This window comes from Caretta caretta, chromosome 3 (genome assembly GCF_965140235.1).
Source record: "Caretta caretta isolate rCarCar2 chromosome 3, rCarCar1.hap1, whole genome shotgun sequence".
NCBI classification, from domain to species: Eukaryota; Metazoa; Chordata; order Testudines; family Cheloniidae; genus Caretta; species Caretta caretta.
Genome location: NC_134208.1, coordinates 207,143,472 through 207,431,829, shown reverse-complemented (window position 1 = coordinate 207,431,829; position 288,358 = coordinate 207,143,472). Strand labels below are relative to the sequence as shown.

Here is a 288,358-nt window from a genome sequence, read left to right as displayed (position 1 = left end):
TTCAAGTTATACAGAACAGACATGCCCATTATACACAGCCCACTGCTGAAATTTTTTTTAATAGATATTATTTTTTCAGATCTTCAAAGTGTTTGTTTTCATCATGGTTTTAAAAATCTTTCAGTTTGAATTGAAGTGATAACCCACACAAGAGTTCCATCCCTCTGCCTTTAACTCTACTGTGCTCTTGGAATTTACTTTTAAGAAGAAAAACACCCCAACTTATTGGCTGTAATTGGGAGTACCCTTGAAAATTTTAAGCTCCTGCAGAATGTCACTGCCTATGAACGCCGTAGCGTTTCGTGCCATGGAGCATATTTCACTAGTGCTTCAGAGACATGTCTAAATAGTTAAGGGCCAATCCAAAGTCACTGGAAAGACTCCCATTGAGTGGATCTGGCCCTAAGGTCTTACCTGGATACTGGCATAATTGCTGTTTTGCAGATGGGGAATTGAAGTGCCAGGACCCTGATCCAAAGCCCAGGAAGAGACTCATTGACTTCTGTGGGCTTTGGATCAGACCCAGAAAGACTGAGATCCAGATCTTCAGAGGGATGCAAGTGCCTAACTCCCATTGAGCTAGGCACCTAAATCTCTGAGGATCTGGACCTGAGCAGCTTGCCCAAGATCACACAGCAAGTCAGTGGCAAAGCTAGCTGGTGGCTCCAGATGTCCTGAGTCCCAGTTCAGTACCTTACTCATGAAATCATCATTCGGTGTCATGGCTTTTTTCTACATCATGGTATCTCAAATAAGCAAATCTGCATGCGTTTTTAAAAATGCTGCAGTGTGACTGATGTCTACACAGTACACACACTAAAAAAAATAAATGAGTAAATCCAACTAAAAAGTTCTCCTTCCTGCACACACACAACTGTAGCTTGCTGCATATTTTGGATCTTTACGTTTCTAGCAAATCTGTCTGCTGCGCCTCTCCAAGATCCCTTCGTCTCCTCCAAATAGGGAACAGAGGCCGTTAAAATGTGGAAAATTAAGAAAATGCAGAACACATCATTAAATCAAATACTCAGGAAGCTGTGGCAATCTTTCCTTCCATTCACATAAGGTCCACTCTAAATGAAATCTATATTTTAATTATTTCCAGTTTGGATACTCCCAACGTGCGTGAGGGAACCTCAACTGTGCACTGGAGAGTAAGAGGAAAATTGGGTGGTAAAAAAAAAAAAGAACGTTGCAGCTAATATGGAACAGTTGCATGTTCTATTCCACATTGCCCTGAGCAAAAAACACTCCTTCTTTTATTTTGGAGAAAAAGCAATTGATTTCTCCTTGCAGTCCAGCGTCTGGACTCACATTCTGTTTACTCATGAGCTCTGACAGGTTTACCCGGAGCAGCTTTGGGAACCAGCTGCTCTCCTAGTAACCACAGTGGTTGTAATTCTTTGTAGTCGCAAGGCTAACGTATAATGATCCGCTGGCCTTTCATGATGCTAGGCAGGCAGAAGGAACTGTTGACATATTTTATTTTTGGCATAGCATTTCCAATTACAGAGAGTGGAAGAAGTATGAACTTTTATTCTGCACCCAGGCCCCCCTTCACCAGACATTCATCAGGTTGCATGTAGCAGGCAAAGTCACTTAAATTCTGCCTCTCCGAAGACTTGGACGCCTGCCGACCATTTCTTTTCTTGTCATTTCTGACCCAATGAGAATCTAGCTGTAGTCTTTTAAAGGGCAGTGGAAGCTATAGGCTTGCCAGCTGAACTACCGTGATGGCTCACACGCGGGATGGAAAGAGTGAAAACCACAGAGCAGTATGCAGTATCACGTTCCAAACCTTGTCGAGCGAGTGCTGATTTGTTGAGGGGTAGAGAGGCTTTTTATAGGACTGTTTAATTTGCAGAGGATTCCCCCCACCTCCGCCCCCCGGCATAATACTGCACTGCTCTGACTTCCTGACAAATCCAGGAACATTAAATGCACAGTAGGGCCACTAAGCCATTTGTTCAGAGTGTACCACAGAACCCAGAATTTTATGTAGGTTTATACCTGCTAGTCTCTCTATCCACAGAAAAATACATTCAATCCAGAACATATCTGCAGCTGCCTGGGGCCGTGTCTACATGACAGAGCCTATCTCAGCACACCTATACTCGCCGATCCCCCAGTGTAGATCCAGCTTAGTTTGAACAACAGTAGCTAAGTAGCACTCTGACACCATAGTGCCAGCTGCAGGAAGGGTTTTGCCAGGATACTGTGTCAGCTAGGGGGGTGTCTTTCCCCCCTCCCCAATTCTAGCCAACATAGCCATGCCAGCATAACTTTGTAGCATAGACCAGGCCTAGGACTGTTACTGGACTTGACATGATAGTCTTATGGAACTTCATGGCAGCACTGGGGAATGGAACTCATCCTCCAGTTCCCTTTCCCCCATGTTCAAAAGAAAAACACCCAGGACCCTATCAAAGAAGCTAAAGGACAGTCTTGGGTTCTTAACCTGGGGAGGGTGAGTCACTCAGAGGTTTCAGGGCGTTCTGACCACTCTCACTTTCTTTATGAATAGAGGGGAGGAGAGCTACTGAAACTCATGGGAGGAGGAGCGCAGAGATCTCGAGGTCGTAAGAAGGAACCACAGTGGGGAAAGTTGAGCACAGCTGAGGTAATTGAGAGCAACAGAGGGTGCCTGACTGTTCAGCAGCATGGATTCGAGAGAGAGTGGTCAGAAGTATTTTCTGTTAAAATTTTGAATCCCCCCTCTCTCCCCCCAGAATTGATGGAAATGTCTCTTTTTTCATTAAAAACCAAGACACTACTTTTTTAATTTTAGGTTTGGGGATTTTCGATCCCCTCTATCTTTTCTCCACCCTGCCCCCAATTTACCACTGGAAGAGAGGGAAATAAAGGGAGAGCGAAGTAGGGAAAATGGGAACAAATTGGTGGAAGTGAAAGTTTTCCCTTAAATTTTCATTTAGTTAATAAAAAGCTATTTTCATCAAAAAGCACGTTGACAAGCTCTGTGTAATATGCTCAAAGAGACAGGTCACTGCAATGTTGACCCTCTGGAGTGTTTAGATGGACTATATACACTACACTTGTATCCTCCTGGAGTAGGACTAGTGAAACATTTGTCAAACTTTTTTTAAAGTGGAAAATCTGGTTTTTGATTAAATGAAAAGCTTTACTGAAAATATGTGCTTTCCTCAAAAGTTTGATTTAAAAAAGACAGAACCCTGAAAACCCCAAAATTTTAGTTTTCAACCAAAACCTTTTTTTGGTTTTCAGCTAAAAGTTTTCCATTTGACAAAAAGTAAAGAAGAAAAAGAAAAAAAAAGTTTCCACAGAAGAAAAAACCACACACACTTTCCCCCAAATAAGTCTACTCTTAAGCAATTGTTTTACTGACAATCTGGAAAACATCAGAAGTCCAAAAGCTATGCCCTAACACAAGAAATAGGTGTGTCACTGACAAGACCATCTGCCTGAAAAAGGCAGACAGGAAAGTTAAACTCAAAAAGTTATGGATTCAAAAGCAGAAGCATTGTTACTAAGTCCAAATACTGAGGATATTTTAACATCCAAAAAGAGAAAAATGTGATAAGAGAAACAGTTTACTGTGTTTAAGTTTGCAATATTGCCACACAAATGGACATAGATTTAGTAAAGTTGAATTTCTGTGAGTTATGGTTCAACTTCTCCTACTGATGGATTCCAAAGAAGTTTGCAAAATTAACACACACAATTCCATGGTTTTTGTTCTTACATTAACAGATGCTATGCAAAATAAACTTGCTTTCTAAAAAGATTTCATGTTCTTCTGGGAATCTCCCCTTGAATAAGCTAACTTTTCCTATTCTGGAAGGCACATCTAGCATTACTTATGGTTTTGCAATGTTTTCTTCTGCTTTTTTGGACACACATATATAAAAGTGTATGTGAACGGCACTGATGCTGCTCTTAGATCTCAGTGGTTTAAGGGACAGTCTTTCTATTCACTTCAATGGGAGGTGGACAGGACTCTGATTCAGCAAAATATATATTAATGTGGTCCGCTTTAAGGATGCCTAAATCTATCCTGATTCAGTAAAGCAGTTAAGCATGCACTTACCTTTGAAGTTAAGCACATGCCTAAGTGCTTTGCTGAATTGGGGCCATAGGGCTCAATCTCTCTCCTATTATAGGCTCCCATTGGCTTCAAGAGGAATTGAAGCTGGCTTGTAACCACTGCAGAAAGATTGACTCACCCCTGGCACGCTCCCTCATGGCTCGGTTTCGCATGGCAACTCCTTCTTCTCTAGTGCTCCCTGGCTGTGGTCACTCCGGTCCAGTGCTGATCCGCCTCCTCTCATGACTCAGGTCATGTTTTAGTTCCACCCCTTTTGGGTAACAATAAGTCCAACACGAAACCCATGGTCCATACAGCTGCTCCACATCCCCAACAGCCTTACACACATCTCTCAGGGTTTTAAATCAGACTGATCCCCTTGTGTTGAGGGGAGGGGATCCCAGGGGCTGGCAGGAGAACCCTGGCCTACACTCTACACTGGGTTCCAGTCAAAGGACCCCAGGATGAGCAATTAATATATGCTCCTACAGATACCTTGCTCCTCCCTCCCTGAACTCCTTCCTGCCATAGGCCTTTTCCCCCAGCCCCTTCCTGGGCAATTTGTAAGCACCTCCTTGAGCCCCTCTTTAGAGGGGCTGTTTCTGCCCTTGCATCAGGGTCAGCTCCAGGAGCCTGCTCCAATCCTGTGCCTTCTAGGTATCCTCCCCCAAGGCTTCTCCCTTGGCCTGCAGACACCTTCCTGTTTCCCACAGGCCTCTCCACTCTATGCTACCCAAAGAGTGACCGCAAGGTTCTTCCCCTCTACAGCCCTTTTGCTCCAGGCTTCCTCTCATTATTCCTCCCTCAATTGGGCTTCATCTTTAATTATGCCTGGTCCATCCTCTAGGTGCAACCAGGTGCATTAATTGGCCTCTCAGGCCTACCTTAACCCTTTCACCATGTGTGAAGGGTAGACACCTCATCACAATTCGAATCTTGCAAACATTTTGATACATACCAACATGGTACACATCTAACTAAACTCACTGGACCACTCCCCATGAGCAATGTTTCACAGGTGTAACATATTTGCAGGACTGGCTCTCACGCTGGTTCTGTGCCAGGCTTTTAACAAATTACTCAAACAAGAGAGGTAAATTTTCCAATTAAAGTTAATGGTAATTGGATGGCTAACTACCTAAATGTCACTCTGAAAGTGTCCCCACATTATGTACCTTTGCTGTTGGTATTTATATCATTCTTTATTATTCCTGGCATTAATCACCAGACAAAATGATTTTTCAGTAACCAGAAAATAAGAACTATCCTCTTTCCCAAGAAATGGAGGCATGGGGTATATTCTCCCACTGATGCATCAGTGTGACAGGGGAGTAACCCGAGGCCCATGTCCCCTCATCTGATGGAGTCTAGTAGATTCAGCATCATTGGCTACACATCAGTTTTTTGGGGGTGGGGTTGGCTTTAATGTTGGTATTAGTGTTACCATCTGAGAGAGACATGTAGGGCCAGGTCCTCGGCTGGTGTCAATTGGAGTGGAACCATTCAAGTCAATGGAGCTATGCTGACTTATGCCCACTAAAGAAGCGGCCCATTGACTTCAATGGCGCAATACTAGGTGACACCAGCTGGAAAGACAAAGGTTTCTAACCATCAGAGGAGTGAAGTTCTGGAACAGCCTTCCAAGGGAAACAGTGGGAGCAAAAGACCTATCTGGTTTCAAGATTAAACTCGATAAATTTATGGAGGAGATGGTATGATGGGATTACATGATTTTGGCAATCAATTGATCTTTAACTATTCATGGTAAATAGGCCCAATGGCCTGTGATGGGATGTTAGATGGGGTGGGATCTGAGTTACTACAGAGAATTCTTTCCTGGGTATCTGGCTGGTGAATCTTGCCCACATGTTCAGGGTTCAGCTGATCGCCGTATTTGGGATCGGGAAGGAATTTTCCTCCAGGGCAGATTGGAAGAGGCCCTGGGGGTTTTTCGCCTTCCTCTGCAGCATGGGGCACGGGTCACTTGCTGGAGGATTCTCTGCTCCTTGAAGTCTTTAAACCACGATTTGAGGACTTCAATAGCTCAGACATAGGTGAGAGGTTTATCGCAGGAGTGGGTGGGTGAGATTCTGTGGCCTGCATGGTGCAGGAGGTCAGACTAGATGATCATAATGGTCCCTTCTGACTTTAATATCTATGAATCTATGAAAGATATTGGTAGCTTGCAATCAGAAAAACTCCCTTTGTGTTTCTACTGGAAAGGGAGTAAGAGAAAAAGATGAATGAGGTTACTTAGCCTGGGTCCTGAGTTTGCTAGTGCTGGCACATTTCAATAGCTTTACCCAGTTCAGCTGTTCCATCAAACTCAAGGGAGATATTTGTACATAAACTTGTTCCACAAACTTAAGTGTTTGTAGGGTTGGGGCCTCTGGAGCTGACCCAAGACCTACTGAAGTCAATGCGAATCTTTCCATTGATTTAATTGAACACCGGATCTGACCTTTAAGCTGGGATTTTCAAGGGAGTGTATGCGAGTAAGCTGCCAAATCCCACTGAACATCAATGGGAGTTAGGCACGTACCTCGCCAGGCACCTTGGAAAATCTCAACCTTAGTTACTAACTTTGTTGTATCAAAGGGGTAGCTGTGTTAGTTTGTATCCACAAAAACAACGAGGAGTCCAGTGGCACCTTAAAGATTAACAGATTTATTTGGGCATAAGCTTTCATGGGTAAAAAACCCGCTTCTTCAGATGCAACCTGAAGAAGATGCATCTGAAGAAGTGGGTTTTTTACCCATGAAAGCTTATGCTCAAATAAATCTGTTAGTCTTTAAGGTGCCACCAGACTCCTCGTTGTTTTTACTGATTTGTTGGTGACTTCAGCTAAACAGATATAAGTAAGGTGAAAATTGAATTAAGAGCATCCACGCAGGGTTTTGGACTGGTTTAACTAAATCAGTTTAAAATCAACTGGTGAAGAGTGACAAGGCCTAAGTCTGCTGACTTCAGGGGACTTACTCCTGATTTACACCAGTGTGAGATCAGAATCAGGATCTATCCCTATTCAGCAAAGCACTTAAGCACATGATTAACATTACGCTCATGTTTACTTCTCATTGATCATTCAGATTTTAAGGCCACTCGAAAATCATTTTGTACTGGGGTTTAACAAAAAAAATAATTTTTTTTTGACCAGTGATAAGCAGAGTATTTTACTGAAAAATAACTTTGTTGAGAAACAAACAAAACCCAAAATAAAAAACCAACAAAAAAACCCAACCAACCAAACAAAAAAGTTGAAAGCAAAACAGGAGTTTTTTGGTTTAAAATTTCTGGGTTTTGGTATTAGAAAACGGAAAATATTTACCAAAACCTGAGGCTACCAAAAATTGTTTTTGAATAACAAAGGTTTTTCATTAAACTAAAATATGTTCATGAAGAGTTTCAGAGATAATTTCCCCCAATTTCCCATGAGAAAAGTGATATTTTTCAATCAGCTCTAGTAATGAACAGACAGGGGCCAGAGCAACTGAGAGCCTCAATATTCAAGAATCTGAATTCAATTGATCAATAATATATTTAGAGGGATATTTTACAAAAGCACCCAATGGATTTAGGAGTACAAACCCCTCTGGAAAAAGAAATCAGTGGTATTTGGGCTCCTAAACCCATTAGGCACTTTTGAAAAATCTCCCCCTTAATCCCTTTTTATAGATTATAACAAAAATGTTTAGATCAGCTTTTACTGTGCCTATAATTGAAATAAAAATATTTGAAGAGTATTTTTTCCCTTGTGAAATCTCTAAAAGTTAGCAGATGGTAGTATAGTACCTTACACTTAAAGGAAAAGAGTCTAACAGGAAAAACTCAAGCCAAATCTCAAACAACATATGTTATGTGTTTCCTCTGAAATGTGAGATATTTACAGAAACTAGGCTTGCAATATGACTTTGTCATGTCCCTTATGTGACATGACCTTGTCCAGAATGGTGTGCACATCAGAGTCCTTCCCACTTCAGTGAAAGGGCTGTACCTCTTTACAAGTTCTGGGCTTGCCACTCAAAGTGCTATAGATGCCAATTTACATAAGCACGGCCCTACCAAATTCGTGACCCATTTTTGTAACTTTCACGGCCATAGCATTTTAAAAATCTTGGATTTCATGGTTTCAGATATTTAAATCATACATTTCATGGTGTTGTAAGAAAGCATGGATATGTATTTTAAAACAGCAAAATATAAACATGTAAAGCCCTTAAGTCAGCACTTCTCAATTTGGGGTTCCTGTTGTAGGAGGGGTTGTGGTATTTCCACCCTTACTTCTGCATTGCCTTCAGTGCTGAGTGGCCAGAGAGCAGCTGTCCAGACACCCACCTTTGAAGGCAGCACTGTCACCAGCAACAGCGCAGAAGAAAGGGTGGCAAGACCATACCAGGCCACCCTCACTTCTGTACTGCTGCTGGCAGAGAGCTTGGCGCCCAGCCAGCAACCACCATTCTCCAGCTGCCCAGCTCTGAAAGCAGTGCAGAAGTAAGTTTGGCAATACTGCGATCCATCTACAATAGCCTTGCAGTCCCTTTTGGGTTAGGACCCCCAGTTTGATGAACACGGTGTACTTTTGTATACTTTTATCCTATAGTACAATAGTATAATAGGGTAAAAGTACACCTTATAAAAGTCTAGAGTTCATGGGAGAGACCAGATTTCACAGTCCATGAAACATTTTTCATGGCCATGAATTTAGTAGGGCCCTACAATGTGATATATGCCATCATGTGCCAGCAATGCCCCTCTGCCATGTACATTGGCCAAATTGGACAGCCTCTATGCAAAAGAATAAATGGACACAAATCAGACGTCAAGAATTATAACAGTCAAAAACCATTCGGAAAACACTTCGGTCTCCCTGGACACTCAATAACAGACTTAAAAGTGGCAATTCTTCAACAAAAAAACTTCAGAAAGAGACTCCAACGAGAAACTGAAGAACTGGAATTAATTTGTAAACTGGACACCATCAAATTAGGCCCAAATAAAGACTGGGAGTGCATGGGTCTCTACAAAAACTAAAAACTAATTTCCCCATGCTAATTTCCCCCTACTGTTACTCACACCTTCTTGTCAACTGTTTGAAATGGGCCACCCTGATTACCACTACAAAAGTGATTTTTCCTCCTGTTGAGAATAGCACACTTCTACTTTAATTGAATTGTCTCGTTAGCACTGACCCCCCCACTTGGTAAGGCAACTCCCATCTTTTCATGTACCGTGTATATCTATATTTATCTGCCTACTGTATTTTCCACTCCATGCATCTGATGAAGTGGGTTTTAGCCCACGAAAGCTTAGGCCCAAATCAATTTGTTAGTCTCTAAGGTGCCACAAGGGCTCCTCGCTGTTTTTCCTGGAAGCAGTAAACTGAAGAAACTCTGAGCATGGCCTATACAGCAAAAGCTGTGCACAGGCTAGCAGACCTGAGCTAGCTTGAATCCAGCTAGCACAGGGAACAATAGCAGGAAAGTCAATGCAGTGCGGGCTTCAGTGCAGATAGTACAAGCGTGGCACAGATTCTGGGTATATACCCCGCATGCTACCCTATGTACCCAGGCTCTGTGCCACACTTCTATTGGAGAGTACGTCTACACACCTGTTGTCCATTTGAGATGGATTCAAATTGGCTCAGGCGGACGCACCCAATCAGGACCCCCAAGTTGAGAAACGCCCAGCTGTGGCTGTGTAGACATACCCTCCATCACATACATTTACAATGATGGGCAACAGACAGGTCAAGAGAAGATCTAAACAGAACACACATGATCCCAGCTGCGTAGGGCAGCCTGGATCTAAATCCTCCCCCTATTGGCTTTGTTGCGTTATGTTTTTCCCTACACTGAGAGCAGAAAGATGCTTTCCGTCAGAATGGCCTTTACAGTCCATCTCTAGCACATAGACTACAGATGTTAGGGCTGTGGGACACTCCCAGCTGCCCTGCTTGTCTCAAAAAAATACCCATTCCGTGTTCACCTGTTTTTAGATCGTGGAACCAAGGCCTTAAGCCTTGGCAAAAAGATGTTGGGTTAGCTAGCCTCTGTTCAGGTAAGGCATGGCAACTCAGCAACTTGAGTTAAAGCTTACAGGGGAGCCTGGAGTTCAACTTGGGGTGCTTACCCAGGTTAAAACCGGCATTGCCATGTCTCCACTGCAATTTCAACTCAGGGCGGCTAACCCGAGTTAAGAACACACTTTTTCTTTGCTGTGTAGACATACCCTACAGGGGATGCCTAGTCTAACTTGACCTGCCAACCCTGTGTAAAAAACTACAAGCTGCCTTCTCTGCACTAAGATTTTGCTTTGTATTAATTACCACCCGTCGACTGACTTAAGAGCACACTTTTTCCCCTAGTGATGCCACAGCCGAAGCGTGGGATACGTACATGAACAGTCAGGATGGGAAAGCACACAGCACTGTCTGAAGTCTGCTCATGTTGGAGTCAAGGGTTGGAGTCCAGTTGACTTATAATAGGAGCAAAGTTAGGCCAACACCGAGTGCTTTGGAACATCCTATCCTCAGACCTGAGTTTTAAATACCTGCATTTTGTTTAAATTTCTGTCTGCTCAGATTGCATTTTTTGGGGGGTTGGTATTTCAGAGTGGAAGTCTCAGCAGAATGAAGCACTGGGGCTTGTTATATTAGTCCCCATGAAATAACAGCTCTTGAGTGTCAAAGAAACCTGTCATTTGCTAAAATGAAACATGGTTTGCAAGCTGTGTAAAAACAAGGAAAAACATTACAACTAGTTGTCAGTGTGGGTAGAGCTCCCAGGAGCTGAAAGTCAGCAATCAGTCAGTCACTCCTCTCCTCCAGAGCCCCCTCTGCGTGTGCAGAATTTCTAAGTGAAGGCTGGGATATTCAAACGAGTACGGGACCCAGCCGTAGAGAAAGAAACTTCTGATTAAGACATATAATGAGCCAAATAGTGAAGAAATGACAAGCTGCATAGAAAACAAATGAGGGCAAAAAGGGGAAAGCAAACGGTTTGGGACTACAGCTGGTGGAAAATCCATGCCATTTAGAATTGACAAAAAAATGCACTCGTTTTTTGTGAAAATTGTAACATGAGTGATTAACCCTCCCCCCCCACCCAATTAGCTCTACTTAAGACCTATCCACCTGAGAGATCACCTCGCCCACTGGTTAATCCATCATGTTTATTATGATAGTGCTCTGGAACCAGCTAGTATCAGGACCCCTGTGAGGCTAGACACTACAAACACAGCAGTAGACAGTCCCTGCCCTGAAGAGTTTTCAAGCTGAGGAGAGGAGGCACACACAGGGCAGGGGAAAGGAAGAGAACACGCACGCAGAGCTATCAGTGGGATGATAGCAAACCGCTTGTTAGTTCCATTACGCCAAACCCGGACTCTCTCCCTGCTATACGACGACAGCAGAAGGGTGGGAAGTGGAGTCCCTGTTAGTATAAACAGGAAGGGCTGCTGCGGTGGGGAAGGATTCTCTGTGAGGGCCCTGCAGCTTTGGAATTTACTCCCCACAGTGAAAAGAAAAGGAGTACTTGTGGCACCTTAGAGACTAACCTGGATTTGTGCTGGAAATGGCCCACCTTGATTATCATGCACATTGTAGGGAGAGTGGTCACTTTGGATGAGCTATTACCAGCAGGAGAGTGAGTTTGTGTGTGTGGTTTTTGGAGGGGGGTGGGGGGGGTGAGAAAACGTGGATTTGTGCTGGAAATGGCCCACCTTGATTATCATACACATTTTAAAGAGAGTGGTCACTTTGGATGGGCTATTACCAGCAGGAGAGTGAGTTTGTGTGTCGGGGGGCGGAGGGTGAGAAAACCTGGATTTGTGCTGGAAATGGCCCAACTTGATGATCACTTTAGATAAGCTATTACCAGCAGGAGAGTGGGGTGGGAGGAGGTATTGTTTCATGGTCTCTGTGTATATAATGTCTTCTGCAGTTTCCACGGTATGCATCCGATGAAGTGAGCTGTAGCTCACGAAAGCTTATGCTCAAATAAATTGGTTAGTCTCTAAGGTGCCACAAGTCCTCCTTTTCTTTTTGCGAATACAGACTAACACGGCTGTTACTCTGAAACTCCCCACAGTGGGCTGGGATGTTCCAAGGTAGCTTCAGAGCACGCTGCGTGGAACGCGGGCCTCGCACTCCCAAGAATCTGAAAATGGAAGAGAATAGGGATGATGGTGACTAGTTGGAGAGAAAGACAGTTAGCTCTTTCTCTGCCTCATTTGCTGGTTTGGGTCACATTAGACAATATAGTGGCTGTTAATTAAGTTGGCAGAGTTTTTTCCCCCTCTATCTACTTGTAAATAATTTTGAAGGCATGTAGAGTATGGATACAGGTGACTGGAGCTGGAGAAAGTTTTTTGGACAAATAGTTTATTCAACAAAAATGTTGTTGTTTTGTTTGGCCTGAAACCACATGCAAATTTGACAAATAATTCTGGCCATTCACTAAAGCGCTAGGAAGACAGTGGTGTTGATGTTTCCCTTTTGCCCAAAGGTTAGGGCGCTCGCCCACAGCGTGGGGGAGAGAGGTTCAAATCCCTTATCTGGAACATACCACAAGGGAGTTTTTTGGGGGGAATCAAAATTAAAAAGAAATTGAAAATTAAAAAAAAACCCAGCGTTTTGGGATAGTCACGGAACCAAAACCGCAGTTACTCACCCAACTCTGCAGGTGACTGAGATGCTTCCCAGAGGTACCTCACTACCACCAGCCCTTAGCATGAAGGACCCTTGTCCATGCTTGCATGGTCAGCTCCCCAACCCCACCAGCCATGGGCAACACAAGCCCTCCCTACTAGGCCTCACAGACCCTGCCGTCACTCTCCGGGATACCAATAAGCACATGCCAGCCCACCGAGTATCTCCAGCCCGTTCCACTGGACAGTCACAGTATTCACCAATCCACAGCTTTTGGAGCAGCCGGACACCCCAGCTTTCCAGTTCCACCTCAGACCACCGCTCCACTGAACTCTTTGCTTTGAACTTCATTTCACCATAAACAAATGTAAGAGATTCGAGCAGCAGGATTGATTCCATATGCAACAAAATCATTACACCCATTCTAGAGCCTCAACGAATTAACTAGATGCTCTCATGTCTCAAAGGATTGCTCCCCCCAAATCCGCCCACCGCTTCACAGCCAGGCAGGCTGTGAACCTTCTCTCATGCATGCTGTTAGCTTGCCTCCCAGGTGAAGGATTCACCGTGTCTCTCTGAGTTCCAGGATATGCCAGACCAGTCCTTTGTCCTTATTCATAAACAGGATCTGCCCCCATCCCCCTACGCTGTTTGTTTCTTCCTGCAGATTTCCTCTCGGGTAGATTTTGCCAAACGGTAGATCAAGCCACACCTGGCTCAATATGCAAGTAGCTATCCAATACACAGTACACAAAAGGCCAGACAAGGAGATGGGTGTCAGTTACCTCAGAGATATTTATTTCAGGCAGGAGGTATGTCACTTCCTGGTGTCCTGTCTTCACCCCAAGACCTGAAGAACAAAATTCAGTACAGATCCATAACTCCTTTAAATATTATCCATTCATACATATGGCAAATCTTATGACAACCCGTGGGCTACTGACGCTAGGTAATGACCTCACAGGCCACCCTATTGTGCATATAGCCAACCCACAGGATCCCTGTAAAACTCTGTGCACTCCCTGTGCCCTCTACCTGTTGGCCCGAAGGGGTACCTGGGTCAGTGACCTTTTTAAAAGTGAGGTCTTAGAGCTGAGTGGAAATCATGAGTTTCAAAATTCAGCGAGCTCAGGAATTGGCTGATGGGCAGCTAATGAGGTGGGGGAGCACACTGAATAAGGGTGAGGAACAACTATCTCATTCATTCTGCACCATCCAGCCTGCACGTTCAACCAGGGGGTCTCTGGCGAATATAGCAGCTGCTAACAATTGAAGACTCTATCATAGTGGGGTCAGAGTTAAGGTTGTGTTAATCCAGGCTTCAGAGTATTTCACTTTGTGCGGAGCAGATCGCATCACTCTTATTCACACTGAGCGGTACCTTTCTCTGCAGGCGTTTGCTTGTGGAGGAAGGTACTATTCAGTGCAAGCAGGCACAGCATAACCGGGCTTTTGCTTAACACTTTGCAATAGTAACAGCCGAAAAAAAGGAGACATTTTGGGCCTGAGCTTGCAGTCAGTTAGGGTTTTTGCCTGAGTGAGGACGGGACGTTCAGAATCATGTTGAACCTGCCTCCAATGGTAAAAGAAGATCCCACCTGGCTTTGACTTGCACAATAAAACACCTTCTGGCTCCTTAGCTTGTAAGTTACTCCAACTTCAACTCCCTTCACATTGGTAGAATGATGAGAAGTAGACTGAAGTGAATGGTTGGCCTTACATAGACTCAAGCATCACCTTGGATTTGGCGCTATGCGTACAGTCGGTTACGAGCTAACATGAGGTCAGTGAGCGTAAAATATTGCTTGGCTCACGGGCTGCAGCAATTCAGCTCTCCCTGGTTGATTTAGTGCCATATATTACAGCATGTCAAATTAGAAGTGTCACAGTAGGTCTTATTCCAGTCCCCGGGGGACAGGAGTGCTTGCCACAAAAACCACCACCATGGCCTGGCCCCCTTCTTGTAGGATTCAGCAGCGAGGCCTAAGGAAAGGCCTGGAGGCTGAACTGCCATACCCCCTAGACGTGGTCCCTCGAGCTCAGGGATATGGCATATTGTCAAGCACTGTCGGTGTGTGTGTGTGTGTTTGGGGGAGGGAACTCTGCTGCTGCTGTCCCGCTTAACCGGCCCACCCTCTCATGGCTTATCAGCCATCTTCATTCTCCAGCACTGTCCAACCGGCATTGGCCATAAGATTCAAGACCAAGATTTTCAGCAGTCACGATCTACTGTAAAAGACAGATGTTCTGAGCACGCTCTCTCTTAAACTCAGGCCCCTTTAAAGGCATTGCCAGTCTGAGAGGCTCACAGTCCCGAGTCACTTCTGAAAAATTATTTCTTTTTTTTACATGTTGTGTTACTTATTCCCTACAGCTCCCTTGAATCATTTGAAGGATTTCATATTTTTACAGTAGGTGGCAGCGTTGCCGTGGAACTACATTTCAAAGGCAAAACAAACTATGTGCCCCCTACATTCCCAGGCCAAAGAACGCAAGGTAGAGTGGTAGCATGTTTACCTACTATTAATCAAGGTCAAAACCAGGTTGAAATTGGCATTGATTGACCAGTAGAGTAATTCGTCGGTGTATAGTGATCTATTCTAAAATTAGAGACGCGAACAAAATTAATAGTGGATTTTTTCTCTTCTTTCAGCAACTACAAAAATTAAGCTAGCTTTATTTGCATGCTCGGATAATTAACTATGCGAGTCTGATCCTTTACATGAATGCCACTTGATACCTCTCTGGCAGCACAGAAGGGCCTTAAAGTGAGCATGAATGGGATGTGTTCCCACTTTAGTGCCCCTTTACATTGCCAGATCATTGTAACGTTTGCCGTAGTGCAAGTGAGAATTGGGCCGGTTTGGATTTAAGTGGAGAACTCTGTTCCAATCTTGCAGTTTTTGGAGGGGCCGTCAGTGGTCAGCTATATTATGTTAAAAGTCAGTCAAAATTCAGCCACAGCTTGATACATTTGTAGCTTTCCAAGTCTTCTGTTTGTTGCCTGGCTGGCAGCCCCCCAGTACACGGTTTTCTATCAGTGACAGACAGGAAGGCTGTTCCCAGCTTCGTGAACCATAGGTAGCAAGCAGGACATCAGATGCAAATCTGTGTCTCTGCAGAATATGTATTTCCCACCACTTCCAGATTTGCCATGTGCTTGACAGTCCTGGCGTAACTAACAATCCAGAGGTTTTGTTAACACTTCTTTGAGGGGAGACTCAGGTTAAAAGACTTTAGAAGTACATAGGTAGTTTGTCAATGCGTCTTGCCAATCCTATCAGAGTGATTAAAAAACAACAACTACTCCACACAATTCTAGAGAAAGAACCCAAATATACTTTTCCCAGTGATTTAAATCCACAAAATGGCAAGGAGAAAAGAGCCACTTTGTTTTTAGCCTAGGTGGTCTTATAAGAGACTAAATACAGATTTGTCCCGGGTTTTCAAATGGATCCACACAGGTTCCTTTGCTCCATTTTGCTCCCTTAGCTAGGATTGGGAGTCCTTGGTACTCTAAAAACAATCGTTTCCAACAAGATCAATAGAAACAAAATTTAAAAGCAGGTTTTTTTAACTGTTGGGTCATAAATTCAGATATATTTTTATGGTAAAGGCTGCTACACAAAAGGCACCTATGTTTAAACAATTGTGCTATTTTACCTATTGGTAACCATCAACCCCCGACCCTGGGCTTAATTGCTTTCGATCTTATAATTTGGGAATGGATTTTACTATTGAAATTAAAGGGCCACTACAGCATTTGAAATGTTTCTGCTGTTGGGAGGCTGGGTTTTCTTGTGCAAAAATACCATTGAATTTATGGGAGTACCACATATTGAATGAAGATGGAATAAGACCATAGGGTGAAATCATCAAACTGATGGCAGTGCACGTAGCCAATGAAGGCATGAGTATTGACACAAACCCATGCTGATGTACCATAAACCTACCAAAGAAATCGATATGAATTGTTTCAATCTCTCCATTCCAAACACTGCTGGTTATTGAGTGTGTGTGCGTGTGTGTGTCTGGGCAGATTGTATATTCCATTAAATCTGTCAGGTAAAGCAACCAGTGACCGGTTTACAGTGGAAGAGAAGTCACATTTTAAAGGGAAAAAAGGTCAAATTTACCCACTGCCAGATTCTGAGGAGCAGATCTTCATCTGGTAGGAGATGAAGTCAGTGGAGCTATGGCCGTTTACACCACTGACCAATTTCCTTCTCCAGTTAGTTATACCCTACCAAGTAGCCTCTTTGATTTCTGTGGAACTAGCCAAGTTGCAAAAAACAATTCAGTGTGAGTAAGGGTATCAGAATCTGGCCCAATAGTCAATGAGTAGAAAAAGGAACACTCTCCATTTGACTGAGAAATACAAGTCCAAATGCTGTGGCATTTTTAAGACACCCAAGGTAACAAAGCAAATTTGATCTTAAGTGCATCCTACCTCATATCTGAGCTAGAGATAGGCATGAGCAGTAAGAGTTCAGGTCTGGATCCAAACTCTGGGAGATGCTTAGATCCAAGGGTTTTGACTGGGTCATTACAGAATGGAGCATTCCTAAAGTTTGGCAAATGTTTAGATGCATATCATAGCTAGTCTCTCTCCTCTAACACCTCCTGCTAATGGTCATTCCGGTCCTATGGTGATCTACCTCTTTCTGCAACTCAGCCCTCTGGCCAACTCACACTTTAATTCCACCCTCCCCAGATGGACAGAAAAGTCAACACAACAAGAGTCCATAGCCTTACATCAGGATGTTGGCTCCTCTCAGGGCTTTCAAGAGGGCATATCCTTTTCTATCTGGGGAGATGTTACACCACCTTTCACAGTGGCAGGTAGAGGAACCCAGGTTCTTCTACTACCCAGTCCAGAGACCCTGTTGCTAGCAGCCAAGGTCGGTTCCATCTTACTCCTTCCTGCTGCCTCCCTAGATTTCTTTCTAATAAGCCTGTCAGCAGGCCTCTCAAAGTTCACTTTTCTTTCAGGGTAGGGACTCCCTGGGCTCCCCCGCAAAAGAGGACAAGCTGAACCCTTCTTCCATCCATGGGCTTGACTTTTCATCCCTCTTAAGTATCCCTGACTCTGATCTTCTAGTGAACACCTCCCAGGGTTCTCTCCCTGGCAGTGCAGAGCAGGGCTTCCCCCCAGAGATTGGCCCCACGGCTCTCCGAGCCTCTTACTAGACTTCTGTACTCAGGACAGGCCTCACAGCTAATTCTTCCCCAAGCCTTCTCTTTGATCATAACAGTCTTGCTAATCTCTAATACCAAGAGAAGAAGAACACCATTTTCCTCTCTCTCTGTGATAAACAGCTCAGAAGCATCAACTGTCCGGACAATGTATTCACAGGGAATAGGGAGCCCAGGGAGAAAGCAAGGGTTCTGCTTATCTCAGAGTGGGAGTCTAAGTGGAAAAAGTTTGGAAGGCTCTGTGGTTTAGCCATTCCCCAGCAGTCTCAAATCCTGCTTCAGCTGCAATCAATGGCAGTTTTGCTATTGGTTTCATTGGGAAGGCAAGAAGCCCATAATACACCCTCATAAAAGCATGTGCTTATGCTAGTCTCCCCATTCATCCTGTTTGTTACACCCACGAGCTGAGTCTAGTATTAGTGAGACTAAAGTTTTTCCTGGCAGAGACTGTCTTTTACTCTGTGTATATACAGTGCCTAGCACAATAGGACCCAGCTCTAGGTTGGGGCCTGTGGGCACAATAATATATAATAAAATAACTAGCTTTCATATAGTGCTTTTCATCAGCAGATCTCAGAGTGCTTTGCAAGCTTTAATGTACTTATCCTCAAAATGCCCCTGTGAGGTAGGGCAATGCTGCTAGCCCCATTCTGCAGGTGGGAAACTGAGGCACAGAGAGACTAAGGCCCAGCTCTTCAATAGTATTCAGGCTTAGGATTTCAATGGAATTTGGGCATCTATATTTCTTTGAAGATCTGACTTGCCCATAGTCACTCTGTGGTGGAGCAGTGAATTGAACCCAGATATCCCATAGTGTAGGCTAATGCCCTAATCACTAGGCCATCCTCCCTCTTAATAAGAATAATCACACTCTGCAAGTTGGCATACGTAGAAGCTGCTCAGATGCTTGTTCTGGGGATTGGGCCTGCTTTGAGCAGGGGGTTGGACTAGATGACCTCCTGCGGTCCCTTTCACCCCTGAGATTCTATGATTCTATGATTCTAACACAGGTCCGCCCCGGAGGAGTTAGGACTGTTCACACCACGAAGGCTCAAAGCTAGCACATTGCAGGTGCCGTTATCCAACGCATGTGCACTCAGTGAGTTAGTGTGTAGGCAGATTCCTGGGATACTTTTCCGGGCCCAAGCTAAAGTGGTTTCTTGAAAATCCTCCTGTTTTCTTTTGGTAACGGCTCTTCTGTACGGACGCGAGCCTGCATTGCTGCCATCCAATGGGAGGGAGAGAAGTGGTCCCACCCCATCATTATTAATTATTATTATTATTTATTATTTGTATTGTGGTAGCACTTAGGAGCCCCTGTCATGGCCCAGTGGATTTTGCTGTTCATTTCAGGCTATTTGGCTGCAGCAGTGCTCTCCAGGGAAGAAACATGACAAATGATTTAGTGGCCAGGACCTCAGCTGGTGTAGATCATTAGCATGAACTGAAGACTTAGCCCTGTGTTTCTTGCAATCAAGTCATTCCTCTGTAGAAGTTCCAGGTATTAGAACTGAGTAAACACGCCACGTTTTGTCTTACACTAAACTGCTGATTAAACATACATTCTTGCATTCACTCTGTTTCCCAACTGGTTGCTGGCTTTCCACAGTAGAGCAGGGAAAATGGGCAGAAACCGTTTTTTGTTTTTTTTTTGGTTGTGGTCAGATGTATTGCTCCAGATGTGCCGCTGATGTAAATCAATATAGCTCCGTTGAAGCTAACAGAACTACGTTGATTTACACCAGCTGAGGATCTAGCCTATTATATTTACATATGTTCCCCCCAAAGGCATGGCAGGCTCTGGTCTGAGATTTTGTTCTACACCATGCAATCTCAGATCTCTGTCAGATCATCTATATTCTTCCTTGCATGCACTTCTGCCAGTCCAGTCACACGGAAAATCACACAAGAGGTCCGTAAGAATAGTCAGATTCTCATTTAGAAAAAGCAGCAACAGAGAGGAGGACTTCAGAAAAGTCTAACAAGTGGAGGATGTTTAACTCCTTCAGTACACAAAGCAAAAGGGTCAGATTTTGAGAGAAAACTGTATTCAACAGAACAATTTTTTGGTGAGGAGGAATGTCTTGCTGATTTAATATTTTTTAACACGTTTCTGATATAAGCTAACCAAGGAATCCAAGTTTTGTCTCACTGTCTAAAACTTGGGTTTTATGTTTTCAGATTGATTGAATTCTCTCTCACTGTATCACTAGCCCTTCTCTCAGGGCCAGATTGAACAAAAGCTCTGTCTTCTGTACTGTGGAAAATGACACAAATCCCAGAAAATTGATTTTTTCCAGTGCTTGTGCGGTTTGTGTAAAAGCCAGACAGAGTTTTCATTTAGTCTGGCCCTTGGCAATTGGAGTTTTGTCCTCAACAATGTTACTTAATGATGAATCACCTATTTGACCAGATCCTCAGATGGCGTAAAATGTGGCTCTGTTGAAGTCAATGGAGCTATGCCAATTTACACCAGCTAAGATTCTGGCCCCTTCTGTGTTTTCATTAGTCTCTGCAATCTGTATAATGGAGAGGCAAACACCTGTGGATTACTGTAGAAGGATTTGGGGTGTCTGATCCTTCTCCAGTTGAAATCAATGACAAAACTCCCAGGGACTTCAATTGCTCTACCCTTGGTGCATCGTACACTGCTCAGAATGTGTGTCCTCTGGCTGCTATTGGCTGTCGAGGTTTGCCAGAAGTTCTAATTGGAAGAGTGTATTGTTTTACTGTTATAAGAACAGTAATAGAAAGGAAATTAGGGAAAACATGAGCACAACAAGAGATCGAGATCACTGATATTTTGTAATTTTAGACAAATACAATACAGATTTTCACAGTTTGGAAAACATACACACAAAAACTACTACTTTATGGGAGTTACGTGCAACAACAGGGAAACAAGCCCATTAAAAAGGAATAGAGATTAATTTTGGGGAAGTTTGCCATTTACCTCTGAATTTCCTGCATATTTTCTCTGCTTTACTTTCTCTCAAAGCCTCATGGGATAGCAACTTTCCTTGCTGGTGATTGGGGCTGGAGATAGCTACCTTAGGAGCTTATCACCTTACATCATCTGCAGTATTTATTGTAGGTGAGCAGCAGACACTTCCTTCCCCTTTTCTCAGGTCCCAGTTCCTGCCATATTTGTGGCACCGGATGATTAGCAAGGATTAGTGACCCAAAACTCAAGAACTGGCCCAACCTCTTCCCATCCCTCATCTGAACCAGAATTTTAAAGGTTCCAGAAAACTACTATGGAGATTTGACCATGGTAGCTGCTATGTCCCCAGACAACCTGGATGTTACCTCTTTTGGAATGAAATTCTGTGGCTTTTTTATGATGCAGTCAACATGAGCTCTCTATAGGCCAAGATTATCAAAAGTGACTACTGATTTTTTGGGTTCCTTAATCTTTGGTTTTCAGTTTTTGGGGCCTGACTTTCAGAGAATACTGACCACTTGCCCTCTGGAAAATCATGCCTCTTGAAAGAGTCTCCAGTTGGGACTCCAAAATCACTACTTAATTTTGAGAATCGTGACCATATAATTTAGTAGTGAGTGGATCCAGCAATGTTCAGAGAGGTCAGGCTGACTTTGAATAACCACCCAAACTAGTTATATTTAGCTTGGCATTCCCAACCTCTGGAGTCTGCAAAGTGTCTATCTCATGTGACTTCTGCTTCCAGTCCTGGCCAGAAATGCCCCAAGAAAGGTCTTTCAGCTGACGGATTAATGAAGTAGATGTTATCATTTTGTTTGATGGATGTTGATACAGCTGTGACAGGCACCACTACTCATGCTACCATTATTGAAAAAATTGCACTCTGATTGTTTAGAGAAGACTTTTTCTGTGCTTCAGCGAATCTGAAGCCTGTTTGTTCAAAGCTATTTTGAATTGTATATTCTACCCTATATAGATTCTTATCCCATCCGTGTAGTATCTGAGTGCTTTCTAGAAGGGTATTAAGCAACAGGGCTAACATCTCCCCATGGTGACACCTGTGATTCATTCTCTCTAGCATCCTCCCACCTTGGGCAGAATTGTGGGTACAGTGGGGTGGTTGTTTTGTTTTAAATGTCCACACTGCTCTGAGTTTATGTTAGAGAAGGGACATTGAAGACAGGTGCCTAGTACTTGGAGTAGAAGATTTATGATGGCCTATCGTCCTGTAGGAGTTCATTCCACACTCTCGGACCAGTCCCCTGCTCAGATGAACTTGGTTACGGCAATGTCTGTTTTTTGTTTTTTGTTTTTTTTTTTTTACATTGGCATGTTTCTGATAGGCCGACTAGTGAGCCAAGTTGGACGTAATAGGCTGGAGTAGAACGACTGCCTACAGCGTCAAGCCCAGTTTAGTCGAAGACACTGTTGCTGTTAAAACTTAAACCAGTGCAGATCGCTGTTCCTTGGGTGATGCTGCTACACGCTGATAATCCAGTGCACAATCTGATTATTATTTTGTGCATCTATGGAGACGTCTACACTGGTGTCGGCGGTTAGAGTACAGATGCTGCGTGCCCAGCTAGCAGGGGGATACATAGTAATGTTGGCACTGCAGGAGAGAAGAGTAGCGTAGGGTGCCCTACCCACCCAAACCCTCAGGGAGATACCCTACATGGCTCTCAATACACACCTAAGCAATGCGTCCCATGTCTACACAGCTACTTGCAGCCCTATAGTGTCCTATTACCTCCCTACCACAGCGAAAGGCTCTGGCAGAGGGGAGACAGCGGACAAAGCCTCTGGCAGCTCCACACTGGAAAAACTGGAGCCTTTCACCGAGGTATGCGGCTACACACGTCGTGCCTGTAGGCTACACGCCACCCAAAGTGTAGATGTCGCTGACGTAATTCACATTCTTTACACTGCAGCTTTGTGACTTGGTTTCTCCAGAGGAGGGGGAGAAAAAGCAGTGGGGAGGAGACACAGACCTTAACTGAATCATTTGTCTCTCTGCAGAGAGCGGGGCAGGGCAGCTCAGAAGGACTCCGAAACATCTAGATCCAGGTAGGGGAGTTGATAGGCATGCTCGGGAGCTGGTTCTAGGTTGTGCAGGAAGCTTTCCATTGTTGGCTACCCACCTACCAGGCCACACGCTAATCACCCTCAAAAAGCTGATCCAATCAGAGTGCAGGGGTGGGGGAGGGAAGGGCAGGTGTTCCAGACACATGTGGACTTGGTGGCTGATGGATGCAGGACCAGGAGATACGTCAGCTGTGAGGGCTGGTCCCAGTCCTTGTGCCCCTTTGGAGACAGGTAGGTGCTATTCCAGCTTTATTACCTAATGTGTGGTCCCATGGCAGTGGGTTTTATCAGTGTTCAATTTGTAATGAAAGAGGTGCCCGGGCTCAAGCAATTTTTTTTACATTCGTAACTGGGGCAGCAAGCCCAGAGGTGCCAGGGCTATGACCTGCCAAGCACAGAGGTGCCAGGGCTCAGCCCTGGCAAGCCTTGGCACAAATTAAGCACTGGGTTTTATGGACCTAGTGGGGGAGCTGGGGTGGGGAGTATTTGTCATCCCTACAGGCTGCAGAGCCCGTGGAACCTACATTTCACCACCAGCTACCTGCTCAAAACTGGGTTTCTGTCTCAACTAAAGAGAGTAACTGGGGCAGCGCTTTGTGAGGGGTAGGTTTGCGGATTCTTGCCTAACTTAGCTGGGCCTATAGGGAGAGGATTGTGCTCTATGGAGTGAGAGCCATCTAGAGATTTAGGGAATCGATATTTTCTATGCTGGTCCCAATCTCTGCCCCACCTTGAATACAGGCTGCAGGCATCTCACCAGCAACCCAAGAGGACCAGTTAGCGATTAACCCTGCAGAAGAGAAGAATGAGGGGGGATTTGATAGCTGCTTTCAACTACCTGAAAGGGGGTTCCAAAGAGGATGGCTCTAGACTGTTCTCAATGGTATCAGATGACAGAACGAGGAGTAATGGTCTCAAGCTGCAGTGGGGGAGGTTTAGGTTGGATATTAGGAAAAACTTTTTCACTAAGAGGGTGGTGAAACACTGGAATGCGTTACCTAGGGAGGTGGTAGAATCTCCTTCCTTAGAGGTTTTTAAGGTCAGGCTTGACAAAGCCCTGGCTGGGATGATTTAGTTGGGGATTGGTCCTGCTTTGAGCAGGGGGTTGGACTAGACGACCTCCTGAGGTCCCTTCCAACCCTGATATTCTATGATTCTATGATTCTATGAACCCAAAGGCTGGAATGCTGGCACTCCTCAGACTGTTTGTTCCCGGAGGGGGTTTTGAAGTGTTTGAAAGGAGCGAGACGCTGTCATTTCTCAAGCTCTGAAGCATCTAGGTGACACACACGACATCCGTAATACTCTCTGAGGGAAGATCAGAGGGGAATGGGTTCTGATGTGCGTGCTAAAGTATAGACAAAGTTGTGCTGAAACCTTATATTTGAATGTTTGTAACAGAAACAAAAGCAGGGAAAGTCTATGCAAGAAACACCAGTAGATTTACTTTTAATAGCTTGTTTAGAAGTGATGACTAGTATTCCAAATTCCTACTTCGGTGTTCTACTAGTTACAATGCGTTTTGTGTGCATGGCATGTTTGTCTTACTAAGAAAGTGTTTAGCTCTCTCTCTTTGAAATTGACTGGAAACTATCAACCTTTATTTCCCAGGGTTTCACAGCCAATGGCCCTGAGGTTTAGTTGTGTAAGGCTTCCTGAAAAGGCAGAACTCTGACCTGTGTGTCAGCAAAGAGTTAATCTGAGGTGCGGGAAGAAGGGGAGTGGAATAATTACACAGAACATGACATGAGCATCCTCGTCCTCCTGCTACATCTCCTTAGGGCTAGAGCCAAATCCCAGTGAAGTCACTGGTTAGATGTTCACTGATTTCAATGGGCTTTGAATCACCTCCTTATAGTGCAAGCTTCGGGTGGGCAGGACCTGGTTCAACGCACGGTCAGTGCTCTGTAAAGAGTAGCACTGTATTATTTTTGGGTGGGATTTTCAGAAACTACAGAATGACTGGTGTAGAGAAAGTAGATAAGGACGTGTTGTTTACTACTTCTCATAACACAAGAACTGGGAGTCACTAAATGACATTAATAGGCAGCAGGTTTAAAACAAACAAAAGGAAGTATTTCTTCACACAATGCACAGTCAACCTGTGGAACTCCTTGCCAGTGAATGTTGTGAAGGCCAAGACCATAACAGCTTTCAAAAAAAGAGCTAGATAAGTTCACGGAGGATAGGTCCATCAATGGCTGTTAGCCAGGATGGGCAGGGATGGTGTCCCTAGCCTCAGTTTGCCAGAAGCTGGGAATGGGCGACAGCGGATGGATCACTTGATGATTACCTGTTCTGTTCATTCCCTCTGAAGCACCTGGCATTGGCCACTGTCAGAAGACAGGACACTGGGCTAGATGGACCATTGGTCTGACCCAGTAGGGCCATTCTTATGTTCTTATGTTATGTTCCTAATGGCTCTACGCTGGCCTAATTCCACTCCCATTGACTTCAGTGAGAGCAGAGTTCTCTCACTTTTGGAACATGGAACACTTTTGAGGCCCACCTCTCACTGGGTGGGACAGCCCTTTGAAAGAGATGGAGCCAGATCCTCAAAGGTATTTAGGCACCTAACTGCCATTGAAAGCCGCAATACACTATGAGGACTAGGGACAATCCAAAATGGGAATTCAGATAGCAGAAATGAGATCATCAATGAAATATTGTTACTAGAACAGAATTGGCCCAGATGGGAATAGCCAGGGAAATGGCATGAACCCCAGTGCATGTTGGGATAGCAGGAAATGAGATGGAAGACAAAGTAGCAAAAAATGCTAGAAAAAATTGACACAGAGAGTTTAAACATGATTAAACATTAAACTTTAAACATGAACTGAGAGAGGAGTGGCAGGACAAAAGAAACAAGGGGGAAAAAATTTCATGAAGTATGCTCTAGAATCCAAAATGCTGATGTACGGCAAGAACCTGGGAGAAAGAATGAGGCAACGCTAGGCCGAATACTTACTGGACACTGTGGTTTAAATAGTAACTTGGGCCTTCATTAATAAACGTAAAGATGGGCTGTGTGAGACATGCAAGGTCAAAGAAACATTTGATCACATCCTCTGGGAGTGTAAAGAGGGTAATACTGACAAGGGGGATTTTGTATGATAAACTCAGGAACAAGTGTGTGTGTGTGAAAGAGAGAGAGAAATTTTATTAGATACATTTGGATTTCATCTTTTTTTCTCCTTTCTCCATTTTGTCACTACAAAAGAAGTGGGCATAGAGAGGGGGGAAAAGGAGAATGGTGAGGACGGAAACACCAAATGTTTTGCTTTCACGTGTCGGGAAAGAAATTTTTTTGGAAAAAATTCTCTTAGGGCCATTTTCATTTGGAAAAAATGTTGTCTTCAAAATGTCAACCTGCTCTATGTAGTACTGAGCAGCAATCTGAATGGTGCACAATTGTGCCCTTTCTGCCGTTCTTTTTAGGCAAAGCTCCTCTAAGTAAAAACAACAGCAATCAGACAGTAATAGAGAACAGAACCCAAAATTACCAAATGACAAAATATTTAGTAACAGATTTAAAAAAAAAAAAAAAGCAGCTCAAAGAACATCATCTTAAACTTATTTTGGCCCAAATGTCAGCTGCTCTATGAAGCCTTTTATGTTGTAATTGTTCTTTTCATGTCATTGCTAATGATACATGTAAGATTTTCTCCATTCATATTAGAACATGTTATCTAGCCAACTAGCATTGTCTGTGTAATCTGACTTGTCTACCTGTTGTCTGGCTGCTACAGAGATTTCATTATTAGAATGGATTGATGAATAATCTATTTGTCAAATTTTGTCGTTCATCTAATAAATGATTGGATATCTCTTTTTTTCATTAATCAGCCAGGTCTGTGTCCACTGAATGACTATTGAAGGGATCTTTGCCCAGTGACATGTGTATGGGGTGCTGAGTGGCTCCTTCATATGAAAGAGAGGTTTCTTCTTCTGCAAAATACTGTTCTTCATGTTGCTGAAAGATTAAATAGAGAACACTTAGAAGCACACACTAGGAAAAAGTATATCTGAATATTTATGTATCTGGGAAGAAAAAAGCCACATGAAGACAGGAAAAACCAAACATCTTACAAGTTCCTAGATATCTACCTGGACTTTGAGACCAATTTATGGATTACTCATAGTTTCACTGCAGAAAAGGTCACTGTCTCATGAGCTGCCCTTCTGATGGTAAATTTAGGATCTGTAATTCATCCATGATGCAGCTCATGACAGGGTTAGAAAACATGTTGGTAAAAATGCCTGAGTCCCACCTACACAACAGACTCAACCACTGCTCCCAGCAGAGGACCTGCAATAGGGGTGAATTATAACAGGCAGTGTGTTCCAGTGGATAGAGTGTTGGCCTGAGACTCAGGGAAAGCTGGGTTCTCTTCACAGCTCTACTGCTCACATGCATGTGACCTTTAACAAGCTATTTCATCTCTTTAAGACTATGTCTACACTACAGCCTATGTTAGCTTAACTTGCGTCGCTCAGGGGTGTGAATAAACCCCCCTCCTGAGCAACATAAGTTCCACCGACATAAGTGCTTGTGTGAACAGCGCTATATTGGGGGGGAGAACTTCCCCTGTCCACATAACTTCTGCAGTTCACGGTGGTGGTTTGATTATCCTGGTGGGAGGGCAATCTCCCATTGGCATAGAACGTCTTCATGAGATGCACTGCAGCGGCACAGCTGGGTCCCGGCAGCACTGTACGTGTAGACATGGCCTAGGCCTTTGTTTCCTTTCTCAGTGTTTGTGTTGTAGAACTGTTCAGAAAGGGGAATTTCTGTCCCGGAGGAAAGGCTGACCTCTTGACATTTGTTTTGTTGTTGTTGTTCCTCCAAATCAGAACAAAAGTCAAAATTTGTCACAGAACCCAAATTCTGGAAACTTATTTGGAAACACTGAATGATTTTGTTTTGATACCATCAATGTTTAGTTTCAAAAAGGTTCATACCCACTTTGTTAATGTTGAAACCATTTATATAAACTATTGAAGAGAGGTCAAAAGGAAACCCTTCAAGTGATGTTTTTACCCTATCAAAATGATTCATATCAACACCTTTTCTGTCAAATTTTGTTTGACACATTCCCCACAATGTTTTCCTTTCAACACAACTGCACTTTCTGATGGAACACTGTTCTATCAAATTGTCAACGAGTTCTGCTGTGTTTATATAGGCTAGACTGTAAACTCTTCAGGGCAGAGAGTCTCCGGCTATGTGTTTGCACATCACCTAGCACCGTGGTTTTTTCTTGACTGGGAAAAGTGGTCAGGTTTTGGCCAGGGACTGCTTAGCAGGTGTTGGCTAAACCTCACCAAAAGCTGACCACTCTTTCTTAGAAAAGACAATTTGGCTGGCTCCCTGATTTTAACTGAAGCCTCTAGGTACTTGCATCATGCAAATAAACTAGTTCACAATAATAAAAGGATATTTTTCTAACTACAGAGTTCAAAATAAACCTCTTGTGTGCCCAAAAGCTGATATCAGGCAATGCTACTGACATACAGCCCTCTTTTCATCCTTAGCTACAGGTATATCCCATGGATATGGATGCCCCTTAAAACGCTCTGTAAAACTTGGCAAGGATTTGGCTGCTGGTGTGCTGAGGAGCCTGCCTTCCATACTGATCAGTATTGTCTCACCATTGCCTTGCGCTCCCCTGTTTGTATCAATCGGTTGCCTTTTGTCTTGTATGTAGATTGTCGGCTGTCTGGGGACTATGTTTGTGTTCCGTGTTTGTATTGCACAGTGAGGCTGAGGCTACAAGGTGCTGCCGCAATTCTAATAATGCCAAAAAGGAGCTAACTGGGGCTTGATCCTGTAGGCCTCCTGGGCACTTCTGTTGATAGCAACTAGAGTTTTATGTGTGCAGAAAGGAGAACCCCTCGTAGATTCCCACAGGGGGTTTTTGGAGCTTGGGTCTGGGTGCATCAGAGTAAGTGTAACCCACACACCTCCTGGGTGTGGTGTTCTGTCCCATCTAGTGGCACCGAGACCACTTAGAGAGAGGGAGATACAATGAGTCTGCTCTACAGCCTTAACTAACAGCCCGTTGGGTTTTAGCTCATGCGGTAGAGGCTCATGCACTGAGGTCCCCCGTTCGATCCTGCCTGCCGATGACTGGGGTCTGTCAGTGTTACATAAGCAGGGCTGCTCGCCTGTCCACTACCTCCCTGGAGCAGGTGAGTAGGCACTGGAAGTGAAAGTGGAAGGGGAGGGAATGGGAGGACCCACTCTCTAGTGTGAGTAGCTGAGGCAGTGTGGAGTGGGTAATTGACAGCGGGCACAGGCCGACTATAAATTACTACCCACTCCCTAGAACGTGGGTGAAGTAGGGGGAAGGGAATGTGATTCAGGTCTATCAAGTGCAGCACCTCCTGGGGAGGTGGAGTTTATGCCCCATCCCTTACTCAGGGGTGTGCTCAAAGTCACCAATTAGGCCCTATGACTCCATACTTGGGCAAAGCCCGCACTGACTTCTGTGAGACCTTTGCCCAAGTAAAACAGGTGAGCGCAGGTCCCTCGCCACACACATCTAAATATAACAACTCTAATTACTAGCACCCAGAGTCACAAGTAGTGAAACAATAATCAGCATCTCTGGTGCAACAATGGCAGGAAGTCATCAGCAACCATTTGGCCTCCCTGTGTCATTCAGATTACCTTCAGGTCACCGGGCATACTGCTGAAATGTTTGAGTGATCAGATGAAATCCAGGAGGAAAATTGTCACATTCCAAACACGATGAAATATGCTTGCTGCCTAATATAGAATATTGCACTAACTACAGCACTGCTAGGTTGTGTGGAAAATGAATATGTGCATTAGCTAACACCTGCTATGAAACACCACACAAGGAGTGCAAGAGCCAAGATATTTGCATATGGTTGGAAAGCATGTGCAGTAACGAGGCTACTTGTAGTCAAATGGAGAGCCAAGAACAATGGTAACAACAGCTGGGTCTATCCTTGGTCTATCCGTGATGTATATGCATCAATATGAATGGGAGTTCCAGGTTTGTATCAAGACTCCAATCCAACCCAAGGAGTAAGCACATGCTTAACATTAAATATATTTAAGTGCTTTGCTGGCTTGGGATCCAAAGGTGGGAGCGACCCCAATAGCTTTATAGAGAGTCATGTAATCAGGAATAACAACTAGTCTGTAAAGGAAATCAAATGGAAGGAACTTGTACTTGATTGACAAAGAAACAAGCACAATAATACACATCTCTTACAGTGCTTTACAATAGAGGTTGGTATCATTATCCCCAGTTTACAGATAGGGAAACTGAGGCACAGGGCATGCCCAAGACAGGCCCGAGACCACCCAACAAACCAGTGGCAGTGCAGGGAATTGAACCCAGGTCTTCTGAGTCTCCCTATGCACTAGGCCACACCCTCTCCCACAAAACTGTCTAGAGAGAGACAAAACATAATAATGCACAATGAGGCTCTTTACAATGAGAAAGTGGTGCAGATCTTTGATTTAAAGAGAAACACCATGTCAAAAATGACATTATCTCTCCTAAAAACCAAAATAAACCCTCTGGAAAATAACAAATGTATTTAGAGTGCATGGGCTGGGCCAGAGAAGCGAGAGTGGAGAATTTACTGGTGTTTTCAGGAGTTATGGTTTAATCAAAATGACACAGATGTAATCTTTGACCCTGAAAATGCACATGTGCTTACCTTTATGCCTGTGAACAGCCCATATCCATAAGTGTGTGCAGGACTTGTGACGTCATCACATGGCTTGTGACATTTAGTGTCTCTAATGCCCCAGCTCTTGGAATCCTGGGAATTTCAGCTTTCATGTTTAAAAAAAAAAGTCCTAGCTGAGGAGAAAAGCTTGAAAATGTGAAATCTAGACACTAAAAAACCAGAAGGCAAATAAAAAGAACCAAAATCTATTTGGAAAATCATGTGATTCCTTTTCTGAAGCCAATCTCACAACTTTTGGGAGCTGACGCCTGTTATTTATTTATTTTGACCCAGGGGCTGGCAATACTGGGATTCCGATGAAAGTGTCTGACGGCTGCATCGCTTTTTGTGCAGCGTTACAGCCTGCAAACCCTGGAAAGCAATTCTACAGACCACACAGAGGGACTCTTATGTTTCCCCAGAGTTCCTTGACGTGGTTTCAGCACACAGAGCTCTCTCAGGCCTCTGGGAGAGTAACCTAGTCCTAGCACCTAAACAGTGTCAGCTACCAGATGGAAGTGTCTCCCGAATTGTCTCAACCTTTGCTGGGAGTTAATCCACACAGACTCAGGCTGCTGTCCAGGTCACTGAGATCCCCTGGGCACCTCTGGAGAAGAGCGATACAGTGCCAGGGGATCATCTCAAGGGGGCACCAAAATGCCTATCTATTCAAACACGGACAGCTTAAATACTGGTGGGCTAGATCCTCAGCTGGTGTAATCAGTGCAGCCTCGTTGAAGCAAACGGAGTGACGCCGATTCACAACAGCCAAGGATCTCGCCATGCTATGTATAAAGTTTTATCCAGTCGGCAGTGGAAAAAATACACATGGAGATTGTTCTTGAGATTGGTCTACCTTCTGCACACTTTAGCTTTGGGAATCTGGATGTAAGCCCAAAAGTACACCATGTTACAAAATCTGCCAGCAACATGGGGTGGAAGAAGAAGCTAATTTATTTTTCAAACATTTTGCCGGTTTCCAGCTAGATTTGACCCAGATTCCCTTACTATCAAACCTGCAACTGGCTGGTATGCTGCAGTTACCATGAGGAGATGGCCCTTTTCCTACCTGCCCTTAACTGCATTCCTCCCAGTACTTCTAAGCTGCTTTGTTCTCCCCTCTACATCCCTCCATTCTTTCCCTGGGCTAGATCCTGCCCCGTTAAAGTTAATGGGAGTTTTGCAATCAGTTTCAGTGAATAACACCTATATAGCACTTGCCAGAAGCTGGGAATGGGTGACAGGGGATGGATCACGTCATGATTCCCTGTTCTGTTCATTCCCTCTGGGGCACCTGGCATTGGCCCCTGTCGGAAGACAGGACACTGGGCTAGATGGACCTTTGGTCTGACCCAGTATGGCTGTTTCTTACATTCTTTTCATCAGTAGATCTCAAAGTGCTTTACAAAGATGGTCAGTAACATTATCCTCATTTTACAGATGGGGAAACTGAGGCACGGATAGATGCAGGCCCAAAATTTGCTAGCAGGAAATGCTGCGTTGCCAACCCCAAGTGTTAAAAAAACGTAAGTCAGGATCCCACCTTCCCCCCAAAAGAATGAGATTAGTTTAAAAATCATGAGACTAAAATCATGGCTTTGTGGGAGCGTCTACAAGATTTGGTCCAGCCACTGCGGTTCACTTTATAATATTTCTGTGTGACTCCAGTGTATTACAGCAGCCTGGGGCACTGAAACAGAGGCAAAGGGCCCAATGGAGACCACAACTAAGGAAGAAACTCCACAGACTTGAGCAGCTGGGGGGAGTATTCTGACTAGGTTATGCCACAATTCCTCACTTGTTTCCATTGCCCCATGGCACTAGAAAGTTAGTATGCCCAGAACAATTCACATTCAAGATAAAGGAGGATACCCAGGCACTGGAGCATGAGGATGAGAAAAGTGTTGGCCTGGAGCAGGTGTACTGGGAAAGGGGATCACTCTGGAAGTGGATGACCTGTTCTTTAGGATCATGTGCTTAAATCCTCATGAAGTCAAATGGGAGTTAAGCATGTGCTTTACGTTAAGCATATGCTTATGTGCTGCCCTGAGTAGGGTGGAACTAAGTATGTTCTTAAAGTACTTTCCTGGATCAGAGTCTCTCAGAAGAGGGAGCTAGAGTTGCTCCCGTGTTATTTTTATGTATCTATTAAGGACTAAGGTCAAGACATTCAAAGGTATCTAGGTTCCTAATTCCCGTTGAAATCAATGTGAGTTAGATGCCTAAATACTCAAGGATCTGGGCCTAAAGAACTAGAGGGCCCGATGTGTGTGCTGCATTTAAACAAATCCATGAAAAGAAGCGATTAAAAAGGGATGTGGCTCATTTAAACCTAATAGGCTTAAGAGAGACGGAGCAATGAATACAGCAATAAAACCGGAGACCAGCAGGTTGGGTTCCGATAGGTGAACCTCCAAGAAGCTGTACCCAGTTGTAAACATCACGCAGTGCTCATTTCACTGGCCAGTTATTGAACATATCAAACTAATTATGAGGCATCGCAGTGACAACTGCACATATGGAATCATTTACTATCCACATTAAAATCAATTAGTGCATATTTTCCCTATTCTGAACATTGTTCTGGGCTTGGAACCTTTCTGCACTAATCATTTTGTCTGTCATAGTGGAAAAAATAACAACTCCTTTAAGACCAGAGGTGGGGATTTCTTAATAGATTAAACTAATGGGAAATGCCTGTTTCTAAACAATGCAGCACTAAAACTGAAGGCCTTAAATTCAGTGGTATCAAGGAGTTAATGTTTCACAAGGGGTATGTTTCCCAAAGCCTCCCATTGATTTCAGAGGGCCTTGGACTGGCCCATACTCTGCGTTAAAATGACTTCCAGCAATATTGCTATAATGAAGAGACGGTTCTGTTCTCATGATAATTAATAATGTACCAATGGTAATAATGCTAGAGCACTCCTTTAATTATAAAGTAATTAAATGAAGCAACAAGAGATAATCGTTTCATTTATATAGCATCCAAAGTGTGTGAGGCGCTTTGCAAACGAAGTCCCTCTCCCATGGAGTTTACGATCCAGAGCAGCAGTTCTCAAACTTTAGCAACCCGAGGACCCCCATTTTGATTTAAATTTTTTCGCTGACCCCCAAGCCACCTGCTCAGCCCCAGGCCCTGACCCCACTTCACCCCTTCCCCCAAGGACCCACCCCCACCCCACCTCTTCCCACCCCTGCCTCACCCCTGCCCCTCCTCTTCCCTGCCTCTTTCCTCCTCCACCCCTGAATGCACCCCATCCCCGCTCCTCCCCCTCCCTCCCAGGGCCTCCTGCACACAGGGGGAACAGCCGACAAGCACATGGTGTCACCTTGACTTCCACCAGCCTAGTTACTCCTTACAGAGTGATCCCAACAGTCCTACCAGTCCTGATCTCCCCAAATCCACCCACCCTTAAGTACCAGATGCTTGGACTGCTCTCCTCTGGTTCGTCACCCCGGAAGGCGTGAAACCAGCCCCTCAAAAACTAGCTTACCGCATCGCACACGCTCCACACAGTTTGCATACCAGATACCCGTTCAGGGTAAAAATAAATTACAGGGATTATTTCATAGAAAAAAATCACAGATTCAAAGTTGAACTAGCAAGGAATAGCAACCATAGACACGTTACACAGAAAATAAACCATCTCAGGCTTCACATTTTCAAATAAGACAAAAATCAAATTAACCTATTGCCTCTGAACAGTTTCCCAGAGCACCCGCTAACGGTAGAGGGGACTCCAGCATTTTATGGACAACACCCGCCATGAGACTGTCCCTCAGTTTCTGGCTGAAGACCTCAACTTTGTCTCCTTTTTAAAAAGGCCTTCTCCGTTTATCCACCCCAACCCCCCGCCACCTCGATATGGTGACTCATGGTTATTCAGGGTGGGGAAATTCAAGCTGTGATGATTGTGTCTTCCCCTTTAACTCGAATGGCCCGTCATTTGTCTTTCCCCTGGGTTGTACAATGCTAGGCACTTGGAGCTGGCCTCATCTGGGTGGGGACACAGACCCTCCAGGCCTGACTGCCCATCACCGTGCTGTGAGGTGGAGCTGCGCCACAGATTATGAGCATCATTTTCTATATACGCAAATTCATACCCCACAGTCATCACGATTATTAAGCTCAGAACATTACAAGCTTTCATAAAAAGCCTTACTCAACATATTTTTAAAGTACAATAGCATCGTATATAATCAGCTGATTCAATTGCTTATTCTCCGGGTGTTCAAAACCCCCTCTTCTCCCGTTTGAGTGTCTGGACCTTGATTGCCACAGAGAGTTAGGCACTGGGAATTTTTAGCTATGAGAGAGGTCTATAAAATCATGGCTGGTGTGGAGAAAGTAAATAAGGAAGTGTTATTTACTCCTTCTCATAACACAAGAACCAGGGGTCACCCAATGAAATTAATAAGCAGCAGGATTAAAACAAACAAAAGGAAGTATTTTTTCACACAATGCCCAGTCAAACCTGTGGAACTCATTGCCAGGGGATGATGTGAAGGCCAAAACTATAATAGGGTTCAAAAAAAGAACCTGGAGGATAGGTCCATCAATGGCTATTAGGTAAAATGGTCACGGCTGCAGCCCCATGTTCTGGTGTCCCTAAACGTCTGACTGCCAGAAGCTGGGAGTGGACAACAGGGGATGGATCACTCCATCATAGAATCATAGAAGATTAGGGTTGGAAGAGACCTCAGGAGGTCATCTAGTCCAAACCCCTGCTAAAAGCAGGACCAACCCCAACTAAATCATCTCAATGATTGCCTTGTTCTGTTCATTCCCTCTGAGGCACCTGGCATTGGCCACTGTCAGAAGACAGGACGCTGGGCTAGGTGGACCATTGGTCTGACCCAGTATAGCCGTTCTTATGTTTTTTTACCTAAATACCTCTGAGGATCTGAGCCTAAGTTATATGGGAAGTTTGTAGAGAAGCAGAGAATTGAATATAGGGCTCCCAAGGGCTAAGTGAGTGCCATAATCACTGGATCAACCTTCCATCAGGCTACAAGGAACAAGCAGCCTAAATAGATCACAAGGAAATGAAGGCTGTCAAATGAAATGCAGCAAAAGAAGTGAATATGTCCCCAATTTAGCAGTGCCCATACTTAAAACTGCAGCAAAGTACCTATGTGTGTACTTGACTTTAAGCATGTGTGGGGCCCAAGCGGTTATCTTTGCACACGTCTTATTTCCATTATAACCCTGGTTCTCAGTCAGTTTAATTCACATTAGGCTGAAACCTGGCAAAGCGGTTTTCAGTCCAGATGTAACTTTTATTTATTTATTTTTATTTGGCAGAAAGTTGCCTTTAAAATTTTAAACTCCATTGCCTTTTAAACCCTTACAAAAAAAAAAATCTCTTTTCTGATTTCCAGTATTTCATGTTTCTTTTAAGGATTTTTTTTTAAATTACTCCAGCTGGTAACTGGTTTATTTAATACATGTAATCTTCCCTTGGGGGAGGGGCTGTAATTTTGTATTAATTTTAAACAGCCATTCTGCTTGTGCCATTGGTACTTTTAAAAGCACCAGATCATTATGCAAAATACATTATTGCTGTCAGTTCTGATGATCCCTAGTTACTTGTCATTTACACAGCGCTGAGTTCTGATTTCTCGGTGAGGTCTGGGTTTTCCCCTCAATCCATGGGTGATTTACACGTCACTTGCTAATAGGAGTTATATAAATAAATCGTCCTGCTCCTGGATGGGAGAACAGCCCCCCCACCAAGGAGAGAGGTATTGTTCCAAAAAATGTCATGCACTTCTAAGAGCTTGGAAATTCTGTTCAGCTAGCCACTCAGCATCCCAAGAAGTGACGAGGCTAAAACAAAATAGGGCAGAATTGGTCAAAGGACAAAACTGAAATATGATTCCAGTGAGACACTATTAAATGCTAGAAAAATCAAGCATTTTAGTTAGTTCCTTTTCCATTCCTCAGCCTAGGCTATGATCCAAAGTCCTGCAACACTTACGCCTGAGAGTAACTTCCACACTGGATTATACTCAATATGTTCAGCCCTATATGCTCAGTAGGGCTACTCCTATGTGTAAATTGCTCATGTGCTAAGAGTTTACAGGATCAGGGCCATAAACTGTAGATCAGCTTGAAGGGTTAGAGTGAGTCATTAGGATCAGCCTGACATAAGGGTCAGCATAAAGATGGCAGAGCTGATCAAAAAATGGAATTTCTGTCCTGCAAGACATACCAATATTTCAACACATTCTAATTCAAGATGAAAAGTTGAAATCACACAACATTTTGCCAACTGAAAATTCTGAAACATTTCATGTCGAAAACACTGAAAAGTCTTGTTTTGACACCTTCAATAGCGATGAAACTCTTTGACATTCCTGAAATGCAGTGTTTCATTTTGATTTGCCCTGTGGAAGATTCCACCCAAACCAGTTTTTGGTCCAACATAAAATTTTGACTTGGGCTAAACCCTATTTTCCAATGGGAAAACATTTCATTCTGAATTTTTAAATTAGCCATAAGAACTGCCTCAGTTGTGGCTCAAACTCTTTACTGCTTCTCCTAAACTCTGGGATGGGGACATGGGAAGAAAATAAGTTACTTTGACTCTATATAGGATGCAGAATACTGCCCCCACTTGGATAGTCTGGGCAGAGAGGAGAATCAACGTTTCTCATCCCTCCACTCCTTCCAATCCCTTCCCGTCCAATTGCCTAAGAGTGGAAAGTATAGGTACACAGATCCTGCTTCACCACCACCAGTGGACCTGCCTGCATTCTAAGCAACTCCTACCCAACCCAACAGTGAAGTGAAGAAGGCCCTTACTCTCCTTAATCCCTGGTATGGCCAGGTGAGGGCTAGAGATAATTTAGCCTACAAGTAAAGCAGGTTGAAACCCCCCCCACCCAAAATGTCATGAAAACCATGGAAACTTTTCAGTGCGTTAGTTTTGAAGATTTTTTGTAATCTTGAAATTTGATATGCCTTTTTTCCTGAAAAACTGAAATTCGAAAAACCTTGATAAGCTTTAGCTATAAGCATCAACTCTATGGCCTCCAAACAGGAATGTCCAGTCAACCTTTTCAGTACTGGGGTGTCTGCTGAGGCCTGCAAGAATCTACGATGTTCTGTGATGAGGCAGGGTTAAAAAAAATCACTTGCTGGACAATGATGATAATAATACTTCGCTCTGATCTAGTGCTTTTCATCAGTAGATCTCAAAGCACTTCATAAAGGAGCTCAGTATCATTATCTCCATTTATAAATGGAGAACCTGAGGCATGGAGAGGGACCGTGACCTTGCCCGGCAGCCCAGTGGCAGAACCAGAAATAAAACCCGGGTCTCATGAGCCTCAGTCGAGGTGCTCTCCACTAGGCAACACTGCCTCCCTGCAGAATAGAAAAGCAGAATTGTAGCCATACATTTTAGATGATGGAAGATTAGCTCGCGTGATTATCACAACCCTCAAGCTATCTAATCTAAGTATCAGGTGCACAAGGATATCAACTTGCTAGCAAATGCCGCCCTTAATGCATGGCATTCATATGATGCAAAGCCACTCTGATTAGAGTAGAATTAAAGGACTTGCTATGACTCGATTACTGTCTAGGTGGCATGTCAACATATAAAATCCTTACAGTGCAAACTTCTACCAAATCAATCAGCCCATCCATTCACTCTGAGGAACTTAGTTGAGGTGCCGTTATGGTTGCTGCTGCCTGCCCTCCAGGGTATGGGACTTTAAAACCCAGGAGTCAAACCTTGGAAAGCTAGGAAAAGCCTTGTTAAGGTCTGAGGACACATCCCTTGAGACAGACACACTAAGCAACCAATGTGAGAATGCTGGGAAATACAGAGTTAAGGAGACATTTCCCACGCAAAACATCAGCTAGTGCCACCAGTTGGAACTGGAAATGAGAAAGAGCTTGCACGGTTCCTTAGCAATCCCGTGAAGGCCTTGGGCATTTATAGTTAGAGTGAGCAGCGCTGGAAAGACTGTGTTGCCTTCTGCTGCTTCATACGTGTTGGAGTGTCAGGTTGGTTACCACACCTCTGTTGGGCTTGGGGCCAGGCCTGAGGAGACACAGGAGGGTCTAACCAGCTGGTTCTCCCTACCAGAAGACCCTATCATACGGAAGGATTCCCATGAGCCTCTGATCCCTTTACACCTGTGAAACTGCAAACCAGCCATAAATCCCCCTGATGAATACCGTACCCCCAGCAGGTGCAGTGGCTGCTTTTGGGGAGGTGTTTGAGATGTCCCCGGAAGTGGCAGGGCAAAGCAGAGGTGGAATTGCCAAAGTGAACCTCTTGTGCAGTGCTGCATAAATATATTTTTAAAACCAGGTCCTCAGCATAAATCAATGTAGAATGTCAACGCTGTCAACTTAAGCCTGACATCTGTCTGAATTATTTTCCCTTCCAAATTCACTTGAGAGTGCTGTAACTGAACGCTAGAAAAAACCAACAACGTGGGTTTCCGAAACAAACATAATTAAAATGCATTCTAAAAATGTGCGTGGAACAACCCCTGAAAAAGGTCTTGTCCCGTAAATACTGGAGGTGTAGCTGTCTTTTTGCTAGTCTTTTTTTCTTTTTTGCAGGGCCTATTATAGTACCAGTCCTACAAACACTTACGCACACGCTTCATTTTACTCATATGGGTAGTACCATTGACTTCAATGGGACTGTTGACCTTAAGCACCTTTGCAGGACTGGGGCTGTGATTTGTTATGGTCAAAAGCGCCCGTTAAAGAAGAAATCCTGTCTCTTTCCTACAGCTTTATGAACTGGGGACGAAACAGGAAGCGCTGAGAGACAGGAGAGAGTTTAGAGATTGCCATCCATTTGCATGGACCGCTGCACGTGCCACTTCTGTAGAAAGCCAGAGCCCAACATAAACTCTGTGACCGACCCGGTAAGTCTGTGACAGACAAGAGCCGCCTAAGAAAGTGATCGGACCTTGATACCTTGTGTGTGAACTTAAAAGGACTGATCCTCAGCTGGGGTGACTCCAGTGGGGCTACACTGATTTATACCAACTGTAGCGGGGTGGTCACCCGCTCCAGCCTTAAAGGGCTTAAAACAGCCCAGGAGAGGGCTGGGGCTGGGAGCCAGCGGTTCCCAGGCTGAGTGGGGAAGCAGGCTCAGCTGTGACCATGCCCCAATCAGGGCCCAGCTGGCCCTTACAAGAGGGCAGTGGGCCTAGAGCAGACAGAGTCTCCTCTAGCTGTGGAGGAAGATGGGCCTGGCTGCTGGGGAGCTTGAGACGGTACCTGGAGTGGAGCAGGGCTGGGGAAGGCCAGAGGAGCTGGGAGGCTCCGGACTGGAAAAGCTCCAGGCTGCAGGCCTGGCAGACGGCCTAAAAAAGGGTACTGGGGTCGCAGGGGGCAGCCCATGGGTAGGCAGAGGTAGCAGGTCCAAACCCCCCTTGCCTGTGATGATTGGCTTATGCACTGCAGTCCGCCCCAGTGTGTGGGGGCTTAATAGTGACTGGCAGTAGCCAAAGACTGAGGCGACGTGGGGATAGTGGGTGGGGGCTCCCTGGGGAGGGGAGACCCAAATCTGTGTGGGGTACTGCAGGTGGCAGCACCCTGCTGTGAAAGGGGGCCCTGGGGTCCAGGAGGGACTCGGGGCCCAGCGGCAAGCAGGACACCGGCTTGCAGAGGGCGCTCAGGAGGCTGGAATGCTAATTCCCTGGACGACCAGCAGGAGGTGCCACAGGAGTGAGTCCCACACCGCTACGCCAACCAATGATCTACATGTCTAATCCTTCATTTAAATTGAATCCGAAGAACGAAATCAACTATATACAGTATTTGCAAAACAACCCTCTCTTATTGGTGGCATTCCCCAGGGACTTCTCCTCCTTTCATCACAGCTTCCATGTTCCTAAGGCTGGGGAGACCTTTGGTGGCTAACGGTAGCAGATCTTTTCGCAGCACATGTTATCGAGGGAGGCGTAAGTTATAAACAAACAGAAGTTAACATAAATCGCCCTAATTATGGACTTACTCAACACTGTCGGCTCAAAGTGATATTTCATCGCCGGTTTTCATTAAAAATGTCAGTGTTTGTTCATTGGCATACCGGTTGCTTGGTACCATAGGAGGCAGATTGGCTTGATGACAGAATTGGTCGCAAAGCCTTCCTGTACAACAGTGCAAAAACCCCTCCAATGCATTGATGGAAATGGCAGCTGTAGTCCTTGACTAAGAGGCACACCAGCCCTAGCAACAACAAGACGTCCTTTGTGTGGGGCAAGCGGTGATCCATGCTGCCCTCCTCAGTTTGTACCCAGCTATGCGCTGCATGCGGGACCCTGGCATTTCCAGGACAACCAGGCAGGGCTCCGTCCCCGGCTGTGACGAGTTTCCCTCCAGCACAGCTGAGAAGAGTGTTGTGCAGATCCTGAGGCTGAAATGGCCCCCAGGTTAAGATACGCTATGTTACTCTGGCAATGGTAGCGGCAGAGCCTAACACAGAGCACCATGCGTTCCTCCACCCACCTCTGGCATGTCTCCCTCTGTCGAGGGCAGGGGAATGGGTGGAGAGGAGACAATTATGCAGGGCCACTCTCTGGATGCTTTGTGCCACTTGAGCAGCACAAAGCATCCAGAGCTGGAGCCAAAGTCTCTAGCCACCTTCATCTGTGTCTCTTTGCTGAGGAGCCCCTTGCTCTGCATTGATTTCAGTGCACCTGCCTGTGGAATAAAAGGCTACTCACCAGGAAAAGAGTGGTAGAATCTGGCCCTTGCTGCTTTTCCGAACTTCAAAAACCTGATGCTCTACACCATGGGGCATCTTGCATTTCAACTGACTGCATTTTATACATATCGGCCCAGTTTGTATGCAGATACACATTGCATCCAGACATCATGGTACTCAGGGACTTTATAAATGCCTGCAATAATAACTGGAGATTGCTAACACTCTTTACAGTACCTCCTTTAAATGTTAAGGCGACCTTGTGTTTAACTCCTTCAGGACCCTTTGAAAATACAAGTCTTAATGAATGAAAATGCTACTTATTTCACATTAGGCATATGAAAGAAACACATCTACTAGAGCTGGTTGGGAAAGTTTCACCTAAACGTCTGCACCGCCCTCCCTCCCCCACACGAAAATGCTGATTCATTGAAACTGAAACTTGTGTTGGGAATGGATTCGTTTCAGCACAATTCCTGACTCAAAAAAAAGGAGTGGGGGGGGGGGGGGGGAAGGCTTTTTGAAACGGTTGAAGTGCGCCCATTTCAACATCTTTGAAACAAAGTTTCAGGGGAGGATTTATTTGGTTTTTGGTTTAGAAACTTCTCTTAATTTATACTAAAATATTTAAAAAGAAAACCGGTCCCGGTCAACATGAATCATTTTGATTGCCCCAAGCTAAAAATATCTTTCAATTTGTTGGTTCATGAAAGGTGACAAGATTTCAACTTTTCAGCTCAATTCAAGATGGGGGGAAAAAATCAATCTCAAACATTCTCATGGGATGGGAAAATCATTTGCCACCCAACCCTAATGCCTACTAAGAACATAAGAACAGCCATATTGGGTCAGACCAAAGGTCCATCCAGCTCAGTATCCTGTCTTTTGACAGTGGCCAATGTCAGGTGCCTCAGAGGGAATGAACCTAACAGGTAATGATCAAGTGATCTCTCTCCTGCCATCCATCTCCACCCTCTGACAAACAGAGGCTAGGGACACCATTCCTTACCCATCCTAGCTAATAGCCATTAATGGACTTAACCTCCATGAATTTAGACAGTTCTCTTTTAAACCCTGTTATAGTCCTAGCCTTCACAACCTCCTCAGGCAAGGAGTTCCACAGGTTGACTGTGCGCTGTGTGAAGAAGAACTTCCTTTTATTTGTTTTAAACCTGCTGCCCATTAATTTCATTTGGTGGCCCCTAGTTCTTATATTATGGGAACAAGTAAATAACTTTTCCTTATTCACTTTCTCCACAACACTCATGATTTTATATACCTCTATCATATCCCCCCTTAGCCTCCTCTTTTCCAAGCTGAAAAGTCTTAGCGTCTTTAATCTTTCCACATATGGGACCCGTTACAAACCCCTAATCATTTTAGTTGCCCTTTTCTGAACCTTTTATAATGCCAGTATATCTTTTTTTGAGATGAGGGGATCACATCTGTATGCACTATTCAAGATGTGGGCCTACCATGGATTTATATAAGGGCAATAAGATATTCTCCGTCTTATTCTCTATCCCTTTTTTAATGATTTCCTAACATCCCGTTTGCTTTTTTGCCTGCCGCTGCACACTGCATGGATGTCTTCAGAGAACTATCCACGATGACTCCAAGATCTTTCTCCTGATTAGTTGTAGCTAAATTAGCCCCCATCATATTGTATGTATAGTTGGAGTTATTTTTTCCAATGTGCATTACTTTACATTTATCCACATTAAATTTCATTTCCCATTTTGTTGCCCAATCACTTAGTTTTATGAGATCTTTTTGAGGTTCTTCACAGTCTGCTTTGGTCTTAACTATCTTGAGCAGTTTAGTATCATCTGCAAACTTTGCCGCCTCACTTTTTACCCCTTTCGCCCGATCATTTATGAATAGGCTGAATAGGATTGGTCCTAGGATGACCCTTGGGGAACACCCCTAGTTACCCCTCTCCATACTGAAAATTTACCATTTATTCCTACCCTTTGTTCCCTGTCTTTTCACCAGTTCTCAATCCATGAAAGGATCTTCCCTCTTATCCCATGACAACTTAATTTACATAAGAGCCTTTGTTGAGGGACCTTGTCCAAGGCTTTCTTGAAATCTAAGTACACTATGTCCACTGGATTCCCCCTTGTCCACGTGTTTGTTGACCCCTTCAAAGAACTCTAATAGATCAGTAAGACATGATCTCCAGTTACAGAAACCATGTTGACTTTTGCACAACAATTTGTTCTTCTATGTCTGACAATTTTATTCTTTACTATTGTTTCAACTAATTCCTTTACCATTCTGAATCCAGTAGCACGTTACCCTCACCATGCACTGGTGTAAATGTTTGCACAAGCAGCAGGGCGATTGTGAATTAGCCCTGTAGTACTGATCTCGGTTAAGATTTTAGAACCAGATTCACAGCTGGTGTAAACAGGCATAGTTCCATCTGGCCTTTACAGTTTCTGCTAGTGAATCTTTTTTGTGTCATTTCATAAAAGGAGTATATATAGCTACCAAACGACTTTGTAAAATATTTGCTGGTGCAGCTAATCTACTTTCAGCATATGTGCCTTGTTATCAAAGCAAAATCACAGACTGATTCTATTCTTATCAAAATGAAAATCACTTGGATTAAGACTGGTTGTTAAAAAAAAGAAAATCCAGCAAAGATAATAAGGTTGTTGACAGTGAGATTAGTTCCTTTTGTTTCATGATCAAACTGTTTTGATGTCTTAATCAAACAGTTTCATATGCTTCTTTCGTATCATTTCCTTTAGCTGTCCTGCATGTTAATGATAGGTTTCAAATCAATTGCTTGAGCCGTGCTTGAGTCTGTGTACGTTTGATTTAAATTGGTGACATTATTGCTTTGTTTCTTTGGCTCCCAGTGGAAGAAATGTCACATTGTCAGCCTTTAGGATCAGATTGTATCCCATTTGTAACACATAAATGCCGTTTAAAGTTTTTTCAGTGTTCCAAGGAAATTTGGAACGCCGCTTTGTGTTATATTTTGGGGGGAACTGCAAAATAACAATAACCGTAAAAACGTGTTTGCTAACAACCTGCTAGCAAGGCGTAGGTTTGCAAATGGGTAGTGCTTCAGTCTTATCAAAGTAGCATTATTCTGCTCTGCTAAAAACAATTGAGGACCATATTGTGTTTAAACTTCTATGCAAGATTTCAGTGTGGTTGCACTGATGTGAGAGATTCTGGCCCCCCTACAGAAGTTCTCAAGCTGGAAGTAAGCTACTCCTGAATAAGGACTGATATACAAAGTCTTTCACGCCAAAATGAGAGCTGAGAGAAGTTCTTTGTAGCAACTTCATATCGGCCAAATTGTTTGGGAATCAAGTTCCATTGCAAACAGGGTCCCTAAGAACAGCTCAAGCAGGGGGATTTGACTGACAGTTCCCACCCTCCCAGCGAAGCAATCACGTAAAAGGGGGTAGAGGAGAAGCGGGTGGGGGAATACAGTAGCATTAGGCAGCAGTGCAGTCAAGCAGAGGTGGTGCTTGGCGTGTTGAGAGATGCGACTGGCTGGAAAGTGAAGTGCAGTGACGTGCTTTGTTGGCTGGATTGGTGGAGTTAAGAAGCACCTGGAGGTTTCAATCCTCCACTTCCCGGAGAGGGCGCATGGTGTCACTGTCTGTCCTCCCTCCACAGATTCCACCTAAGGAGCCCTAGCGGCAGCCAGTACAAGCACGCCTTGCCCCGCTGGGCACCTGACGTAAGCCAGGGCAGTTCACACCGGGGGCAGGCCCAGCCAGAATGGGAGCCTGCAAGATGAACATCTCCTTAGCCATGTACAGTTGCACTAATTCCTGCATGATTCTGCTTGGGAACTTTCTATCCCTTTTAGGCTGTGATTGCAACTAAATTCCATCCCCCGCATTTCCCTCCTCCCTTTACTGCATCTTCGGTAGGACCAGGCAAAGAGTTCGCAGCGAACAGTGTGTTACAAATGTTGCCCTGTTAACGATTTGGGAGCTAGGCATGGTTAGATCAAGCTTTGTTATTCCAAATTGCTCGACATGTGATTTCTGCAAATATGTTTGTTGTGTGTCCCCCCCGCCCCCCAGTATCCAGTGATTGTTGCTTTCCAGACAGGCAAGAAAGAAGCGTCTCCACGCTCTGGTCCAGGGGTGTATGTAACCTCCTGATTCAAGGGATGTGCTCTACTAACCTGCTGGAGGGGACAATGACTTTCCGCCCCAGCACCACAACCCTAATCCCGGCCTGTTGTGGAGGGGAGCTCCCAGCTAGGAGTGGGGGGATTGGGATGTGGGGAGCTGGAGAGCAAGCCGCAGCAGCAGCTTCTGGCCCTGGGGTCTGGGCCTGCCTCCCCGTCTCAGACTTTGTGGCCAGGTGCATGGGGTCACAGGGCAACTCGGGTAATAATGGAGGGGCAGGTGGCCAAACCTGAGCGGTGCTGTGATCCCTTGCACCAGTTTGCAAGGACACTCACTCAGATCTGGCCTGGCTGCCCCTCCAGGGAATTTTAGCTCTCTTTTTCTCCTCTATTCCTAGAATACATCATTCCCCCCGCCCCCTCCTGTTCTGAATATATGCTGTGATTGGACCTTGTACTGTCTCTGTGTTCTACTTCTCTTTTTAAGGCAGTGTGACATCTTTCATGGCAGATCTAACCCAGAAGAGGTATGTAAGATTTAACTAGTGGCCCTGGAAACCCTGAGTTTATTCCCAGTGTTATTCATATATACTATGATGATGCTGTTCCCTTTCTCAGCTCAATCCCTTTCCCCTTATCATTCTAATCCTAGAAAATCTTATCAATAGTTTTCTTGTCTAATTATACAGTACACAAGCAAACCTGTTGCTTGGCAAATAGGACAGCAGGATCATGCTCCATGGATTAATGTCACCGCTACCTGCTGACAAAACCATCGTTTGATATTTAGTGGAAATCACGCCATTTCCAGATAAAGGAATCAGCTTTGGATGTTGGTCTTTATTTTACAGACCAAGGGCCTGCAGGGTCCTCTGCTGGTGTGAATCCAAATAGCTCCATTAGAGTTGGATTTAAACCAGCTGAGAATTTCACCTAGCCCAAAGAACCGTACATTACTCTCTTGTCTTCCTCATCGAAAGTTCCAGGTAGACTGGGGGTTTGTGATGCAAATCTAATCCACTAACCACAGGGACTGATGTTATCCCACATGTGCATTACTGCTCAGTGACACCTAGCAACACACACCTACTTCCCCTTGATTCCTTTTTGGCACATCAAATATTTACTTTCATTTCCCTTTCACCTGTACTTGGGATGCTAGAGTGGAAGAATCCATATTTTCAGGACGTGTATTCAAATGGATACCAAAGGGTGTGTATTTACAGTACAGGCAGCCGTTAGCCTTGCATTTCCTTGTCAGGGGCTTAACATTTCTAAATTGTTTTCCAAATTAGTCAAGCGTTGTGTACATTTTGCAGGAGCTCCGCCAATATCGTAACGGAAAGAATGGTGTGAAATAGTCTGTGCTTGAGAATTTAAAATATACATTGAGAAACAAAGCACAATTTCCCTGATCTTGTTAAAATGTTGTCTTCTAATTTGCATCACTGCAGTCAAGCTTCATATGTGAAGTTACAAGCAAAGGATAATGTGTTTGGGTTTTTCCTGTCAGTCTCACCTAGACCACACCTTGACTTTTTCATGTAAAAAGTGTAAATCTGGAGTAAGTCTTTTGAATTTCAGTGCAGAATTTGGCTCTGCCCATATCTTGTACTGGACACGCTTTACCTCTAAATAATTCAACAAGAACATAAGAATGGCCCTACTGGGTCAGACCAAAGGTCCATCTAACTCAGTATCCTGTCTTCCGACAGTGGCCAGTGCCAGGTGCCCCAGAGGGAATGAACAGAACAGGGAATCATCAAGTGATCCAGCTCCTGTCGCTCATTCCCAGCTTCTGGCAAACAGAGGCTAGGGACACCATCCCTGCCCATCCTGTCTAATAGCCATTGATGGATCTATCCTCCATGAATTTATCTACTTCTTTTTTGAACCCTGTTATGGTCTTGGCCTTCAAAACATCCTCTGGAAAGGAGTTCCACGGGTTGACTGTGTGTTGTGTGAAGAAATACTTCCTTTTGTTTGTTTTTAAACCTGCTGCCTATTAATTTCATTTGGTGACCTCTACCTCTTGTGTTATGAGAAGTAGTAAATAACACTTCCTTATCTACTTTCTCTACACCAGTCATGATTTTATAGATCTCATAGATCTTGATCCAAAGCCCGTTGAAGTGTATGGAAAGACTCCAACTGCAATTTTGGGGGCTGATCTGTCAAAATCAGAACTCTTGTTTGCATTTTACTTTCTATTTTAAAATAATCTATATAGTTCCCAACTCAATGTGGGAATGGGGAGAGGGAAATCAACTTAGACTAACCCCCCAGTGTTGAAATTCCTGATAGGAATGTTTGGTGTTATTTTCCTAGCCTTTCTTATCCTGCTTTACCCCTCATGGGAGCTGTTTGCATGAGTGTTTGGTATAAGTCTATTTTGTTAGCCTTTCCTCACCCACCCATCTCCATGGGGTGTCTGAACATTTAACATAGTTTTATGTCATTTTTATGTTTATCTTACACACTGGAATTTTATTTTAATAAATTACATGTATATTTTATTCCTGAAAACAGACTAAATCACAGCAACACAACAAAGAAGCTGAAAGATTAGTTTTTTAAAACCACTAGGTAGGAGGAATGGACACATGTAAATTAGACACCATAGAAGGTTTACAAATACATAATTATTCTTAATTATTATGTGTTTACAGTAGCATGTAGAGACATCAACTCAGATTGGGGCAGCATTGTGCTAGGTGCTGTATGTACACATAGTAAGAGACACCCCCAGCCCGGAGTTTACACTATACGCAGAGAAGACAGACGGTGGGAGGGAGAATATAGTTTCTGATCCAAAGCTTATTGAAATCAATGGGAGTCTTTAGACGGGCTGCAGTGGGCTATGGATCAGGTCCACAGAGCCAGCTCCTGACTCCTTTCTCAGCTGTCCTCCCCTGAAATCAATGGGCATATGCAACTCTGTGGAGCTTACTCAACATGCAGCCAGGAGTAGGATGCATTGTCTAAGGGCTGTAACAGCAGACAGCAGGTCTTGTTATACCATGGAGCCCAGGGAGGCATTGTGCCCCCTGGTGCTCCCATTATGGAACTGCAGCACCTCTTGGGCTAATCACCTCCATCACTGCTCTGGCCAGGGCTGTTCCTTTATTTTGATGGGGTGGAATCCCATTGGCAATGGCTCTGTGATGGCAATTTCAGCATTAGGCATCTTTCCAAGCCTACCCCCTTCTTAGCGATGGTTTTCTATTACCCTCTGCCTTATTTTGTCTTAAACCACAGTGCAAAGCCAGCATAAATCTCTACCATTCCAGTTCATTGCCATTTGATGTCCACTTTCCACAGGTGGACTATACAAGAGAAGGGCGAGAGAATCAAGCCCCGTTGCTCCATTGGCAGTCTTCCTGATGGAGCTATGTCAAGGGATGCCTTCTAAAAGCTTTCCCCAGCTGGCTGATCAGCCAGAGAATGGTCAGCACCATCCAAAACGAATCTGCCAGGACACAGTGGTGAATGTGGCCTAAAAAGTTAAAATAAGGTGGATAGCACCTTATTTCCAAATCATGAGCGAGGTCACCTGGTGACTGTCTCTTTGGATTTCTTGTTCATCCAGGAAATTTTTAATTTAAAAAAAAAAAAGAACGTACATTTTCAGATCTAGATTAAACTGGAGTTACAGTTGAATGTATGTCACGAAAGGGCAGAGTTACAGCTTAACTGTGCATTTCCGTACCTTAACATATTGGAATTTATTTTAAGTTTGACCTGACCTCTGTACTTGCCAGATTTTTTCACAGTTGGCTTTTAAGATAATTACAATATCCTTGTAAAATTTTCACCAGTAAATTATACTCATCCCTTAACTCCACTTCGTCATCACTTTTATGTGGGGATCTCCAATGCGAAGTGCCTCTCTCCTCCAGGAGTCTCCAGGCAGCGGTGTCTATCCCCAGTACGCCCAGAGGCTTCAGATGAGGCATGGAGAAGAGGTCATCAGAGAGAAGGGGTTAGTGGGAAAGGATAGGCTGTCTCATATGAGTGAATAGGTGCAACCAGTGGAGGAGGATGACATAACCCCCCACACCTTTTTATTTCTCTCTTGATATCCCCGTACACAAGGCTCGCCATGCCCTGAACACCCCCTCGTCTCAAGACCCAGTGGTGCAGTACTCTGCCTCAGTTTCCCTGCAACGACCTTCAGCCTACTCCCGCTGTAGGGGACTTGCTGCAGTGATTGGGACCTCTGGCTAAGTCGTTAACAAAGGGCCACCCCTTCTGGGGCATCTAAGTCCAAAGCCAAACAAAACACAGAGTCTTTGTCCCAGTCTCAAACTGGGCCCAGCCCCTCCTTCCCTAGGGGTCTATCTTCTCTCCTCTCATTTCAAGCAACTCGCCTGCCCATGCGCTGGGCTCAGTTTCACCCTGCTCAGGCTCTTCTCTCTCTCCCTTCAGCTTCTCCTGGGCTCCTTTGGGGTGTTTTCTCCTCTTTCCTGAGCAGCCACTCCCAGGCTTGAGTCTTCCTCAGGCCTCTGCCTGCCGTTTACTTTTCCTCTGGCCCTTCATACTCATCTGCTCCCCTCTCCAGCCAGCTCTCCACTGCTGGGCTGTTCTTTTCAGGCTCCAAGTGTAGAGAAAGAAAGATGGCTGAGAAGTGCCAGAGGGGTGAGAGAAGCAGAGACTCAGGTCCCGTCTGTCAGCATTAAGGACCAGATTGTAACAGGCCCTTTTGATGGCGCATGGTTAGGGAGAAGTGTGCAATGGCCAGGAAGGAAGGAGAGGTGATGAAATAAAGGCAGTTCCCCATCACACCTAGCTGCACAATCCTTCTCTGTCTCTGGCAGGGTGGGGTGGCTCTGCCCTGCCATTAGGACAGTTGTTGTGGCTAACTAAGTCATGTTGTTAAAGGGGAGTTTTTTCAAAGGCATAGGGCACTTAATTGACATGGATGCCTTTGGAAAATCTCCCCCTACGTTTTTGGAGGTTTTGTGGATGGGAGGTAGTGATCTGATATCTTAGGTAGGTACTTCTCTGGTCCCCATTATCACCGGGCACCTCACAATCCTTTAAAGTATTTACCCTCACGACACCCATGATATAGGGAAGTGCTATTATCTAGAGCAGTTTTCCCATCCCATCCAGAGAATGGAACGCTGGTCTCCTGAATGCCAGGGTAGTGCTGTAACCACTGGACCACCCTTCCTTCTCTTGGTCTGATGCAGTGAACTGGAAGCATCAGATATTCTGCATCCCTATTCCTGTCTTGCCACGGTTTCAGAGAGTCTTACTTTAAAACAGGAAGGCCTGGAGATTGTATACTGAGGCTAGTTCTAAAAAGGTGGCATAGTTCTGACTGATCCAAAGTATGCAAGTGTAGATGCCAGCATGGAGAGAAGTGAGGAAGAATCTTTAATACCCGCTCGATAGGTTGCTTGTTCAGTGGGCGGATTGCATTTCAGTCTCTATAACTGAGTAAATTGTCTGCCCCTCATAAGAACTGTCTGGCAGAACATTCCAGTAATTTCTAGGTAGTATTGAAGATATTAAAGTTTACTCCTTTGCCTTCTTTCCTGCCAATAATCCTGTATTTCAACAGATTGATACCGGGATAAATCCTGAATCAAATCTTCCGACAGGTTAAAAAAACAAAACACAAAATCTGGCCCTGCAGCAGCCGCCCGGTGATCGGAGGGTGCATTTTTCTGAGTCATCTTGGCAAACCACGATGGGCAAGATGCACACACTACGCAAACACTAGCTTGTTTTCATACGGTAGAAAACCAAACTGTGGTGTTTAAGGAATGACTCCAATGTGCTGAGTGATTGACCGTCGCTCTCCCAAAGGCCGACATTTTTTCCTTTGTACTCACTGCTGGACAACGTGAAGTGTTCAGTTCACACACACGCCGGTTCAGACTTCGCGGTTGTCCTTCGATTTGGTGCACTAATGTTTGCCTTCTTTCTGTTAGTGCCGACCGTAGGGATTGATTTCTCATGTGGTTGCCGCTGCTCCACTGGATGAGACAGTGGGTCAGATTTGGTGTGGCTCCTTTGAAGTTAGCTCCCTTTTAGCTGAATGGAGGACCTGGCTGTGCCTTTAAGAAGCAGATAATTGCAATTCCGTACAAAACATGATATTCAAAGAAGATGAAGTTTGCAAAGTCAGGCAAAAATGTAGAATGAAGGTTGCCCGGGAAACCTTAATTCAGCTCCCTTGTGCCCATGCATTATGTTAGTCTGTGGGGAGAGGGCATGCGGAATGCAGTTGTCGAGATATAGGGACTGATGTGGGTCTGTGGTGCATGCTCAGTGCAGTGGCTATGTAGCGGAGCTCTGGGGAGCTGGAACGTGCTCCATGCCAATGGAATACTCAGAGGCTTTGCCAGCCAGGCTGTTAAAAGCTTTACTTGTTATATACAAATAGGGATTCTCAGAGGCTTAGAAGGCAGCCGAAGGCAGGTGAACTTTCATGGGGACAGCAAAAAGCACCCTCATGACCCCAAGACCATCCTCAGGCTCCACTTCAAATTTTGGTGCCAAACCGCGGAGGTGCCGGAGATCTTCAGAACAAAAGTTGAATATTTTAAAAAATAAATTTGACAAAGTTACTTGTAATCCCTTCAACTTGTTCTGGGAAATGACTAAACCATTTTTGGATGCAATTTTAAATTAAAAAATTAATTAAATAATTAAAAATTCAGCCTGATAGACCCAGAGCTTAGAACATTTCAACACAAATGCATTGGGCAAAGGTATAAGGAACTGTAAACAGTGGTTTATAATGCAAAGCCTTAGCCAATCTTAACTATACATGGCAGTGTGGGCTAGTGGCTATCTCCTTGTGCTTCTGTTTACTCATCTGCAAGATGGGGTTAATGATACTGACTGCCTTTGTAAAGTGCTTTGAGATCTAAGGCTGAAGAGCATGAAATAAGAGCTAAGTATTATTACTAAAAGCTCCATTTATCATTTTCTCTTTTTCTTGTATGCCTTCCCTAGCAGGCATATAAATTAATACATTCACTGAAATCTGTGGGGAGTATTGCATATCACATTATTTGTATTTCAATTCTTTGTAGTTGGATCCATGTCATCTTTAAATTGCTGTGACATTTTAAAAAAGCCTTTAAGAATACATAAGTAAATACAAACACACCATGCTGTGCATTTTAATATAATTCAGATCCTATACGATACTTCCTTTTAAATCTTCTTAGTTATTTATATCAGTCTGTCTCATTATCAGTTCACACCAGCTGAGAATATGACCCAGTGAGTTTATGGCTGGTTTTATAAATATGGACTAATACCATCTGTGATCTATATCTCATTTTCAAATCCATTGTATCCCTCGTATTTAAAAGATGCCATGACGCATTGGTTTGGGTCCAGACTGCTGCTTAACTAAGAATTGAATAAGTCAAAGTATATTAAATACACTTGATAATTTTCCCACTGAACAGTTAACACAAACAATGTTATAATAGCTGGGAAGAGCATAGTCTAACCCGTTCATATGCAACTCCTGTGTTTGCTGTTTCCCATTTTACAGGCTGGATGAAGACATTTGGTACCTGTTGGTGTAATTTACTGTCATTGTATTTGTTTTGGGTTCAGGCACTCGCTGACCCATGAAGAGCAGTGGCTCTCTCGGGACAGTGAAATAATAAAGTACAGCCCTTTCTAAACCCTTTCCTTCCCCCCGCCCCTTTATTCCAGAGTCTCTCTCGTTCTGTCTCATCATCTGGTATAATGAGTTGTTAAGGAAGAGAACTAGATTTCTGTACTCAATGTATTCTCTTCACCTTTTCCTTTCATTTTCCAGATAAACTCCTACTGCGGTGGGTTGATGGTTTCATAGATTTTGTTTCCCACTTATTTCCTCTCTTCAAAAAGTTTCTTTCATTTTCTTTTAACATGCTAAATGACCTGCCCTCAAAGCCCCAGCCTGTGCCCTTAAAAATGGGTGTGGAGGAGCAGAAATTACAAGAAATGGCTGAAATGAGCCAAAGCTGGGAGGAAACAAAGTGGGGTCCAACCTTAGGAAACCCACCGTTCTAACCCAAAACCATGGAAGCCTGCGCTTAGCGGTCAAAGCTGGGGCTGAAGTTCCTATAACACTGTTAGTGTGTACACTGTGTCCCTGCGTATGGCACATCCACTTCCCGCCCCTGAAAGCCGTAGCTCCTTCCAGCCGGGACAGACCCCTGACCAGGAAAGCTCAGGGTGGGAGTGCACTTCCTCTTGGGGGGAGATGGTGTCACAGGCCCAAACACCGGGCCTCAGGTTCCCCTTTCGGCTCACGCCTCCATGGTCTGGATCCAGGATTTGAAATTTGGCATGCCAAACTGGGCCAAGTTAGAAGCCTCTGGAAACCACAGTTTGCACATGCTCCGTGCAGTTGTAGTCTCCAAGAAGTCCATCTGCACTGATCATGCTACAGCCCCTCGTGACTCTTTCGTGCCAATCAGGGTAAGATGCACCTACCACCTACACACAGGACGCGCTAGCCCAGGGCCGCAGGGGCTCAGCAGAATTTTTCCTTGCACTTCTCTTCCTGATTGCGAGGGGACGCAGTGGTGCCAAGCACCAGAACTGAGTGCTGAGAGACCATCCATCCTGTGTTCTCAGTGCCCCCAGGCTGAAACCTACACAGAGAGAGGGGAGGAGGTTATACAGGTCTGGAACCCTAAGCTCCTCCTTGCTTCAGTGCAGAGCAGTAGGGGCAGGTAGTGGAGAGATGCAAGCTGGGGACCAGCTGCAGGGCACAGAAAGAGAGGGGAGGTGCAGAATGGCTGTGGGGGACATGCTCGGGAATAGGGGCAGACAGGGGCAAGCTGGGAGAGATGGTGCGGCAAGGTATGTAACGACTGGATGATACTCACCTCCAGAACTTGGAATGGAACACAGGATTGCTGAGTCCCGACATTCCTCAACAAAGAGCGGTAAAACCTACAGGCAAAACCTACAGGCAACAGTCTCATTCCCTCTATTGCCGGTCCACGTAGCAGATAAAAGCCTATTGCTAACAACAGTTACCCTGTTAACTCCAGATCTGTGAATGTTGTAATCCAGCTGATGAACCATGGGTGGATCAATATGGTCCCATGTAACAGAATTTCTTTTTCTTCCTTTGGCTTTTTTTAGAAAAGGTTAGGAAATTGCATACAAAAATATGTTAAAAAGAACATTGAGGTTGCAAAGACAAGCACGCAAAAGTTAGGAAATGCCAGAATTAAGGTTGCCTGTTCAACCTTAATTTAGCCTCCTCACATATAGGCTTTAGGATACAGTTGTTAATTACATGATCACATCCAATTTTTTTTCCACTGAAACCCTGCCTCACTCAGGCTATGTCTACACTATTGCAGTAAGTCGACCTGAGTTACGCAACTCCAGCTAAATGAATAATGTAGCTGGAGCCGACGTAGCTTAGATCGACTTCCTGCGGTGTCTACACTAGGCTGGGTCGACGGGAGACGCTCTCCCATTGACTTACCTTACTCTTCTCATTCCGGGTGGAGTACCGGGGTCGACCGGAGAGCGCTCTGCCATTGATTTTTCACTAGACCTAGATTCTTCACTAGACCTGCTAAATCGACCCCCGGTGCATCAATCACTGGAGCATTGATCTGGCAGTAGTGTAGACATAGCCTCAGTGGACAGGATGGACAGTGCTCAAGGAATGGGTAGCTGTTCAATATTTTTATTTTCATCATTCCTTCTCTCACCCCAGGCATATTTATTGCTCACTGTGTAACCCCTGAATTAAAAATAGATCATTCATAAATACCTTTTAGGAATGATCTGCATGAAGAGGAGAATAGAACTGTAGATAAGGCTGTTGTGGGTTAGAATAGGGCTACACACTAATGCTGCTTTCAGAATGCATGTGCGCACTCATTCTGAAGTCCATTTAACATATGTGGAGAATTTGCTCCCTTTTGTACAAATAGGAACCCATTCACTTGCCACAGAAATGCAGCCACCTCTGGGCTGAAATGTTGTCATTATTTAAAAGTCAACAGCAACACTACACAACAATTTCGGACAGGAAATTAAGAATACTAGGCTTAATTCTCCTTTATACCCACTTGAAGGCCCCTTTACCTTGCCAGAACAGTATAAAAAGGACTTAACTGTAAATGAGAACCCCTGGCTTTAATTTTGCACCCACTGTTTTGCAAACAATGATGACAGAATTTAGATCATTAAATACCTGATTGTGTCCAAAAACCGGGTAATTCAATTGCTAAATGCTATAATTTATGTCTGTACCTTTGCACCCACAATTGATTACATGTGCTAAATGAAAGGCCAAGCGGAGGCCCCTTTATAGATTTGGCTCTGTTTCTATTTATTTTGTACATAAATCTGTGTTCAGTGGAACCCATCTATTAACTGGCGTATGGATATATATAATTAGCACTTTGCCTTTTCAAGAAACTAACCATATTATGGCTCCAACAATCTGTGAAATATGCTTGACCAAAAGTAAAAGATGCCTAACACAGACCCTGTCGTACTTGAGAAATGCAATAGTCAAATATGGAATATGGAAAATATGGTTTTCTCTTTCAATTTGAGTAAATTCAAGGCATATATTTTCCAATTCAGAACCATGGGTTTCTACAAAAGAGTTCTGTGCTCTTTGAAACAATTTAGTTTAGGGGAAATATTTCAGTTGCAATTCAAATATATTTTGAAAGTGTCAGTGACAAGGCACAAGGACATAGTTGGCTTCACTATCCTCTATTTGTATAGTATTTATGTTTTCTTTTTGGATGACAAGCATAGAAGCTCTATGCCAAACAGTGGGGGATATTTTTCCCCAGCTGCAGCATCTAGCTGTTTGGCAGATTCAATCCAGAGTTAGTTACATTGGCACCTTTGGGAACAATATTTGGATGTGTTACATGCACAGGCTACTGAGCAGTTTTTGGAGGGCTGCTTTGTGGTTCTGGATTCTGATTTCTGAGATTTATTTGCATAATTCAACCTTTTGCTCAGAGTGATGTCGACTTACTTTATTATTGTTTGTATTTGGGTAGTGCCTCGAGTCGGCAAGCAGAGACCAAGGTGCCATTGTGCCACATACCATATAAACACATGGCAAGAGACAGTCCCTGCTCGGAGGGTCTTACAATCTAAGGGCTGGTCTACACTAACGTTGTAAGTCCATCTAAGTGACACTAGTTCAGGTACATAAGTTACGTGACTGAAGTTGACGTAACTTAGGCTGACTTACAGCAGTGTCTACACCGCATTCTGTTGACAGGAGACGCTCTCCCATCAACTTAGCTTCCGCCTCTCGGGGAGGTGGAGTACAGACGTCGACAGGAGAGCGGTGCTGATTTAGCCAGTAGTGTAGACATGGGCTTAGTCTCCTCTGTGTAAACACTTACACCTGCACTTAACTTTAAGCACATTAGTAATTCCATTGACTTCAATGGGTCTACTCACACGCTGAAAGTTAAGCACGTATATGTATGTGCAGGATCAAGGACTAAAGAGACCAGACAGACAAAAAGATGCACCGGCAATGTTAATTCAGGCACTTCCAGACTTTTGAGTGCTTGACACTGCAACCTTAATATCCTTTTATCATAGCGATTTGTATGCAGTTTCCTAGGCTTTTTAAAAAGGAAACTGAATCAACCCTCCCCATCATATGGAATATTTCTCCCCCCACGACACAATACAAGTCATCAGCAAGATTGGCACCCTGGCCCTTTAGATCCACCGTAAAGACCACTATCACTGGAGAAAAAGGAGTAACTAGAAGCAGTAGTAGGCTGTTATTCTTTGTGGACTAGCCACTAGAGGACACCAAAACATATACTTTGCCAGTGGCTTACACAGCTATGTGCTAGACAGCAGAGGAATCTTGCAAATTTGAATTCCTGGTTCTGAAGGCCGATGCCATCTAATGGTAAGAGAGAACCTAGCTGGGCACATAGCGACACTGCCTTGCAAATCATGCAGATATGCCAAATCTATGTAGCTGGATTTGCCAGATTAGAGACCCGAGCTCTATTCCCATGCTGCCAGACCTGCCCTTGAACTGGTCCACCATCTGTAAAGTGGAGGAAATTATTAGTCTGCCTTCTAAATTAGGGCCATGAGGCCTTGCTTAATAATAAGGGCTAGGGGATGCACAGAATTCCACCAATATGTGGAAGGGGTGAGAGAGTTCTCCCAGCTCAGTACACCATTCCCTAGGTCAAAGGGTAGTTGTTACTATTATGAGTTGAACTGGAGCATGCCAGTGAATTTGGTATGCAGATGGATGGTGAGGCCCTGGAGCATGCTCAGTACAGATGGAATGTTCTGAGATTTTAACTGCTAGCCTCTAACAAGCTTACTGAGCATGTGCAAATGGTAATTACATGAGTCTTTTAGCCCAGTCAAATGTGAGTGGATTTTCGTGAGAAGAGCAAAAGGCACCTCTTTGACCTTAGGGTTCGCCCCTGCCAAATTTGAAGTTCCTATTCCAGCCCCCTGGGACATTTAAAAAAAAGAAGCAGTAGGAAAATCTTTAAATATTGGCAAAACTATCTATTTCCCCCTAACCTTTCCCTGAACCATTTTTGCTGAAATTTAAAATCAGTCTGAGACAAACCCAAGCATGGAAAATTTCATCCCAACTGGTTACACGATAAGCAACTGAAAACAAGGAGCCATAATGAAAAGTGTTATGTAGCTTTAAGTGACTGGGTTGCTATGACCTCCACCTATAAATGCTCACCGTGGGAAATGTTCTGCTGAAAGGAAAAGACTGACACTGTGTTTTGATCTATTGTATGATTCCCTCTACTTCTATTCTTCAGGAAGAATTCCTGATAATGATCAGGCATTAATGTTACCCCAGCTATGAAGAGGAAGACTGGGACTAATGAGGCAATATTCTGGGTAATCTTGTCAAAAGGCCCAAGTGATTTAGGAACCTAAGTCCCATTTTTAAAAGTTACGTAGGGCCAGGTTTTAAAATGTGTTTAGGTGGCTAAAGATGCAGATAGGCACCTAATGATATTTTCAGAATAACATGCCTAATTCCCATTGAAATCAATGGGAGACTGATAGCTGATGCCCTTAGGTGAGCAGATATTAGATAACTCGGGTTTTTCAGTTAGAAGGAAAATATTTTAGTTCTATTCTTTTTAATTGAAAAATACTTTAATAATAATAAAAATTGGTATCAGATTAACAAAATAATGGAACATGTTTTTAGGTCTTCACATAATGCTAAACTTTGCAACAGGAACCAAACTATAACATTTTTCCAAATGTTGTCACAGGGTCCATATGTGTAGACTGGTAAAGCTGTTAACTTCCCCAATTAGGTTTTAATTTATCTTAGTTTCCTCAGCGTTGTCATTAAAAGTCACACCATACAGCCATTAAACCTTAACATTACAATCTCCTAGTTTTGTCAGCTGTTGACCAGTGAATCTAACTATATACAAGCTGCAGAAACTGGACCTTAATTCCAGCTTAAAAGAAATGTTTAAATGGGTCAGGAGAATTTACCCTGGACATCTGTTTGACGTAAAATGTGAGGATATTTAAAAGTCTCTTAACAAAAACAAATAAAGGCTTCCACATTCCCAAGGATAGAAACCATTTAATCCGCTCATACAGTCCTTTCAAGAATTTAACATTTTGGCAGGAGATGTATGTCAGTAAAGAAACAACCAATGAGATTTATAATGGCTAATTTATGTCTACAGCAGTGAAGACATGCTTGTGGGTAGTCATGCTCACCATAGGTAGTATTTTCCTTCCTGCACATTCTTATTGTTTCAGTTTATTATAGCGGCACGTCTTGTGAGATCATTTATTGCTTAGCATGATGGTACGGCTAACCCATTTATTAGAGGAAGACATCAACACCTTGGGTGAGATCACTTATTTCCCTTTGGATGCGCATACTGTAGGTGATGAAATCATGTATTTATCTACAACTTATTAGATGCATTTGATTGACTAGGGATCCATTTTTGTTTAGCCAACTGTGCAGGTTGCTGGTTAGGAAGTTTCTCAGTATACCACTGTGAGGTTTCAAACCAGCAGTTAAAATAATTATCCTATGATAGGACCAGTGGGCAGTTCTGTAACACATGTTTGAAGCAATAATAAGACAGTGCAAGGAATCAAAAATATAAACCATATTGAAAGCTCATCCAGCTCAAAAAACCTGCTGTACTTTCTTTATAAATTGGGAATGGTACAGTCATATTTGGGACAATCCAAGTCACCAGTAGGTCTTTCCTGCCATTGGTGAACTTGTGACCTTATTTCCTCAGAGGGCTGTTAAAATGAAGTCAGAGGGCAGCAGAGTTATTCGCTAGCACCATTTTAACTTGTGTGGTCTAGAAAGTTAACAGATTTTTTTTTTCTAAAAGACAGACACGGTGATGAGGGTTAACCTTTAGAGATATTCGTTTGAATCTGAAGCTAGCAACAGAGAGCCGTCTTGTAAAACCTTATGCCAAATGATACCATTCTCTTTACACTAAGAATGAGCATACAGGGCTGGCTGTTGACCTAGGTCAGTTGGAGTTAAATGTGTTTCTGTACAAGACGACCTCTGGCTGGAAAGCTGGGAACAGAGACAGTGTTTTCTGCCCTGGAGGGAGGGGACGGTTGCTCTGTTGAACTTGCTGTGGCCACTTTGGGAGGGTAATGGATGGGTTTTGTAAGAATGCATGTGCAGACCTCCCAAACTAAAGGGGAGATGGTTGCTGGGGCATAACACATATCAAGGATAGGGAAGAATGAATTAATATGGAGAGGGATCCAGCTTTTTATGATAATTAGCTGTCTCTCTCAATTCTATCCATCCATCACCTTGATCACTTTGCTTGTGCCCTACACACCTTTTCTCACACCTTTCCTCTGTTGTTTGTCTTTTTACATGGTCAGCTCCAAGAGGCAGGGGACTGTGTGTTAGTTACTGTGTGTTTGCAGAGCATCTACCGGGGTGGGGTGGGTGTGGGTCTGGTGCTGATTTTGGCTTTTGAGTGCTACCCCCAAATTACCTAGACAATAATAACATTGAACTTATACCCTATGCAACTTGGTTAAAGCTGAAGCTAATACAAAATGTGCCCCTGTGTTTCCATTCATTGCATTGCAACATCAGAGAACCACCATAACACAACTCAGTGTCCCATTTCTACTCATCACTGTGGGGTCCACCTGAGACATGTTGCCATTGATTTCGCCCCAGTCCAGGAAAGCACTTAAGCGGATGCCTGACTTTAAGCAGGTGCTAAAGTCTCATTGACATCAAGGGGACTTAAGCACATGCGGTAGGTCCTGTCTCGAACAGGGAGACTCTCCACTGTTGGGAAGTTAGTTACAGGGTGAGCAAAGGCTCTTGCCTTGTACTTGAGGTCATTTATCTGGGCTTCTCTGAGTTGGTCTCGCCTGCTGATTTTACGACCCAGTAACTTGCTCCTCATATTATTTCACTAGCAAAAATAAAGGCGCCCTGGCCCCCTCGGTTGAATGTGCTGCATGCCGTTGTTTTGCCCTTTTATATTTAAACGCTTTTAGAGAAGGTGCCTGCACTACAGTATGACTGTAACTAAAGAATTCATAGGTGGTGTGGTGGGAAGCCTGGGCATGCCATTCCATTTGCTGACTGCTTGCTGATTCCCACAACCCCCTGAGCAGATAGCAGCGAAAGGATGGCAACCTTCCGCTGCCATCTGCTCGTTCTCCAGGGCACACATTCTGGAAGAGAGCATGTCTAGGAATAAATTTACCATGCTGACAATACTAGTGACTTGATGCTATGAAGACACAGATACTCAACTGCCGTCTGAAGGCTTTACCTTGGGGAAGTGTGAGGACAGGTAGGGTTGAGACTACAAATACTACCAGGATTGGATCGGATCTGTTCAGATACTGTTAATATAATACCTGTCTATCTCGAATCACATGCGATGATGAATTAGTATGGAAAGCACCGGCGATCTGCAGCACTCTGAAACTGAGCTGAAAAGTAAATAGGAGGCAGAATGTTTCATTTTACCACTGCATTCCCAGGAACACCAGACATGTGTTCCCCTGCCTGATCCGAGCCCGAGAGCTAAGGTAGAGCGTACAAAACACCAACGACTTTCAGCTGTTCCCGTGTGATGAAATGTTTCAGACATGTGGTCACACAGATTAATCTTTGCACAGACTATTTCTGGAAATGCAAAGAAATAGTTTGAGAACATGTGGCCTCTGGAACTGGATTCCCAAAGAATGAGACACAAGAGCAGTACAATTCCAGGGAAGCCTCTCTTGACAATGGGATAATGGAGGGAAAAATGCATAATTTTTTCTGTTGGTGTTCTCTCCCTAGCAAGGTATAGAAATTGTGCTCCTGGCACTTCGTCATTATGATCACAATTGGCTAAGGATCTCTGGGAAATCACCATTTTGCAAAATGGAAGGTTTGCATTTCTCTTCAAGTGGTTTGCAGCTGTTTCATACACATTTTCCTCTCCCCATAACTACCACCAATTTGTAGCAACTCACATTCAAGTGGCTCAATGTTTCAGAGGAACCTGAACACAAGTTATTGGACTGATTACAGGGGTATGTGGCCAGAAACTCTATGGCCTGTGTTATACAAGAACTCAGGCTATCTATCTAATGGCTCCTTCTGGTCTTAAAAATCTATGAATCTATAAATTTTTTGTGCACAGATTCACCTATCAGTCCATAGAGCTTTTTGGCAGTTTATGTTCTACTGCTACCTTTGCAAATATAAGACTTTCTTGACTCAGTAAAGGCCTCAAGTATATCTTGATGAGTTTAAGTTCTTGTCTACATATAAACTTTCAATGGTTTAACAAAAGGTGTGTGTTATAAACCAATTTAGTTAAGCTGCTGCAGACTCCCATGTGAATATGCCTAAATTAATTTAAAATGGCTTATATTTAGGCTTGGCAGATTTTATTTTATCATTTCAAAGGATAATATTTGTCCATTTTTAAGCACTTTTCTATTTTAATGTATTTAAATTTTCATGGTTGCAAGAAATGATGGGGGTAAACAATATGCGGGCACTAGACAATTATTATTTAATGACAGTAGACGCACATTCAAAAAAGCTAAAGCTTTATAATCATTAATCCATAAAAACTGTCAACGTCATGTCAAAATATACAAAGTAAATATCCTTAAGTCACACACTGTGTTCTCAAGCAGCATTTTTCTTGCTTTGCCTGTCTGTACGTATCAATTATTATCGATGGAAATATTTCTTCAGCAGTTTATGCGTCTATGGTGAAATTGACATTTACCAACATTTATTGATAAAAGTCTAATCCTTCCAAGCCTACCTGTGTTGAGTCAGCTCAGGCTGATTCCTTACTGGCATAAATGACTCATTTTATGTAAACTGTGTGTGTTGAGCAGTCTTTCAATCCTGTTTCTTTTCGCTAGGGCTGGCTGGAAAACAAGATTTCTGATTCATGGAAAATGTTGAGTTTTTGGCATTTATTTTCACTCCAACACGGAATGAAACTAAGACCTTTTGAATTTTTTTTGCAGAGCAACAAACCCGACTTTGACTAACCAATAGCCCAATGATGAGGGCACTGACCTGGAATACCCAGGTTCAAGTCTGATTTAGAACAGGAACTTGAACCCAAGTCTCCCTTGAATGACCTAGCTTCTGGGCTATTGGCTATTCTGGAGGTTCACACACTCTCTCTCTCATTCTCTGACCAGAAATTCCATCTTGGACCTGAAAACCTTCCTGTCAAAAGTTTCATCAAATCCAACACATTTCCCCCAAAAGTTTTGGTTCCAACAAATGGGCATTTTTCCGACAAAAAAACATTAATGTCAAAAAGTTCCCAACCAGCTCTTTTAGCCTTCAGTGGCCGGTGGAATGGCACCCAGCTGTTTATATTTGGGTCTATGTATTATTGGCAACATTAGAAAAGATTTTCCAAGTACAGTTCTCCAAATAAGTCAGGGGAATGGGAGCCACTAGGTCTGTAGACACTGAAGCAGTATCTGTGCATTCTGATGAGCATAAGGACTTATCCTTCAGAAAACTTAACTACGTAATTGTCACAACTCCCTTGTGAAGACTGAGAGGCACAGGGAGGTAAAGGCCAAAATATTCAAACTAGGGTGTATAAAATTATGCACCTAAATCCCTATTTAGGCATCTACATAAAAGTGGCCTGATTTCCAGCAGTGAGGTGTGCCTTCGGTTCCCAGTGAAGTCAATGGGACCTAGAAGCGCTCAGTTTTCTCAAGTCAGGTGCCTCACTTTAGGCACCCAGGTTTGAAAATTTTGACCCGTGTGACTTGACCGAGACCAGAGAAGGAGTCCACACTAGTGTTAGAACCACTGCTTAATCCACTAGGCCCTACTGTCTCTCATGCTACTGAGCGGCCCCTACTTGTGCTTAATCCACTAGGCCCTACTGTCTCTCATGCTACTGAGCAGCCCCTACTTGTGGTCAGAGGTCATGTTGGATGCTCAGGAGAAGATGACTCAGTGGTGGGGAGCTGACAGGTAGGTAACTTGCAGTGACCCAAATGCCATTAGTGATAGCCTGGATGGACTATCCGTACGCAGCAGTGAACTGATCTCGGGTCTTTCCAAAAATCTAGGAACCCATGGCTTTTTTTCCCCTCTAGAAACCAAAGACCAGATCTGTGAGGGGATTGTGAATAACCCTAGCCTTCAAGAAATCACATTGACTAGCCCTCAGTTCACCTTTATAAGGAACGGGGCTAGAAACTTACTTCATTAGGTACTGATTCAGCAAAGCACTTAAGCACATGCTTATCTTTAAGCACATGAATAATCCCATTGAGATATATGGGCCTACTGAAGAGAACAGGAATCCTCACATGGATGTTCCTGAATGGAGACCTTCATGAAATCTGAGATTTGCTTTTACATTTCCAGCACCCTCAAGTCAGGATGATGTCACAGATCGCAAAGCCAGCTGGGAATCCTGCTTAAGAATGGTTTCAACTGTGGTTACAAAAAGAAGTGTGTTTCTTGAGTTACAGCAGTGTACCAGCCAGACTATAGATAGGCTTGGGATGGCACTTCCATTATAAATCTCAAACTTCAGTCATGCTTCTCTTGGGATACAAAAATTCCTTCTCAGATGAATATTGGCACATGTGGTCTTGGCCTGGGAGAACTTTTTTTCCACCAAATTTGAAAAAAAAAATGGGTTCAGCTGTTTTGAATTTGGAAGACTTTGGGTGTGGGGGGCAGAGAATGGCAGTTTTTTGTTCTCTCTTCTTCTCCTCCCACTCTCTCTCTCTCTCACATGCACACCCACTATATTTTGCACTCTTATAACTCAAAGCGGCCTCCTCTGCAGACGAAACAAGGACGAGTAACAGAATGACTCAATGTTATCAAGCATTTCCTGACTTTGAGACCTTTGTATGATGCATCAGTGTCGCTTCGTGCACTGATTGTGCTATATCTGAAGCATGGCAACCTGTGGGTTTTTCTTTTTCAGTCAAGAATCTACAGTAGCCTGGATGACCCAAGGACATTTGTTTATCACTGCAGCCCTGTTTGGCCCCAGTAGGCTCCCAGAAAGGCCCTTCCCTTCAGCCCAGACCGATTCAGTGGTTAATCTAATACAAGCAGTAAATCACTCCATTTCCCTCAATTCTTCTATTCTGGCCAGGAAGGGTGGTGGTGTGGTGATGGCATCAGACTAGGTCTCTGGGCTCATTTCCCAGCTCTGTCTCACACTCCCTGTGTGACCTTGGGCAAGTCACTTAATCTCTCTTTACCTCACTTCCATAGCCACAAAATGGAGGGAATAGCAGTTCATTTGTCTTCCATAGATTGAAGGTTGTTCAGGACAGAGACTGTCTCACCCAATATGTAGAGGTCCTAGTGGAATGAAGCTTCTAGGTTCCACAATAATACTCTGGCTTATGGTTCGACGTGTATTGATCCTATAAGAAACAGAGGGTCTGCGTCTCCATTGGGCTGCATTCTGTGCAATCATTTACACGCTGAAAAAGTGGACTGTAGCCTTTTACACTCATTGTGCACAGGTGTAAATGAATCCAGAAAGGTGCAAGTCAGGGAGAACCAGGCCTGGGGCCTCCATCTGGTGGTTCTGATCTGGTTATTAGACTTGGTTGAAAAATGGAAAGAAAATTTGGCAGACATTTTTCTGATTTCCCCTGTTCACCCTCAATTAATTCATGTTGAAATTTCAGATCTCTGGAGGTGGAGGAGGAGAAGGACAAGGGAGCCAAGCAAGGCTGTTCGCCACCTGGAGCAGTTCTGCTCGTCTTTACCTTCATCGCAGAATTGTTAGACATTTTTGAAAGCTTACACTGGGATCAGGTGAGCTCAGGGTGAGATTTCTGACACTGGTGCTCTAATTTCCCTCCTTCACAGGTTGTTTCAGGAAGCAATAGTTAGAAGCCACTCGATCTATAGCCAAGGACAAAAGTTAACTATACCACAACACCGTCGGTGGAGTGGGTCATTGGCAGACCAGCATTCTGATCACCATTCTGTCTCTGAGGATGGCCCACTAAAATCACTCTTTGGCCCTGGCTGGGAGGAAAAGATGAGCCAGGCCCTCAAACTGAAGTCAAACTGTGTGGCAAAGAAGTGTGGCCACCCTCCAGCTTCTTATTCTAGTTCTAAAAACAAAAGCTGGCATGTGGATGACTCCAAGCATTGAGACAGAAATCAGCTCGATTAGTTCCATGTTCACTAGGGTGGCCATGAGATCTTGACCTAACCTGGCTCAGGCTGGTCAGTACTGGTTTATCCAGCACCAGCATGGACAAGAACTCAGCCAGTCGAAGCAAGACCTCCAAGGGGCGGTAGGGTGACCTGTCCACTAAGGCTGGTCTAAAGTTTTTTCACAGAAACATTTTATTTATTTTGACCAAGCTGAATTTTTTTGCTATAACGTCAGATAAGCCAAATTTTGGCAAGGACCAACAGGCCTATGCTCCACTAATTTTTTTTAAATGCTTGTCACAATTTTGCTTCCAATATTTATCACGGTTTCACCTTTTGTTCAAAAGGGAACTTGAAACACTTTGACTAATGGCATGGAAAGTTGTTTAATATTTTATCTCTTTAAAAGTACCTCTGTGGTAAGTATATACTATCTGATCATGTAACGAAAGACTGTAGCATAAGGCATATTCACAAGGAGGCTGAATTAAAGTTGCACAGATGACCTGGCATTTCCTAACTTTTCAGAGCTTGACTTGGAAACCTTAAGGTTCTTTTAACATTGTGTGTGTGTGTGTGTGTGTGTGTGTGTGTGTGTGTGTGTGTGTAATTTACTACTTAAAGAAAAGAAAAGCAAATTGAAAAAAAACAAAACTCCAATGTGGCATCATATTGATACCCTCGTGGTTCCTCACCCTTTAAATCCCCCGAACAGGCTTCTGCCGCTTGAGCTGAGGGTACACAACTGATAGCAGGAGTAGGCTGTCATCCTCTTTGTGGACTAGCCCTAGAGTAGGATGAGACACACGCTTGGCCATTGGGCTTCACAGAGAGTTGCTGGCAGCAGAGGAATGGTGAGATTCCTGGGTCTTGGGTTCCAGTCCACGGGAGTGATCTCCAGTGCCCGAGGCTTTCTACCATGTCGCTTCAAACTGTCACTGTCCTCAGACGTTCTTGTCAACTGCTGGAAATGGCCCACCTTGATTATCACTGCAAAAGCCCCCCCGCCCCCGCTCTCCTGCTTAATAGCTCACCTTAAGTGATCACTCTGGTTACAGTGTGTATGGTAACACCCATTGTTTCATGTTCTCTGTGTATATAAATCTCCCCACTGTATTTTCCACAGTATGCATCCGATGGAGTGGGCTGTAGCCCATGAAAGCTCATGCTCAAATAAATTGGTTAGTCTCTAAGGTGCCACAAGTCCTCCTTTTCTTTTTGCGAATACAGACTAACACGGCTGCTGCTCTGAAACCTGTCCCAGTTCTGTCTCTTTCCCCACCCTGGTTCTTTGTGCCAGTCCCAGTCTGCACTCCTCAGGCTTTTATTCTCAGTCCTTGTCCAACCAGTCTACTTCCACTCCCAGTCTCCTTACCCAGCCAGTCTCTTCTGGCCTCCCATCATCTCCTCACCTCCCCACACTAGCTCCCGGTCCCAGACTCCCTCCCCGGGTTTCTCACCTCTCCTTGCCCCAGTTCTTGTGCTCAGCCAGCCCCAGTTCCCTTTTGGCACCCGGGCTGTTCGTCTGATCTCAGCCTTCCCCTTTCTTTTGCTCCCTGACTGGCTTCAAGTTCCCGCCACTTTCCTTCCCACCTCTCCTTGACAAACCAGCCCCAGGCTTCTTGTCCCAAGACACACCAGGCACCTTCCTTCTCCATGTTGCCTGGGCACCAGCAAGGGCGGTGGGGAGGGGGTAAAAGATAGCACAAGAGACAGTCTCCCTGCTCACAGAGGCTGACACAGGTACAGTCTGGTCAGCACTAGGACCAGTAAGGGGTTCAAGCATGCTCAGTAAGGACAAAATCTTCGGAGATTTAGCTGAGCAGTTCTAAGAAGCCTTTACTGAGTACGTGTGAACCAAATTATTTTTTCAGAGGCTCATAACTTGGTAAAGTTTGGATGGGTTTTCATTGGAACAACAAAAGGCACATCCTTGGCACACAGGCTGCTCCCTTGCCAAAGGTCAAGTCCCTGCTCCAAAGGATAAATATGCTAGAGCTTCTCAATTACATGCTTGTTAAAAAAAAAAGAAAAGAAATTTAACGTGGCAAGACAGTGTATTTTTCCCTAGCATCCTTCTCGGAAGCTGCTGAACCATTTTGGCTGAGGCTTTCCAAAGAATCCGCCTCAGGCAGACACAACATGGAAAATTTCAGCCCACACAGTTAACATACGATAACATCATGAGCCACCAAAAACAGATTCTTTAATGGGAAGTGTCGGGAAACCTTAACAATAGGCATGGCTACCAGCCCCACCCATGATACATATGTATATACATACTTACAGACTAATATAAATATTCAATATCTATACACAGGCTGTGTACAAAAAAAAGCTATGTTAAAAGACAATAATTAAGGTTGCAAATTCAAACACTCAATAGACAGGAAGTGCCGGAATTAAGGTTGCCTGTGCACTGCAACCTTAACTCAGCCCCTTTATGAATGTGCGTTATAATACAGTCTCTAGTTACATGATCACATGCAATCTTTTTCACAGGACTCCTGCCTCATTCAGTACAAAGAACAGATGCTGCTCGGGGAATGAAGCAGCCGTTCCGTATTTTTTTCCGCACATGGTTCAATGTGTGGACCCATGCCTTATTTATTGCATGTCATTCAAATCCTGCAATGAGTAGAGAACTCCCGCAAGGGTTTTTCTGTGGCACTGAGCCACAGTGCTGCAGCACACACCAACCCTATCACTTGAGCTAATGGACTCCCTACAAGAGCTGGCCGCAGGAATAAGCTGTTATCTTTTGTGGGCCAGCCATTAAAGGAGGATGTGTAACATTCTGAAAGGCGGGCAACGCATGCACGAGTAGCTCCGTGTTATAGACCACGTAGCTAAGCATATAGATGTGGCAAATTCTTTTGGAAAGGGAGCATCGATAAATCTAGGAGAGACTAAGGGCTGTCAGGGTAGAGAGCTAGATTTAGTTTCCAGTTTGCGGAGCCTCACAGTGAGGCCTTGCTCAATAATAATGAAGGTCACAGAATTGTTAGCACCAGACAACAGAAGCCTGGAACTTCTGAGCTACCAGTGCAGTACATCAGCCCTTAGGCCACAGGATAAGTTGGCAGGCGAGCAGGAGGAAGATAAATTTTGCATATGCCTCGTCCTTGCACCCACCTGTTGTCTCTTGTCTTATATTGAGCTTCTGAGCTCTTTGGGCTCATCACCTTTTTGTTGTGTGGCTGTAGAGTGCACAATGGAATGCAGGTGCCTGGGTATTATTGCGATAACAATAAATAACAATAACATGAGACAAAGGAAAGTAATAGATGGAAACATCAGCAGCATATAGCCTTTTCCCAGCATATCTCATGGCTTTGCCATGCTTCTCTTTTGAGTCAATTATAGCCTTTCCAAGGCGATCTGTTTTCACACAGTATAGGTATCGATTTTAGTATTTATCTGCACAATATTTTCGCTGCAAACTATATAATATTATAGAATCTGATGGTCTGACACTGTGTGAAAATAAGACAAATGTATTTTAACCATTTTATACATTTGAAAGGTTCCTCCGGCTTATTATTGTTGTATGAGCCTTACAGTTTGAATAAGCAACATCCAATTGCAAATTATGAATGCACAATGCATAAAGTTATAATGTTACATCTAGATCTGCATATTAGCAATATTATTGAATTTAGAGCTGGCCAACACTTGGATTTTCTGTTCTATTCTGTGGGAAATTCCGACACATCACTGGTTTTCATCGGAATGAACTTTTCCATTTTTCAGGGCATCAGAATAGAAACAAAAATGTCAAATTTCCCACAAAACTACATTTTTGAAAAAAAATTATTTTGAGTCGATGAAAATGTTCCATTTCAATCAACTCAAAGCATTTCAATTTTCTCTTGCAGAGGAAAGGAAGGTCTGGTCTTCCCTACTCCTCATGCTGCCATCGTGACCCTCACCAGGAAAAGTACCATAAAGGAAAAAGAAAAGATTATAATTGATAATAGAATATAAAATATTGAAAGGAAAAGTCATTTTGAAATGACAAATTGAAATATTCCATTCCAAAATGTTCCAAATGTTCTGTTTTGACCTTATGAAAACCCTTTTTCAATTTTTTTCTAAACACAATTTTTGTCAAAAATCAACATGTACTTACAGAACGTTTTGATGTTGATGAAATGACATTTTCTAATGGTAAAAACATTCTGTTGGAAAATTTTTGACCGTCTCTAACTACTCTTCCACTGCTGATATTTTTGGAGTTTCAACTCAACATGAGTACTATCATTTGTGTTTGTTTGACACAAAGCTGTGTGTGCTGGTGTTTCTAATAGGCGGGGAACAGGCGGGGGGAATAAAGGGTTAATAGACCATGTTAAAATAAGGAGAATCGTTTTCATTAAAAGGGGAAATGATTTAAAATATCAACATGTGAACATTTCACTTGGAGAATCCTTCTTGTTTCCCCTCTCCCCTCCCCCACGCGCACACCCCTTCTTGAAAAGGAGGAAGTTCCCAAGCTATTTAAAAACTTCCCAACAGACCTCCCACAAATGATGGCTTTAAAGAAGCTAAAATGTCCCTAAAGATGTACATATCTTCAAAAGGGAATCCCCCTGTAATGATAAGAACCTTAGAAAATCCCATCTGGATCTGAGTTCCAGTAATAAGGGTCAGGACCTTGTCCATACATAGTTTTTTTTTTTTTTTAAATAACTGTAAGAAAGCACTTTTTTAGTATTTCCAGATGTAGAGAGAACATTTCTCATTTTGAAATACAATGAGAAAGCTCTTTGTCAAGCTATTTGGGAAACAAATATATAGCTCAGCAAAGCTAAGGAAAGCATTTTTGCCAAACAGTAAGGCCACATTAGGGCGCATAAGTTGAGGAGCTGGCAGTGTCAAGAGTCACAAAAGGCCAGAAGAATTTTTTTCTCTAAGTGTACCATAAATTGGATTTATTTAAATAAAATGGGAAAATTAAATTTTAAATGGATCCATAGGTTTTTAGCTCAGAAGGGACCATTAGATCATCTTGTCTGACACAGGCCACAGAATTTCAGGCAGTTACTCCTGTAATGAGCTCACTAACTTGTGTTTGGCAACAGCAGATCTTCCAGAAAGGCATCTAGTCTTAATTTCACAACACCAGGAGATGGAGACTGCGCCGCTTCCCTGGGGAGTGAGTTCTGGTGGTTCATCACCCTCACTGAAAAGCGTACACTTGTGCCTTATTTCTAATTTGAATTTGTCTGGCTTTAACATCCAGTCATTGGCTGTTGCCCTTAATTATTCAGTATTTTCTTCATAACCAAGTCACTTCATGCTCTATTTTTAATAAGCTAAACACACTGAGCTTTGAGGTCTTTCACCATAAAGCTTTTTTTCCAGCCCTCAAATAATTTTGACTTTTCTATAAATAGATCAGGCGGGCAGGATTTGAAAGTCAAACTGCTGCCTCTTGAAATACGCCCTAAAATTAAAGTATAAAAATACTTAATTGTAAAAGAGGACAAGAAAATATAATTTGCAAAATGGATAAGTTGGTAATTAGGGTTGATTGAAAATGGATACGTTTTCACTATCTGTTCTCCATGAACATTTTTGAATAAAGCGAACATTTTCACCGTGGTAGAAGTTTTTCAGTGAAAGAAAGAAACATAATTTGTTTGGGTTTCATTTCATTTTAAATTCAATTTTTTATTTAAATTTCAAATAGAAAATTTTCATTTTGATTAGTTTTGGGTGGTATTTTCCCCCCTCCTACCTACCCCTCCTCCTTCAGTGGAAAAGGGGGAAAGTAAAAGACATCTTTTTAGTTTCTCTTTTCAAAAAAAGTGTTCATTTTCTTCCAAAAGCCTTTTGTTGTTCTTGTTGAAAGGGGTCTTAGATGAAGACATTTCAGTGAGGAAGAGCTGGGTTTTTATGTTCTGTGCCTAGCACAATGGAGTCCTGGGCCATAATAGTTCTCCTGGTAAAGTTGTCTAAGCTAGTAATGTGGTGAGACAATGTATTGAAGTTCATTCATCTTACACTGGTGGAGACTAAAAGGTTGGATCCATATGGATCTGGGCATGCACTCCCAGAATGTCCTATGTGTTTGCTCATGTACCTAGAGCATCACACCCTACTTTCTGAACTGTTGGTGATAAAGAGAGAGAGAGGTTCCCTCTGTACCTGACTGGTTGTGGCATGTACTTGGAAAATGGCTTTTCTACGGACCTCATTTTGTCGCCCTTCCACGCGCTGAGTGACTTTTTTAAATTCACGAGTAATTGTATTGGGTTAAACTGTGTTCACAAAACCCAACCCGTATAAGGGACAGTGCCTAGCTGCCTCATGCCAGGAGCACCCCCGGGAAGGAATCATGCACCTGAGAGTCAGAACTCCTTCCCTGTTTCCCCCCTTGCTTCATGGCTCATACAAGCAGATTGGTATCCCAGCCGGCTCAGCAGCCTGTGGGGTACATTTTGGGGATGTCAAGGTTCAGTCCATTCTCCACGCCTCTCCAATCACACCCTGCCCTTCTGCATGGTGGAGAGATTCCAGGCACACAGCATCTACATATCCTCACCCTGATGTGTTGGGCCACGATCTGGCCAATGAAATAACTGACTACTCATTGAGAAAGTTCTAGTCAATGACCTAAATGTTCATTTACATTATGGCCCCTTTACTCCACTCTGGTTGTATAAAGGGGACATTAAGAGGGTGTAATTACACTTACATTCAAGCAACACTGAATATAGAAATAGGCTTGGCAGAATTCAATTATTTTTAAAATAATTTTGACAGATAATATCGGTTTATTTAAGCATTTTTTCCTGATTTTTAATTAATTTTGAATTTTTCAGTTGGAGTAAATTATGGGTTTTAAGCATTTTTTTTTTAAAAATTATCAGTTTAATTTTTCACATTTGTGGGAAGTTATTGGGGGTCAGACAATTATCTAACAGTAGATGCTGAGATTCAAAAAGTTAAAGCTTTATAACTGTTAAAATGAATTGTCAACATCACAAATTAAATATGCTTTTATCAACTGAATACATTTTCAAGCAGCATTTCTCTTATGTTGCCTATCGGTAAATTTCAATTGTAGATGGAAATATTTTTTCCATCAATTTGCATGTGTATGGTGAAATCAATGGGTACTGACATTTACCGATAAAAATCCAGTTATGCAACCACTTGATACAGTGGCAGAAGTAAAAATGAGCATTTTTAGAGCTTCCTAGATGTTGTTTGTCACAATCCTAATGCTTTCAGTATAATTTTAAAGTTTGATTATTTATTTGCACAACACTTATTCCTATTTATTTGTAACTGAGGAACAACTGGATTTAACTCAGCACTGACCTGTTCTATGAGAAAATAATGAGGGCTCACATAGCTATTTTTGCATATAAATATTGCAGCTCTTTTACCTTTTCTACCAAACAGAGGAAAGAAACGACCCCATCTTGAGACCGAAAATCTTGCGAAATTTTATCTTTTAAAATCAACGAGCAATTTAAGATTTCTGGGGGAAAGCAGCATGTAAGACCCTGCAGACTCCCTGTTTTATGTCATTTGATTTCAATGTTAAGAGTTAAATTGTACCCTAAGGACACTGATCACAGAAAGAAGCTGCCCACAGTGCACCACCCCAGGGAAAGAATGTGGTGCTACTTTCTTCTTAACTTGCTACTGGCACCCAATTCGGTACATCAGTAGGAACCTTTTGAGATAAGAAAACAGATCCATTGTTCCTAGAAGACAGACAGAGAGAGACAAGTCCTCCAGGCCTCAAGCTACAGGATATAATGATCAGTGACAGGAATAAAATGCATTCCTCTGATCAAAAATTCTCCCCCAAAACATCCTATCTAGGGTGGAGCAAATACAGCTGTGCAGATCGTGGATTTTTCAGTTCGCTGACAATTACAAAAGATCTGAGGAGACTAATTCATCTTGGGTCCAACTGAAAAGGAAATTTTTTGAAATTTTCAACTAATTGAAAAGTTGGGTGAATGATTTTTGGTCAAACAAAATGTTTTGTTTTGAGAACCGAAATGTTCCATTTTAATTTTGACCAATTTTAAAGCTTTTTTTCTTTTTTCTTTAATAAAGTGAAAGGAAAATTTGAAACCAAAAGTTGTTTCCAAATGAAAACGTCCAAAGTGTTTTGTTTGGAAAATGTAAAAAAAAAAAAAAAAGGTGTGATGATTTTTTAAATGTTTGGTTAGCAGTTTTTTTTTTCCCTCCCCAAACTGAAACCATTTCCCAAGACAGCCATGAATTTGTGAAATGTTTTGCTGGTGCTGAATCTGCATTTTTTTGCTGAAAAAGAATTCCAGCCCCCAAATCTCACCCAGCTCCAGTGACCAGCCATATACATTGAATCTGCAGCCACCTGGGATGACGTCTAGGTGATCTGGCCATAAGATTCGAAACTGACGCGGGCGACTTCTCTCTGTGGAGGTTCAAATCACTCTCTGCTTCATCTCCTCTAATACCTCAGATCTAGGCTCTGGCCAACCATAAAAGGTGAGCCTACAACTAACTACCTGCGATAATTCCATGGTCCCTATGGTGGCCATAAGATCTTGAGCTATTACTGTTGTATCATTTGTATTACTGTGACACCTAGGAGTCATACTAATGGACCAGCTCCCATTTGTGCAAGGTGCTGCTCAGCTGATACATACATGTTCAGATCAGTGTCTGCTTTGGTTTCCCTAACACCACAGCGATGAGGAACATCAGCAGTTCACTGGGAGATTTGGGAATGCAAGGAATGGAAGATCAGGCCCTAGTGGACTATGGTACCCATAAGTAACAGTTTTAGAAAGATGGACACAATCGTGATAGAAAAGCAATTATTTCTGCTATTACCATATTGTGTGTTTAATATAAGACTCCAAAAAACCCAACAACAATTAGCTTTCTTCACATTCTTTAGCCATGTAGTTAGCTGCCAGGTTTCCATAATTTCTCTGGGTCATCAATTCTTTAGAGTTTAATTAAGTTCCATTTTAAACCCCAGTTTAGAAGTTTTATATCTTGGCCCTTTCAAATCATGGCAGGTGGAAAACCTAATGCAGAAAATGTCAGCCATGATACAGATTTTCTCTACAAACATTTTCTTTTCTTTTTTAAATAGTTTATATATACACAGATGTTTTCTGTTGTACAGCTTTACAACTGCAATTTGGCTTTGGCTTCAAATGTTCTTTCATCAATTTTTCTGTTATTTAAAAAGGAGACTGATTTTAAAAAGTAATCAGGTGACCAGATTCTGATCTCATTTACACAGGTGTAATTAGGCTCCGAATATGGCCCAATGAGTACAAAATGTTAAATAAGCCCTTTTATTATTGAACAAAAATTGTTTATGTGTGTGTGTGTGTGTGTAAGTACACAAAAAGCTTCCATTGCAAAGCAATTCAGGCTGTTAAACACACACGCAACATACCTGACACAAAATAACAAAGTAAAGAAATGGAAAGTTGAGACATTTCTGTTGTCTTCTCCTCTACCCTCAGCACATACCTTAACATTACTGTTACTACCATACGCCACAACCTTAACTCTGCCCCAGAGGGATACCAACCTTCTGATACACCCTTTCTCCAAAGCCAGCTCCAGACATACCATATGAGCCCCTGTCCCTCCTTTATACACACAAGCCTTTACCTGATTCTTGCCTCCTCCCTGTACTATTGGTTGGGGTGGTTGATGTAGCCGAATCTGCTTAACTTGACCAATCAACCAGAGACGTGTCATGTACACAGAGGGAGTCCAGCAAGGAAGTACAAATTCACTAGAGCTTGAGGAATGATGTGAAAAAATTCATTCCAAGGTTTAAGGGAATTCATTTCATCAGGAACCACCCACCTATCGAGTGAATTTTCCTTGACATTTCTGTGATCCAGTTAACTGTCCCAAAATGTTTATAGAAAGCAAATTGCAAAGCAAATTTCAGCATTCTCACTAGAAGGAGCCAAACTCATTACACAGTCATAGCCTTCCTACCACTGCATCATCTCATTTGCATATGAACACCCAGGCAAGTAACTTGATTGTTCTCCTTACAATAAAGAGAGTAAAGAATTCAAAACCAGGGCGTTTTCTTTCAAGTGCACTGTGCAGTAAATAGCTATTTTGCGCACGTGAAGCTGAATTTTAAAATACCGACCAGTGACATCATCGTTGCATTTGCAATAAATAGCCTGATCCTGCTATCGTTGAAAAAGCAATGAAGAAATGACCAGTTTTTCTGCATTCCACTCCCTAAACTTAATTTCACTCTGTATGATTGCCTACTTGTAGATGAATTTCAAACTTTTGACTGCAACATGGGTAGTACCTGATTTAATAAGCTCTGGTTTTATCTGTAATGCTCTGTTTGACGTCTTTGTAGCATACCGTGTCTTGGCATGTTAAAACATACTTCTAATTTGCCCTCTGGTTTTGGAACCGAGTACCTGTTTCCTTAACAGTTGCACTCCAAATGCTCTGGGGCTTTGTTTATTTGTTTTACAATTTTCAATTTAGGATCCTACTGAGGACAGAGAGCTCCTGTGTGGCTCAAGGACAGAGCAGCACAAGGACACCAAAGAAAGGTACACAAACTAGTAACGCAAAAGACCTCAAGCCCTTCTGAGGTTTGGTTCGGCTCATCATCCAAAAGTTGGGATGCTTCTCTGAAACTTCTCCAGACATATCTGAGCTGCTTTGGTCTCGGCTGCAAATCTCAGGAGAATAGTTGCTTTCTCTCCGTGTCTCCTGCAAGAGTCTTGGTACTTCCTGGCTCCGGCTTAGTCAGCAATTCTATGGAAATAGCGCCACTTTATTATTCCATTTCTGCTCTTGGAAATATTTATTACACCCCTCTGGATTTCCTAGTGTGGGGTAGCCTGGGGTTAGCTGAACCTTTCCCAGCCCAGTCCAAGGTTCCATCTGGGCTAGAATGGGACTTCAGGCACAGCGCTGAGCAAGGAGCAGTGTCGCCTAGAGACACCCCTCTGAGTCACGACTCCCTCCTGCTCTGGGAGTGGTTGTGTTTTGCTCTAACCAACAGCCAATTGCAACCTGCCCCACTCCAGCTCAGCTCTGATGGCCAGCACATCTGAGGGTTGGAGCCAAAGTCCCACCCATATCCCACCCACTCTGCACCCACCGACTCCAGGGACAGAGTAAGCAGGTACACGGCACCCAGTCGGATTTGGGTGATGGGCATCCAGGGGGGCTGGAACAATTTGTACAGTGAGGGTGCTGAGAGTCATTGAACCAAACTGTAAACCCTGTGTATAATGGAAACCACTTCAACCACAGCAGCACCCATAATTCCAGCTCCTTTCTGGGCATCAGCGGGGATTGAACTGGGGAAAGCATGAGCCACAGCTCTCTAGCTGGAGCTGGAACAAACTCAGAACCTAGGCAGCAGGGACACAGGGAGGCATGTAACAACACTGACCAGGGGTATACACTTGCACTGTCAGACCCAAGACCTGGGTAATCCAGGCAGGGATGTAATGGGAGAAAATTGCCTGGGGAGAGGGGCATTGCGTCGCCTACGCTGGATGTCTAGGTTTGTTTCTCTGCAGGGTCAATCGTTTTTAATTTGCAGCTGTATTGCATGTGGAGAAGTTGAAAATGAGACTGGGTAAAGACAGCGAGTCGTTTACCGTTGCGTTTCCAAAGACACCCAACCAACGGCGCTGCTAAAGCTTTGCTGGGAATGATGTTCCACCACGACGGGCACCATGTTAACTTTGAAATACGAGCCCTGATCCACATGGTGTAGACCAAAATTGCTCCTCGGAAGTCAGAGCTGTGCCAGTTTTACACCAGCTGATGATTTGTCCCGTTATTCCTCAGCAGTGACCTGCCTGCGGGTTTTAATCAGGTCTGAAATGACTGAGGTGTATAGCCCATAAATCAGTACGCACTCTGATACAACTGCAAGTTTTTTGGCTGGAGAAGTAGAATAGTTGAGTTCAAAACCTTGAACTAAGGCCTTGGCCTCCTTGCTAGTATTTTACCCCTTCAGCCCCAGTTCATCAAGAAGCCTATAAAAGCCTCTATGAAAATGGCCTGGCTGCTACTTATTCTTCCTTCTAATGAATGCAGAAACGTCTATGGCAAGTGTAATTTATGGATGAAAGGAATTCCAGTAACCATCATTTCATCTTTGCTGTAATAAGGCAGTCTATGGCTGACAACTTTATAAAATACTATTGGAACACAGGCAAGCGAAACGGCTTCTGAAGGATGGACTTCGAACGCTTGTTCACTCTGTGAGCTGAACTTTATATCTGGGGGGAAAACAGCCTTTCAAAACCCAGAAGAGGATTGTAACACAGTACAGCTCCTGTTCTTTACAGACCACTTCTTTAAACCAAATGAAGGCAAACCAAATATTTTACTGAGTGGGCTCTGATGACCTCTGCTTTCCTTCCCCCCTCCCTAAATGAGCAGATCTGTAAAAAAAAATGGCATATGAAAAACACAAACTAACTTCAGATGGTGAGTTTAACCTCCAGTGGTCTCACAGACTAAAAAACATTAAATCTTTTTATCTAAATTCTAATAAAAATAATGCCTCCCATGGTTTAGTGACTGCTCCTAACTATACTTTAAAGCATATTATTTGAAGATCAGACTGTGTGGTGCTGTAAAACTTGCTAGGTTCTTTTTTTAAATGGTAAGCTCTTATGTTAATTAACCTTACCCTGAATACATACTTTATTAAGCATTCTTGTCCTTCTTAATTTCACCCCTGCAAAGTTTCAAAATGAAACTCCATGGCAAAATTAACTAAGGAGCACAGAATCTTAGGCAAGAGTTCCCAAAAAGCATCAGCTTGTTTTAAAGTATTGGGCTCATTTTTCAGTTGCTCAAAATTTGAGCAGTTTTGCCTTTCATTGCAAAACTCTGCTGCAGGTACCATAGCTTAGGCATCACTAAATATTCAACATTGACCATAGAGAGGCATCTGACATGTTTTCTCTATTGGCGTCAGCCTCACACGGTGCTTGATTGTGCTCCGTTCTTGCACAGGGATGCCAAAAAGGGCTTTGCCCAGAGCTGGGCTTTGCTATCCTTAAATGTAATGAAAGAAGGTCCAAGATAGTTGGGAGGGAACAAATTCGGGCTTTGCTATCTTTTTAGCAATTTACTCTTCCATGTAGCCAGGTGCAAGGATTAGCATATCTGGTATATGAGCTTGGAATCATTGATAAAGGAAGCTGTTGAGAACAAATGTATCACACCTCCTGTTTGGTATCAGATACTGCTGCTTGGTAACTGATGGCATTTTTTATAGTGTCTGCTGACCAAAAATGATACTGAACTTCCTAACTAGAGCACTGGTGCAAGTTTATGCTTTGCAAGCTTCACACAGCTTTTCTTGGCCATCTTGTTTATTGCTTTCAAGAGCCCTCTTAGTCCAATATTGGGCTTCTCTGGAGCAGTAACCTCCAATGCTTCCAGATGATGTGATGGTTTTGTCTAGGGGGTACTTTGGTAAGACTGCCAAATTAATTTGTACTGGTGACATAACGTGGATCTAAATTTCCAGTGGTGAAGAGCGCACCAAACCATAGTATCACCCAAATCTCCCTCACATCATCCTTCTTGGTTGTTACAGGAACACTGGGAGAACTTCAAGTTCTGAGCTAGGTTCTAATTCAGAATAAAAGGCGTGTGGTGGTTAAAATCGGAATTTAATGAAAGAAGGTACAAAATAGTCGGGAGAGAATGAATTATGCAACACAGACTACGCTATACTTGGCTTCCGCCATAACGAGTATAGGTAACCAAATATCCCAGCTCATTTTGGAGCTAAAAAATATGGGTTGTGTTTTTTGCAGCTGAACTTTGAGGCCTACAATAAATTCTACTGAAAGAGATGGAGACATGCTAACCTTCCCAAAATATTTCCAGTATCTTTCTAGGGCATTCGACCACTCCTTGTGGTTAGTTTGCTCCACAGCATATTACGACATCTCATAATTCTTTGTTGATTTAGAGAAAGGTAAGCAGGAGACCATCTGTACTTAAAAGCCTATGAAAAGGTAAAAGTTAAACAATTAAAATAAATACCTCCATATATAACACATGCTGAAATATATCCTGGAATGAATTTGTTACGTATGAAGAACCATCATCACTTCCCTCTCACTCCTATTTTCTCCTGCTCATGTGGTCTGTGCTATACTGCTGGATTGTTGATAACGTCATACATCATTGCTGATAACAGAACAGTGACACAGTATTGGGGGGAGGATGGTCCAGTGGTTAGTGTAGTAGCCTGGGCAGTGGGAGAGCCAGATTCGATTCCCACTTTGCAACAAATGTTCTGGGTGATGCTGGGCAAGTCATTTACCCTCTCTATGCCTCAGTTTCCCTTCTGTGAAATGGGGATAATAGCACTGCTGGCCCTCAGAGGAGGATGGTGAGATGCTCAGATAATACAATGATGGGGCCATATAAAGTGCCTTAGACAGACAGTTTGGTTATGATATATGACATACTATTCATACTTACTCAAGGAGCTTTCATTTGCGGATGACTGTGCACTAGTTGCACACTCAATTGATACATTCACTTTATCACTGATCACTTCACTCGTACAGTCATTCTGGGTTTCACAATCAGCCTAAAGAAAACCAAAGTACTGTACCACCCTGTGCTGGGGACACATGTGTCTATCTGGTTTTTAAGGTCAAAGCTCTCCTCTCAAGGCCGTGGAGAAGTTTTGCTACCTTGGGTGTATGGCGTCATACAACACCACAACTGATGACAAGATTACCCACCGCATAGCCATGGCTAGCTCTGCACTGGGGATGCTGTCTCAGCAGCTATGGAATGATAGGGGCACCCAAATAAGCACTAAGCTAAGTGTCTATAGGGCTGTCATGCTTTAACATTTTGATATGGTTGTGAGACATGGACAACATATCCCCGCCACTTTAGGAAATTTAATCAGTTCCATATGTGCTCTCTTTGGTCTGTTTGCAGGGTCAAACGGTGGGATAAGATTCCCCAATATCAAAATCTTTAATCATTGTCGGATGTCTGGCTTTGAAAGCATGCTCATAAACACTTGGCTGCTTTGGTCCTCTCATTCGTCTGGCTGACTTGAGCCTACCCAAGCCCATATTTGAACCTTGGTCAGCTAAAGCAAGGCACCCATTCACATGGAGGCCAGCACAAACGACAAAGACACACTGAAGTCAAACTTGAAAACATGTCAGGTTGGCCCCAACAACCAGTAAGCAACAGCCTATGACCGAGCAAGTTGGCAGCAGATTTGTCATGTCACCATTAACTGCTTTGAAGGAAGGTGCATTAACGCCTTATATGAAAAACATGAACAGTGCAAAGAAAGAATATAGCAACATGCCATGATAATGAACAACCTTGTCTGTCCCACATGTACCCATGTTTGTGGTTCTGGCATTGGTCTGACCTCACATATCACGTCCATCTATAGTGTTTGCTGAAACCGTGTACATTGATATGAGATTCCAACATCATCATCATGATGACACACCATAATACCATGAGCTATAAGTACCCTAGTCATGAATAAGAGGGGTGAGTATTGCAGAAGCTACATATGTTCATTAGAAATCTTTTTCACAATTAACAAAGCCCTGAATGTCATCCTAAATTTAAATTAATTAGACATTTGTAAGAAATAAGGTCCTGATCCAATGTACACTGAACTCAGTGGATGGCCCTAAGAAATTTAAAAGTGATCAGAAGTGCGGGCTTGATTCAAAAGCCTATTGGAATCATTGGAAAGATTCCCATTGACTTCAATGAGCTTTGGATCATGCTCAACCGGACCTTTTTGGATGCTCTAGTAAAAAGACCAGTGCATGTCCCTTTGGTCAGAATTCCAGTTCTTTAAGACCTTCCACCTTGTGCTTCCACCACAGATGCAGAGTTGGGAATGCTAGTGTAGACAGGACTCCTGGAAGACTATGGCATTTTAAATCAACTTCATGGTATTGGGAGAGCTCCTGAAATATTTGGCTTCAGCATTTTGTGCCAGATCCTCAGGTGGGTGGATATGCTGATTCAACCATCTGAGCATCTAGTCCTTTTTCTCATAAGGACATGATATGATCCAGAAAGTTAGACAAAATACGCAAAGCTAACAAAAAAACAAAACAAAACCAAACCAAAAACCAAAACAAAAACCAAAACAAAAAATAGAGAACAAAGGAAAGCCTAAACAATCTTCACACTGACTCTCTTTCAGGTGACGCTTCTGATCATTTGAGTTTGATCATTACTATGGAAACATTACTATGTGAACAATGAAGCAACTTTTGCACTTTGTTGGTGCATTCTGCTGTTGAAATGAAGCGTGTGCCATAACAGGAAAGAGTCTGAACCTTAGATTCATAATATAATTTAAAAAGTTGTTTTAAATGAAAATCCCTTCATTTCCCAACAGCAGGAGTTATAAACGGACATTATTAAAGGGTTTATGAAATCAATATTGTTATTACTTCAGTATGGAGTGTTAGAAGTACCTTACCGTTTCAAATGCCAGTACATTAATATCAACCATCCTGTAAGTTTACACACACATCACATTAATAATAAATTGATTGATTGCTCTTCTATGTAGAAACTAATATATTAAAACAAAATCACCAAGTGACAAAACTTTCTTGACAGAGAATGAAATATATTGGACTGGTTTTTCATAAATGTATTTATTTTAAAAAGTCAAATTCTTCCCAGACTGATTCTTTTAGAAATAAAGACTTGAGGCCTGATTCTCATTTATACTAAGGCCCCTTTACACTATTCTGATAGTGTAAAGGGGTCTTAATGTAAATTTAAATCAGGCCCATTAAAACTAAAGATTAAATTCAAGCCTGAAACTTCCTTGAATAGAAAAAAGTAACTTTAGGGATGAATTTACCTAATACTAAGATTTTCAAGACTCCAATACTAAAATTCTAAAAGGTCTTTAGCATAATCCTTTAATCTATTTACCTTTAGGTGCAGCAGAAAATGCTTATTTACAAGAGTAAACATCTACTTCCATTTCAAATAGGAGTTTAATCTGTTTATTGAATGGCTTGGAGGCAAATAATTCAAACTACTTTAGAGATTAGGGTTATCTTTTTTCTTCAAAGGAGATAATACAAAACCTTTAAAGGAAACTGTACTCATTAAAAATTATCTTAAATATACTTACTTATATGGATATTTAATCAGGAATTGTATTTGCAGAGATCCATGCTAGCCAAATTTTGATGAGGGATTCAGGCCTACTTTGTATATTTCAGAGTGTTTTCAATATAGGAAATACAGTACAATGCCTACAGTTGCAGTCTATTTCCCACTCTGCATGTGTATATATAATTCCCGCTGTTAAATTACATTTTGTTTGTGGCTCTAAAGGGAAAATAGACCCTTAGCCAATTACATGATTATTTTTTCTCCTTTGTACAAGACATCAGTATATTCTGCTGCTAACATTAGTGAGGCTTCGGAATTGTTTTGCGTCCAAATGTTTGGTTTTCTTTTAAGTCTTTCTTTAAATGTACTTTTGATTAAGACCATCCTTCCCAGCAGACAGCCCTCCACTAGCCATGGTTCCATTTAACACCTCCTCATGTTGACAGAATAGACTGACTCATTTGCTGGATATCTGCTGTAGGCCAACATTTATTTTGTAGACCAGTAAACAACTATATTTAGAAACAAACATGAATGCCGACAAGTTGCATCTATTCACTGGGTGCTCAAAAGTGTGCAAAAATTATTACATAGTTGTAACTCTCAAGCAAGGCAGAAAATTCTAAAACAATACATTCTGGTGTTATATAAAACTTTCCTATCGAATGGGTTTCAAATGTGCATTACACAACAATTAGCTGGTGTTCACAGAGATTTGGGCAATAGTGCGTGTTTTCAGGCTTGATCATGCTAGATACAAAGCACTTTGGTCCTGATCCACCAACACACTTGAGCACTTGCTTAAGATTTGACTTCAGTGGGTCCACTCACCGATTTAAAGTTTTTAGCACCTCACAAAATTGAACCCTTATTGAATAAACCTCAAGACCCAGGCTGTCCCCTACCCTTTCTGGTCAATGCCAAAGTGAACTTTAATTTCCACCTGGACATTAGAACAAGAGCGTATAAAGATGAAATGTTTCAGAGGAACAGCCGTGTTAGTCTGTATTCGCAAAAAGAAAAGGAGTACTTGTGGCACCTTAGAGACTAACCAATTTATTTGAGCATGAGCTTTCGTGAGCCACAGCTCACTTCATCAGATGTGTACCGTGGAAACTGCAGCAGACTTTATATACACACAGAGAATATGAAACAATACCTCCTCCCACCCCACTGTCCTGCTGGTAATAGCTTATCTAAAGTGATCAACAGGTGGGCCATTTCCAGCACAAATCCAGGTTTTCTCACCCTCCACCCCCCCACACAAATTCACTCTCCTGCTGGTGCTAGCCCATCCAAAGTGACAACTCTTTACATAATCAAGTCGGGCTATTTCCTGCATAGATCCAGGTTTTCTCACTTCCCCCCCCCACCCCCATACACACACAAACTCACTCTCCTGCTGGTAATAGCTCATCTAAACTGACCACTCTCCAAGTTTAAATCCAAGTTAAACCAGAATATCTGGGGGGGGGGGGGGGGTAGGAAAAAACAAGAGGAAACTGCTGAATTGGAATTCATTTGCAAATTGGATACTATTAATTTAGGCTTAAATAGAGACTGGGAGTGGCTAAGTCATTATGCAAGGTAGCCTGTTTCCTCTTGTTTTTTCCTACCCCCCCCCCCCAGATATTCTGGTTTAACTTGGATTTAAACTTGGAGAGTGGTCAGTTTAGATGAGCTATTACCAGCAGGAGAGTGAGTTTGTGTGTGTATGGGGGTGGGGGGGGGGAAGTGAGAAAACCTGGATCTATGCAGGAAATAGCCCGACTTGATTATGTAAAGAGTTGTCACTTTGGATGGGCTATCACCAGCAGGAGAGTGAATTTGTGTGGGGGGGTGGAGGGTGAGAAAACCTGGATTTGTGCTGGAAATGGCCCACCTGTTGATCACTTTAGATAAGCTATTACCAGCAGGACAGTGGGGTGGGAGGAGGTATTGTTTCATATTCTCTGTGTGTATATAAAGTCTGCTGCAGTTTCCACGGTACACATCTGATGAAGTGAGCTGTGGCTCACGAAAGCTCATGCTCAAATAAATTGGTTAGTCTCTAAGGTGCCACAAGTACTCCTTTTCTTTTTTTAAAGATGAAATGCTATTCAACATCTGAGAGTTGTTTGATGAGGAACTAAAAATGTAACCATCTGATGGCATGTGGGTAGCGCTGGGTGGAAATTTTTCAACAAAAACATTTTTCCTTCAAAATACAAAAATGCAGATTCATTTAATAGATTTTAAGGCCAGAAGGGACCATCATGATCATAGTCCAGGGGTTCTCAAACTTCATTGCACCATGACCCCCTTCTGATAATAAAAATTACTACACGACCCCCAGAGGAGGGACTGAAGCTTGAGCCCTCCCAAGCTCCACCACCCTGGGTGGGGGGTCAAAGCCAAAGCCCAAAGGCTTCAGTCCCAAGCAGGGGGCCCGTAACCTGAGCCCCAGCACCCAGGGCTGAGGTCCTTGGGTTTTGGCTTCAGCCCCGAGCAGTGGGGCTCAGGCTTCGGCTTTAGCCCAGGGCCCCAGAATATCTAAGCCAGTCCTGGTGACCCCATTAAAATGGGGTCCTGACCCACTTTGAGGTCCTGACCCACAGTTTGAGAACCACTGATCTAGTCTGACCTCTGCACATTGCAGGCCACAGAACCTTACCCACCCACTCCTGTGATAGACCCATAACCTCTGGCTGAGTTACTGAAGTCCCCAAATCTTGATTTAAACACTTCAAGTTACAGAGAATCCTCCATTTACTCTAGTTTAAACCTGCAAGTGACTCATGCCCCATGCTGCAGAGGAAGGTGAAAAAAAACCCAGGGTCTCTGCGCATCTGATCCAGGGGAAAATTCCTTCCCGACCCCAAATATGGTGATCAGTTGGACCCTGAGCATTTCAGTAAGACCCAACAACAAGATACCTGGGAGAGATTCTCTGTAATAACTCAAAGTCCCCCCCATCTAGAGTCCCATCGCTGGCCATTGGGGATATTTGCTACTAGCAGTCGCAGATCAGCTACATGCCATTGTAGGCAGTCTTATCATACCATCCCTGCCATAAACTTGTCAAGCTCAGTCTTGAAGCCAGTTAGGTTTTTTGCCCCCATTGGTCCTCTTGGAAGGCTGTTCCACAACTTCACTCCTCTGATGGTTAGAAACTTTCATTTAATTTCAAGCCTAAACTTGTTGATGGCCAGTTTGTATCCATTTGTTCTTGTGTCCACACTGGTGCTTAAGTTAAATAACTCCTCTCCTTCCCTGGTCAGCCTTCGTTTGGTTACAGTAAACAAGCCAAGCTCTTTGAGTCTCCTCTCATAAGGTAGGTTCTCTGTTCCTTGGATCATCCTAGTAGCCTTTCTCTGTACCTGTTCCAGTTTGAATTCATCTTTCTTAAACATGGGAGACCAGAATTGCACACAGCATTCCAGATGAGGTCTCACCAGTGTCTTGTATAGTGGTACGAACACTTCCCTGTCTTGACTGGAAATGCCTTGCCTGTTGCATCCTAGGATTGCATTAGCCTTTTCCACCGCTGCATCATATTGGAGGCTCATGGTCATCCTGTGATCTACCAATACACCCCAGGTCTTTCTCCTTCTCCGTCACTTCTGACTGATACATCCCCAGTTTAGGGACTAAGAACAAGAATTATTGCTCTAAGTGCCTAACCTTGCTCTCTGGACTATTACAGATCATCCCATTTCAATTACTCCAATTTTCAAGTTCATCCAGATCTTCTTGTACAGTATTCCAGTCTTCCTCCATATTGGCAATACCTCCCAACTTTGTGTCATCTGCACATTTTATTAGCGCACTCCCACTTTTTATACCAATATTAATAAGAATGTTAAATGGCATTGGTCCCAAGACCGATCCCTGAGGAACTGCATTCATCACCTCTGTTCCACTTGGCAGTTCACCTCTCATTGCGACTTGTCGTAATCTGCCCGTAAGCAGTTCTTTGTCCACCCTTCAATTCTCCTATTAACCCCCATCTTCTCCAAATTAATTAATAGTCTCCCATATGGAAATGTATCAAATGCCTTACTGAAAGCCAGGTAGATTAAATCTTTTGCGTTTCCTTTGTCTAAAAAAATCAGTTATTTTCTCAAAGAAAGATCAGATTGGTCTGGCACAATCTATCTTTGTAAAACCATGTTGTATTTTATCCCAGCTACCATTTACCTCTATGTCCTCATTGAAACCAGTGCGGCCAGCCCCAAGTGTTCAGAAATGTTGGGAGTCAGCCAGGCCGCCCAGAAATCAGGAGATTGGCTTACAAATCAGGAGATTTGAGGAAAAAAAAAGTTGGGCTCTTTTTATTTGTCTCCTGGGTTTTGAATCTTTGGAGTTCACATTTTCAAGTTCTTCTCTACAACCACAAGGGCTAGAAATTGACTTTATTTTTTCAAATGAGAGCTGAATTTCTCACATAACCACCTGACTACAGGATCCAGGACCAAGTATTGAGGGTCTCACAATAAAATCGCAAGAGTTGGCAACACACCATAATGCCTTCCTTCTCCAACTTGTTTCCATCTGCCCAAACTTCCAGTACAAAGTCATACACCTGCTTGATTGGTGGGCACAGGACCTGGAGAAAGTCACTTTGCTACCTCCGAAGTATGCACTAAAGTCCGTATGTAATGACCATCATCACCTGGGGTGAGAATCATAGACTATCCGGGTTGGAAGGGACCTCAAGAGATCATCTAGTCCAACGCCCTGCTCAAAGCAGGGCCAATCCCCAATTTTTGCCCCAGATCTCCTAAATGGCCACTTCAAGGATTGAACTCACAACCCTGGGTTTAGCAGGCCAATGCTCAAACCACTGAGCTATCCCTTCCCCAGGAAATCTGGGACCATTAGTGCTAAAAGCATGAACCATTACTATTTGACCTAAAGGAGCAACTCAGATAGCTACAGTCGACTCTTAAGGACCAACCATGAGTAGAGAGAGATGTGTGAGTTACGCTTAGGTCTGTGACCAGTTGGATCCTGGACTCATTTTTTCTGGGTCTGCATCTATATTATCAACGTATGTATGACTTGCTGTGGGTGAGCCTTCCATCTCAGCAAGCTAAAACTGGCAGAGCAGCATGGCACCGAATGCATGAAATAACAAAATGACAAAAAATGACTTCTCCTGGTCACTTGCCATCTCAAAAGCTGATCTGTGCAAATATTGGGTGCAATTTTTAGGCCCACAAAAAAAAATGGTAAGGATTCAAAAGTAACACGAAATGAATTTGTGAAATGTGGGGGGCAAAATTTTGTAAAAAAAAAAAATTACACAGTTTCAATTAGCTCGACATGTAACAATATGAAATATCAGTTGAAATGCAACACTTATTTTAAAACATCTTGAAATTCCCTTTGCCTGAAATGAGAATTAACTGGTCTCAAAGATGAGCAGTACATTAAAGTGCTGGCCAGGGGAAGATTAATTACCTTGTAACCACAGTTTACTTTATTGATCGGTTAATGAAGCAATGTCCTCTATCACTTATTTACAGCATGATATTGAAATGTTTACCCGGATCTCACCCTTATTAAACCACTCTGCGGTGTCACCGTATTATTTAGTAAGTTGTATAGTTCCACACTCAGATTTTCTCCTTACGGAGAGTGAAATGATCTAACTTACATTTTTTAAATGCAGACCCTAAAAGTCAAATTGACGTCAGTAATACATTTCTTACAATCCAGCTATGAGGCCATTACTCACTCTTTTATCTGTACTTAAAATCAGAACAGAGCAACAATAGGCAGCTAAAATGTACAGCTATGGAATAGTCACATGTAAGTAAGTAAAATCACGAGCCAAAGCCAAGTTTAATTTTGTTTTTGGATTCACAGAAGAGCAATCACAGAGTGTGTGGTATTGTGGAAACCTTCCAAATGTTTAAGATGGAATTTAGATATGTTTTAAAGATATGATCCTGGCCTCTAAAATGATTGATATTACTCAACACTTCTCTGGTAAACAAAGGGCTTAATAAACAGAGCGTACTGGCAACGAAATAGGTACACAGAATGTTTAAAAGCCCTGTAGGATAATATCTGAACGCACATTGTCTCTTCCTAACAGCTTCAAAAGAAGAAATAAAACAAGATTAATTTAGTTGTTTCGAATGGTAAGTTAATGATCAGCTATATTAATTCAGGGGGCTAATTCTGAAACTGCCCTGAGGATGGATTTCCTAGGGCATGAAGGAGAGGTCTACAAGCAGAATGATTGTAGACTCAGACTCTTAGCAGTATTTCCCTTATCTACTGATACCTGGAGTTCTAGCACAAATACCCTGTTTTTTGGTAGATTAACTGAAGGCCAAGCCCCAGGCTCTCTTCTTTAGCAGCAGCTTCATAATGGGTGTAAGTCAGTGGTAGGGGACAAAGGAGAAGGACAGGAATTCTGCTAGGTAATGAAATGGTGCACAGGTAAGGAAGAGACAGTGGAATACTGCAAGTCAGACAGGCCTAACATGGTCAGAAGCATCTTTGATTGCCCTTAGTTCTTCCATCTGTGCTTAGAATCCATTCCAGGATCCGTTTCTCTAGCTCCAAAAATAGGCGTTAAGGTGTCACTCTAAGCTGCAGCTGCCCTGATAGATGAGGAGGAGTAGGCAAGAGAGCTGAATGATACACAAAAGCCCCAGTTCAAAATCCCAGTGCTGTGCGCGCAGCCAAAATCTACATATTCCCAGATGCCGGTTGTGCAGTTCTGGCCTGATTTTCAGCCCTGCTGAGTGCACTTGCAAGTCTTTGAAAATAGATCTGCGCACGTGTGCAAGAGTCCTTGAAAACTGGGCCCATAGTGAGCACGCTCAGCAAGTGCAGCACTGAAAATTGCCACGGCCTTAGCAGATCACCATTGTGCCAGGAGGACACCAAAGGCCAACCAGCCAGAAGGGAACACACACAAAGGAAAGCTAACCCAGAGAAATCAGCCTAACACACTGCAAGAGAAAGGAGCTCTGCAGCGTGTCATGAAGTCATGCCAAGAGGGTACAATTCCAAAGGTTCCAAGAAAGTTCTGCTCCTCCCGCCCCCGCCATCCCCATCCCCAAGAGCTTTTCCCTAGGAACTGCCAGCTCTGTGGAACTTATTCTTGTGGTTAGCCCATAAGGGACATTAGACTGCTGGCATTCAAGGCACAGCTCAAAGCCAGTATTTTTTATCAAGCATTGGCTCAACCTTCTACCAAATGGGAAGTGGCTGTTGATATGCTTTTCTGCTTTCTGTTATTTCACCACTAGATGTCTCTGTGTGCTTGCAGAGAGTTCCAGGCAGGGTGTCCTCCCTCCCCTGGTACTAGAAAGGAGACAAAACTGGAACTCAAGCCGTGTGGATGCCTGTTTGTTTGTCCATAGTGGTTTTTTTAAATAGTTGCCTCCTGTTTAAGACAGGCCACCATTCCATGTATCAATGAAAATGGATATATAATAAAACAATATCCATGAAATGAATTTCACTCCTGTTCCGCAACCTTAAGGCTGTGAGAGCCGTTCATTCTCCATGCCCTTTGAATCTATGACCACTCTGCTGAAGCCAAAAAAAACGTTTCCAGGTACACTCTGGGAAGACCCTCTTAGGTCAGGAATTAAGGCAGAATTTCAAACTTCCATATGTGAAAAGGGTTTATTTAGGTAGTGGCTTGTGCTTTGACTACCTGGATTTTCCCAAAACTCGACAAAGAGCATTCGTGGACCAACGTTAGCAACAGAATTAATCAATTGTGACAGGCCAAATGCAGCCCCAGGGCATGCGAGGGTAGCTCCATTGAAGTCAATGGAGTTCCATCCGGGCTGCATTTAGCCAATGAATCTGAAGCAGGTCATTTTAAATATATAGATCAGCTGTTCAGTGGCGGGCGGGAGGAAGGAAGGAGCAGGGGCGGGAAGAGGCGGAGCAAGGGCAGGGCATGTTCAGGGATGGGTGGAGCAGGGCTGGGAGGAGCCAGAGGGAGGATGGGGCTTTGGGGGGAGCACCCACCCAGAAAAATGAAAGTCGGCACCTGTGGTGCAGGGCACCCTAAGGGACAGGCAAAAAATAGAGGAATCCTTTGTCTACATCCATTCGCCGTTGCTGTAGGATTTCTACTGACATCACCAATAAGGTGCTAACTGTGGGAAGAATTTATTATGGTCACCTATCCAGTTCCACTTGGCCACCCACATTTCTTTTCAATACCTTGTCCACCCATGTTCTGCAAGCTCTATCCTAGCAGCAGCATTAATTGTTGTGGTGATTATTATTTTGCTGCACATGAACAGCATGCTTTGTGGTGTACGCATCTTACGTCTATCTGGCTTGTTCCGTGTCCAAAGGAGCTTACAAGCTGACTCAGACACGTCTTTAGAGTTCAACCGTGATACTGCACTGGCCGGTAATGCACGCTCCCCAGCCAACCCTAGGAAATACTGACCACCTGCTGTGAGCTGCAGAGCTTCTGCAGTTCCCACTGACGCTGAGGGAATGCAGCGGCATCCCTCAGCATTGGGCACTCAGAAAAGGAAAAGGGTCTGTCCCGGCGGAAAGACTTGGCAGAAGTGTGCAGTCATTTTCTTGTGCACTTGCTTGTGCAGGCTCTCCAGCTTCTCCTCCTCCCTCGGGCCCTGGTCTGCGTGGTTCAGGAGGAATAATCACAAAGGCAATCTGTTATATCCAGGAATTAAATCACATAGCCTGAAAAAGCTGCAACCACTACCAAAATCAGAATCCCGCCTGCTTTGCCACACTGGTCACCGTGAGCACAGTCCCCCCATCAGGAGTTCCCCCTTCCAAACTGATTCACCACAGTCTAGTTCAAGGCCTCTGTTTTGAAATTCAAAGGCCTCCATAATACCTGTCCAAGCTCCAGGAACTACTTATCTTTCCATGACTGGGACCTTCCACGACAGCTGCATTTGACTGGAACTATGAAACTAATCACCGGTGGATGGAGGTTCACGAACAAACCACTGGACCTGGACTATGGAACTTGCTTCCCAAGGAGATAAGAATTAGCAAAGGCTGCACATTATTCAGAACTACATGGCCCACTTCAGCAAAGCGCGTGTTTAACTTGAAGTCAGTGGGACTTAAACACACAGCAAAAGTAAAGCGTACCCTTGGCTGAAGAGGGTTGGATCAGTTGAATCAGGGCCTCAATGCAAAATTCACTTCTACAGCATAGCTTTCGCTCAGTAGGTCTTCTCCTAGACAAAACACCAGCCCCTCTTGAGAAGCACTCATCATGTTACATGCTACCTGCTAGGAAAGATAAAGTGAGAGAAACTGTTATTTAGACTGCACATTAGGACAGAGTCAACACAAATATGGAATCTTAGCAATAAGGGGTAAAAAAGGCATCAAGCCCGACAAAGCTTCCCTTTTAAAGTTTGTCTTAATCCCACCTTCCCGTTTTCTCAATCACACTCTCAATTGTCTCCTTCTTCAGAAATAAGTCTGGGTGTCTCTTGTACTCGGTTTTATCCTTTGGTGGCACTCATTTCACATGGTTATTACCCTTTGTGCAGAGTAGCCGCCCCTGCACTCCCTTATTGACTCTGCACTTTCTAATTCTGGGACAATTTCCTAACACTAAGCCCAGTGAGAACGTGGAAGAGTCCTCCAAGGGCAGTGGCAGGATCCCAGTCACTGGTATAATTCCAATTTGGGCCAGGCAAAGCCAGTTGGAATGTTCTCTCAGGAAGCATCCTGTGCTGGTGGAGCTGGTAGATTGGATGATCTAATCATGCAGATATTTTCCATCTCTAAACTCCATGGGCCTGCTCCTGCTCACATGAGTGGCAAAATTCTCATTGGATCAGGATTGGGTGCCAGAGTCCGTAATCACTGATTTGTCTTCTGCGCACAACACAAAACCGTCTGATTCTTTTTCTAGTACAATGGCCATATGATGTTAAATTACATGGGGTTACTTACATCTGTTTTAACAATTACAGGGTTTTTTTATTATGGTTATTCTCAGTAATGCCTGACACATGCTTATTTCATGCTTCATACCAATATCCTTCAGCAAAGGGCAAACAAAGAATGAAATACAGTTTTAATGGCTCAAGTACCATCTTACGAAAAGCCAAAATTTTCCGAACAACATTTTTACTGAAACAGACTTTCATCCAGGACAAAGTATCCTATCAGAACCCAGTGGTTTTCAAATTCATGTCTAACAATCTCCTATTTTGTCTCTCTCAAACAGGTAATTTTCCAATCAGGTCTACAATAGCAAACCACTTTACATTTACCAAAGCTATATAATTATAAGAATTAACTCAAACCAACGCATTTTTCAATCCTTTGCCTGTTAACGCAAACCACACAGAGCTGCAACTAGATATTCTTTTGGAGACCAATGCAAATGTATTCCAAACAATGCATTCTTATTCAAATTCTTATGCATTTTAAATCAAAAAAGTTTGTACTATCTGCAACCAATATGTTGTAACTGAGTCTGTTATCTTTTGTTGAAGTCAGTCCCCTTTCACAAACCAGCCCATTTATATGGAACCAATATGGTACATATATTGAAGGCAGGGCCTAATGACTTTATTATAGTTATACAAGCAAATTATTTTCAGTGTATAGATTGCTGATATTTACCCAAACCAAAATATTTTGATTGGAAACAGGACAAATACCATATAAGGGCTAGACTTTGTCCAGGCTGTACACAGCTGTACAGGGGTGTAGGTGGAAGTAAGGTTTCTCCAAACTCCTTGCAGCCCCCAGCACATGGAGAAGTAAAGGGACTGCATCCACCATGCTGGGTAGCCATCTGTCTTGGATGATTTAGGCACAACAAATCCTGCATCTTAGCAGGGGGTTAGATTAGATGACCCCTGTGGTCCCTTCTAACTCTAGGGTTCTATGATTCTATACTCCACCACTAGGACCAACTCAACAGAAGGGGCAGGAAGTTTGTGGCGGCCTGAGTTCCCTGCCATGTATCGTCCATCAGGGGGGAGCATGAATGATCTGCCAACTGATGGCAATTTTCTCAACCTTGTTTGCTATTTGCTGTTATTCCAACTCTGCAAAAAATTCTGGAGCTGAGGGTTGTTTGCCATCAGGTCAGGGGAAGAATTCAATAGTCAAATTCAGGGTATTCATTTTCATTGATCAATTAGGTCACATGGTTCCATTTTCCCTCTCTGATTGGATGAGCACCATTCCTGGAGTTAGAATTCATAGATACTAAGGTCAGAAGGGACCATTATGATCATCTAGTCTGACCTCCTGCACAATGCAGGCCACAGAATCTCACCCACCCGCTCCTGCGAAAAACCTCTCACCTATGTCTGAGCTATTGAAGTCTTCAAGTCGTGGTTTAAAGACTTCAAGGAGCAGAGAATCCTCCAGCAAGTGACCCGTGCCCCATGCTACAGAGGAAGGCGAAAAACCTCCAGGGCCTCCTCCAATCTGCCCTGGAGGAAAATTCCTTCCCGACCCCAAATATGGCAATCAGCTAAACCCTGAGCATATGGGCAAGATTCACCAGCCAGATACCCAGGAAAGAATTTTCTGTAGTAACTGAGATCCCACCCTTCTAACATCCCATCACAGGCCATTTGGCCTATTTACCATGAATAGTTAAAGATCAATTAATTATCAAAATCATGTTATCCCATCATACCATCTCCTCCATAAACTTATCGAGTTTAATCTTAAAGCCAGATAGGTCTTTTGCCCCCACTACTTCCCTTGGAAGGCTGTTCCAGAACTTTACTCTTCTGATGGTTAGAAACCTTCGTCTAATTTCAAGTCTAAACTTCCCAATGACCATTTCTTTTCCAAACATTCGCTGATATTAATTTAAAATTAGATGCTGCTTCAAAAATTCCTGCCCCTAAATTGGTCCACAAGCATCTTCACAGAAAGTGAACACAAGAGGGAAACAAACCTGGGCAGAGCAAATCCAATTTTTTATTCAAGTGAATATATGTAGAAAGAATGTTGAGGAATTTGTCCGGTTCTAACAAACAATTAGATCATCTAGGTTAAGCTGTCTACATATATTATAGGCCACATCTGTGACAGAGATAAAGAAAGGCTTCTTTGTCCTCACCATGCCATCTGCAAAATCTTCACTGGTAGAACTCTTCCAGGTGGTCAACCACCTGCTTAATTCCAGCTGTGCATCCAGTGACAGCCTGTCACCATGTAGCCTTTCCATATTAATTTTGCAGATCAGATTGCTGGTGTTCAGACTGAACTGTCCTTCACCAGGAGCTGCCCTCTTTCTGTTTTGTAGTTTTGAGATCACTGCTTTTACGATGGCATGGCAGAGATGTGCAGCCAGAGACTTTTTCCAAGCCCGGGTCAACTTGTATTAATCCAGAACCCTTGTAGTAAATTAAACGTGGGGAAGGTGATTTGTCTTCAAGCCTGAGCATCCAGGGAATTTTCTTTCCTCATTCTGTCCTGGCCATGTTACTACGTGGTGCTCGAGTGGAATATTCGAGACAACAGTCGGAGGACCTCATGGAACGGCTGGCATAGCAGCAGCAGGCCCAGCTAGTAACCTTGCAGCAGCGGCTCCAGGAGCTACTGCTTTAGAGGCTCAGCACCTCGCCCAGCTCACTCACGGCTCCTGTGGTGAGTCCCAGCTTCACTTTGTCTAAATTAAGGCCTGATGACAAGGCATATCTAGTTGTGTTTGAATGAGTAGCTTTGATAGGCCAGGGAGACATGGGCTACTTGTGTCTCACCGTTTTTGAATGACAAGGCCCAAGATGCATAAAAGAGTGCCTGCTGTAGGCAGATATACTACATACACTAGAGACAGCTGGGAATGTCTCCAGGAAAAATAGTATTAGTAAGTATTTATTATTGGTATTGCAGCTCAGGTCATAGGCACGAGCATCCAGAGTCCAACTAGAGCTGGGCAACATTTTTCAACAGAAACTTTTTGAGCAAAAAACCGCAGATTTGGATCACCCAAAACATTTTGCACATTTGTGTCAAATTTGCCAGGTTTTTTAAACCAAAAACAAACAGAAAAAGTCCCAAATGCTTCACTCTCACATTTTCTAAATGAAACTTTTCTACTTTCTGCTGAAAGGCTCTTCAAAAAAAATTTAAATGTTAAAAAACAAACAAAAAAAAAACCCAAACAAAACTCTACACAAAAAGCAAAATGTATCATTCAATTTGAAATATTTTTTCCTTTTGAATCAACTGAGGTTTTATTGTTCATAATTGCCAGCGAACTGGAGGGAAAAGCTGTTATCCACACAGCTCCACCTCCAAATAAGATCGGGGCTTCGTTGTGCTAGGCACTGTAGGTACGCATTGTAAGAGAGAGCTCCCGCCCCAGAGAGCTCTGACTCTAAATAAATGAGACAGACAAAGGGTGGAAGAAAGGAAATCTCCAATTCACAGGGTAAGGTATTAATTCATAAAATCTTTATTCACTTTAGATCTAATGAAAAAATTACTGATATATCATCTTCCTGAGTAGTAAATTAGTATCTCTAATTCCAGCACAGATGGATTGAATTGTTTCTGGCTATAAAACAAGCATGACATTGGTGATCAAATCCAGCATTCCGGCTGGTCCATTTGCACCCCTTAGTTCATTAAGGCTCCTACCAGTTCTCACTGGATAGATCGCGCGGCATGCAGATCCTGATCACTGACGTGAAATACCACGTTGTCAAAATCTGCTGCTTGGCTGCTCATATGATCGCCATCTTGATGATGAAAGCAAGAGCCAGGCACAAATAATATACATAACTGGTAAGATGGTTTCCATAGCTTTTCCACTTGGCCAAAAACTGGGCAAACCACAGTCACTTGTGATGGTGATTCCTATTTCTTACTCTGCTGAGTAAGATCACCATGATCATCAGACACAGCAGGTGTGTAGCAGTGACAGACATGTAATAAATTGCTGAACTGTGTGCTGAATGACATGTAATGCTACTTGCTCATCTGCACCCTGCCCCACTAATTTACCTTTGCTGTGGATACTTATAACACTCAAACTTAATCACAGAGTCTTATTACTGGAAGGAACCTCAAGAGGCCATCCAGTCCAGTCCCCTGCACTCACGGCCGGACTAAGTATTATCTACCAGAGCTCCCCAAACTGTTGGGTTAATGTTTGAGGGGATATGGCTGGGGCCCGGGCCAGCCCTCACAGGGAGCAGGGACGGAGCACCACCCATCTTCAATTCTGGCCCCAGCCCTGGCCTCCGGCCCTGTGCCCAGGGCCCCAGCTGCTGGCCCCGGCCCCTTGTTGAGGCTCTTCTCCCATCCCGCCCCCAGCTGTGTCCCCAGCCTCGTCCCCCTTACCCCTATCCAAGTGCCCCTGGTCCCAGCTCCATGGGGGGAGGCAGACAGGGGTAAGGGGGGGGCGAGGTAAAAAGTGTGGGGACCACTTTTATGGTCTAGACCATTCCTGACAGGTTTCAAGCAGCTGTCACTTAAGAACAAACAACAACCTCTCAGAGGTTGTTTTTTCCCCCTCTCTGAATTGTGTGATTCTCTTATGGAAAAGTTCTCTAGGACACAAGAGAAAATTACAAGCTTCCCATAAAGAAAAGGAGGACTTGTGGCACCTTAGAGACTAACCAATTTATTTGAGCATGAGCTTTCGTGAGCTACAGCTCACTTCATCGGATGCATACCGTGGAAACTGCAGCAGACTTTATATACACACAGAGAATATGAAACAATACCACCTCCCACCCCACTGTCCTGCTGGTAATAGCTTATCTAAAGTGATCATCAAGTTGGGCCATTTCCAGCACAAATCCAGGTTCTCTCACCCCCCCCCCCCATCCCCATCCACACACAAACTCACTCTCCTGCTGGTAATAGCTCATCCAAACTGACCACTCTCCAAGTTTAAATCCAAGTTAAACCAGAACAGCTGGGGGGGGGGGGGGTAGGAAAAAACAAGGGGAAATAGGCTACCTTGCATAATGACTTAGCCACTCCCAGTCTCTATTTAAGCCTAAATTAATAGTATCCATCAAATACTATTACTAAATACTAAAAACTTGATTATCATGCACATTGTGTAGAGAGTTGTCACTTTGGATGGGCTATCACCAGCAGGAGAGTGAATTTGTGCGGGGGGGTGGAGGGTGAGAAAACCTGGATTTGTGCTGGAAATGGCCCAACTTGATGATCACTTTAGATAAGCTATTACCAGCAGGACAGTGGGGTGGGAGGTGGTATTGTTTCATATTCTCTGTGTGTATATAAAGTCTGCTGCAGTTTCCACGGTATGCATCCGATGAAGTGAGCTGTAGCTCACGAAAGCTCATGCTCAAATAAATTGGTTAGTCTCTAAGGTGCCACAAGTCCTCCTTTTCTTTTTGCAAATACAGACTAACACGGCTGTTACTCTGAAAGCTTCCCATAGTTTATTTATATCATCCTATAGAACTGGATAAAGAACTGTATCCTGCTATAGCGTTCTATGTGGCTTAAAAAAATGTAAACAAAGGCTATCCTTCTGTATTAAATTGCATTGGTTCTTAGTATAACTTCCATAGGACCCCACTGGTTTCATCTTTGTTAAATTCTCTAGAGATGAAATCCTAAGCCCAGTGAAGCCAACAGCAAAATTCCCATAAAGGAGTTCCATACCACTCCCTCCTCTTTGAATTACACTGACCCAAGGTCCAGAATAGGCAGTATTCAGTCCTGGAACAGTGATAGATTTAATGTTTGATTACAGCTGCTCGAAGCTCAGAATTTCCATTTTTTTAAATTAATACAATTTTGCAAAACATGTCAGTTTAGTGGAAACTACTTTTTCTGAAAGTTTGGAAGAAAATTTTCCTGCCAGCTTCAGGTTTGACGTTTCACAAATAATCAGGGCTAGAAATGGCGGATTTATATCACGGGGGAGGTGGAGGGGGGAAGGTTGATTTTTTTTGTTTGTTTACAATATTTGCAAAACCAGAGACAGAATTGTCTCTCCTAGACTAAATGTTCAATTTTTGATAACGTTGTTTTTTAAAAAAAACCCTCTGACAAGGTTTCTTAACTAACTCTTTGACCCTTTTATGATTTATACCATGACAAAACCTCAGGTGTATATGTTTTATGTTATTACAGATGTGTAAATTGATATTAATTGTATACATTTATCCCAGAAGTATAAGAACTGATTTTTCTCCTTGGCTATATAACTAGACATATAATAATTTCTCTGGAAGGTAGAACTAGAACATCTAGTTTCAAAAAAAAAAAGGATGAAAAATCCTTGGGCAGCTCTGCCTTTCATTTTAAATGAATATAAATGTTCAGATGTGTCATAAATTTAAGCTGCAAGTAAATTACTGCCAAAGATTTGGGCACATCTTATGCTAGAATCCTGCAGCAAAATAGAAAACATTTGTTGAATCAGTCTGCTGAAAGAAGCAAGGAAATGATGTAATGTTTATGAAATATGTCGTTCTGATAAAATCCAATTAGCACTCTAGGTTGCTCCGAATAATGTTTTCAGAAGGTTTGCTGGAATGATTTACTAGAAAAAAATCGACTATCCCTCCTCACCAATCAGTAACACAGCAGTTATTCCGGGGGGGCATGGGGGTTACTTTTCTTAATGGTACACCAAGCCATGAAGCTATCTTGATTGTACAATTCATTGCCTAAAATTACCCATAGAACCCCCCATTGGCTAATGATGCTAAAAGGTGGTGATATCATTATCAGTATCTTGATCTATGAAGAGGAAAAACTTAAAAGTCCATGTGTGTTCACTTCTAAATAAAAGAATCAGTTTAAAGCATATATTTGTCCAGTTCTGTTTTCTAACGTACTAGGTAACATTTTATTAGAAACAAAACCTAGCTAGATAGGCATTGCCTTAGAGTCCCTGGGGCCAGCAGAGGTGTGTCAGGACAGGGCTACATAGGGTGACCAGACAGCAAATGTGAACAATTGGGACCGGGGCGGGGGGGAGGGGGTAATAGGAGCCTATATAAGAAAAAGACCCCAAAATCAGGACTGTCCCTATAAAATCAGGACACCTGGTCACCCTAGGGCTACAGTACATTGTGCTGGGGAGATTCCAGATCATAGGGCAGCTAAGGGAAGCCCCCCAGACCAGCCTAGGACCAGGAGGCCACATAGGTAGCTCAAAGCCACCTTAGCCCCCCTCCCCCTTCATCTGGCCTGTGAGTTCTTTGCTGCACCTCGTGGAGACATAGCACAGAACCTCACCCTGCTTGAAACAAAGACCCAGGTTCCTTACCTCAGAGACAGTAGCAGACTCATAGATGGATGGTCTAGCCACTAGAGGGCAACAATTAGCCATGCTTCGTTAGCATGCAGTTGCGCACTCCTCCCACTAGGAAAGGTCTCCACAAGAGAGTCCACAGCAGTTCAAAATCCCATAGGGGTCACTCCTTGTAAGGATATCCCTGGTCAGGAGCCCAACCTGCAGGGACTGCATCCTGAACATCTAAATCTAAAGGTTCCAGATCCCATCACTTCAGGGGATGACCCCAGCCAGGGCAGTCAATGCATTCTAAAGAAAAAACAAGGCACCTTTCTCTTTGAAAATGTAATTTACAAAACATTTCAGACTCTCAGTATCATCATCTGGAACGAGGCACTTAAGTTTTGATTATTTCCTTATGATATTCATTCAGTTTTTTGTACTTCAAACTATGATTGTTTTCTCTTATCCTTCCCCCACCCCCACCCCCATTCTCTTCTTTCAACCCTGTATTTGTGTTCTTTTGTCAAGCATGGTTAAAAAAAAAAACCCAGCGAGGGGAACAAGAAATTGATGAAATATTTCCAACGTGGCCTATTTTAATGTGACATAAAAATGAATCCGCTTCATCAGGAAAAGATCATTCATCTTTAAGGAATAATACTTGATGTTCCAGATGGTAATGGCCAAAATGAAAGTGAGCCAGTAATCAAATTCTTGCATCCCATCCAGTCAGCCCAAATCCTTGCTAGTTACCATAGATTATTATTGATTACACACTAGTTTGTCTGTAGTGCCATTCATTGTAACAAAAATTCCTACATAAACCAACTTGAAAGTAACCAGGATATTCAATAATATCAGGGGACCAGCCCAGCTTAATGCTCATTATCTCTGGCTTTACAAGTCATTCAGAACTCCAGAAAGCAGCCTGCAGATGCTGGCTACGTGCCAGATTGACATTTGCAGCAACTGGGTCTACCTGCTGCAAATTTGTTCATTCTTCTCCCTCCAAGAAGAGATTTAGCTGTGAGGCCTGATCCAAAACCCACTGAAATCGATCGGAGGCTTCCACAGGGCCTTGGGTCAAGTTTGAATGAGTGGTCTGCCCCTTGGGCTTCACAGCTCCAGTTTCTTATCCCTCCCCACTAAGCCACATTGCCTGGGAGTTACTATGGCTGTAGGTCTAACCCCCATGAACCCCCATGCATAGGTCTTGCTTATGAGCCAGGAAAACCTAAAGCTGACCACATCAAGAAAAGGGGGGGGGGAATTTGTCCATTTTTAATACAACTGAACAAAAAGTTCAAATTTTGATGAAAAATAACTAGCAGTGAGGTGCTCCTGTAATTCATAGGGAGCGTGTTAAAAGTTACCGTGCCCAGGCTGTGAAGGAGAGGAGTGTGTTCAGGTTGGCTCAGCTCGTTAGCCCAAGCTGTACTAGTGCATCCTTTTTAACCTGGGAGATTCCCAGTTCAATCTCTGATGCATCAACCAAGATGGCACCCACTCCAACATGCCCATAGTCAAGAAATACGGCAGAAGCTTCCCATCCCTGCCATGTTCTGGGCAGGCTTCTGCAGGCCCACATGCAGCTGGACTGATTAATTCTCCCCCAGCATTAGAGAAGCCTGCCAAATTGCCCTCGCCTGCCGGCTTATAGACTTAATCTTCGGGCTGCTCATTCACTTTCTTCCTCTCCCTGCTTGTCCTCCAAGAGAGAGCTCATCCAGGAAGATTCCCGTATCTTTAGGCCACAGTCACTTTACAGTTCTGCCCCAGCTGACTAGCATTCACTCAGCCATGGAAGATCCTACACCTGTTTATAGCCTCAAGGATGTCTGAGCACAGCTGCTGTAGAAGGTGCTCTTCCCTTTGCAGTTGGGATGCTCCATATGCTTGATGGAGCTCAAGGAATTTTGGGTCCAGGCATTAATGGGAACTTCAGAGGGCACTGGACTGGGACTCAGGAAGCCTGGGTTAAATTCCCAGCTCTACCACTGACTTGCTTGGTCAAGTCACTGTACATCTCCGTGGGTTTGTTAAACCCTGGTCTGTTTGTACAGCAGGCACCTCAGGGTAGGGACTGTGTCTTGTGTATTTGCATTGTACAGCGCCTATGTGTGTTTTGAGCTGGGACCTTGAGGCACTACTGCAATATAAATAATAATGATGGTCCTTAAATTATGGGGTTTACCTGAATTGACATACAAGTGCAAATAGGAATTGCAGCATCTCTGACAACAGGCAAAGTAGGTATGTGGACAATGGAGTGGATTGGAAATGGACAATTGCAGAGATGAATGGGAGTGAAAATAGAGCTCAAGATATGAGAACAGAAGATAAACCACATCTCCCATCTAGATCGGACCTGCGATGGGATTTTCAAAAGCACTTAGCATTGCCTAACTCTGCTCCCATTGAAATCGACACCACCACGCTGAGCACTTCTGAACATCCTGTGCCTTATTTCCGTATACTATTGCAGCGGCAAGGCCAGGCACCTCTAGCCACAGGAACCCAGGGGGAAATCCTGGTCCCACTGGGAATCCAGGGGAGTTTTGCCATTGACTTCAATGGGTCCAGGATTTCACCCTTTGTTCTTACCTGGCAAAGTGCATTTGAGTAGATGACCCCGGATGGTTTGGAACCTCAGCCCAGAAGGAAGTAAATCTCTCTCTTTAAATAATTTTGAAACATTTACAAATAACTCTTGTGGGCTCGATTCTAACACCCCTCCCTTTAATCCACATTTGCGGTTTAAGGAACTGGTAGGTAAATAACTCACAATAAGAGCCATCTATTAAGCGTGCAGTAGCCCTTTCATCTGTTTGCTAAAGAGACAAGTAAGGCTGGATGTGCTTTATATTGATGTGGAAGTGCAATTCCTAAGCTACCAATCTGTCTGCTTGTTTGTAGAGTTTACCATGGAAACTGATACCCAGCTAAAAAGTTCTCCTTCATTCCAATGTCACTTCAGATAGGGCCGGGGAAAAGGATTACTGTGTCGGTGCTGATCTGTGCTCATTGTCTTCAAAAGCATGAATGAATGGAGTAATTTAAACCGTGAGAGATAACAAAATGCAGTGGGTGTACTAACAGTTGTTATTAGCATTTCCCATGAAGCCACCAGGTTGTTTAAATGGGGCTTTTAACAAATTGATATCAGGATATCTAGCACGCTGGAGACCTGCTTCTACCAGGTGCTTACAAGAATCCAAATGCCTGTATCACACAGGTTCTAACGGGTCACGGACTGAGAACTGGCATAACAACATTATTCACCTCCAGTATTGCTCTGCGACCAGAAAAGGACAGGTCTAGCACATTCATTAAAGTCGTCAATTACAAAGGCGACGGTCATTTACACCGAGCCAGATTCTCATACTCTTACATTGCAGAGCACCTTATTCCACCAAGAGCCCCACTGACATCAGTGAGGATTACTTGCAGAGAAAAATGTTCCTCATTGTGAGTATGGGTATCAGGATCTGCCCCGCCGTATGAAGCCCCTTCTGCTCCATTAGACAATATATCATTGGAAGGGCACCATTCTAATCTGAGTGTTACACAGCAGATGTCCTTTCTTTCATCCTTCTCTTCCCGGCTCTGTGGAAATCCCCATGATGGATCGCCAAGTAGAATTCCACTGGAGATGATTATCAAATACAATACACGTTATAGCTCAATATAGCAAAAATACTACATTTAAAACCTAATTTCAATCCTGCTGATTCTTAATCATTGAGTAGTGCTTATTCATGCCATCACGCAGTTTGGAGAGGCTCATGAAGAGGGGTGAAGATGGCTACAAACCAGGGCACAAACCCCAAAGTGGTAGTGTGTTCTATATTTAGATTTCACCAACCTCAAGCACTATGACAGCCTTATAAGGGAGTCACAGAGTCCCCTTGGGCACTCTGATCTCTCTTGCCACCCAGGCAAGCCTGCCTTTGTGATAGATGGTCTCTTACACCAAAAATCACAAGAATATTCAGGTTACTCCTAATCCCAAAGGACCAGTCACTTACCTCCGGTCAATTTTCACCTTAGATCTCTCAAAGACAACAATTGTAACCAATCCTCCAATAAACTAACTAAACGTTTATTAACTAGGAAAAAGAAATTAGAGAGCTATTTACAAGGTGAAAGCAGGTTAAACATACACCCACAAATGAGAAACAGTCTTAGGTTTCAAAAAGTAATAGAAACTGCTGTAATGTGCAAGCTCTATATGACCTTTATGGCTAACCCAAGCTCAGCATCTTGGGGATCCCTTGTTTATGCTTAGAAATATTGCCCTCTCCAAATTCCAAGCAGCACAGAAATACAGTTCCTCCTGGTCAGGCATTTTTAGTCCCTTCCCCCAGAGTTCCAACGGATGGAACAAGTGCCGGCACCTGTCTCCTTTTCATGGGTCGGTGGGGGGCAATCAACCAAGTCTTTGTCCTTTGATATTTCACAGTGATTCATTTGGTTTCAGTGGGCCTTCTTGTGTGTAGGACCAGCACTTTGCATTAAATAATGCTACTTTCCTGTTTGGTGAGTTACACAGTTGCAGAGGTTTACAATGCAAACACTCAGGATAAACTTTATACCATGGGCTAGAGATGAGGCCTAGGGGACTTGGCATGAGGTGGCACCTGGTCCGCCAGTGTCACACATGCATGTAGACTTATCCTGAGCCCACTTCTGCCATTCCTGTTGAGTAATACCCTTGGACTCTGAAATTACAGACACTTACACAGAGGCTTAATTTAGTGACTTCAGTGGTTCTACTCCTGGGCCTATATTTAAGCATTTGTATAAGTGTTTGCATGATAGGGGCCTACTGTGCAAATAATCTCACTGAAGCAATTTCACACTTCAGAAAGTACCTCAAGCTTCAATTATTCAAGCAGTTTTACTAGGAACCTCAACATCCTAGTTTTACTAACGTGCATTTTATAATTCTATAAAAAGTAAGACAAGAAGAGCTCCATGTAGTGGACAGACTCTTTTGTCTACAAATCTTTTAAACTCCAGCTGTGGCATTTGAATCAGCAAAGATAAAAACACTGAGTTAGGATCTACAGTACCCCGCTGCATTCAGTTGTCAGATTTAATAAAAATCATTTCTGATTTTAAAGAAGCAGTTAAAATAAATGACTGCTTTTCCAGTGTTCTCATGGCCCCTTTTTATAGAATATTTTAAAAAAACCATAAAAGTGGTTGCTGTATTTCACCTTGACTTACAGTTGATTCTGCTTTTGTCTTCACCTTTAAGCCCCTTTATGATTCACTGCCACCCTGCTTATCTTTAGGATTGGAAGAAATAGATTTTTATCAGTAAATGTCAGTAAACATAGTTCACCAGATAAGCCCAAAATGACAAAACCATTTCTCTCGATAATCCACATTTACAGCTAAGGAAAGGAAGCAAAGTGAATGTGGTGAGTGTCCTGAAATAATTATTGTCTGACTCTGCCATAATTGCCAGCAACTGTGAAAATTTAAATCAATAGGAAAAAATGCTTAAAAATAAACACTGATGTTATCCACTGAAATTACAAAACAAAAAAGAAAACCCTCACGCCAAAGTCTGCCAAGCCTAATTATCTTATTTCTCTGTCACGCTTTGCCTTTGTTTTGTCAATAATACCAGCATTGATCATCCACTGTTTCCATGAACAGCTTGGGGCTTTCTGCCATGCTGGCCCTTATATAAGTGATAAGCTCTCCATAATGCTTACTGAACTTTGCCAGTTGATAATGGTTTGGCAACTGACATTTGCTTATTATGCAAAACTTGATCCTGTTACTGTTCCTTGTCTTCCCTCCCCAATTGTCTGTTTCATCTACCTATTGCATCTTGTCATAAACCTAGATTGTGAGTGCTCTGAGGCAAAGGAGATCTTATTACATATAGCTAGGTTAGTGCCTTGCACAGTGGGACCCTGATCTAGATAGGGCACTCTGGGCTGTAATATAGAAGAAGAAGATGAAGAAAAATAAGGGTTTTAATGGCTCACATTTAATATCACATAATAACTGATCATTATAGTATATGATGAACAGGTAATCGACAAGTTTAAAGGGCTTGATATTCTGTTGCTTTGCGCCACCTACAGTAATTTACCTTGGTGGAAAGCAAATGCAAAAGTGCTACCCGATCAATCCCCTGGTCATCATCCGAAACACCACCCTCTGGAGACAGAAGTCCAGTACAGAGGTCAGAATCCTTTTTCTCCCCTTCAGCAGCAATCCCATTGCAGGTGTCCACATAAAGATCAATATTCTGCTGAGCCTCGCCAGATGGGCAACATCCACTGGCCCCCTAGAGAACAGAAACCGATTTATTGGAGCGCAACCATTTGTACCAACTGGCAATTTTGGGGGGCTGCGATATGACTCCAAGCCCCTCTTTGGTTCAGTCTTTGCAAATGAAGCAGGTCATTCATCACTCCTACCTTTGATAGGAGTCCAAAACGGTTATTAAAGCTACTGACGATGACCCATCAATCTAATGGTTGCATTAGGGATCGCTAGAGTGGATCAGAGCCAAGGTTCATCTAGCTCAGTATCCTGTTCCTGATGCACTGGCAGAAAAATAACTTGCATGTTTACAAGCCTAATTCCACCTCCATACATTCACTGCACAACCATCACTCACCATTAGAGTTTCCCTCTATTATTTTACTTCTTGTTTAACTTTTTTAGCCTTGTTTCTGACCTCGATAAAGGCAATCTTGCCCCACTCCTATCCATCCAGAAGGGAATGTGAATCTCTAGTTCACAACAACCACGCTGTCTGAAATTCATCATTAGCAAGTACGGTGAGCACCTCATCTCTCTCTGCGAAGCTCCAAATGGTTTTCCCCACTGCACTGAAGTTTTTCTCTTCTGTAGTGAGAGCACATGCGTTCCAGCTGAAATCTATGGACGTTAGGGGCCTTTGTGGATCTGGGCCTAAATTCTTAGGCTGAATGTATTGGCAGTGGTTGAAATTACAAATTTAAGGGATAAATCTTGCTTTGAGCTATACACCGCGAAACATGCAAAATGGGCAAGGGCAGCAATAAATCCCTATGCAGGGAGCATCGTAGATGTTAAAATTAAGTCAAGGAGAGGGGGGCATCCTGCCATGCACACAGGAATAAGGGGTATGTGCTGGTGCAGCAGCTGCCGTGGTATGGTGGGCACCATGACCCAAAAGGGTGTGGCTAGCAGAAGGGTTTGATTCTTTTACTTTCAGTATCTAGCTGGAAAGGGGCCAAAATACCATGAGACACTCTGCTCCCACAGGCCTTCCTGCAAGGACAGTCCTGGAAATATCATGAGATGGCCGGGTTTTGTAAGAGTGTGAACCTAGCCGCATCCAAGCGCAAGAGGGCAAGGGGCTCACTGGTATCTGGTAGTGAGTCTAAGCTGGCCTGACCAATTCAGTGTACCCCACTGTCACTGTCGTAATGTGTATCCAAAAGGCATCATGTAAGATATCAATAAAAAGCTAATGACATGTTGATCGTTAATTTATTGCATGGCGTATCTACAGAGAACAAATGCAAATTTCCAATACATTTGTAATTTATGTTCTTAAAGCACGTCTGCCAGGCAAGGCTAAAGTTACTCCACCATAGGCAAAGGTATGTTTTTCCCTCCACCTCAAAGGTACTTCCAAGATACACTAGGAGACAATGGCAATGCAATTTACATAAAAGGTAAACAAATCCACCAAGCTAACAAGGAGAGGAGATAACCACTCAGCATCATGGCAGGGGGAGGAGATTCCAGGAACAGATCAATTTGCGTTGAACTGCCTTTCCCACAAGACTCCATGTCTCCTTCCTCACAGCTTGAATATACTTTACTGTGGGGGCTAACCTTCAGAAGAATCCATTTCAAAGGTTCACGGGACGGGGCAAAGAACCTCAAGTTGTCTTTCACCTAAGAGGACCAAGGAACTGAGCACTTTGGACTTTGTGAAGATCCTAATCAAAGAGGTGGTCAGCCATATTGCTGGAAGATAAAGTGTAAAAATCTTACCTTGAACCAAGACTATGGTTTTGTTGCATCTTAGTCTCTAGCAAGGGTTCTTCACTTTTATTTGCTTGTAACCATTTCTAACTCTATCCTTTCTACTTAGGATTTTAAGTGAGTTTAATTTCCTTTTGTTAATAAACTTGTTTTACTTTTAATCTAAGCCAACCCAGGGCTGTGCTTAAATTGAAGTGAGGTAACTCCAGTTCCAGTGATAAGCGGTTCAGTTTGTCTTTTTAGAGAAGCACATGAACCTAACCATTCCTCAAAATGGCCCAGGAAAGGACTGGACATTGCAGAGGACACAGTTTGGGGAATATCCGGAACGGGGTAACGGGTGTTGGGGTCATCTTGCCAAGTGTAACCACAGTGCGGTGGGGGTGTAACAAACAGACTGCTGGAATCACAGTTGTGAGTCCAGGGCTGCTTCTGACACAGATGCTCCGCGCATGCTTGTATGTGGGCTGGTAGTGGCCAGACAAGGCAGCAACAGCAGCCGAGCAATTTAAGCCACCTAAGATTACAAAGCAGGCAGTGACCACCCCTTTCTGGGCTGGATTTCACCCCAGAACGTGACCGAGTTCTAGCCCAGTTCTGCTGGTGGAAACCGTTCTGAGAAGCTTCACAGAAGTAGCCAAACTTCTGGGTGCTGATCATGACAGCACCTCATCTCCAGATCTGTAGAGGTCCACCCATCCCTACCTACATCGGGCCAGGTTATCACAGCCTTTACTCAGCCACATTGGAAATGCCCCAGCTTTGATTGCAGCACCAGCTGCAAAGAACAGGGGCTGCTTACTCAAAATTCCCTCTGCAAGCAAATGAGCAAGGAGGCGATGGTCTGGGTGGGGCAGCGGAGAGGGGGAAAGAAGAACAAGCCCTGGCTCCACCTGCCCTCCCTACTCACCAGCCAGAAGGGCTCAAGGAGAGGAGCGCATAGGGCCACAAAAAGGGATGAAATAACTTATTCCCTCCCTAGGGCAGAGAGAGTAGGGGAGCCGGGGAAGAATCTAGACTGAGTCACAATTCATCCTCTGCTCTGTGCCACCCCTGAGGAGGGATAGTGCTGCCTAATGGCTAATGCACCACACTGGGACTCAGGAGGCCTGGGTTCTATTCCCAACTCTGCCACTGGCCAGCAGTAGTCAGAGAAAAGCGTAAGGTTGCAATCTAGCCCATTGTGAATATAGCTTTGTTTTGGTTGCTCTGCTACTGTTAAGAGAATTTGAAAAGCACAGGAAGGTAAGTTGCGGTGGTGGAGGGGAGGGGCAGGATGTGGGCACTGCCTCTGGGAAAGGTTTTGTGGTGATTCAAGACAACAGTTGAAAGAAGCCAAGTCCCCTAGATTACTAGCTGAAGGAGGGTCTGGAATTATACAATAAAAGGCAGCCAGATGGCCAAATTAGTCACGTATGTCTTTTTTAGGTATGTGGCATTTTTTCCCATTGTGCTCACATCCCGTGTTTTCACACACAGTTCACCAGCATGTGGCCAAATTGGCATGTGCCTGGCTGCAGCGACGGTGAGTCCAGTTGCAACCATAGACCTGGGAAGTAAGGGTGCGGGGGGTGCTGCAGCACCCCCGGGTTTCACGCAGAGCTGTATTCCAGGCCCCGCATGAAGGGTCCTAGCCCTGCACCCAGGGCTTCACTTCTGGCCCCCCACGCAGGATCCCAGCTGCCAGCCCCATGCCTGGGATCTTGGCTGCCGGCCCCATGCCTGCCTCCAGCTGTGGACCCAGCCTAGGCCTCCTTACTCCTGTCCGGGTCCCTACCACCCGGAGACACGGCCCTGCTCCCAGCCCCAGCTCAGGAGTGGGGGTGGACAGGGGTAAGAGGGCTGGCTTTCAGCACCCCCCACTATTACAAGTGTTCCAGAGCCCCTGGTTGCAACTAGCGAGAGCTGATCTTTTTTAAAGTCAGATTTTAGACAAACGCTCAGTAAGTGCATTGGCAAAGCACTTTCTCTTAGGGGCTACCTGGTAGGATTTTTTCCCATTCCCTTCCGATAAGCTTAATCTCCGAAAGAGCTGCAGCCTCTCCACCATAATCCTGGCTCATGACTGCTGATTTCCTGTAATCAGTGCATACAAGAAATAGGTTTGTTACAGGCTCTGGGTGGGAGGGGAGCCATGGAAAGGACATACGGTATTAAGATTGGTGTGGATGGCTTTTTAGACCACCGGCCAAAACTTGTCGATGTCTTTGACCAGATCATTGTCCTACAGTCCATGTCCCCACCTAAAACAGATTTCCATCTTCTAGTAATGCGATAACCCAACGACTTTGCTGCTCCATGGTGAAAGTGACGTCTGCTAGGCTTTTTAATATGACTATAGATTCGGAGGCTTTGAGACCAGAAGGGACCAATATGATCATCTAGTCTGACCTCCTGCACAATGCAGACCAGGAAACCTCAACTAGTGATTCCAGCATCAAGCCCAGAGGTTGGGGTTGAGCTAGAGGTATCTTTCAGAAAGACATCTAGTCCCGACTTAAAAACCATCAGTGATGGAGAATGCACCACATCCCTTGGTAGATTGTTCCAATAGTTAGTTAGCCACATGTTAAAGACACAGTCCTTATTTCCAACCTGAATTTACCAAGCTTTTTCTTCCAGCCATTGATTCAGTTTATGGCTTTGTCAGATTCACTGTCTATCAAATCATTTTAGATGACAAACTTTAGTTTGCAACAGTGTATTGCTTTTCCTATACGGTGCACTTAGCAAAAGAATATCACCATATAGTTCAGCGTGTTCATGTGTTCAGTTTCAGTATTTTTCATCCCATTGTCAAACTATTTTATCTATCGATTAATTGTTTCACACACCATGAATTTGACCTTTCCCACTCTGTCATATTTCTAACTTCTGAAACGTGAAGCTTTTTGCAGTAAGTCACCATCCTCTCTACCACAGGTACGGGTAATTTCTCCAGCTATTTAAGACAAATGATTTACAACAGATGTGGTTAAACAATGAGTCAGAAGATTTGCTAAGTGTACAAGTGGCTACACTGACCTTATTAAAACTCACCCCATTAAGCTGTAACCTTTTCTACTAATTAGTTTTTCCTTCCCCAATTGTCCCTTTTCAAAAACAAAATATACGAACACAGATGGAGAAGACTCTAGTCCAAGCCCAAATATTTCTGTTTTGATTGCAAAAACATCAATTCCACCTCCTCTGAGGAAAACGCATGCCTGTAAAATAGACTTGTTCAGAGTATTTGATGTTGCTTGAAGAAGTGCCTTTTCCGTTCAAAATGGGAATGGTTTGTTTCCAAATCAATCTTCATCGACTTTGATAGTCTCATGAAAGTCTCGTGGTGCATTATCTTTTAACATGCACTGTGACACTGACTACAGAAACAAAGATGAGTATCAAAGGCCAGAGTCTAGGCCCAGTGGAGTATTTCCATCGGCTTCAAGGGGCAGTGGATCAGGCTCTAGCTCCATGAAGCAGTACAAAATAATTGGAATACGCCGTTCAAACGTAGAGCGAAATTAACAAGTGGTTTTATCTCCTTTATTTTAGGCCTTGTCTACATTACAATCCAGTGCAGTAGAGGGGGATCTGCTGGTATAGCTAGTCTAGATCCAGATTGTGCTGACAGAAGCACTCATCGGTTGGCAAAGCTGCATCTACACTGTGGGTTTTGCCAGCACGGATATGTAAACTAGCAGGGTTTTTTTAAACACCCCTGACCAATGTATGTCCGTCAACAATACTTTGTAGTGTAGGCCTGGCCTATGTTTGACTACAATCCTGGCCAGCTCATTAAGGCTTAGAAAAATCAAGTCAGTGGGTGAAATCCTGGTTTCACTGATCATAGAATCATAGACTATCAGGGTTGGAAAGGATTTCAGGAGGTCATCTAATCCAACCCCCTGCTCAAAACAGGACTAAATCATCCCAGCCAGGGCTTTGTCAAGCCTGACCTTAAAAATGTCTAAGGAAGGAGATTCCACCACCTCCCTAGGTTCGCATTCCAGTGTTTCACCACCCTCCTAGTGAAAAAGTTTTTCCTAATATCCAACCTAAACCTCCCCACTGCAACTTGAGACCATTACTCCGCGTTCTGTCATCTGCTACCACTGAGAACAGTCTAGATCCATCCTCTTTGGAACCCCCTTTCAGGTAGTTGAAAGCAGCTATCAAATCCCCCCTCATTCTTCTCTTCCGCAGACTAAACAATCCCAGTTCCCTCAGCCTCTCCTCATAAACCATGTGTTCCAGTCCCCTAATCATTTTTGTTGCCCTCTGCTGGATGCTTTCCAATTTTTTTCACATCCTTCTTGTAGTGTGGGGCCCAAAACGGGACACAGTACTCCAGATGAGGCCTCACCTATGTCAAATAGAGGGGAATTATCACATCCCTCGATCTGCTGGCAATGCCCCTACTTATACATCCCAAAATGCCATTGGCCTTCTTGGCAACAAGGGCACACTGTTGACTCATATCCAGCTTCTCGTCCACTGTAACCCCTAGGTCCTTCTCTGAAGATCTGCTGCCTCGCCATTCGGTCCCTAGTCTGTAGCGGTACATGGGATTCTTCCGTCCTAAGTGCAGGACTCTGCACTTGTCCTTGTTGAACCTCATCAGATTTCTTTTGGCCCAATCCTCTAATTTGTCTAGGTCCCTCTGTATCCTATCCCAATCCTCCAGCATATCTACCTCTCCTCGTAGTTTAGTGTCATCTGCAAACTTGCTGAGGGTACAATCCACACCATCCTCCAGATCATTTATGAAGATATTTATCAAAACCGGCCCCAGGACCGACCCTTGGGGCACTCCACTTGATACTGGCTGCCAACTAGACATGGAGCAATTGATCACTACCCATTGAGCCCGACAATCTAGCCAGTTTTCTATCCATCTTATCGTCCATTCATTCAGCCCATACTTGTTTAACTTGCTGGCAAGAATACTGTGGGAGACCGTGTCAAAAGCTTTGCTAAAGTCAAGGAACAACACGTCCACTGCTTTCCCCTCATCCACAGAGCCAGTTATCTCATCATAGAAGGCAATTAGATTAGTCAGGCATGACTTGCCCTTGGTGAATCCATGCTGACTGTTCCTGATCACTTTCCTCTCCTCTAAGTGCTTCAGAATTGATTCCTTGAGGACCTGCTCCATGATGTCAATGACAAGACTCCAATGGACTTTAGAGGGTCCAGGATTTTCCCCACTGTTTGTATTATGATAGCACTCAGAGTCCCTACCTGAGATCAAGGGCCCTTTGGCCTAGGCATTATACAGAGATATTGTATTAGAAGTCTGCAGTCTAGGTGCTTGTCTACACAGGAAAGTTATAACAAAACCAACTGAGGCGTGAATATAAACTACTGTAGTTATACTGGCAGAAGTCTCAGTGTGGGCACGCTTATTTTCGTATAAGGGTACCTGTATTTGGTTTCTTTTGTGTCACTTTGGAAGAGTTTTAAGCTAAAATCAAAAAGGTGCTCTCATACCAAAATAAAAGAGTGCCCACACAGGGAATTACACACAGATATAACTATAGTGGTTTAACTAGACTTGTGTAACTGATGACACTTTCCCTGTAGACAAGCCCTAAGACCTACCCTTGAAAGTTTTACTAGCATAGCTATGTTGGCTAGGGTGTGATTTTTTTGCTAACAGACTAGAGTTATGCAAGTAAAAATTTTGGTGCAGACAGTTATACCTAGGGCCCGACCAAATTCACGGCCATGAAAAAACACATCATGGACTGTGAAATCTGATCTCCCCCCGTGAAATCTGGTCTTTTGTGTGCTTTTACCCTATATGACACAGATTTCACAGAGGAGGCCAACGTTTCTCAAATTGGGAGTCCTGACCCAAAAGGGAGTTGAAGGGGGGGGTCACAAGGTTATTTTAAGGGGGGGTGCGGTATTGCGACAATCTGCACTGCCTTCAGAGCTGGGTGGCCGGAGACCGGCGGCTGCTGACCAAGGGCCCAGCTCTGCAGACAGCAGCACAGAAGTAAAGGTGGCAAGACCAAACCCTGCCATCCTGACTTCTGCACCACTGCTGGGGGCAGCTTTGCCTTCAGAGCTGGGCTCCCGGCCAGCAGCCACCGCTCTCCAGTTGCCCAGCTCTGAAGGCAGCGCCGCCCTTAGCAGCTGCAGAGAAGTCAGAATAGCAATACCACAGCCCCCCTACAATAGCTTTGTGACACCCCCCCCCCTCAACTCCTTTTTAGGTCAGGACCCCGACAATTAAAACACCATGAAATTTCAGATTTAAATAGCTGAAATCATGACATTTACCATTTTTAAAATCCTATGACCATGAAATTGACCAAAATGGACTGTGAATTTGGTAGGGTCCTAGTTATTCCAGTAGAAAGCATAGTTTATTTCCCTTTGCTGAACCAAAATGAACTATATCAGCATATGAGATTTCATACCAATAAAACTGCATTTACACGAGGGTTTGGGTTTTTTTTGCCACTTTAAAGATGCTAGCATTAAAGTAGCATAACTTTTAAATGTAGACAAATAGCCTAAATAGACCAAAAAAGTTATTTTTATTATACAGATGGGGAACTGAGGCCCAAAGATATTAAATTACTTGCCCCCGGTCATACAGGAAGTCTGTGGCAGAACTGGGGGGACGGAGAAGGGTCCTCAAACCTTATAAGTCTCAGTCCTGTGTTTTAAATCACAAAACCACTTTGTTCATTTCAATTTTTTTTCATGATCAATAACACTTCCAAGGAAAAACTGAAACTGTATATTGATTGATTGATTTCCTTCAGATTATTATTATTAGCGCTGGTCCAAGCTTTTGCTTTAAAATGAAAAAAATAATTGAAAATGGCCTTTTTTTAAATGAAATTAAGAATTGATGACTGCTGAAAATTTCCATTTTACCTTTATTTTATTTAAATAGAAAACAGCATAAACAATTACTGGGTTTTTTTTCTTTGCCTTAGATCACTGAGTTTTAAACACATAAAAATGAACAAAACTTGGGGTAATTTCAAAAAAATTTTACAAAGAGATTTTCAATTTTCAACCAACTCATTGATTTTGCAATACAAAATAAAGAATACTTGTTGAATAGAAATTGATAGGGGGATTATATGAAACTGGCCATAAAAGATAACAGATTTTGTTTTAAAGTCAGATAAAGGTTACATTCCTGTGTTATTGGGCATAGGAGTTTCCTATGAGACCAATAAAAAAATTGGTTATATGGCATTTTGCAATAAATTGTTTTAATCCCTAATGTTCGTGGCCATTTGTAGAGGGAAATAGGGTTTTTTCTGAACAATAAGCCTATGTATATTTATGAACCTGGGAAACACACAGCCATCCATACACCAATCCATTTCAAGCTGATGGAATTAATAACACTGATATAATGAAAAAATCTTTTCCACTCAAAAGACCATTGCCTGTATAATGTCACCACCTAAGAGTGTTTACTTTACAGCCCTTTAGTGCTCATTTCCCATTACTAGCAGAAGTCTTCATCCACAATGGATTGGTTCTATTTAAATCATGATATTTGCTGTGTATCAGGTTACTCCAGCATGATTCCCTGTAGACAAATGAAAGCTGAGCGTGAACTGACAAGAAAAATGACTTAGAAGATGAATATTTTTGAAACAGCCTAAAATACCTATCATGCTTTACCAGTGATCTAAAGAGAAGCCAACAACAGTGTTTCTAAACCCTTTGCAAATCGTTCCATTTTAAATCAACTCACCTTTTCTGCAAGCTTCCTGCTGAAACCAACTTGAATTCAATCACATAAAATAAATTGAAAGAATATTAAATGAATAGTTAGACAAGGGCCTGATCCAAAGCCTACTGGAGTGAATTGGGAATCTTTCCATCGGTGCCATTGGCCTTTGGATCAGGCCCATAAAGACTACTGCATACAATATTAAGACTAAACCTTGCATATACTGTGTCAGAAGATAGTGTAGTCTCCTTATAAGGTTTTTATAGAATTATAGGACTGAAAGGCACTGAGAGAGGTCGAGTCCAGTCCCCTGCACTCATGGCAGGACCAAGTATTATCTAGAGCATCCCTGACAGGTGTTTGTCTAACCTGCTCTTAAAAATCTCCAGTGATGGAAATTCCACAACCTCTCTGAGCAGTTTATTGCAGTGCTTCACCACTCTGACAGTTAGGACGTTTTTCATAATGTCCAACCTAAACCTCCTTTGCGGCAATTTAAGGCCATTGCTTCTTGTCCTATCCTCAGAGGTTAAGAAGAACAATTTTTCTCCTTCCTCCTTGTAACAACCTTTTATGTACTTGAAAACTGTTATCATGTCCCCTTCTCAGTCTTCCCTTCTCCAGACTAAACAAACCCAATTTTTTTTCAATCTTCCCTCATCGGTCAGGTTTTCTAGACCTTTAATCATTTTGTTGCTCTTCTCTGGACTTTCTCCAATTTGTTCACATCTTTCCTGAAATGTGACGTCCGGAAGTGGACACAATTCTCCAGTTGAGGCCTAATCAGTGCGGAGTAGAGAGGAAGAATTACTTCTCGTGTCTTGCTTACAAACACTCCTGCTAATACATCCCAGAATGATGTTTGCTTTTTTTTTTTTGCAACAGAGTTACACTGTTGACTCATATCTAGCTTCTTATCCACTATGACCCCCAGATCCCTTTCTGCAGTACTCCTACTTCGGTAGTCATGTCCCATTTTGTATGCTCTTCTGTATGTTATCTGTTAGGGATCTATTTTTCCTTCCCATTGTGTTTTAAACTCCCCTTCGGGATCACAGTCTTAAAGCATAACTCCATTAACAAATCAACCCTAAAGAATGCACAATCACAAAAACTTTGGTGTTCAGCTTCATCTCTTCTGTTCAGTTCATGGCAGAATTTTACAGCTCCTTTTCTCCAGTGGCTTTTGGTTACTGCCTTTCAGAAATGGTCCAACTCCACATCATGCCCAGTGAGAAAGACCATAATCCTATAGGGCCCTATTCTGAACCATTTGAAGTCAATGGGAATTTTGCCATTGACTTCAATGGAGCTGTTTGGATCTGATCCTATGATGAGGGGCCTTTGGAGTTGCTCAGCACCCCAAATGCCTACTCAAACCCACAGGAATAGGAAAATTGCATTGGCTTACAGACCCCTTAGGTCATTTTCCAGGCATTTATTTTTGTCACAAACATGACAAACTATTTGCTGAGTGATTCCAAATTGGAGCCCTAATATTGGGGTGAAAGTCACCTCTTCCCCACCCAGCCAATGGGCTTTGCACAGAGAAGATGACAGAATTTAAGGAGACACAATTCTCCACCTGATCCACTGCCTGAGCGTGGAAAGATATTTGTTAGAACTGCTGAGGCCTCTGTGCCCCTGTTCAGAGCTCCCCACCTCTGAGATCCACATAGTTGCTTGTCCAGTGACCTCTTGCCAATCTGCTCCAAACCCTTCTCCATAATTGGAGGTGGTTCAGAATCCACTTCCACAACACACAGGGAATGTGGAATCCACCTGCATGGTTGTGTCATCTGATACCCTGATCATCAAAGCTGTAGACACTCACTTAAGCTGCATAGAAGGCTTTGCACCATACCGGAGTGAAATTCAACCCGAAACATGTACATGAATTACGCATATTTTGTACTTTAATGACAAGGTATCGTTCAAGAACATACCTGCGGGAACTGCAAAATATCCCTGAAGCACTTCCCCCCACAGCCCCAGCCAGCTCAAAGATACATACCTCCCTTGGTCCACATGTAGAACCCCCGCGAACAACAGTGGGAGTTCAGAATGTAGACCAAGGACAGCAGGGGCTCTGATTCCGGGACGACGGACATTCTGTGCAACTTCACTGCAGTGAATGGAATCACAATTAGCGTACTTAGTGCAATTCTTGCCCAAGGCCCTGATCAGGGTGTAATGATAAGTAGAAGAGATAGGCTGGAACAAGTAGCCTCCCAAAAACCTGGAGTCAGCTTCTGCTAGAGTTGTAAGAGCATCAGGGAGGTCACCAGTTGCTTTGGGGTTCATGTTCCCCGCCGCCCCCAGTTGAGCATACAATACAGATTAACTCCGTCCAAACTCACCTCGGGGCACAATGCAGCCCAGAGTAAATAGGACTAGGCTCCTTGAAAGAGAGTCACATGGGTATTTCCAGGTGAGTGTGTGTGTGTGAGTGAGAGAGGGGAGGAGGCGTGAACTGTCCAGAGCGAAGGAAACTGAAGCAAGTTTCCTTTACTCGGAGTAGTTAATCTTTTGGGTTTGGAAGAAGGGCTAAACTCTTTTCGCTTCTTCTTATCCTGCCCTTCCTCTGCCTTTGGTCTCTCCTTTACTGAGAGAAAGGGAGCTTTGATATATTCCTGCCCCCTTTCCCAGCATGCATTGATGCCCAGCCACAATTAGTCCAGGGAATTACAGTGCCCAGAATACCTCCTTCCTGGGCTGAAATCAGGAAAAGGGCATAGCTGGACCTTGAACCTCCCTTAAAGGGACAGTTCACACCTCCTCCCCTCTCTCACTCATACACACACACTCACATGGAAATACGCATGCGACTCTTTTTCAAGGAGCCTTCTTCTACCATGCTGACACTTCCAAGGTCAAGGTCAATAATGCTGATTGCAGCTTAGTTGTAGCTGTGTTGGTCCCAGATATTAGAGAGACAAGGTGGAGAAGTTGCTCCAAGAAGAGGTAATACCTCACCAACCTTGTCTCTCAAACAATGCTGATGTCATTAAGGAAGTAAATATGACAAAGATCCACGTTGTTCTATGCTCCAAAGGAGGCAACACATTGTGGGGTAGAATGAAGTTCAAGAGTGCAATGGTTTGTGGACTTGAATAGCATGGAATGAATTAAACAGACCCAGATCCTGAAAGGTATTTGGGCACCTGCATCCTGTTTATTTCAATAGCAATTAAGTGCCTAAATAAACCTTTGGCTTTCTGCGCCACAACCACAAGAGGAATCATGAGAAAAGTATAGGCCTATTACAGTACAGGGTTACCATAGTGTGGGGCTCTTCCCAGCAGAAATTTTCAGGGCAATATAAAAAAATATGGCAATTACTAGTTATTAAGAAGAATACCTAATTGTCTCAAATAAAATCAAATAAAGAATGATTAAACAAGCAGCATAAGACCTTGCACTCCTCCAGCGCCATCCGTTCAAAACAAATCTGAGCGCTATACAAATAGGGTGGCTGAGGACAAATCAAGTAACCTCTATGCCTTAGTTTCCCCATACACAAAATAGGGATGATACTTCCCTATCCCACATGGATGTTGTGAAGCCTAAGTAATTATGGCCTTGTGGTAAAGTCCTTATTCGCATTGGTGACCACACACGCCAGGTCTGAAGTCCAGGAAGTCTGAATCATGCCCACAATTTGCCTTTTCATTTGAGTACTCAGCATTGGCCTAACTCCGCTCCCACTGAAGTCAACGGGAGTCTTTCCAGTCACTTCGATGCATGCCAAAGATCAATCAAGAGCTCTGCATACAGAACCAACATAGAACACTGGAAAGAATAGAGGCTACTCCAAAGGGTATCTCAGTGCAGAAACAACTCCCCAAACCAACATCCAGATTCGCGGCAAACGCTGCACTGGCCCCAATCCCGCAATGGGGCTATTCACAGTGTATAAAGTTATGCACGTGCATATGTCTTTGCAGGCTCAAGGCCTTGATAGGAGGCCATATTCTACCTTTCCACGGCTCCACTTCCTGAAAATGAGCATGAGTGCTTTGCCGAACTGAGGCCAGAAATACCCATGCTGCCAAACCTTGCGCTCCGCAGCTGTAGGCCCTGCTCTGGAAGCAGCTTCTGAAGGTCCTGCTCTAGAAGCACTGTTTAATTACGTCTCCACACCACCTGACCTTCTTTGTCAAGCGCTTCTGAGAGCTATGGATGAAAAGTGCCCTGTATGGGCGAGGGATTGTTATAATGATCAGTCTAGTCAACCAGGGCTGGGGCAGAGGACTCCAAACCTCGTCTTCTCTTTCTAGGTAGAGGTTGTCCAGTGGGTGCCTAACGTCATGCAGGTTAGCAGAATTTGTCCCCATTATCCCAGCTGCCTATTACTAAACCAGTGTACTAAAGGGAGTGTTTGAGTTAGCAGCACCAGCCCCCTGGGGGGGAAAGTTACCTGTCCCTTCTTTCAGCCATAGATGCTGACATGGAGAGTCGGGTTAGGATCCTGAATGGGTGGCAGGGGTGAATCAATGGCCTGAGGGAGAGAAGGCGCATGTTTGAAAGACAGGGTACATGCCAGCCCCTCTGGGTACTGATGGATAACCAAGCCCTGCAAGAGATCTTGGAGCTCCCTCACATGAAGACTGGGCTCAGGCAGCATTTGCAGACCACAGACACCCAGCTGGAGGTGTTTCTTGCCATCAGCCCAGGCAGCTAGCAGCAAAAGCCTACATGGGATGGGTCACAGCAGTACAGGACGGCCTAGCGCAAGACCACTTCACTGCTAATGCAGGCCAAGAGGGTATCCGGACACAGCTGCAGAGCGCAACATTGCAAACAGTCGATGAAGCCCTCCCATTAACAGATGAGCTGCAGCAGACTGTCGTGGCAGGGGTCTCTGATCAAGAGATGGGCTGGGGCTGATTTTCTGATGTGGCATGGAGTTAACCTCAGTATGGGGGATAAAACATGCACTATAATTGGAAGAGGCATCCCTATAACTTGCTGAAATAGCAACAGTGGTGTACGTTGCACCTACAGTATCCGCCAGTGAAGGATGTAATAACCTCCTCAGGGGAGGAAGGGGTGAGTCCAGCCCAGTTAACAAGCATTGCAAATCATCACAAACTAGAGAGCGTTGCAGAGCCGGCTGGAGGGAGGTAGGGAAGGGTTGAGCTGCGGATGGCACGTTCTCTTGGAACCACAAAACCAAAGGGTGCTAACCCTGTTCAGGTAGCTAAATCAGCAAGAGAACCTCTGATTGTTAAGCAGCATAGTAAATTAAGGGAGGTTTTTTTCCCTTGTTCTGGAAAGTAAATGAAGTAAGTGACAAAGCAAGTAATGGCCAACCTATCAAAAGAGTCCAAGACAGGTGCCCATACACACCCCATCAAGTTGTGCCGAGAAGGCTTTGTTACCTGTCGGCTCTGTTTTCTTGGGGAACCAGCGCGCAGTACCCAGCCTGTCTCTCGCAAAAGACACCCCCCCTCCCAGCCTCTGCTTGAACCAAAACCAATCAGAAGAAAGACTTACAAAAAGCAATGAAAAGGCAGTGGAAGACGCCCCTCCAGATAAGGGTGACAGGATTAAGGCAACTCCCCTCACCTTATTTGCATCGAAGATGGGACAGGGAGGCATCCCCATTAGCATACAGAATGGAGAACAGAGATTCCAAGGCAAGAACCGCACGGAACTCTGGGACCAGAAAAGCAGGGAAGCACGGCATGATGGGGGATCTCTGCTCCAGATGTTAATGAACCCACCCCTGCACACACCCAGATCAATAGTTGTCAGACCAATTCTAGTAATAAATCCTTTATTGGTATCCAAAATACTGAAGCTATCTAACTGCAGTGTCGGCTCCCTAGAAGAAACACCCCCCTCAGCCAGGAATGAGCATTCCTATTGTCTAGCCTGAACAAAACAACTTTGGTATACTCCCTTGAGCCATACCATAAACAAACCTAGTGTTCTCCCTTGAACCACTGTTCTTTCCCCACAAAAACCCTGACCCACGCTCAAGGAAGTGCTCTGATGCCTGGATCCAAACTCTGTGACAGTTCCATTGGGACTTCATCTTCTCCTGACTGATCCTGCTGGGGGCTCGGCCTGGCTCCAGCACTCCAGACCCTCAGCTACCACCATCACCTGGGACCTCTGATCAATTCAAGCTTCACAGAGTGGTGAGAACCCAGCTCTCTCTCTCTCTCTCTCTCTCTCTCTCTCGGTGTAGCCTTCTGACCCTGACTGGTGGGATCAGTTATAGTTTTCTAAACCTGACTTTTGTAATCAAATTTAAGTTAGATTTATTATTATCCCTGTTTTGTTTGTTTGGCTCCCCTCTGGTTATTACCTGGCAATAAATAACTTTCATGGTTAAGCTGGTTGCTTCTCTCTCTGTCTCCCCCTTTTGGGTGTTTTTTGGCTTCCTCATTCGCTCTGCAGCAACGCTCCTTGTACCTAAGCTAAAGATCCCTGCAGTGCCCAAAAATCCTGGGGGGTTTGCTCATCAAGTGGGTTACGACCAGAAAGTAGAGATAGGGATGTGCTGAACCTGGATGGCAACTTGGACGTGCTGCTCCACCCAGTCTGCTGAGCCCAAAGACATATAAGGGGTCAGTTTGGGAGTGCTGATTAACCCGGTCCTCTCAGACGCGCTCTGTTAATGTGTGTGTCTGTGTTCATCTGATTCTGGGGCTGGAGGAACCTAGCCCTGGGGAACCCTAATAAATGAGCGAACCCCAAAGTAACAGGCAAATCTAGTAACAGTTTATGGGAATGCAGAATTGCCACATCTGCTGCATCCATCTTGAGTCTATCCAGATGTGAGAAGATGCCACTGCATGCTGCCACGTTGCCTCGGTTATCCTTGACGGGGAAAAGGGACAGGTGATGGTGATGAAAGCTAAGAGAGCCTGTCAAAGGGGATCTCTTAGCTATTTGGCCAAATACACCAGGTAAGCCCCTCACTGGGCTTTTGATAGTGCTCCAGCTGTTGCCAATACTCCCAGGTGGGAGACATCTTAGGGAAGAGAAGCTCACGGCCAGGTAACAGCCAGGCTCTATTGGCCAGGATGGAGAACCGCTGTGGAGCAATGGCGCCCTACTTGGACTGTGGGGGCTGCCAGGAAATGGACAGGTTCCACCCCAGAGCACCCATGGTTAGGAGAAGTTGACATTTCCTTTGGTAAGGTAGCAGCCAATATACAGGGATGCCAGTTTGGCATGAAGATTGTGTCTGCTCGGTTGGTTCTTCTGAGTGCCGCTTATCCCATAGCCATGAGGATGTGCCGTCTTCTAAAGGGGGAGCCACGGCACAGAGTTCCTGGGATGGGTCTGTGTGGGGCACAGCCACAAGTGGCAGATCTGCCCAGGAAAAGTGGAAGTGTTCTGGTTTTAGCAGCTGCCAGAGGTAATACACGTCCTGTTCTTTACTAAGCCTGCGCTTGTGTCATAATTCCAGCAACTCTGCCAGGGCTTGTGCTAACCCAACATGGGACGCTGTACGGTCACGCAGCAATAAGAGACCGCCTATAGTTAAGAAACTTCAGCAATTTAACATTAGGAACGAGAAGGCACATTCGGGCAGTTTGGAAACACACTTCTATTTTCATAAATCATTGGAAACTCTAACAATTCCCATTATATTTTGGCAAGCGGGCTTCTTGTGAAGTAACTGTCTAACACGTCACTTGCTATGTTCGGCTGATATCTCGCAACTTCAATATGGTTCATGGGTTTAATATCGGATATAATCATGTAAAGGACCTTCATGCACTTGGCCAAAGCAGAAGTTAGGATTAGCTTTCATTGAAACATGCTTTTTATCTCCCAAAATTTCAAAGTATAACTTTGGGCATTACACACTCACTTGATAAAGGACATTTACGAATGGGAGAAAGGTTAATGCAATCAGCATGTCCTTCAGTTTTTACTAAAGTGGGCAAAGACTGGCTAAATTTTGCATTTTTACTAATCAAAACCTAAATCCACAGGCCACATATTAAGCCAAAAGGCATATTTTCGGGGAATTAGTGTTCATAATCAGTTTGTAAAGCTAAAATGATCCCAATATGCTGGAGGGAAAGACAAAAAAAAGATTTTTTTTTTTTGCATGTGCATGCAAATGCCAAATTAACATCTGTATACAATATATGCTCTGGTCAGATCCAGAATATTGTTGTGGTTATGGGCAATTCACTTAAAAGCCTATATGTTTAAACCTCACATTAGTACGGCTAAAATGTTTTCTGCTCCTTTAAGTTTAAGGGTTTTTCCCCCCTTGTTAAAGTTTCACATTAATGGTACTTATAAACCACAGCTGTTTCCAGTGTACCATGTAACAATAGTGTTTTGTATCTGAGCAAGTTTGGAAGCCTTCATGCTTACTCAGTTCTTCCAAAACCAAAAGCAACACCACTTGTTACTCAAAACCAAAGAGGTATCTCTAATATTTGCAAAACTATTAGATTTTTGAAAATTTGGTGTAAAATCAATTGTTTTCAGAGCTGAGATGAAATTCAGATTCAGTGTCAGACACGATTGGACAGTTTTGGATTTGGGTACTTTTTGATGGAGAAAGGAAAAGGGTCATCTAGCTACTTAATCTGTGTAACCCACACACCTCCTGGGTGTGGTGTTTTGTCCCCTCTAGTGGCATTGAGACCACTTAGAGCAGGGGTGGCCGACCTGAGCCTGAGAAGGAGCCAGAATTTACCAATGTACATTGCAAAAGAGCCACAGTAATACACCAGCAGCTCCCATCAGCTCCACCTCACCCCGCTCCCAGCGCCTCCCACCCACTGGCAGCCCTGCCAATCAGTGCCTCCCCCTCCCTCCCCGCACCTCCTGGGGGGAGGGAGGAGCGAAGGCATGGCAGGCTCAGGGGAGGGGATGGGAAGGGGTGGAGTGGGGGCAGGGCCTGTGACAGAGCCAGGGGTTGAGCAGTGAGCACCCCCTGGCACATTGGAAAGTTGGTGTCCGTAGCTCCAGCCCCAGAGTCGGTGCCTAGACACGGAGCCGCATATTAACTTCTGAAGAGCCACAGGCAGCTCCAGAGACACAGGTTGGCCCCCCCGACTTAGAGATTAGTGAGTCTGCTTTACCACCCAGGAGGTGTGTGGGTTACATTTGTATTAATGAGTCCACTAAAGATATAGGGCCCAATCCTTGACTGGTATAGATGGGTGAAGCTCTATTGATTTAGATGGAACAAAGTCCACTTGTATCGGCTTTGGATCTAGCCAGTTCAATTATATTCAAAATGGGATGAAATCCAGCTAAGAAAAGATTGCAAAACCAAAACCTACAATACTCTGGGTGAAACTGAATTCTGCACAATCGCTCACACATTGATTTTAATGGGAAAGAACACCGAGCTCTAACAAGCGTCTTTGCGAAGTGGAGGTGTCTGAATTGAGACACCCGCAACAGTGTGAATGAGAAAGTCAAAGCCATCAAAAACAAGGGGCGGAGCACGGGAAAAATGACAGGCCAAAACAAAGCACAGAGTGCCGTGTGTAAATATAAATATCCCATTGCACAACACAGAGCTGTAGATTGCAGCATGCTCATGTGATTTCAAAGGAAAAAATGAAAAAAGGAGTTCAGGCTGGTTGGGAGCAGTCTCTATGTGAAGTCATCCAGTAAATTGTCTAAGTAGACATGTCTGTGGAAGGAATCTTAAGAGTAGGAACCAGAGATCTGTAAAAGCATTTGCCTTTTAATCATTTTACAATGCAAAAAATTTTTTCTATGCAACTGTTCTCCATAAAATAATTGTCAAATACGAGCCCACCCAATGCATTGTCTTGCTCTTGCTCGCGCGGTCTGGATTCACTTATGGCGTGTTCTTTCTGTGTCTCTTTTTTGGTGGCTATATCTGACTTTCTGCAGCAGTGTAGTCTAGGACAGAGACTCCAAGTAGTATCTCAACAGGATTCCTTATATTCCTGCTTTCCTCTACTTCAGCTACAACGCTGGACCTGATTTTGCAGTCCTTGTTCAGCCAAAACTGTCATGTACGTAAAGGCCCCATGGCAGCGTTAAAATGGGTATAAATGTAGTGAACAGCCACCTTGAGAGCTCTTTCATATTGCCAAAGTAGTGTAAAGAGGCCTTAGTACAAGTGAAAATGAGGCCCCGATTTATGTCAGTAGGAGTTTTCCCGTTATAAGGACAGCAGGGTTGGGCTCATTCAGACAAGCTAAGGTAAGCATAATTATGATGCAGATTTAGAAACATGCTCCTTAAATTCAGTTTCCTTTTGAAACATCACTGACTTCATGAAATATTTCCCGTCTTTCCTAGACCCACAATTCCAAGCTCCTTCCCAACCATGTTCTTCCCACCCACATTAATATTTCACTTCCCTATCAGGTATATTGTTTGCCTCTGCTAAGCTTTCCATGTTTTGGCCTTCATTCAAATCAATGTTGAATCTGTGTCTCTTTATATTAGTCAATTCTATTTATAATGACATAGGAAAACTTCAAAGCTGCCATCTTCTTGCTAATCTTAATTACCAAGATACTTTCCACCAAGCAATAGCAGATATCAAGACCTGGCAGGTGAGCTTCCCATTGGAGAAGAAACCCAGAATCCACATCACTGGTATCTTTTTAGCTTCACTTGTGTAAGTACACAGTATGCACCAGTCCCTGAAAGAGGTGCTCACAGACAGCATGCAGGTGATCCCTTCTTCCAGAAATCTCAGCCCAAACACCTGCCCCTGATTCCCAAGAAGCAACTCTGCCCAAATAATTGACTGTAGTTAAAAGGTAAGGCAGAGAGCAAACTCTTGCTGTTTGCAACAGCTTGCTCAAAAAAACTCAACCTGCAATTGGCATAATAAAATTAACAACACTGCTCACACACTAAGAAAAAGAATGTGTGAGGTAAAGTGTTGGGGGAGAGGGGGAAGAAAACCTGGATTTGTGCTGGAAATGGCCCAACTTGATTATCATACACATTGTAAGGTGAGTGATCACTTTAGATAAGCTATTACCAGCAGGAGAGTGGGGTGGGGGGAGAGAAAACCTTTTGTAGTGGTAAACACCCATTTTTTCATGGTTTGTGTGTATAAGAACATCTTCTGTATTTTCCACAGTATGCATCCGATGAAGTGAGCTGTAGCTCACGAAAGCTTACGCTCAAATAAATTGGTTAGTCTCTAAGGTGCCAAAAATAGTCCTTTTCTTTTTGCGAATACAGACTAACACGGCTGTTACTCTGAAACGTGTCACCTGGTAACTCCTGCCATAACACACATATGTAATTAAGGACCATTTCTTTGTGATTTAACTTGCAGGACGTATCCATTATAGGTCTTCTGGTTAGGGGTGAGATTCGTCTGTCCACATCCTTGATTCTTCCAGATATCCAACAATCCAGTCTCATTCTTATGGACTCCACTTTGCTTCTAGGCTTTCTAGGATCACCTTTTATCTTCTAAGGATTTGGGTCACAGTGATGTACCATCCTGTTTTCTGAATATTTATATCAACAGTGCTCAGAGATCTCAATCAAGATCAGGGCCCCTTTGTGTCAGATGCCATACAAATATACCAAAACACAGTTCATGCCCTGAAGAGCTTACATAGTCACAAAAATGGCTATGGTTAGAAACAGATATTCTGGGCCTTTATTTCAGGGGTGCCAGCATATTTATTATGCCAGCTTTATTTAAGGGCTAATAAACAGAGGACGGTGATCAACTGTTTCTTCTTGTCCACTGAAGGTAGGACAAGAAGTAACAGGTTTAGTCAGCAAGCAAGGGAGATTTAGGTTAGATATTAGGAAAAACTTTCTAAATATAAGGTTGGTTTAGCTCCAAAATAGGCTCCCAAGAGTGGTTGTGGAATCCCATCACTGGAGGTTTTTAAGAACAGGTTGGACACACACCTGCCAGGGATGGTCTAGGTTTATTTGGTCTTGACTCACTGCAGAGGGCTGGATGTGATGACTTTGAGGACGCTTCTAGCTCTAAATCTCTATGAGTCCTGCTCATCCAGTAGGGTCCCCAATTCAGCAAAGCACATGCTTAATTTCAAGCACACCTGCAGTCTTATTGAAGCCACTGGGACTACTCTTGTACTTATTTACACATACACATGGCCCCCCAGTGGGTGTTTTATACAGATCTCGGTCAGTGCCAATCCACATTGGATGTGACTGACAGATACCAGCAAAGGAAAACTGGCTTTTTATCTCAAGATGTAGCAGTTCATGCTTTTAGTTCTCTCTGAAGGTCCCCCAGTTCAATCCCTGATGTGTTGGCCAACCTGGCAGCCATCACATTTAAAGTTATGCAAATGCTTAAGCGCATTGCTGAATTGGGCACGGAGCACTAAATTAAGGATATTTCCATCTATCTTGCCAAGAATTAGCAAAGGATCAAGTTCCATTAAAAGAGGGTTTTATTTTCACTTTCAAGCAGTGTGTGTGTGTGTGTGTGTGAGTGTGAAAGGAAAATCTGCTTCTTCGTCTAAGTTCCAGTTTTTCAGGCTACATTTTGAAGTAGCCGCATATGTAATCTGATCTCTCCTCTTGTCATTTGTGCCATCAGCTCTGAGGGCCATCGTAGGATGTTGACAGGTATTTCTTGCTTTAAAACATCACCCTTCGGCTGCCTAATGGAACCTCCCCATCCCTTCCGGGAACCCCCAACAAATTAACAATGATTATCAATGCAGTGTTTGGGGGGCATCAGTGGAGAATATCCGAGTGCTTGCAAGAAGGATGTCTGGCAAAGCCATAGTGCCTTTCCCAGGAAAATGAAACGAGCTTCTTGATCTTTATTCACTGGCCCAAGATACGAGAGTCCTGGGGTCTTGTAACACAAACAGTTCCCTTAGCCACTGTTCACATGTTAAATCTACACTTAACCAACTGATCAGCTAAAGCTCGATTTCTCTTCTTTATTTACTTTCTGAGATGATCAGCATTAAACTATCTTTTCCTGGCTATACAGCAGACAGGGAAAGTCTTACCAAGGTAGCTTGCCACGCTAGCTTGTCCCACCTTTACGAGGCAAAAACATGCCACATGAGTTAGCGGAGGTATATCAGGGGTTATTCATATGGTGCTCTGACGTAACAGGAGTTCATTGAGTGGCATTAGCATCTGATTCCTTTTAAGGGAATCTTCCCACACATATTGGGCCTGATTCTGTATTGGCCCGCTCCTAATGCAGTCATTTACACCAGGACAAAGTGGGACTAAAAGGCTACCATTCTGGTCCAGTAGTGTGTTACACTCGCTTGGGTGTTGGAGAATCAGGCCCATTGAATATAGCCACAATCTCCAGATGTGTGAAAATCCCACTTCTGGAGCACAGTCAGTGTGATGTGTCAACATTTCTAGCCAGTGTGATGTGTAAAAATGTTCGTTAGTCTTAACGTACTCAGACAAAAACAAATCTGTGGTTTGCCGTGGGAATCCAATAACAAAGTGCAATTCTTTGAACAAGTTCCGTAACCTTCTCCACTCTGCAGTAGACTCTCAAAATAAACAGTGCTAGAGATCCTCATTATAGGTAGAGATGGTCAGAAATTTTTTAGACGGACCAGTTTTCCACTGGGAAATGCAATTGCATCAAAATCAAAACATTCTGTGGGAATTTCAGTGAAATTTTAGATGGCCAAACATTTTGCTTTTCTCATTTCATTGTGATGTCAGAAAGTTTTGTTTCAATAAAGTCAGAACATTTCATTTCAACGTTAGCCTTTTAATTTAGTTTTGACTTTTAGCTTATTGTATTATATGCATTGTTTTATACACGTTTGGCAGATATTATATTTCATATTTTTGATTGCATTTGAATGTTTTGACATTATCAGAATAAAACAGTTGAACATTACAAAAAAGAAATGTTTGATGTTTCCAAATGGTAATTTGGGGGAATTTCTGTTCTTGGGGGGGGGGGGCGGGAAATTAAATTTTGACTTTTTGTTCCAGTTGGGAGTGTTGGAATTTCCTAAGGGACAGAAATTCTGTGACCAGCTCTAGTAACAGGTAATCATCAGACAAATGGGAGAGACAAGTGATGGCACTCCCCAGGGATGAGGAGGGAGAATTCTGCAACAGCATTTCATTCACACTTTCTTCTGTCTTCACACCCTATGTTCACCTATCTGCTGTTTCGCAGTACTCTACTTCATCATAAGAATCTGGCTTGTGAGGGCTGCTTATTGTGGTTATATGTCATGGATTATTTGTAACACAGTAAAGCTTAGAGGCCCCAATTTGGATTTGGGTTCCAGTGCTCTAGGTCCAGTACAAACACATCGTGAAAGACGTCCCCCTGCCCTGAAGATCTTATTATCTAACTAGACAAGACCCATGAAGGAAAGGCTGCGTTCCCTCATTTTACAGGTGGCACAGAGAGACACAAAGAGATTAAATGACTTGCCGAAGATCACTCATTGAGTCTGTGGTAAACCCAGGATTGAATCCAGATTTCTTGAGTCTCAGACCAGTGCCTTAACCACAAAGCTACCTTTCCTTATCCACTATTGTGGGAAATGGACTATGTGTTGGCTTGCTGGAAGCCATCAGTGCCCTGTCTGAGAGTAATTTGTCGGGGGGGGGGCACTTTTTGTAACCTTATTCATTTGTACGTGATAGGAGAGGAATTGGCCCAAATGTGTGCATGATGCAATGGAGTTACACCAGGGATAACTTTGACCCACTGGCTCCCACCCAGCATCAACCCGAAGGCAGACTAACTTCCTATTGTTTGCATTCCTTTGCACCGGTCGACAGAAGTTCATGCGCACGAGAGTTGCCCCACTCTACCCAAAAGCAGGACTTGTGTTGCCGTGCGGCAGCTTTCCCAGCTGGAGGATGGGTGGACGCCCTTTCAGATTGCTAGTGCAGGCTTGGTGCTCTGTCCGCTCATTTTTTGTGTTAAGCAATTCGAGCACTTTTCAGACTCCTGCCCGGAACGTTTCAAGTCCTGCTGAACGGACCCACACTGAAAACCCTAGCTTTTTAATGAAGCTGATTGAAGAAACGGTCACTGAAGATGCTACAGGGGTCTCAGATGACTTCAAGTACATCATCCAAAGTCAGCCCTGACCAACTAGAATTACTCCAAGGCAAAAAGCTGTGAAACTGACCCACACGAAGCAGTTACTGTGGCTCTGATCCCCATCTGCAGCTGAAGCCGAACTGGTGCAGCTGAGCTGGACAAAATTGGGAGGGAGGAGTTTTAAGACACGTTAACATGTCAGTCAACTGGGGGACTGACCAGTCTGAGGGCTGGTCTACACTGGAAACTCACATCAGCCTAGCTGCATCTCTCAGGGATGTGAAAAACGTGAGAGACGGAGCTAAGCCAACCTGCCTCCCGGTGTAGAGAGTGCTGCAGACGGAGGAATTCTTCCATCAACCTGGCTATCACCTCTTGGGGAGGTGAATTTACTACCCCTCCGTGGCTGTAGTCAGTGTCTGCGCCGAAGTACTACAGGACTGCAGCTGTAGTATTTTAAGGGTAGATAGCCCCTAACTTAGAGCAGCATCAGAGCTGCTCCACATTATTCCCGACTGGCCACAACCCAAAAGGCAACTGAATCAGCCGGAGCTCAGCAGAGTGCAGGCGTGATTGCTTCACACCCCCTTTTCCCGGGCCATTCCCTTTGTAACTATGCATGAAGAATCCTTCCCTAGCCAGGAACTACAGTTTTACAGCTGCTTTTCACTGCCAGAGCAGCAAGAACCAGCCTTAACAGGACCAAACCCTGTGTTCGTAATCTTGTATCCAGTTATACTCTGATTACTTTTGAAAAGATGATGGCTTCTAAGCATTTAAATGTGTCTTATTATAGCTGTCACAGATGCAAACTGCCAAGCAGACTTTCTGAAGTTCCAAGCACCCACAACTCCGACGGCAGCAGGTGCTTGGAATTCCTGAAAATCGGGTGTGATCTAGGCAGGCAGGTAAAACATTTTCTTCGGTGGATTGACCTAAACTCTCCGAGGGAGTGTAATCCCCCCACAAGATGCCCCAAAGTGTTCGCTTTAACATCTCCAGTTCCGCTTTGAGATGCGTAAGGACTCATTTAAACCTGGAGGCAGCTCTACTGATCGCCATTTCTTAAAGCTTTTCAATAAATCGTTCCAATAACAAGGCATTTAAGATATAAAAAAACTCTTCTTTTTTTTTAAACAGACAAGGCGTTCAGCCAAAGTCGCAGCCTCAGTAGGCCTTCATCAGGGCATGGGGCCAGACAGCTTCTTCTTGACTATAACACTGAAAAGGCTCGAAAGCATAAATTATTCCAGCTAAAGTCAGCAAGTAACTTCCACTCAATAAATCGTCTCCAGAGCTGTCATTTCAGAGGATAGCAGAAAAAAGAATGCATGCGTTTTGCTAAATCCACGGCCTATTGTCTAAATTATGCCTCCTCCCCGACACACACACGCGCGTTGGCCAGCCGCCATCGCAAATTCAGATCTGTACATTTCAGAGGATGCTGCACGAGCAGCGAAGGCCAGAGGCTGCCTCCAGCCTCCCCAGCAGGCAGTTCAGTGCCGGTTGCAGCTCAGGACCTGCAAGTGACAGAATGTGGCCCAAATCACACCAATGATTTTACTTATTCCTTAGCTTCACATGGGAGAGAGGGAAGAAAAAGAAAAGAGAAACCCCCGTCATTGAGCTAGCCTGCGGAAAATAACACGGAGCTGCAGCCAAATCAGCGCCGTGGTGGGAGGGGCGAGTTGTCCCCGGTGTGTGCGTGCCCGTCGGAGACGCTAGCTATGTACTTGGAGCGGCTGGCCCCTCCTGCTGCTTGTGCTGCCATGGCTACGTCTCTGGTTTTAGGCACTAGGCCTAGGTGGGAAGCACGCACCCCAGCTCGAACGTACATCTCCACTGCAGCTGGGGGCGTGCAGACAGACCCATGCTGGCTCAGGGTGAGCTAGCAGGCTGAGAATTGCAGGCCCAGGGGTAGCACATTGGAACATAAGAACGGCCAGACTGGGTCAGCCCAAAGGTCCATCTAGCCCAGTATCCTGTCTGCCGACAGTGGCCAGTGCCAGGTGCCCCAGAGGGAATGAGCAGAACAGGTCATCATCAAGTGATCCTTTCCCCATCATTCATGCCCAGCTTCTGGCAAACAGAGGCTAGGGACACCATCCCTGCCCATCCTGGCTAATAGCCATTGATGGACCTACCCTCCATCTAGTTCTTTTCTGAGCCCTGTTATAGTCTTGGCCTTCACAACATCCTCTGGCAAGGAGTTCCACAGGATGACTGTGTGTTGGGTGAAGAAATACTCCCTTTTGTTTGTTTTAAACCTCCTGTCTATTAATTTCAATTGGTGACCCCCTAGTTCCTGTGTTATGAAAAGTAGTAAACAACACGTCCTTATCTACTTTCTCCACACCAGTCCTGATTGTATAGCCCTCAGTCATATCCCCCCTTAGTCTTCTCTTTTCCAAGCTGAAACGTCCCAGTCTTATTAATCTCTCCTCATACGGAAGCCGTTCCAGACCCATAATCATTTTTGTTGCCCTTTTCTGAACCTTTTCCAGTTCCAATATGTCTTTTTTGAGATGGGGCAACCACATCTGCACGCAGCATTCAAGATGTGGGCATACCATGGATTTATATAGAGGCAGTATGATATTTTCTGTCTTATTATCTATCCCTTTCTTAATGATGCTCATCATTCTGTTCCCATTTTTGACAGCCACTGCACATTGAGTGGATGTTTTCAGAAAACTATTCACAGTGACACCAAGATCTCTTTCTTGAGTGGTAACAGCTAATTTAGACCCCATCATTTTATACATATAGTTGGGATTATGTTTTCCAATGTGTATTTCTTTGCATTTATCAACATTGAATTTCATCTGCCATTTTGTTGCCCAGTCACCCAGTTCTGAGAGATCCTTTTCTAGCTCTTCGCAGTCTGCCTGGGACTTAACTTAGCAGGGGTGGTGGCTCGAGTGAACCGCCTGAGGACATACCCAGGGCCTGGGTGGGGTTGCACTCAGGTGGCTAAGCTGAGCTGTCGCCCATGCTAGCCCCCTGGCTATGCTGCTCTTTTAGGCCTGTTAGCTGGAGCAGAGCCAGTGTGTCTGTCTACCCCAGCTGGGAAGCAGCAGCCCACTCCCAGATGCTATATGGATGTACCCCAGCGCTGCTGTCCCCAGCCCAGCCCAGCACCCTTCCCTTGGCAGATGCGCCCAGCCAGGCTCGGGAAGGCTCTGGAGTGTGGCTGGCGGGAAGATGTGGAGTCAGGGCCAGAAGAAGAGTCTGGCCCCATCCAGGGACCTGGCTGGAGCCTATGAACAGCTCACCAGGAGTCCTGCCTGCGGGGGCAGGAGAAAACATGCAGCACCCACTTAGCAGCAAAGTGCAAGGCACAGCCAGGCCAGGGCTTCAGTCTCCAACCCCCTGACTTGTCCTGGGGTCAAGGATTCACCGTGGGGCAGACGCTTCCCAGCCGCCTCTAGACACAGGAATGCAGCCCAGGTCACTTTCCTTCCCTATCCCCTCTCTGTCCCCGATGCCCTCTCCTGCGCTGCCTTCCCAGGTCCACCAGTGGCTACACCCCAAGGACAAACAGGAAGATTCCCACACACCCACCCCTCATGCCATGCAGGAGTAGGGAAGGTCTCCAGGCCCCCCAGGTTTGCCCCAGGGACAGGTCATTGCCTGTCCCCCATAGGTTCCCCTTCTGGCTAAGCCCGTGGAGCACAGGCTGCTGAAGGGAAGAGCCTGGAGGAGGCACGAGGACGTCAGTCTGTATGCCCATGGCTGTAATGTGCAGCTGCAGATGGGGCAGCTCTGTGACTAGTTGCTTTCATGAGGCAGTTCCTTTAATAAGAGCCCTCTCATGTTTTTACCCAGCTCCTCATCTGATCTATCTCACTCCCTCACCTTTCACCCTCTATTCCCTCCCCCCTCACACACACACACACATTCCCCAGCCCCACTGTCTCTCTGTCCCACTTTCCCTCCCCCGGCTCCTTGTCCAGTCTCAGTCTCCCCCCAGGTCCTTGTCTCTTTGCCCAGCCGATCCCAGTTCACCCCACACTCTGGCTCCACATCAGGCCAGTGTCGCCACCTGTCTCACCTCCTTCCCTCTTCCCCACACTGGGGGTCTTAGCCCCAATCTCCTTGGTTAGCCAGTCCCAGTCTCCTGCTGCACCTCAAATCCCTCTCCCAGCATTCTCCCGCACACACATCTACGAGCCTCCAGGCCCTTCCTGCTCTGCTAGAGCTTTTCAGCACAGCTAAAACAATGTATTTTGCCCTAGTTGCCTTCTCATAAAGGACTGAAACAGTTTGTCTGAAAAGTTCCGAAAATATTTCAGCCTGAGCCAAACACCCAGCATAGAAAATTTCAGCCAGAGCAGTTAAATATTGGCCAAGTTATAAACAACTGAAAACAGGGTCTCAGAATGGGAAGTGTCAGGCAACCTCAATCATAGACTGTGCTACTAGCCCTGTCTATAATATACCCATGCAGTTCTGCATAGTGGGGTGTTTCCAGGGGGTTCTGCATAGTATTCCAGGGGGTGTGGCGCGGAAAATGGTATTTATGTGGCTGCTGTTTGCCTACTGATGGTTTGCCAGCCATTATTGGAGTCCATTAGCCAATGGCTGGACTTGTAGTCAGCCTGGGTCTTGCACTGGTAACTGTTGCTGAGAGTTGAACCAGGATCCTTGTTTCTGTCTAATAAACAAGTCAACAGGGAGCGTCCCCTGGTGGAGCTGTGCTAAGTGTGTCTGTGCGTTAAGTCTCTGTTTAAACAACCGACAAGACAAACCTTGAGCACCGAGGGCCGCATTCTCATGCTAGCACCCAGCCTCAGAATAGCCGGGGTGAGCACTGGGCAGCTTCATGGGGGCACAGGAATTATCTCCTGAGCTGTCGAGGCTATTCCAGCCCCATGACTAACATAGCCCCTCGTGCCCCTCATACAATCCCACTGCAGGACAGAAGGATAGAAACCCACACGGGGCAGATCTGGTTTCACAACTCAGCCGCCCAACCTGCTCCCTGAACATTGTCATGCTGGGAGCCCTACAGGATAGGCCTCCGTGCAATTAATTGCTCTCAGAAGAGGATGACCTTCTTTTTAACGTGTGTGTGAGAGTGAGTGAAAATGTTGGGGCCAATTCAACGAGTGCAGCTTAATAATGACCAGTCATACTGCTAATTATCTAATAACACAAGCATTGTTTTGTAAATTTCACGTAGGTGGTTTTTAATTATTAATATTAATAATTTTATGTTGATATTAAGAAAGAGACTATAAAATCAGACTGCCATTTCAGAAAGCAGAGCAAACAAAGCCATTCTTTCAGTGAAAGAATTTAAGGAGGCTATAACCCTTCAACCTAAGCTAAGATTCAATTGATTGAAACAATACACATGCAAACACATAATGCCGTAAGTAACAAAACGAAAATCATACTTTTTCTTAATTCCATCTGAGCTCGGACAGTCAAGAGAAATTCCTATAATGATCACAAATGCTCCCCAACTTCCACTTTCTGCTTTATTCCCACTTATGCTGCTTCTTGATACCTGTTTGGGTTGTAATGGCACCAGCTCCCACAGATTTTCAAGCTACTCGATACTTGGATGGGACACACGCAAAGAAAAACCAAGTTCCTCTGTCAGGTAGATTTTGGTGTGAAGCGGAGGTGGGGCGGTACTTTGTGCGTGAGGTCTATAGCCCTCTCAGGGAATATTCAGATTTAAGATTCCTTGCAATTCGCACTAAGCTGCTGTTACCTATCTGGAACAACAGGGGCTCCGTCTGGTGGCAAAAATAGCCTTTACAAGTCCATGGATGTCAACTGCTGATGGGCTGGAAGATGTTCTTGGGAACCTTCTACCACCAGACTGAAAAGGGAAATTGGATTGCAATCCATTTTACCCTTCTCTGAATACTGTTAAGTCATTCCTGCCTTAGGGACGTTTTCTCTGGGGTTCATGGAAAACACAGTTGAAGAGCAAATATTTGCCTTTGGAAAGGACCAGATTTCACCAAGTGTCAGGTAAAATATTTGTAAAAAAAATATCTTGGAGGAAGATACCGTGGGCCCTCCTAAAAAGGCTTCACCAGAACACACAGAAATGACACACCCCAGTGTGCTCTATCTACTTATCTTAGGTATTCATCTAGTCCCCATTAGTTCAGTTCCCCAGTTAGAAAATGGGGAAAGTACCACTTCCCAGCCTCAGAGGGGTGTTGTGAGGATAAGCGCATTAGACGCTGTGATGATCCGGGGCCAGATATGCGCTTCAGTTAGACAGTACTTGAAACCCACTTCATTCATTTTTTGAAACTAGAGTTCAAGTAGATGGTGTCCTTTTAAAACCTACATTTCATTCATTTTGTAACCATCGTTTTTTGACAGGTTTCTTCTTTGGCTTAAACATTTGAGTTCCATTTAGAATGTAAGATGTAAATGTTTATGTAAAAATTTTTCTATCCATTTGCTAATAATTAGTTCAACAATTAGAGTTGTCAAAAGTCTTTGAACCAGCTGCCACTGCCTTATCTCAGAAAATTTGCCTTTCGTGTGCATTGAAAATGCTCTCTGGTTGACGGTATCATGATCTAAGACGAGCAAATTTCTTAGGATGTGGTAAAGTAATTCAGGGTTTTTTAAAATAAATGTAATTTTGATTAGCCTCATTCATAGGCTAAATTCTCACATGCTAAACATGCCCGGTGCTCTTTGGATTCAATGGGAATTGCATGCACATATCTGAGGGCAAAACTTTGCCCTGTATATTTATTTTTTCAGTGTTTTAGGTAAACTGACTTAGGGCTGAATCCTGAATGCCTTTTGCCCTCAAGTCCCAATTCAGCAAGGTACTTAATTTTAAATGCACCTGCTTAGGTACCTTGCCAAAATGGGGCTTCAGCCAATCAATTCACTGGGGTTTGGGATGTACTAGGATTACAGGATCAAGCCAAGAATGTCTTATTTATTTACTTACATATTTGCTCACTGGAACAGACTCGTGAGGCATATCTTGACCTGCATGAATGCCAAAGAGACATACAGTGTTCACAACTCTCGTGATTTTATCATGGGTCTCATGATATTTGGGTTTTCCTTAACACCCCAGCCCCAGAAGTCATGTGATCACATGCAAATCTCAGCTTTCATTGATCAGAAAAAAAATGTCTAGCCTTCATGGCTTTGGAGAATGGCTCAAAAACGTGAGCCCTGAAGGCTCAGAAAGCAGAAGCCAATAGATCATGAATTGTTATTTTTTAAATCTGATTGTTAAGCCAGTCTCCTGGTTTGGGGAGCCCTGACTCATGATTTTGAATGCTTGGGGCTTGCAGTGCTGGGACAGTGATCCTCCCACCTTCCTCTGTCACATTGGGTCTCCGGTACCACAGAGTGCAGGTGACACCTTCATGGGAATAATTGCTCAGGCCAGGGAGTACTTCACCCCTTCCCGCCAGCCGGGGGCCTGGCCAATTTGCCACTTCCAGGCTGGATCGCCGTAACTCACCGTTTCTGAAGCTGAATGGCAAGATGATGCTCAGGATCCAGCCAGCTGCCCGCCTTCTCCATGGCTCAGGCTGCTGTGAGCACATCAGGCACATCCTCAAGTCCTTCCAAGGGCACCCTGTTGGCTTCTGATGCCAGCATAAGCCTTTGGACTTAATTTGCAAAACCATTAATGGATCGGGCCCCAGCTCCAACAAGACCAAAGTTTGATCTATTCATCCCTGCCACAGCAGTGCTCCTCTGGGGCCATGTAGATCTCAAAGCCCACAGTGAAGCACGTGAAAGCTGGGGTGGCTGATAAGGGGGTAAAACCCACAGCGAGAGGCAGATGAAAGAAGGAAGACTCCACAATGATCCTTGGTAGGGGCAGGATTTACCCCTGCTCAGTAAGCCAAGGGGACCATGGAGAGGTCCACACAGGTCCAAGGGGGTGGGGGAGGGTGCCGGCTTCCTGCCAGCGCAACTCCTGCAGAGCTGAGCTGCCAGGAATTCCTCTGGCTACCACCCACACACTCCCACGCCCTCCAAGGAGAGGGCTTCATGGAAAAGGTAATACAGCCCCAGGCCAATGGAGAAGCAATACGGATTCCCCGCAGCCTCACCTCTATCCAATATGGGGCTGGTCATTCGCCATCCCAGGCCCACCCAGGCCCTATCATTTCTGTCCTCATTGACCCCATGGAGAGCCCTGTGTGGGTCCCTGAGAAGGAGGAATGCTGCTGCAAAAGGCAGAGCCTCACCTTCCATGTGGGATGGAAGGCATTCCTTTTGCAGAGAGCCAAAGTTTTTAGGCACCTGAAGATACAGATAGGTGCCTAACTCCCATGGGAGTATGGTGTCTAGCCTGCTTAGGTGCTTTTCAAAATCTCACTAGGCACCTAGCTGCATCTTCTGTCAGCTGAATACCTTTGAAAATCTGGGCCCAGGTATTCATGCCACTAAAAGCACCATCGGAATTGGCTGTACCCATTATCCAGCACGCCTTGTGGGCAGCCTCATTGAAGCCACCAGAGCTGAACGGACATAGAGCATGAGCTATCCTTCCCCTTGTGGGGGCTTTCCCTTTAATTCAGGCAGGAGGCATATCACTGGGGCAGCGTGAGGAAACTTTATTATTATTTATATGACAGCAGAGCTTGGGGTCCCATTGCGCTAGGCACTGTACAAATGTATCATTAAAGAAGGTCCCAGCCCCTAAAAGCGTACAACCTGAATAGACAAGACAGAGAGTGTAGGAGTGACTTGTTCAATGCCACACAGAAGGTCAGTGACAGAGCCAGGAATAGACTCCCGGGGTCCATGTACACTTCCCACTAAGCCCAGGGATCTGATTCAGGTTTGAGCCCAAGCCCCCATTCTGGCCACACACAAATCAGTCTGACTCAGGACAGCAAGCGCTCAGGACCTGGGTTCTCAGACCCTGCTGGGGGCGTCACTGCCTAAGTCCCACTGTGACCCAGGTCCAAGCTCTGTCATTCTGCAATGTGGACACCACTCATGCTGCAGACATGAGTCAGAAGGTCTGTGGAATGCTGTGTGGACATATTCGCATGGCTGAGACCTGCGAATATGTCCACACAGCAGTTGTGAACCCAGATTTACCATGCAGTGTGGACGCTCAAGCACAGGCTTGGAAGCACCAAGTCCACAAGCCCAGGTCCCACAGACCCAGGTTTAAAATGCAGCGTAGACATATGCTAGTTCTCCTGACACCCACTCCTTTTCCCTACACGCTCTGTACTGCTTGTCTTTGCTTTGATTCTGCCTGCCCTGTACTTCAGTGCATAAAGGCCCTTGGTTTTCAGTGTTGGCAATCCCCTTTCACTGAGCACTACATGTGTTTCTTTTGAAACCAATGCTTTAGAGGATCAGGGCTATTTTCTTATACATCTTATGTAATGAGTTTTGAATTATGTGGACGAGAAGTGCCTGTCTGACATCACAGACCACCGAAATGCAATACATGTGCCTGCAGGAGAGACCCACTAGAAAGAGGGTATGCATCTTTCACATTTCCCTTTCTAGGAAGAATCTCATTAGCTATATTTGGTGTGATGTTTTGTTTGGACTCATCTGTCTGAGAAAGGTTACACTCATTTTATTCATGCTTTGAGGGTGTGGCTATCATTCTTCTGTTCTGAAGCAGTTCCCGTTCTGAATTCTAGATCAGTCCTAAATCTATAGACATTCCATGGAACTAAATATGGCCAATAGTGATCAATTTCAGAAGGTCTGATGGCCATTAAGATATATTTAACTGAATTCACGAGTCCAGATCCTTCTCTGATGTAATTTCATTGCCTTCCACTTGGCCTCCTCTCTTTTAACTATAGTCTGTTTAGTGCAATGAGTATGTGAGCCTGGCAGAGCTCTCCCCTATTTAAAATACTCTTTCTTTTCTCTCCCTAAGCTTTATACTCAAGTGCAAGGTCAGCAAAGGTCTCCCAGGTTTTGCAACCTTCTGTAATCTCCATTTGGAACTCAGTTCTTCCTTAGGATTATTATATGTATTAGGGCAGCACCTAGTGACTCCAGCCACACTTACGGCCCCTTTGAGGTAGGCCTGTACAAACACACTGTAAGAAACAGCCTTTTCCTCAAAGAGCATGCAATCTAAATAGACAACTCAACCGAAATATTATTATCCCAGGTTTACAGATGGTGAATTGAGGCCCAGGGAGATTGAGTGACCTGCCCATAGCCACTCACAGAGCTGGCTGCAGCGCTTAGAAATGAATGTAGGTCTCCTGAGTCCCAGTCCAGTCCTTTTAACCACACAATCATCCTTACAATGAATGCAAAGAGACTCATTTTAGAGAGACAGTCTAGAACTGGCCCCAGGAAGAGTCTAACAGCTAGCTGCTTCCAGCAGCACATTGGACAAGGGGCATGGGAAGATGTCATTTTTGGTGAAGCTTCTTCAGGAGAAGCGGAAATAGGGTACTTGAGGCTCCGGTGGATTGGAGGAGAACTGCATGACTAGAGGCCACGGTCTGCTGCTATGCAAAGAGAAGACGGGCCCCAGGGAAGGAATCCAAACATGCACATCGGTTGTAGTCACTTTTTATTAAGGTTTGTTATTATAAAAATATATCATAAAATGTTGCTGCATATTTGTCCATTTACAGTCTGGGAGAGAGACATTATCCACGGGCAGAAACCAGTTCAGAGCACAGATCCTTGGGCTAAGGTCTTGGAGACACTGAATGAATCCTCTTCTCTAGAGACATCAGAATAAAGTCTATGGCATTGTAAGCAATGAACAGTGGTAGTAGGTCGTGAAAAATCTGTGACTGCTTTATATCCAGAGGTCTCTTGTGTGAAAGAAAGAAAGAAAGAAAGAAAGAAAGAAAGAAAGAAAGAAAGAAAGAAAGAAAGAAAGAATAATTCTCTCCCATCATCACTTTCCAACTTGACTGAGGAAATCACTCACTCAAGGCACAGAGTCAATGAATGTCCAGATCTCATTCACTTGTGCATTAAAAAGTCATTGTCTCTTTTTATTGCCTAGGCTTCTTTCAAATACAGCCTCTTCCTCTCCAAAGGCACCTCTTTGAATGCAGTTGTGCTTCTAGATTCTGTTTCATTTTCGAAGTTGCAGGTGGTTGATCCAAAACTCTCTCTCTCGGATGATTCACTGCAAGCTCTAGGAAGATGAGGCTGGGATAGAAAGTCCATGTATATTATTTAGGGTTTCTTGAGGTTTGCCTACAGGACTGGAAGGTTTTCTGTCCACAACTGTAGCAAGGGAAAGAAAGAGAAGCAAGTAGGTTGGCATACTCCTAATACATAGACAGTAACACCTCTGTTTGTTTCATTACATGGCATCAGACTGAGACTTCTTATGGAACCTGATGGGGGGAGGGACAGCTCAGTGGTTTGAGCATTGGCCTGCTAAACCCGGGGTTGTGAGCTCAATCCTTGAGGGGGCCATTTGGGGCAAAAATTGGGGATTGGCCCTGCTTTGAGCAGGGGGTTGGACGAGATGACCTCCTGAGGTCCCTTCCAACCCTGATAGTCTATGATTAGCTTTGCTTGACACTCGCAGTATGTTTACTCACCTATGGCCCAAAGAATCTGCCATGTTAATTTCCCATTCACACTTGCTGAGCAACAGTCGCTACTCATTAAAAAAAAAAATCCTCTAAGAACCTTTCCCTTTCACTGCAAGCGAGACATTTTCTGCCCTGAAGCAGTGACTAGTCTCCTCCCAAGATCTTTCGTCGAATAATAATTTCACTAGCAATAGCTGAAGCCTCCGGGCTTGAAATAACCGACCCTTGGAAGCACAGCCCATCTGAAAGAAGAGAGCAATTTCCCCCCAAGGCGAATCGGGCTGCCATCCTGTTTCTTGGGAAACACAAGCTCGTGTGCACCGAATGAAGCCCGTTCCTGGTTTAATCCGTGTTTCTGACTAGCCTTCTTCCCGGTTGATAGTTGCAAACATCCGCCTCGGAGATTTTGCTCTACCCCAGGGACACACGCTCTTTAACCCTTCCTGGCTATTGGGGGCGGCGGCGGGGGGGGGGGGGCTTCGGGAAGGGACCCCAGCTTTGTCAGGGACTATGTCAGTGACCGACCTTAAGCCGATTGCTGCCTATTTGCCTAGGGAGGCACAATCATTTTAGAAGCAAGTGAGCTCCTTCCCCACCTCCGATGGAGGAATCGCCTGCAAGGATTGGGGGGGGGGGGGGGGGCGGTTCTTCTTGTCTTAAAGCTCTGCCTCCGTGGTCCTTTTGGGGTGAGTGCGGGGGGGGGGGTCCCTTCCCGGTTGCGCGCTGTACTTGTGCATTTTAAATCCACTTCACTTCCCCTCTCGCCGCACACATCTGTATTAGATATCGCACCCAACGCGCCGGCAGCGCCTGGCTTCTCGCAGCCCGAGGAACCAGCTGCAGGGCTGGGCGGGGGGGACGCCAGAGCCCTTCCCGTCTGGAGGGACGAGAGGGGATTTGCTTTCCCCCCCCCCCCTTTCCCGACTGCGCCATGTTCCCCCTCCCGGCTCAAGGCAGCGAGGGCTTGTTTTAATTCGCTTCGATTTCGCGCACGCCAGAGGCTTGGAGCCCGAGCCAGGGTCCCCCCGGCTGTGCTGGGCGAGCGAATGAACGCTAGTCACAAGACACATTCCCTTCCTAAAGGGCCCAGTGGCTAGATATGAAATGCTCCCTTCAGGGCAGGGAAGTAGAGTCAGATCGGCCGCGGGGCTACTGCAGTCTGGTGCCGCTTTGCGGGTGTGTAAGTGTGTGTGTGGGGGGGTCTTTATTTTATTTTATTTTATTTTGCAAAACGCATCCATTTTCCGGACTCAATCTGGCTGAAACAAGCAAGATCGGGCCCCAAGCATTACAGGTGACCCCCAGAGACAGGTACGTATTGAAAGAGAGAGAAAGAGAAAGACCCGAATCTAGGCAATCTACCACAGGTCTAAACCAGGGGATATCGCTGTCAGCCCCTCGGCTTCCCTGGCTTTAAGCGCCCCTTGCGATGTACGTGCTCGCTAAAGCTAGTTTACACTCAGAAGGCGAGCGGGATCGGGCCCTAAATCAACCCAGCGGTTCCCCGGCTTTGCGAGGGCGTTGCATGCATCCGTTTAGACGCTCGAGGTAAAGGCGCTGCGATGTCTTTGGTTTAAGGCAACGTTTGGGTTATTTTGACCGGTAGGTATTCCCCCAGTCGCTGCGCAACCCAAAGACGGACCGACCTCTGCGAGAAAATGACACCACCCTCGCTGATTTGGGGGTGGGCGTCGCTTCAGATGGCAGTTTCGAAGCACGCTTTGCCCATGACACCCTGTGATCTTTTATGTGGAGTTTAAGCGTGGGGAGGAGAATTGGCCGGCTTAACAAATTGCTACACACACACACACCCATGTGCAAAAGCTGTCCTGAGTGCGAAGGGTAAATTATCGTTGCAAAATCATTATGCAGACCCAGTCCTGTCCCGTGAGGAGCCATCTCGTTCACAAACGTAGCCGAAGGCGGCTTTTGCAGTCATCTTTCAATGGCAATGAATGATCTCTACCGGGGTATGCAATTAGAGTGGTCGGAAAACGGGGCCGCAGAGCTGTAACTGGGGGAGGAAATGTCGAAGTGGGTAAAACTGGTTGTAATGATGCGGATTTAACTTCACAGTAGCTCTGGGACGCACCTAAGAGGCTTAGATCAGGGTGGAGTGGGCTTTGACAATGGATAGTTCCTATTTCTGGAACGGGAACAAAATAAATACACAGGTAATAAGAACTTGAGCAAATGCAAATGGGTCTTTTAAAAGAAGAAAATCTATAAACTATGAGTAAGATTTATGAATCCTTGCATGGGAAATTCCTGCACGTTAATTGTGATCAAATCGTACTTGTCTCCTCCTTCGCCTGTTTATACAAGGTCGGAGGTGCCCAGATCTTTCACTATTCCTTCCGGTCCCTGGTAGGCTTCCTAGGCCATCGAGTTCCTGGGGTTTCATTAGGATCAAATAAAAGGTTTAACCAAATTCTTTAATGGTGATTTTTTCCAAGGTGCTGAGCACTCGTTGATTATTATTATTATGTTAGAAAATCTGTCCATAAATGAATCTACTTCCTTGTCAATTATTACTTGGGATTTGTTTTATGTACCGGGTTTAGTACGATTACACCGGCTGTACAAGGTAAAATGAAACTTTCTTTGTCGCCGCTAGCTTGAGACTATACGAAATGGACTAGGTGCCCGCGCGCCGTTTAGATGAGTGAATGTTGTTTGATGGGTAGCAGTTAAAGGGGGTGGCGGGGGGGGGGGCCTTGAGTGTCAGAGCCCGCGTGTGTCTACATAGACACATCTCACACCGCTGAGTTATCGGAGACAATCATTACTTATCCAGTCAAATAACGTACATGAGCTAGAGGAAGCTATGCTTTCCCAAGGTAATAGTGCAGGGATGGTTTTTATACTCTCAGTTCTGAGGTGTTCAAAGAGTTCCTCGTACTTTTTTATTAAAATTGAAGGGTTATCTCTCTCTCTCTCTCTCTCTCACACACACACACTGTATTTTGGTAAACAATACATTTGATTGTAAAAGGGATAGATAGATAGATAGATTAGATTAGATTAGATTAGATAGGGTTTACGGGGATAGATAGATAGATGATAATGGACCAAAAAATTAGTCAAACTAGAATGTGCATAGATATTTAACAAAATTCTTTTTCTTTCTTTCTTTCTTTCTTTCTTTCTTTCTTTCTTTCTTTCTTTCTTTCTTTCTTTCTTTCTAAAATCCTTTTATGGCTATTAATTGTTATCCCTTATTGTACACAACCACTCGTTATTAGCGGTAATAATGAAGCTGCAACTCTCAGAAGGCTACATGGGTTAGGCAAAAACGGTGAAGGGTCGTATATTAAAACAGTCACACATAAATTAGCTGATAAGTGGAAAATGAATTGCAAATGTGAAAAAGACTAGAGGCATGCTAGTGAACAACGCAGAAGGGGGGCAAAGAATGGAAGCAGAAGAGATGAGTTAGCATTTGAAAAGGAGGACTTGTGGCTCCTTAGAGATTAACACATTTATTTGAGCATAAGCTTTCGTGGGCTGGAGCTGTAGGTCACGAAAGCTTATGCTCTAATACATGGGTTAGTCTCTAAGGCGCCACAAGTCCTCCTGTTCTTTTTGCGGATACAGACTAACACGGCTGTTACTCTGAAACCTGACATTTTTTAAATGAAACCGCATATCAAAGAAATAAAACGTCCCCAAATGGACCAATGTGATTAACAGAAGAACAAATGTTCACCGTTAAAAAATATACTACAGTATAGAGACGTGTTCACATCAGAAACATGTGATCGCTTATTATACTCCTAGGGTGTATTACTTTAAATACTCCCCGAGGGGGGGAAATAACTAGTATAAGCGATTTATAATGTTAGTCATTTTCCTCGAATGAGTGTGTCTTTCTTAGATCTGGATTATCCACCAGCACTTCTGCAAGATTTATGGTCGGAGGTATCCAGGAAAAATACTTATTTAATATGGCTAAAATTATTATTACTAAAAACGAAGGTCTCTAATGCTCAACCTCTGTCACTTCGCTGTATTTATTATATGATACCGAACATCACTGGGCAATTTCTTTTCTGTTTCATTACACACAATGCACACTCCAGGCACAGATAATTACCTCTAAGAAAGAGATCCTTGTTTTAAAGAATTAAAAGCTGGATGTTTGCCCCAGATCTTTCTGCTTCCTCTGAGATTTCCATCTCCCACGATTGAACATTAAGAGGGGGGAAATGGTTTCCACGTTGAATCTTTATGTTTTTACTGGTCACAGATATGAAACATGTTGAACGCAAGGGTTGTACAATTCTGGACTAGCAGATACGTTCGCAAGGACATAACCGGCAATTATTTTAGGTGCTTCTTGGGGGCTGGGGGGGGGGGGTACCTTCTTCATGTATTTTCAGATTTCCATAAAAGTTTAGAAGTGCTAGGACTTAAACCACCTTTTCGGTTTAGTAACCAGCAGAATGTAGCTGGTTTGAGGCAGGACACTGCAGTGACTACCCAGCGGCATTCTGCAAGGGGTTTATTTGATGGGAAAGGATCATAACCCACAGCTTACAAATTACCCCAGCCCTAGCGCTTGCTACCGTTTCCTATCAAATACTGGCTCCCGCTCAGTGCTGCCCAGCTCGAGATAAGCGCATGGAAAGCGGCATTATCTCTATTTGCACTTTTTTTAACGTGAATACAAACGAAAGATTAAGTAATTCCTCCACATCGTCTTTGAGCTTTCCACCCTCCAGAATCCTAAAGTCCAAGGGCCGATCCAGCTCCGGCTGAAGTCAGTGGAAAGACACTAGACCTGCGGGGCCGGGCCTCCCTGGGCACAACTGAGAAATGACAAATCGGATAGTTTAGGGCCCGATCCTGCATTTATGAAATCGTGTAGAACTCTGCTTCCCAGGCAGAGAGAGAGAGAGAGAGAGAGAGAGAGAGAGAGAGAGAGAGAGAGAGAGAGAGACTAATTCTCCTCCACAGGCTAATTGTATCTATTCATGTTAAAAGTTCTATATTACATGTAATTTTACAAATTCTATATAAACGTGTGTGCGTGAAATACAATTATATATGTGTGTGTGCAGCTGTAAAACAGAGAGAGAGAGAGAGAGAGAGAGAGAGAGAGAGAGAGATGGTCTTTTTATATATTCTCTTCCACAGAATAATTTTATATCTAAATTTTAAAAGTTCTATATTTCATTTGATTTTACAAATTCTATGTACACACAGGTATGTGAAATACAATTATATATGTGTGTTCATATTATATATATACACACACAAGTATGTTCTTTTATAGCTGTAAAGTGTCATACACAATTATATATGTGTGTGTGTAATATATATATATATAACAGGCATTTCACACATATATAATTGTGTATGACACTTTATAGCTATAATAGAAATGCCTGTATATATATATATATATATATATATATATATATATATATAAACATAGACATATTCCATTATAGCTATATAGTGTAATAGACTATAAATATATATATTAAACGGAGGCATGTTCTATTATAGCTATATAGTGAATATATCTAATCTATCTCTCTATATATAATATAAATTCTGAGGATGTTATATAACTATGCAAACAGAGCATTTTTAATAAACATGGGAATGTCCATATAGCTCTATATATTTCACGTATATATATGGAACAAAATATTATTTTGATATTATTATATTATAAATAAGAGAACAATGTGTCTGTCCAAGGATTGATTGAGGGATATCATTGCTATACCCCGCAATTCATTCGGAGGATGTTATATAACTACTAAAGCACAGAGCAGTGTTTAGAAACGTGGGAATGTTCCCTGCAGCTCTCTCTTTATTACAGGCATACATATGTACACTTCCTCCAGGTATCTCTACACACATCATGTGTGCCATGGAGCAGCCCGTTCCCACGGTTTCTGAAGTGGTCTGTGGTTGGTGGTGACCGAGCCCCCTCCCAAGCAGCGCAGAGCCCAGGTCTCCGTAAATCACTGCAGGGACAGACACACCAGCGTGTGTCTCCTGCGGTGTGTAAGTGGCTGGGGAGACTCGGCCACCTGTGTGGCTGCGGAGAGGAAAGTGGCTGGTGCCAAAGGACCCCAGCCGGCGTGGGCGCGGGCGAGGGAACACCTCCTGCCTCCACAGGCCCCTCGGCGAGGGTAGGGAGACTTTCCCAGCCGCCGGGCCGGCCAGAAGCGAAGGATACATTGCTCAGGTCACCAGGCAGGTCACTAAGATTTACCTCCCTCCCCACCCACCCAGCCTGGGTGCGATCCGCATCCCCCCCGGCTCCCCGCGCTCCTGGGCTTTACCTTCTCGGGCGGGATGCTTGAAGGCCATGGCGGTGCCCAGCTCTCCTCCGGGGACCGTCACTCCGGGCCCGTGGTGCGCCAGGGGGCTGCTTTGCGCCTGCCAGTGGTGGCCGGGGGTGATGTAGCCCGCCCCGGGGCCAGCGTAAACCCCGTGCTGGTTGGAAGAGGGGTAGGCGCAGGCTGGGAGGAAGCTGGAAAGGCCAGGGGCAGGCTGCGAAGAGAAGCGGGAGACAGGCTGTTACAGGCATTACAGACTCCCGGCTTCTGCTAGGGGCCTGAGGCCGGAACGGGATCGTAAGGTGCGGCCCGCCCTCGTCCCCGGGAAGGTTACACATCTGCCTCTCCATGGACACAGCCCCAGTGTCTGCAACCCCCGGGCCTCGCCGAGCACATCCCCTGCTCCGGTTCGTCTTTTTACGTGGAGACTGAAATCAGCCCCCGTCCCCCCTTCGATTCCGGGAACCGGGTGGATTCGATTTATTCGACTAACCGAGAGAACGGGGAGGCGGGGACAGAAAAGCGAGGGGAAAGTTGAATTACAACGACAACAAAACCTAAGGAAATCCCCAGCTGGGGCTGTGAAAATATTGATGCACTTACAATGGACACATTCAATGCATCAGACAGCGGGGGGATACACACGCCTCGGTCTGCCCGTGTAAATACACACCGATTCTGAGCTGAGGTGATACAAAACAAATTGTTCAACCCAAATGGATTCCTTTAAGGCATCCACGGTTGTGTTTATGCTCTGGTGTATGCCTGCGTACACACACAATCTGGTGTGTTAAATGTAAAGTTATGAACTGCACCCGCATTTTCACAGCCTCGGCTCGCGATTTTCCCAACTGGAACTCTTAATCTTCCTTCAAGGGGTGATCCCCAAATCGCCCCCCCCCACACACACACACACAAGCCAAGCATTTTCTTCACGGCTATCTCTCCCCCCCCCCCCTCCGTCCCCCAGCTGCAAACGCCTGGCTGGAAGATGTTACCTGGGGGTACTTAATGTCCGCTTCCATTGCAGCTTTATCAATCCCATTGGCTGCCTGGGCGGGAGGGAAGGCCGTTCTGTTCACACTAGGCCAGTCTTCCATTTTGGGTGGGTAGGCAGACCCCTCTGTCCCAGCCAGAGGCCCTGGGATGGGAACAGATTGCAGGAGATGTACTGATCCGCATTCAGACTCTCCCTAGAACCATGCCACCTAGCCACCCCCCTTGCTGTCCTATCCCATGACCCGGGATCTCTAAGCGCTGTGAAAAGCCACGCAGGGCCCCGGTCTTGCTCCGGGACGAAGGCAGCAAGGGGTTTTGCCCTTGGTTTCAATGAGCTCAGCATCGAGTCAGACTTTATTTCGTTTTCGCTCAAGTCAGCTTGGTCACTGGGCACCTTCGAGCCGGCTAAAAATCGCACTGTCTGGGTGGCATTTTCGACACGGGCCGATTGGGGGTGGAGCTTTGTATGAGAATCATTCAAAATTGCGATCGAGAATGATCTGATAGAGATCCTGGCCTTTAACAGAAAACTCTGATGTCCCTATTCAAACAGCATCGTCCAGAGGCTACAAAACAGAATCCAGATTTGGGAAACATTTTCAGACTGAAAATTCTTTCTGGCTCCAGAATGTGCCTGAATCCGAAGCGAATACGCATTCGGGAGCCCGCTTTATAAACAGAAAAGGAGGACTTGTGGCACCTTAGAGACTAACCAATTTATTTGAGCATAAGCTTTCGTGAGCTACAGCTCACTTCATCGTGACAATCGCTCACGCAAACGTTAGCAGGAACCCGGGGCAATAGGTTAGCTTCTCAAATTGGCCTGCCTGCTTATGAAAACTGTGTACGAAGTCAAAAGAGTCTGGGGGAGCATAAAACACGAACTCTGACGGTCTAAATTATGACCAGCCTTGCTTACAATTCAGCTGAAACACATTCTCCTCCCCCAAAAGATCTGTCTGTTGCACTAGGAAACTTTTAGGCTTTCTTATAATTTAAAAGGTATAATTCATAGACAGAAACGCATGCGGTTGATTTATTTACCTCTAGCATTTGAAAGGATCAAAGTAGGGCATTTCCCCCAAACGACTTGTTCAGAACAAAAGTGGAACCGGGTATTAATTTATTCAATTCGGCTTTGTATAAATAAAGCGTGACAGAGAAATTTTAAAAACCCTGACCACGATCCAATTTGCCAGCCAAAGATCTGCCTGGTATATATAGTGTTGATAGTAATCAGCTGTTTTGATCACTACTGAAGGATGCATTCTAGCTAGTGTGCCAGTTGCACTATATTTTGTATTTTCTAGCAAAGAAGGATTGTAGAAGAAAGTTCTTTTAAAAGTGCTAAGAGGGCAGGCAAATTTCTGGCAACGAATCTGAGACATTTGCTTAGATCTGGCAAAAGGGAATCGAGATCTGAATGTGCTGGGCTTGGTTTTTTGGAGAGGGGGTGAGTGGAACTCAGAGCTCTGCATGTGTGACGGGCAATCTCTCATCCCCACGAAAATATTTTCCACATTTTTCATAAAAAGTTCAAGATGTCGGTTGTTTTGCTCCAGCTGGCCCATCAGATCCGCCCTAAATGCACCGGGTTATTTACGCAGCTCTTTCAGCCATTGTTCCGCCCTTGTTTATATATGGTTAAAAGTGATTTTGCAAAAGCCACGCGTGATTTTAGGGTTTCTGGGTGCCCAACAAGGGGGGCTGGTGTTCGAAAAGCGCTGAGCACCCACCTGCTAAAAAAAACCAAGCACCCCAATATGCAAGCACCCCAAACCATGGGTCTCTTTGGGCCCCTGGGAGGTAGAAAAACCCCAACCAACCAAACCCAGCGCCCACTGCAGTGCGAGTGGGCGAAGCTGCACTCGCTGACCTGTTTGCTCCATGAAGGTCCGGATACCGAGGATGTTGCTGACCGAATGCGCCGAGGGCCAGGATCTGGGGATACTGACATGTCCAGCTGTGACCGGCACGCCCGGGTGATGGCCCATTTTGGTCCCAGAGGAGGCCATGGGGTTGGGGTAGGGGTACTGGTAAATGTGGTTATAGGGCAGCGTTGGCTGGGGGGGAGGCTGCTTGGTGCTGTCGTAGGGGTTGGGCTGGGAGAGGTTCCCGATTTTGTTCCGTAAAATCCTGCTGATGGAGCTGACGGAGGGCACGTTGTATTTGTCACACACCCCGTCCGCCAGCAGCCGGTCTCGGATCTCCCACGCGAAGATCCCCGGGTCGCCTTGCTTGTAGTCTCGGATGTGCTTCACCACGTTGGGGGTGGTGACCCGCGGCTTGCTCCCGCCGATGGCTCCGGGTAAGATCGAGCCCGTCTCGTTGTAGCGGGCCAGGATTTTACTCACGCAGCCGTGAGAGACCCGCAGCTGGCGGCTGATGTCGCAGGGTCGGATCCCGAGCTGGGCCAGCTCCACGATCCTCAAGCGGATGGCGTTGGGCAGGGGTCTCCCGTTGACAAAGACGCCTCCCAGCTGGTTCACTTCGCCGTAGGTTTGCTCTAGCGAGGGGGGGAAGGACGGGTTAGCACCGCAAGATTTCAAAAATAAAAGGGGACAAGGGAAAGAGCGAGATTCTGGCAGTCTACGCCCTGCACGGTACATGGAGCGCCCCAGTTCCCCAGCTCCTCCCAAACAGCCCCGCGCCCCACACCAGGGGCGCACTGGGTCCCGCGAAGGAAGGCCGGGGCCGCGTCGGGGGAAGGACGGGGTCTGTGACGCGACGCGGAGTATTGCGATTATTATCCTTCATGCCCGTGCCGGAGCGGGGTGTGGGGAGCGAGTGGAGGCTTCGCCCCAGGCCTCGCTGCGTGGGGATGGGGGTGCGCTTCCCCCGGCTGGGGCTTTGGCTTCCCCCGCTGCAGCGCTGGCTCGGGATAGCAAAGCGAAACTGCGTGCCCGACGCCCAGCCCGGCCGCTTTCTCCTTCCCAAGGATCCCCCCACCCCGCAGAAATCAGACCCCCCCCCCCCCGCAGCGCCTTACCCATCGCCCGCAGAGACCCGCGCCGTGCGCGATCAGCTGCTGGCTAGCCGAGCCGCGGGCTCCCTCTTCCCCGAGGCAGGCGCGGATGCATAGAGGGGGGCTGCCTGCGAGCACCAGCCAGGCTCCTCCGGAGACAAACCCAGCCGCGGCGGGCTGCCCTTGCTCCGGGCCCGTCTCTCCGCGGCTGCGGCCGGAACACTTTCAAAGGCGGCCGGGGACTCACGCCCAAAGTGATCTTCATCCGATCGGGGGGGGATCAGCCCGTCCAGGAGCCTGCCGTTTGCTCAGATCAATTTGACGTGTCTTCCACGTCAATCTCGGTGGTCACGCCGGAGTTGGCATTTCATTGGTTCCCGGCCTTGCGAACTGGCAGAGGGCTGCTTCTTCTGCGGGACTTTCCCCCCCTTTCCGCCCTCCTCTCCCTCAACTACTCCTGTAACAACAGGGCGAGGGACACAGCTGTCTGGAGCGGGGCTTTGCTGCCCAAGGCTGGATTCGCTCCCCTCCCCAGCCCCATTCTTCTGCCAGAGCCCCTCTCCCCCGGGACGGGAATCTTTTTGCTAAGGGTCATGGGGGGAGGAGGGAAGAAGGTGTTTGCAGTCGATTTCTTTTAAAACCAGGTGACACCGAGGAATTACACCCGGTTCATTTTTAGCCTTACCGAGGGGCCGATCCTTTACAGCCAGCCGGCGCCTCTCCATCGATAGCGTTTGGGGATCAAGCCGCCCCCCCCCCCGTCACGTTCAGTGTCTGTCCCCAGATCACACAGTCCTCACTCAGGCAAAACTCCCAGGGCTTGAACTGGCTTTGCCTGGGTGCGCGGTACCGGCACGGGACCTTTACAACATAAAGAGGCACAAGCCATTTACAGTCTCAACCCGATTATCACCTGCTGCGAGGAAGGTCGTTTTGAGATATCAGTTCAGTAGGATGGAGACAGTTCTGGGTGTGAAATAATCTGTCGAAGTAGGGAGGTCTCATGGTGCCTGGCCAAAGTTGCTGTTAAAGAAACCCTGGTTGCCTTCAGGCTCCTTTGAGCCCCTTCGGGAACATTGTTTTACCTTTTCAGAATGCACACTGAACCCCGTCTTTTGTTTTATTGTATTTAAAAATATTCATCACACCATCTTATTGCGGTTGGGATATGGGTAAATAATGGAGAGAGTTTCCAAAAAGATACAGCCAAATATTGCCATTTTCCATCTGTCCTTTAAAATGGCAGAGGCTAATTAGGCTGGGAGATTGCTCTTCAAAACCAAAGTCAAATCTCCAAAAGCAGATTAATTACTACGCTGGTTTTCAGAGTCCATTTCCCGGCTGTTTCCTTAGCACTGGAAAGGGCTTGCAAACAGAATCCGGATCTATGAATCATTTCCAGTGTGGTTCTTACGAGCACTTATGACTTTTAAGCCAATAAATCCTGTTTGACTCCTGATACGGAGCCTAACCAGGGTAACCAACTGTTCTGTAATGTAAGAGTTCTGAAACGATCTAAATCCACAATTCCACGGGAACCAAACACACTTTTAGCGTCCTGCTTACTCCTCCGATGCGCTTTTAATAGGGCCACTAACGAAACAGCAAGTGCCATTTCTCAGGTACTGTGTACAACAGATGCAGTTATTTTGCCTGCATAGGCTCACAGCTGGAAAAGATCAGGACGGAGCAAGATAACAGCCTTTCTCTGACCCTTTTACCTTGACTTGCTTGACCAAAAAGAATCGTTAGCTAGTAAGCAGCATATATTAATATGTCAATTAATACGAAGGGGAGTAATAAATTACGAATGCACGATTGGAGCTTTCAGATCAATGGGGGAGGAACACCCCCCCACACACACACACACAGAGCGCAACTGAAGAAAATATAATCTTTGTATCGATCTAGATATCTCGAGTTTAGGGCAATGAACCGCGGGGAGAAAGAACGAATCGTTAGCAGGGACGCGATGGAGTGGGGGTATATTTCCACCCTAGATAAATAAAAAATTGTGTGAACACAGATTGTTAGAGTAAATATTGGCCGGTGAACCCCATGCCGGGGTGAGATTAAAAGTGGGGGAAATTAATCAGAACAGGACGAAATAAACTAAAGCCACCAATCATGGTTTGGTTAAAAGGAATTTTAATTCAATTGACTTCAATGTAAACATTTAATTCAAGGGGTTGAAAGTCAGAATCTCATTCGCAAAGTGTTTAGCTTCCCGGTGTAGTTTGAGGCAGGGACATTGGCTGCTCCAGAGGCTGTGAAAAACAAACGAAAGAGTAAGGTTCGGCAAATCTAATCAGAGGATTTGAGAAAGAACCTTTCCCTAGGATTTATTTTAATGACTACGCTATTAATCTCTCGGGTCATGTCTGAGGGCAGCTCACAGTAGAACGGACCGTTTTGTTCAGACTTGGTGCAGTTCTCTGGTCAACGTTTTCTTCTTCGCTCGGGGTGCAGACCCTTTTCGTTGGTATTTGGCGTCTGAGTTTATAATGTCCCTCTCTCTCCTAAAAGGGTAGATTATAATCAGGTTTCAGAGTAGCAGCCGTGTTCCTCTGTATCCACAAAAAGAACAGGAGTACTTGTGGCACCTTAGAGACTAACAAATTTATTTCAGCATAAACTTTCCTGCGCTAAAGCCCACTTCATCGGATGCATAGAATGGAACATATAGTAAGAAGATGAGAGAACATGAAAAGGTGGAAATTGCCATCTGGCATACTCTCTCTCTCTCTGTATATATATCTAATCTATCTATCTCTCTATATATATCTTCTTACTTTTATGTTCCATTCTATGCATCTGATGAAGTGGGTTTTAGCCCAGGAAAGCTTATGCTCAAATAAATCTGTTAGTCTCTAAAGTGCCACAAATCCTCCTGTTCTTTTTGCAGATTATAATCAGGGATGGGTAAATCAGGTTTTCACGATAGAAGAACAAATATTTGCTGGTGAAAATGATAAGGGCCTTTATCGCCAACGAATCGATTATTGAATTGCCCAAAGGAAGGACGATTAACTGTCCGATTGGCAATATGTCTCGTTTTTTTAGTACAGTTTCCACTAGAAAGGCAGACTCTAAGCCGTGAGCATTTTGAAAGGAGCAAATGGTAAGTTAGCACAAGGTGAAACAATCAGACTTGCATTTTTTCTGTGCGGGGGGGGGGGGGGGGGAACCGAGTTTTGCTTATATCAGGGAGCAGCGTCTGAGACCACACAAAACACCGAGGAGGAAAAGCTAACCCTTTGTCTCCCTCTGTTGGATATTTGGGATTGTTCAGCCCACCGAAGTGAGCGATTTGACAGGGGTCGGGGCAGCGCTCTTGTCCGGAGATTTACCTGACGGGAAGGTAAAGAAGCAAAAGGAACCGCTGAGGTGAAACGCGCCATTGAGTTTGTCATGTAGGCAAAGACTGGGGAAGAAGGCAGGGCATGGCTTGTTTGAGGAAGAATACATTATAAAATAAAAATCAAATAATAAACTAATAATAGTGAGATGCCGCCTTGGAACCTACCCAACCGAGCTAGGATCGGGGGCTCTGCTGGGCGGAAATGGACACGAATTTACTGTTCCTTGGGCAACTCAAGAAGGCGTTGAAACGGTTTCACGCAGAAATGTGTGTAAGTCTCTGAGGTGCCCCAAGGACTCCTGGCTGGTTTTGCTGATACCGACCAACAGGGCTGCCCCCCCCCCCCCCGAAACCAGCTGGGGAGCGTTGTTCTCACAGGACCGAACCGAGCGAAGGCCGGTCCGTTTCACGCCGGTTTGGACACGGTACGGTATTCTGGGTATATCCTTTCGACGGAGAGAGGCATTGACTGCTGCCGTTATTGTTGCTTTGATACGGGTGGGGGCAAGAAAACCAGGGACCTTACAAGCCACAATAGGCCAAACTCTGAAGTGACTTGCTAGGAAGATCATAGTTTAGAGAACACCTCTCCGTTGGCCTTTTTTCTTTTGTCCCAAACAGGAAAGATAACAGTGAAGGTGAAAGGCAGGAGATATACATATATCGGGAAAATAAAGAGCAGCGGAAGCGTTATATGTATAAGGCCAGGAGCTAGTCCTGCTCTCCTTCCCCTTGCAGTGGCAGTTTGTTATTGCGTAGTAAAGGTTCCCAGGATCGGGCCCTCTGATGCTCGGGCCAGATGCGGACGGCTGCTCTAGCCTCTCCTTGTTTCCAAGAGCAAAAGTGAGTTTGTCTGATTTATAAACTCCTGCCTACGGGGACTTTCCTCCCGGTTTACCCCCGTTTGCAGCCATATAGCCTCCCCCACAGACTTTTCTTTTCTTTTGCCAGAAGCTGGGAATGGGGGACAGGGGATGGAGCACTTGATGATTCCCTGCTCTGTTCATTCCCTCTGGGGCACCTGGCATCGGCCACTGTCGGCAGACAGGACACTGGGCTAGATGGACCTTTGGTCTGACCCAGTGTGGCCGCTCTTATGTTCTTTTTACTCGTTTCTTTCTGGCCAGCGCAGGTGTATTACTAAGAGAAATCTCAATGTCCCCGAAGCTCCCAGTTGTTTTTATAAGGCTGGTTTTTATAAGGCATGGGGGGCAGGGGGAATCAGAAGGCAAAGCTAAGGGGCAGGGGGGTGAAAACGGCTGAGTGGCTGGGAAAACCTTCTGATCACTTCTTTCTCCCCACCCCCACAAATAGAGGTCGAGGTGAGTACTTAAACCCCGGCGGCTTTAAACCTCCCCTTTCCTAGTTAACCTCTGGGATCGCCTCCCTTCCCATGCGAAAACGAAGCCCGTATCAATCAAAGCTTCCGGAGCCAGGAGCTGCAAAACCCTCGCCAATCGCTAGCTGCATAGCTGGTTTCAACTAAAGAGTTTTAAATTGGTCAAAGGCTACCTAGAGAAACCTTTCTCCAGGCAGGGCTGTAGATCAAGAATGAGACAGATGAAATAGAGAGTAACATAGATATAAATAACCGGGAGCCCCCTCGTTGTGTTTGTGGATACAGACTAACAGGGCTAACCCCCTGCTAGATATAAATATAGATATGTATATATGGAGAGAGAGAGAAATATATTACAAGCTACTCCCTCTCTCTATAGTCTGTCTTTATAGGGCATGAAATTAAATCGATTCTCTGCATATCGAGATATGCATCAATCTTTCTCCCTCATCCTGAGGGAGAAGTATAGTTGATATATTACTTATCTATCTATACATTAAATGGGATCTATCTCATCTCATGATATATGAGACAAACTCTAGAGTAAAATACAATATATCACTCGATCTCATAGCGATTCAGATTCCATTTCTCCCTCCCTCCTCACAATGCGCACACCTACCAATGTACATAATCGCTTCCCCATCTCCACCCGTGTATATAGACAGCTGTCTCTGAATCAAACTCCTCGGCAACTCTTATAGAAGGGGAGTAAAGCCCCTAATCGGGGCTGAGCTATTTTGATGTGTATCGATTAGGGCGATTGGGTTGCTGGAGGGACGCTCAGCGGCTAACCGGGCTGCATACCCAGCGAAACAGGCCGGGATTTAAAGGCGAGGGAGCAAACTGGCCGCTCGGTGTTGAAATAAAACCAGGAGGCACATTGCCAAAGAGAACGCAGAGGGGGTGAGCTGGTCCCCTGCAACGCAATCCCTGAAAAACCAGGACGATGCGGGGCAAAGAAAAGCGGAAAGAGAAAGTGAACTCAAAGCTACTCTTATTGGAAAACCCCTTCCACTAAACAGGAGTAAGGACAGCTCCATCAATTACCCGCGCCGCAGAGCATGTGTGGTATCCCCTTGGCCTGGAAGCAGGGCTGCTTGGCCTGGCCCTCCTGCAGTCTCTTGTAGACAGGGCTCTGGTGTTTAAACTCTGCCTGGGGCTATTCCGCAGGGCACCTGCAGATGAAAAGCTGAACATACAAACACAGCGGATTGTAAGTGGAAGGCGCTGAGGAGCCTGCCAATTAATATTAAATAATATTCCTACCTTCAATAAACAGCCCTGTCGGGCTAACTCCAGATCCACCGACGCAGCTTATTTTGATTCGGCCTTAATAGTCCACACGCAACATTCGCTTTGCTCTTTGTATCTCGTTTTCTTTGCTAGGCTGGGAAGGTTTATTATCAAAACCGCATAAAGTCAGCAAACGGGGCGGGGGGGGGGGGGGGAGAGACGTGGTGTGTTGTAATTTCCTTCGATATTAGCTGCTGACACTCAGGGAATGAATGCCCTGTGGAAATGGTTACTAGGGTAAGGAAGTTAGAAAGATACAAAATGGAACCACTCGGTATTAATTCAGAAGCAACCGTGTTTTGAGTGTTTTGGAAATGTAGATTGAACATGATTTGCTGTTACCTCGGGTTGATCCAGGAAGAGGGTCAGACAAGGTGATCTCACTCCTCTCTTGTGATCTTAAGAACTATGAATCTACACAGCTCTGCGAACACCGATTATTTAAAATCCGTGTAGCACCGAACAGACTTACTTGTTTTCACGAAGCTCTAGGACATGAGGATTTGTCTGCTCCAGGGAAATGTGTCTTATTACTTTAGGATAATACCTTTAACTCTGAAACCCCTTTTTTTACCCAGCAAAGGGCGGGGGGATGTGGGGAAATACAGGATCCAGTCTAAGAAACAGGTGACATGAAATTGAGGTGACAAAATATATTTATATATGTATCTCAACACGTATATTGAAATGCACATATACATACGCATCTGAACAACCCTCTCCCTAACTAGCTGGCTAAGCAATTGTGCACATGGTGTGGGCGGAGCTAACAGCAACCTCTGTTATTAAGATTTACATCCAATTGGTGTGAATATAATATACACAGACGAGCAAGCAGTAGGTAACCGCTCGTGTGCGCGTAGGATATGCTTCCCTCTGATTACAATGATGTTTCCATCCAGGAGATGCACTTTGTACATTGCAAGTGCATCAGGGGCTTCTTTTTCGATCCGTATATTTGTGCTGTATTTTCAAAGATGTGGATTTAAAAATACATCTACCGCACTCTCACCTCTAAAATCCAAGACAGCCGTCAAGTGTCTTAGGATAAAACTGTTTAATGTAAAACAAAGCCCCCGAATTGCCACGAACCTGTTTTAAGAAAATAATCCGAAGCTCAAACACGCACTTCATTTACAGCCAGGTCTGATGAGCAAGGGCTGCATAGCTGACGATTTTACTCTTTTCAAGGCACGCGGGTGGATTACAACGTTTATTTTATTCCAAATATTTATAGCTGGGATAAAGTCTTCAAACCAAGCATGTGACCAGAACGATCTTAAAATACACTCCGTGCAGACCCTAAAGCCTGTGTGTGTGGCATTTGGAGGTGGGGGGGGTGGGGACACAAAAGCAAGCAAACAAGCCAGCAAGATATGAATTTGCACTGAAGAACGCTGCCCCCTTTAATCATATCCCTTTGATTTCTCCCCATTCATTTGCTCCTCGTTTTCTCCAGAACACAAACCATAATTCGAAGGTTACAAGCCCTGCCAAGGTAGGGGGGCACTTTTTAACAAAACGACAGCCTAAAGGAGGCGCAAGAGAGGTTTCTTGCTTCCCCGGGTTACTTGCAATGGACAGAGAAGCTTTGGCAATTATTTTAACTCAGCCTAATCAATCCCCCACTGCATTATTGAGAAGCTCACCCCAGCACCCTGTGCTTGGCTGATTGACTTGGGGAATAAGCAGCTTCCTCTTTCTTCAGGTTACCAAGGGTCAAAATGTCAAAAGAGCCTAAGTCCCATTTTCAAAAGTGACTTAGTCGCTTAGATTGGGTGTCAAAGTCTGGTTAGAAGTCCACAGTGCCCAGGCCCCCAAATCACTTCGGATCCGATCCTCATAGGTATTTAGGTTCCTAACTTCCACTGAAATCAATTGAGTTTAGGAGCCTAGATCCCTCCAAAGGAGCTGGGCCTTGAGCACTTTCGAAAATTGTTCCCAAAGCCCTGGGGGGAATTGGAACTGTTTCTGAAGCTAGAAGGATTATTTCCGCCTCTGTATTTGTATTTACAAACCTTCTTCCTGATCATCGCTTTAGAGCAAACCCCCTTACACGATTTGTCACAGGGAACTCCTCTTTTCACCCTCCCCTGTCACTTGCACTGGGTCCCAGCTGATCACTGCCGAGTCCCTCTGCGCGCTGAGTTCTAATTGTCCCCGCGCCCAGCGGACGCTGTCATTTCTCTTCTGGCTTGGGACGGGTTTAATCGGGCTTTTCTTCCTCCCCACCCTCCTCAATTACGGGGCAGGGCGTTTTACTGGAGACCCGTCGTGCCTCCGGTTTGGATGCAGCCTTAGCCAGTTTGTGATCTCCTTGCCCCCGCCTGGAAACTGTTAGCCAGGGTCTAGCATGATCGCGCGCCCCCTACAGCCAAATCTACGGGGCCCGATCCTGAGGCCAACGGGGTTTTTCTCTGAGCAAAAGACTTCACGGCTGGGGTTCACTTCATTGCTCCGAATGGAGGAAAGCCCCCTGTCTCCCCCCTTTTCCAAAGGGCAGGCCAGGAGCGCATTGCCACGAAACCGGCCAGCTGCCCCCCGCGAACAGCTGGGGGATCGCACGCAGTGCACCGAATCTGCTGTGTGATTTTATTTCTGACTAGAGGGGAGCAGGGACTGTCTGCAAGAGACACTTCGCCTGCTTCTTCCCCTCTCATCCTGCCTGTTCCACGCCCGCGGCTTCTGCCTCCTGACCGTCCCACGGGCGATCAGAGCGGAGCAGCTAAGTGCCCGCAGCGGCGGGACTGGAAGAAGTCTGGGCAGAAGGAAACGCAAGAGCCCGGATCCAGCTAAACAGGAGAAGGCAAGGTGCGGGCGGAGAGCCGATCGAGCGACGGACCATTTGCTACGAACGAGAGACACCCGCCGAGCCCTGGTGTAGCTTCACTACGCTGCCTAACGGTGGGTAAATCTGTCGGCTTGAAGGCGACCCTGAAACCCCCAGGGGCATGGAGGCTGCACGCATTTCCCTGGGGGCTCGCTCAGCAGCCAGAGGGTAGATCCCTAGCGATTTGCTTTCCCAAAGCAACTGCTAATTCATCTATCTTCTGGCATTTCCCTGCGCTGTCAGGGTGTCCGAAAAGTCTTTCCTTACGGCTGAAATTACAGCTCCTATGAATGGTGCATTACAGGGCGGCGAATCGTATTCATCTCCTACCGATTCATATTTACCATGTGGATCAACAGATCCAGTAAAAAGTCCTTATTTTCTGTTAGTTTCAGGCACTACTCACAGCAGATTCTTGTTACCCCCCCCCATCACTGGGGGGTGGGGGGAAATCAAATCTCTGATTGTAATCGTTGTCAGAGGGTTAGGGGTTTTCATATGGTGCATTCCGAGAAAGAGTTAAACATCAGAAGTTTGGTGGGCAATTTTTGCATTTATCTATTAAAACGTATTTTGGCAAAACTTACATCAGAAAAGTAGCATCTTTGAATATTCTAGATATTTATACAAAAGATCTGTCAGAACAGCGGTCAGTTACCCCCTTGAGAGTTTTCATGTGTTTCAATGGAACTTACTGGTTGTTGCATCCGATGAAGTGGGCTGTAACTCACGGAAGCTTATGCTCAGATAAATTGGTTAGTCTCCAAGGTGCCACAAGTCCTCCTCTTCTGGTTGCTCATTAATCATATAGAAATGATATGGCTCATATAACTGGTATTTATTCCGAGTTTAGTCCCGGTTAAGGGGGCTCACATTCCTTTATGAGAAATCAGTTTTAAAATCCTATTGGAACACACTAAGATAAGCGTGTGCTCATAGAAAGTTTAAAGTTTGGTACAGTGCAGTGCGGTATAGTATCTGAACCGGCTATGGACTGTCTTGGCATACTGAAAAGAATTCAAAATTAGTTTGGAGCATTTTCTAAGCAATTAACTATTGGCCAAATTTAGAGAGCTGAATTAATTTGCTGTCATGAAAGAAAATATTCTCTTTTCTTAAGACTAGCCCCTGACAGATCAAAAAAAGTAAAATCGTTCTGCAAAATTTAATATATTGTCTGATTCATTTTGCTTAATCAGAGATCTCATTTTGGTAAAAGCACGGGTTAAGTAATTAATCGTGGCTTAGCTTCGTTTGTCAAAGGCAATTGTAGCTAGATCAAATATACTGAGTTCAAGCCAGGAGACAGTTAAATTTCACCGTTTGAAACAATGGATCGATTTTTTGGGTATAACAAATATTGATTACAATGCCAGTCATATTCCTAAAGAGAATATTCTGTCACTAACATGACCGGCACAGTTCTAATATTTAACAGTTTGTTTATTTCAAATTAGGGTTTTTTGATTTTGCACCAAAATCTGTTTTGCTTTATTATGTTGATTTATTAATTAAAAATTATAATCTCAGGCCATTGGTGGTAGTTTTTGAGCATTAACACTGTAGAAATCAATGGTGATCTCATATCGGTTTTTTTACTGATAATAAAGCAATATTTTCAGCTCTGTTTGAAAGCTTAAAGGTACACAGATCTAGATACCCCAGGTAATGAAATTAGAACTTTTTTAGACAGCTGGGGTTTTGAGACAACTGCAGTTGTAGGCTATGATCCTGAGAAGACCTATGCACCTGCTTCACTTTAGAAAAGGTGAGTAGTTCCATTGATTTCAGTGACTTCTCCTACCTAGGGTATTCTGCCCAGCATGTGCACAAGACTTTGTAGGGGCTGGGTAATTGCTCTTTTCCAAGCTGTCCATCACTACACCCAGTGCATGACCTGGAATGACCACTCTGTGTTGAAGCGTCTGTAAGGAAGAGATGGATTTAAGCCTCTCTTCTGTAAATGTTTGGTTTTGAGGCACATCTGTCAAGTGGACGTGATGGGGCTTGTTTACAGAAATATTTTCACTAAAAGGCATCATTAATATGGAGATGCAGTTGGGTTGACTTGTGAAGAGCTGACCTGCACTGTCTCCTACAGGAAAAATCATTGGCAAAAAGTATTTTCAAGAGAGCAGTTTTCTTTCACTGCACTTCCAGGATTCCAGGTGGGAAAGCTACATGTGCAGGCCATCAATGGGCACCTACCAGAGATGAGCAGGCAGGTGTGAAGCTGTTTTCATCATGAAGGGAAAGAGTTGCATGCCCATTATTTCCCCAGGCCTTCTCCCAGCAGGCAAATGGGAGTTTCTCCATTAAGGACAAAGGGAGCAGGCTCAGGCCTTGTGAAAGCACCACCGTTCCCCCAACCTCAGAGCAACATTCAGAGTAGGGGCATGTGTGTGCAAGCAAAGGTGTCAAGTGACAACTCAGAACTTTCCGGTGGAAGCCAGGCAAGGAAACAGAAAATACAGGATGCCACAAGCCCACGTTTAAAACCAACTAGGACACCTTGATTCTGTACAAACTGTGGGGCAAGATTTCCTCTCCAAACACTCACATGCTACCCCAGAGTGGTACCGAGAGCCACGGGCACACAGGGAGGAGAATAAAGGAGATGAACCATAACAGCCGCTATGTTGCACTCCTTCTTCGTCTATTCTCAAGCAAAACTCTCGCTGTTTGCATCAAGACTGAAGTCTATTGCAACCAGTCTTTTCACTGACTTCAGTGGGCTTTGGGTCAGGCCCTAGGTGAGGCCTGCACAATTTGGCATAAGAAATGATCACTAGTATAGTATAAGGCCCCGATCCAGCAAAACCCTTAAAGCTCGTGCCAGACTTTGAGCACAGCTATTTACATGATCAAAGTTTATGCAAGTGCTTAAACGCTTTGCTGAATCAGGGCCTAATATCCCAGTTAGTGTGTTCTGTATTTCTCCATGTAGTGACAGGGTGGATTTGTGCTCCACCTAGGAGAAGTGTGTTTTGCGTCCTTTGTGTTATACATGTTCTTCAATGCGGTTTCAGGGGTGTGAATGAGAGCAGAATTTGGCTCTCTGGATTTAGAGCATCTTCATTTGCTAGCTCCATTTTTCGCTTCCCTGTTCACTTTCATTTATTTTCCTGATTCTTTTCTTTTCTTTCTCTCCATGTTGAGGCATTTGAAATCATCTGGAAACATCCCTTCCCTTCTTCACTTCCCCCAAAACAATCCACCCCAAATGTTACATGAGAACGTTTGAATGCTGGGACGAGGACGCTGGCAACATAGATGCAAGATGCTGAGCAGCTTCATCTCCCGTTGACATCAGTGGGTGTTGGAGGTGCTCAGCACCTCACAGGAGCTGCAACACCCCTTACAGGATCAGGTCCTTAGTTACAATTAGATAACTGGCCCAATCCAGGGTCCACTGATATTCCATTGACTTTGGTGGGCATTCTATCGGTCCCTGAACTCACAGAAAAGGAAAGAAAAGAACAGAAATTATTTCCCCTTAGGCTCCAATCCGGCAAAGACTCACACATGTGCTTAACTTCAAGCACAGCTAGAAGTCTTCGCAAGATCAGGGCCTGCGTCTGCAAGAAACCCTGTGCTTGCGGACAGAAGGCGGGAGGAACTCTTTCATTTGTTTTCTTATTTAAACAGTTTTCTCATAACTCTAAGCAAGGAGGAAGGCAGCACCAGTTGGCAAACAAGTCTTACCTCCCTGGAAATTTGCACATGAAAAATATATTGAGTAGAGTATGCTGCAATGGCAGATGTTCAGCTCGTCATTTGGAATGGCGAGGATGTGGATGTATGTGTGGCTTTGTAGACTTGAGAGGGAATATTCTACCTCGGGGGGACATATTTTGGGCCAGATTCGGATCACCCTTACTCATGTGAAAGTCAGTTACACTGCCTGTGGAATTCGGGACTACTCAATGTGAGCAAGAGCATTAGAAATGGGTCCTTTAAAACTATCTGACATTGCAATCCGCCAGCATTTGCTCTGTGGAAGTATTTTTGAGTTCTGGAGATAAGCCATCTCCGGCACATATAATTTAGCAGTATCCAGCAATATGGGTGACTCTGTCAGAGGCAGGTAAATCATCCCAAACTGTCCCTAAAGTCTGAAGCATGGACTCTGATACAGCAGACTGGGAATTATTCTGCAGCTTAATCTGAGCGAAAAGCTTGGGAGTTTTGTTAAGCAAATACAAAAATGAGCAATAAGATCAGTACAGTAGCCCCTGTTATCTATTTACAGACAGACTGGTCAAAAGTGTCCGCTGAGTGTGTGCATGCGTGCACCTGAGAGACCGAAGGCCTGATTTTCAGTGGTGCTGCAGGGCAAAAATAGGGAATTGGGTGAAAACCACTTCTCGCATGCAGCCCAGTAAGGGTGGGGATGGAATAGCATAGTGAGGAACTGGCCACCCTATCAATGGAAGGGTGCCTAGCCATCCACTAACATAGTGGTTTGTGAACCTGAGGTCTTTGCGTGCAGGGGTGCACCTAACCAGATAACAGTAGACCTTTCTCCACCCTCAGCTGGCCAAATGGCTGCACCTCTCTGATAGGAACTTCTCTGTAATTTCTTCGGAAGCCACCAGAACTGCTGTTAGAGGCACGATGTTGTCAGTTATGGTGTATTTCTTTGGGAAGTTGTTGCTTTTATACCAGTAAGGTTTTCACGGTCTGAATTTCTCAGACTGGAATAATCTTCTAGGTGCAGGGCTTTTCTCTACACGTGCGAGAGAAAAACAAAAGCTTTGCATGATGCCCATACGTTACACTCACCTCAGGTATCTCGGCCTTTGTGTTATCCACAGAATTGTGCTTTACCTGCAGTCAACTACTGGCACCCCCCAGGAGCTTAAGGGTAGTGCCGAACATGGCCTCTTGCTTCTGGCGTGGAGCTGGATGAAGGAAGCCATTATACCTTCATGCCACAGTTGGCAGTGATGGCCAGCAAACCCTTGGATGAAATTGAAGATGCGGGTCCCTATACACAAAGCCCAAAGGGCTCAATCCTGCCAGGTGCTGAGCATTCTGGCCCAGCTCCACGAAAGGCCTTTCAACACATGACCAGCCCTGTTGATTTTGAGGGGACCGCTCAAGTTAAGCACCTTGCAGGATCTGGCCTTAGGCTCAGCTGTCTCCTGGGCTGTCTCTTTCCCTGTGACCCAACACACACCCTGCACTCCCATGGCAATAGCCATTCCAAGGAGAAAGCTTTAGGCAGCTGAGTCTGGGGCATTTGCAACAGCAGGCTTCTGGTGGAAATGTGCTCTAAAGCAGAGCCCAGCTTCCCTCATAAAGCGGTATCAGACTCCTCTAACTGACCAGGCTTTTGTCTAAATGCTGACTCAGTTTCCTCTACCTCTGTCATTGCTGGGCTATAGCAGTGCACTATACCTGGGTACGAAGCCTTCCAAGACACTGCAGCACCTCTCATGCACATGGTCAACCAAGAGCACATCGAACCTGTCCTCCGCTCTCTACACTGGTTTGCTATAGACTATTAAGTCAAGTTCAAGGTCTCGGTCCTTCCACTCCTGGGGTGAAATTCTGGCCTCATTCAACTCAGTGGGAGTTTTGCCATTCACTTCAGCGGGGCCAGAATTTCAACTCTGGTGCTGACTGGAGCGGCAGGATATTAGATTCGTATGCACAAGTCTTGTTTTCTGCCTTAATAAAAGTCCTGGAAAGCGCAACCAGCTTCTACAGTGATGGCTGCCACACAAAGGCCAGTCACACATGCAATAATAAGAACGAGTTAATTCTGTTGCTGATGTCTGACACTTGGCATTTCTCAAGTCCTCCTCTCTGCCTCCCAGCTGCAGGGCTAACCCAAGTGTAAAGCTGTAAACACGAGAGCTAGTCATTCTTTTCATGGAAACCGTTTGCCTGAAGAAAAATAGGATTTTTTTTTGCAAAAAAATCGTTTTGGTTTAAATTTTCAGAGAAAATGTCCACTTTGGTTGAAAAGCCACTTTTCATCAAACAAAAGTGTCAATGAAAATGCCAAGCTTTAGTTTTTTACAGTTGTTTTAGTCCAACACCCCGCCCTTGAAATCAAAAAATGTTCGTGGTTTTGTTTTGTTTTGTTCTATAAAGGAACTCTGGAGGAACTGGGGGAACAGCCATTTTTCACCAGATTAAGATGAAGGAGGCTGTTGCAGGAGCAGAGTAGGCAAGGGGGTGGAGGACCCTGATGGATGGAACACAGGTGATCTCCCAAGGGAAGGACGAGCTAGCGAGAGACATGGCATGTAAGGTGTTTTATTGTGCGGTATGACCTGTGCTTCACACGATTAAATATAAAGATGGTACAGTCTAAGTATGTGTGTGAGCTGATGGCTTCACAACTGCTGAGTGGCCCTCTGAGAGTTAAACTGTGAGCCAGAACCTTCACACTTGTTGGCTGGAAGGGTGTGTTTAAGTACCAGGGAGTCTGAAGGGTCCATGCCGTGCTCAGAGGGGCTAGGCAGCTGGAGAGCTGGAGTTCCAACACCTGGGGGAGGAGGGTGTCAATAGGTCTGTGCTCTGCAAGCATGTCAAGCGACCCTGGAGACTGGGACAGTGGCTGGACTCTGTTCAGACTCCAGGAGCCTGCAACATCCTGGGGATCCAAAGCAGAGAGTGGCACTTGCAAAGATCGGTGACAATGTGTATTGCCCACAAGGTCATATCCCCATTCTTAGATCTTATGGATTAGTCCTAAATTCCTACCTCCTGGCGTTTCTTCCTACCTCCTTGTCCCCTGGCATCTCTTTCTGGAATTGTGTAGGTTTAATACTCAGTCTTTCCAGGACATGTCTTATTGAACTCCGGATTGTACAATGAACTCGCCTGTTGAGTCACTGTTCCTGCATAAAGCTTGGCAATGTTTATGCAGATGAATGAGATTGGGGAGAGCTGGAAAATCAGTACCTAGGCTCTGGGCAGGGGCTGACGCAATGTGGAACCATGAATAGGCATGCTACTGAAGGTCTGTCTGATCTTTCTCTGCGTGCCTGATGACCCTCTGGAACCAACTCTGACACACACACCACCTCAAAGCACTAGATTACTCATTTAGGCACAGTCCTGAATACGGGTTAGTGCTGAACACCCGATCCCAGGAGTAGCTCTGCGGGGGGGAATGTGCTTCAGAGACACCCTTCTGTGTCCCAGTTTCTCCTCTTCCTTTCTCCAAGAGGCAGTAATGTGCTGCTGGCTTATACTAGGAGCAAATTGGGACACCCCTCTTCTACATTCAGCTAAGCTGGCCAGTGAGAAGGGGGAATGGGGCTATAGCCCTGCTCACTCCTTGTTCACCTGCTCTGAGGAAGAAGTAAGGTGACCCAGGATGCCAGGGTGTCTCTTTGCACCCGTAAACAGACAGCAAGTCTGCTTCATAGAAAAGGGATCTCAGCCAGAATTGGCTGAAAATGCTGGAGAGCAGATTGTGGGGGGTCTTTAGACAAGAGGATACGTTGTTAGTTAAGTTTGGGCTTTAGAATGTGTGTTATATGGTTTTGGATGTAACCGCTTGTTCCCATCTCTTGCACCAGCTTTCATGTGAATCTCTGTTCTTTCTCAGATACATTTCCTTTTGTTTTCATAACTGAATGAAGTGCTGTGTGTAATACATAGGGCCCTACTAAATTCACTGTCAATTTTGGTCAATTTCACAGCCATTGGAGTGGAAAATTGGTAAATTTCACTTTTTCAAATGTTTAAATCTGAAGTTTCAGGTGTTGTGACCATGGGGATCCCGACCCAAAAGGGGATTGGGAGGTGTAGGAGAGTCATGGGATTGCCACCCTCACTTCTGTGCTGCCTTCAGAGCTGGACAGAGTGGGGAGGAGGGGGTATGGAGCTGTCTGCAGCAGGGAGAGATACCCAAGAGCAGCCCTGCAGGGAAAGAGCAAGTCCTGTCCTGCCCCAGTCCTGCCTGGACTAGCACCTAGGAGCCCCCTTTGCTGGGGTGCTCCCAGCAGCACAGAGAAGATTGGATCCAATTCCACAAGCCTCCTCCAGCTGCAGGAACCTCTGGGGCTGCTGCCCAGTCCCAGAGCGTCCTGCTGCAGGGGGAGGCACCGAGGGTGGGTCTGATCTCCACCCTGCCCCTGCAACTCCCAGAGCAGCTGTGCAGGGGATGGACAAGTCCTGTCCCTCCCCAGCCCAGCCTCAGATAGGAGTCCCCTTTGCTGGGGCACTCATAGGAATGAGGGGACATTGGATTTCACGGGGAAGGGCTTCTTTCATGGTGCATGTCATGTTTTTCACGGCTGTGAAATTGGTAGGGCCCTAGTCGTACAGGAATGGTTGCCTAAGGTAAAACAGGCAATCTGGGGTACACTGTGCCTTTGGGAACAGAGGAACTGGGATTTCCGTGTGTGTCCAGGGATCAAGGGGCTGCTTTGAAGGGACTCAGGGGCTGGGCTGCATCTGGTGGCAACCTGCAGGGCTGGTGCAGCCCAGAGGAGAGTGTTTGAGTGGCTGGCTGTGTTAGGGAGCGAACACCCAGCTGGTGCAGGAGGCAGGTAGTAACAAGGTGATTCACAGCCCTTGGTGCCCAAAAAAGCATCACCTTGGCTGCTGACTCCTATAGTCCTGGTCCCCAGGATCCTGGTCTTTCTGTTGCCTTGGCTGTAGTCGGAGCCAGAATGGAGCCAAACATTGGTCTCCATGTCAATAAGTATTTTTATACATGGAACATCTTCTGTGACCATCTTATTTCCCTCAGTTATCTTTGGCCTTCCTTTCCTTGTACCCCTTCCAATGGAGTGGCTTAGTAATGTCCTGTGACAGGCGGATAACGATAAAACACTATCCTGTCCTGTGCTTTGTGAGAGATGCCAATGAGATTCTATATGCTATTAACCTGGGGGTTCCTCTGTGTTTGGAAATACTGGAGGGAGACTTTCATGGACAGCTGGGCCAATCAGCTACTTTGGTCTCCATTTAAAATATAGTGAAATTATATGGCATAGAAGAAAATATAAGCACAGTTTGGAAAGGCTGCACCCAGACCATGTTTTCATTTATTCATCTAAAGTAGTTGCTAGCTCAGGATTTACAGTACCTTCAAAGCTCAGCATTCATTCTGCTTCCCATGTAGACGCTGGAATTGTGGGGACTTTAATCCACATGATGTGGGCATTTGAATAGGTCGGATTCTCACCAAAGGTTCTTAAGCAAACTAAGCACTCATGGGATAAGAGGGAAGGTTCTTATGTGGATCAGTGACTGGTTAAAAGATAGGACACCAAGGGTAGGAATAAATGGTCAGCTCTCAGAATGGAGAGAGGTAAATAATGGGGTCCCCCAGGGGTCTGTAGTGGGACCGGTGCTGTTCAACATATTCATAAATGATCTGGAAAAAGAGTTAAACAGTGAGGTGGCAAAATTTGCAGATGATGCAAAACTACTCAAGATAGTTAAGTCCAAAGCTGACTGCGAAGAGCTACAAAGGGATCTAGCAAAAATGGGTGACAGGACAACAAAATGGCAGATGAAATTCAATGCTGATAAATGCAAAGTAATGCACATTGGAAAACATAATCCCAGCTCTACATATAAAATGATGGGGTCTAAATTAGCTGCTACTACTCGAGAGAGATCTTGGAGTCATTGTGGATAGTTCTCTGAAAACATCCATGCAAAGTGCAGTGGCAGTCAAAAATCTAACAATGTTGGGAATCCGTAAGAAAGGGATAGATAATAAGACAGAAAACATCATATTGCTTCTATATAACTCATGGTACGCCCACATCTTGAATACTGTGTGCAGATGTGGTCGCCCCATCTCAAAAAAGATGTATTAGAGGTTCAGAAAAGAGCAACAAAGAAGATTAGGGATATGGAACAGCTTCCATATGAGGAGAGATTAATAAGACTGGGATTTTTCAGCTTGGAAAAGAGATGACTAAGGAGGGATATGACTGAAGTCTATAAAATCATGACTGGTGTGGAGAAAGTAAATAAGGAAGTGTTATTTACTCCTTCTCTTAACACAAAAACTAGGGGTCACCAAATGAAATTAATAGGCAGCAAGTTTAAAACAAACAAAAGGAAGTATTTCTTCACACAATGCACCTGTGGAACTCCTTGCCAGAGGATATTGAAGGCCAAGACTATAACAGGGTTCAAAAAAGAACTAGATAAATTCATGGGGGATAGGTCCATCAATGGCTATTAACCAGGATGGGCAGGGATGGTGTCCCTAACCTCTGTTTGCCAGAAGCTGGGAATGGGTGACAGGAAATGGATCACTTGATGATTCCCTGTTCTGTTCATTCCCTCTGGGGCACCTGGCATTGGCCACTGTCGGAAGACAGAATACTGGGCTAGATGGACCTTTGGTCTGACCCAGTATGGCCGTTCTTATCCCGTCGGAGAACAAGTAATCTTTGCTGAGTAGGGATGGATTTAAGCATATGCTTAAAGTTAAACTCGTGGTTATGTGCTTACCTGACTCAGGGCCTGGATCAAGCCTAAGTTTTAAAAAAGAAATGCTACCAAAATAGAAAAGTATTTGTGGTTTTATGATTCCAGACTGTTGGTCTGAGAGAGCCTGCCAGCTGGGGTGGGGGGTGGGGGGTGGGAGGGGATATCTTTGCCGAAGAATAACAGATTACATGTTTAATTGCATTTGATCTGATTTCCTAGAATCATATGAGTAAATATAATTTGCATAACCAACACTTAGCCTTTCAGTAATATTCTTGCATATTAAAGTGCAGTTAAGTTTGTGGCTCTAATTGAAGTTCCCTCTCCTCTTCTGTCATCTTTCTGTTTTGAAAGACAATAATCTTTCAGACTTTTTCTCTGCATGAGCGAAGCTTTATAGATTATTTACAATGTAAACATAACAAAGGCTCTGAGACTGTCTTGTTCTTTAATGTATGGAGAAAATTGGGCCATGTGCCATATTGTATAAGTTGTGGCTAGCCTATAACAGACTAGGAAGCTAGAACTGGTTGGGATTTTTTTTTTTTTTTGACACTGGAAAACACCACTTTGTTGAAATCAACACTTTTCACAGAAACACATTGGTTTGGACAAAATTTTTATTGCAGAGGTTTCTCGGGTCCAGGATGGAATTTTTAGCAAAAACCACAGAGAAAAAGCGAGACTGACTCTGTAGCCCGGTGGTTAGGGCACTCAACCGTCATGTGAGAGACCCAGTGTCAAGTTCCTTCTCTGAATCCCACAGAACAACGACTTGAACCTCGGTCTTCCGCATTCTAGATGGGTGTGCAAACCATTGGGCTACTAGCTATTCTGGACTCTCTCAATCGCTCTCTCTCTTTCTGGAAAAAAAAATAAATCTAAAAGGTCTAGTTTCATTCTTCATTAGAATGAAAACAAATATCGAGCCCTCTACATTTTTTATGAAACAGAATTCTTGTTTTCCGGACAGCCCTCCATACAACTACAGGTAAACATAGGCCTACATTTTCAAAAGTGACTAATGATTTGGGGTGTCTCGGTTTTTGGGTGCCCGTACCAAGACCTCTTGAAGGGTCCTGATTCTCAGCGGGCTGGTGCTGTGACGAGAGCGCTCTAGAAAAGAGAGACATCTGTATATATGCAAATATATGCAGTGCGAGAGGAGATGGCGTTCAAAAATAAGCATTGTTCCTGGGATTTGTAGGGCCACTAAAAGTTACTGCTGTTAGGAGCTGCAAATGGCTTCCAACGTGCAGCTGTCACCATCTAGCTCAGTGCAGGTGCTGAGTACTTCCTGAAAACCATGCTCCTTTCCAGGAGCTCATGGTAGACGCCCCAGAACTGAGAGACATAGAATTGCCAGTGACACGTCTGGCTCCTGAGATTTTTTTTTTTTCAAAGGCACAAAGGACAGGCCCCCAGCTCCTAGATTTGGACTAGAGTTGGGTGAATTTTTTTTTTTGACCCGAACTATTGTTCTGGTGGGAAATGCAGATACAGCAACACAGAAACATTCTGCGAATTTGTGTCAAGTTTGCCAAGTTGTTTCAGGGAGGAAAAAAAAACTCGGAGAAATCCAGAATGTTTTGATTCAAAACAGCTTTGTTGAGAAATTTCCTCTTCATTTTTTTTGAATGTTAAAAATGCTCACAATGAAACCTCTTCGTTCAACCCAGAATCACATTTTTTTCATCTTTTCAATTTACTGAACAGTGAATGACAATAAGGGCTTTTTTTCTTTTCTTCTGTTCAACAAAAAACATTTTTTTTAATTCCAATGAACCGCCCCGCCCCCAAAAATCCATTATTTGTCCAGCTCTAATTTGTGTGCCTAATGCCCCTTTATGCTTTTAAAATCTTATCCTTCAGCTGTAAAACTCTATTTTTAAGTGACTCTAAAGGGAAAAAATAACTATATTCACCTTTTGGAAACAGCATTTTAAACTTAATGAAAGGCCCCGCCGCACTTCTCCCCAGACTCTTTACTTGGTTTATATGTTTCCCTAGGATTACTGAGGTCTTGTCTACACTAACTCTGTAAGTTGATCTATGTGATTCTAGTAAAGTTGCAGAACTTAAGTCAATGTAATTTACATCAATTTAGCAGAGCGTAGTCACTGCTTTATGTTGACATCGTTTCTGCATCTCATTGCGATGAATTAAGTCAATGAGAGAGCGCTCTCCCATTGACTTATCATGGCTTCACTAGACCCGCTAAATCAAACCCATTGCAGCCATATAGTGAAGACAAGCCCTCCATATCAGCCAATGATTTATAGGGAGTACACAGGGTTAGGGTGTAACTGGGGTAAATGGGCAGCCTATAATCTTGACCTTGTTTTGCAATAAACCATTATTGTTGCCATTAGGAAACTGGGGTCGAACAGGTGACCTGCTCAGACCTCTAAAATTAAACATCCCTGGTGACTAACTTTGCTGGGACTTAGTTCCTATGATTTAAAAGAACAGATAATCGCTAATAAGGGAAATGTTTCTGTCATAAACACAGCTTTGGTATTTGCCATGTGCAATAATTTATATTCTCTGGTCTAGTGGGTTTGTATCAGCAGGCCTAATGACTGTTTCTGTTTAATTTTCAGATGCTTAATTGCAGTGGAACACTTCAACACCATTAAATTGAAACAAGCTACCAGCTTTTTCTTGCTTGTGTTTCTGGCCTGGCTCCAAATGATGTTTAAAGCAATCTCAGATGTTTAATTCCTGCCACACAGGCTGCTTGCTTGGGTAGGGGAGAAATACAGCAACCGACATAATTGTATTAAAGTTAAAAAGATTTCCATACAAAAGAAAGTTTGGGCTAAACTTACTGGGCCCCATTCTGCTTGCACTCAACTGGTGTAAATCTGGAGTAAACTGTTTTAAGTCAGGGAAGTTACTCTGGATTCACGTCATTGTAACCAAGGGCTGAATCCGACCCTTCAGGTAAGAGCCTCATCTCTGCTTCAGTCCCTTTACACCAAGATCCCATCACAAGCCCCATTGTAGGAGAACTGCGGGGAAGGGGTGTCAAGAGTTGGGCCACAGCCGGCAGCACTGCAGAAATTCTGCAGGCCCCTGACAGACAGCCCTAGGGTGGCGGGGTCTAAATTACTCTGCTCCTCCTCTCCAGCCCCCAGAGCAACCCTGGAGTGGGAGGACTCAAACGTGGCTTAAGTCACTTCAGGCGTCTTGCCCCTCTCGCTTGGGCTGTGAGTTCTTTCTGCAATGGGTCCTTAAGAGTAATCTCAGCCTCTGTCAACTAACACAACTTTAATGTTCTGTGCCTAGCTCCACCTTGCTTAACTAGGTGAGAATATATCAAATAATTCTTACTAGGAAAGCTTTAGATTCACTTCTTTGAAAATGAATGTAATCATATGATTCTTTTGAGCATCTCACCCGATCGTGTGCATTACCGTACTGTGGCATTTTGCTTAAGAATATTCTGGTAGGGTACTCTGTCTGGGTCACTTTAAATCTTAAAGCAAATTTTTAAACATGGACGTACCCCTGACTTGAGGTGTGTGTATATACATTGAAACAGAGTAAGAGGAAATATAATCGCTCTGTAAGTTTAATATTGTTTGAGAATGGATGTTTAGAGTTAGTGCGTGCGTCTTTACAACATCATTCTTAGGAGCATTGTTTGCATCTGACAGTTTTTCTTTTAAGATTAATGTGTTTATGAAAACCTTTTGCATTGCTCTATGAGGCAAGCTCGAAATCCATCAGCATTACCATCATAATGACACAATGCTGGGAGAGCAAACTAAATGACAAACAGAATCTGGTTTTCCGAGGCCTGTGTGTGTTGAAGAGAAATGATCTGAAGCAAAATTTGGCCTCCATCCAGGCACTTTTCCTGCTTCACTGTTGGCACCACCAAAGCGGGGAGGGGGGGGGAATAAGGGAGTGGAAGAAAACTAATTGCAGGGGAGGGGGTAGAACACCGAACCCCTAATGTTTGGTCTCATCTTAGCAAACAAGGGTACAGAAAATGCACAAAAACTTTAAGGACGATTATTGGACAAACTTGCTTCTTACATGTCTAAATCATCTCATCACAGAGCAGCTGAAACAGAGCAGTTCAAGCAAGAAATATTTAATGTGGTGGGGTTCCATCCTGTTGACATGCATCCCTGTGAAAGTTGAAACATCCTGGGCCAGATCGACAGCCAGTGTAAAGTGGGATTGTGCTGCTCTCTTCAATAGAGTGACGCTGCCTAATGGCAGCTGAGGATCTGACCCCCCCACATTTGTAAGAAACAAATCAATGTATCCTGGAAGCATATTAAATATTAATGCAGGCTGCATGCAGATGCAATTTAGCTGACTAGGGAGGTCCCAGGATCCATTTCACTCCTTTCACAATGGAATGAAATACAATTAATAGATTCCACCGAAAACTCTGATCAGCCTGTGTAAACTATGGACAAAGTTAAAACAGGACTATTGTTTGGATTGCAGTCACACCATAGAGGCCCCACAGTGCTAGGCACTGTATATACACATAAGAGACAGTCTATGCTTCAAACAGCTTACAGTCTAACTAGACAACACAGATGTAAGGAAACGTTCTTATGGCCAATTCGCAGAGAAATGAATTGACTTGCCCGGGGCACATAAGAAGACGAGCCTAGTCCCAAGAATTGAGCCTGTATCTCCAAACACTCCCTTAGCCACAAAGCCATCCTTCTCTCGTTATAATATCTAACGTTAAGTCATGCAGTATGGCTCCCAAGCTTTGTGTGTTACCAAGAGCTGGGAAATGGGCATACAGAGCGCCACACCGGCATGAAGCCAAAACTGGCAGCATGAAAAACTCCCAGACTGACCTCTCCTTAGTTGGTTGCCAACTTACCTCTTTTCTCCCACCCAGACATTTTCACTTGAGCAAAAACTCCAGCGGAAAGAAGTGGCTGGGCGTTGAACAGGGGTGGCCATGAATGTGAAATGCCTTTCTGAGTTTCCTGCATTTACAGCCTCTTTGAGTTTAAATCAGTTCCAAATGCGATGGCTCGGGGAGGATGCCACTTGCCAAAAAACCTGCATTGCCATTACAAACGGGCCATTAGGAATGGTTGGAGCCGGAGGTACCCGAAGCAGTACCAATGGTACCAATGGTAGGACCAGCCTGAACGGAAGCTATGCCTCCCGCCCGTGTGCACACACACACACACAATGTGGGGAAGTGCTTTGAGGGAGCTGGTTCACCCTCTCACTCCCACGACACCGTCTGTGCACCACCGAGGTGATGGAGAGCCCTCCTCCCAGGTGGCCAACTCCCCTCTCTGGACTGGAGGGGGAGCTCCCGTGCAACTATCCCAGAAGGAAGCTGAGGGTGTGACGTGAGGGAGAGCGAATTCTGCCGTGGTCCACCGGCAGTGGGTTCGGACAGGACTGGGTACGGGAGACTGGAGGCACTGTGGGTGGTGTATGGGTAGTGTAGGGGCCATGTAGGATTACTGCTGCACAGGCTTAGGGATGGGTGGATCTCAGACAGTGCTATGAGCGGAGACAAACAGGAAGTTCTCAGTTGCAGGACCTCTGGGTACCAGGCCTTCCTTTCCCATGTTCTGCTCTCCCCTAGGACACTATGTTCTCACGCACTGTCCTGAAAGCTCCGTCACGTAGGGCAACCGCTGCAGAGAGAGGGAGAGAGATGGGCCAAGCAGCTTTTAACCAGGCCGTGCACATGCCTCCTGTCTCTGGGGTGATAGCGGAAGAGGGGCTGAATTTAGGTCACACGGGCAAGCTTAATTCTATTCATTCCTACCTTTTGAGTAGTTGACTTCACAACCTCAGTGTTTTGTAAACGGTTTGTTGGGTTTTTGGTGGGGGGAGGGGGGTAGCACAGATCTAGCTCTTGCATAATGCATTCCTTCCCTGCTGCAGCACACCCCTTCCCTGTCCACAGCGCAGGGCCTGTGCCTACAAGCCACACTTGAGCCCTGGGATATTTCCTTTCCCCCATCTTTCTATCACCACTCCTAGCCTATTTTCGTGTACATGGCAACAAAGAAGTCCACAAGTATACGTAGACCTCGTGGGATTTGCCTTTTAGCTCTCTATTCCCATCCAATGGCGGCTCTCAAACTGCAGCGATCAGAAGAGCCAATGAAATTCTAACATCTACTTTCTCGCGTTAGATTTAAGTCTAACGCTCAGAGGGGATATTTCCAGTGAGTTAGAAGCTGAAGATCCTCAAAGAGCATTCATGAAGGGCCGTGTAAGGACTTTAGGATAAATCCAAGACTAGAATGAATTCAGGCTCTTTCACTCCCGTTTCGATCCTCCTCTCAAGAGGAGACACAATCTGCCCTTTCTCTTCCTATTATGACTATCTTTAGATGACCACATAAGATTAATTTGAATTTGCTTGAATTCTTTAACAGATGAATGAGCTAAGATAGACTCTGAAGGCTTGATCCTGTGTGCGTCGGTCTGCAACGTAGCTTCTTTTTTGTGATAACGGCCCGAAAGAAAGAGGCATGTTTGGATAAAACTGCTAATCAAACTGGGACTTAGTCACTTCCCAGGAACGTTGTGCCAGGAACACAAAGCATGAGTCCATTCTTGCAACAAACCCTAAGGTTAAAAATCACGTGGGTTCCCTCTTTTGTGTTTCTCTGTATTTGAATGGTTATGTTTATTATTTATTATTTGTAGTATGGCTAGCGTGTAGAGGCCCCAACTTAGATACGGGTCTTATTGTACTAGATGCTACACAGAGACATAGTGAAAGGGTTCTTGCCCCCAAAGGATGGGAGGGGAAACAGAGGCACAGGTTGGGCAAGTTGTCAACCACTTGGCAGAGCTAGGAGCAGAATCCAGGTCTCCTGACTCCCAGCCCAATACCCTACCCACTGGGTCACATTGCCTCCCCTGATATTAATGGTTCGCATTTCCAGGGCCTCAGTTTCCCCATGTCATCTGAGACGCAGCATTGTTTGGCAGTGCTAAAAGGTCAGGTTTTCTTGATCACCTTCCAGACTGGAGGAGGTCTGTGATGGCATCACTGAGCCTCAGTGGGTCACAACTGAGAACACCAAATTCAGGACAAACTGCTGAGAAACAGGGCAGACACACCCCAAAACTGATGATTATTCTTCCACAAGATATACCAAAACAGCAACAAAAGTAAACTTCTGTCTCACTACACTGGCTAACAAGAAGTCAGAAATGCAGCCTCCTTAGGTACTCCAGTCCTGGATTCAACACCCAGACACTAGACTTAATGGCGAGTGGTTCTTTAAAGCCAATATTATCAAACAAAGGGTTCTTCTGATCCCAAAGGACCAGCCACATTCCCAGGTCAATATATAACTCCGATCTTACCCAATCATCACACTGTTATCAATCCTTTAGTATCTAATATCTAAAAGTTTATTTACAAAAAGAAAGAAAGAGATGAGAGTTAAAATTGGTTAAAGGAATCAAATACATAGAATAATTGCAAAGTTCTTGGATCAGGCTCAAGGCAGCGATGAAATAAACTGCTGGTTTGTTAGGTCTCTGATTGCTTCCAAATGATTTGGAAGGTCCTCCATCCCTTGGTTAGAGCATTAGTATAAGTCCATAGTCCAGAGATAAGAGCAGGAAAGAGGCAAAATGGAGATGTTTTCAGGGCCTTTTACAGTTTTTGCCATGTGGAGGGAAACTTCATTGTCCCAAGCAAAACCCTCAGCATAATTTGTGGAAAATTACAGGCATATAAAATGAAGGTTAGTACCATATGGTCTAGTCACATGCCCTTTCATGTTTTGAGGAGTCACAGCAGAAGCCATTACCCATATTCTAGCTAGAATGTTCACAATAAGGTCCCTCAGGTAGGGATAAGCCTCTTTTATGGTCCATTGTGAGTTAAGTGTTCTTTGATGGGGCACTCAACTTGAATAGTCTCTTCACAATGTGTTGGCCAGACTAGAAGTAAGCTGCCTTGTGGGTGTGACTACTGGAGTGAACACATTTGAAATACACATATACAGTCATTATTCATAACTTTAGATATAAAAATGATGCATGCATACAAATAGGATAATCATATTCAGCAACCCATAACTTTTTAATAGACACCTTACATGACATACTTTGCATAAGTTTTGTTGCAGTTGTATAACTGTGGTCGCAGCAATGATCTACATGGTCATATTTTAATCATATAACGTCACCGATGCATCCACCATGCCTTCTTCCCCTGTGTGGAGCAACTACAGTCCAACGGCACATCAGCAGCGTTCCTTTCAGCTCATGATCACTGTCGACTCCTGGAGTGGTTTTAAATCAAATTAATCTCTTTTGCCTGCTTTCCTCCCTACAATGGAGGAAAGGTAGGATCCTCTTCTGCAGAGTCACTCTCCTGGTGTTCCCCCTTTTTTTCATCAAATGAGTCCTTTGTCTCCTCATATAACACCCCTCAAAATAACAACTCCAAATAACACCTCTCATCACCGTGTCACCATGCAAGCAGCAGGAATTGCCCAGATTATGGGGCTTGGACAATGCTCTGGACAGAGCCAGTGCGAGCTGCTCCAGAGCCCTTGACACAAGAGACCCTAGGATACCAGAGTCAAGGCCAGAGCTTCCTGTGCTTGGAGTTCTAGAGCTCAGAGCTCAGATGTTACCCAAGATACAAAAAGTGATCTGGCTGTGATGCCTCAAAGCTGCTATTGTAGGCTTCATGCAGCTTTGCAAAGGACCAGGAGTGATCAAGTTAGGCTCCAAGCATAGACTGATACCCATAATCATCACCTCTCTCTGCTTTGAGCACGTCAATGCAAAAAGGGACTATCTGGCGGCCTTGGGGCAGAGGTGCTTTGACAGACATGTGTTGGGAAGATACTGGTGCTTTCTCAGCTTCTCCTTTGGCTGAGCCAGAGCTTGGCATCACCAGCTTCATGCGCTGAATCCATCAGTCTGTTGAAGAGCCAGTGCTTGATGAAGCCCTCAGCTTTGCTGGTGATGATGCAGGGCAGGTAGGAGACAACATCATCTTGTTGGGCTTATTGGGGAAGGGGAAGTGCAGGTCTCTATTCACTTGGGTGTCCCTGGCAGTGAGTCCTGATGCTCAGCCATCTCTATTCGTTTTGAGGGTTTGCATTCCAGGCTGACCCCACTGTTATTCCACTAGAGGAATCATAGAGTCATAGAGTTTAAGGCCAGAAGGGACCACCAGGTCTTCTAGCTTGGCTTCCTGCATATCACAGGCCACCAGCACCACCCAGCATCCGTACACTGAACCCAACAACCAGAATTAGTGCAAAGTATTACAGCCCACAGGAAACAAACCTAATCAATGCATTATCACCCCTTTCCCTTTCCCTAATGATTGAATCGTTATAAATGCTGCAGTTCTACCCAACGCTGAACCATAGCAAGAGGGGAAGCTACCTGCTCATGGCTGTACTCTTTAAATTTTGGAAATCAAATAAAGGTAGGGAAATGTTTATTCCGTAAAAACAATACCCCTGGCAGGGATCTCTTTCACCTCCTACTGACTTCTTCCACAAATATGTCATCCCTCAGCACCTTTTTGTCAGCAAAATCTTTGTCAATAGAGTTTGAACTTTGAACTTGAGATGCTCCGTAGTCGAAGGGAAACCTGTTCAACCAGAAATACCATGGACAAAGTTGTTCTTTTTGAGCCAGGATTTTCCCTCCCTTCCCACCTCTGTGTTCTAGATTTTTTTAATGGTATTGATACTTTTGCATTGTATAGATGGCCAAACACAAGTGATTTTTGAGCGCCTCCATTTTTGGGTACTTAGCCTGAGATGCCTTAAAGGGCCTGATTTGCAAAAAATGCGGCACACCCACTCCCTGAGAATCAGGCTCCAGTAAGAGGCCCCAGTCCCTGTTGAAAATCCAGACAACTGTTCTGCTGGAGACTGTATCTAATGCCAGTAAAAGGACCTGTAATATGTATCTAAACAACCAAAAAGCTGAAGCAAATTAAGGTGCTCTCAGGATATATGGCCGAGTTCAAGTCAATAAAGAGGGTCTCTCTGTTAAATTCTTTTCTATGGATCTTTTACTGCAGAGCTTCTGTTCACTGACTGCATGAAACTTAGAAGCGATGACCCTTTAAAATGCATAGCCGTGCCCCATCATATCGGCAGGGTTTTGTTGATGTCACACTTAACCACAGATTAAAAAAAATCAATAGGAATTGCACAGTTATGATGGGCAGGTCCCATCTAGAGCCGCTGAAAAACTCCTAGTGTTTTCAGTGGACTTTGGCTCATGCCCTGTATTCTCAGGGATGGTTCTGTCCATGGGGAACCTGAGACACTGTTCAATTCAGAACAAAATGAAATGAGAATGAAAGACATTTCTCAGTGGCCCAGTTATATGCACAATTGAACGGCATGGGCCCAGATTCTCAACTTGTCTATGTTGTCAGAGCTCCTACTGAAGTCAACTATATAGAACCATAGGACTGTAAAGTACATCAAGAGGTCATCTACTCCAGTTCCTGCACTCAAGGCACCTGACAGGTGTTTGTCCAACCTGCTCTCAAAAATCTCCAATGATGGAGATTCCACAACCTCCCGAGGCAATTTATATATACAAGTTGTTCACAATCAGGGCTGTCCAGAAAACAACAGTTGGGTTTTGCAAAAAAAACCAAAACACACATGGAGATTTTGATATTTGTTTTCGTTCAGCAGTAAAATGAAAATCAAGACCTTTCAAATATTTAGTGAGAAAATGAGTGAGAGAGACTAGCCAGGGGGCTAGGGTTAAGATGGGGCGTACCTCGGTTCAAGTCCCTACTTTGCCTGATTCAGAGTGAACCTGTGTTTCTCACCTTCCCCATGAGTGCTCTGGCCCATTCTGAGGTGGCTCTCTCTTGCTCATGTTTTTCCATGAAAAATTTCAGAAGGTCTCATTTCCATTTTGCATTGGAACATGAACAAATTTTGAAACGTCGAAATTCTTCATGAAATGGAACTTGGTTTCTAGCCTGCTCTACCAACTATACATGTAGCTGGCTATGGCTGACCCTGGCCTTTTTGAACCCTCCTAGACCATCTGAGCCTTAGGCCAGGTCTACCCTACTGATCTGTGTTGGGATATCTACGTCTCTCAGGGGTGTGAAAACTCCCCACCCCGAGTGATGTAGTTATACCCACCTAGCCCCGGTGTAGACAGCGCTACGTCAACAGGAGAGAAGCTTCTTCTGTCAACACAGCTACTATCTCTCGCAGAGGTGGAGGTGGAGCTGAGGGAGAGCTCTCTCCTGTCGGCATCAGAGCGTCTTCACTTACGCACTACGGCGGTGCAGCTGAATTGGTGTAACGGGGCCAGTGCAGGGTTGTAAGTGTACACTGCCCTTAGCCTGCCTCATTTAGCTCTTTCTTGGCTCCTCAGATACTTTTCCTACATTTCCCCCTTCTGAGGTTGCTGAGGCTTTTCCTTTGCCCCAGGATGGATTTCTGGCCTCTGCTTTTCTCTCTTCTGGGCCCCTGTGAAGTCTGACTTTTCTCTCTTTCCTCCTGCTGCTCCAAAATGCCGCCCTGGATTGTCCCACCACGGAAGCACTCCAACAAGGTAGCTGAGGAAAGGACCCAGTTGTCCATCAAAGCATCCCTCGTCCTTAAATCTGTCAGTCAGTCTTGTTCCAGAGATATGAAGCAAATGTAGTGGCTGTGGTATCTGGCAAGAAGCGAGGGGGAGTGATTGCAATGAGAGATTGTTACTGGAATGAGAAAAGGAGCAGTTTCCGCCCTAGCTACCAAAGATGAATGTTGCCAACTGCCCAAGTTCGCGTTGTCCATAGGCTTCCACGAAGATCTGTCTTGGATATGGACTCCTCCATTCACTTAAGGCACAGGGAGAGATTTTCCAATCATAATGTTTGCTTTGATCAAAGGTGAAAGCCTCATAACAAGATCCAAGGGCTGGAAGTTAATGCCAGGCAAAAACAAATTGGAAATAAGGCACATTTTTAACAGTGAGGGTGATTAACCATGGGAACAAACTGCCAAGGGACATGGTAGATTCTCTATCTCTTGAAGTCTCAAAATCAAGACTGGATGCTTTTCTGGAAGATATACTTTAGCCAAATACAAGTTATGGGGTTCAACACGGGTATTTGGGTAAAATTCCATGGCCTGGTATATCGATTCAGACTAGATGATCTAATGCTCCTTTCTGTCTTTATAATCTATGAATCAATGAATTTTTCTGGAAGTGTATTTCTTCCCCCGGTGACCCAATTCTGCAGCCTTTACATATGGATCCTAGGTCCTCATTCCTGCAGCTGGTCAAAAAATGCAGTCTTTTTGTTGAAATTTGACCGCTGGTTGGAAAAGAGCAAATTTTTTTTGCCAAACCCTCCCCACCCACACCCCAAAAAATCATCAGAAGTCCAAAAACTTTCAACCAGTTCTACTCCCTACTTGTGCCAGATCCTTTGTAATCTGTCTCTGAGGCTGGGGAATGTATCGCTGAAAAGGAGGGCAGAAAATAATGTACCATACGATGCTTCGTTAATGTAAATGTAGCAACTGAGATCAACACCTCGGGGTGTGTTCTGCTGTACAATGACACATCCACACATTGTCTCTGCCCTGAAGGGGCTAACCTAAACTGACAAGCCAGAATGACAGTGGAAACAAAGGCACTGAATGGAAATTGAAATACCCTCTTCATCCCAGCTGCTTTCCCTTCAGTTCAGCCACAAGCAACATGGGTGGTGCAGTGATTGGAGACTTTATCATTATTTTTATTATAGTAGCACCTAGAGGCCTCAGCCAAGGACATTGGGGGCAGGGAGTTTCCCACTCACTAAGAATTTACTAACTAAACACGTAAGGCAGATGAGGAAACAGAGGGGAAGTAACTTGCCCAAGGTCACACAGCAGATCAGTGGCAGAGCCAGGACTCAGATCAGGTCAAGTTTTCTGACTCCAAACTCAGTGCCTTATCCACTAGATCATACTGCCACTTTCCTGTGCCAGATTTGCAACTGATGGGGCAACTGGCCAAGTAAAGTACTCGCTGTGAGTAGGAGTGACAGAACTGGTCTGTCAATGAACAGGAATTCCAGATAATGTTTAGCTTCACTCTATTCACTTTCCATGGTGTGTTCTAGCCACTGTGGTGTAATTTTGCCAACAGAGCCAAGCATCACACGCACCACCTAAGAGGCAGTCATCCTCTTCAGCCCCTGAGCTTCAGAGATGCTGTAGAGGTACAAGGCGCCCTGACAACAGTTTCCTCCATGTCAGTCAGGTAACTGGAAGTAGGAGAGCAACACGGTCTCAGCCACCAAACGGAGATGGCGAAACAGATGAGCAAGATAAGGGAGGAAGGAGAGATGGGCAGGAAATGACTTTTTTCCCCCACTAAAAATGTCTCCAAAACTGAGTTTCTGTTTTTGTCCAAAGTTTTTCTTCAAAATGTGATGGGTTTTCACTGGAAAGCTTAAAAATTGGGGGTGGGAGGAGGGGTGGGGGTTGGCAACTGAAACCTGCAATTTTTCAGCTTAAAATTTGAAAATTTATGAACTTTAAAAAAAATGTTGTTTGCCAAAAATATTGTTCAGTGAAAACTCAAACACTTTTGACAAAAATGGACATTTTTAGGAAAAAAATTCCGTTTAATTGAAAAAGCCATTTTTTATTTAAAAAAAAAAAAACCACTCTCTTCGGTGGCAATCTTTTGACCCCCCTCTGTGAACAAGCTGTTTTCCTCACACACATTTTAGGAGCAGGTAGTGGTATGTCAAGCAGTTTATCAGAAATCAACCAAAACCTTGCCTGAACTTTGAAAAGGTTTTTTTTCTGATATATTTATACAGTTCTGCGCTCCTTGGGTTTGGTTAGAAGTTCAAGGATTGAAATGCCATAAGAAGTTGCTTGCTGCATTTTAACCGAAGTAACTAAGCAATAAGACAGGTTTCAGAGTAGCAGCCGTGTTAGTCTGTATCCGCAAAAAGAACAGGAGGACTTGTGGCACCTTAGAGACTAACAAATTTATTAGAGCGTAAGCTTTCATGAGCTACAGCTTACTTCATCGGATGCATGCAGTGGAAAATATAGTAAGGGGATTTTATGTACACAGAGAACATGAAACAATGGGCGTTACCATACACACTGTAACAAGAATGATCAGGTAAGGTGAGCTATTACCAGCAGGAGAGGAAAAAAACCCTTTTGTAGTGATAATCAAGGTGGGCCATTTCCAGCAGTTGATAAGAAGGTGTGAGGAACAGTAGGGGGAAAAAATAAACGTGGAGAAATAGTTTTACTTTGTGTAATGACACATCCACTCCCAGTCTCTATTCAAGCCTAATTTAATGGTGTCCAGTTTGCAAATTAATTCCAATTCAGCAGTCTCTCGTTATAGTCTGTTTTTGAAGTTTTTTTGTTGTAATGGACACAAATCAGATGTCAAGAATTATAACATTCAAAAACCAGTCAGAGAACACTTTAATCTCTCTGGTCACTCGCTTACAGACCTATCTTTATCAAGAGAATTCACATAGCACTACCCATTTGTCTAATTCTTTATTTTTTCCGGTACTACCTACAGCTCCCTCTAGTGTCACAAAGAATATGTACTCTGTCAGGATCTATTGAACGAGAATTATCTATGGCTTACTTTAAGCTCTCATGTTTCCAGCCCAGCCAGAATTAAGAAGAGTTGGAAATCACACAAGCCTGGCTAATCATGTAGGATTTTCAGCTTGATTTCTGGAATGCAGAGGTTTGGATAAGGATTCAAAAGGAGAAGAGGAGTCGTGCCCTCCAAATTCAGAGGGTCCACTCTCAGGACTTTTCAGTAGAGTAATACTCATGTCTTCCACACATAGGACAGCAGATCAGCTAACCCTTGGCATAGGCTTTATAAAGTAGTCAACCCCATTTACCTTATTCTTTATATACTCATTGCAATGATCTTTCAGTGATAACTAAAAGATAGTATTAGAGACTAAGAAACTATAAGTATTCTTATTTAAATTGGGGTAGCATGCAGGAGTCCTAACTATGGACTTGGACTCTTATTGTGCCAGATGCTGTACAAACACATCATAAAAAGATGGTCCTGATCTGAGTATAAGACAAGAGACCACAAAATTCTCAGTTTGCATACCTTACATTACACCCAGACACACACCTGTATCATGCATTAAATATTTGTTCCAGATCAGTTGATTAGTACTTTTCAGACGATATTAAAGAAAATGAGACCGATCCTCATTTGGTGTCTGTCAGAGTAACTCTACAGAAATCAGTGGAGTTATGCTGAGTCACAGCCTAGCTTTGTATTACCACAGTGTCATGAGAACGCCTGTTCTCACTTTCAGGTGACATTGTAAATAAGAAGCGGGCAGCAGTATCTCCCGTCAGTGTAAACAAACTTGTTTGTCTGAGCAACTGGCTGAACTAGGAGTAGGACTGAGTGGACTTGTAGACTCTAAAGTTTTACATTGTTTTATTTTTGCATGCAGGTATGTAAAAAAAAATCCTACATTTGTAAGTGGTACTGTCACAATAAAGTGATTGCACGACAGTACTTGTATGAGGTGAACTCAAAATACTATTTCTTTGATCTTTCTTTACAGTGTAACTATCTGCAATAGGGTTAGCGCCCTAGGCTGGAACTTCAGAGATGTGGGTTCAAGTCCCTGCTTGGTCACAGACTGCTTGGGTGAGTCACTTAGGACTGACTGTGCAAAAGTGGTTAGGGGTTGTGAGACTGACCATCCTGCATTTTGGGTGTCTAGAAAATCACTGTGGTTCTCAAGCCTGAGTTCAGCACCTGAGCTCCCATACAATCAATGGGGAGACAGTGGAGCCTTATGGGGAGTGGCAGGGAGCTGCCAAAGACAGGGGGATGCGCCAGCCCCCACCCCGTCTCAGAGATAGGTGGCTAAATCTGGGCTACAAGGGAGTTGCCGATCTCTGCTAGCAATTCTCAGCTTCAAATCCTCTCTTGGCCTGAGGGTCCTACTCTGGATGACTAATTAAAGAGGGTCTGGAGCAGGGGGACTGGATCCTGGGTCTCCCACATGAGTGCTGTAACCACCAGGCTGTAGAGTCATCCCCACACTCATATTCTTGACCTTGCTTGCTCTCTCTTACAGAGTCCTTTGGGCCAGAGAGCGAGAGCACACAAGCATGCGAATGGCTCTGTAGTCTGGTGGCTCGGTATGAGAATGGCTCGGTAGCCCCCATGTGGGAGACCCAGCATCCAGTTCCCCGTCTCTGCTGATTCTAATTAGTTACCCAGAGTGCAGCAGGAGAGCCTGAGGAAGCTCCACATTAGCATAGCCCAGTGGCTAGGGAACTCACCTAAAAGGTAGCAAATTCCTTCTCCCCCTCACGTGGAGTGGGGACTTGAACCAGGATGTCCCACATCCCAGGGGAGTATGCTAACCACTGGGCTAAAAGTTATAAGGGACGTCATCCTCTGCTGTTTTGTGTGAATTCACCTGAGGAGTCTGATTCCACCTCATGGAGTCCTGGAGCCCAGGCTCCAGCCTGACCCTGAACATCTACTCGGCAACTAAGTAGCTCCTTAGCCTGAACCCCATCAGCCGGAGTCAGCTGGCACAGGCCAGCCCTGGGTTTTTCACTGCAGTGTAGATGTCGCCTATGGGGACGTCTATGCTGGAAAAAACAAACTGCGGTTGTGAGTCTCAGAGCGCAGGTCAGCTCCACTCGGGCTTGTTGGGTTCATGCTGCAGGGCTAATCATTGCCGTGTAGACGTTTCCGCTCGTGCTCTGCAGCCCAGCTGGGGCGTGGATCTCAGATCCCTCACTACAGCCCGAGGGGGAACATTTACACTGCCATTTTTAGCCCCGTAGCACAAGCCTGGGTCAGTTGACCCGGGCTCAGAGACTTGCTGCCATGTTTTTCTTTGGTTAGTTTTTGCAGTGCAGATGCACCCTGATTCCTGTTCTGACCCAGATTTCCAACGCCTGCTCCAACCACTAGACCTGATGGTCAATGTCCCACACAAAAGCTCAGGGTGTACCCATTATAGCGGGGATTTTAAAACAGTTGAAAATAAAGCGTATATGATGGGATTTTTTTTTAAAGCACTCAGTGTTTCCCTAACTCTGCTCCCACTGGAGTCAAGGAAAGTTTTACCGTTAACTTCACTGAGCGCAAGCTTAGGCTAGGGCTGAGCGCATTTGAAGATATTATCCCCAGAGCATGTTGTACGTGTAAATAGTGTTTAATTTGTAATGAAAGATATGCCAGGGATCAAGCAATTATTTTACTTTCATGACTGACCCAGGAAGCCCAGAGTTGCCAGGACTATGAACTGCCAAGCCCAGAGGCCGGGGCTATGAACTGCCATGCCTAGCCCTGGCAAGCTCTGGCACAAATTAGGCACCATCCTAAGGAGAAAGTAATACCCTCTTCCCCTTTATCAACAGACCAGCTACATTCCCCATGTGAAGGCCCCAATCCTGCAACTGGATCTGAGTGGAAGAAGCCTGGAGGTATCCTAGTGATTTCAATTTGCCTCTAGATGGGTGCCTGGGTCAGCCCACTCAGATCCAATGACAGGGTAAGGCCCTGGTGATCTGTAAGTAATGCTCTGCATCAATGCTACACAGAAGCTGTTTTGAAAAGGAAGCCCCAGCTTCTCTAAGTGGCTTGTTGCTGCGTGTTTGGTAGAGACAGAAGATTGTTTGTTTTGGCAGACGCAAAAATGCTGATGAGAGCAGAAAGTGAACACGCCAGGCATCAAGTTTAATGCCAAATGTTTTGAGATCGGCATAGTGCTGAACTGGAAAAAGCTCTAAACCCACTAATGAGAACTATTAAAACTTCAGAAGAGCTAGAATTTGTTATGAAAAAACTTAATCTTTCGGAAAATCATCAAGCATAAAAGTGACCTGCAAAGATGCTAACTCACATCTGAGATTGTGAAGTCTGGTTAGGGGACTTAGCCAAAGGGGGTTTTGAAAATTTTAGCCTATGTCTACACTTCAAATGCTACAGCTGCAGCATTTCAGTGCAGGCACTGTGATGGGAAGAGTTCTCCCTTCACTATAGTTAATCCACATCCCCTAGAGAACATAAGAACGGCCAGACTGGGTCAGACCAAAGGTCCATCTAGCCCAGGATCCTGTCTTCCGAAAGTGGCCAATGCCAGGTGCCCCAGAGGGAATGAACAGAACAGGGAATCATCAAGTGATCCATCCCCTGTCACCCATTCCCAGCTTCTGGCAAACAGAGGCTGGGGACACCATTCCTGCCCATCCTGGCTAATAGCTATTGATGGACCTATCCTCCAAGAACTTATCTCGTTCTTTTTTGAACCCTGTTATAGTTTTGGCCTTCACAACATCCCCTGGCAAAGAGTTCCACAGGTGGACTGTGCATTGTGTGAAGAAATACTTCCTTTTATTTGTTTTAAACCTGCTCCTTATTCATTTAATTTGGTGCCCCCTAGCTCTTGTGTTATGAGAAGGAGTCAATAACATTTCCTTATTTACTTTCTCCACACCAGTCATGATTTTATAGACCTCTATCATATCCGCCCTTAGTCGTCTCTTTTCCAAGTTGAACAGTCCCAGTCTTATTACTCTCTCCTCCTACGGCAGCCGTCCATCCCCCTAACCATTTTTGTTGCCCTTTTCTGTACCTTTTCCAACTCCAGTTCTCTTTTTTGAGATGGGACGCCCGCATCTGTGCACAGTATTCAAGATGTGGGTGAACCGTGGATTTATAGAGAGGCGATATGCTATTTTCTCTCTTATCAATAACAAACAAAGGATCAGATTGTGACCTGGTGTAAGAGGATGCAACTTTTCAAAGACAATGGAGTGGCATCTTTTTGCATTTGGCTGGAATCTGACCCAGTGTTTCTGAGGCTTGATCTGCACTTAAGTTATTGCTACGTCAGTCAAGGATGTGGGGGAAAAAACCACATCCTTTAGTGACATAGCTCTGCCCACAAAAGCCAGTGTGGACACAGGAATGATTACAGAAGAGAGCATCTGTCAGCGTAGCTCAGGGTGTTCCTGCATCAGCAGCTGAACCTCTTCTGTCTGCCTATGCTGCGTCTACACTCGGAGCCTATGCCGGCATAGACGTGCTAGCATAGGCTTTGCAGTGTAGATGTAGCCTAAGTAATTCCCCAGTCTGTGGGCGAAGAAAGGCCGGTGGAATACTGGAGTAGTTATGAAATCGATCTTCTAAATGCTCGCTTCACCGAGTCAAGGTCAACAAAAGAGGGGTTTGGCTCTTTACTCCACATTTTTCAGCACTCCACAACCACGAGTGCACGCTACGGTCTAGAAGCGAGAGAATTCAGAAAGGTATTTCGCCAGTTACGTGAAGGTGGGAGCTCAACAAGTTGGACAAGTCAGATCCTGTTGCTGTGAAGCTTGGCTCTTGATAGATAATTGTGCAGTAAACATAATGTGATACTTATGGCCAGCTTCCAACATGGCAAATACCTAAGATGACCTAGTATTTGTGCTAAGTGAATTTATTCAGGCTTAAATAGAAGGCCAGCTCCCCATGATAGGAAGAGCACATAGCCTCTCCTGGCTGGGGAAACCAGGGTAGGCTTGCAGAGTTGCAGCCATGGAAGGAAGCGCTGGGATGTGCAAAGCCTGGCTGTAGCCGGGAGAGTGTAGGGAGAGGTACATGCAGCCCTGTGGGCCCCCAGTATCCCCGTTCCCTATGGGTAGCCCTGGCATCTGGGCTGCAGTCCCCCGACCCGGTGCTCCACAACCCAGGGCAGAGGGCTTGAGGAAGTGTTGGGGCCCCCAGCTCAGCCCCTGGCACTGGGACTCTGGGAGGGGGGAGGTTCTTCTACTGGGTGGGTCTGTGGGCACCATAGGTGCTGCCTCCAATGTGGATGGGGGCCTTGGAGGGGGTGTCCCAACTGCAGTGCTGCCCCATACTGCTGCCCTGGGCACGGGCTGGATAGAAGGTTGCAGCTGCTGAGTCTGCGCTCAGCCAGCCAATAATAATAATTAATAAATGCACAGCCCAGTGCACGTCCTAGCCTTTCTGCGAAGCAACAGAATCCCAGAAAACCCACCTTGCATGCTGTGAACGTGAACAGGCTTTTCCAAAGTGCTCAGCATTGGCCTAACTCTGCTTCCATTGACTTTTCCCCCTGACTCCTTCATTGGGAGCAGAGCTAGGCCAGTGCTATAGACTTCTGAAAATCTCACCCTAATGGTACAGTACGTAGACAAGGTGCTGGCTAGCCTAATTCCAGCACTGCTCCACAGAGGTGCACTTCATCTGAGTTTTTATTTGCAATACCACTGAAAAAAGGTATTTGCCATGCTTTGCTTTGCCAAGGTGTCAGTCAAAGTTTAGTTATCATCTTTGCAAAATCAAAACAAAATCTAAGTTTCTTCTGAACATGTCCAGTCTCTGCAGTTCTCGTTCGATAAACACATCATAGTCACTGCAGTCAGACATGCTCTCACATGGAATGCAAGCAGGAACCCAGTTACACACAAAAAAATTAAATACCAAGAAAAAATGCATTCGTCTGTTTAAGGGTGTGGCTAAAGATAGACAAAAGCAGGTGAGTTTCCCTTTCTGGAGATCTCGATCTCTGCTTAGGTTACTCTGGCGCTGGCAAACCAGGTGCCAGCTCATGCCAAGATACCTATGCCCCACTTGACAAACGCAAAGTTTGAATCAGTCTGGTTCCCCGGTGTGTTGGAATTTGTAAAGTAGGTATAAAACTGGGCTTAGCAGTGCTTAATTTGTGCCAGGGCTTGCCAGGTTCTCAGCTCTGGCAACTCTAGGCTTGGCAGTTCATAGCCCCGGACCTCTGGGGTTGCCACATCAGTTATGAAAGTAAAAAAATTGCTTGAGCCCCGGCACCTCTTTCATTACAAATTAAGCCCTGCTGCTTACTGTTTACTGAATGCTTCTGAGTTGCTGCATGCATTCATCTCATTTCTAGTATCCATATTAGATCTAATATCCCATATTGTAAGGTAATCTTTGAGCATTTGCACTGTAAGCCTCTATGATGGTGTAAATCACCAGACTGAGTGTAAAGGGGACTTGGTGTAAATGAGAATCAGGCCCTTTGTGTACATTTTTAAGGGTAATTAACGATTAGAACAATTTACCAACAGTCATGCTGGACTTTCCATCACTGACAATTTTTAAATCAAGATAAGATGTTTTTCTAACAGATCTGCTCTTGGAATTATTCTGAGGCAGTTCTCTGGCCTATGCTATCTAGGGGTCGCACTAGATGATCCCAGATATCCCTTCCTTCTGGCCTTGGAATCTATGAATTTGGCAGGCCCGGAAAGAGGGTCTCAAAAGCAAGAAGCCCCGTTCAGTCAAGGGCAACTCTGGGTGGAGGACAGTCCTTGAAGCCCCAGCTCTTGTGGCAGAGCCTGGCTGAGGACAGAGCCTGCGACTACAGGTTGTCTGAGCCCCCTGAGACGGAGGCGGGCCGGATGGGAAATGATCACCCCAAGATGCCTTCCAGTAGTTTGCCTGAGGCCAGTGAGCCACACTGTGGCTTGCCAGAGGCTCCCTGAAAGAAGGGAGGCCCTTCAGATGTTTGTTGTTTCTTCTCTGGAACCCCAGAAGGGGTAAGGTCCACTGGAACCCAGCTTCCATCCCCGGGCCGGTACTGCTGACCACCTGGACCTGGCAGATGAGAGACGGAGTGAGCATAGGACCCTATCATACCCCAAAGGGGTGCTCGGGAGGGACTAAGTGCACAACACACAGCGAAGTGCTACTCCCTCGAGCAGTCCCCTTGGAGCTCCTTTTTTCACATCTCTCCTTGCGCTTGCTCCACCCTACAGCCCTGACCTCATGTCCACACTCTCCTCTGTGCCCTCATCCCTCTCTGGAGTCCTGAGTGCAACCTGAGCCCTGTCCGCCCACGCAAAACCCAACTCACGTGTCGGCCAGGCTTGTTTTGCACAGTGTGAATGGAGACTGTGAGTGCAGAGTCTGTTGATCGGCAGGCCTCCAAAGATTTGCCAGTGTGGCTTAGCACCCAAGAGCCAGTCAGCTTTATCTTGCCCCATCTCACACCATTTCATTAACCCTCCTGTTGCTTGCTTTTCTTGCTACCCCTTGGCCTCCATGCACTCAGCATCCAAGTTCCTCCCGCTCAGAGTGGCTTACGGTGACTGACCCAGGTATAATGGACACCACCATATCATTTCTGAGGATGGCCCATTACGTGACATCAATTCCCTGATGCACCTGAATTTCACGAGGAGATCAAGAAATTGCCGTGGGATTTGCGTACCAGGACTGAGAATAAAGTAGCTGAACACAAGCAGAAAACTGGTGGGAGCCCTGCCCTAAAACCTACCCCTATCCACACGCAGGGAAAAGATATTCCTGATTTCTTGAGGGCCAGAGATATTTCTGGGGTGTTGCTTCTTGACATTGCCGTTTACCAATTAGTCTGTGCAGCGCCGAGCACAGCGGGGCCCTGGCCCATGACTAGCGTCCCTAGGTGCGATGACAATACTCCTACTACTACTAATAGTTCTAACATACACATGTTCCTTAGCCAACATTTTTGCTTGTTCAGAGAAACTTCAGGGAAGAGCAATGCAATTGTTGGTGTTCCTTTGTAACAATCAGGGCTCGGGTTCACTAGCTTAGTCGGTCTTTTTCTTCTTCTTGTCTGAAGAGTCTGGTGCAGCAATTTTCCCAGATGCAGACGACAGGGTGAGGCCTCAGACAACAGCTGTGTTGTGTGCTTGGCTAGTTCAGAGCCAGGAGGAAGATACAACATGATGCCCAAATGGATGGACTTTGACTCATCAGTGGACCTGCTGTCCTACAGAGCAGGACCATGAGCTCAAGGCAGCTGCAGTCACTCTCCAGAGAGAATCAGGAGGGTAACAGGAAATAACTAGGATAGAAGCAGAGAAGACTGTTATCTTTTGTTGTTTTTTGCTGGGCAAAGAATGTGAAGAACCCACCTGGGCCCAGTTGGGTCCCATATAACCATGTTCACTAACTCCCACAAACAGGCAATGCCTAGCTACACACATTGATTTCTGGCGGCTACTGAAACAACAAACACATTAGAAAGTTCATAAGCTATTTTAATGGATACCAGCCGATTCCTACACACTATAGAGAGCATCACAAGGCCTGATCCAGTGCCCATTAAAGTCAATGGAAAGGCTCTCATTGGCTTTGGGCACTGGATGGGATGTGCAGTCAGGCCAAGCAGGGGGCGCTTCATGTGGAGGATATTAGCTAGCGAAGGGAGAGTCTGGGGAAGCAATGAAAACCAGCTGGGGGGCGGGGGGTAGAAGCAGGCCATGTGTAACCCAATAGGAAATGTCAGAGAGAACTGGGAGGTTATATAGCTGGTGAAAAGAAAAGCTGGGGTTTCAAGATGATAAATGTGAATGAGACTCCCAGTGATTTGAATAAGAATTTGTCTTCCTTACTGCTAATCTTCTTGGCTCAGGCGAGATTATTTAATGGCTTGCTACCCAGACATGCAGACAGCCATACGCAAAAGTACGTAATGAATGAGGGGCTGAGTGAAGAAGAATCAATTACCTTGGCCGTGAAGGCTCATAGCATAGCAATTTACCTGGTGTGGTGAATGTGTCCGTCCATTGCCGCAGGGTCAGAGAAAGCAGACCTTCCCTCTCATGCAAACTGCAATAGAAATGGAAATGGAATCCACAGTACTGAGAGATATCTGATGTCCTCTGCTGGGTGAGGCAGCTGAATGGACACGCAGACCGTGCAGGGCTGTATTTAGTGACGTTGTGTATGTTGGCTTTCCTGACTGGAGCATGGCAATCCATTTCAAATTTTGAAACTTCATCCCCATTTCAATTTTTTTAAAGGAAAACATTTTGTCAACACTCTCCCTCCTTTTTTGGACCAACTATAGAGCTGGCCAACAATTTTTAAATTTAAAAATTTCAGTTGAATTTCAAATTGGGGGAGGGAAAGGGAAACAAATTTGGGAGGGATCCATAAAGGTTAGAGACTCAATTTAAATGTATACCCCAAATTAAAAAACATAGTTAGAGAAGCAAAAAAGTGCCACTGTGGCTAAACAACAAAGTCAAAGAAGCAGTGAGAGTCAAAAAGGCATCCTTTAAAAAGTGGAAGTTAAATCCTAGTGAGGGAAATAGAAAGGAGCATAAACTCTGGCAAATGAGGTGTAAAAATATAATTAGGAAGGCCAAAAAAGAATGTGAAGAACAGCTAGCCAAAGACTCAAAAAGTAATAGCAAAAAAAAAGTTTAAGTACATCAGAAGCAGGAAGCCTGCTCAACGATCAGTGGGGCCACTGGATGATCAAGATGCTAAAGGAGCACTCAAGGACAAAAAGGCCATTGTGGAGAAACTAAATGAATTCTTTGCTTTGGTCTTCACGATTGAGAATGTGAGGGAGATTCCCAAACTTGAGTCATTCTTTTTAGGTGACAAATCTGAGGAACTGTCCCAGATTGAGGTGTCATTAGAGGAGGTTTTGGACCAAATTGGTAAACTAAACAGTAAAAAGTCACCTGGACCAGAGGACATTCACCCAAGAATTCTGAAGGAACTCAAATGTGAAATTGCAGAACAACTAACTGTGATATGGACCTATCATTTAAATCAGCTTCTGTACCAGATTACTGGGGGATAGCTATTATGATGCCAATTTTTAAAAAAGACTCCAGAGGTGATCCTGACAATTACAGGCCGGTAAGCCTGACTTCAGTACCGGGCAAACTGGTTGAAACTATCATAAAAAACAGAATTATCAGACACATTGATGAACATGATTTGTTGGGGAAGAGTCAACATGGTTTTTGTAAAGGGAAATCATGCCTCACCAATCTACTAGAATTCTTTGAGGGGGTCAACAAGCATGTGGACAGGGGGATCCAGTGGATATAGAGTACCTAGATTTTCAGAAAGTCTTTGACAAGATCCCTCACCAAAGGCTCTTAAGCAAAATAAGCTGCCATGGGATAAGAGGGAAGGTCCTCTCATGGATTGGTAAATGGTTAAAAGATAGGAAACAAAGGGTAGGAATAAATGCTCAGTTTTCAGAATGGAGAGAGGTAAATAGTGGTGTCCCCCAGGGGTCTGTACTGGGACCAGTCCTATTCAACATATTCATAAATGATCTGGAAAAACAGTTTTTAAGTACATAAAAGGTTGTTACAAGGAGGAGTGAGAAGAATTGTTCTTCTTAACCTCTAAGGATAGGACAAGAAGCAATGGTTTTAAATTGCAGCAAGGGAGGTTTAGGCTGGACATTAGGAAAACCTTCCTAACTGTCAGGGTGGTTAAGACCTGGAATAAATTGCCTAGGGAGGTTGTGGAATCTCCATCATTGGAGATTTTTAATAGCAGGTTAGACAAACACCTGCCAGGAATGGTCTAGAGAATATTTAGTCCTCTCATGAGTGCAGGAGACTGGACCAGATGACCTCTCGAGGTTCCTTCCAGTCCAGGCTATGATGATAGTTAAATTCAAAGCAGAATGCAAAGAGTTACAAAGGAATCTCACAAAACTGGGTGACTGGGCAACAAAATGGCAGATGAAATTCAATGCTGATAAATGTGAAGTAATGCACGTTGGAAAAGATAATCCCAACTATACGTATAAAATGATGGAGTCTAAATTAGTTGTTACCACTCAAGAAAGAGATTTTGGAGTCATTGTGGATAGTTCTCTGAAAACATGAACTCAATGTGCAGCAGCAGTCAAAAAAGCAAACAGAATGTTGGAAATCACTTAGAAAGTGATAGATAATAAGACAGAAAATATCATATTGCCTCTATATAAATCCATGGTTCACCCACACCTTGAATACTGCATGCAGATGTGGTCGCCCCATCTCAAAAAAGATATATTGGAATTGGAAAAGGTTCAGAAAAGGGCAACAAAAATTATTAGGGGTATGGAACAGCTTCCATATGAGGAAAGATTAATAAGACTGGAACGCTTCAGCTTGGAAAAGAGATGACTAAGGGGGGATATGATAGAGGTCTATAAAATCATGACTAGTGTGGAGAAAGTAAATGAGGAAGTGTTATTTACTCCTTCTCATAACACAAGAACTAGGAGTTACCAAATGAAATTAATAGGCAGCAAGTTTAAAACAAACAAAAGGAAGTATTTCTTCACACAACGCACAGTCAACCTGTGGAACCCTTTGCCAGAGGATATTGTGAAGGCCAAGACTATAACAGGGTTCAAAAAAGAACTAGATAAATTCATGGAGGATAGGTCCATCAATAGCTATTAGCCAGGATGGGCAGGAATGGTGTCCCCAGCCTCTGTTTGCCAGAAGCTGGGAATGGACAATAGAGGATGGATCACTTGATGATTACTTGTTCTGTTCATTCCCTCTGGGGCACCTGGCATTGGCCACTGCCGGAAGACAGGATATTGGGCTAGATGGACCATTGGTCTGACTCAGCATGACTGTTCTTATGGCAGTGGTGTGGCCTTATCTCGAGTACTGTGTCCAGTTTTGGGTACCATGCTTTAGGAAAGATATGGTCAAACTGGAGAGAGTCCAGAGGACAGCAACAAAAATGATAAAAGGTTTAGCAAACCTGACCTATGAGGAAAGTTTTTTAAAAAGTGGACATGTACAATCTTGAGAAGAGAAGACTGGGGGGAAGGGGGCTGATAACCGTCTTCAAATATGTCACAGGTTGCTATAAAGAGGACTGTGATCAATTGTTCTCCATGCCCACTGAAGGTAGGACAAGAAGCAATGGGCTTAATTTACAGCAAGGTGTATTTAGGTTAGATATGAGGAAAAACATCTAATAGCAAGGGTGGTTAAGCACTGGAATAGGCTTCCAAGGGAGGTTGTGGAATTCCCCTCCATGGAGGTGTTTAAGAACAGGTTGGACAAACACCTGTCAGGGATGGTCTAAGTTTATTTGGTCCTGCCTCAGCGCAGGGGGCTGGACTTTGATCGCTTCTCAAGGTCCTTTCCAGCCTAACATTTCTATGGTTCTAGCTCAGTGTCTTGACAATAACACAGCTGGAGTTTGTGTATCTCTTCTCCTTTCTCTAACCTTTTTAATATGTCAGGTAGGGCTTGCTTTTTTAATTCAAGTAACACAACATCTATAGGGCCAAGTTGTCAGCTAGGTCTTCAGTGGGCCTCTGTATTTATGCCTGCAGTTTATTGTAAATGCAATGAAGGTTACCTAGAAGTCTAGGTATCTGATTTGTGGGTACAGTTATATATTTAGATGTCCAAGTGATGTTAATTTTGCCTGTATTTAATTGCAGCTTCAATTTTATACTTGCAATTATCCCCACCTATTGTCTGTGGGAGTTAAAGCAGAGGCCAGCAAAATCAGGCCAATAATGCAGGGTACAAGAACATGCAGTCATCTTGAATCAGGCTACATATTGGTGTCTGTACATTACCGTGGGCTACCTATAGCTGGTTGGTTGCTTCAAGTGAGCAATGCAACTATCCAAACACTCTGCATTCAACAGTGTCTCACAGTGCCAAGGATTTTCTGGGTGGCACTGCTGACCACAAGACTCAGGGATGCTGCCTGAAGTTTGGGTCCTTCTCCTAATGAAGTCAATGGCACAAATTTGGGGGGTTTAATGCCTATTTTTCATTGTTTTTACCACGTTGGCCCCATTTTCCATGACAAAGGCACTAACCCTAAGCTGCCCATCTCCTAGCAATGTCCCTGCGCACAGATCCAATATGTTTACAGTGGTGTGATCTCTGCTGAGGGCACCAACTAGCCAGCCAGATGGGTTCCCTTATGGACCATGAATGAAGGACTAGCAGAGCTGTGGGGGGTAGGGGAGGTCAGCAGCAGCACTGGTATAAGGACAAGTCAAGTGAGCTATAAAAGGCAGTCACACATGGAATTCCTGTTGACCCAAGTCATCAGCAATGTAGGGAAAGAGACCAACATCAGCCTCTTTGGAAGGTTGGGAACTCCAGTGCAGACCCTCAGATAGAAATCTGCTGGAAGAAAACATTTCTCTCAGGAGGGATTTCCTACATCCATCTATCATCTAAACCCTGTGCCTTCCACCACGAAAAGGTTGCTGTCCAGAGCTATGCTTGGTCTGGCCTGAACAGCCTGTCTACTGTGACCACTCATGCTAATATTTCAGATACCATAATCTTTGGCTTGTTCTTCCCTTTCTGCTGCTGACCCTGGAGGAGAGGACAGGAGAGGATTTGGATGGCAGAACTGACAATAGGGAAGTACAGGAAACAGAGGAAATGTATCCTTGACGTAAGAGGAAGAGTCCAGGACGTGAGATGATAGAAAGGGCAGGAGCTGCTGAGGAAGGACAGATGTTGGAAGGGGATAGCAAGGAGGCCACGTGAGATGAGCTGAGAGACCATTTGCGAGGGTGGCTGAAAGGTCCCGGCAAGTTCTAAAAACAAGGGTGGCCATTTTGAAATGGGTTCTAAAATGCATGCGGAGCCAGTAGAGGTGTGTGAGGATGGGCTGATAATAGACACGCTTCTCTGTAAGGGAGAGAAGGAGACCAGCAGTGTTCTGCATAGGTTGGAGTCTGAAGAGCTGGGACTTGGGAAGATCATAGACAAGGCAATAGGAGACGGAGGAGTGAGTGAGGATTTTAACAGAGCCTGGGTCAAGACAATGGCACACAATGTTTTGGAGGGAGTTGTAGGTATTTTTGCATACAAGAAGGAGTTACCTGCACAGAGGAGGATGACCCCAAGGTTATGGATAGGAGAGAAATGGGAGATCTGAGTCGGGGATGGAATTAAAAGCGATCCAGTTCTGCTCAAGGCTGTTCAAGAGAAGCCTTTCTGTCCTTATGGTGAGGAGTTAGCTGAAGGGATGTGAAACGAAGCCACACGTGGATGGACTAACCACAGGCAGCAAGGGGTGGACAGGAAAGAGAAATGAAGGGTCAGATTTTCCAGAGTCCATGAGGGGGAGTGTGTGCACCTAGCGATTGGCATATACCTGAGCAAATCAGGCTGCTAAGACATGCCCTTGAGTCTGTGCATGCAAACCAGGCATGTACGCTTTTGAAAATCTGGCTGTAAAGGTGCTGATAAATATGTGTAGGTGAGTATCCTTAGAGGCAGCTGAAGTTAAAGATAGAGGTAAGATGAGTGCCAGCAAGAAGATAGATAGGAAAGAGTGGGGGGCCAAGAACTGTTTGGGACTCCAAGAGGTGTCTTCTTGGCACAGTGGAAGAACGGCACTAAGACACTTCAGAACCAGACGTTAGATAGGTAGAAGCGGAATAAGGACATCGGGAGTCACAGTAAGGAACACGGCCCATTGCAGCCAGATGTCAATCCCAGTCCCTCCAAGGGGTGTGGCGACTGGCTATGAGTGGCAGGGCCCCATCCATCAAAGAGGATGCTGACCTCTTCCTCCGGGACTACAGCAAAAACATCCAGCTTCCCTTAGTCAAATAGCTGTCAAATAGGATTTTTCCAAAGTCATCTGCTACCTTGTTTCTTTACTAATGTGGTTGGATTGTTGGGCCGTGGGTGATTCCCGGGATTTTGTAGCTGGTACAAGTTTATGGACCTTGATTGCAGCTGCTTGGGTACAGATTCCATGGAATAGCAAAGGGGTGTCTGTGTGTACTGAAAGTTAACAGAGCTGGGCAGGAATTTTTTGACACCTTTTTTTTCAGAAATTGCCCACTCATTCAAAAGCAAAACTTCCTGCAGGGATGTGTCCATTAGGACAAATTGTTTTGTTATGTAAAAAAATTTAAAGGTTTAGAAAATCCTGGAATGCTTTGACATTTTCAGAACACTGTTTAGATTTGTATTTTTCCAGTTTGAATTTTTTTTTTCATTTAAAATGTATGCTTTGTAGGGTTTTAAAAGATTTGAAATCAAAATGAAACCCTTTCAAATGTATAAAAATGAAATATTTTGATTGACCTGACACAAAAACATGTTTGGATTTTCAGTTTGCAAAAAATTCTGAGATTTTTGCCTTTTTATCCTGATTTGGGATGGGAAAAATTTTCAAAATCTTGAAATATTTTTGCAGGAAGGGAAATCCACGATCCAATCGGCTCTAATTAGGTTGCTTTCACAGGATGGCAACATTTTATACTTTGTTCTGCTTTCTAGATTTTCCTTGCAGTGATAAGAATTATTAAGACGTAGTTGGATCTGCCAACCCTGTAGATGCTGAGGGACAGCGTCAATGCCCTTCCCTGTAGATACATCAACTTGGTCTCCATGCTGATGGGGCTTGGATCCACTTGAATGTTTGAGCTCCTGTGAGATCTGGTGTTTTCCCCAAGCGGGAGATACATGCTAGGGCTAGGCCTTAGAATTGGACAGGTTCATCCAGATTTTGGCAAGTGAATCTGCTAGGCCTTGGACAGGATGATCAGGATTTGGGTATCAGACGAAGACCAGGTGAGTGGCAGCTCTGACTGTCTGATAACGCCCCCATTTTGCTGCTACCAGGGCAGGTTGCCTTTAGATGTTAGTTTGCTATTACGGTGATATAGCTTATTAATACAGTTGGCCAGAACTGATAAATGTGTGTCTGTCCACTTAGGTATCATCCCTTCTAATGAGAATCTGAACAGGCTGCTTGTCAGGGCTGGAAAAATCTGCAGTCTCTTCAACCTGTCTTACAATATGGGTGATGAGCGTGCCAGGTGTTTGCTGCCTGCTGTCAGAGGCTTCCCTGCCTTGGCACACTCAGTAGTAGGAAGGTGTCCTTCTGGGAGGGAAGAGCAATGAGTTTGGATTTCCAGGGGTTGCCTAGAGAGGCCTCCTCTGATCAGCTGCATGCAAAACCAACAAGAGCTGGTCCTCCAGCGCCTAGAATGGCCAGGAGCAGTTGGAAGCCAATCAGAGTCCAGCAGGCCGGATAAACGAAGTAGCTGCTTCTGGCAGGGGCTGGTTCTGGGGAAGCCAGGACGGGGTGCAGCCAATTGTTTGACTACACTTGTGGTTCGTTCTTAAAATGTTCAAGACAAGAGACCAAATAACTGAACTTAGCCAAATGTATTGTCTGCTGACAAAGCAGTGCAATATGAAAAGGAGACATTCATGCCCTCCTTCCAGGAAGCAATTCTTATCTCACGGCATGTTCACCTGACACAGCAGATGTGCTTCAAAGCCTGCACTCCCCAAACCACTTGTACTTATATTCACAAGTTAGAAAGCACTTTCTCTGTCACTTAAGATCCAACCCACCAGTTGGTACCAGTTCCTTAATTTGTTGTTTTGTACTTTTCTTATCTTCGTTTTGGATACTAGCATTCTAGATACTGCTCTGTGAGGGTATCTCCAGGGCAGAATATTAATTTTCCTATCCACTTATGCCCACTGTTCCAGCAAACTATGGGGTATACCAGTGAATAGCACTGTGGGAAAAACAATGCAATTCAGTTAGCATAACTGCCCAACATTAATACATACAATATTCACGCCGCACGCTTAATACTTACTAATGCGGTGTATGGCATATGTGTAACATAGACATTGGCTCATAGGGGAAAGAAGACTCTCTCCCTGCCCTTACCCAAGAACTTGACAGTATTTGCCTCGGATCTCTGTCAAGGATTGTTTGTTAGGAGCTTTAATGTTCAGCTATTTTGAGTTCAGTATTAATTTGTTTTCTGTAAAACCTGAGGCAAGCCCATTCCACGGGCACTGGGCTCAGGTGAGTCCTTGACACATGCTACACGCCAACTTTTCCAGGAGTTTATGGCAGAAAAATCCAATTCCCTTCCCCAAGGAGAAACAAGAGGTGGTGACACAGGAGAACTCCATGCTGGCCATCAAAGCAGCACAAGCACCATTGAGCTCTCCTTGCCCTGCTCCACTCAGACCCAGGGAGACGGTGGCTTGAACTTGAAGGAGGCAGAGTGTCCGCGCTTTGTGCGACATTCTGAGGCCATGCCACAAAGTTGGCTGGAGATGGTAACAGGGTTATTAGGACAGGTGAGACAATTGATCTCCGTTCTGGAAAAGAAATCACCTGCATGATCCAGGTGTGCAAGCAGGAAGCTGCTCAGACAGGCCTCTCACTGGCACAAAGCATGTTGCATGTGGCGAGGGTCCAAGTGGCAAAATACCAAAACACATGAAGAAGAAGATGGTGCTGGTGACATGTGTGGGTCCTAGATTCAGAAATACCATGGCTGCTTTCCTGCCTTAGTGAGGGAGACCTACAGGGCCAGGTCCTCAGCTGATGTAAATTGGCCTAGGTCCTTTTGCCGTAGCCTACAATCACTGGTGATGCCCTAAAAATTAATGATACTTTGGATTGATCATGAACTTGGGCCAAATTCTTTGCTGGTGTAACTCTGGTACAGTTTCATTGACTTCAATAGCGTGGGGTTAGTTTACCCAACTGAGAATCTGGCCTATAAAGGAAAATTTTCAAAGGGACCTGCTTAAAATGCCCTTACCCTGTGCATCAGAGCCAGGAAAACTCATTTGCTTGTATTGTCCCAAAGAGCAAACACAAAAGGGGCATGAGCTAGCTGATAATTTTCTGGTCATTATTCATCTCTAGAATGATGAGCTTCCCTCTTATCCCTAGAAGTGCTCCCTCTGGAATAGATTTAGGTCCCGTTTGTTGAGCAATAAGGATTAATGTATGCCCCTACTGTCTTGTTCTCTCTGTTCTGTGGATAAATAGTCCCTTGGCTGTTAGAACTTTGAGTCTGGTTCCTTAGATGAGAACGAAATTCACCTTTTTAACCTAACTTTTAAAGAGCTGTAAACACAAAGGGCCATATTGGGACCAAGAAGATGATCTGCTTTCAGGAGTTCATGATCAATCCAAAGTACCATTCAACTTCCCAGAATCGCCAGAAAGGCTGTGCAATTTCACAGTTTACCAGCAGATGGCACTCTTTCCTTTCCTCTGCAGATCTAAATTCTCTCTGGATTTGCAAATTGGACTCTGGTTTGTCATTGAAACAAGTGTAGAACAAATCCATTAGATTTAAGGGATTCTTAGATAAATTGTACACAGGGAAGCAGCTCTTAAACATTTGTAAAGGACTGTGTTTTTTATTTAAAGCAATAACGTGGATTCGCCCTACCGCACACTCCTTCCTCTCTGTTCTCAAATAAACTAGAGAAAATTAGAGGGCCTGTTTTATCTGTTTGCTATCTGGGGTAGGATTAGAGTCCTCCTGAGCTCCTCTAAGCTTTGAATCAACAGTGTTTTATTGGTTCATATCCCTGAAGGCTGGCTACAAACGAGCTAAGTAAGACATCAACCCATCCTCTTCTGGAAATGCTCTGTGTGTCCGCTCCGTTGGAAAGCACGGACACTGGAATACTCAGTTATACCTTAGAGCAGGGGAGGCCACCCTGACCCTGAGAAGGAGCCAGAATTTACCAGTGTGCATTGCCAAAGGAACACGTCAGCAGCCCCCCATCAGCCCCCACCTCCGCCCCCAGTGTCTCCCACCCGCCAGCAGCACCGCGGATCAGCGCCTAACCCTCCATCCCTGCGCTTCCCGCCCCCCACGATCAGCTGTTTTGTGGTGTGCAGGAGGCTCGGGGGGGGTGGGGAGGAGCAAGGGCGTGGCAGACTCAGGGGAAGGGGTGGGGGCCTTAGGGGAAGGGGTGGAGTGGGGGCAGGGCCTGGGGCAGAGCCCGGGGTTGAGCAGTGAGCACCCCCTGGCACATTGGAAAGTCGGCACCTGTACCTCCAGCCCTGGAGTCGGTGCCGGTACAAGGAGTCACCTATTAACTTCTGAAGAGCCGCATGGGGCTCCGGAGCCACAGGTTGGCCCCCCCTGCCTTAAAGCCAGCTCACTTCTTTCACGCTGGGGGGCAGGAGGGAATAAAACTCAGCTGCATTTTAAATGATCCAATCCACTCTGCCAGGCCAAACTTAACTCAATAAGGAGCTGCAATTGTTCATTTGCTCACCTACTAACACAGGGGAAACTTTCATGACTTTCTGCAAATACAGGAGCCTCACGGCTTGTCTATATAGGAAAGCGTTACCCGTTATACTGGTCTAGCTTACACCGGTATAATTAAACCACGCTAGTTATACTAGTCTAAAGCCCCACGTGGGCCTCTTATTGCAGCCTGCTGCTGTTCAAAAGCCACTTCTTTTCTAGGCTGAGGCTGCATCTACCTGTCCTATAGTGGCACCGCTGTTGCTGAGGTAGCCCTTGAGCGCCGTAGAGACATTTACCACAGTGACAGGAGAGGGACTCCCCTCGCTGCAGTTAATCCCCCTCCCCAAGAGGCGGTAGCTAAGTTGAAGAGTTCTTCTGTAGACCTGGCGCTGTCTACATGGGCCTTAGGTTGGCTTAACTCTGTCGCTCAGCAGGGTGGATTTTTCACACCCCTGAGTGACGTAACGGGGTCCACCTAATTTTCGAGTGTAGACCAGCCCTAAGCATGTCCACATAGCCAGCTGGTGCTTTCAAGTCACACCTTATCTTTCACCAGTATAACTTCCCCATCGGTACCTTGCTCTGTGAAATCTGTTGGGGGCCCTAGCATACCATTAAATAGATCAGGCTAGATGCTGTCTGAATGACCCTGGGTGTCCATGTGTAAGATCTCTTTTCTTAGCACGGGATGCTTCCAGGTCCCAAGCACCTTCATCTCCCCCCACTGAAGGCAAAAGGAGTGCAGGGTACCAGTACCTCACAGGATCAGGATCTTCGGTTCTAACACAGGCAGAGCTCTTGTTGAGTTCAGTGGGAATTTTGCTTGTGTCAGGACTGTTATTATTTAGTATTCGTGTTGCCTTAGGCCCAGATCCTCAAAGGTCTTTAGGCTCCTAACTTCCTTGAATTTCAGTGGAGGTTAGGAACCCAAATACCTAGGAGGATATGGGCCTTAGTGCCTAGACCGGAGGCCCGGGGCCCTATTGTGCTAGGCCCTGTACATACACAGGGTGAGAGATGGTTCCTGCCCCCAAAGAATTTAGGCCCAGATCCTCAAAGGTATTTCAGCTTTCAACTCCCACCTTTGAAGATCTGGGTCTTAGTGTCTCAACAGAAGCACAGAGAGGGGAAGACCCAGGTCCATAAAGGTATTTATGCCTTTGAAGATCTGGGCTGAAGTGATTCAGTCAAGGTCACTGAGCCACTAATAGAACCCAGGTGTCCTAAGTTCCAATGCAGTGCTCTAGCCACTAAATCATCCTGCCTCCCTGCCTCGGGATGCTGAAGTTAGAACGAACCGTGTCCTCCACTGGAAGAACACAAAGCACTGATTTGTTACCGACAGTATCTTACGGTTTTCAGATCGTGTGGATTGTCTCAAACTCGACCCTGCAAGTCGCTCCTTTGTGGCAGATCCCTGTGTCCTTGGGGAATCCCATTCCCTTGGCTGGATCACAGGGTCTGGTCCTTGGCTTGGCGTTCGGTTCTGAATGACATAAAAGGAGCAAATGACTTGTCCATTTTCCTTCTCCAAATAACAGATGAAAGGCCTGGTCCAAGGGTAAGAAAGTCAGGGAGCAAAGATTCTGAAAGTGAAAAGGAAAGCATCAACTCTCTGGTGTTCAGGCAGTCGTTCCATAGCATACTGTAGTCCTATCACTTAACAGGGAGAAGATTTGAGGAAATGGGATGCAAGAAGAAAGAATGGAGGTGTAGGGAGGCTTGCACTGATATCAATGGGAGCAAGATTCGGCACTCAAAGTGTGCCATGGGGCACCACAAGGTGTGGGAAAGAGGAATGCAGAGAAAAAATGATGTTTTATGGTAGATCTTCACCACCTGAGTTGAGCTAGGACGTAAGCATAAGGGGTTAGGTTCTGAGGTTTTGATGTCTTAAAGCCACCTTAACCAGCTCCCTGGGGATTGCACTTGCATGGGACTATCCTCCTCTGACATGTAGCTGGTGGAGCTGGCTTCCTGTTGGCTTTCTCACTGGGTTCGGTAAAGCAGAGAGGCATGTATCATGTCTATCTTTTTGGACTGCAAGCTCTCTGGGGAAGTGACTTTCCTTTCCTTTGGGCCACATCCTTAGCTGGTGTAAACAGGCATAGCTCCATTGGTTTACATGAGCTGAGGAGTTGACCTATTGATTGTACTCTGTAGGGACTGAGCACATTTCAGGTGCTAAGCAATTACTATGCCTGACCTATCCATGAAATGTAGATTGACCTAGCTACGATGAATGCCACAGTTAAGCTGACCTAGCCCTCGGCGTAGATGCAGCAAGGTCAAAGGAACTTGGCCATCAACTTGGCCACCTCTCCTCAAGGCAGTGGAGTTCTGACATTGATGGAAAAATCCCTTCTGTCGATGTAGGAATCATGTACCCTGTGGGCATTAGAGCCGCAGGGGTGCGTCCCCAAAGCTGTGCCATGGTAGTGCGTGTAATGTAGACTTACCCTAATAACGGTAATGTCTGGTCTGCACAGAGAGAGGGAATTCTCTGGCCTAGAACATACCCTAGTGTCAGGCTCAGCAGAGGTAACTGTGGTGGATTCAGTGGGTCCCATTCCAACCTCATTTACACATGGTCATGCCCCAGTGAAGGCAATGGAAACTGTGTGGAATTAGGTCCTGAGTCTTTTTCCTGCCTCCTCCCACAGCATTTCTTTCTGGAGAAGGCATCAACTATTCACTTGTCACATAGTCATGAAGCATCTCTGTAGTTAGACCCTATGTGCCTCACTTAACCAGTGCTCCTCCGGTGGAAGAGCGTGGTGATCACATTTAATCAAAGCCTGTCCCCTTGATTTGGCTTAAAATAACTGGCAGGCAGGTTTCTTTTGCACCAGAAACACCAGACTCCTTAGCAGGCATGTCTGCAGGTGACCCAGATGTGGGCGGTCTAGCCTAGTGGTCAGAGCTGGCATCAGGAACCGAGGACTAGGGTCAGAGCTGTTGTCAGTAGCTAGAAGCTGGAGCCAAAGGTCAAGCCAGGGGTCAGGAGCTAGATACCAGAACTGAGGTCAAGCTGCAGCTGGGAGGTGAGAAGTCAGAGCCAAGGGTCAATCCAGAGGACAGGAACTGGAGTGAGCGGGGCGCAGTTCAAGGCAGGGGCAGCAGGAACAAGATAATGCAGGAGCAGCCACAGTGGTGAGCATGAGCACTGAGCAGCCTGCGAGCTGCTGCTGATGGCTTAAGAGCTGGCCTGCTGGCCCCTCCAGCCAATCGGGCAGCCTGCTGTCGGCCAGCTGTGCTGATGAGGCTGCCCTGGAGACTGGCTTTGCTGCAGGCCCCGATTCCTGCCAGTTCTCAGGTTAGGTCTCAGCTGTAAAGAGTCAGAATGGCTAATGTGACGCTGACCACGACTTCGCAACTCCGCATTGACCAGGACAAGTCACGTTCAGCAGGGTGTTCGCTAACCATGGTTCAAATCTGACCTTGGCAGGCTTTCACCATGGTCCTGCTATCATCCTGTTACACGCCACCCAGTGCTCTCTTGCTTTGCTTCTGCAAAAAGCCTGCCAAACATGTCTTTTTATACCACTGGGCAAGAACAGCATATGCCCAAAGTCCAAGCTGTCCCTGAGTTATTTTCCTCAGCCTGAGCTTGCTTTCAGTCCCCTGCACTGAGAGCTCTCTCTCGTGGATGGAACAGGGTCATGGACTCTCTTGGCGAAGGTCTCCTGCAGGTAGATCACTTTTTAGATGGAGAAGAGACAGTGGTTTTTAAAAATACTAGCTCAGTGACTGGGAAGAGGGAATGGCCCAAATTTGCAGCTCTGATCTAATGCCTGGCCAATCTCCAGTGTCACTGGCCTCTCTCTGTGAAGGGATCAGATTCTGGATCTGAAGCACCCTTGTCCCTGGCCTGCCTGGTGAAGCAGCAGCATGTTGTAAGAAGGGGCGTTTCCACATGGATCTGGAGCATATGTATCTTTGAAGATGACTCCTCTCGTTCCAGGCCTTTTCCCAGCTTACCTAGCTGTGCGTCCCCACCTAGTGTTCCCTCACTGATAATATTACAGCCAGATGGAGACTATGTCTGAAGCAAACGCCACAGAAGTCTGACCCATCCCTCACCTGTGTGAGTGCCAGACCATCCCCACAATCTGCCAGCGAGGAAGTGATAAACCAGCATGTTTGCTTTTCTCTCTCTTTGTTTGAACAGCAGGGAGGTTTGGCCACAGGTCCCCCTCTCTTACTGCATGTCCTCCAAAGTTTCCAAGCAAAGAAACAGGGAGGTTTATTTTAACTATTTTTGTGCTTGGCTCTTTTGGATCTCCTTTTATTCCCAAAATGTCAGTGAACAAAAGACTCTTAAATAATTTTTAAAAAAATCATATTGCAAACAAGATGTTTACTGAAGATTATCTGTAATTATACAGTAAAACCAAAGGCACAAGCAAGAAAAAAAAACCACCACTCCAAATCAATAAATAAAATCAGACCAGGAGCTGTGCATTTCATGCTGTATAGGGCCAGATCTTCAACGGGTGTAAATTAGCATAGCACGATAGACGACAACGGAGCTATGCTGCTTTACACAGGCTGGGGATTTGGCCCATCTTCAATGCAGGAGAAGAAATCCGATATTCTTAAGAAAACCCCACCTGCTTCACACTGCAAATAGTGTTATGGAGCAATTTGGGAAAGGAGACAGGGAAAAATAGAGGAATAGAAAGGGGAAAAAGAGGCAAGGAACAGAAGGAAAGAATTGATGCCTGAGACGCTCACTCAACCATGGGCAAAAGTTGAACAAATAGCCTCAGTTTTGTATGTGTGACTGCTAGGAGGTCATGCCTAATCTTCTCCCACCTACGCTTTCCCCACCTCCAGGTCGCACGGCTGCAACTCACCCCCTGGGGAGGTAGGCAACGGACACTTGGAAAATCCCCCTTGTGCAACACACTGTATCCACCTAGCAAGCAAGAAACACAAGGAGAAAACAGCTTGCCCGTGCTCTGCTCCTACTACCCATCACTGGATCCAAAGTAAAGTCACAGTCTTAGCCCATGGTCCAGGTCCACCACGGCAGCCCCACGTGTCCACATGCCACATGCCACTGTGGGATCTGGACCCTAGACCAGGGCAACTAAAAATACTGCAGTGAAAATGCAAGGCAAAGAGCTCCCTAGTTCATAAAGGGCCAAGCTCTCATTTGCACGAAGGCCCAGATCCCAAAGGCATTGAGCAAAGCAGTGGCAGTGAGATGGCTAAATACCTTTGAAGATCCAGGCCTCGGATTAAATTCCATTGCTCTGGGAATGAACTACCGGCCTCATTGGAAGTTTTGTAATTGACTCCCAGGGAGCCAGAATTTCACTCTACCAATGAAAAGAGGCCTCAAAGTGAGGGTGGGAGTGTATATACTGTACTTGTACATTAAGGCCCTTTTACACTGCCAGAGAGGTGGAAAGAACCCTTATTGTAGATGAAAATCAGGTCCAAAATGTATATAAAATCCGGTCTAGTTTTTTTTTTCCCTCCTGTTACTTTTTTTTAATTGTTCAAACACACTCCTGTGACACAATAAACCCATCTGGAGTATAACGTCAATTGAACCTTGACAGCCGCTCATATGGAGCACAGTATAAACGTTCAGATGCTGGTGCTGAATGTGTCTCATTAAATAGAATAGTGAGTTTAACTTCACATTAAATAACCTCTTCTGGTCTGTGCATATAAGAAATCCAGTGCAGTTGTTTCCTCAATAAGATGTTCTTACTTAGTTTTTCTATTACTGTTATCAGAGAGGATCAAAACAGACAGATGCATTTACTGTTTTCCATCAAAAGATAATAAAAGGAAACAGTTTATAAAATCAGATTATATGAAAAATTGCCTAATGATTATAATTTCTAAACCCATTGCTGAATAATGATGCATTCAAGAGTTGTCATCGTATGATGAAAGAAACCTAATATGAAAGATTTTCCCTATGAAGAATGACTACAGATGAATTGCACAGAGATACAATCCTCCGATAAAGAACAATAAGAGCCTCTAGAACACTTAATAATAGACTACTCAGGATGAATTGAGTATTGCAATAAAAGCCCATAAATTAAAAAGTTTCAAAATGATTTCTGATAAAAGAAATGCCAAGGTGAAATAAAAAAAAAATCCTTGAAATCAACAGATATGCTTGCAAAAGTATGCTAAGTGATAGAAAATACACGTTATAAATCCAAATAATTGATTTAAAAAAGCATACTATCACATCATAGACACTGAAAGCTTTTGCCTGGCAAATCTTTTATATAATTCAAATGACAGTATCTTCAGGCATGTGTTGAATACTTATGAAAATACCTTTCGTGTGGCTATCGGCTATCTGTGTACATTTATTCGGCTCTTGAACAAACAGGGCCAACTCCTGATCCTGTGGCTCTCTGGAGGTGGAGCCTGGTCACGGCTCAGCAGGTTAGCCAGGCTCCAAGAGATAAGAAAATCCTGGAGTGACATGCCCCCTGGGCAATCCTCCCCAGAGGCAGAGTCTAAAGTTTCTTCAAGACTAGTCCAAATTCTTCACGGCCTTATGTGGAGATAGTCCCTCTCCTGATGTCCCTGAGTGAGGGTGGAGCAGCCTAGGCTACTGGACAGTTGGGGACAGCAAGTGAAGACCAACAAGCCAATAGCAGCACAGCTGGTAGCTCCAAAGGTGCCCGTTGTCCTGAACACCCGTACCCCTCACCAGAAAAGGGAATGTAGGGGGACAACAGCAGTGTCTTCCAGGACCTCTCACCCCTGGCACGTTTACTTTGAGGGCTTGCACTGAGCCCTGGACTCCACCTCTCCCCTCTGAATGGATGTGCCTTCAGGGGGCCCCAAAAGATTCATTTACAAATGGGTTCTATTGCCTTCTGCAGAATTGCTCTCCAACTGAGTAACCTTTTAATATGCTGCCAGGTCGGGGCTCAGAGTCCCTTGTGCAATGGATTTGGATTGAGTTTGAATGGCAAGTGGCAACATCATGCCTAAACACTCCAGGTCTGGCTCCGGAGGTATCCGTCATGGGGCGACATCACCGTGTGCATGACATGCGGGTAAAGCAGGCTGACCTTCTCATTCTAAGTGATACTGATGGCCACGTTCTTATTTATTACTTTCTGTTACTTTTCCTAGCTGGGGATATTAAAGATGTTGGGTGAAATCCAGTAAGCCTCCACAGTAGCTTGAATCGCCAGCCTGGGAGGAGGCTGGATGGGACCTATGCTGCCCTGAAAGGATGAATACAATGTCCATCCCAGCCAGACCTGCCATTTTGTCAGCTGTGCTGGCTTCAGGCATCTCACGGGCTGGTAGCTTGTGATACTGTGCCCCTGCCCCAGGTAGGCTTTCCAGTGCTGGAGGTCAACGGTTGGGTCCTAGGAGGAGTCAATCAGGCCTGTAGATCTTGTTAAATTTGGCTCATAACAATAATGTCTGTGAACTCACTGATTCTCCACCATGGAAAGCCCCTGGGCAACAGCATCTCACCATTCATTCAAAAGCCATGTGTGACAAGCCTCATCAGGTATGTCTACACTGCAGCTGGGAGAGTCTCCCCCAGCCCAGATAGACAGACTCACACTAGCTTTGCTCCAGCTACCGTACTAAAAATAGCAGTGTGGACATTGCGGCATGGGCAGTGGCTTTGGCTAGCCACTCGAGCTTGGACCTGGGGCAGGGCCTTGGACTCAGACTGCTAGCCTCAGCCACCACCCATGTCACCATGTCCACACTGCTATTTTTAGCGTGCTAGCTCGAATGAAGCTAGCACAAGTCTGTCTACCTTAGCTGGGAGGTTTGCTCCCAGCTGCAGTGTAGACAAACCCATAGTAAAAAGAAAAGGAGGACTAGTGGCACCTTAGAGACTAACCAATTTATTTGAGCATAAGCTTCCGTGAGCTACAGCTCACTTCATCGGATGCATTCACGAAAGCTTACGCTCAAATAAATTGGTCAGTCTCCAAGGTGCCACTAGTACTCCTGTTCTTTTTGTGAATACAGACTAACACGGCTGCTACTCTGAAACCCATAGTAGTCACACCAGAGGTAACCCTTTGAGATCAGCTGAGGAGTTCATGCTCCAGAATCTGGTTCCTCGCCCAGTGCAGAAAACACTGCTAGCAACAGAAGAGGAAAAAACCATACCGATTATTTATATAACAGTAGTAGTTGGAGGCCCCAACGGTTCTAGACCCTGAGCAAACACAAGCTAAGGCCATGTCTATGTTACAAAATTAAGCCAACCTAATTTATACTGGCATGCAGCCATGAAGTAATTACATTGCTCATCCTTGTGTTTGGCTGCTCACCAGCAGTGCGCTTGTATCAATGGTGCTGTCAGTGTGGGGCATTGTGGGATGGCTCCTGAAAGCCAGCAACAATCGACGTAAGCCACACAGTGTCTACACTGACAGCGCCTCGGCCTAATTACATCGCCCTTGACTCTACTCACTCATGCTAGTGGAGGAGGAGTTATTAAGTCGGTGGAGTGAGGCAGTTATTTTGGCAGGAGTGAAATTTAAGTGTAGACATTGCCGTAGCTAGGTTGACATAAGCTGCCTTATGTCGGCCAAACACTGCAGTGTAGATCAGATCTAAGAAACAGTCCCAGCTCCAAAGAGTTTACGATCTAAGTAGATGTAAGGTGGAGGAAGGGAATGTTCTTATCCCCGTTTCACAGATGGGGAAATAAGGCACAGGGAAAGATTAAGTGACTTGTGCAAGGTCATACAGGGAGTTAGTAGCAGAGCTTAGGCTTGTACCCACCTCTCCTGAGTGCCAGGTTTTAACCACAAGACTACCCGCCTTCTGCTGCTTCAGCTTTGGCTATTACGTTTTCCAGAAGGTAGGTAAAAGAAGTTTTTAAGTAGTCAAATTGGGATGAAATGCAGATCACTGCACTTAAAGGAGCTGGTTTTGCCCAGCGCTGAGCAGGGAACTGAAATGATTTATTATAAGCTGTAACAATATATTATTCATATTAGAGGCATGTGAAAGGCCTTTGATATGTATCTGAAAATGCTTCGAACCCATAAAAGAGATAAATTTTGTATGAATAGTGGCGCAGAGAGTACAGATGAAACTCTCCAACACATCCTCGTATCACCTAATAAAATGTAGGGCTACTGTGCTTACATAATCCATGCATTAATTTCACTAAAAAGAGAAATTCATTAACATATCTGCATATGATGATAGTCCATCCAACCCAGGCTTTTGAGGCATAGTATTACGCTTTAATTTTCTCTTGATGCATACTGCAGCCTGGATTTATTTGAATCTGGATCCCCTAACTCCCTCACGGGATTGCCCACAGACTTAAAGACCACCCTTTTTTGACCTAAAATACTCTTGCTCCTCAATGAAAAGCTTGCAATGCTGCAATTTTCAGTTTGCTTCATTCCCATTCTTTCAGCTGGCATTTAGCACCAGTCTTTCTTCCACAACCAGCCAGGGCTCCAGGAAGTCGGAGGTTCTTCTGTTTGCTCAAACAAACACATTTAGATTTTCACATTAGAGGCCTGCAGACATTTCTTCCTCCTTTGCTTCTGAATTTTTGCTAGCCCTTAACAGGAAGCTCAATAGACGAAAAGAAGCCGGGCTATAAAACAATAGCACATACAGCGGGGAGGTCTTCAGTTGTTATAAATCTGTGATATTCCACTGACTTCAGTGAGGCTACACTGATTTACTCCATGCCAGGATCTGGCCACGTGAGGTTCAAGTCATTCTGAAATTAGGCAAAACAAGTTCACCAATTCCTGATTAACAACAAAGCCCCAAATTCTATGGCGTATAATGGGTTATTGAGTGAACAACAGGATTTGCCAAGCACTCCTCTTGTTCTGCACCACACTGAATTGTTACTTCCTGGATAGGTCTCCTGCTAATGGTTTTGTTTGCTGTAATAGAGAGACATCCGAGTGCTCAGTACAACTGCATACAAAACAATAACGATAAAGTCTCCCACTGAAGGGCAGCAATTAAAGCATTCATTATTAATTGCACTAATTAACCTCAGACACAAACCAGCTGTAAAGCAGCCACAGCACAACTGGTGAAAACCAGTCCCCTTTCATATTGAACTAGACTGCCACAGGCAGAGCTCACAAATGGTGACACTGGGCGCCTTGCCTGACAAGGGACTGCCCCATGTACGGGCTCGGCTCCTGGGGCGTACGACGGCTGCTTCGCCTGGTACCACTGGCAGATTGTGGCCTCTGAAGCCAGCCTGGAGAGGATTGCCTTAGTGTAAGGGAATCCTCCTAGGGACAGAGATATGGCATAGTTCCTACATCACCCCCTTCCCTGCTGCCACCTTAGGAGCACGGGCAGGTCTTCCCTATACCCAATCAAACCCCAGCTGCTTATCAACCTCTTTGGGCCATTGGTAGAAGGTGTAATCTAGAGCAGCCTCCAGGCTGGTAAACAGTGTAATTTATAGCCTTCAGGCTGCTCTAAATTATCCTGGAGATCAGTCCATCACATATCCATCCTGGGTTCAGGGGAGCACACAGCTGACCTTGACATCCCCATCCCAAACTCTGCTGCACATTCTTTGGCTATTGCCGAGATCTGGGCCATGATCTACCCACCAGGAGACTGTTTCCATGGACTGTCTTCCGTAACAACGTTGGCGCTGCCTAGTTATTAGGTCACCTCTGGAAAGCACCAAGCTGGTAAACCAAGTGCCAGCTCTGGCTAAGGCCGTAGGCGCTAGGTAAGAACTGATAAACTCATAGCTGGAAACCAAACCAGCTCATCTGTATGGTAGTTTTGTTCAAAATAGGTATTAGTCTGATAAAAATGTAATTAGTGTTTAGATTCTGTGAATTGCTTGTAAGTTGTTGCCATGCATTGACCTTACTTGTAACGGCTGCATTCTGTGCTATAAGGCAATATGCACGTTTTGCTGTATAACTTTGAAAAAGTTTGCTCTGAAATTGTGAACCCAGGCATGGGAATTGTCCCTTCCCCCACTGGCCATCTGGCAGGACTATCAAAAATTAAGTGGGCCGTCCTAAAACAAAAGCTTTGTTATTTGCCGCATCCACCCTTGGAGAAGCATGTGCAGAAGGCCTCATCCCATCAGTATTTGGATGTTGGAAGAGGGAAATAAAAATAGTTGACATGAAGATTTTTCATCTCTTTGCTGTTTGAACTCTCACAGGGCAAGAAATTCTAAACCGATGCAGAGATCCCCAGGGATTACCCCTGGGTCTTCCCTGAAAGACATTTTGAATTGACAGATTACTACATCTCTGTCATCTTTATGAATCATACATGGTAACTCATTTGTTTGTATATGTTTGCTTGCTTTAACTGGTAAATAACACTTTTATTTCTTTTTCCTAGTTAATAAACCTTTAAATAGTTTATTACAGGATTAGCTACAGACGCTGTGTTTGGTGGAAGATCTAGGGTACCAATTGATCTGGGGTAAGTGACTGGTCCTTTGGGACTGGAAGCAACCTGAATAGTGTATGATTTTTGGTGTAAGTAGCCATTTATCACGAAGTCCAGCTTGCCTGCATGGCAAGATAGACAGGAGAGTCCAAGGGCTCTGTGATAAGACTAGTACAGTGATTCAGGAGTTCATACTTGTTACTGGCTTGGTGAAATCTAATGATAGAACACATCATCAGTGTTGGGTGTCTGCCCTGTTTTTGACAGTCTTCCCTGAGGGAGGCACTCATGGTTGTGGGTGTGACAGGGTCGGGCCAGATGGCTATAGGAGAGTAATAGAAGGCAGATATATTAGCCCCAGGCTAAATAGGTCTCTTTTCCCTGGGCAAGGTAACAGGGAATGTTCCAGAACAATCAGGAACCTTCTGGAGACAATTAAGATGACAGGCTGATTAGAACACCTGCAGCCAATCAAGAAGCTGCTAGAATCAATTAAGGCAGGCTAATCAAGGCACCTGGGTTTAAAAAGGAGCTCACTTCAGTTTGTGGTGCAAGTGTAAGGAGCTGGGAGCAAGAGGCGCTAGGAGCTGAGAGTGAGAACGCATACTGTTGGAGGACTGAGGAGTACAAGCATTATCAGACACCAGGAGGAAGGTCCTATGGTGAGGCTAAAGAAGGTGTTGGGAGGAGGCCATGGGGAAGTAGCCCAGGGAGTTGTAGGTGTCGCACAGCTGTTCCAGGAGGCACTCTAGACAGCTGTATTCCACAGGGCCCTGGGCTGGAACCCGGAGTAGAGGGCGGGCCCGGGTTCCCCCCAAATCCTCCCAACTCCTGGTCAGACACAGGAGGAGTCGACCTGGACTGTGGGTTCAGAAAAACGGCCAAGCTGAGGGCTGCCGTGATGCTCCAAGGCGAGCAAATCCGTCAATAAGCGCAAGACCCACCAAAGTAGAACAGGTTTCAGAGTAACAGCCGTGTTAGTCTGTATTCGCAAAAAGAAAAGGAGGACTTGTGGCACCTTAGAGACTAACCAATTTATTTGAGCATGAACTTTCGTGAGCTATGCTTATGCTCAAATAAACTGGTTAGTCTCTAAGGTGCCACAAGTCCTCCTTTTCTTTTTGCAAAGTAGACCAGGAACTTTGTCACATGGGCCACTCCAGACAGCGTGACAAGCACTTTGAAAATGAGCAGTGCTGTATCCTTATTGTAATTGATGATAATGGTGATGAGGAAGGAATTGTCTATGGACCAAGACATCAGATAAGATAACAGGCCACTACCATTCCTCCCAATGCAAGAAGACACGACCTGGTTAAGGGAAGGACAATTTTAGGAAGATGAGCAAGGCTTAGCGATAGGGATCCATAAATCTGGATCGTTCTCATAAGTATCCACTCTCCTGGATGCTTATCTGTAGGGACCAATGGGGGCTGCGGGAAGTGGCTTGGGCCGAGGGAGCGGCAAACCGTAGCCAGTTGGAGCTGTGATCGGCCAAACATGGAGACCCAGCAGGTAAACAAACCAGCCTGGCCTGCCAGGGGGCTTACCCTGGTGGGCCGTGGGCCAAAGGTTGCTGATCCCTGTTTTAGAGACTGCCTCTTTTTATGTGTTTGTACAGAGCCTAGCACAGTCTTGTTAGGGGTCTCTAGCCCCTACAGTAATAATAATAATAATAATAATAATAACAACAATCAATTAATAAATCAACTGTTATCAAAATATCAGGACCGTGGCAGATTTTGTTTTTGTGGGATCTAAACCCCATTTTAAAAAATGCCCATTTGAAATTTGAAAAGAAAAAAAAATAACCAAAACTTGTGTAGGTCTTCAAAATCTGGAGTATAATATGTAAAAGATCCAGTCGATCAAATTTTAGATCTAAAGCCCTGAGTGTCTCTTTTCATGACGTGACCATGGCTTTGCATGTGAGGGTAAAACTCTGTTTTATTTGTCAATAAGATTCTGAATTAAATGAGAGGGGAAGTGTTTTCTTTTTCTTTCTCCCCTCCCCCAGAAGAATTTATTACCTCAAAGACACCTCTTTACTTAAGCACTTCTGCAATATGCTGCTACCTTTGTTGGTTTCTGAGCAACCAGCAGAGCCTAGCTAGGGAGCAATGAAGCATGGAGCAAATGGAAAGTCAACAAGAAGACGAGAGCTTCTATAACATTTTTGCTCTGAATTTTCTGCATTTTTACCTGCGCCACGGGCTATAATTCGGCTGATAAAGTACATCCGTAAAATCTGTGTCCACCAAATGCTCCTCCTTTCCCCCCCTTTGAATCCGAGTGTCCTGCCAAAAAAAATCACTTGTTCATCCATAGGAGAAAGAACTTTCTAAACACGATGGTGGCCACAGAGTGTTGTTTTCTGGCCGGTAAACAGCTCTGCCATCTCCCGTGTCTCTCAGTGCACATGATCTGCTAAGAGGTTGGCATTGGGTTTATAATGCTGATGAGTCTCATTGGAGTAATTCAGAAGAGGGGAATGTTTGAAGCTTTGTGTTAGGTGGAATTTTTGTGTTTTCTTAATTGTGGATTGTTTTAAGCATGTGTGTGGGTTAGGAGGAGGGGTTTTTGGTGGGATTTAGAAGTTATTTGTGGTGGTTTTTTCCTTCTTTGTTGGGCCCTCTTCCGGAAAAAATATAGGCACATGCTTAATGTTATGCAGTGGGTGAAAATCCTGGTTCCTTTGAAAATGATGGCAAAACACTCATTGATTGCAACAGAGCCAAGATTTCACCCAGTGATGTTCATGGTGTGAACTCAACGTGCATAAAGTTAAGCATGTTTGTGAGCCTTTGCAGGATCAGAGTCTGGGATTGTACAGGGGAAAAATATTTCCCCCTCTTTGAATATATTTTATGGTATGTTTAAGGACGGGGGCTTTAGGGCTTTTTCTCCCACGTTTTTAGTTGCTTTGTCACGTTTACATTACAGTAATAATGAATTATATTGTTCTTGAGTTATTTACATACTTTTCCTAGCCACAGCAAGCAGAGAGAGAGATGGGAGTATTGCAGATGGCTCAGGTCATGTCTACACAGGGACTCTAAGAAAACTATTCCCAATTAACAAAGGTGTGAAACTAAACTAAATTAGTTAAAGCAGATTAAACCCCTATATGGACATTCTCATTTAAAATAAAAGTGGCCTTAATTCAGTTTAGCTTAATGCACTTCAGCCAGGTCTACACTAAAACGTTAGGTCAATTTAACTACATCGCTCAGGGATGTGAAATATCCACCACCCTAAGCGACGAAGTAAGCCAACCAAACCCACGGCATAGACAGCACTAGGTTGATGGATGAATTCTTCCATCAATCTAGCTACCACCTCTCAGGGAGACGGATTAACTACTGCAATGGGAGAACCCCTCCCATCACTGTAGTGAGTGTCTACACAGAAGTGCTACAGCAACGCAGCTGCTCTGTCTTCAGTGTAAACACAGCCTTCCAAAGTGAATTATATCAGATTAGTAATGCCTGTACATTTCCCTGTGTAGACAAGTCCTCGGTGATATTTTACATGCTTCCTTTCCCAACACTCCTTAAAAATCCCAACTGTAATGCCACCAGTGCTTACCTCTTAAATCTTAGCAGATAATGTGCTGGACACAATGTGTCTGTGAGAGGCATCTTTAGGAGTGAAGGTGATGCTAATTTGCAGTTAAACTCCAGGTAGAATTCTCTCTAGGGACTCCTTGTACAGGTACATGATGTCTGGAAAAATAATACTAGTTTTTGCCAGTTTTTAAGGTCTCAAATGCATTTATTTGTTTCTTTTGTTTTCTGGAAGATGATCAGAGGCTAACATTCTACTCACTGCCACATGGTTGTGAATCTGAAGTAACTTCAATGAGATTACTCCACATTTGCTCCATTAATCAGGAGCAGACTTGAATCCTGGAGTTTTGTTTTGCACAGCTGACCAAAACAGATCCTGGCCTGAGTCCTTGTAAGTGAAGGATAGAAAAAGACGTGGAAGAAGAGTGCTTTCCAAACATATGCTTCGTTCAGTCCAACTTTGGTCAGTTTCCTTCTCCAAATCAAAAGTTATTTGAAACTGCCAGCCACAAAAGGTTCTTGTCCTGCAAAAATCTGTGTGTTTCCAAGTAACCTTTTGTAGAAAAGGAAAAAAACCAAGGTCAGATTAGATTATTATAATTGTAGTTTCCAGCTTCAAAATCCGTGAATCTATGTCTTCGTCTTTCAACAGATTTGGGGACTTGGCAGTCATTTTTGGTGCAGCTGCAGAAAAAACTCTGTTATCTGGAGTCGATTTCTCATACCATCCCAGCCAGATGAATGAAGTTTGTCTGCCTAGAGAATCTCTTAGTAAAGAATAAAAGAGAGCCCCCTTCTCACCTCTTGTGGAAAGCTGTGTTTGCTAGCCCTTTAGAGCTGGAACTGCGACCATCTGCCACAAGGTGTCGCTAGAGATTGTTGTATTTTCCCCAGGCTGCAGTATGTTGTTCAGTGGCTCTTTCTTGAGCCTTAAATCTGCTCTTAGCATCCCTCTCACCTTGCCATCAAGACACAAATGTCCCTGGGGAGGGCCCAAAGTGAGGGACACCGTTTAAACAGCCAGTCGCTTCAAGTTCAGGGGCCTGGGGCCAGCGCTTTCAGCTGCCACACATCTCTGAAGTTTCCTCACTTCCCTGCTCTCCACTGTGGCCCCCACTCGCCCCGCCTTGGCAGAAGATTTGAAGGGCCTGGTGGAGTCTTCACGAGCATCATCACTCTGTGTGAGCGCAGACGGATTCAGAAAAGGGACGCGCCCTGGGCTAGCACAGGCTGGGCCCATAGCTCTCCTGTAAAAGCAGCGAAGGCATCTTGGTCTGAAGTGCAGAAGCAGGAACTCACTTCCATCGTCTCCTCTTGCCTTGCCATTTCACCTTCCGCACATCTCTTTCCTCCTTCTTATGCCAGCTCCTTTTTCCTTCTCCTCTCCTTCTCTCTTCCCTCACTCCCCTCCTCACTTCTCTTTCTTCACCCTTCCTGTCTCCACTCCCCTTCTCCTCTGTTGGCCTCTTGACATTCTCTCTCTCCGTTCCCGCTGTCATCCCATCTCTTCTTTCCCACCACCATTGCAATCTATGGCTGTCCTTTTCTCAGAAGGGATGAGTTGACTGAGAGCTTGGGGCTATTCCTGCTTCTGCCACTGACAAGCTGCATGGCCTTGGGCAAGTCACTTCATCCCACTCCCACTCTTGTCTATTTCAAGTCTCCTTAGACCCTTGTCAAAGCAATTTGGGGCATGATACAACACCCTGGGGCCCCGGCTCAACTGAGGCCAGGAGATGCAGTTCTGATACTACTCATAAAATAAATGATAATATTACAATTTGATTTTAGAGGCAACCGGCCTTACTGATTTAGCAAACTGATCTGAACCTTCAATTCATAAAGTGGGTCATGTTTTCCAAGCTATTAACCCTGCCTCAGTTTTCCAGAGAAAAACCCTGACCTTCTAATACGAGGATATCCTGGGCTGGCCTGGCGTTTTTATTTCCGTGTCCAACAGTCTTTCAGAAGTGCCGACTTTCTGATTTCCCCAGAGGTGCTCGACCCCCACTCTGCCCCAGGCCCTGCCCCCACTCCACCCCTTCCCCTAGGCCCCACCCCTACCCCACCTCTTCCTGCCCCACTCCACCCCCATCCCGCCTCTTCCCGTCCCATTCCACCCCTCCCCAAAACGTGCCCTGCCCTCCCTCTGACTCTTCCTGTCCCCCACTCCTCCCTTTCCCCCCCGGCGCTGCCTGCCTGCTGCTGAACAGCTGATCAGTGGGACCCGCCACCAGTGGGAGGTGCTGGGGGGGAGGAGGAGAATTGGATCGGTCAGGGCCACTGGTGGGTGCTGAGCACCCACTACTGTTTCCCATGGGTGCTCCAGCCCCAAAGCACCCACGGAGTCGGTGCCTATGCCGTCGGTCATCAGGGTTTGTATTACAAGAAGAAGATCCTAGCTCTAGGCCAGAGGTATAGGCAGTGAAATGCCAGGGCTCTGCTAGATTTCTTCAATGGAGCTACAGCAGTTTCCAAGAGCGGAGGATCTGGCCCGGTATTTTTATAACAGCGTTTAATGGACTCCAGCACTGCTCAAGGGGAAAGAACTCCTTTAACCAGTAACAGGAAACCAAAACGATACAAGTCTATGAACAGGAGCCGAGATTGTAACAGGAGGAAGTACTGAAATCGTCCCTGTGCTGGAAAGGTCCACTGGCTTAGGAGGCTCTTGACAGGTTTATGTCTGTTTCTGAGAGGCTGGTTCCTGTCCATTCCTTCAACAGCCAAAGCTGTTGCCTGTCAAGGGATCTCCGCCACTCACTCACTGATCAGCTTTACTTTCCAAACCTCGGTGCTGTCACGTCTCCATTGCTCCTGTAGGGCCTGATTCTGCATCCAGCGATGTCCAGGGCAAAGCTGCTGCTGACGTCAATAGGGCAGCAGCAAAGCCTGATGATATAACAGACGGCTCGCCAGAAGTGCCCTTTGCCTTCCCCGCCTTTGCTCTCCAAAATGGAGATGCTGTGTCAAACTCCAAGCCCTCAGCATGGGCCTGATCCAAACCCCACTCAAATCAATGGGTCCATCAACTGCAGGGGAGGCAGGATCAGGCCCCACGGGCCTTCTCTCTCCGCCAACGTATTTCACAAGGTGCTACAAGGAAATAAGGCCAACGCCAAATGAGGGCCTCCTGGTGTATAATTCCTTGGGAGTATGTCTCTTTCTTTACATGAGGAGGCTCCCTTAGTTGCTAGATGGATTTGGTTTGTGACATCAGCCAGAGGTGGACTTAACACCCTGGACCGGATCGTCCCCCTTTCCGTGGCTTTTGGAGGGACAATCTCTGTGAGGAATCTCTCCCCATCAGCCCTTTGAGGGGAAAGACTTGCCTCTCCCCTCCCCACCAAGCCTGGTTGGTCCTCACTCATCCCGATGAGGCCAGGGTCATCTACACAGATTCCCTGTGCCTCCGTCAGCTGTTGCTCTCCCTGAGATCTGTTATGTTAATTTAGATGGCATATATGGGGCAAAGGTGTTAATATAACCCAGTCACTGTCCAACATCAAACAAGGGGCAGGGTGTGGTATACAGAGACCTCCGCCTGTTTAATACCATGGTTAAACATACGATTGAAAAAAACTTTTTATTAAAGATAAAGAAAAGAAGGACGAACAGTGAAAGCATTCCAAATGTAAAGTATTAAGTATTGCTTTCATCTTAACAAGGTCCCTTGTTCCTTTTCTCTTTGGCTGGAGAGAGTTTTTAGAAGGTAAACCCCACTTGTTGGACAGTCTCTTAGATGATAATAACTCTCCTTTTGGGGAAAAGAGAAGACGTTAGTTGAGATGGACTGGAGCCATTCTTGATGCTGCGGTTGCTAACGTCCAACCACATTTCATTTTAGGTGGTGTGTGGGATTCGGCTGGAGCCGGTAGGGGTGGCAAACTCATCTAGATCCTTTCTTTGGCCTGAGCTGAGCAAGACACCTTTCAGGATTAGGCCAAAGAAGAAGCGGGGTTCCTGGACATGGTGGGGGCGGCAGCCACGATGGGGAAACTCACTCCAGTAGCCTCCATCTCTTCTTCCCTCTGTTCTTTCATTTCCCCACAAACTCTCTTTCTTTAAGGTCCCCCCCGAAAATGGAGTGATATATGGAATGACCCATCCCTTCATTATTTTGTCCACCAGTTAATATCCAGCACTTCAATTCTGTTTCATTAATTTCTGGCTCCACATTATCTGTGTTTAACAAGCATAATTTCAATGTCCTTGGATTACATCAATGTGACCTTTCTGGTTTAGACTAGTCCAGTTTCTTTGGTTTTCTTGCCCCTGTTCCCATCAGCATTTTGTGATTATAGGTTAGCATGACATCTTATGAACTTCCACTCGAGTTTGATGGTTGACCTCACAATTGGGGTAAATCTGCAGGCCCAATGCTCACCACGGAGGGGTTGAGGCTGGGCTACCAAGGCCTGGTGCTGCATGACCTTTTCCAGAGCAGTAGGGTGTGTGGTGTTGCTGTCCTTAGCGTGTTAGGATATGCGGGGTGACGGCAGAGACCAAGGTCCTCCTCCATTTTGGAAGCTGGGACTGTGGGCCGCAGGGGATGGATCAGACTGTGACTCATGTTGCTGTGCTAAGTGACGATGGAATTGTTCAATACAAGCTCCCTGTGTGTCATTAGGGAGGAGCCAAGGTGAGTCCCTCCTACTCCTCCCGCCCAGTGTCCAAGCCTTACGCCAACCTGGAACCTGGACTGTGCAGAGGGGGCTTTGCTGGGCCTGGGTATGTGGGAATGGTGGGAGAACCTCCCAGTAGCATGGAAATAACTGAGCTCACCTTCCAGGTGAAAGAGAAAAGATCCATGCAGACTTCCGTACCCGAGTCAAGTGAGGGAAAATCTTGACTGAGTTTTGACTTGAGTTTTGGCTGTGGCTCTGATCCCCAAATGAATTTAAGGGCCTACCTTCCCTTGAAATCAACAGGAGTTGGGCACCTGAATATCTTGGAGAATGTGGGCCTGTGTTACCTTCCACTGTATTGGAAATGGTAGTTCAACACAGTGCTAGCAAGATCTGCTTATCAGCTGTTTTTGAGCTCGGTTGTTGCTAGCAGGAACTGGTCGAATAACTGATCTGGTGAAATTTGTAATATTTTTCCCACAAAGTGTTTTTCTAGAATTTTCTGACATTAGTCACTCAAGGAATTCACAAATACATGGGCCAAATAACGGATGCACTGAAATTGACAAAACTTTTCTGATGAAATTTTGGACAAATTATTTTTGCCAACCGTGGCCTTAGCTCCGTTTCTAGCCCAATTCCAGCTGTGAGGTGGACAGAGCTATTTATCCTAAGAAAAATAAGATGCCAAATCATGAAGAAACAGATCATAAGCATGAACCAGTTGGTCAAACTAAAGTGGCCACATGGTTGGCAAACCAAGTATTTGTTTAAACTGTAGTTATCTGTAAGTGGGATTTTCCAAGGCAACAAGTGTTGGACAAACTGCTCCCGTTGAAGGCAGAAGTAAAACACCTATTGGCATCAACAGGAGCAGAGATCAGGCAAAGTGAGTGCCTTTGAGAAATTCACATGGTGAACCTGGTTAGAATTCTGAGGGCCTCCGCTCCTAAGCTGGAACAAATCAGCATCGCTCTCATTGACTTCAATGGAATGATGCTGATTTCCACCAGATGAGGATCTGTCCCCCCGAGACTGCACTGGGATGTCAATCTAGCCCAAGGGTCTGCTCGGCTCCCACCGAAGCCAGTAAGAGACTTGCCGCTTATTTTAATGGCCCCAAGAAGTGGGCTCCCTAATCTGCCGGCTGCTTTGCAACCATGTGCAACCATTTAAACCACCTGATGAATCAAGCCTGAATGTTTCCCTGGAGTAGCCCTGACCTGCATAAATGAATATAATGGTTGCCATAGACGGCTGCCCTCTCTACTGCATATCTAAGGCTGTTGCAGAGCTCAGACGCCCAGGAGCTGAGCCACTGGAGTTACTACCCTTTCAAACCATTCTACTTCACATCCATTCTCTGTGACCTACACCATGCTGTTCTTGCATATAATGAACAGGCCGACGGTGTCACGACCTTTCATACTTTTCATCTGATGGTGAATACATGTTTGAAGGAAGCCCAAAGCCAATCAATAAACTTCTGTGTTTGCAAATGTATCATTTGTTCAGCTTCATGGAAGAGAAAACAAGACCATGTGATGACTCAAGCATGGCTCGTTTTTATTTGCCAGTAACCTGTGCTGACTGACTAAGTGTTCAAAAATCACCAGCCAGCCACTCCACCCCCTACCGCCCCCCCCCACAAATCATGAGATTGGCCTAAAAATGATGGGATTTTTAAAAGGTAATAATTTTGAGGTCTCTTTATTTGCTTTCTGGCTTTTGAGGTTCACATTTTCAAGCTTTTCTGTACAAACAGAAGGGCTAGAAATTTACTCTTTTTTTTAAATGAAAGCTGAGATTCTCGCCTAGTCACATGACTCTAGGAGCTGGGGCTTGAAGAATGCCAATTATCATGAGACTGACACTAAAACTGCAAGCGTTGGCTGCACCGAGTAAGATTTTTATGACTCTGTTGAACATGAAACTGGTTTAGATAACGAATAACTGGGATAGTGTGACTGACTCGACGTTTGCGTGAGTTTAGTTACAATGTAAATAATATAACCAGAAATGTGCTAGAAGCAAAAATGAGAACAGCTTAGGAGCTAACTTAGAACGTGAGCTCTTTGGGGCAGGGACGAGCTTTTGGTTCTCTCTTTGTACAGTCCCTGTCACCATGGTCCATGACTGGGGCCCATACGTGCTACCCACAGTACAATACAAATAACACAGAAGGGGGGTGGGGTCATTGTGACCACACAGCTGGAGTGATGCTCCTACAGCAGCTGTCCTGATTTAGTATGGGACCACTGCTCCACAGCCCATGGATCTCTGAAGCGAGTGCAAAATCCTTGGGGAAGGAGGGAGGGCTGGCGTTTGCCCCTCCTAGCCCCCTCTAATTAGTGCCACTGTTGAGAATACTCCACAGTTCACATCCCTGAAGTCCATACAGTGGCACTGTTAGGATCAGAAGGTAAGAAAAATGATAAAATAACTTAAAAATATACATATTGTTGCAGGGGGGTTGTTTCGTTTTTTTAATAGTTCTCTGAAACATTTAGTAACGATTAGCCCTAGTCAGCACTGGGACCCTTGGTGTTAGTGAGGGCTAGGCTGTTCAGTGGCCAGTGGCTGGTTTTGTTTGTCAGGGGTGGCCAGTGGCTGGTTTTTCTCCATCTCAGAGGCGGCAACCCTCCCTACAGTCCATGTGCCCAAACTTGGGTCACGTTTTTCAGAATCGACTAGTGATTTGGGGCACCCAGTTTTCCCAAGCTGGCGAGCATCCACCCTCTGAAAATCAGGCCCTCTGAAGGCATCCCAATTTGGGCACCCAAAAATTGAGGACCCCACCCCTCAAAAAAATGACAAGTCTCGTTTGAAAATCCTGGCTTAGGAGCATGGAGACAGTTGGCTGGTGTTGGGTATAAGTCGCTAGCACCAGTCCACATGGTGACAGAAGAACTAGATTCAAACAGCCTTTTAGACAGGGCTGCGAGAAGGAATCGCAGCCAAGGTGCAAACATGAACATTTCTTCAGGTTCCATGACCTCCTGAGAAGTTGTATATAAATCAACCTGCCGTACCAACAAAGATGATGTAACAACTTAGATGACAAAAACCATGTTTCGAACTCAGCTAATTCCATTTACCATCTTTCTTTCTACCTTTTATTTCAACTGCAGTTAATATGCTCCAGAGCTTGGGTCTGAGACATCTTTCTCCAGCTTTCCGGCTGCCATTCCAAGCAGCCCCATTTTCCACAGTCAACCGGTGCTCCCGTGAAGTTAAGTAAAGAAGGTTTTCAAGTGTGTGTGTGTAGTTAATAAGGTATATAATGCTATGTATACCAGTTGGAAGCTGATGTGATATGATGTCAGAGGATGTACAGCATGGATTCTAGCACTAAGTCTTGGTCTACACTGGGGGTTAGGTTGACCTAGCTAACTAAGTCAGAAGTGTGAAAATAACATCGCCCACGCCATCGCCTAGACCAGTGGTTCTCAAACTTTTTTTTTCCACGGACCACTTGAAAATTGCTGAGGGTCTCGGTGGACCACTTAATGATCTTTCCAAATGTTGTTTGTACCGTTAGCACACAACTCACATTTTAATACCAGTCGTCTTACCTTTCTAATGCGATGGATGTGCCCTCTCTCCCCTGCCATGGCAGCCCCCGAGCTGGGGCTGGGAAGGAGGGGGGTTTCTCCCCAGCCACAGCAGCCACAGAACTGAGGCATGGGAGGACGGCCATTTCTCCCTGGCAGCCGCAGCCCTGGAGCTGGGGAAAGTCACCTCCTTCTCTGGCCACTGCAGCCCTGCACATCCCAAATTCCCCCCACCCCCTCTTCTCACCCCACTGCCTCCTCCCACCTACCCCCTATACTCCCTGAGACTACCACCCCACCTTACATGTGCATCTTCTCCAGGGTCCAGGCACCTAATTAGTGGAGGCATGGCCCCACTAATTAGGTGGGTGGCCCTTCATTCTCTAGTGTGCAGCCGCCCAGGCATGCATCTTGGAGGGAGCTATCACAGTTTGAGAATCTCTGATCGAGAAAATAACACATCCCATGATGTAGATATGCCAACCTAACCCCCAGTGTAGACATAGCTATGTCGATGGAAGAATGCTTCTGTCTATGTAGCTAAAGTCGCTAAGGGAGATGGTGTCCCTACACCAACAGAAAAACGTCCACTGGTGTAGGCTGCATCTACACTACAGGATTATGCCGGCATAGCTATGCCGATATAGTCTCCATAGCGTAGACACAGCCTAGAGTTCTTGAAATGGAAGCCAATGAAATCAAGTTGGAATAGAGATGTTTGGAGAAGGGAATTTTCATCTGACAGGCAATCCGGACATTTTTACTGAAAGTCCAAACAGAAAATGTAACTACTGAAAAGTTTCATGGAACCAAATATTTCCAAAAAAGTTTGGAATCAGAAATCTTGCAGTAGAAAGGTTTCAACATTTTCTATCAAACTGAAGTGAAAATTGTCATTTTGCATTGACGTTTTGAAATCAAATGTCATTTTGGATCATGGTTTTGGTGATGGGGTGTCTACCCCATGCAGGTCCTGAAGAGGTTAATGTGGGCCTGAGAGGCCAGTTAACATACCTGATAGCAGCTGGGAGAGAGAGATCCAGCCAGGGGCTGGGTGGTGATGATAAAGCTAGGAAGTTTGCTGCAGAAAGAGGCTGTAGGGTGCGTCTGCAGTCGTTCTCTTGGGGATAGAAGAGATCGGAAGCAGTCCAGGGAAGCAGACTTTGGCGGCCAGCTCCAGGGCCCTTGGGCTGGAATGCAGAGTAGAGGGTGGGCCTGGCTTCCCCTACCAGCCACCAGGGAAGGTGAGGTGAAACCCCTTGAGGTAAGGGGTGTACAGTCCATGGAGCCCAGAGACAGAGAGGAGACTTGCTATAAGGACACTGAACTATACCTGGGTTGGACTCTCTGTTACCCCTGAAGGGGTAAACTAAAGTATAACCCGGCCAGAGGGCCAAGTTGCAGGAAGAGAGACCACTGCAGAGACCACTGGAGCAATCATCAGCAGGGAGCACCATACAGGGAGACAGACGCTACACCACGCTGGGGGGCGCGGCTGCTGTGAGTGAACCCCTTTACTGTTTTAAACTCTAAAATGAAATCCAATGACATTTTATGTCAAAATAAAAATGGTCCTGTTGTTTCAGGATGTCAATCTGAAATGAACATTGTGGTTTTGACATTTCTTGCCATAAGATGGAAATTTTTCATCAGAATTGACGTTTACTCAGGAAAAACTGCCGTTTTTCGATGAAACCGGTGGAAAACTTTCTGCACAAAAAATTTCAGCCATCTCCAAATTGGAATTCAAGTTGGGGACTGCGCAGTGGTAATCAGAATGATGTAACTTTAAGGGGTGAACCATTGCAAACCACCAAGGCTGAAAATACCTGTTGGATGTACGTGGAAAACTGGGATAATCCATTGTGGAAACACCAATGGATTTATCCATTGGGACTGTATTGGTTCCTCACAAACATAAATTTGCTTCAGATAATGCAGTTCCCAAGATGACCTGTGAACTTCCAGACATGGGCATGAAGAGGAAGTTTATTCTTTGTTTTGAAACCAGGACGAGACCCCTTGGACAAATGCAGCATGCAATTCTAGCCCCAGATAGGCACCATGTGTGGGATATTCCTGGAATGCAGGTCTACAGGTCACTCCTCCAGTCAGCTGCCTATGGCCTGGTCTACATACAAAAGTTGTACCACTTGAACCCTAACTCCCCTGAGAAGGAGCCAGCTACCCCCTCAGCCCCAGGCTGGTAAAGAGGCAGGAAGGAAGTGCCAAGGGGGGAGAGAGAGGGGAGTAGGGCTAGGTGAGCCCAGTTACACGGAGGCCTCTCAAAGGAGGGAGACCTCTGTCCCCCTCTGGTCCTGAAGAGAGGGCCAAAAAGCACGGTGGTGCTGTAAGGAGATGTTTGCTCAGAGACTGTTGTGGAAACAGTCAGGGAACGGAAAATAAAAGGGTTCTGTGATGGCACAACCATGGGAGTCTGTGCAGTACCTGTGGGATGAAAGGCAGGAGAGAAGCCAGGCCCCAATACGCCCCCTCATATCAATGCAGTTAGACCAGTATAAAAGTGCTTATACCCATATAACTTATTCCCATGCGGAAGGGGAATAAGCGGTCCTGGGATAAGGCACCTTGACACAATATAACAGTGTCCGCAGGAGGAGTTGTACCAGTCCATACAAAACTCACTCTCCGAACTGAAATTGTTATATACTGGGACAAAAACGGTGCACAGACCAGACCGATGTTCATGAAAGGGCAAGAATTTGCTGAAACTTGTGCTGCCTTTGTCGTGCAGAGAACTACTGGTGTCAAATGCAAAGAATCTCCCAGGGTAGAAAAATGTCGCTTCTAATTTGATGGAGGGATTGTAGCTTTCTGAAGCACATTTTGCATCATACAGGGGAAATCAGACACTTACTACTGCAAGGTCACGTTCTGTTCTTGGAGCAGGGGTTGCTCCTGTGGACTTCAATGGTAGTTGCAGGTGTATAGCCCACATACGATTCTAGGCAGAGTGGCCTAGTGGCTGGAGCACTGGACTGGGACTCTGCAGACCTGGATTCTGTTCCTGACTCTGTTGATGACTTTGGGCAAGTCGCTGCCCCTTGCTCTGCCTCAGTTTGCCCATCTCTAAAAAAGGAGATAGGATTACAGACTCACTTTGTAAAGGTTTTTGAGATCTGCTGATGAAAAGTGCTACATTGGAGGTAGGTATTATTATCAGACAGCAGAATCTGACCCATAGTAATTAATGGATGATATTTCCACTGTCGATTTCCTTACCTCTAATTAAGTACGGAAGGCAGCTTCTCACTAACATTTCATTATTCCTCCTTCTCTCCCTTCTTGGACTATGTTTATTTCAGATTCAACTTTTTTTCTCCCATCCTTTCAACAGCACATTGCTTTAGCTGGAGTAATGAGTTTCAGGAATTTGTCCGAACACCTTGGTGACTAACATGCCTGGAGAGTGACACTCGTGCATGGGTGTTGTCATATGCCTAACAACATTATATTCTGATCCAGCCCTGCGCGTAACCTCCAATTTATTTCTAAGCCCCTGTGTTTATTTAGCCGATTCTGTCTTCCATCGTTTGATGGAAGTGGCATTCAACCTCTAAGAGCTCAAGAGCCACTTCATCTTCTCAGAGACGCAGAGAGCCGCACACGCGCAAGGAGTCACGAAAGAATTCAGCACACTGCACTCCGAATACCAAGACGTGTAACTCAGGGGTAGCTTTGGGGTCTGTTGGTGCCAAAGGCAGCAGGCGGGCTGATTTTCAATGGCACTCACACTGCCCGGGTCCTGGCCACTGCTCCGGGGGGCTCTGCGCTTTAATTTAATTTTAAATGAAGCTTCTTCAACAGTTTAAAAACCTTATTTACTTTACATACAACAATCGTTTAGTTATATATTCTAGAATTATAGAAAGAGACCTTCTAAAAAGGTTAAAATGTATTACTGGCAGGCGAAACCTTAAATTAGAGTGAATAAATGAAGACTCAGCACGCCGCTTCTGAAAGGTTGCCAACCCCTGGGGTAACTCATACAGTCATCAAAACAGCTAAAGAGAGATTACGGAGTTACTCAGAGCGGAGTTACTCGGAGCTCCGGGAGAGAACTGGCATTCCAAGACTGGTGCCCACTCCAGTTGGTCAATATCTCTGCCACCCACTTGGGGTCGCACCCTTGTGGGTGTATTTCCGTGCCTGGATTCAATCAGAGAGAAGAGTCACACGCGAAGCGGGGAAGAACGTGCAAGGCTCAGGAGCTGTGCATTGACCGCTATAATTGTCACAGTAGTGCTCAGACGCTCCAGGCGGGATCAGGGCTCCAGTATGCCAGGCACTGCATTTTTGGGGAATATGTGTGTGTGTGTGTATACACACACAAACTGAGAGCAGATAGGGACAGAGAGAGAGAGGCAGAGGCAGAAAACATGAAAGCCAAGCAGTACCCTATGAGCCTTGAAGAAGCTAGAGAGAGCTTTTGGGGTCTGTTGGATAAACAGGTGTGAGCTATGCCATTGCTTCTTTTGGTTTTGGTTCCTGCCGTGTTTAGATTAGCAGGACTTTATACATTCCTGGTAAATAAACAAGACTGAACCAAAGAAAATACCTGACTCCATCAATTTCTGCTTCCAACTGGAACATTCCCCAGGGCCCAGAAATTTCACTAGCCACTGGGGTCGAAAAGGAGCAACTTCATACTCATTGGCTTCCATAATTAACCCATCCCATTGGCAAAGGCAGATTGGCAACCCGTGCAAGGTTTGAAAATACCTGTATCTGTCTTGCCTAGCAGAATAGGAGCAGAAGGATAAAGCATTGACAATTCTGCCCTTTATGTTGGTTGAATTATCTGCAGTTTTGTGGGTTCGTCACATGTTTTGTAGACATCTAGCACAATTAATTGGAAAAAAAAAAAACCACCCTTGGCTTGCTTTCTGTTTACTGTTCCAGAATATAATGAAAATGTGAAATTGCTTAGACACTTGACCTCCACAACCTCAGTTATGCACTTGTTTCACTTTTTGTAGAGTGAAGCATTGGTGACTATATTTAAAGTGCCTCAGTTCTCTTAAGTCTAGCAAAGGGATTGTGCATGTTAAATACAATGCGCCGGTGGCCACACGTTGCATCTCCTCCAATATAACTCTCTTATTTATTCTTTTGCAGCCATTCACAGAGTGATTCTCTGTTATGAATAAAGTTATCTCTGATGTCCTTCAAAAAATAATGTCAGGCTTTTGACTGACTGAAGGAAGTTCAAGGAAAATATTCCAGGTATCCAGGACATGAAGAAAAAGCTATTGAACCTGCCATCTGTTCCTCCTGCTTGTATACCACCCTCACTATTTGAAAGATGTTTCCTTTGCTTAATGAATAATGATTAACATCACACAAGCATTTAGATTGGTAAGAACCAGGCAAACAAATGATTGGAGCTACACGTATCTATTGTATAGAAATACTCTTGAGCCAGATTCTCTACTGATGTAAACCGAATACCTGAAGTTAATTGAACAATTAATTCAATGGAACTATGCCAGGAGAGGATTGGGCCCTATGTTTGTATTGATTTTCACTTGTGTACACACAATTGTTGAGTTTTATGGTCAACTTTACATTGTCACCATTTTCTTTTCTAAACAGGTCCTGGTGGAATGCAACCAAAGGCTAATTGAAATGCTGTATTTCTAAAAGAAGCCAAAGAAAATCATACTGGAGATTTTGTGAGCTTATTTCTCTCCTTGGGTATTGCAGAAAGTCAAATAAAACACACACACACACACAAAATAAGGACATGGAAGCAATACTGAGGTGAGGAAACAAACCAACAAATGTGTGAAAATTCCTTCGCCAGACTGCATGAAGTAGAAGAAGTTAAGAAGGGGAAGATTCTGAGATCAGTGCATGATGTTCATTACCATAAAGCCTACAATATCAAGTTGTATCAGGAGAGCAAATTAAGGTGGAACAACAAGGAATTAAAGGTAAAAAATACAGGGCCAGATCTTCAGGAGGCGCATATCAGCCTAGTTCCACTGAACTCAATAGAACTAAGCCCATTTATGCCTGCCAGGGATCTCTAGATAAGATTTCAACCACCTAACTTGAGGGAATCTTTCACATCTTAGGAAAACCTTGCTGCCAGCATCCAGTCCAAGCATCCAGGCTGAATGGGCAGAGATGGAAGACAAGTAATTCTCCTTCTCGGTCTGCAGAACAGCAGATTGGTTGCTGCTTATCTTACACTGCAGAATTATGGCTGCAGAAGACTCCAAGCTAGTTGCATCTAACCACAATGGCTGTAGTGCAGATCTGTAGGTACAGAACTGCCCGTCTCACTGTAGTATGAAAGGACCTCCCTTTGAGCTGGACTCTGCAGTGCGAAGTGGTTACGAATCCTGGCCTACCTTCTACAGTGGACCCGACCACCTACATCGTGTGGCCTTCGAGCGTTGCTAGAACAGTAAGGAAAGATGGTATTTCAAATGCAGTTCCTGCTTCACCTAACTTGCTATGAAACCAGTTTCCAGCTCTCCAGTGGTAAAACGGATGACCACAAATAACAGCCAAATCATTTAGTCTTTGTACTATGGTTATACCTCCAGGCTCCCATTGTGGTGGGTACCATGAGAGTATTCAGGATGCTGTTTCTATCCTAAAAAGCTTACAGTGTAAATAGATAATGGAAGGATGATTATGCCCACTTTACAGACAGGGATCTGAGGCACAGAGAAATGAAATGGCTTTCTCCAGGCCACACAGGAAGTCTGCAGTTAAAGTTCAGCTAATTCCCACCAAACAAAATGGGAATGAGCTATCAGGCCATGCTCTGAATCAAGGCCCTTAGGCTCAGCAACAGCAATACCTAGGGCCCTACCAAATTCATGGCCATGAAAAATGCATCATGGACCGTGAAAACCAGTCTCCTCCCATGAAATCTGATCTTTTGTGTGCTTTTACCTTATATTATACAGATTTCACGGAGGAGACCAGCGTTTCTCAGACTCAGGAGATCTGGGTCTAATTTGCCACTCCGCCATTTGTATAATTGTCATTGTTAGGGCCCTACCAAATTCACAGTCCATTTTGGTCAATTTCACGGTCACAGGATTTTTAAAATTGTAAATCTCATGATTTCTGATATTTAAATCTGAAATGTCACAGTGGTTTAATTGTAGGGGTCCTGACCCAAAAGGGGATTGCGGAGGTGGTCGCAAGGTTATTTTAGGGGGTTGCAGTATTGTCACTCTTGCCTCTGCTCTGCCTTCAGAGCTGGGCAGTCGGAGAGCAGCAGCTGATGGCCGGACGCCCAGCTCTGCAGACAGCAGCGTAGAAGTAAGGGTGGCCATACCACACCCTGCCATCCTGACTTCCGCGCTGCTGCTGGCCGCGGCTCTGCCTTCGGAGATGGACTACTGGCCAGCGGGGGCTGCTCTCTGGCCACCCAGCTCTGAAGGCAGTGCCGCCGACAGCAGCAGCGCAGAAGTAAGGGTAGCAATTCTGCAACCCCCCTACGATAACCTTGCGACTCCCCCCCACCACACACACACACACACACACACACACAACTCTTTTGGGGGTCAGGATCCCTACAATTGCAACACCATGAAATTTCAGATTTAAATATCAGAAATCATAACATTTACATTTTTTTAAAATCCTGTGACTGTTAAATTGACCAGAAGGAGCATGAATTTGGTAGGGCCCTAACAATAACAATAATACAAATGGCAGAGTGGCAAATTAGACCCAGATCTCCTGAGTCCCAGTCCAGTACTAGCCGTGATATTTACACTAGAGTCAGAGCCATCTTTTTGTTCTGGGTTTGTACAGTGCCTAGCGCGATGGGGTCCTGATCCATGACTGGTGCCCTTAGGTGCAACAGTGCAAATTAACAATAACAATACTAATATCCTGACCTGCCACCAGGCAACTGTGACACATCCGTGCTCAGAACTCAGAGCTTGGAAAAAAATGAAAGAAGCTGATTTTGAAATATTTAGGTTTCAAATCACAGGCCTCCAATCCTAAGAACACTTCTGGAGCTGAGTAACACAGTGCACGTGGATAATCGATCCCACTGAATCCTGCTTTCAGGACTGGGGCCCTTTTCTGCTACAGTATTTTTAGTCCTTGGCCCAGACTTCTAAAGGTGCTTAGGTACCTAAAGATGCAGATGGGTGTTATACCTACCTGTGATTTTCAGAAGAGCCAAGCTTTGGGAAATCTAGGGTAGCTAGATGCCTTGGCACTTCTGAAAATTCCATTACGTGTCCATCTCCATCTTGAGGGGCCTAAATATCTTTCAAATTCTGGCCTAAATTTTCAAAACTGGGGGGCCTAAAGTTAGGCTCTTAAACACGTTTGGCCTAATTTGTAAAAGTCCTCAGCCCTCTCCACTCTCCTTGTAGTCTATGGCAGCTCAGGACATTTGAAAATCTGGCCAAAAGTACGTGGAGGTGAAATATGGATTTAGGAGCCTAACTGTCGGCCCCCAGTTTTGGAAATATTGGCCTTTACTTGTTAAAGTGTCAGAACACGCACCTTTAAGGAGAGAACCTCAGTCTTGGCTTTGAAATCACGTTTCCCCATTTCATGTTACCACATTAATATTACTTACATTTATTTTTGCACTTAAAATAGCCATGCATTTCTCTCTCCTTTGGTACGTCTGGGAACCGAATAACCCACTTCAAAGTTTATCATCGTATTCATTTGGAATATATATAGTCTTTCTCTGAATGCCAGCATAAAGATGGGGCTATGGATACATTCCTCTTTGTTTCTCACAATGTAATTTTTTTCTCCATTGTCAGCATCATTGTTGATCCTGAAATTATAGTGTCTGGGGAGGTATTCAACAGGAGATGTTAGAAATAAAAAATGGGTTTTGGAAAATAACTGCAACAAGAATATTTAAAATAAACCTGGAGATTACAGAGGGAAAATACAAAAATATTGCCAAGGAGCTCATTTGGTTTCATTCTGCTTCATCTGAGAGTTATCTGAAGGGGGTGGGGGGGGAGAATAGCCCAAATTTGACAGTCGCTGTAAGAAAAAAATCAAGCATTTTTCTATGCACAGCTGGAACTATTAACTATCGTGTAGTAATATGAGTCAAGCTTTCAGTATTCAGATGAATCCCTGTATGCAAAAGCTTTGTCAGTGTAACTGCTTGCTGTACGGCTATTCTGCCCGAGAGTTTGGCTTGGAGAACCCCCTTTTTTAAAAAAAAAATCTCATGATTTTGAAGCCAATCTCCCGATTTTTCTGAGGCCCGAATTATGAGCTTTGAACGCCTGGGGATGGCAATACTGCAACTGAGTATAAACCCTGAGGTCTGCATGAATGGATTGGGCCCCCAGTCCCACAAGCACCTACGGCTGCAAGGCCTATTTGTTCTGCCTAGCTTTAAGAGAGTGGGGAGATTGTGCAGATCTGAAATATGTCGATTTCAGCTGCTGGGTTATCATATGGGCCAGAATGGACTTCAGTGGAGCTAGCCGATTGATCCCTGCTGAGGATGTAGCTTACATGTTTCTTCTTGGGGGGGCGGGGGTGGCACTGGAATAGTGGTTTATCTTTGTATCTTTAACATGAATTGTAGAAGGCCTGCAGTAAAGACTAGGAGCTGTTCTTTTATGGAAATGAGTCTGTGAATCAAAATGAATAAATAAAGCATGCACCTGACTTTACTCACTGGAAGTGCTACTCGAAGAAGCAGTCAGTGGAACTACTCCTCAGAGAGCAGAGTTACGGGTGTGTTTCAAGACGTGTCTGAATTGCGGTCGTGGGGTGTGTTTGCAGCTCCTGCCACCATACCTGAGCTAGCTTTAATCTAGCTAGCTCTCAGTTAGCCTGTTGGGACCGAGAGCAAACTTTGACTTTGCATCTGTATTCTAATATTACCATGATATCCTCAAGGTAGATGCCGATAAGGGATAGTACATAGCAAATCCAGGAGCACCAGACTGGAGAATTGTTGTATCTGTTTGTAGACCCCACCCCCCATCAAGTAGGTTTTCTGCTGACAGCTTATTTGATGTCTGCAGTTAATTAACCCACAGAGAGAAAGGAGGTTCCAATGATTTCCACTGCAGGTGACATTAATTAAAGACCATGTGATAAGTGTTACAGTGAAATTACTAATTTATCAAACCATGGAGGGTTTGGCCCAGTTGAGCGTTGCAAATTCTTCCAAAGCAGGGTTATGTAACAGTTTGCTGCTGCAAAGTTCAGACTGCAGAATTTCATATCAGCACACTCCCCCAACGTGCCAGATATTTTAGAGAGGTAACGGGCAAAATAACACATCCCACTGGCTGTGTCAGGGCTGCATGCTCTGGAATCGTGCCAAGATTTTCAAAAGCCTCCATTTTTCCTTCACCCACTTGAAACACTTGACAGGGCCCAATTTTCAGAGGAACCCAAAATCAAAATTCTCGACCTTGGTCATTTCCAGCAAACATGGAATTTTTGCTGCTACCCACTCTGACGCCCGCTCGGATTCTGCCTGTCAAGTGTCTTGACTCCGTTCTCTTTGAGATTCAAGAATACAATCCAGTCTGCAATGGGGCAAGGGGGAATCAGTCCTGCACCGTTCGTGTGAATAATATTTTGCAATAAGGGCCTTAAAACGTTTGGGTTTACTTCAAGGTTTTTTTTTTTCACAACATGCTTTTATCTTAAATAATGACAGGTTTCAGAGTAGGAGCCGTGTTAGTCTATATTCGCAAAAAGAAAAGGAGGACTTGTGGCACCTTAGAGACTAACCAATTTATTTGAGCATAAGCTTTCGTGAATGCATCCGATGAAGTGATCTATAGCTCACGAAAGGTTATGCTCAGATACATTGGTTAGTCTCTAAGGTGCCACAAGTACTCCTTTTCTTTTTATCTTAAAGAGAATCAAAGTTTTCCTGCCTTTGAAAAGCAGAGCCTCCCTGATACTCATTACTTGACTCTGCTGTTCACTCAGGCCTTTCACTTTGATGAGAAACGTTGGTTTACAGAGAGTATTTAGCATCTTGATTAGTCTGTAATGCGATCTGCTTTTGAATGGTGTTTTTGAGGATTTGCTGCAGCTTCTGTGGAAATAAATCTGGCACAGGGAGTGCTAAGACTATCTCTTACAGGAAAATGTCTTGGTTGAGTTATATGTAGGCACTCAGCTTTTTCCAGACTGTGACCTCTTGTTACAACTTCAGTAATTTTTAACACCCATCCCTTCCTGTCTTGCCCTAAAGAAGGGTGGTCATTAAAACTTGTCCAGAAGGTGTTGACCTTCCACCCACCCACCCCAATTTGAGAACCCATGTCCTAAAGTGAATGTGTAAAAAAAACCAAATAAAATGAAATCCTAAGAAATAGGGGTTTCTCTAGTGCAAGAGGGTATAACTCCACTGAAGTCTATGGAGTTACCCCAAGGATGAATTCCCCCCATTTTTATTTTAATGTTGGCATTATTGTCTTATAGGTCATGTTACGGGGTTAGGCTGCTCTTTATGGATAGTAAGGCACAGGGCTCAGCTCACCTCTTTCCCATAGTCATGGTGCTTTAAGAGTTTGGGAGGGCTGATGTAGGCCAGGATCTGAGAAATAGGACGCATGGGTAAAGAGGAAGCAGACTTGTGGGTGAGTAGTACTTGGAGAGAGAAACCCTCTAGTACTCCTGTAAGGGCCTGGGACCAGGAGCCATATGGAGTGGGCAGGGCAAAGATCCCTCTCCTCCAATCAACTGGGGATGAGCTGGGGAATGGAACAAGCATATAGGCTGCCTTCTCCCTCATAGTGGAGAGACATCAGCAGGAGAAAGTCTGCCTGCTGAATTCACTCCAAGCCTAAGGGGGAAAGGACAGCTGCAGGAGAGACTGGCTGAGGGCAGGCAGCTGGCCTGAATGAGAACCCACATCCAGAGGAGGAGGAGGTTTTATTTCTGTATTGAAGCAGGATCTCTCAGGGTATTTGGGTGCCTGTTTCATGGTACTTCTCTGGTGGAGTGTCCTGGTTTGGTGACGGTGGTTCTAAGTGTGTTAATGTGTATATCCCAGACTTTCTCCCTGGAAGCATATTCTGTGGTATCTGAGATACCAGATTTCTTGGTATGTTTGTAGTGGATCTGTGAAGGCAGGTGTGGGGACTGGAGGAGTGCTAATGGGCTACTTGACCTCAAATGGTCCCTTGAAATATGTGTTCTACTTCTGCTAACCAGTCTGTCCAACCTTGTATTTAGCTGTGACATTCTGAGTACCTTTCCCAGACCTGAAGAAGAGCTCCTGTGAGCTCAAAAGCTTGTCTCTTTCACCCACAGAAGTAGGTCCAATAAAAGCTATTACCTCACCCACCTTGTCTCTCTAGTATCCTGGGACCAACCTGGTTACAACAACACTGCATACAAAGATTTCATCCAATGCCTAGTGAAGTTAATAGAAAGACTCCCATTGATTTCAACCGGTTTTTCATTAGATCTTGTCATGTAAGAGGGCAATATAACAGTCTAATACCTGAACAATATAAACACAAAGGGCTATTCCAGAAGGGTACAATCTGGCATAGTGAGACATGTGGTGTATGTTATTCAAAGAAGATGCTGCCATGTGGTTTATCTGCAGGCTAAACTTTAAAATGGAGAGGACCCCTGTCCCTGCTGCAGAGACAGTTGCCCTTTTTATGTCTCAAGTCAGAGACAGACTGTTGCAGAGTGATTCGCTGTATTCTTTCTCTCCTAGAGACTTTATATTTGTTTTTTCTTTTCTCCCCACTCCTTCAGTATTTTATTTCTGTTTCCCATAATTCCCACATCAGTAACATCATTATTGGAGCTGGTCAGGAATTTTTTGATTAATCTTTTTTTGTTGAAAAATACCTATTTGTTGAAACCAAAGCTGTACATGAAACAGGTTCGGGGTTGATGAATTCCCCAACTTGAAAACCTCAGAATTGTTGAAGTGTTTCATTTTTGCATTTTAGAAACCAACCTCCCTCCCTCCCCCCAAAATCCTGTTTTTCCTTTTGAGATAACTTTTTGTTTCAAAGTTTAAGCTAATCAGACTGAAAAAAGAGAAAAATGCATGAAGAGAAAAAGATCAATATCAAATGAAACTTTTCTTTTTGATAATTTTGAAATGTTCCAGTCGAGCCAAAAGAAAAACATTTTGGGGGCTTTTTGGTTTGCAAATATTTTTGAGATTTCACCTTTTTGTCCCAATTCAAGATGGGAGAATGTTTTCAAACTCTCCGAAATATTCAGGGAATGAAAAACCATTTTGCACCCAGCTCTCACCATGATTGATAAACATAAGAAATGTAAAAAAGAGAAAATAAATGTCAGCGAAAACTACATATTGTCAAATTACATTTTTGTCAAAATCTGCAAGACGTTTTGGGCAATATATTTCTAGTGAATGAACATTAGAATTAAGCTAGTTATTTTTAAAAAATGAACCCTACAAGCAGTGACTAGCTGCTACGCTTTAGTGAGTATACAGAAGAAAAAGCTGAAGCCCTCGTCTAGACAAACGTTCTTATCTAATGCACAGGCTCACTGCGTCATCCGATGAAGTGAGCTGTAGCTCACGAAAGCTTATGCTCAAATAAATTGGTTAGTCTCTAAGGTGCCACAAGTCCTCCTTTTCTTTTTGTGTCATGGACTATCTAGCCCTAAGAGAGCACGGCATAGGGCTGAATTCAATACACCAATCAATGGAGAGGATCTAGAAGGTATGTAAGAGGCTTGAACGACGAGTGACGGCTCAAATATTTATTCTTTCTCCTCAAATTTTCATACCTGTTGCTGCCAATGGTGCTACGCCGTTATACCTGACAAAGGCACAACACTTTAAAGCATGGGCCTTGATGAGTAAATTCAATTAGGTTCATAACCCAACATCTAGACAATAAAACCTTATTCAAACTAGCTGAACTTTTTGGATCTGCAAATTAGGGGCAAATAAGTTTCCCCTATCATTTTCAACACTTCAAGCTCACAGGCGAATACTGTGAGAACAATGGGACAAATCTTCAGATGGAATAAATAGCAGACATACCACTGAAGCTGGGTCAATATAGACTAGCTGAGGATCTCCTCCCCCAGTATTTCTTGTGTGTTGCTTCGGTTCACACTTTTGTCCTGGTCGGAACCAAGGAATGCGTAAAGGTGAACACTAATGGGACGGGGGGGAAACTAAACTTTTGCAGACCTCTGGGTTCAGGTTTGGCATCAATTTCAGAAGGGCACAATTTTCTTGACACCTTTGTCAGACACACTGAATTTGAAACAGAAAGACCCAGTGGTTCCAAGCACTCAGAAATGCTCACCAGTATCTCGTCATGAAGTTTTGACAGCAGCATGATACTTGCCAAATAAACTGACGTGTGCAGCAGCCATTTCTCTTATCCCTTGCTGCAGCTCTCACTGGCTGCGCTGGTGGCGTCTGAAGATGATTGAGTGATGGATCTGACATACAATGTACCATGACACACGTTATCTGCAGTTTACCACCTGGCCCACCTGTCACTTATGAAGTGTACAGTATCAATGTCACTCATTTAAAATCATTTTTCCTTTTTGGCACAAATTCACAAATTCTGAAGAATTTGTTGCACCCTTGGTTATAGCAAAATTGGATAAAGTATTTTGAAAGGGACCCCTAGTCCTGACTCTCTACAAAAAATACTGTAGCTGACAGCCACTGTGAAACAATATATGAGCCAATACTGCACGTTGTCATCTTTTCAAGCATGGTTATAGGTGCTCTTATGCTATGGGGATGAGTGTCATATAAGAACCTGAATGCTCAGTTAGACAGATAATGGTCTATTGTTTGGGTTCCTTTTCATAGGAAAAGAACATTGATGGGAATTTGAAACAATTGTCTTCACTGTTCCTATCTTCTTACGGACTTTCCCTTCCTATTAACTACACTGGTGCAACATCCGTTTGTCCTTTCCAAAGAAATGCTGACACGGTCCCACTAGATATAGAAAGATGTATTTGTCTGAATCCTTCACGCACCATTGGACGTCCCTTAGGGCACAAAGAAGGCTCCGCCTTCCCTGTCTATCACGGGCCACTCTTCACACGTCCTGTGCTATGTATCATGAGCTTTCCCTCTCTAAGTATTCTTTGATTAAGGGATTTTCTCCCATAGTATATTTGCCATGAGAGAAACTCTGGCTTCATTCTTAACATATGTTCCAGGTATTTCCATCTTCTTTTCTGGATAACATTGGAGACAAGGGGTTGTTGGACTCTCTGACTAATTTTAGCATTTGTTATAAATTCATTCCAGTTAATAGCTAGTCTTTTCCTGCGATGTTTGCTTTCAAAGGCACTCAAAGTCTGCCTGTGCCTTTGGCGGATTTCAGCTTTCATACTTAGAGTGTTCTGGCAGAAATAACAGTTGAGTTGCAGATGTGTAGTTTGGTTAGGTGCTGACATACTTTTGAGGATCTGGGCCATGATCCCCATTTTACAGATGGGGAACTGAGGCTCAGAGAGATTAAGGACTAGCTGAGGATCACACCCAGGGAGTCTGTGAGAGAGGCAATAGCTGAGCACGTGTTTTGGAAGTCTCAGTCTATGCTTTCATCGCAGGACCAGTCTTCTTCTGTGATAGGACTAGCATATATTTCCTTTGGCTTTGTGTACTACACATTATGTGTTAACAATACCCAGAACAATCCGCACAATTTATGCTTTATTACACTAATGCACTGTGCCAATAGCTGCTCCCACCAGAATAACAGCAAACAGCTCCTCTGAATCTCTTTTGCTTTGTGTAAGCAAACTAAACAACGGATTGACCGACTCTCAGTCTTGGACCACATGGTATCTGTGTAGAATAGTCCCACCATACTGGCTTGGGTTTTGCTAGTTCGCTGCTTTTGATGGGGGTGCCTGCTTCCATGTCTTCCTGGATTATTACCTAATGCTGTCTTGGTCCTTGGTAACCTCCCCAGTGGTGTGGTCTAAATCTATCTGTGACCATTCTCCTGGTCACATTCACGTTTACCCTGCAGCCTGTTGAGTCAATGACACCACTGCGCAGTGGGTGTAAAATGTTACCATGCTGGTTTTTAAGCAGTACAGCCACCGACTTGGCCACTCAACACCAGGGATTGAACTGGGCTCGTCCTGAGTGAACAGTGTGAGATATTACAGCTTTAGCATCAAAGCGCTCACACTGGGCCTGTCGCAGACTCGAATGCTCAGTGGATGGTGCACCGAAGGGGACCTGTAGCACCCACTCAGTAGCATTCTGCACCCACTCAGCACTGGCCTAAAAGACTAGCTGAAATGCAGGTTCACAGGGAATCAGGCCCTCTGGCTACAAAACAATAAATAGGAGTTCTGAAATTCTAACAGCGAAGCAATGAAGAGTCCTTCTTTCCTCCTCAGCCAGAGCGGTGAGCCAGTACTCACCCCAGATTGCTTTGAGAGGATTGCAAAATTCTCTTTTCACCAGCTTTTCTTCAATTCATTAAACGCAAGCTCTCCAGGCCAGATTCCTATTGACGCTGGGTCCTCTTTACTCCTCTCTGGCAGAGGAAAAGGGCCTTGAAATTGGCCATTACCTTTTAAGGCTCCGCTGCACCGCCAGAAAGATGTAAAGGAACTTAGCGTAAATGAGAATTAGGCCACAGTGAACTATTTACCTAACTGAGGAAAATTCCTTGTGCCCTGCTTTTCCTAGGGCTGTCCTCTCTGTTTCAAGACGCCCCCTCAATCGGCATCCCAGTTAAAACAGAAATCATTTCCCTTAAGACTCTTGGATTGACTCACAAACCTCCCCACTCTTCTCCTGCACACCTGTTCCTCTCATGGCTCTCCTCAGCAAGGCTGAGTCTGCGCAGAGTTGCCTGGCTCAGCCTCGAGGAGGGAACACACCCCTCCCCTGCAACAAGGGTATGACACGCGCCGGGCCAGGCAATCAACGGAAACTTTTATTGCCTCGTCCTCGTCACGTGACCTTAGTAGGGTTCCAAAGGTTAATACCCCTGTCATATGGCAGGGGTCGGTCTTCAGTGACTCAAGTGACAACTGCCATGAAATACGGTGCGTACTGCCTATTTGGTTACCTTTTCTAGTGCAATCTGAAATTCAGCCAATTAGCAAACGCCGTCGGCCCAGGCCTCGCTGACCCCCAGCACCTTGTGTCCTGATCGTGTGGCCGGTCTGACAGACGTTTTGAAATCCATTTGGCAGGGAGTGAGTCACGTGAGCAAAAATAGACTTCTGATTCTCATCACCCTAATTGGTGTTTCTCAACAACCGGACCCTGGGCCAGCACCAGTCCCTGAGATCTCTCTGACATGGTTTAGAAAGACCGCAAGTGGGTCCCTTGTGTCAAAAAAGCGTTGAGGAACAATGGCCTAGATGCATTATAATAAAACCAGAGCACTTTGTGCCACCAGAAGGAGGTGCACCCTTGTACCATCAAGCAAGGTGCAGAGGAAAAATCTGATGAGAAAGAGGGAGCAGGCTGACTTGTGGGGAAGAGAGGGTAGAAAGAGTCAGGGGGGTGAAAGAAAGGAAGTTGGGGGAGTACAAAGGGGGCTAGAGTGAGAGGTTGGGGGACCACAGGTGGGAGAGAGAGAGAGGGCGGTGAGTAGAGACGGTGGCCATTTTGCTAATTATGACACCTCAATGTTCTGAGTGTTAAATTTAACCCAAAGGCGGAGGGGGGGATTTTCAGTTACATTGCTTTGATTGCCTCCCCCACCCCACACACTTCCGGCTTTTCATCCCACTGTGGAGCCGGTCAAAATGTTTCTAAACATTTCCAGTTCTGTAACAAACAGACCGTTTCATAACCTTTTGGGCCTTTCCTCCCCCTGTTCCCTGCTCCCTCTGCAGTGAAATAGGGTGAGCCAGGCAAGGCGCTCTGAACAATGCCATAAAAGCGTCTTTGGACCCTAGAGGTTGTATCCCTTCTTTCCCCCCCCCCCCCGCCACCACTCCCTTCGCAGGCATTGGTGAACTGTACGCAACATGGCAAAACCATCCTGAATGGTCTTCTGTGCAACCTGAAAACAGAATCAACCCCGCTAATCCGTTCTAACCTCCCATGGCACTAAGCTAATATAAACCCCAAACACTAATATATTACTCAGCTCTTAATTGCCGTTTGTGTTCATGCTTTCAGTGGTTTATTTGACTTCGCCATGGACTGCTTCCTCCAGGCCCATATGCCGCTTTCATTTTCCCATATGTCCTAAGCACATCCACAGTCAGCGCTCCTCTCCAGTGCATGAAGGGTGCCCTTGGAAATGAAGTCAAGAGGGAGATTTCCATAAGTGCCTGATGGATTTAGGAGCACTGGGCCTATTGAATGCCTCTGGTGCTTTTGAAACTCCTTCCCCCACCATCCTCTGCGGCGAGCAGAATGATACGCGTGTGACCCGCTGGCCGGTGTCTGTTACAGAGCAGGCACAAGTCCATCAAGGATGTAAATCTACTACAGCACCAGCCACACAGCTCTTTAGCCCTAGCCGGAGAGACGTGCATACGAAGCTCTGGAGGGACCTGGCTCACTCCTTAGAATCAGCCATGATGGGTTTTCTCTCTGGGTGCCTAGATCTTGTTCCTGAACAGCTTTGATTAATCCAGAGATCTCTCAGTATGGAAGAGTATTTCAAATGTACATTACCTGACCCATAGCCACATTGGACAACATGCTGGCAGAGTAATTTAATCACCTACCTCTATGAGACCCCCTGCTTTCTAGTCTTGCCAGGCCAGGTGCTGTGGGCGGACAGGCTGAAGGAGTTGTTTGCCACTCCCCCTGTTTCTGTAACATCATCATTTGGCAGAGAAGCTTCATCCGTAAGTGTAAGGGTCTGGTGATTTTTCCAGCCCCCTTGCTCTTTGGTTCCCCTTTCTCATGCTTTTCCAGCTCTTCCCATCCTGCTCCTGGAGTCACCTTTCTCAGGCAGGCCAAGCAAAAAGCCTCATTTTCTTGGTATTAGATTATTACTATTAATTTTAACACAGCAGAGCCTAGGATGCCCGGTCCTGGACCAGGGCCCCATTGTGCTAGGCACTGTACAAACGCAGAACAGTAAGATGGTCAGAAGAACTTACAGCCTAGGGTAGCTCTGTTTTCTCCCAGTAGTGGGTGAAGCAGAGACCCCACACTCACCCCTGTGGTTGTAGGGACATACCTTAGGGGAGGCCTTGTGGTCTGCAGGACAGCATATTGGACTGGGGCTCGGAAGACCTGTGTTTTTTTCTGGCTCTGCTGCTGGCTCACCATGGGCAAGTCACCTCCTCCCTGGCCTCAGTTTCCCCATCTTTAAGAGGCTGATAATAAGGCTGACTTCTTTGAAAAGCACTTGGAGATCATCTAATAAAAAGTGCTATATTAGAGCTAGGTATTATCACCATATAAGCAATGCCAATTTATTATTAGGTATGGTCAGTGCTGACTGCGGCTCATAGACATTATAGGCTGGAAAAGGAAATGGAGAATAATTATTAAAAATTACTGTTTCAGGAAATCTAACTTGAGGTGTATTTCATACCTAAAATGGGGAAAGGCCTGTAACAAGAACTGCACCCGTGTTTTCCTTGTTTCAGAGACATACTGGATTACTTTTCAAGAGGTAATCTGAAAATCCGGTCTTTAAGAGTCAGGTTTTTACTGCCAGATTGTTATATGTGTTTAAATCAGCAGTGACAGCCAGTGGCCATCTGTTAATCACAGGTGTGTATACTCAATGGATATGACAGATGAGATAATCTTTGCCCTGATTCCTCAAATATGTTGGTAGCCTGAATCAAGTGCGGGGGTTGCTTTTTGTGTGTGACATGAATGTGCACTGAAATCAGTAGGCGGTTAGCCATTGACTTAAGTGGCAGAAAGACTGGGTCTTTTGTTAGTGTTGATTTATGGTACTTAACCATATTTGGCCCAGTTCAGAAATGAGTAAAGTGATGTCAGTTTAAACGCGGATACACTCAGACCTAGTCTTTCAGACACACATACACCCATTGTGCTGACATGCATGGGAGTCTAAGTTTGTGTAAGTTACACACCCGGGAGGCTTGACTCGCGCCCCTGTGACTTTAATTTACACAGTCTTTGTGCTCCTCCATCTATAAATTAGATTATCTTAGCCTCTCATATGCATTGCAAGTGAGAACAGAGCTAAGCGAGTGTAAAGGGTCTAAAGTGAGTTTAGGGGAAACTAACTTGCCCCACCTTACAATGAAGCAGGTCCCGGAGTGTGATGTATCTACTGTTGCAGTTCTCACAGACCCAGAGCTCCAGCTGACGTCTGTGAGAATGTAGAAAGCAGGAGAAATACAGCCTCAAGCCCAGTGTGGTCCAATGAGCCCAGAGCCTCAACTCCTCTGGGAGTTAGGCACCTTGGAAGGATTTGAGTCATGCTCTTTGTATTTCCGAGCAATATATGCCATCATGTGCCAGCAATGCCCCTCTGTCATGTTCATTGGCCAAACCGGACAGTCTCTACGTAAAAGAATAAATGGACACAAATCAGGGGTCAAGAATTATAACATTCATAAACCAGTTGGAGAACACTTCAATCTCCATGGTCACCCGATTACAGACCTAAAAGTTGCAATATTACAACAAAAAAACTTCAGAAACAGACTCCAACAAGAGACTGCTGAATTGGAATTAATTTGCAAACTGGACACCATTAAATTAGGCTTGAATAAAGACTGGGAGTAGATGGGTCATTACACAAAGTAAAACTATTTCCCCATGCTTATTTCCCCGTCCCCTCCCCCCTGTTACTCTCACCTTCTTGTCAGCTGTTGGAAATGGGCGATCCTGATTATCACTACAAAAGTTTTTTTTTCCTCCTGCGGATAATAGCTCACCTTAATTGATCACTCTCATTATAGTGTGTATAGCAACACCCATTGTTTCATGTTCTCTGTGTGTATATCTCTCTCTCTCTTCCTACTGTATTTTCCACTGCGTGCAGCCAGTGAATTAGATTCTAGCCCACGAAAGCTCATGCTCAAATAAATGGGTTAGTCTCTAAGGTGCCACAAGGCCTCCTCACTCTGTTTGCTGGTCCAGACTAACCCGGCTGTCGCTCTGAAACCTGAATATTGTTACTGTTGTTTTTCATATTAACACCTGTTTATATTTTTATGAGTGACTGTCGATTGGAACCAGATTAGATTTGCCGAATGGTCACTATATATTTTGCAAGAAGTTGTCTAGTTCAGCAACACATTTTAGCTAGACGGACCACAGCAGCCTTGTCGAAAATGGCACCTTTCTGAAACCCTCCCACCATTGCATTATCACTGGAGCTGCTTCACCAGCAATAATGTAGCAGGGCCGGAAGCTCTAGTGTAGACAGGCAACCTGCAGCGGCCTGTGTTTTAAGTACCCACAGCTCCCCTTGTACTCGTTCTAGGCGTCTTGTGGTCAGTGGGAGCTGTTGGGTGCTCAGCATCTCTGAAAATCAGCTCACTTAGTTAGGCACCCAGCTTTAAAAGTAATGGCCAAGAGTGATCACCTTATGAACCGGAAAGAAGAAAGATGAATTAAGTCTGATGATAATAGGCAAAGAATGCACTGCTGTGGCAGGAATCCCCAGGATGCGCTGTTACACACAGTCTTACAACTTCTTCTCTTGGCGCAAACACTTTTAAAAAATGTTTCTTTGTCAGCTTTGTGATATGCTTTCTTTTGAGGGGGAGCTGTGGCAAGCAGCAAAGATGCTTGCTTTCTGCCTTAATCTCTCCAACAAAAGCTAGCTCTTGAGTCTGAGTTGCTCCCTGGGACCTGGGCAATAGTGGTTGAGCTGAGGTTGCGGAAGCCAGTGTGCAGTTTGTGACCACCTCTGTTCCAGGACTGATGCGTTCAGTGTAAATAAACAAGTTACATTAAGGACATATGTGGACTTTATGGCTGCTGCAAGGCCCTACCATCTGCTACAGCTCAGCAGAGGGGCAAAAGTCCATGATTTTTGCACACTGTTGTATGTTTATTGAAATAAATAGGACAACTATTTTTCATATTGTTCTTGTTTCCCTATTTTCATATTTGACCACAGTAGAATGAATGAATGAAAGTCTGTATGTCAGAGATTTGTGGGAAAGGGATTTGCAAGAGTTTTTATTACAATTGATTCCCTAAATCAGATATGGGAGAGGGGTGGTTTAACTATGTCAGATGGAGTCACCCACTGCAGACTGTCACAATTATCCCTGAAATACTTCTTTAGGACATTTTTGCCCCACCTCCGGAATGGAACAGCTTGCACCAAGTGTCTGTTGGTTGGGTTTTATTTCCTAGGGAGACAGAACTTCAACCCGTAGGAGGTCTTCATGCACACAGACTCCCACCCCAGGTCACATCTCACACACACAGAGCTGAACTCAGTGGCTACTGCTGTCACCAGACACCGTGTGTTTCCCAGGGGCAGATTATAATCACTGCTAATGAAGTACCCTTATCAGCAGCTTGTTTGCCAAGTGGGGTTGCCTCCCCTCTTGATTATGGGCATGAGCAAGAGTTTTTGTTTCAATGATGACTAGGTCGAACCCACCTGCTCTCCATTTCCTCCATCCCTGAGCTATTTGCCTTCCACCCAAACCTTGCTCTTGCCTTACCCTGCCCCTGAGTAACTGCACATCAGCTGGCCAGCCATGAAGACCACATTCCTCTTCACATCCCCTGCACTGTTCTTTCTTTCCCCCCCGTCTATCTGGGCCTATCTGCTGCAGCTGGCTTGGGAGGGAGACAGCATCCCTTCTCCTGTTCTACCTTATGGAAGACAAAGAAAGGACCACATCTGGATGCACCGCTTTTCAGCTCCTAGGAAAGACTGGATCTTCATTTCGCATGTCCCCCAGGTCACTGACGGCAGCAGCCCAGAGCCTGTGTTTGAAGGGGAATTAGCACTGAGTTATTGTCCAGGCTCTGTACTCCATTAGGCTATTGATTCAGCACTGGTTTCCCATCCTCTGAGTGTTGCTGCTATCAGTATTCTCAGCCCCCTGGGGCTAAGGTTATGAGCCAGCCAGGTGATAAAGAGTCACCTGTCCCAACCATCACGGCAGGGGAGCTTGAGGCCAGTGTGATAGAGGCCACAGATGCATGAGGAGCCAGTGGGGAAGAACGGGTGGGACAATGCACCTCAACTCCCCCAGCTATGGGCCTGGATCCCCCATAACTGGGCCTGGTGACAGCACATTTTTTTCATTCAGTGTGCCTTGGTTTGGCTCCAGTATTTACGTAAAACATCTGAGTCCAAAATATGTAGTACAAAGGGGTAAGATGAGTGTTGCACGAGTTTTATACACTCATTGCTCAGAGAGCACTATAATCCCCCATCAATGATTTTAACATCAGACCTTCAAGGTGCTTCTGATCACTGAACTAACATGCACCATTCCTGACCAGTATCTGACTGCATGGTAGAAACATTAGCTCAGAGTCTCTGCTGTACCCAGCAGATGGAAGAGGCCATCAGGGACCTGGCTCTGGCTCCCTAGTTTTCTTCCTAGCCCCAATCATAGGGTTGAGCAGCTTAGGGTTGCTCTTCCATGCACCAGCTGGTAGACGGGCCCTGAGGAGCTGTCTGAGGATTGCAGGAGCACATCAGGTTCCTGCAGCTTCCTGTTTCACCCCGAAACCTCCCCCTGCCCCAAGCATAGACGCTGGCTCTGCTGACTGGACACCTGCTGCTTTCTCCCCTGAACTGTGGGAATCCCAGCAAGGGACTTGCAGGCAGTGGCCTCTCCTTTGTGCCACCTGAGCATTGTAAAGGAAGTGGACCAAGACAGAAAATCTGCTCCCACATGTAGAAGGGTCCGCAGCATGTGGCATGCATGTTAGTGAACTGAAAGTAGTTTATTTGTGTTAGGGTAGTGCTGAAGGGCCCTGATCAGGGATCAGGACCCCATTGTGGTAGGCACTTTGCAAACTCCTATGAAGAAGACAGTAAAGTGAAGCACGTGTTTCACTTTAGGCGCGTGAGTAGTCGCACTGAAGGATTACTCACGTGCTTAAGTGCCTTCCTGGATTAGGCCTTTAGCTGATGCAAACATAAATTTCACTTCCCCTAGTTGCTAGTTTATGTTGTTGAACTGCCAAAGTAGCACATCAATGTCCAAAAGCAAGCATGTGACAGAGCGCTCACTTCCTGGAAGTGCAGGAAAGCCATATGCCATGGGATTCTGTAACCCACGTCAGATCTCAGCTAGGCAATTGTCTATGCTGTTATTTGCTCACACCTGGTGCTCCAGGGAGCTAACAAGAACTGTGCCCACTTTATTCTTCACGGAAATGTGAAGTGTCAGAACATAATGCCAAGTACATTGTTCTATAGACTTTCCAATTTATTCACATTATATATGATTTTTATCACCTTAAATTCCTTAGTGTTGTTGTGTTTCTCCCATGGAAATGAGCTGAGTGTTTTTTGTTTTACTGGGGCACAAGCTGTCACACAAGAAAATCCTCTGTTTATATCACATCCTAGTGGGTTAATGGGCCTGGGATCTTTCAGCTCAAGGAGTCTCACAAAGTCAGGGATACCCCTGCAAGCTTGAATGAGAGTTGAGTAGAAAGGTGGCCCTATGGTTGGGGTTCTCCTCTGGGACTTTGGAAAGCTGGCTTCAAATCTCTCCTCTCTGCAGATTTCCCATGTAATGTTAGGCATATTACTAAGGACAGATTTTCAAAGTATTTTTTAGGCAGCTAAAGATACAGGTAGGTGCCTAGAGGGATTTTCAGATGTGCTTAGGTGCCTTTGAAAATCTGGCCCTTAGCCTCCATATTTCAGTTCCCCATCTGTAAAATGGGCATCAGGGCATAGCCCCACCTCACACGGGTAACACTGAGAGGTAGTGAGATGCCCACATATTGTGGTGAGAGGGACCATATCTGACAGAGGTGAGACAGCACAGATCGTAACCAGACAACTCCCTCTGGGCTTCACCTCTACTAAAACGCAGAAGTGTAAGTTATTTCATGTCTTCTGTAAAGCCACCAAGGACCAACTGAGCAGCTCTAGGACAGACAGCAATTAAGTGGCAGTCAGAGCTGAAATGGGAGAAGAACCTACGGGGAGTCTGAGCCTTTTCATGGAAAGTTGGGATCTTCATCTTTATTCCTTCTTACTCTACTGGTCTTCCAACCCATTGGGCAGATTTGGACACCCCCCACCACATACCTGCCGGAGTAACACCTCCCTCTACTAATAGTCCCATAGCCTTATTCATGGTACTAGTATTTTAGGGCCAGATTTTGCCAACCTTGTTCGCTCAGCATAGGACTTGCTTATTCCCATGGGTTGCTCCCTGGCGTCGATTTGCCATCCCAGTGCTTCCGGAGCCCAAGGGGGAAGCAGGCTCCACTGAGTTGCTACGTTCCCCCACTCATGCAGGTTGTCAGGAGGGGACAGGGAGTGGGAGGAGCGTTGACTCCGCCCCCTCCCAGAGGTCTAATGGCATCAGGCCTAGCTGGAAGGGGCCTTGAGAGGTCATCAAGGCCAGCCCCCTGTGCTGAGGCAGGACCGAGTAAACCTAGACCATCCCTGGCAGCTCTTTGTCCAACCTGTTCTTAAAAACCTCCACCGAGCGGGTCTCCACAACCTCCCTTGGTAACCTATTCAAGTGCTTAGCTATCCTTACAGTCCGAAAGTTTTTCCTCATGTCTAACCTAAATCCCCCTCACTGCAGATTACGCTCATTGCTTCTTGTCCTACCGTCAGTGGACATGGAGAACAATTGATCACAGTCCTCTGTATAATAGGCCTTACAATATTCAGGGTTGTTATAAGGCCTCTCCACAGTCTTCTGCTCCCCAGATCAGAAATGCCCAGTTTGTTTAACCTTTCCTTATAGGTTGGGTTTTCTAAACCCTTTATCATTGTGGATGCTCTCCTCTGGATTCTCTCCCATTTGTCCACATCTTCTCTTAAATTTTGTGCTGCAACAACCTGGTGTGGTTGGTTCCCTTCCTACAGCGGCAAGGAGACCAGACGAGAGGAGACTGCGATGCTCCCAACAACGTTTTAATCCTTGGTATGGGCTAGATTACAAACTGATTATCCAGCCTCTGCTGAGTATGCCCATTGATGTGAATGGAGCTACTTATGGAGTAAGCTGCTACTCAGCTGGAGTAACAATATCCGAATCTGGCCCTTTCTGACATGAAGCAACGTCTCAATGTGGAACACACAAACAAACAACAAAAAGTCTCGCCCCACCTGTGAAATAAACCCTTCAATAAAGCCCCCTTGTAACCTGTTTTTAACAACAAATAAAGACTTAATTTCCCAGAGGAAGTGTGAAGTACAGTAGTAACCATTTCAAGAGCAACAACCACTGCTGGGCTCACTATTGCATGAGATTTTATGGCAGTAATTAAAGGTTTCTTAGTGCACTGTGAAGAGCCAGGAGGTAAGTAGTAGTTGGAGAGGCATTGTTTGTATTCAGAACCTAAAGTTAAAAGGTGGTTTTATAGCTTTTTTTTTTTTTGCACCTGTTGAATTGTCTACTTTTCCAGCTCCAAACACATCTTCTTCCCACTTTTAGATGTTACCTAGTGCATTTATTAAATGAATATGGGGATTGTTTTCTTTCTGGGTCTTTCAAAAATCTCTTTTGCTATTGTTTCAAATGGGAAATAGAATCCCTTTATCATTCTGGTTTGTCAAATATTGATTGCATCCAGAACGATGTTACAAGAACAGTTAGGGTGCAAAGTCAGCTGTAGGAAATGCCAGAATTCAGATTGCCTGTGTAACCTTCATTTGCCCGCCCCTCCTTGTGCATATAAGTGATACAGTCTGAAAAACCAGGAAGTCTATTATGCGGAATCACATTGGCACCCAGGCGGCTCAGCAGCCATGTTGGAACCGTTCAATCCACAGGACCAACTTCTGCCACTCCAACTAACACAGGTAGCAGCAGTAGGTTGTCATCTTATATGTGGACAAGCAGCAGAGGAGGATGAGACACACCCGTTAATGGTGGCAAGTATCAGGGGGGAGCCGTGTTAGTCTGTATCCACAAAAGCAATGAGGAGTCCGGGAGCACCTTAAAGACCAACAGATTTATTTGGGCATAAGCTTTCGTGGGTAAAAAACCCACTGCTTCAGACGCATGGAGTGGGTGGGTTTCACAGATATTTGCTGACAGCAAGGGAATGGTGAGTCTTAGAAATCTCTGTTCCAGGTTTTCAACAGGGAAGTGGGCTCTTGGAATCACAGACCCTTCTGCCTCTGTTTCCCACCAGCCTGTCCCTGTCCAGTTCCTGCCTCCACCCCAGCTCCTTGTGCTAGTCTCCCTGACCAACCAGCCCCAGTCTTCATCCCCACTCGCAGCTTGCAGGCCCAGGCTCCCCCCAGGATCCTTGTCCAACTCAACTCTCTCTGATGCCCTCTCACACCCCTCCAGTCTGGCTCTGGTCCCTTCTGTATCCCTTCTGCCTCCTCCTGCATGCTGCCTGGCCACCAGCAGGGAGAGTACTAAAGCATAGGCTAGGCAGTCTCCCTGCTCTCAGTTCCTGTGCTCATCACCACAGTGGCCTGGAGCAGCAATTGGAGAGAAAATGCTGCTCCGCTCCTGCAACTCTGGGCTGGAGCATGCTCAGTGCAGACAGAATCTTCAGAGAATTTAGCTCCCAAACTCTAACGGAGCATATGCAAACTGAGGTTTTTCCAAAGGCTTATAACTTGTCCAGATCTGGGCAGTTCTTCACGGGGAGGTCACAAGACACATCCCTGACACGGCGGCACCCCTCCTCCCAAATGCCAAATCCCTGCTCCAAAGCATGGAGGTACAAGAGCTTCTCAACTAAACAGCGGTAAGAATTCTTTGAACAGGGGCAAAACAATGGATTCTTTGCTCGTCTCGTTCTCGGAAAGGGCTGGACCATTTTTGCTGAAACTTTCCCTCTTAACGAATTCAGCCGGAGGCAGACACCCGGCATGGAAAACTGCCGTCCAAATAGTTGAAGTTTGACAAAGTTATAAGTAACTGAAAACAGGGTCTTATACTGAGAAGTGTTGGGTAACCTTAAAGGAAGCATGTTTAGCTAAGGAACATGTATCCTAGAACAGTGGTTCTCAACCAGGGGTCTGGGGCCCCTTGGGGGGCTGCGAGCAGGTTTCTGGGGGACCGCTAAGCAGGGCCAGCATTAGACTCGCTGGGGCCCAGGTTAGAAAGCTGAAGCTCCACCACATGGGACAGAAGGCCAGGGCCCTGAGCTACATCACCTTGGGCTGCAACCAAAGCCTGGGCAATGTAGCTTCATGGGCATGGGGCACCAGGCATGGGGCCCTGGTTGCTATCCCCTAATGCCCTGGATTTTATACGCAGAAAACCAGTTATTGTGGCACACATGGGCCATGGAGTTTTTAGAGTATGCTGGAGGGGATTTCAGAAAGAAAAAGGTTGAAAACCCCTGCCCTAGAGGTTGGAACTTTTCAAAGAGAATGCAAGGGTCTGGCTGGAGTTTTAAAAAATGAAGGGAAGGGAGGGAATTTGGTTTCAATAAAATCACAGCAAAATCTGATGTGGGACGGAGGAAGGCCATAGTCCCACGAGTGAGTGGTCTCAGGTGAGTAACTGCTCACTCATGGGGATCACAATCTGGCTCTTCAAGTTTACAGAGTGTGGTGGGAGGGAAGGGTTAACTGCAGTTTTAGACCCTTGGATTTAAAAAAAAAACACTCATGGGCCTGATTCTGCCACACTTGCTCTTGTTGACGACACCTTAAGTGGGTTTTAGCCCATGAAAGCTTATGCCCACATAAATTTGTTAGTCTCTAAGGTGCCACAAGTCCTCCTTGTTGTTTTTACTCCTTGAATAGTCCCACTGATTTCAGTGGGAGGGGGCTCCTCCCAGCGTAAGATACTACTCAGGGTGAGGAAGGGTGGCAGGATCTGGCCCGATAAATGTGGGGGGGGGCGGTTGTTTTTTGGATCTAGCCCGTTGGTGTGCAAAAAGAAAGAGCAAAATTATTTACTTAAGGGGGTGGGATAGGAGAGGTCCCAGGCTAGGAAAGCCCTTTCTTGCCAGCAGTGGCAGACACACACAATCATCTTCTACCTTTTGCACGAGGCTATTGCAAACGATGGTCACTTTTCATTCCTGGGCTCCAGGGAAACTCAGCCACGACCCCTCACCCACCCCCACCCCCCCAAGAAAGCGAGCTGCAGCTGGGGCCCCCGGTGGACAAGCCAGCTCTAATCTCTCGCAAGCCCGGTGCTATCACAGCTTGGATCAGCCTATCTAATGTAAACGGGCTTTCACACATAAATAACGTGCCACATCTGGCTCTTTGGTTTTTACGGCGTCTTAGCTACAGAGCGATTTATGGAGGGCGGCCCGGGCTGGAGGGAGGCCGGGGTGGTGGGGGGGGGGAGAGTTGGACATTGCACCGGCTGCAACATGCAAGGTGGGCAAGTGGGGCCGGGGGGAAAGGAGCCAAACTCCTGGCCGGGGCCGGGGAGCCGGGTGGGAAGGGGCCTGCCTGGGAGGGCGGGCACGGTTCCGCCGGCTGGAGCGCCGCCGGGCCTTCCAGGAACCGGCGTGTTTGCGCTTCTCCCCAATTTATGACCGCCGACCATATGGCCAATATTTCGCCTCGCGCGTCACGCGCCGCGGAGGAAAGCAAACAGCGCGGGGCACGGCGCGGAGGGGGAGCGCCGGGCGGGCGGCCACGGGGCCGGCTCTGCAAAGCGCCGCCGGAGACAATGTGAGGGGCCGCCGAGCCGGGGCGTCGCGCGTGGCTATATAAAGCGGCCCCCGCAGGCCCCGGCGCTGCAGACCGGCGCCTTCGGAGCTCGCCAGCGCCTCGCCCACCGCAGAGCCGCTCCAGGTGAGCCGCTGCGCTTCCTCCTGGCGAGGGAGCCAGGTACCTGCAGGGGGGCTGGCTGCTCGATGTAACTTTGCGGGGGGTCTAGGCAGCGCCCCGAAGTACAGCAAACGGGGGGGGGTGGGGGGTAGATTCGCCTTGGGGGTGAGGTTGTTCAATGCAAGGCAGAGCGATTGGGGAGGGAAAGATGCGTCTACACGGCACCGCCGGGTGGAGAGCGGAGGTGGCTGTCTGGGGGGGAGCGGTGGCTACGTGGCTGGCTGGCGATATGGGTGGCGAGCTAGCTGGAGGGGAGGACGGACAGGTGGCTGGGGAGCTGGTCGGACAGACATCGCTGTTCCAGGGGCACTGGGTCCTCCAAACGAGGTGTGTGGGGGGGAACTCGAGCAGGGTCCCCCAAGCTGGATCACCTGGGTGCAAGGTGCTAGCTGGCTTCCCAAGGGCTTGGGGGGGGGGGGGGGTTCGTCCCTTCCCCCCCCCCCCCCATCTTGTTGAAACGGACGCTGATCTCTCCTGGCCCGGAAGCAGCAGGTGGGGAAGGGGGGTTCTTCTGCTGGGGGGAGAGGATGGAGCCATAGCGGTTTGCACCCGAGCCCCGCCGCTTTCACACCGCCCCCTTCCCGCGCACGGAGCCGGTTAAAGTTTTACCTGGGTTTGCGCAGTGCAAAAGTGAGCAGCTGCTTGTGAATTCGGCGGAAGAGGGGGGCGGAGGTGGCGTGGCCGGGGCTGGGGGAGGCTACCCAGCCCCAGGGGGGTGCAATGTGGGGGTGTCAGTCTCACCCCATGCGAGAAGGAGACGTCGGGCTGCGCTCAGGTCTTGCTTCAGCGGCCAGCAAGACGCGTTTGTCCTGGGGTACCAGCCGGGGCTGCAAGAGGGACGGTGGCCATCCAAAGCGCTCCGGCTAGCGATTGCTTTCGCCCCAACCCTGAACTTCCTCAGGTCATTTACCTGCCTGCTCTAGACACTCGAGAGATCAGAACCCCCCTTCCCCAAAGACACCCCCCCACACACACTCAACGTGGGTGGGTAATTTCACAGCCCTAGCTGCTTGGGGGGGGGGGGCTTATTCTTTTTCCCTTTGCTGCCCCGAGAGCGCAGCAAAGCCCGTGACACAAGGCGGCTGGGTGGGTTTGTCATCCTGAAAGCTCTGGGACTGGGGGTTTCCTGGGGAGGAAAGGTAAGCTGGTAGCTTACAACTCCCTTCCTTGTGGGGAAGCGGCTGCTGGGACATTTCTCACTAGAGTCGGTAGAGTCCGCCAGAGGATCAGGAATGGTTCAAAAGTAACAATTTGCACTCGGTTGGCTCTGCCTCTTGCACGGGGGGTTTATTGATTTCATCTCCACCTTGCTAACTTCACCAGGCGCTTTGGCCCATGTTTAACCCTTGCGTTTGCACCCCAGAGCAGCAGCGTCGTTGTGGTTGGATGCTGTGGTCTGCAACTCAGCTCTTCCTCGGAGTTGGGTTTTCCAATCAATCGTATGTGCAATCGATTTTAAAATCGCAAATCCATCTCCTCCTTTCCTTTCAAGACTCAACGGGACCGAGGAGCTCCGTTTAATGTGCCTCAAATTAATTTCAGTTTCAAAATCAGTCCATCCTTTTAAGCTTGAAATATATATATATTTAAATCATTATCAATGGCTGGCTTTAAAAAAAAAAGTCCTACCTACGGGGTAGAGATACACGAAGTAAATTCAGATAAGCAAGTGCTTTCAGCACCGTATTTCATAAAGAAATTATAAATCTCCTGCATTCAAATTGCCCTTATCAGACAGAGTTGGGGTGGTGGGTTTTTTTCCCCCTTTGGAAGAAAGAACACTTCTGAGACAGGCTGACAATGCTTAATCTCATTGGGACACGTTTAATCATTAGAAAGATGCGAACGAATAAAGCTGAAGGGTTTGCTTGGGGGGACCAAACATTTGACTTACAAATAAAACAGTTATAATAGACTGGAACGGAAAGGATACGCCCGGGGCTAGACTTAAAGCTTTTACAGAAAAAATCGGCAACTAGCTGGTTCCCAATGTCGCAAGCCCCGCGAAGCACAAATCTCCCGGCTTCTTGCTTCCGTAAGTTGCGGGAACACACTGCCAAGGCGTCTGTATGTCCTATGATTTGTATTGACAATATATTTCAAAGATCTCATTAAAGTGCATTTATCAAAGTCCTAACATGTGCCCTCGGGTCTGACATAACCCACAATGTGACCGATTAGCCCACGGGGGACGGGGGGGAGACCTAATTTCTATTCCACTTTTACCACTCCGGGGGGGTTGATGGTGAATTGAGAATGTGTTATCATAGTTGGGGCTTGGGGGAGGAAAAAAAACCCCAAAGAATAATCATAATCATGAAAAGCTCATTTAGATTCCTATGTCCTGAACACGGTTTAATTGTTTCTCTGTGAGAAAGGCAAGGGAAGATTGCATTTTCACTGCCTGGCTAGCAGATTGCTCTGACTCCTTGACAGAGGAAGGTAATACGAGATGTGGCAGATCAGAGCGTATTTTTCTATGTTTAAAACACGGTGAAAGTCTTTGCTTCTGCAATTTCTCCAGCCATGAAAAGAGAAGGAAATTTCAGAAACATTAACCCTTCCCCATTATTGTCAATGAAGCCTTTTAAAATCAATTTAAGGGGTTGCGATGCTCTGTTATTCTACAATCTCCGAGGCAAAGGGAAACGCTGATCTTTGTTAAACCTCCAAGCCAGGACTGCACATGGGCAGGTCTTTATTTCAATCGCCTTTCTTGTTGCTTAGACCTGAGTGTTTGTGGCTGCTATTTATTGTTCGCTCTCTTGATTGCCCTAGACCTTGCAAGGTGCTTTGCAAAACATAACCAGAATACTGGTGTCAAGCGAAGTAGCTCGCCCCCTTAAATGTGTTTTTTCTACATAGGTGCATGTATGCTCACATATATAATAAGGCTATAAAATTCTGGGCTCCGAAGCCCTGCGTTTTTAAGTTGTCTATTCAGGGAAAGAGCTCTTGTCTGATACATTTTTTTTAATCAACAACAAAAGATGACACCTCTTACGGATGCATCTCTCCTTTTCCCCCCTGCAACATTATAAAACAAAGCCTGCATTGTTTCCTGGCATCTTTCGAAGGTGAATCTCTTCATAAGAATTATCAGAAGTAGACGGGGCTATATTTTCCTTTCCCATTGATTTCAAGTGTCTTCTATCTAAGAGTATCAAACCAAAGATAAAATAAACCTTCTCCTCGAACAAAGGCTTTGTGTCAGCTTCACTAATCCTCACCAGAGCGTTAAGGTGCAATATGGTTTGTTTGTCTGGAGTGAATGAAAACAATTTCTTGCACCTTTGCTCTAATCAAACAATAAACTAATCCACTTGAAGGCTGTTATCTGAGATGGGATGTTGTGATGGGTTAGAGGTCAGCCCCATATACTGTACCGGGAGAAAAAGGGGACTTCTGTTAAACACCTTTTCATTCAGGAGGAGAAAATTAAGTCAAACAAATTAGTGGCTTAAAATAAATGGAGAGACCTTGTACTTTTTAATGACTGGAAACCTTTCTGACCACTAGCAAAACGAATGCATGTCGCTTCATTCGGCTCTGAACTATCAAGGCCAAGTAGTTGTTTTGACTGGCTAGTTCCTTGTCTCTATACGACACTTTAAGCCAAGCCACCGCTTTTGCTCGCTCTAGATAATAGACCCACGATTTGCTGTCTGGTTCTGGGAGACTGGGGGAGCTGAGCGGGCTGACAGACGGGGAAACACGTTTTAACACGCCGCCCTTGCTATGTTCCTGGCTTGCCATTCGCATGTGTGGCGTGTCCTGCCTTGGTAGAGAAATTCACCCTTTAATTCGCAAGTGCGAACGCACCTTTCTTCCCAGGGCGCAGCGGCCGGGAGCGGAGCCTAACCCTAGCCGAGGCTGCCTGTGTTTTCGGAGTGCAGCCTCGTTCATTCGGGGCAAGGGGCTCTTTGCCTCTCTTCCCCGCCCCGGCTGAAGCTGCTGCTGTGGAAAAGTCTTCCCGGGGCTGCGAGGCAGCATTAGGGGAGGGGGTTCAAGGAGGCCGCATTCCAGAAACGAGTGGCAAAGGCAAAAAGCCTCCTGGTTGAACGCTACCTGTAAAAGTAAACAGGTAAACACTTCCCCACTCCTAGAGGGCACTTGTGCTGAAGTGTCGCCACTTATCCTGTGTACACGCACCTCTCCTTTTCAGCCTCTTGCTCGGCTGTTCAAATAACCCCTCCATCCTATAATTCCGGGGCTTAAATTCAGCAGGATCTGTCTGGAGGAGCATTCCAGCATTTCTAAGCAGCAGGGGCAGCGCTCGCTCGGTTTTTCAGGGTCGGCCGAAGGCTTTGCGGCAAGGCAATTTGCCTGACGCTTTGCGAGGTTTTGTGGCGTGTGTCCGTGTGTCTATCCATACCGGCATTTATTTATTTATTTATGTTTGTTAGGATTTGCTGATCGATTGACTCTTAATCAGTAGAGATCATATTGCAAGGGACCTCCCCAAGTTACCCGCGCTACTCATGCCAGCAGGACACGGACAGGGAGGTCTTGAAGAGTCTAGATATTGATGCGATCTTCCCGAAATGCCTCTCTGGCCCCAGTGTCGGTCCTAAATCTGACGATTAAAAATCCCAGAAATGAGCCGTCCGATGTTTAGAAACACAATTCCCGCGTAGGCGAACCACTCCACTGGGGGAAGGTGGGGGACTTATCTCACCATGCCCAGGTCTCCCTGCTTCTTTCCCACCTCCCGACGCACCCTGACCATTCACACTGTCTGGCCCTCTCACCTAGAACCGGAGTAAGAACTGGAGGGTTAGCCCAAAATATAATGGGGAAGAGGGCAAAGGAAGGATCCAGTTACAAGGGAACAAAGTGTAAGAAATTCAGGGGGGATATTTACAAAAATCGGACAAGGGAAGCGAAAAAGTTTAGAAGAAGATGCAATGCGGATCAAGCGTCCACACACAATTATTAAACCAGAGCTGGGAAAGGCTGTCTTGAAATAAGCCTTCTGTGGAGCAGCTAGATTGATCTAGGAGATCGTTATCTTTACACAGAATCCACCACAGTGCGGTGTGTCTATTTCATCACCTAGTCACGTCATCATCCGCAGCAGGCCAGTTTGTAAACCTTACTCCTATGGACCACACACCTGTTGTGTGGGCCAGGGGCTCTTCTGGCGAGGGGGAACAAGCGATTCCCCTTTGTACCCTCACTAAAGCCAGTTTTGTTCTCTGAAATAAGGGGCTCCTCTCTCGCTATTTGGGGGTCTCTGTCTCAAAAAGGGGGTTCTCTGAAGTTGGGCTGCGCAGTCGTTTGCCACAACCCACACACAGTTCGGTTTGGACGCGGTTACACGTGCGCTTCGAAGCAGCCCCGATGCGAAAGCAAAATGTAGACCCAGAAGAGAGAGCGAGGGGGAGACTGGAAGAGAGAAGGCAGATTAACACACGCTCATTCCAGCCCCCTTAGATCATGAAACTGACCTTGTTAAACAATCGGGAAACTGGGTTTGATTTTTACTCACGTGATTCCACCATAGTTGTGGGAACTTGTCCGGAGCTGTGTTTCTAAGTTGGACCAAGCGTTCAATACGGAGGCGGGGGTGAGGGACAAAATTATGACTTTTATGGCAGGTCTTTGTGTACAAAGGAGACTAGCTGGTCACAGTCCAACTGTGCTGATCAGCCGGTGTGTGCTTCTCAATGGACCATTGGCTAACTGCAGCGTGATTAATGGTCCAGGAGCCCTGGTTTTCCCTTAGGAAAATATTTACCTATCAGGTGGTCTGCGGGAACGGAGACAACAGGTTCATCACAGAGTGAGTGAGTGAGTGAGCTTGTGTGTGGTGTTTAGCTGGTTTCATATTGATCAAATCTCACAGGTCCTAATTACTCTGGATTTTCTTATTAGAAATCTTTAGTTAGCATGCCCACTGTCAATTGTTTAGTCTTCCCCAGAGGAAATTCTCTACAATTCATTTATCTTCCTCCCCCACCCCCACCAAGGAAACTTTGCAACCCTCTGCTACACGACAAATATTGTGCTGTGAATTCGTCTTCCACCTTCGATTTTGGCTTTTCTTTGCCACGCAAACCCTGCGCTGCCGTGATGGCTTGAATTCTTGCGCTGTGGGCTTATCGTTATCGGAGGTGGTTTCTTTTATTGAGTCCTAGCTGTTGGGTCCACAGTGCCGTTGCTGTTTGTGTTATGAACGACATAATTTTCACACACACACACACGTAATCCTCTCACTTTGTTTAGTTTGCTGCGTTTCCCAGATGGCTAAGGAAAAGTGATCAAGAAATAAATACAGGGTTAGTCCTGGATTGAATTTTTTTTTTTTTCAAAATTAAAAAAGAGAGAGAGAGAACGCCTCGAATGCAGAGGAAAGAAGAGCCAGTGAGCGTCAACATGAAGGAGTTTCCTTAATATTGTGGAAGGATTCCGAAATGAATGAAGAGATAGTCCATTGAAAGCAGTTGAATGCCATGACAACTACCAACAACCTCCGATTTATTCCAAACAGTTAGAACACATTGAAAGAGGGCTTCAATCATGTATTATTTCGCCCCTGAAATAAATGCAAAAACTGAGCTCGGACAAAAGCTTCCAACAGAAGCCGGACATTTGTCTACATTTCGCCCATTGTCCGCAGCTTAGCAATCGGTTTGTATTTGTGTTTGCCCGGGTCCGACCACCCATGATGCGCTCAGGGCCTTGCTAAAACCCTAAGGCATTGTCACCCACATCACATACTCGATGGGAGGCAGGGTGAGGGACAGCAAAATAAACTGATCAACAATAATAAATTGCGGTGCCCCTTCTGCCCCAGCACCTCCTTGAAACATGCCCAGTTCTTGGGAGGGAAAGTCAAGGCAACTTCTATCCTCTGGTCATCCCCAAAAGGGTGGGGAAGAGGGAGGAACGGGGAGGGCTGCAAATCTCACCTTTAACTCCCCATCTTTAATTCCCCCCAACCCCTCCCCCCGCAGAGATCCCGTTAAAGGGCAGAACTCCTCGAGGATCCTGGCATCAAGTTGGCTTGTCCAAAATGTAGCACACGCGAAAACCCCACCCCAATATCACAAGAGAGAAACAATAGAGAGCGGTGTCTGTCCCAGGGAGCTGCAGGGAGGGGGAGGCGCACTGGGATGGTTCATTTAGTAGGTCAAAAAGAGAATAGGACCCTCCGCACAGACCCAAGGCAGGGCTCCGGACCATGAACCCCTCCCAGCTGAACAAAGTCCTGCGCTAGCGCGAAGCGAAGCGAGGGAAGAAGCGGAGCACAGCCGTGTGGACTGGAGACGTGGGGAATGAGCCCATGGAGAATTTGCTAAAAAGGCTTCGATTAGCTCCGTTTCCTATGTCCCCAGTGGAATCGGGGCGCGCACGGGCTTTTAAGTCAGGGGGGAGGGAGGGGTTGGGGGTGAAATGTGAAATAAAGCCGCAATAAGAAAGTGTTATGGACGCACGGATAGCTGGGTGTTATTTAGCGTTGCTATTTTGAAAGGAGGATTTTCAAAACGCGGACGCTGCTATTCATACGCCTCTATAATATATGTGTCTGCAAATGGCTGTGAGAGAGACCCACTTATTAAATGTCTTATTAAAAACAACCCTCCAAATTCAACGCCTAAATTAAACATCTGGCTGCATTCCCTTTCTAAGTCCTACCTCTAAACGCTGCACATCCATCCAAATTAGCAAGCGATCTTGCTGGGGAGAAGAGCGAGAGAAACAAATTAGTTCTCTGCAAACAACACACCGAAATCGTCAGAGCCTGCCTGGGTACCGATTGATTACATGTATTTCCAGTTTGGTTGATTTCGGAGCACACTAGAATCAATTACTTGCTGTTTAATTTATAGTACTCAGCCTTAAGCCTCAACCAAAATATTGACCTAGGAGGTTTGCTCAAGTTGGTCTCTTGCCATCTTGTTTAGGGGACCACCAATAATTGGAATAGATTTCCTTTTCAAGTCGCTCGCTGTAAATAGTCAATTTTCCAGCCTGCTACAAAGCAGTTTACATCAGTGCAGGGTGACAATGAATGCAAAGATGTTGTTTTTTTCCCGAAGCAATTTGTTTAAAACGTACTTTCAAGTGTGTGGAATATCGGGCTCCTTGGAGCTCCTTTGTATGTAAATACCGTGCAGAAAGGCCCTCCCTATCTTTGTAATTAATTGACACGTTATACCACTCATCATGTGCTACAGAACCAATGGTGGAGACTCCAATCTCCCCCAAACCCCGCAATTTCACATCTGCAAACACTGTCTTCATCCACTTGACTCCTAGCACCCGCCCACACGTGGCCAACCTTTGGCGTTTTTAATGTATTTTTTTTCCCCCTCCTCTCTGCAGGTTCATATGTGGAGACCAACCTTATATGGACTGCTCTCTCCAGCAATGGCTGTTTTTTTTCAAGCAGCAGGCACCAGATCCGTGTGTTTAAACGAGACCCTGAAGTAAACGCACTTTGGCATTTTTCCTGGAGTTACAAACTATTTCAGAAGCCGGTTGCCACTTGTGCTCCGTGATTTTTCCCCCCCTCTGCAGCAGAGCAAGGCTGTAAAATATCTATCTATATCGCAGCCGCTTTTTCCTCGCCCCCCCCCCCGCGTCTCCCCCCACACCAGCCTTCGTTATTTTTTATTCTTAACGTCCCCCCCCCCCAGCAACATATACACACACACACACCCTCCCCTCTTCCTGGGGTGTTTGTGGGGTGTGTGTGGCTTGTGCAACAGCGAATTGACAAACTGGTGCTCCAACTTTCCTGCATAAATTTGGCCAGAATATGTCTCTGACCAACACAAAGACGGGGTTTTCTGTAAAGGACATCCTAGATCTCCCTGACACCAACGATGAAGAGGGATCCCTCGTTGAAGGAGCGGATGAAGAGAACGAGGGGTCGGAGCCACCCAAGAAATCCGGAGTTCTGGGGCAAAACCCACTGGAGGGGGTTCAGACTCTGCCTTTGAAAAACCCTTTCTATGATACCAGTGATAATCCCTATACGCGTTGGCTGGCCAGCACGGAAAGCATCCAGTATTCCTGTGAGTAGTGAAACTTACATTGATTCCATGTACCGTCTGCATTGTCTTGTGATTGATCCGTTCAGCGCCGCAGCCTCTAACGTGTATTCTTCAATAATAAGAATAATTAATAATAAACCTATCTGTTATCTCTTCCTAATAGCTATTACGGGAAGCATTAGCGCTCCGATTTACCCTGTGTGTGGTTGTTGTTTTACCAGGCTCTCCGGAGTCAAACTAACCGCAGGGATTTCTTTGGGTTTGATTCGATTGGTATAAAAAACAAGGTTTTGGAAGCCTCATCTTTCCCCAAGGGGGGGGTTTATTTTTATGTATTTATTTTTTAGAACGAGAGAGAAAGAAATCAACCCAGCCTAGGGAAAGAAAAGCAAAAGTCACCTCCAGCGATCTAAAAATAGCAAGAACAGAGTTTGCTAAATCAAACAGAGCGAGCCTTGTGTGGCCGTTTTGGATCGCTTTGGTGTAGACAGTTCAGAAATGTCTCAATGGCCGGGCGGCTGTGGAGATCAATGAAGGGACTGTTAAATTATCCTTTAAAAATCAATCCACGTACCCCTTCCCCTCCCCCAGCAAATCGCTTGAGGTCCAAAGTCCAATAGATGTAAAAGAGATGCAACGTTAGGTGAGGAATAGAGGAATTTGTGATCCGGATCGATGTGGCTGTCTTGTAATGTGCATACAGACCGACGGGTGAATAGATCTGTAGACATGCACATGAACGTCTACATGCATCTAAAAGTGTGTGTAATTATGAACGTGAGTGTATATATAAATATATTCATATTCACAAGCTATCTAATATAAAACTCCCATCTCCAGGTATTTATATATGTTGATAGCTGTACAGATACACACGTGTGTCGCAGATGGCCATATCATTGGGAACATACATGGGCATAGTGTGTTGTGTGTCGTCGTTTACTTTTCCTCCGGTGTTTGCTGCTCTGGGGGAGTGTAGGAGGCAACTGCCTATTCCTCGCGGGGTTCATTTGTTTTCGGGGAAAGCCGCGCTCCCTCAGCCCAAGCGGGATTTGGGGGGTAGCTGGTGCCCCCCTGGGGAGATTGCCTCCCCACGGTAGAGAAAACGAGGGCGATTTCGCTGCATTTCCCGGCTGGAGCAGGGGAGGGTAGAGAGCAGAGCCGCAGGTGCCCCCGGGCGGGGACCCCCCGCCCCCCGGCAGCACCCCTCTGACTTATGCTCTCGGTGGCCTTTCTGCAGTGCACGGGCTGGCCTCCAGCAACTCCCAGCACGACTCCTCCACCAAATCCCCCGACCCCTCGGCCGACGAATCCCCGGACAACGACAAGGACACGGCCAGCGCCGGCGACTCCGGCAAGAAGAGGAAGAGGCGGGTGCTCTTCTCCAAGGCACAGACCTACGAGCTGGAGAGACGGTTCCGACAGCAGCGGTACCTGTCCGCCCCCGAGCGGGAGCACCTGGCCAGCCTCATCCGCCTCACGCCCACCCAGGTGAAGATCTGGTTCCAGAACCACCGGTACAAGATGAAGAGGGCCCGGGCTGAGAAAGGTATGGAAGTGACTCCTCTCCCCTCCCCACGCCGGGTAGCAGTACCCGTCTTAGTCAGGGACGGCAAACCCTGCCACACGCTCAAAGCTCAGGACTTAGCCGCGGCCACTTTCCAGGCTGGGATCCCCTTCTCCGCCTATAGCGCCCAATCGCTCCAGCACATGCCATATAACGCCCAGTACAGCTCCGCCAGCAACCCCCAGTACCCGACAGCGCATCATTTGGTGCAAGCCCAACAATGGACTTGGTGAACATTGCCGAGACAAGAAACTGAGGCTCCAAAATCAAACCTCGGGGGGGGGGGGAAGACAATATGAATATTAATTATTATTATTAATGATGGTGCATTTTTCCCCCTCTCCTATTTTTCCTCCTTGGGGGGGGGTTCGATTTGTTTCTTTTGGGGGGTGGTTTTTGTGCGCCATGTTTACAGAGATTTTTGCGCCATGCAAAGTGGTCCTGTCTACCTACAACTAAAAATAAAAATCTTACTAGTAATAAGAATGAATCCGTATGCGCTTGTGATTTCGTAAAGTACGTTTTGTGTGCTGTACAGCTGTTGTCAGTCGTATATAAAACAAGTGGAGGACACTTTAAAACTAGAGAATTTGATCTCCCTTTTTATATGAACCTTTACCTATTTATGGCCGTGTATAAATTCTGACAACTATGAGCAAAAAAAAATAATTTTTTTTGTAACTATGTGTGGTTATTGTTGCCATAAGTGACAGTCAGGGCGGTTTATTTTATTTTATTCTTTTGGTTGGGTGCAAAGATTTCCCAAACATTAAGCAAGCAAAGAAACTGGAGACGGAGAAGAAATGTTTGGATCAGCTCCATAGAAATCTCCAGCTCCTCGTTGTGTATAAACTTGGGGGGGGGGGCGCTACGGGGAGGGTTTCCATTTTTTATAGGAATTTTAATAAAAATGCTGTTTAAAAAAAACCAACCCAACAACAAAAGAATGTTTTTGTTTGACTTTGTGGCTACCACGGGATACCTGCAAAACCCTCCCTTTGAAGCGACACGGACTGGAGGGATCCTGTGGGGGGAGGCGGGAGCCTGCCTCGCCTGATTGTCCGATCAATGAGATCTTCTCCTGGTGCTGGTTGTTTTATGGGGAATGATGAACCCTTCCGTCGGAAATCCGTGCTTGGCCTGCGGCAGATTCCCAGGCAACAGCTCGGCGGACTTTCGTCCCCTCTTAGAACTTTTAGGGAAACTTTAATCACTCTCCCCAAACTTTCTGCAAACGATCAGATACCTGTCTTCCTCTTCCTCTTCTTCTTCTTCTGCGTCCTGCCTCCTTGTGTCTACTGGAGAGACAAAGGCGCTGGAGTAGTGACTTTGTGGAAATGAAAAAATAAGCCCCACCACTCACTTAAATGTAAGAGTGACCCTTCAGCGGAGGGGCTTTTGATTCCAGTCTAGTCTCAATGGCCTGCCTTTGCTCGGGGGTTGATCTAAGCGGGGTGAGCCCGAAGAGTTGTAAGTCCTCCTTTAGCCGGCAGCGGTAGATAGGCGGCTGAATGGGGGCGGGAGGGGGGTATCGGCTGGCGGATGAGTTTATACCCCCTTTCTGCTCCTGCGGGCAGATAGCGCTTTGGGGCAAGTCGTGGGGCACACGGGGCTCTCCCTAAACGCGGTCGGATTTGCAATGTAAAGTTTGCCCTAGAACCTGTTTTAACCAAACGGAATTTTGTCATCTCCGTCCGGGCGACTGGCTCTCTGGAGATCCCCTTCTGCCTGTGATAACACGTATTGGGAATTTGTGGGGTGCCGCGACATAGGGGGAGTTCTCCAGATGCGGTGGGCTTGTGTAGGAAAGTTTGTCTAAGGCGTGTTTTAAAGCAAAACTTCTTCTGGCTATTTACATGATCATTTTAGAATATGCGTTTAAAGGACACACAGATCCAGCTGGAAAGCGAGTGTGTGTGTTATGCGTGTGTGTGTACATCTAGGATCATAGGTACACACTCTGTGCCTCTCTGTTCTCTCTCTCTCTCTCCCTTGTATATAATATATACACGCACACACGATTTTTAGGCTTACACATACTCCAATATGCTTGGGGTTGACCCGAAATGAATTGGCCCCTCTGTCTGGGATAGAGAGGCTTCTTTCCAACCATGCTGTTTAAATTCTTCTCCGTTTCTGAAACTGTCTCCCTTGCTGTAGGCTGGACAAACAGCAGGGACTGCAGGGGCAGGGCTGGGGGAGGGGGGGGCTCGGAACAGGAAAAGCAAACTGAACCGTCCCCACTGAATTACCAGCCGCGCTCTTGTTGATGATCAGATTTAATTCAATATCTCGCGCAAACATGATTATCTGTAACAAAATCGGCGGGACCCACAGCTCTGCGTGGACAGTGCTGGCGAGGGGGGGTCTTCTAGCCATGCGCGGATCTGCTTCAGGACTGGAGTCCCAGCTGTGATGGCCATTTCTTGCAATGGTGTCTTACCAAACTCAGGCGCAAAGTTGACACCAGTTTAAATTCTTCCCCTGGTTTAGTCGCTCCCCACTTAATGTTGAATTGTCATGACAAGCGGGAGGCAGTCACAGAGCGGGGGCCGGGGGGGGGGGTTGTTTTTGGTTTTGCTTCAGATGAAACCTTATTCTACACGACCCCCCCCCCCCCACACACACACACACACACACACAAAACCCAAGAAATGAGTCCGGGTTTCTCCAACGCCGAGGGCACTCATCAACAGCTTGGCTGGCAAACGGCAAGTCGCGGCTCTGCCGTGGCAGGATCTATCCTGGAAGCTGATAATTATTAGCAAAGCGAGAGAGATCTAAATACATAAGGATGGCAGCGTTTCGTTGCAAACAGGGGGTCTGAGGATTTATTATTTTTTTTTTGCCATCTCGGTAGCCAGGCGGGGCCGAGCTCCCCGTGAAGTGAAAACAGGTTTCGGCGGCGCCTGAAGAAAGGAGCCCACTTTACAGGGAAGGACACTTTCCCCTCTTCCAATTCCGCCCGCCGCGCAGAGCGAGTGGGAGGGAAACAGTCACTTTCTGCTTGGCCCCTATTAAGTCTATCAAGCCAGTTGTGTGGCCCTCCCCCGTGGCCTTATATTTCACACGCCGCTGGGGCAGTTTGGCGCAGTCTATCTTTGCACAATATACAGTAGCCACCACAAAACAGCACAATGCGGGAGGCTGGTCGTTAAGGATGTTAGAGGCGTACATATTAAGGAGGGCAGAGAGAAAGAGAGAACCCAGAGGGGACAGGGGTAGGGGGAAAGAGAGAGAGAGAGAGAGACGGTGCTGGCCTCCCCCATCCTCCCCCTGTTCTTTCTAGTGCCATTCAATTCGTTTATCAGGAGCGGTGCATCCCCGAGTCAGGGAGAAGTATCCTTGGGTTTTGTTCTGGCTGTCACTTGGAGCCATTGTCCCCCATGTTGGACATGCTGTATTCCATATGGCCAGCTGGGCTGACCCTCACAAAACCCAAATTGTGTCCTGCTTTCAAACCCTGTATTGTTGTCTGTGAAAGGAAGACGAATTAAAAATTCGTGCTATATCTATTCTGGGGGAGGGGGGGAGGGGGGAAAAAAACCCTCTCTCTTCTTGGAAGGATAACAGGGCCTCCTTTTCTCCAGCCCTACTGACAAGTTTGTCTCTCATTTCACAGGAAATTAAATTCCTGCATCTGCACGGGGCCTAAACAAATCTCGCCCATAAAAATGAAAGCAAATGGCAGTCGATGCACCCCGATCAGCATTGTAGTTCCGCTGACTTCGGGTCGCTGAGCTGGTTTTTTCCCCTCTGCCGGGAGAACAAGGTTTCATTCACAGGGGGGTGTAATGTTATGCAGGCTTCTCCCTCCGTGCGCAACTGGAGAGCGCTGCGGACTGACCACTTTTTGTTCTCTTCCAGAGAACTGTCCCTTTCTTGTGATAGTGTTTCCTTGTTCCAGGCCGGCGAGTTTGAGAAGTCGCCATCCCGCTCCTTTCTCTGGAAGGCTTTCTCTGGTTGGGGCGAGGGGTGCTGGCGGTTAACCATCTCCACCGGGGCCACCAGACCTGGCCTCCTGCCTTTACCTGGAGCTCTTGGCGGCTGACCGCGCACAAGCGACGCGCTATGCCCCCCGCGCTCCGGAGAGTAGCTTGGGCGAGTAGAAAATGAATGAAGCAGCCAAGGAGCTAAATGCAAACAGGGTGGGCGCGAACAACTGAAGGGGCTAACTTTGATTATTTTTTTTTTAAAGAACACAACAAAAAATCAAATCCAATAAAGGATTTTCGGCTAAAATGCTAACTCGGTTCCTACACCGACCAGACAATTTCTCTTTATTTGAGTGGTAACACGCCTACACAAACTCTGCAATCCCTCGTGTGGTTTGGGTGATATTGTGACGGGGAAACGGACGGATTTCCTACGCGGTGTCAGATGTGTTGGGAAGGGGTTTTTTTTTTTTTGGCTTTGTGTTGAGGAAGGCATAAACTGCAGCGGTCTGGAAATAGATCAACAGGAAGAAATGTTAATTGGCCTCCTTCAGAGTCGCCTGTGGCGGGCCAGACAGATATGTCACCCTTCCACTGGTAGGAGACACGGGGAACACATTACACCTCCAGTGGGTGATCTGGAAAACCAGAGTCACGTCTGACAGGAAAGAAAAGGCGATGAATGAATGCGGGATGAATCCCCCAACTCCAACCCAATCAAGGGACATTATAGTTAAACTTGCGCTTTAGGGTTAATTTCCCTCCTTTCGCTCGACTCTGAGTCACCCCCCTTCGCGTCTACAGAGCCACTATTGAGGAGAATCAGATAACCTGGTAATGAGGTGGAAACCCCTCTAAGCCAGGGAAAGAACTTACTTTCATTACCTATTGACTGTTGGGCTTAGCTGAGACCTGGCGTGGGTCGTTCGGGCCTTTTCAAGAGGGCTGGGCAATGAAAAGCTAATCCAATGTTTACCGAGTCTAAGAACAATTCTCAGCTGTCGTTATTAAGGGGCCGAATCAGCCAGGGATGGCTTGGGCGGGGAGTACGAAAGCAAACGCGGTGTGTGTTTGTGTTTGTGTTTGTGGGGGGGGGGGCAGCCCAGAGTACACGGCCCCCGTTCTACACCAGCTCGCCAGGCGGCGGATACGCCTGAAGTGGCGGTGTGTATTAGATAGTGTAGTGTGCATGATTTCCGGAAATATGCACTTGTGGCTTCATAAGAGTGACACTCTCTCTCCCCGTGTCCACGGATCATCTCCTTTTATCCCGGCATCTGCCAATAAACCCCGCGATCTCCCCACCGCGCAGGCTACCCGGTGCTATCTGGGGGAGGAAACAATCTAGTTTGTATTGCTTCCCCCGCCCCCGCCTGCCCCTTGAAGACTTCGATTTTTAGGCGCTGTTATTACTAAAGCATCGTCGCAAACGATCGGGAGCCGGGGGTCCCCCAAGGAAGAAGGGGAACCAACAACCCAGGCCGGAATATCATTGTAATGGCACTTTTTAACCACAAGGGGTCATCAAAGTTCTTCCTTGAGGTCCCTGGGGTTTTTTCCCTCCTCCTGCTCTGAACTGTCCTTATGATAAATGGTTTTATTTCCCATTGAACATCATCGCCAGTTCCGAGAGGTGGTTCTGGGTTTTTTTTTAACAACCTTTAAAAAAATCTCACAGCCAAAAAAAGAGAGAGAGAGAGAGAGAGAGAGAGAGAGAGAGAGAGAGAGAGAGAGAAGTTAAAAAGGCAGCAGCCTGATCGTCTGAAGCCACTTCCTCTCTCAATTGTGTTCAAAAAATGGTCAAGCATAAATGGTCATGCTTGAATGGTCAAGCATAAATCAGCACACACACACACACACACAGCAAATGAAGACTTTAGTTTTATTCCATTTGCTGTATCCCCCCTTCCCCCGATTTTAAAAAAAAACCCCTCAGATTATTAATGGAAGAATCTGACCAACTGTGTGAGTTTGTAAACAAAATCTGATCTCTTCCTGTTTTTAAAGTGTGACTCTAGTTTCAGATTCTGTTGGCTGAATAAAACCAGACACACAGCCACTGTGTATATGGGAGATTTGACTGTATTCCTCCATGTGCAAGGTGTGTGTGCCAACGGTCTGTTTATTTTACATAAAAATATTAGAGGTGTAAATAAAAAACACACAATCCTCGATAGATTTCTTTATCTTGTATTTTTTTCATTCTCATTCTCTCTCTCTCTCTGTATATATATATATATACACACAAACACACATATTTGTGGTTGTGTGTGTATACATACCTCTAGTATGCATAGATGGCTGGCTGGCTCCCACACACACACATAGCACAGAAGAATATCAGAGGCCTATAACCATATGCTTGTTTCTGATCAATACTAAATGCCACCAGAAGGAAGTGACTGGTCGAAAAGTGCATCATGCAATAGACTTATGGACCTCTGGGAATGTAAACACTATCGCTTTAAAATTGCAACTGGCCTGATGGGGGCGGGGGTGGGGGGGTGGGCAGACGGGTTAGGAGGAGCTCCAGCCCCCAAACAGGTAGGGGTGTGGTGTAGGGAAAGAAGACACAGGGCAAAACTGAGGCAAGCAAAGATTGCTGGGGTCAGCAAAGAACAGAGTGGAGGTCCAGGAGAAGACTTTTTAACTTGAAATCACATTCTGGGCCCGGAAAGCCAAGAGGTACAAGAATGAAAGCTGGTCGGTGATCCCACCGGCTTGGTTTTGGGTTGACACCATAAACCCCTCTCGCTTTGAGACCAGAGCTCATGCCGCCACTCGAAAATGGCCAGACTCTTTTTTACTTGCAGATTGCCCCTTGTGCCCAACTCAAAACACAACACAAAATGCGTGGAAGACAACCGGTTCCGTGATCTACTATTATGAAGTCATCTTTAGCCAGCAGCCTACAAAAGGGAAGGTAAACGACTGGTAATATTGCACCTGGAAAGCAAGAGGTGAATTCTTCCTGCTAGGGAAACCAGGGCTAGGCCAACTCATTTTTGTGTTTGAAAAAAAGTTCAAGTTCCCATTAATTATGTGACGCATCACCTGGATGTCAACTTCTAGCACAAAGCAAACTGTGAGGCCATTTTATTAAACATCGATTAAAACACACACACCACGCTGGGTGGCCTGATGATTTTGCTCATAGATGAAATGCTCTCTCCGAGAGCCTGTCCGACCGACACAACCTGGTCATTGCCACGAGCTCTGAGCCGGGGGGCGGGGGTCGCTGGTTGTCGCTTTCCCCCACCCCTGGGTATGGAGAACGGCGAGTTTGACTCCAAACTCTGACGCCGACCCGATTAGCGCTAAGTGTGAACGTCAACAATCGGCGGGTGGGGCGGCGATGCCGCGACCGTCCGCGGGGTGGCGCAATTGGATAAGGAATGAGCCGCCAGCCTCAGCCGCTCGTGTGGCTTTCCCCAGGGAGGGGGCTCAGCACATGGCTGTTCCCCCCTGTCCTCTAACTCCGGGCCCTAGCAAAACTGCCCCTGAGTCTGGTATTTTCTCTCCCCCCGCTTCGCAAATGCCTCCCCCACTGGTCTAGCGTGACTCTGGTCTGCATAGGCTCTCCAGTCTCAGCGGAGAACCACAGGAGCAAAGAGCCTTCGCAGCTGCTGGCCTGGCCATGGGAGCTGCTCCTGTCCCCAGTTAATCTAGGGGGCAGGGCAGCCGGAGCAGGGAGGAAACGCAGGCCCTTTGCAAGTAGGTGGTGAAGCAGAGGGGCTTAAAGCTGGGCTCATGCAGCGTCCCCTTCCTCCTGCTCTGCTGCCAAATCGAGCAGGATGAATTAGCTCATTAAGTGCTTTGCTCTTGTGCAGTGTTTTGCCTCATGCTGGGCTTTTGCGAGTGTCATGAGCCGCGTTTCATGTGGCGACAAAGAGAGGTGAAAGGCCTTGGCCAAGGTGCCCAGGCTGGCAGTGTCAGAGCTGGAAAGCAACCTAGGGTCCCCAGCTACCATAGCCTTTAATGGAGAGAGGCATGCCCATAAACCTCAGTGGGAATACAGTCCTACACACTAGCCAAACTACCAAGCCCCACCAATGAGTAATTCTATGAGAGCTGGCATTATACAGGGCCCAGGCCTGGACCCACTGTCCTCAATATAGGCCCGAGTCTCTGCTGCCCTACACTTTGTGCAGCCGTACACACCAGTGCAAAGCGAGTGCAAGAAGTTACCGCCTCAAGCTTTCACAACCCCTTGTGCACTGGTGAAATTGATCACACAGGGCGCAGCACGGCAGGGAATTAAGCCCTAGCTTTACGGGGCAACCAGGATGCGGCTGGACTGAGAACCAAGTGGCCCATTGCCAAATCTTTTTGTGCCTACTCGCATATAGCTACATTGGGCATTTCTTCGGGGACCAGCTACTCCAGTATGGCTGCAGCAAAAGTGAGGAAGGATGGTCAAGCCTTTGGCTTGGGCTGCCTTTTGGCTCTGCTACAGACTTCCTGGGTGATCGTGGGTCATCACATAATTGCTCCCTGCCTCAGTTTCCCTTCTGTAAAATGAGGATAAGAGCACTTGCTTCCCCCCACCCTTCCGCTCTCCTCTTTTTAGCTTGGCAGCTCTTCAGGGCAGGAACCGTCACTCACTAGGTGTTTCAAAAGCACTTAGCACAATGGGGCCACATAGCAACTGGCCAGCTGTACAAGGCACATCCCTGCACTCGCTTCCTAATGAGCACAGGTGATCATCTCACACCCTGAAGGCCATCGGAGTCACTGTCATTGATTTCAGTGTGCACTGGCCCAGACTTTAATCGCAGAGAACTTCTTAGCTTGCCAGGCTAATAGAGCTCAACTGCAAAGGTTATGAATCGTTGTAACATTTAATCACCCAGGTTCCCATTTTAATTCAATGCTTGGGCAGTGTCATGGGGGGGCTGTAAGATCTGGGCCCCATCACAGTAGCAGCGGGAGTGGCTCACAGCCAATGGCGGCCAGCTCGCCACTTACGTCCGGAACAGGATTCAGGAAGAATGAAGACCCTCCTCAGTCCAGGATGCCACCTCTCAACTGTTCCTGCCTTGTGCCTGTTTCTGATGCAGACTATGAGGACTCAGGAGATCCTGGTTCAAGTCCTGGTTCTGCCACAGATTCCCTGTGTGACTTTGGACAAGTAGGACCCTCAGATCCTCAAAGGTATTTAGCTGCTTCACTCTTAGGATCTGGGCCTTTATCGCTCTGTGCCTCAGTATCCCTTCTGTAACTTGGGGATAATAATCCAGCCCTTCTTCCTCCTGCCCATTATCTATCTTACCTAGTGGACTTTTGCCTAAAAAATGGGATCAAGGGGAGTTAGGCACCTAACCTGCTTTGGCGCTTTTAAAAATACCTCAGAGTGCCTATCTGCATCTTTAGGTACCTGAATGCCTCTGAAAATCTGGCCTACGCCCCTCAGAGCAGGGACAGTTGCTCACTGTGTGTGTGTGTATATATATACAGCAACTGGCAGAATGGGGCCCTGATCTCAGCTGGGGCTTCTGCATGCTACTGTAATGCAAATAATGATGATACATTTCTTTGCACCCTCAGGAGGAACCAGGCTGCATGACTCTCTGTCTGCCCTCTTTTACCAGTTGGGAAATCATGACACAAGTTTTTTCCTTGGCTGCTGATTATTTGGTCTCCTTAATAGCCTTTTATGAGGAGTCCAATCCAAAGATTATTTTTGCAAAGCCAAGCTTATCTTACCAATTGGCTCACCTTTACATGTTGTGCACCAAATCCTCCTTGCCTTACTCAAGTGAGTTGCCCTACTGATTTCAGTCAGCAGGATTTGGGCCAGGTCTACAAACACTTTTAATTATATTTGGCCCTATTTTATTAACTATTATTTTATCTTGGGCCTTAGTTTGTATGGAGAGTGGATCAAAACTATGGAAAACATTTCACAACCCCATATTTATGTATTTTATTTTGTCAAAATTAAACCAGCTGCTACAAATTTTCATCAACCTTTGTGACATTCAAAAAAACAACAACAAGCAAACAGCTGATCAAACACCCAGAAATATAATTTGTGAACAGGTAGTTAATTTTTTTTTCAGGTGGAAATTTGCGATTTTGATGAAAAATTAAATTCTGGGGAAATGTCAGCTCAGTTCTCTGTCTTCATTTGTGTTGCAACCATGTTGGTCTATGGGTACTACAGAGATAACGGGGCTAAGGTAATATCTGTTACTGCGCTGGGGAAAGAGACAAGCTTTCCAGCTACACAGAGCTCTGCTTCACGAAGAAGACCCTGAAGAAGAGCTCTGTGGTGCCTGAAAGCATGGCTCTTTCCCCAGTAGAAGTTGGTCCAATAAAAGATATTTCCTCACTCACCTTGTCTCTCCGATTGGCTCGTTATGTAAGAGGATATAGATGTTCATTGTTTCTTCCTCAAAATAGCCTTGTTGGACTGACCCTACCTGATTACACTTGTCAGACATATTAGTCTAGTCTTGATTAGACGCTCAAGGTGAAATCTGGACCCTATCGCAGTCAATGGCAAAACTCCCATTAACCTCACTGGGACCAGGATTTCAACCAGCAGTTCTCTCTGGACTTGCATGAGGTTCATAAGTCTTCAGTCCAAGGGTTTCCCTTTCTCCTCTGGAAGCGAGGCACCATACTAGTATCTCTCTAAACTTCAGAAAGAGCAGTTTGCCCTAAAAATACATACGCCATGTCACATTCTTCTTTCCTTCTGAATAATGAGATGAACGTAGCCCATCCTGGTGATCAGCTGCCAGGCCCTGGCTTTATTAAATCAACGGCAAAGCTTCCAGGACGAGATCACACCCTAGAGCTGGCAAACCAGTTTCAAATGAAGTTTATTTCATTAAAAAATGGCCCTTATTTGAAAACAATTTTTTTTTCACAAAAACTTGTCAACTTTTTTTTGTTGCTGATGAAAACTTTTGTGGCTTTTAAATTTTTTTTTTTTTGATAGATTGGTTTCCAGGAAACACTAAAAGTCAGTCAGTATGTTGATGAGGTCGTCAATAATATTTCTAATATAAAAAATCCCCTAAAAGTGGGGGGAGGGAGGTGCCACTTTGAAGCAAAAGCTATTTTGAAATTTCAAGCTGTTGTGCAAAGCTAGAGTTTTTTCTGCCCAACTCTTTAGGTGACTTAATTCACTTGAATGACTCAAGCTATGGCTTTGTTCTGTGCTTATAAATGGCAGTCACTATTTAAGACCATACTCTGGCTTCCCAGAAAGTCAGGCCTGTCAAGTGTCACCCATCTGGAGTGATCCTCACCTGTTTTCCTCTTCCATCACAAATGTCACTGTAGCTTAGGGGAAAGTTCCTTGAGCTGACAAAGCAGCAACCAGGAGTTCACATCTCACGCTTTCACACTCACACTCTTTCACACGCCACGCTCAGTGGAGATTCCCCTGGTAGCAGGTTATTTCAGAATTGCTGACTACAGGGTTTCATGCACCGTGCTCTGAAGACTCTGTGGTGGACCATTGTGGTACACAGGGCTCAGAATGGGATGGACCATAGGTGGTCTGCTCCAGGATGGTGCTTCCTGTGTTAGCTTCTCCTCACCTACAGACAACCCCTGGGCGTCCCTCCCCTCCTGACTGTACCCTGTGTAGGACCCTCGCTCCCACTGCACCTCCTACTCCAGACCAGGAGAGGGCGACAATGTTCTGGGTAAACTGGATCTTCAGCAGGCAGAGATTCCCCTACCCAAGGAGGAGTCTGCCTTTGAAACTTGGGGTGTGGAGCCCTTGTGAGTGGTACCCAAGGAGGAGGTTTGTATGAATCCATGCAAACAGCCTGCAGAGCTTTCCAGGCTGGTGGTGTCTACAGCTGGCCTTGATGGTCATGGTGTTAAATACCAGTTGGCATATGGTAACATGGGACTTTGCTGCTGTATAATCCCTGGGGTGGGCAGGCGGGGGAATGGGACAAGTCCACTCTTGGCCTGGAAGCCTCCCAAGGAAGAACAGTTAAGGGTCAATAAGGCAGCAACAACTGTAGAGTCCATGAGGCACCTAGCTTCTTTCTGTGAGGCCTTTAAGCCACTGGCAGGAGAACTGTGAATCTTTCACCATTGTGAATTCTTATTCCATTTCACTACATCCCTGAGATGGCAGGGTTGCTTCAAGGGCTGTGTTCAAATATCTAGAGGAGCCTCTTCAAATTAACACACACAATGGCTCCAACCCCAAGAACCCCGGGGAAAATTGACAACCTTCCCTGGACACCTTTAACTGACAATACTGCCTGCTCACAAGCACCAAAGCTGTGTATAATGCAAGGAAAAACTTTATCAGGGGACAAGGGGACACAGCAGTGACTTGGGAAAGCACAGCAACGGTAAAGTAACACCATATGGATAGGAAAAATACATAAAACACCCACCCCCATATTATCCTTGGCCTTAGTTCTTAACCTCAGTTCCCCATCCCCTGGGGTGAACGTCTGATAAACAAATGCCCCTTTGACATGTCATTAATGCCTATTATTAATTATTATTATTTATTTGTACTATTGCAGCACCTAGGAGCCGCAGTCCTAGACCAGGACCACAGTGCTAGGCGCTGTACAAACGCAGCTTCATATCCCAAAGAGTTTATAATCGGTATACACGTGACTTTCCCCCTCCCCATGCTGTGTTTGGTATCGGTGGGTAGAATAGTCCCCGAGTTGAAGTGCAGGAGAGCTGGCCTGTCTCCAGCGCCCCCCCCCCTTGCCTCCCCCCGCCCAGATAAGTCCTGTCTGTTCTTGATGCCCCATCACCTACAGTGATGTCAGCTGGACTGGTGCTGGGTAGCAGGGTCTTCTCCTGCCTCAGCCCTGCATCCCACCTCCAGCCATGGCGTTAGCTCTGCACCATCTTGCATCCTGGAGTCTCCAGGGGCACATGGCTCAATGGCATAAAGGACCTTTGATTAGAGCCCACGCCACCCGCGCCCACCGCGGGGCTGGAGCTGGAGCTGCGGGGGGTGCTGAAGCCCCGATCCCCGGCGCCCACCGTGGGGCTGGAGCTGGAGACGTGGGACTGAAGCCTCAATTCCCAGCGCCCGCTACGGGGCTGGGGCTGGAGCTGCGGCGGGGGGAGGGGGAGGAATGAAGCCCTGATTTGGGGGGGGGTCACCCCTCGCCATGTGAAACCTTAAGCAGAGGTTCTCAGTTGGGGTCTGCAAGCGCTTTCGGGGGGGGGGGGGGGGAGGTCACTGGGCGACGATGCTGATACCTAGAGCCTGAGCCCCAGCGCCCCTCCTGGGGCTGCAACCCCGATCCCCGGCACCCTCCGCGGGGCTGGAGCCGGAGCCGCAGGGGGGCTGAAGCCCCAGTTCCCAGCGCCCGCCACGGGGCTGAAGCCGGAGCTATCGGGGGGGGGTTAAAACCCCGATTCCCAGCGCCCACCGTAGGGCTGAAACCGGAGCCGCGGAGCTAAATCTTGCCTTCCCAGTGCTCTCCATGGGGCAGAGGCCCCCTGGGCCCATGGGCGGAGTTGGGGGGCACCACGAATGCTGCCAACCCAAATTGCAGTGCACATGAAGGGGTATCCCGGGGGCAGCCCCCCCTCCCCCTGCTGCTCTCTCTGCCTCCTGGCCAGTTCAGAGGGGGAAGCTGGAGCCGGGCAGTGCGGGGCAGCCATGGTGACCCCTCCTCTCCCCCTGGCTGCTCCTCAGCCCCCAGCTACCCCCTCCCTGCACCCTGAGCTACCCCCCGCCCCCACTCGGCCCCCAGCTACCCCCTCCCTGCACCGTGAGCTACCCCCCGCCCCCACTCGGCCCCCAGCAACCCCCTCCCTGCACCCTGAGCTACCCCCCGCCCCCACTCGGCCCCCAGCTACCCCCTCCCTGCACCCTGAGCTATCCCCCGCCCCCACTCGGCCCCAGCTACCCCCATCCCTGCACCCTGAGCTACCCCCCGCCCCCACTCGGCTCCCAGCTACCCCCTCCCTGCACCCTGAGCTACCCCCCTGCCCGCACGCGGCCCCCAGCTACCCCCTCCCTGCACCCTGAGCTACCCCCCGCCCCCACTCGGCTCCCAGCTACCCCCTCCCTGCACCCTGAGCTACCCCCCTGCCCGCACGCGGCCCCCAGCTACCCCCTCCCTGCACCCTGAGCTACCCCCCGCCCCCACTCGGCCCCCAGCTACCCCCTCCCTGCACCGTGAGCTACCCCCCGCCCCCACTCGGCCCCCAGCAACCCCCTCCCTGCACCCTGAGCTACCCCCCGCCCCCACTCGGCTCCCAGCTACCCCCCCTCCCTGCACCCTGAGCTACCCCCCTGCCCGCACGCGGCCCCCAGCTACCCCCTCCCTGCACCCTGAGCTACGCCCCGCTCCCACTCGGCCGCAGCTACCCCCTCCCTGCACCCTGAGCTACCCCCCTGCCCGCACGCAGCCCCCAGCTACCCCCTCCCTGCACCCTGAGCTACCCCCACCCCCACTCGGCCCCCAGCAACCCCCTCCCTGCACTCTGAGCTACCCCCGCCCGCACGCGGCCCCAGCTACCCCCTCCCTGCACCCTGAGCTACCCCCCCCTGCCCGCACGCGGCCCCCAGCTACCCCCTCCCTGCACCCTGAGCTACCCCCCGCCCCCACTCGGCCCCCAGCTACCCCCTCCCTGCACCCTGAGCTACCCCCCGCCCCCACTTGGCCCCCAGCTACCCCCTCCCTGCACCCTGACCTACCCCCCACCCGCACTCGGCTCCCAGCAACCCCCTCCCTGCACCCTGACCTACCCCCCGCCACCACTCGGCCCCATCTACCCCCTCCCTGCACCCTGAGCTACCCCCCGCCCGCACGCGGCCCCAGCTACCCCCTCCCTGCACTCTGAGCTACCCCCCGCCCGCACGCGGCCCCAGCTACCCCCTCCCTGCACCCTGAGCTACCCCCCCCCGCCCACACGCGGCCCCCAGCTACCCCCTCCCTGCACCCTGAGCTACCCCCCCCCGCCCGCACGCGGCCCCCAGCTACCCGTCCCTGCACCCTGAGCTACCCCCCTGCCCGCACGCGGCCCCCAGCTACCCCCTCCCTGCACCCTGAGCTACCCCCCGCCCCCACTCGGCCCCATCTACCCCCTCCCTGCACCCTGAGCTACCCCCCTGCCTGCACTCGGCCCCCAGCTACCCCCTCCCTGCACCCTGAGCTACCCCCCGCCCCCACTCGGCCCCCAGCTACCCCCTTCCTGCACCCTGAGCTACGCCCCCGCCCCCACTTGGCCCCAGCTACCCCCATCCCTGCACCCTGAGCTACCCCCCGCCCCCACTCGGCCGCAGCTACCCCCTCCCTGCACCCTGAGCTACCCCCCTGCCCACACGCAGCCCCCAGCTACCCCTCCCTGCACCCTGAGCTACCCCCCGCCCGCACTCGGCTCCCAGCAACCCCCTCCCTGCATCCTGACCTACCCCCCGCCACCACTCGGCCCCCAGCTACCCCCTTCCCTGCACCCTGACCTACCCCCCACCACCACTCGGCCCCCAGCTACCCCCTTCCCTGCACCCTGACCTATCCCCCGCCACCACTCGGCTCCCAGCTACCCCCTTTCCTGCACCCTGAGCTGTTTTCAAACTTTTTGAGCTGAACCCTCCCCCACACCTTTGAGTTATAGTTTTTGGTTGTGCCTCCCTCCTGTCACAACCAAGATAGGCTGGGTGGCCTCCTGAGGTGAGTCGGGTGGTGAAGGAGGCACTCCTTCCCTGGACCCACCATGTGGAGCTGACTTGAGTCCTGCTGGCTCCTGCCCCCCAAAACAGAAGTCATACTAGGCCTCTGCCGGAGGCTGCCTCCCCCCAAGACCCGTGAGGCCCCCCCCTTTCCCTGCTGGGCTTTGGAGCTTTTATAGCATGTGGGGGTGGGAGCTGCTGCATAGTTCTGATTGATTGCTGTTGAATATGAGCAATTTTACAAGGTATCCCATATTCAGCATTGGGAAATATGGTCACCTTAATTCCACCTCAGTGCCTCATGGGAGTTGTAGTTTGTGTGCATCCTGCTCTAATTTTTTTCCATCGGTCAGGCTTCCTGTTCAGACTACATGTCCCATGATGCACCCTGGTCTTCCCTCTTGACGAGAGCAGGCAATGCATTATGGGAGTCCCTAGCCATGATGCATGATGGGACATGAAGTCCAGGTGAGGCGCCTGGCCCATAGTGGAGAATGGAAGCATGAGCCAGTGAACTACAATTCGGATGAGGCGCTGTGGCAGCACATTCTAACTGAAATATTTCCATTTTCAGGTGTTCGATTTTTTGGATGAAAAATCAAACATTTCAGTGGAAAGAAAATTTAACCAAAACCACACTTTTCTGTCAAAAATAATATTAATGGACAATTCTCCACTAGTCCCAGTTTTAAATATAAATGAGGCTAAAACATCAAGCAGCTTTGCACTAGGTTGGGTTGAGTTAAGATGCCCTGATCCTGCAAACAATTATGCACGTGTACCTTTATTTATAGGAATCATCCCATTGAAGTACATGTGACGAACTCAAAATTAAATTTGAAAAGCTCAAATCGGTGTTCATTAGAAAATGGCCTGACACTGCCTAGACACCTGCCATAGTTCATGGGGGTTTGAGCGGAAGCAGAGAGACAGATATCTTTAAAATAAAAATTGCAAGTAAACTAGCCAAAATAAACGGTGTAAAATTAAACTTCAAACACAGTAGCTCAGGGTGTTCTAATCAATACGGTTTTGAGGCTGATAATAATTGAAAGAAAGACCAATCTGTATTCTCTGCCTTTTTACCCAATACTTTATTCTTTTAGCTACGTGGAATACAATACAAACACACGAACGAGTAACGATTCATCTGTAACTTTCAGCCAAAAAAACAAAACAAAAACCCAACAACAAAGAATTCATACATCATAAACATGCCAAATAAATCAATGTGGCCATATAAAGAATGTGGAATAAGGAGGAAATCAGTGATGTAGGCAATTCAAAGGACACTTTGACACAGGTTTCAGAGTAACAGCCGTGTTAGTCTGTATTCGCAAAAAGACAAGGAGGACTTGTGGCACCTTAGAGACTAACCAATTTGTTTGAGCATAAGCTTTCGTGAGCTACAGCTTCACTTCTGAATGCATCCGATGAAGTGAGCTGTAGCTCAGGAAAGCTTATGCTCAAACAAATTGGTTAGTCTCTAAGGTGCCACAAGTCCTCCTTTTCTTTTTGACTCCAATGTCTTTTTCATTTCTAGTTTAATGTGAATCTAACATATACCAAGAATTCACCAGTAATTGTAATGGGAATATTCACATATTTTCTGGGAAGGTCAAAAAATAACTCCAGTCATCCCCATCTTAACTTCAACACACATTTTCAACTCCGATTGTGCCTTGGTTTTGATGGCCAAGCAGGGGCACAAGTAGGGAATAAAGTACATCCCATATGCACTGCCTTGCTGAATCTCCAAGGGAGGTGATAGGGGTAAGGTCAGGGCTGTACACTCCATACTTCCTACAGTGTAGGTTGGTGAGGAGGGGTGGAGACCAGGCTTGGCTCTGCCTCCACACTGCACCAACCATCACAGCTGAGCCAGAGAAGGTTAGGGGGTAGTAATCTGCAGTAGGTAGGGCCTTAGTACATTAGTGCTCCCCTCATCCCGCACCAGAAGCGAGAAGGGGACAGAAAAGGATCTTTGCCTCTCAGAGGTGTAATTCTTTTCTTAGGCAAGTCCTGGGGCAACCCAGCTGTGTGCCATGCCTCACTCTGGACTAGAGGTCCCAGGCTGTCAAGCCCTTAGTGAAAAATAAATCGTCTCCCAAAGATGTCAGATGCAATTGACTCTTTGCCCCCATGAAATCCCCATAAGTGGAAAAAAGGTCCATGGGGAAAGTCCTGTGGGCATCCTTGCTGGGAAGTCCTGACTGACCTTTAAGTTGCCTTATTCCCTATTTGGAGTAGTTCATGAAGCTTCACATCGTGGCAGTAAGGGCTAAACTCGGCCCTCACACGCACAGCTAGAACAGCCATTGACGGTAGTGGGAGCAGCCCACATCCGAGAGTACAATTTGGCACTTAAACCATCTCTAAAGAATGCCCTACAAAAGCAGCCGTAGTTGCCCTCTTTCCCCGAACCCTACAAAGAGCACGGAATGGACAGAGCCCTATGCCCAGGTAGACTTCCGTGGAGCTCCGTGCAGTGCAAGGGTCTGTTTGCATCATTCTTGTTTCACTTAATTCTCAACATTACAATTCACCAGGCACCATTTTATGCTGTAAACAAGGCCTAATTTAAAGCATTATGACTATAGCAAACCTTATTTTCATATCTCTCATCTATTTTGAACAGATTTTCCAGCCAATTGACCAGTTTCTATTTATTACTCCGTTGTAAGATACCAAAGTTAATAATATTCACTATCCAAACCTACTGAAGCCCATCACCACCCTCTTAACCTCCAGTACTAGGGGGATTTCAAAACTTGGCCTGCATAGAAGTCTCTCATTGCTGAGTTGAGAAGCTGGTGATTGTGATGGTGGTCCATACATGTAGGGTCTGATCCAAAGCCTGGTAAAGTCAATGAAGAACATCCTCCACTGACTTCAGTGGACTTAGATCAGGCCCTAACTTTGCAAATAATAACATGAAGCCATTTCCTCAACTGGTGATTAGAGATAATTGCACTGCAAGAATAACAATAAATAATTTGTCCATTTCTAGATAAGTGCCAGGATCCAAAGCACTCTACAAATTTTAATTAAGCCTCAGAAAACCATGGTCAAATAGATAAGTGCCAAATGTTCCATAGATGAGAAAAGTACTGGTTCATGATTGGCTAAAAAC

The 288,358-nt window shown here is 45.5% G+C and overlaps 2 protein-coding genes and 2 long non-coding RNA genes across 6 annotated transcripts; 2 read left to right on the top strand and 2 right to left on the bottom strand.

Annotated features, from left to right (window-relative positions):
- Nucleotides 1-141,736: 141,736 nt before the first annotated feature.
- PAX1 (paired box 1) lies at nt 141,737-153,394 on the bottom strand. The gene is made up of 5 exons (XM_075126213.1): nt 153,031-153,394; nt 151,918-152,547; nt 150,041-150,183; nt 149,046-149,256; nt 141,737-142,423 (listed from the first exon to the last, which is right to left on the bottom strand). Exons 1-5 carry the CDS (start codon nt 153,032-153,034, stop codon nt 142,332-142,334), a joined length of 1,080 nt encoding a protein of 359 aa, XP_074982314.1. The 5' UTR covers nt 153,035-153,394; the 3' UTR covers nt 141,737-142,331.
- A 1,743-nt stretch (nt 153,395-155,137) lies between these two features.
- LOC142071470 (uncharacterized) lies at nt 155,138-159,066 on the bottom strand. Its single transcript, XR_012667504.1, has 3 exons — nt 158,976-159,066; nt 158,757-158,898; nt 155,138-155,273 (listed from the first exon to the last, which is right to left on the bottom strand). It is a non-coding gene; the product is annotated as an uncharacterized LOC142071470 (long non-coding RNA).
- A 2,055-nt stretch (nt 159,067-161,121) lies between these two features.
- Nucleotides 161,122-236,250, top strand: LOC142071666 (uncharacterized). 2 transcript variants are annotated; one of them, XR_012667892.1, is made up of 5 exons: nt 161,122-161,906; nt 187,838-187,923; nt 228,821-228,965; nt 234,383-234,622; nt 234,860-236,250. It is a non-coding gene; the product is annotated as an uncharacterized LOC142071666 (long non-coding RNA). The 2 variants fall into 2 exon arrangements; XR_012667893.1 differs by lacking the exon at nt 187,838-187,923.
- A 22,512-nt stretch (nt 236,251-258,762) lies between these two features.
- NKX2-2 (NK2 homeobox 2) lies at nt 258,763-276,707 on the top strand. 2 transcript variants are annotated; one of them, XM_048842424.2, is made up of 4 exons: nt 258,763-259,044; nt 267,412-268,106; nt 269,326-269,634; nt 276,401-276,707. In XM_048842424.2, the coding sequence occupies exons 2-4, from the start codon at nt 267,848-267,850 to the stop codon at nt 276,523-276,525; spliced, it is 693 nt and encodes a 230-aa protein (XP_048698381.1). In that variant the 5' UTR covers nt 258,763-259,044; nt 267,412-267,847; the 3' UTR covers nt 276,526-276,707. The 2 variants fall into 2 exon arrangements, with proteins under 2 accessions (XP_048698381.1, XP_048698379.1); XM_048842422.2 differs by lacking the exon at nt 276,401-276,707 and having other exon boundaries at nt 258,765-259,044; nt 269,326-270,142.
- The last annotated feature ends 11,651 nt before the right edge of the window (nt 276,708-288,358 follow it).

Bases quoted from the DNA above. Each gene is read 5' to 3' on its own strand.
- NKX2-2 (XM_048842422.2), top strand. From the start codon at position 267,848: ATGTCTCTGACCAACACAAAGACGGGGTTTTCTGTAAAGGACATCCTA. The intron at 268,107-269,325 runs GTGAGTAGTGAA...GCCTTTCTGCAG, and splicing joins GGAAAGCATCCAGTATTCCT to TGCACGGGCTGGCCTCCAGC.
- PAX1 (XM_075126213.1), bottom strand. The intron at 150,184-151,917 runs GTCAGCGAGTGC...TTCCCATCCCAG, and splicing joins GACCTTCATGGAGCAAACAG to GGCCTCTGGCTGGGACAGAG. The intron at 142,424-149,045 runs GTAAAGCCCAGG...CCCTTGCTACAG, and splicing joins CAAGCATCCCGCCCGAGAAG to TTGTGGACAGAAAACCTTCC.